Genomic DNA, 202,448 nt, shown 5'->3' with positions numbered 1-202,448 from the left:
AACAACACACACACACACACTCTCTCTCTCTCTCTCTCTCTCTCTCTCTCTCTCTCTCTCACACACACACACACACACACAATCCAATCCGGTTTCCCCCTATGAAGCACGTTCACATTGCACCATGTCAACCTCCGTCAGCCTCACTCCGCGATTTGAAATCCGTCAACTCGGCCCCGAACACCAAGACTGGGCCAACGCAATCGTCATCCACAGCAATATCTTCTGCTCTCCTATCTGGCCCAACGTGTACTCCACGGACAATACCAGACGCCTCTACCAAGGCTTCCTAGGCAGCGAATACCTCATCGCGCACCAAATCGCTTCGGGTCTATCCTACGGCGTCTTCGACAAAGAATACAAGTACAAACTCCCCTCCTCCGAGCAAACCGGAGGTAAACTCCACTGGAACCTAACCGATGAGACCGCAACGAACGAACAGCTCCTCGAACAGATGGATTTCCCACTGGTTTCGGTAGCGATGAGCTGCAATGGATCCAACCCGGTGGATATCAACCGGTTAGAGCAGCTGTTCGGGGCGCTGCCTCTGTTCCCCAAGCTGATGCAACGGCTGGTTGGGGTCGATTCTCGAGGTGAGGTGACGACGCATGAGGGGACATTGATGAGGAATGGGACTTCGACGAGGGCCGATTACGAGGGGTACGGGCTGATGAAGCGGACGGCGCATTGGCTGATGCGCGAGGCGGCAAGTAAGGGGTTTAAGGGCATTGAGATTCCGTGCTTCCACGATGCGGTTATTGGAGTTTGGTCGAATCCACCTGCTCCCTTTCGGGGCGAGATTGTTGCCCAGCTTAATATTAAAGACCAGGGGGAGGTGGATGAGGATGGGAAGGTCATCAAGCCGTATGCTCATGTTGATCAGCGGATTGCTAAAATTTACGTGACGCTTGTTTGAGGGTGCGTTGATCTGTGATTGAGAGAGCTGGATCTTGGGACTTGGTGGGGGGGGCTGGAGTGTTCCTGAGTTATTTCGATTCTTAAGCATTTGTTTGAATAGCGAGCAAGAATTTGAGGAATTGGTAGTACATAGCGATTACCATTGATATTGTCATCGGGCGTAAGTTCTACGTATTCACCCCCACCTCCTATTCCATAGATCATGTCCCCGGAGGTCTATATAGTACATGGTGCTCTCTAACCTAACCTCGTCCAAGTATTATGCGTGGAAGGCCAGACCTTCCTCAGCAATCTTCTCTGTGACTCCATCCTCGACGAATTCGAATCCCAAGGCCCGCCAGTTCAGCTCTTTCCGCCAGTGCAATCCATAGTACAACCGTTGCGGCTGGTCGGCATGCTCAGTGGACGTCTTTTCTTCTGACTCGTGCTGATCCTGATCCTGCGTTCTTTCGGACGTCTCGTGCGCCTCGTCCACGGGGTCCGATGCTGGGACTGGTGCGATTACAGGTTCCGATGCCAGACCTCCTGTTATCATCCGTCCTTGTCGGGGAAATATAACCGCCCGGAAGCGCGAAAGAAGAAGACCCATCGAGCAACAAAGGCAAGGCTCATGCGTCAAGTACACGTCAAGGTCTGTGCAGAGGTAGCCGCCTTGAGCACGCGAGCGAATTCGAGGTTCTTGAGAACTGTCGATAGGTTTGGGGATGGCCCCGGTATCTGTTTTCTGATATTTGCCCGGCACGGGCGATGAATCATCGGGATCAGCCAATGGCTCGGAGCCGGAGACGTCCGACTGAGAGAGGAAAAATTTCTCTAATTGGCCTAGAGGTAGCTGTTCGTTAGACTCATTTCCATCTTGTTTACACCTCCCATTAGCAACCAAGTCCGCTGCGCGCATTAGCGCGTGCAGCTCCGGCCCGCCTTCAACGTCTGAGTTATATGTTTGCGCATTGGGGTTGGGCCCTGCACCTAGCTGTCGTTCAGACTCTGACATTGCTCCGGCCTCTCGGCGCGCGTATCGTACGTCACCTGCAACAGCTACAATCGCATCGGCCCAATGGATTCCTACATCCTCGTCGGTCACACCAATGTGAGCCTCAAGTTCTGGATCGACAACCACTGCGCCAACCCTGCGCCCGTGTCCAGAATTCTCTGCTTCATCGGCGACCTTGCGCGCCAGGGCTAGATAGCGTCCTGCCTTTGGTTGATGGAGTCAAGAACACGGCTTAAGGTTTGAGGAGGTGGCGCAATAGTAGCTCTGGGGGTTGCAGGGTTAAATATGACGGGCCACATGGTTTTAGACCAGTTCTCAGCTTGTCCAACCGTCAAGGGTGGCTCCAGTGGGATGCGAATGATCTGGAGTTCAATATTTCCTACGCCCTGAGACGACTCGGATGGGGTTTCGACTGGTGGCGCAAACGGAGCCAATAGCTTCTCAAGTATTTCTGCTTCGGGTAAAGGAGGAGTAATCAGAGTGAAAATTGTCTGCGTCGATGGCTCTCCCTTTATGAGGGTAGAACGTAGGCCATCGGGTAGTTGAGTGTGCTTTGCGAAGCGTCGAAGGTGGTTCAGAGGACGAGAAGGGTCGCGAGGAAAGGCACTGTCCAAAGCCCTATTTGTTACCGGTCAGTGCACTGCCGAAATAGTAGTCGTATCAAAAAACAAAAGCTCACTTTATCACTTTCGAAGCACTTTTCACATTGACTTCTACTACATATGCATCCGCTGGGAATTGTTAGTAGCGCCAACAGCTTCCACCCTAGACGTGGGGGGACGCACCAAATTCTTCTCGTGGCCGCGCCTCTTGAACAGTTCTAACAGGGATAACCTGTCCGGGAAGTGGCTCTATGCCGCGAAGTATCTCTTGTACATCCATTGAGTCGTACATGTTCTGAAATGATTACTTGAATCGCGGGGTATCGATCTGCTAAACGACTGAAAGCTCGGGGCTCTCAGAGAAGAACAATGTATGGGAGCTAACACATTCTGTTCACGGCATTTTTCTGGCCTTGCAACGGCGGAAATTGCATTACTTCTGATCCCCGGGGTTCCATTGAGGGAAGAATGATAGAGGACTCGAGATCGACATGTTTCCATGGATCGCAGCAACCCTGTACCCTGTGACCTAAGCCCTACTTCCAGCTATTTCAAGACTAGCCATTGAATGCCTGAGGCATAAACTTACGTCATCATTTTTATTGCCTTTAGATTAAAGTAATCCACTCATTATTGGATTAAATCACTACGTTGATTACATCTAGTAATCGTATACATACATTGTTGCAGGGTAGGTACAGTGCTATAGTAAGTACTTCCTTGACGCCAGTCACAATAACACCAGTATAGCTCGATATACAGCCTAAAAACATGGCAAAAGAGAAAAAAAATTTGCGATGAACAACAACAAAAATAAATGAACCGAGAACATGAATAAAACTAATCGTCCACCACAGTTGGGTTTATGTATTAGCACAGTCATCTGTCTGTACCTTTCTTTAATGTGATATGTACTAAGACAATAGGGGATAATGCTGATCCCCTTCATAGAATTTTAAAACGGTAAATAACGCTGCTGCATGCTATGCAAGTAATCTCAAACCCCATCTAGGTCGAACAAATGGTAAGTAGAAGGCATATGTTGCAATGGAACCTACTCCTTCAAGGTTCGCGTTGGATCTCATATCCTTCACACCTTTCAACTAGACTCTGGTAGTAGTCTTCAAGCACTTCCGGCTGAGGGACAATGCGCCACTCTACACGGAATAGAAATTCTAACTCAAGAAGAGCCAACTCCGTCATACTGATACCGCCCACCCGAGCATAGGTCTTGTTCGTCCAGAAGCTATCGCTCAGCCCTTTGCTCGCAACTGTTGCGCTAGCAATGAGGAATCGGTGAATAGTGAGACTAGAGACAGTAAAGGCGGGGTAAAGAGCGCAAAGGCGGTCGATATAATACACCATGCTCAACAAGATCGGAGGTGAAAGTGTGGCATGAGTGGTCAATCGCTGCAGATAGTCATTGACGGAAATCCGCGGAGGAGATCGGGAGTGAAAGCGAGTCAGCCGACCTTGATGGAGCGGGATTTTGTCATTGAACCGAATAAGTTCCATCAGCATGCTGGAGATTAGCACAACGATATCCCGAGGATCGGCGAGTTCATATCGAGCTGGCAGCAACTTGACTGTGGGATTGGAAGGACGCAGCCGCTTCGATTGCGAGCCCTCCAAATCCGTGCTCCCTATCCCACTGGCAAGTCCACCATTAGCGACAGGGTCGTTCGGACTGTTGCGCTTATTAGACCCTGCGCCGTTGCTATTTGGCGCGGGCATTGAGGCGGCCACGGGAGGTTGTGTGGGAGCGGGAGCGGAGGCCTGAGCTTGATTTACAGCGGGAGGGCCGTTATTGTAGGTATAACAAGGGGCACTTGAAGGGTTTGTGTTGGTATGGGCGGCGGCGGCGGCGGCTGCGGCGGCGCTTTCAGCGGTAGACGCGGCAGTGCTGTTTCCGCCCCCAAGGGAGGTCAGCCCAGCGGACATGCGACCGCGAGGGAGATCCCCTGAGGGCCCGGGAGGGGACGAGGCAACGGTGTGTCGATTTAGAGCTGAACGAAGCTCTTCGATGGCCACACGGGAAGAATGGGGAGAGAAATGACTACCGGGCGCAGCTGTCGGGTTACCAACAGGCTCATAATGCTGGTTATGTGAGATAGTCGTCGACGAGTGACGAGAAAGAGGAGGAGATGAGAGAGAGGGAGGAGGGCGAGTGGGAGGAGAGGAGGGTGAAGGGCGAAGGGCGGAGGAGGGCGAGGGCGATGAAACTAGCATCTCCGCCCAACGATACCACCACGTGGGCGCACGACTGAACGACGTGCAATGGGGTTGGCAGACGCTGCGAAACCTTCTGCTGCTGCTGCTAAGAATGGCCGCGTGCCCTGGCGCATCGTGATCTGCGGGGCTTCAGCTCTATAGAAGAAGCTGAATATGGGAAGCGATGAGGAACACCTATTTTAACAATAGAAATTGTTCCAAGGAAAGGAGAAGATGGGAAGAGGGGGAAAAGAATTATGGGGGAGGATTTTTAGGTAATTAAAAAAAAAAAGAAAAAAGAAAAAAGAAAAAAGAAAAGAAAAAATTCCTCTCCCACAATACAGGTAAAGCTGCAGAAATTGTTCAGGCAAAAATCAAGGAATATGTCACAAACACAACGAATTTCTTTACAATTATCCAATCGGAGGTCTTTGACAAGGGCTAGAATCCAAGACGGATAAGGAACGTTACCGTCCCGTTACAATTGAGTTCTCGGGCACACGATGGGTCATGGCTGTCATGCATTGTACAGTACCGCCAGAAAATCTATTCAATAAGGGTAAAGCGCTAAGGGGTAGAGAAATGGCCACCGGATTTCTACCCGATGAGCCCCGTACGTTGTACTCCGTACTCCGTAATCCGTAAAACATTAGGAGAGCTTGGGATGGTTCATCCTCGTATAAAGACATCACATCCATGCCATTTCCGTGGGTCAAGTGCAACGAGCAGATCGAGGAATCTTATGCTACTATAGGAGCGACCATCCGTCCCCAAACCTGCAGGTTCGCTTCTATCTCTGCAATATACTGATACCTTGCCTATAATGCCCCTCAGACCAGCACCGGGTAAGTGTTCAAGTACAGGGTTTTGGTCTCACAATGAACACTACCGGAGGAATACGAGACTGAAACCCTTTTGACAGCCCGCCCGAGTTAAGGCTGCTGCTGAAAAAGCCCATCCATAAGGCTGAATCACATGATTAAGCTGGCGTTGGCCCATATCCGGAACTCGGGGAAACTGAGATCCCGCGTGGACGAGTGACATCACATGACCGCGGCAACCGAAAGCGGTGACTCGACGGTATCGGCATTACTTTCTGTAATGTTGTACTCCGGTAAGGGTAACGCTAACCTTAAGGAAGCTCTCAGCAACATCTCCTGCTCATAGAAGGAAATCGGTCGGATGTCAGCTTCTCTGAATCAGTATCGAAGGTTCACCGTTATACATCGCTTTATTCTCTCTTCATTGTCTGTTTCCATAGACTTCGCCTAGCTCATATTGCGTTATATTACAATAATAGTACATAACGATTCCTCCATACGCTAGGTACTGTATGTACTTGGCTGCTCATTAGACGCCATTCATTCGTATATCATCGCCGGCCACGACTTACCTCGCTACTTGTACAAAACCCCTCCCCTGCATCAACACTCTGTTTCGGCAACATCTATCCACCTCCCCTTCTCACACCCCTCGGACTATTCCCGTATTCTCCTTCTATTTATTCACTGCTCAACTCTCTTATTTACCAAAGCGGTCTGATAGACATCCTCCCGCGGGAGGCGGTGTTCCGACCATGACTCGCGCTTCAACACCTCCGATACTTCTAGAACTTCAAAGCGCAGATTCTTTAACATCGCAAGCTTCAGCGCTTCGAACCCTCAAAAATGAGACAATTGGCCATGATCAACGCAAAGAAGCCTGGATCCGGTGGGGTATAATCCCCATTCTGGCCAAGGTCCTTGCCTCCAGGCAGACTAGCGGAAAGAACACCGAGCTTAATGGGCCGACCAAAAGCCAACAGTCATCGAGTCGCAAGCTGGAGGAAGATGAGACGTGCCTACAGGCAATTATAGTACTTGGTAGTATAGCACAAGGTATTTCTATTAAAGTGGGAGTTCTGTCCGTCGCTCTGGCTCAGGGACTGATGACCATTCTCAATCAGGCGGTGCAGCTTTCCTTTCCCCTATCCTTTCTAGCGGCATTCTCTCGATCCTCCTGTCTATATTATCATCTCCCGACTGCCCTCAATCTTTCGTTCTCCCCATACTGCGAACCCTGAATAACATCGCGGATCGGCTACCACTGCAAAGCCAACAACAATGGCCGAAAGATACACGTTTAGCCGATCTACTCTTCTCAGACGAACATATCAGCTGTCTGTCACACATTCTCGGGCAGGACTATGGGACATATCAAGCGCAGGCATCCGTTGAACTTGCTGCGGCCCTTATTGGAAAGCTTTGCACAGAGGAAACTCACAAGGCAACCCTGGCCGACTGTGGCGTGTTGGATGCGCTGGCCGTGAAGGTGGCATCATTCGTCGTTGCTCAGGGCTTTGTACTTCCAGGTGCGGAGGCACACGTGCAGGAGTCCGGCGCTCTTGGTTCTCTACCTCCTCCTGCACCCCCAAGTGCCAAACTGGCTCCGATCCTTCGTGCTACCACGGTCATTATTGAACATTCTAAATGGCGTGCGGAGCACTTTCTCTCATCGCCTGGTATAGTGACTGTTTTCCCCAAGCAGGTGCCTGGATTTGCCCCTTCTGATATCAAGACCGGCCCATGGGGTTCGACATATTTTTCGGGTTCAGCTGTGCCACGCCACCTCGGAGCCAGTCCCCTCGAGCATCTCCTACCATCTGTTCCACTGTCTCAAGGGAAAGCTTCTGCTAGTGCTACCAACTTTCCACCTCTTGGTCAGCCACATGGACCTCAACGCCGGCATAGCCATTCATTCCCAACCCCCTTCTCGATCTTGGAGGCGCCGAACTCTGATGATGATGAGAATGCTATCGTTCCTTGGCTTCTATATACTATCCGTGCGGAGTGTGGCATGGTGCGGTTGATGGCTGCACGTCTGGTCACAGTTCTATACCGTCTTGGCCTAACGAAGAAGCTTCGCGTCTCGATGCTTTGTTACTTGTTGATTCCAATTCTTATCCGGATGCTCGATAAGGACTATGAGATAACTGGTGATGACGGTGTCCAGTATGGAGGACTGATTCTGTCCACTGACCGTCTGAAAGAGGAAGCCCCGGCGGTGCTTGCTACCCTGCTGATCGACGATCAAGAGCTGCAGAAGCATGCAGTCGATGGAGGTGCTATTAAGCGACTGTCTCAGCTCCTGAAGGAAACTTATAATCCAATTCAAGAGAACGCTAAACCGATGTGGCATGCCGATTGCGGGGAAAAGATTGAGACTACTTGCACACAATCTGCAGAGTGTATGCTAGGTCCTCCCGGATATTCTCCCATTCATTGTCATGTCATGCGATACCGGGAGAACATTCTTAAGGCTTTGGCCGCTCTGGTGCCTTTCAAAGATGAATACCGCAAGACTATCTGTGACAATGGGGTAGTCCCCTATATCATTGATTCGCTCAAACCGTGTCCGAACGATCCTCGAGATACATCTAATCCGAAAAACACTGCTGCTGATGGCAATCCTACGCCCACCCTACTAGCAGCTTGTGGTGCTGCACGGATGCTCACTCGCTCAGTCAGCGTATTAAGAACCAGTTTGATTGATGCCGGGGTAGCGACTCCTTTATTCGCCTTGGTTCGACACCAGGATATTGAAGTTCAGATTGCGGCAACGTCAGTTATATGTAATCTTGCGCTGGACTTTAGTCCAATGAAAGAGGTAGGTTTTTACACTAACTCCGTGCGCGGAGGTTGTACTAACGCTTCCCAGGCAATTATATCAGCAGAAATACTTCCAACATTATGTGAGCATGCACATTCTACGAATACAAAGCTCCGGATTGAGTCGCTTTGGGCGTTGAAGCATGTCGCCTATAACTCAACCAACGACGTTAAGATGAAGGTCATTAACGGCTTGGGACCTACGTGGATCCAGCAAATCATAACGCAAGACCCAACTAGTGCTCTAGCTAAACGAGGGATGGATGATGATATGGAAAGTGGCACCTCAACGGGCATGAGTCGAGCCAACTCCGCAGGGGAGCAAGTTGATCTGTTGAATCCTGTCGAGGACACACAGGAACGCGATGAGGATATGAAAATGGCCGATTCCTTACCGTCGTCTAAGATGAGCTTGGAGATGTTCCTCCCCGATGTTAGTCGGCGTCGCAAGCTTGCACTGCATGGGGACCTCGACCAAACCACTCAAGCACGCCAAGATGATATTGCCGTACAGGAACAGACTTTTGATCTCTTGCGTAATCTTGTTTGTGGCCCGGGTGCATCCGAGATGATTGATCATTTGTTCAAGGAGATCGGGCAGGATTTGATCTTGGATGCACTGGCAGATAAACTACGGCCTCGTACCATCCAAGTGCCACATAAACGAGAATCATCAACCCACAGAGCTTTACAAGTTCCGACAGAGATCCTGGTAGCAGTTACATATGTGATCATCCACCTCGCTGCTAGCCTCCCATGGCACCGCCAACTTTTGGTCTCACACCGTGACCTCTTACGTTATCTCATGGGGTACTTCGAGCACGCCAACCGTGATGTGCGGACGAATTGTGTGTGGGTAGTGATCAATCTTACATATGAGGATGACTCGAGTGATCGAGACGGCTGCCGCGAGCGAGCATACAAGCTGCTCTCGGTTGGGGTGATGGACCGGTTGAAACGCTTAGAAGAGGATCCAGATCTTGATGTCCGAGAGCGAACTAAAACAGCCTTACATCTGGTAAGGGCCTTGACCCAGGCCTAACGGTTATCACCTTCTACCGTATTTGACTTTCTTCTCTGCGCTTGTTTTGGCCATCTTCCGCTAAAATTATGATCTCTTTATTGCACAGTTTCATGCTACATGGGCATGCACAGCTCCATGAACTATGGTAGGCGTTGGGATGATTGTATAAAGACATTGAAAGGATCATGATAAAATGTACATGTTGGCTTATGCAAACAAAATTCTTTATTACTTCGTCTTCCTCTTCTTGTTTCTATTTTTCTTCCTTCCTTGACGACCGGGAAACTTTCGAGATGTCGTCTCTTGTGGGAATATCATCCATCCTTCTGGTTTGGACGAAGTACTATCTATCTATGTACATTTGTATGTATGGAGTATGGAGCACATACTATGTACTTGTACCTGTTTTATCGATAAGATAAAAAGTGGGGCCTGACCAGATACGTCATCGGAACGGCTTTAGTATAAAGCATTTCCGGCGAATCAATCCCCTAGCAAGTGCTCAGGTACATAACGCCATCAATTCCTGGCCTCCTGTATCTCTCGAGTTCACGTAAACAGCATCATCTTACGAACCAAGAGTTATGGCTCCAGTCCCCGCATCGCTGTTGCGTGCTCTCTCCATCTCCGATCCCTCCAAAGCAAGCTTGACCACTGCTGGTTTGGGGTCGGGCTTCACCAGTACAGGAGCCATTCGAGCAACGGTTCCATCTACAGACGGTCAGTATGAAGAAGAGAGACGGTACTTTGTCAAAACATCCGCAGATGGTAAAGCTGCCGAGGAGATGTTCCGAGGGGAATATGAATCCTTGAATGCTATCGCGACCTCCGTACCAGGATTTTGTCCCCGCGCTCTAGCTTGGGGGTCTCTAGAAGAAAGCAACGGAAAGAGCTTCTACCTAGCGACTGAATTCCTGGACCTAGGGGGTGGTGGCCGGACGGGCCAATCTCTGGCTCAGAGACTAGGAAAGCTTCATTCTACTCCAGCCCCGCTAGATCCTGAGACGGGGAAACGCCGGTTCGGATTCCCCGTCCCGACCTTCTGTGGTGATACTAAGCAACCCAATCGATTTCATGATTCATGGGCAGACTTCTACGCCAATGAACGCTTGATGATGATTCTCGAAACCTCGGAGAAGCGCAATGGCCGAGACGCCAGCCTGCGTGGTCTAGTGGAGCGGACGGCGCATACGGTTGTACCTGCCCTTCTAGGGGATGATCACCTAGGCTACGACAAGAATGGGAATGGAGAAGGTGTTACACCTGTGGTTGTTCATGGGGATCTTTGGAGCGGTAATGCAGATCGTGGAAGGATCGTGGGGAGTGGGCGGAAGGGAGATGAAGAGGCGGGTGACGTTGTCTACGATCCATCAGCATGCTATGCGCATAGTGAGTATGAGCTGGGAATCATGAAGATGTTTGGGGGCTTTGGGTCGACATTTTTCACTGCCTACCATAAGATTGTCCCAAGGACTGAGCCGGTGGAGGAGTATGAAGACCGGGTAAAGCTGTATGAGCTGTAGGTTTTATTCTTTCCCCCGCTCGTCTAACCCACAGGGCTTCTAACCGCGTCAGATATCACCATCTAAATCACTACGCCATCTTCGGGGCTGGGTATCGATCGGGAGCAGTGTCAATCATGCAGAATTTGATCAGGAAGTATGGTACTTAATCTGAACCGCTGCTTGGGGTTTTGGCGTGGCAAATTTTGCTTTCGCATGGCGTCGTTCTCTACTAGATAGATCTACATGCTGTTGAACTCACCGGTATTGGCCCTGTCCCGAGAGAATTAATAATCCTGTGGTCCGATGGCACCATCGTACATACTGACTCAGCATGGGGAAGTAATACCGTAGTATGTAAGGACACACTGTCTGTGTAGTAGACCTCATGTTCCCCCCGCGTCTTCCAACTTCCATTTAATCTCTCTCTTAGCAGCACCTGTGGATTTTCAACATGTCCCCCCTTCCAGATGCAGCAGTTCACCCTGAAGCAACGGGGACAGCCAAATTGTTGGTCGAAAATCACCGTGCGGAGCAACCATTGAAGCTGTATGCCGGGTGGTTCTGTCCGTAAGTGTATTTTAGTACCAGCTAGTGTCTACAGGTCCGTACGATAGACCAGTTTACTGACCTGGACGACAGCTTTGGTATGTCTCACTTGTGAATCTTTCAACACGCACGACATATCTAGTACTTGCATCTTGGCTAACCGCTTCAAGTCCAACGGGTCTGGCTCGCACTAGAGGAGAAACAAATCCCTTACCAGTACATTGAAGTCAACCCCTACCACAAGCCACAGTCGCTTCTCTCACTGAACCCGCGCGGTCTAGTGCCAACATTATCTTGCGTGGTTAAAGATGGGGGCGCCCAGACAGCCAAGCCCCTTTATGAATCCACAGTTATTCTTGAGTACCTCGAGGAGGCCTATCCAGAGAACTCTCCACGGCTCCTCCCGGCGGGCCCCTACGACAGGGCCCGAGTACGCATTTGGATCGACTATGTTACCTCGCGGATTATCCCAGCTTTCCATCGATTTCTCCAATACCAGCCCAAGTCGGGAGGTGAAGACCCAACAGCTAACTTAGAGAGGCTCAGACAGGAGTTCCTGGGTCATCTCAAGGAATGGACTAGGGAAATGCATGCCGACGGACCATTTTTCTTAGGAGATCAGATTGGACTTCCAGATCTAGTACTCGCCCCATGGGCGGTCCGGTTGTGGGTATTTGATGAATACAAATCAGGTGGGCTTGGCATCCCGGCGGAAGGCAATGGAGGGGAGGATGAACCTGTTTGGCAGCGGTGGAGGAAGTGGCTGAGAGCTGTGGGGGATAGGAGAAGTGTGAGGGAAACTACGAGTGAGAAGGGGTACTATCTCCCAGTCTATAAACGGTATGCGGATAATGTGGCCCAGAGTGAGTTGGCAAAAGCTACCCGTGAAGGAAGAGGGGTGCCATAAAACCTATTTGACTTAGAATTGTGGAGGAAACTATGTCATACACTGGTTACTACTATACTCCGTAGTAAAGATATATCATATGTACATTCATTCAGCCACACCAGTGAGGTGGTACTCACCTGCAACCCAGATCAACAAACAGAATTCCAGGGACCATATAATGCCAACCCCTTCAGTTAATAATCTTCCACCCCCCTCCACCCTTCTTTAATTGAAACTGTCCATGGACGGGTATCTATGACCTGTTGTCCTGATGTGTCTGATAAGCCGGCGGAACAATAATTTCCCGTGTATCACACGTGACTCGAGATCATCGTCAATCACGCTCCTCCATCCCAAGGCTATCTGGATTTCAGCCTTTCGAACATCATCGTCCGGTTGTTCAGAGAGTTCTAGTACCATTTGCAAGTATGGTGCCGGAGAAGAAGGATGGCTCGAACAATCAGGCCGCGTCGGAGACAAGCATACCGGAGCCGCCTTCCATTCATCCCTCTTTCATCCAAGTAGCCAAGCCGTATATCTTCGAGCAGACCATTCAACAATGTATTGCGGCCATGGGCGTCAATCCCCTACGCGAGGAGGGACTGCGCCTGCAAGGAGTGACGTGGATCGATAATGTTCGCCGAGTGTTATATTTGTACGTATCCAGTAGCGTCTGCTTGGTCTACTCATTATTCGCCACTCCTAAAAAGAAACAGCAACGTGCCCTTTAGAAAAAGAGAGTATGCTAACAGATTAGACCTATCCGTACCTTCAATACGGCTGTGGTGTATTATCACAAGTTTCGACTCGTTCATCCTGACAGCGAGTATAATTATATGGTAGCTACCCCTCTTAACCACCTATCTAGGTAAAATATCTGACCGTCTAGGATGCTGCTGCGGCTGCATTGTTTACAGCTTGCAAGATCGAGGACACATTGAAAAAGTCCCGGGAGATTGTATGTGCAGCATACAATCTCAAATTACCACCTTCAGAACATATATCTCCCGACAATCCGGTATGTTTTGCATTTGCCTTGCACTTGATCCCTCGCTAACGTTTTTTAGGTCTTTGAAGTACATGCCAGAGGTATCATCGGATTGGAGAGGCTCATGCTTGAGGCATCAGGCTTTGATTTTCGGACGCGTCACCCGCAGAAAACCCTGATCAAGCTTGCCAGGCATTATGGCCTGACGTCGCAGTCGCAGGTGTCTAATGTGGCATATCGCATTTCACTGGACCTCTATCGTACTTTTGCCCCAATCAAGCAGACTGCCTCAACTATGGCTTTTACCTGTCTAGAATTGGCAGGTCGTCTGCTGGACCAGCGCATTGAGGCGGTCGAAATGGGCGTAGACTATGAGAAGTGGAAAACCAGCCGTGAAGAAGTAATGGGTAAGTGCTCCTTGCAAATACCCTATACTAAGGCATTTGCTCATCGTATCAGAAACCCTCTTTGACCTACTGGAGCTGTATACCCACAGTCGCGGCTCCACCTCAGTCGGCCCTCATTTCCCAGCCGATCGATTCCTCACGGTCCGTATTCCATTGAACAAAGAGGCAGAAACCCAAGGACTCCCTCGTTACACACACTGGGTTAATGAGTCGGGAGACCCCAAAGCTACCAATGGCGCAAACAGCGGCAAGGAGTCTGCCCTGGAGAAAGCAGGCACCAGGCTGCATCCGCTTACACCTGTCGCTGCCAATGGGGAAAGACCCAGAGCTGGCGAGAAAGGCCGGGATGGAGCCGTGCGCTTTATGCTCGACACAGAGTGTGCGGATGCAGAGAAGGCGCGTGTCTCCGAGTATTTCAAGATCGAAATGGAAGAGTACGAAGTGGAAGAATGAGCTATCCAATCCCTGCATCATAGCTACATTACCCCATCCGGCTACCATACTGCGACTAGTGCAGAACGGCCTGCAATCTGCACGTCTGATTCTATCGGTTCGCCCGCTGATTTTGTGACAATTACTGGCACCGAACAAAAGTACACCGGGCTCTGCCTGGATCTCGAGAGGTGGGATAGTGGCACCAAATAAAAGGGTACCATCTGAAGCTAGGCCAAAATTGCAAGAGGCAAAGCCCACCCGTCGCGCTGAATGCCAGGGAAGATAGGATGGGAAAAGCGGAGTGATTGACCCTACAATGATATGACCCAACGATTTCGATACCAATGTGCATCGGATATTCCATGGAGTCTGCCCACTATTTCACAGTGAGAAAGAAGGCACTGTTCAGAATAGTATATCTATCTATCTAAGTCACCTATTCATAGAATACAAGTTACGAACTTGAGCAAGTCGGCACAGCAAATACCACCGGTGTGCATAACCCGGCAATTGATCAAGGTATATTTCCTATATATGAAGGACTTTACATTGCCCATTTAGACGCCCGTCTCGTTCCGTCAGACAATGGCGACTTGACATATCAGAATATGATACGGAAAGAAAAAAAAATACAATATTCCCTTTCGGACGTGTACCTAGACATGAACCTAACCTTCTGACCGTAATTTCCCGACACTATACAACAATGACCCAATGTAAAGGCAAGAAGAGAGAACAAGCGTAAGGTATGACAGACGTTCGGTAGCCACCGTTGAGAATGAAGTTTCGTTTGAAGCTCGTTAAAGGGCTCTAGCGATGTCGAATAACGACCGATTAAAATGGTATTCTAAAACATAAGTCGCTACTTTTAAAATTCCGAAATTTTTGAGCAAGTCGGGAGGGGGTTGGGTTTCGTCACTGAAAGGCAGAATGGAAAAGGCATGGGTCATTATCGAACGTTCTTCACCGGCGCTTGAGCTCAGTGTTCAGACACTCCAAAATCTACACGTCGTTAGTTATTTGATATATAACAAATTTTAAGGATATTTGAGGGTATACTGACCGTCTCGGAAACAGTGCCCTGGTTGTACAGATACTTGCCCAATCCTCGGACCACCTCTAATTGCTCCTCGACTGTCAGGCCATTGATGGCGGTCTCAATGACATCTCCAACGGTAGCTTTGTACACGGCAATAAAGCTATGGTAATACATATACGCAAAGAAGCCCATGATGAACTGGCAGTCCATCCGATCGGTGATACCGCCATGGCCCGGGATCGATTCGCCAAAATCTTTTATTTTGAAGGTTCGCTTAAGCCCAGAAGCGAAGAAGCCGCCGAAAGGGGCAATTAGGGAGGCGAATGTAGCGAAGATCAAAATATGGAATTGTATGGGCTCGATGTAAAAGGTCTTGTCCACTCCGGTCCACTCCGGAACTTGGTACGGCTGGGGCATAAAAGCCGGGTTTGGGGTGCATTCCAACCCTGTCAGCACGTTGGATCCGAGATCATTTACCGGGCAGATGAAGTACTTGTAGCGCATTAGGACATTGGTCATGAAGTAGCCGAAGATTATGGTGCAAATCCAAGCACCGAGGAACCCCTCGACTGTCTTCTTGGGAGACAGTTGGATCAATTGAGTCCGGCCAAACGTGATCCCGCAAACGTAGGCAAAGATATCGTTGGTGATAACCAGAGACGCTGGGAGGAAAAACCATATCATTCCCTCCAAGATGTTGTTCATAACAAAGTGTGCCTGTACGACAATCAGGTAGAGTGCCATGTGAGTCCAAGCGAACTGTGTAAATTGGAACCGGTAGTGTCCCTTTTGCAAAGATGCAACAAAGAAGACAAATCCTACATTCTCGCATTAGAATCTTGAATGTTTGTCTTCAAGTATTCTGGAACAGGGAAAACAACTCACCCATGACGTAAAGCGTAAAGCTGATAAACCTGTGGTGAGTCGCGAGAGGAAGTAACACCTTGTCGACCAACAGGACGTGCTTAAAATAGTAGATGACGCTTTCACCGTACAAAAAGTACATGGTTGTGGCTAGGAAATACCAATTTAATGATTTAGTGAAACGGAGATTCTTCTCTTTGCTCGGCACGTTGGCAATAGCGATAACTTCCTTGAATGAGATGATTTGAACGGCAGTAACGATGCCAATTATGTAGATGTGGCCGGAGAACATGGCAATAAAGAAACCAAAGATCATCACGAAGGTCCATATTGTGCGAGTGATGAAGGTCTGCTTCTTTTTCTCGTAATCGGACATCTGCGGCTGTTCGGGTTTCTGGCAGCGTTTTCTGTTAGTCTCCTAGCAACATTGAGTAACTCGGGCCGCTCACCTCTTCGATGATCGTCTCGGGCTTGGACACGCTGCCATTCTTCGACGGACTTCCGGGTTCAGAAGCGGCATCGCTGGCATCTGAGATACTTAACCGACGGGTTTCTGACGCCCGGTGTGGGAACCTGACATTCCGACGTGGTTTGGACATGGTGTACTGAGCCGAGGGGAGAAAGGATGGCGCAGTACCTAAGTGGTATGCGTGGGGAAAGAGGGGAAAGCCTAGAAGAAAATCCTAAGGGGAACTGGGGGTCGGGACGGGGCCGACAAGGAAAGGTACGACAGGGGAGGGCGAAGAGGAGAAAGGGAGTGAGAAGGGGAAGAGAGAAGAGAGTGAGCACAGGTGATCGTCGTTAATAGATTAAAATTTCATGTGAAATAGCGACCGACTACGGTCGGCGGAAGCACGGACAGAAAAACCGGAGATCGAGACACCACTGAGTAGGACTCAACAAGCAATTCTCCGTCAATATTTCATTGACTGCGGTCCAAATCGCAGGGTTGATATTGAGGGAGCGGAGAAGAGGACGAGTAGGAAGAAGAGAGGGAGATGATGTCCCGTGGCCGCAGGTGACTTAGACGGGCTACTACGTCAGGCGTTATTTCCCCCTACTTTTTTGCTTACAACCCCAACAACCAACTCTCCATTATCTACCGCAGTCATTCTTTCACCCGTACGCCACTTTCGCCTTTCATTCTCTCATTCATGGCGATCGTGCGTCTTAGGGCATGGAAGAAAACGATGATGATTTCTTCTCCGATGATGGCTTCGACGATCTGCCACCGAGCACATTATTCCAGCTGGAACAGAACGCGGTCTTAGCAAACCAGGCTGCACAGCCTCAGCCTCAGACTATAGCGGCAATAGGTCAGCCCTCCCGAGCCTTTGCTAGTCATGATTTTCAAGCGGCAGCTTCCGAGCAGACCTTACCCCCTAATGTTTCATTAAACCCGCCTGCGCATTTACACACGGGATTGATCAGCGATTACGGCGCTTTGGATGTAGGGGAATTGGACGCGGTGGTTCTTGAAGATGAGACCGAGTCAATGCATGGGCTGGATCAACCAGCTGTGCCTGCCGAGCAGTCTGGCCCCTACCAGGTTGTTGCTAACCCGGAAGGGGAGGATGCACAAGCTTATCCCGAGGCCATGGAGGTTGAAGGGGAAACTTCACACACCCAGCGTGGCCATGTAGGTTACGGTATGATAAACGATAAGGTAACATCATTAGATCTCTGATCTGCATTTCTACAGAGCTAATTCTTGGCAACAGCTGGCAGCGGAGGATGAACGGTATAAGCGAATGACGGAAGAGCTGAGTGCGGCAAGATCTATGGCGGAAACAAAAGCCGGGGAAATTGCTATCATCCGATCAAATCAAGCGAAACTTACAGAAAATTACGAACGTCAGGTTACGGCCCTACGGAAGGCGATGGCTGAAGAGGTAGCTAGGCACAAGGAAGAAGTAGAGGCCGCACGTGTGGAAGGCAAAATGCTAGCTACGGAGAATGCATTTCTTAAGCAAGATCTTGCCGAAGAGTCCATACGGATCAGCAACCTGAAAGCGAAAGGCCGGGCAGAGGAAAAGCCAGCTCCAGGAACGCCAAAGAAACATAAAGCTCTGCCTTTCCGCGATGGATTCGATGATGATGAAATCCTTGCCGTCTCTCCCAGCAAATCAGCGCGGTACAAGCGAATGAGCCCGACGGTTGGTGGTAAACGGAAGAGGAGGCTGAGCGATGATAGCCCGATACCACTTCAATTAAGCCCACAACCGGAGCCTATGCATGTCGAAACTACTGTCGGTGACATGTCGGACGATGCATTAGATGAAGCCATACCGAACCGAACCGCACATGTGGGCGACCTAACGTCGCAATTGGTTAAGCGCCTATTGAACCATCGAACATTCCCCAACGAAAACAATGACATCGAAGTGATGGCTAGATTAACATTCCCATCAGAGCCCCAGCGAACGCTGTCCTCAATTTTATTGGAGGAAGTGGCAAACATGGATATCGGTAACTATTTACTAGAATACGCACGGGCTATAATTTCATTATGGTCCCGTGCTTTGCGCGAAAAATTCTTCGAGCCCGTTCCCATTTTCATGGGGATTATGCGGCATGTATATGCTCTGGGTGCGCCGTCATCTGCCTCCGAGTTAATTGACCACCTGGTACCACTATTACAAGAGTCGGGTGAAGTTAACGGCATACCCCGGTTTAAACACTCTCCCGTTTCGCGGCAAAATTTTGGACAGGTCAGACAGACGCCATTATCTGAGCTGCAACCTCTTGTAAACTCGACTGAGGCGCTGGGCCTCCTGTACCAAATGGCTTGCTCATGCTTACATATCGATCGCGTGTTGGAGAAATTCTGGCGATACATGCGCTACGACTTCATTCTGATGATGTTAAATTGCTCGCAATCCATAAGCGACATCATCCTAACCCTAAACCTCCTATCGACCAGCATTCGCATCGAGTCTTTCGGTTCAGTTCAGGACACGGAGCAGGACCAGATCGCAAACGAAAACTACATCGTTGATCGCGTGGCGAACCTTCTGAGTGAGACACCACAGGTCGACGAGGGACAGCCCCCTTACATGGCTTCGGAGATTTGCGATATGCGGCTGGAAGCGTTGTCTCTTTTGACATCAGTGGCTTTCAATCAAGAGGCCCCCGGTAGTACACATGGCAGCATGGTCATTGCGTCTCACTCCACGGCACTAGCACGACTAATCCGGGCCATGCACGACGAGCTAGATGCCTTGTATACATCACCGCCCGAAAAGGAGTTGCACGCCGCATTAGTAAATGGGTTGATGCGTCTAGTGTACGGAGTTATCCGTCGGCATCCAGCGGACGTCGATCTCCAGTCGAAACTCAGCCGAGTGGCGGGCGGAAAACAGAAATTTCTAGTGGTGCTGACGCGACTTGCGTTCAGTGAAGGACCGATACTAGAGGCCGGAATCGAGGATGACACGGTAGAGATGGCCCACGAGATTTTGGACGACGCTGTGAATCCTCAGGAAGCCGAGGCTCTGCTCGAAGCGTTCCCAAGTACCAAGCAGCAGGAATAGAAACAGTACAGGTATAGATGTACATGTAGATAGATATACGATGGAATGACAAATAATGATACGACAGTCCTGATATCAAAAAGGTATTGAGAAGGTCCATACATGGCGCGAGCAAATCAGACCAAGTGGCGGCGGTAATATGGGATTTTCAAAAAGCAAGGAACAAGTACATCAAGGTAATACACGAATTTGGTGTGAGAATGATATAACATAACCGGCAAGGTAGTGGGTCACGCAACTTGCGGGTCAGCTTGATATTGCATACAAAATGGCCTTTTTAAAAGCTCAATATCTTAGTTTATTCAAGTTCAATCTATCTCAAATTTTATATACAGCCTACTATATATTAAAATAATAAGCAGACAAGTTTAGAGAGTATAGAAATGGTTAATTACCTGGGTAATATATATTACATTGATTTTATCAGGACACAGGCATAATCCATAGAATTTACTCTTTAAAATAATTTTCTCTAATAAATATATAAGTAGTATATATACTAGTAATCCTTTACAGTTATAGATTGATATATAGTGTTGTAGTTGAGATATTGAGCTTTTAAAAAGGCCATTTTGTATGCAATACCAAGCTGACCCGGCAAGCTGCGTGACCCACTACCTTGCCGGTTACGTTATTGCATTGCGCATTATAAAGTACATATTTGTCTCTCTTCCCCATACCCCCGCGCAAGGCGAAGAAATGATGAAAAGAGAATTATTCCAGCAAGTGGAAAGGAGCCAAAGAATACGCCTGCCAATGACCCGAAGGCCGTTGGACGGATTGTTCCGCCGCGCTGTGCAATGCAGGGACCAATCCGTGGTGGACCGCCTTCTTGATCGCAGCCACCCAAACAAGGTAAGTATGAAGAAAAAAAGAAGAAAAAAGTTCAAAAAGGTGAAGGGGATCTGGTCAACTTATAGAGTTTGGTGGAGTCATGAAGATGACGCTAGTGGCAAGCGAGATCCTCTCATCCAATTATAAGCCATTAGTACCCGCTGATCTGTGAGACTCAGTAGTGCCTGATAGATATGGCATTAAGGCAAGTTTCAAGGTCATGTGCAAGCTATCACGTGCCACATGCGAAGTTTTGGCCGCTAGATCGCTGGATGAACAGCAGAACATAGTATCCAGGACACGCTCAACCGACTCGCCATCATGAGGAATAGGGCCACTACGCCGTTGAGCAAGCCTGTAAGCTTCCCTTTTGTGGATTCGTCGTCTTAAATATATTTCCTTTTACTCATACAGCAGCTAATGCCAATCTGTTTAGAAAATCCGACAATCATGGAGCAAATATAACCTATTCAACCTGCAGCGCCTGCGTAACCCCCCAACCGGCAGCAAAACATTTTTCCAACAAAAATGGACGGCCAAGTCCATGGCCAGATCATACCATGGTGAACAAGTCCGTGAGAGCCAATGGGCGCGCATGTTCTCCCGCCGCATCCGCAGCGTCGTGCCGATGAGCCCAGCTAGATTAGCCCAGGATGACGGCTCCGGGATGTCCGCTGGTCGTGGAGCGGGTGTAGAGGGTACCAGGGACTTCCCTCGATTAACACCCTTTACACAGATGACGTTTGCTCCTCTGGAGCGTCGATTGGATGTGGCTATCTTTCGAGCTATGTTTGCTAGCAGTGCTAGACAGGCTCGGCAGTTTGTTGTTCACGGTGCGGTGACGGTTAATGGGAAGCAGGTATGCTTTAATTCTCACATTGAGATTCAATGCCTAGTGAACTAACCCTATGGTTCTCTAGATGAGATACCCCGGTTACCTCCTCAACCCTGGCGATCTTTTCCAGGTCGACCCCGAGCGTGTCATGTATGCAACTGGTGCCCCTAAAGATAAGCATGAACGTCGAGAGGGGCGTGTTGCCCGGAAAAAGTCGGCAGAGTCGCAAGAAGTGGAGGCGGAGGCGAAGGAGGAGGGTGCTGCGGAAGAGTCGGTAGAGAACAAGGAAGCCGAGTCTGAGGAACAGAGCCAGACGAAGGAGAATGACGATCCACGGGAAACTCTAAAGGCCCTGCTGGCCCAGGCCAAGAATATCATGGCCGGCAGTAAGGATGTGCTCCCCGCGAAGCGCAAGCAGGAACTGCGTGGATTCCAGAAGGCCGTCAAACGTGTCCTCTCTCGCTCCGATTCAAGCACCGTTCTCGCCGACAACCTTGAATCGCAGTTTTCTGAGCTCATTACCCTCCTCAAGGCCAAGCCTGCGGAGAAGAAAGACACTAAGCGCTCTAAGCGTGATCAGTCTTCCGACGACGAGACTAAGAACGTTTCCGAGTCCGCATCCGAATCTGCTACTGCCAGTGAATCCCAGCCCGGAGAGGCCTTGACTGAGGCTTTCCGACAGGCCGCCGAGAACCCCGAGGAAGAAGTTGACACCTCGGAACTTACAGACGAGGAGTTTGATGTGCTCAAGCGGGCTCTCGTCCAGATGCGTGACAACCCCATCGACAGCACAAAGCCCTACGCCACCCCCTGGAGGCCCCGCGATTACATGAGCGCTTTCGCCTTCATCCCCCGATACCTCGAGGTCAACCACAACATCTGCGCAGCGGTCTACCTGCGCCATCCGGTGGCTCGTCCTGGTTACTCGGAGGTGCCGACACCGTTCGGTGAGCCCGTTGGTACAGCCGCTTTCGCCTGGTACCTGAGACGGCGGTAGACAAAGCAACGACCATGTAATAATCATTGTATTTTCTCCTTAGGCTTCTCTCTTCTTCTTACGTTCTGCGGGCATGTTCCACAGCCATGTATTACTGGGTATTTGGTCTGTTCTTGTTATTTTGGCATATGTCCGTTCTCATAGATGTACCGTATCTATCTATCGATCTACCTTGTGTTCCCTGAGGGAGGACAAAATCATGTTTGGTTTTGGACTGATAGCGCACACCCCTGTACAATCAAGTGAATATAAATACAACCTCAAATTTCAAATTCAGGGCTAATATATTATAGAAGATTTGAATGGGAGCGACAGGCTGGCAGACCCGCTAGTTCTAGACCAAACTATATATATTGATGTGTCATGGGATGGGCAAGACGTATGCTAATTACATTTCAAACTAGCTGAAAAATACAATACCAGCCTACACATAACCCGCTTATCACTTATCAGCCGGGTAAAATTGCAAAGCACCGGCCCATTTTTCATTCTACCACCGATACATAATACATACCACACCCACTCTAGAACCCAGACTCGCCACAACCAAGAAGCAACCAGGGGGGGGGAAAAAGAAAGAAATCGCCCATCACACACAAAAAAGAACCTCTCCAACCCAGAACCTGGATCTCTTAGATCCGCCCCAAAAAGCGACCCAATGTATTCCTGGCATGGGCATGGTCCGAACCATCATGCAGCGGCCAACGCAGCCACGACGACGCCGGGCCGTCGACTCGAATCGCCCAATCCCCCGTCCCACTCCTCGTACATGTCGCAGCTCCGATGGCCGGCGTCTATGATGTCGCGCTCGCATAATGCGCCCCCCGGTGCGTTGCCGACCCTCTCGTCGAATTTGAGGATGGGTGCAGCTGCCGCACCGGGAGGAGGGGCTGCTGCGGTTGGGGGTGGTACGGCCGGCGGGAAGGTCATCGCTGGCTCAGGGCCGAGGAATAATACGCCGCAAAATGCGCCGGGTGTCTCTGTGGTGGTTGAGTCGCGGGTTTCGGCGGAATCGATCGAGAGCTCCGATAGCGATCAGTCGGATGTTGCGAGCGGGGGGCGCGATGTGGTGGGGGCGGATGCACTGGGGGATACAGATTATGTGCCATCGCATGGGGGCGTGCAGGATTCGAGGAGGGGAGGGGAGGGAAGTGCTGGCGCAGCAACAGCGACCGGAGGAGCGGTGATGGGGTCTGCGGGGAGGAATAGTATTATGGATCGGGCGTTGGGCGACGACGACATGGATAGTAGCGGGATGGCAGGAGATACGCCCCGCAAGCATGGCAAGCGGCTGACAACGTTGGAGGAGGTGTCATTGTTCAACATCTGTAATCGACATGCGGAGGAATTCGGACAGCGCAGTAACCTGTGCAAGTGGTGGATGACGGTGACGGCAGAGTTCACGCGCGATCAGGGACATCCGTATTCGTGGCACTCGGTGCGGCGGAAGGTTGAACTGGTCACGAAGCAGCGCATGAAGTTTCTCGAGGAGCAGCGAGAGAAGGGTGGCTTGGAGAACGAAGATCTATCCAATCCCCGATGGCGTTCAGCTGTCGACGCCTGGATTCCGACATGGCAGCGCTGGGAAGAGGCAGAGGCACGGCGGATCGAGAAGCGCGACTCACGCCGGTCTCGCAAGCGGAAAGAAAGGTCTTGGGAACCGGCGTGGGATGCTCCGAGTTCGAACGGGTGGAGGCAAACGTCCAGCCCAGCAGTGGATACTACCACGATCAGTGGAAACCAAAGTCAAGGCCAGCTGCCGCCTCCACCTGCCCCTGCCACTGCTACTGCTGCCCCTGTTACGCCTAATCTAGTCCGGTTGCCGCCTGGATTTGAAAACATGTTTGCGAATCAACCAGCCAATTCAGCTGGGTGGCCGTCCCAGCATCCAGCGTCCACGTCTGCTCCCCCTTCAGCTGGGGAGAATGGCATGATGAGTGCTGTCATAGAAACACTAGGCAAACTGAACAAGCATTTAGATGCTGTGAGCTCAGAACCTCAGTCATCGCCTTTAATCGCATCATTGGCCTCGAGCTCAGACTCCCAGCGTCGTGCAAGGCCGTCTAACCAAGAGGAAGCCACCCCCAACGAAGGCGAGAGGCAGGTGAAAGCATTGCCGGCGTCGGCCATCAAGCAGCTCAAGGAGGAACTTCGACAGGAGTTGCGGGATGAGCTCCGGTCAGAGCTAGAAAAGGACCGAGCGGCGTTGGAAGAGAAGTTGGATTCTGTACAGAGAACACAGGAAATGATTCTTGAAATGCTAAGACAGGAGCCTGCGTGATTTTTTTTGTTCGGTTTGTTGCTTGATCTTATTGCTATGATACCCATTTGGCGAACAGCGTATCCCTGTCCGAGTCATATTGCAGTGCGGAAACTTCACCGATAATGTCTACATACACGATAAGGAGACTTAATTCATTTACCATTAATGTTCGAACAATCTCCAATAATATATTCCTAACGTTATAGGAGAATAATGCAAAAATAAAGATATAAATCCCCGGCTAAATTACATAGTAAACGTGCATGGTAATGCTGCATAGGAGCCTGCCAATTTAATTGTTTTTATACTTCCTCCGTCGTTGTCATCCCCGATGAGAAGCCCTCTCGCGTCATACTTAGTAGTAGAAGGTCTCATCAACGGTGCGACCCCTCATCCACTGGGGCTCGCTGCCACGGACGTAGATGTCCTCAAAGAGAATACGAGTGCTGTTGTCAGGAACGGGCATGTTCTCGGCGATGGCGACCTCCTCGTCAACAAAGGCACGAGCGGCCTTGTCCAGAGCCTTGAGCTCGTCCTCGGTCATGACCTTCCAGTCAAGGATCTTCTGCTTGAGACCGGCAATGGGGTCGTGGGTGCTGCGCATGCGCTGGATCTCCTCACGGCTACGGTAGGTGGTACCGGGGTCGGACATGGAGTGACCTCCGTAACGGTAGGTGACGTACTCCATCACGAGAGGGCCGTTGCCAGAGACAGCATAGTTCTTGGCGTATTGAACGGCAGCCTTGGTGGCAAGGACATCCATGCCGTTAACCTTGATACCAGGGATGTACTGACCACGCTTGTAGTACTCGGTCAAGGCGGAGGAACGAGCGGCGGAAGTACCCATACCGTACTTGTTGTCTGTGGCAGGTCAGAACCCCTTCACTTTCACTGACCTTTGATCAAGAAGAACTTACTCTCACACCCGAACAGAACTGGAAGGTTCCAGAGCTTGGCCATGTTGAAGGCCTCAAAGACCTGACCCTGGTTGGAAGCACCGTCACCGTACAGGACAATGCTAGTAGTAGGCTCCTCGTTGTACTGCTGGGCGAAAGCAAGACCAGCACCAACAGGGACCTGAGCACCGACGATACCGTTACCACCGTAGAAGTTAGGAGCGAACATGTGCATGGAACCGCCCTTTCCGTAGGCGATACCCTCACGGCGACCGAGCAACTCTCCGATAATGGACCGGATGGTACCACCGCGCATGTAAGCGTAACCGTGACAACGGTAGGCAGTGATGATCTTGTCGTCACGGGTGATGGCGTGCTCGATACCAGTCGCGACGGCTTCCTGGCCGGTCGACAAGTGGCAGAAACCTCTGATCTTCTTTTCCTTGTAGAGACGATCGGCGGCCATCTCCATGCGCCTAAAGTAACAGGAGAGCGAAACGTTAGATCCAGATCGCCACAGCACGAAGGATTCCGCGGTCATGCATACCTGGTCGAGACCATATCATGGTACATCTGCTTCAGCTCCTTCTTGGTGACCTCCAGGGTGTAGGGAGGGGGATCGATCTCATAGGTCTCAAAGCTCTCATCGGAAAGCTGGACAGTGAAAGGCTTGTCATCCTCCTGTGGTAAGCGCACGGCGCGTTAGCATCACTGTATCAGAGACTTTTCCGAAGGGCTCAACAAACCTGCGGAACATTCTCAGCATGCGACGAGGCGGCGTCGGTGGTGACGGAGCGACGGGCAAGGGGAGTGAAAGCGTGACGCCTCAAAGGCGCGGCTTGACGGGCCCACGCAGTGCGGAACAACATTCTGGGCAGGGCAGGAGGTCCAATTGATGGAGAAAGGAGCTGGAGGAAGATCAGGGAGATTCTGTTATCTTTCAACAACGGAGATGTTGGGAACAAACTTTCCCCTGCGGCTAACGGCTTTGGGCAATGGCTTATCTAAGCTGACTTTCCATTCGGGACCTACCGGTGTACACCCTGCAAACCTGGCAAACATTCATCTCTATTCTCCTCTTTACATCATACAACAACCCTACGGAACAGGAGGTTTCTTTCTCAATTATCTTCAAAAGCTTGTCGATGGCCGTCAGTAGGTACTTCTCTGCCATAGATGATTATTCAGCCTCCCCGTAGATACGCCGTTGATGTTGATCCGGCCCTCCCGGCGGATGCCACCGATCCTGATCCTGCATACGTGTTGGACCGGCGTACGCCATTCCTGGAATCACCTGACTTCTCCTCGGAGTTTCATGGATTCAACATCAATGGGCGGTCAATCCCCGATTACGATGTGGGATGGAAGCACTGCATAACATAAACAGTAAATACTTGGATCGTGAGGGATCAGGGAAGTCGGTATCAGCAAAACTTCGATGACTTTTGACCAAGGGAGGACGTCCTTTTGTTTTTGGCGAGATACAATTGCATAAGATGGCCTTCCTTAAGATCAAACAGAGGACTGTTCCCGTGCAAATGACACAAGGCTTGTGCCAACCTTGTTTCGCTCGCCCTTTTGCTTGGATGCGTCGTAACTGAGATACCTTTAGAGATCAACACCGTGATGTAGTCAGGGCTGCGAAATTGGGACTGCATGATATACGCTGGCAAACCGTCCACTGCTGTGAGCAATGAGACAGTAAGTGAATTGAAGGCAGCTCAGTATCGGTCCTTGAAACCTCACCGTTGGGTCCTGGCCTAGAGAGATGACAGTAACGAGTTATGACCCTTGGTATATACTTCATCTATACCAGGACACTCTACCATCGGTAAACAGGTGGAAAACCGCCACCTAAAAGTGCTCTCGCCGTATTCATACACATATATCGGGATCAATGCCGACAGCATATCTCCTTAGAACTGTACCAGATTGCATATTCACCGATTCGCGAAGGGGCCTGGCTCCCTGGGTTGTTAGTCGCACTCTTGTCCTTAGTCTCGGCGGCATGCGTATGGCAACAGACAAGCTGCTCAAGATGCCAGTGATCGAGATGAATTCCTAGAATTTCAAATTTCAATGCGTCCTACACCCAATATTAGTACACATTCTTAAACATCCGGTTGCGCTTCGGTATGATCATGCTAGATTGAAGGAGCTTGTTCACAGAAGACAGTAGAGTTGACTCACTCCAGCACTACTATGCAATTAATTTGGCAGAAAATTGATTGGACGTCGATTGGTTCGACCTGAGTTGGTCAATCTTGAGAGGGGACGACGTTGTAGATGGGCAACACTATGGAGTACATTGTCGCCATTGTTGATATGGCACAGATCGATGTGGGTCATTCTCCCTTAATGGTTAACTAAGCGACCATCTATCAAATTGCTTGGACAGAAATGCCAACCCCGACTGGAAGGCGATGAACGGGACGATCGGATCTCCGATCGTGGGCCTAATTAGGGTCCAAAATGTGAGATTCGATGGATTATCAACAACACCAACTGAACTATTGCGTATTTTCAGCCAGCCTGTTTCACATAAAAATACCGCAGAACATATTTGTCAAGCTCCACGAGCCTTTTTGCTCTCCCCCGAATTAACTTTTTCAGTATCCTGTTTCAACGGAAGCCTAGGGTAGGTTACATCGAGGCAATTCCCTAGGTTTTAAGAGTAATATTTTTTCTTGTTTTGTTTTGTTTTGTTTTTTTTTTTAGCACGAACCATTGAACCATGAAGATCTTGGTCTGGGCTGTTTCGTGGGTAGGTTGACTACTAGGTAGTAGCCGGTGACAAATCTTCTCCAAGGCAAATCTGGGTCACAAACCTAATAGCTTGCCGCCACCGTTGATTGGGACTGGATGATGCCTGTATGTACTTGCCCACTTTCGGTATGGTAGAGTGTTAACGTTGTAGGGGGATCGGTCTCCGTAGTTCAGCCGAGATGTGTCGGGGTGGGCTCCTCAACGTGGCAAGAGCTGTGGATAAGCTGAGTAGAGGTATCTTTTTTAGGAATGTCGCAAGGAGATGGTGTCAGAACTAGTGACTGAGAAAAATTTGGACGGACAGCCAATTCTGTAACCCCCATGTGATTCAAACTTGTCACTAGGTATTTGGATTTCTTGGCCGGTGTGAAGTCAGACTTCTCAATGTCGATATGGGCATATAGGTATGGGCAATCATTCGATGCGCGAGTCCATAGACAGCATGATCAGCTCAACTACATGTACGGAGTACATACGTATGTACATACATACTATTACTCTACATCTCTGTCCCACCGTACCTTTCTCTCGGGTTATCCGACTAACCGAAAAGTCTGTAACCGCCAACAGCGCGCGGTTCCTGACTTGAAACGGACCAATTGCACGTATCTCAACGGGCACTATCTCATCGCTCACCAGGGATGAACCACGGATGATTCCCATATTCCGCCCATTATCCACCGTTAAGAACCCATAAATTTCCAGAAAAAGCACGTCGACCGATGCGACTAGCCTTGTTTTGACTGCTACAAATCCTCCGTCAAACGAACTCAATGACAAGTGGGGGTTGGATAAAGTTTTCTTATTTAATTGAAAATTGATTAACAGACGGCTTGATATTGTCCTCACGATGTATTTGTACTGCATCGTAACGGTATTGTGGGATTGAAGGTGAAAACCCATGTGAAGACAATTTTGTATTCGGAAAAATCCCCCTTCTTAATTTGGATGATCTTGATAGTACTATAGTACTACTATATTCGAAGTTATCACCAGTTGACTTCGCTTTCTTCGTGGCTAACCGTGAGGTGCTTTCCATTTTGCGGAACCAATCTGCATGAATCTACACAGTACTTACTAGTATTAGTACTACGCAGTAGTGGTGGAAATTAAGCCCAGTTTGAAGTCCGGAGAAGCCCGGCAAATGACTCCGGAGGGCAAGGTCAACGTGGCCAATATCCGCTACCTACTACTAGTGTTGTTTATATGTACTCCGTATGTACGGAGTATGCATGTACGTATGTAAAACCAGTCCTGTTACCACGGTGGGTGGTACTCCGTACGTATGGATGTACTTTAGAGTGTATGATAATGTGACTATGTGTAGCATGCATATGGTACTCCGGTACGCAATGCGGAGTATAAAGGGGGGGGGTTGATAAAAAAATACATGTAGGTAGATAAAGCTACGGTGACATCACTCATTGCCACTCACAGAGACTATTTATCTACTAATTAATGTTCTTGCAGCAAAATAAAGTTGACATTAGTCCCTGTTGCCGTTATCCAGGGAGATGGGTCATCCACTGATCTACCCTATGTTCAATATACGGGACATAAAATGTGACCTGTCAGCAGTCAACTTCGTTCAAATCCCGGAAAATTCGATTTATCTACGGTAGATCACCAGTGCAGGTTGATTGCATCCACCTTGCATATAACATATACAGTGGCAAGCCCTGCGGACTTGATTGTATTCGAGCTTCAGACAACACATAGTTACCTATGGCCGATGGTCTGTGGCGAAATGGCCCAAAAGGAGAGAGCATCGCCGCAAAAGTACTGTATTGCGCATCGCATCGCAGGGAAGCGAAGTCGTTATTGGTGGGATGATCTCGGAGCCTTAACCGCTGCATATACTATTTCTTTCACTGCATCTAATGTGTTCTCCTGTCCACGGTGGCCTGAACACAGGTCCTGTATACTCCGAACATACCCCGATATAAAAGTATTCCGGCCGACTCACTAAACTATGAGGAGTTAACTAGCACCATTGGTGAGCATCGAGGCAATAGCCTTGGATCCTGCGATCAAGGAACTACTGCAAGTAGTAGGAAATGACGTTACTAGGAGTTTCACTATTGTTTCATGCGTCTCGAACCGTAAGGTCGTCGCCTAAGTCCTCAGTCAACCATGCCACCGTTGGCCCAACAGATAACTGCCCAGCAAACCGCAATGCCTGTCGCAATCTTAGTAGAACTTTTGGGATGCCTATTTCGTGCATGATTTTCATTGTGGTGGATCAGTCTGCACAGAGCACTAGACTTAGTCCGCTCGGTTATAAGAACTAGAACTGACTTCGGAAAAAAAAGCTATAATAGAGGACATTAAGATGTTCAGGCTTAAGAGGCCAGGAGCACGTATCCTCGCAATAGTGCGAGGTATAGCTGGGCCGGTCGCGTATAGTAGTGGAGATTGAGCTGATCCTTATTGTATCCCATGAGTCCAAACGAGCCTCTTTGGACAGAAGTTGCACCGTGCGGTTCGCCTGGTTGAAGTAAACAGAAGGATGATTGGTTTTAATTTTATGCATGACTTGGTCAATCCAGTAATTTACTAAAATTGGACACTCGTTTTGTCAGTGCTCGCGCGTATGGCCCCGAATTTCTGACTCATCAATGTGTCATGCTAATAATCAATAGTTAGTACTCCAATGTCTGTGGAGTACTACCTGTATATAGTTGGCAGTGATTGACATTGCTTACCATGGAATCAACAACTTCATCAAGCACAGGTTGACTTATACTCTTACATGTTGGTTTTCCACCTAGGATCTTCTTCTGGTCTTCGATAAGATTTGGGAGAGTCAGCGTCTCGGAATGCTTCCTTCTGACGTTGGACGCAGGGTTTCCAGGTGGCCCAGTAGGATGTGTTCCGTGCATCCTTGGGGGTTCATAATAAGTTTTGCATTCCGTTAGCTAACCACAACAAAGTGCAGAGGGGACTTCTGACAATCAACGTATGATATGTGTTCGCCCTCAGAAACAGACACTAGCCATGGTTGAAACTTCTATTTGTTTATCCTTTTACCAAGTCATGCTCTCACGCACCTGCATTAGATTAATGCTATTGCTTGTACTATGTATATGCACATTTGAAATATTTTTGTTCTCATAAAAATTCTTAGGGTAGCCGATCTTTCGACCGAAACATAAGGTTTTGACGTTCGGTGGTTCGGACGGGGAGTTCTACCGTCGGATACCGTAGACGATCACCCATGGATATTAATTGGAGAGAACCATTTAACAAATTGATGATTAACATATTTGAATGTCTAGGTTAGGGATCCTGGGGGTTTCAGTGCCGTCTGACAGTTGTATCCAGTTTGCGGATTCCTGCAGGAACTACGGAGTCGCTGCACAAGAAGATGTGGGTGGCTTGATACAGTATTTTACAAGTTATACACAGTACACATGGAGACAGTACGGGGAGTTGTTTTCTACTCTACTGGAGTGGAGAGCTACTACTAGTACAGTAGTGCTGAACCCACTAAGGGAAAGTACTGCACCATTCCGAGCGGGTCGGGTGGGGGTCAGTACAGAACCGACGCCTTGGTTATTGGCTCCTCCACAGAGATTTGGGTTTTTGGGAGATTTCATGCGATACGCTTTCCCGTCCATAGGAGATACAATTTCTCTGGTAGAATTTAATAAAAGAAATTAGGAGAAAAAAGTGGTGGTCAACAAGAATTATCGTTTGAAAAGTGAATAGTGTGTACAGATGGTTCCTTTTTTTAGTGAGAAGCACAGGGCAGATACTGAAGGGCTCCATAGATCCGTCCGGAGTTACATGGGAGCAACTGCAGCTTCATCTCCGTTTTGCCGGGACGTGGCTGACTAAGCCCGGGCTACCCATTTTAAAATTTGCCCGGTGGGGATCCCGAAGTTCTCAGCCGTTGGCAACTTATGCAGTATCAACGCTTACGTACGCCACCACTGCTTCATTTATTCGCCTCCCGTACCAGAGATGCACCTGACCCTTAGACTATGTGACCTGGAATAAGGGACCACCCAAGCCTTATCTCTCTGGAACGGGGAATATCCAATATTGAAACCTCGCAAAAGGAACAGGTGACAGAAAACGCTCGGGGATCAGCAGTCGGTTAATTAGGGGCCTGAGGTCAGTCTTTGCACCGTATGGCCCCGGCTTGGCCCATCCGAAGCTTGGAAGGTCATAATTTATGGAGAATAATAAGGCCATTGTATTATATCCCCGTCATTAGGCTAGGCTCTTTGTGCTTATGGCAGCACAAAGGCTAAGAATTCCGCCGGCACCGTAACGAAATTACATTTGGAAGGTATGGAGTAGATCTCTATACTTCAGGGCAGCTCTGGATTTATGGTTAAAATTGTTCCCTAGTTATTTTCAACTGGCTGGTATAGGTGTTCCGTTCCTGGTAATGTGCAGCGAAACTAGTTCCCTACATATGGTGTAATGGCCGACTGTGGCGTTTCCCATTGAAGAGATTCAATTACAATTCTTTGGGGGGGGCGAAAAACAAAAAGAATTAAACACCATATTGAATGAATTTTCCCAAGAATTAATGTTCCGATGGCGGTCTGGGGTTGATAGATAGATTGGATAGATCAATGTAGGAGATTTGATTATTGGCCTGTACAGGCCCGACTGGCTGGAGTTGTGTCGCCTCTGGATGCACAGGATGTACGATGTAAGGAGAACCAGTAGGCTGGATCCATCTAGTGATCCTGATTCTATATGATTTCTTTTTCTTGTTTATGATATGAGTTAAAAATAGGAGAGATTTTAGTTGACAGCCGTACACATCCGGTACTTTTTTTACAGATGACCTCATCCACTCTCACTTTGTAAGTGTTGTTTGACATTCACCTCCTTCTTAACCTAAAGAGATAGAAAAGAAAAGAAGAGGAGAAAAACTCATTTTTCAGGGGCCTTCTTTCAAACTTCCAGTCCCTGGATATGCTCCACTGGAAGCCTTTCTGGTGGCCTTTCAAACCATGGCTCGGATGCTGCATGCCCCACTTGGAGAGGTTTTCTTTTCTTTTTCTTTTTTTCATTTTCGCTGGGCTACCTTTTGGTGGTTGTACCGTTGTATGGTATTCCTGCAGGAAATTTGTACCTTGATGATACTTGGGTGGTATGGACTAACCCGTGGTTGTATCAATGGGGACCGAACGCACCAATGAAAGAAGAAGTGGTACTGTTCAAGTACCGTCGAGGTACCAGTATTGAATGATCGCTCACCCGCCCCATCCACTATCAACGGCCTCCTGAAGACCGGCCGTGACGCCGTCGTAAAATTATTCCCACCATCACGATATCTCCAACTTCCACTCCTTTCTTTCTCTCACTCTGACTTTCTGCCTCTGTGTTTTGTGTGTCTGCGCATCAAACAATTCTCTTTTGACTTTCGACCCCCTGGTTCAATTCCTTCATCCTCGGGAGTTTTTCCTAAATCCCTCCCCCACTGCAATCTCCCCACTTGGGCTTTTTCCCCTAATATAGGAATTCGTCCTTTCTTCCACTTCCACCCCCCCTCTTCTTTTTAGGTGATCGATTTCCCTCCTGACCCGTCAGGAGCATTCTTTTCTAGCTCATGTGGAAGCATCGACCGTCTTCCAGATCGGATTCAAAATCTGGGAGCATCGATTCAAGTTCCGAGCGTGGCTTCTTTGGTCGTCCCAAGAAGAAGTCTCCGCCGAGTAAGTATAGTGTCTCATACTAGTGCTTGTGCTTGATTCTAGTCCCTTATTATATTTATTTTTATTATTTTTCTTTTTTGGCCCTTTGTCTTTTAATTTGACTTTCTCTTACCCTATTGTCATTATCATAACATTATATCATTCTGGACCTTCACCTCCTAAATCACAAGTCCTTTCCTCTTCTTCTTCTTCCCTGCATTGTGGTCGTTCCTTATCTCTCTACCCTAACCCACTCCCCGTGATCCTCGTTGTTATATGTGACACCAAAGAGACAAAGGAGCAGCTAGATTCTTGCGCTACTGTTATGCAATACTACCTCACTACTGCCCTTTCGTAGTCGACCCTCCACTGCCCGCTTCCGTTCCTTTTTCTGGCTGTTCATTATTATACCCCCCTGTTCACTGACAGGTGCATTCGTCATCATCTACAGTATTTTCTCGACCAGAGTCCCCCACCCGCTCACCATTCCGGTCTCTGCGTTCACTCACGCGCTCAGAACGACCGGGCAGTAGGCTGTCCAACCACGCTGGCTCTTTCCGGTCTCGCGCACCTTCAACGGCCACTAGTGGTTCCCTGTACCCTGACCATTCGGGTTCTGACTGGCATTCGAATTCGATCAATTATTCGTCTCAAACGTCATCCAATTCCATATCAGGCAAGCCAATGGCAGGCTTAATGGATGTTGACCGGACTCGGTCCCGGAGAGACAGGACATTTGTGGGTAGCGAGTGCGCCGTTTGCGAGGAACCGCTAGAACATACCTGCGGGGGGAGCGTGTTCTCCAATTCTCTTGCGCACATGTAGCGCATGAAGCCTGTTTCTACGAGTTTATTCGGGAGTTCGAGGGCCAGTATTGCCCAACATGTGACGCGCCATTGGGGCTGGACACAAGTCGTGGGGGGAATGTGTTAGACATCGGTAAGTGGTAACACTAGGTAGGACATCAGACGAACTGTTGCTAACTCAATCGTAGAGAAACTTAGCAATATGGTGCGCTCAGTGACCAGCGATGCCGCCACACAACGAAGTGGTGTGACCGGGGCTACTACGCCGTGGGATCAAAGCACAAACGTAAGTCGCGGCCGGCTGCCCAGTGACGCTGGGAGTAGGCCGTACAATCGCGACAGCCGAGACATATACAGCCGGCGGGACAGCCGTGATACGGGTGACCCGCGTGAACGGATCGAGCGTCTGACATCCGGATCCCGCCAGCATCACTCCCGGAATGGGAGCGCTGCTGGCTCATCGGGTGATTACAATGATAACCAGCATCCAAACAACGGAAGACGGCATGACTATGACCTCCAAGCCATGGAGTCCGAGTTGAGCCCTCGCTCTGGGCCCACAAAGAATCCCATCCCGGCCCCAACGATGACCATTCGGAGCGAGTTTCCAACCCTCAACCGGTCCCGTCAACAGCAGCCTTTGACCTGTCTAATCACAGTTGAAGTCCCTGAGGGCTGGCGTGCAGACTCCGATGACTTGCGCCACACGTCGACTGGCTCGCCACAACCTGAGGATGAGCCTTATAGTATGATGCGTTTTCCCGCCGCCCAGGAGTCGCGCCCATCTCCATACGAACCACAGGAGAACTTGGATGAGATTGCGGAAGAACTGAGGACGAAAGTGGACAACTGGCATGGCCTTGAGTTTCAGCGGTATGCTGATCTGTGGTTTCTTGTGTTTGTAGGGCCTCGCTAATTACACAGCAGGTTCGGAAAGCTTCGCCTGCATGGACAGATGCGGGTTGGTAAAGACCGTGAATCGTGGCAGGAATTGCAATGCTACCTGTTCGCGGAGATGCTTATCTGCATCAAAGAGAAGAAGGTCAGCGACCATCGCCGCCAATATGATGACAAACTGCGACACACGCGGTCTACACTTAAGGGCTCGATTTTGATCAAGAAGCATCTCAAGCATATCGATGCGGACCCGGGTAAACCAAGATCTTGATACTAGTGGGCAATGACCGCGTACTAACTATGGATACAGATGAGCCCGTTCTAACTCTGAGTTTGTCCGTCAGCGAACTTCCATGCTTTTACCTCAGTTTCCAGAACCGGAATCAGCTAGAAATCTGGCGTCGTGCTCTGCTCGATCTCCACCAGCTCGATTCCCTGTCCCGCAGTGCCGATTATGACCTAGATAACTCGGGGACTGAGGAGGAAGACTATCGAAACAGCCAGATCAAACGGCAGGCATCGCTGAACTCCTCATATGGTGCGGCTCGGTCGAACAATACTGCCATCACTGACTACACGAATGTGGCTGTGGAAAGTGGGCCTAGCCCTTCTCTGCACATTCCGCTTGATATTGTCGTGGTGATTCCCGTGTCATCTTCGATGCAGGGCCTGAAAATCACGCTTCTACGCGACGCGCTCAAGTTTCTTGTGCAGAACCTTGGACCTCGGGACCGTATGGGATTAGTGACATTCGGTTCTAGTGGCGGTGGAGTCCCTCTGGTAGGAATGACAACGAAGTCCTGGGGGGGATGGGGCAAGATTTTGAACTCTATCCGCCCCGTTGGCCAGAAGAGTCTACGTGCGGATGTGGTTGAAGGAGCGAATGTGGCCATGGACCTCTTGATGCAACGGAAGCTGTCAAACCCCATATCCACTATCCTCTTGATTAGTGACTCCTCTACCTCTGATCCGGATAGCGTGGATTTTGTGGTGTCCCGGGCAGAAGCTGCTAAGTGCGTCCCCTTTAAATTTTTGATGCCAGGATTATGGAACTGACTGTCTTGTAGGGTTAGCATTCACTCATTTGGCCTGGGACTGACCCATAAGCCGGACACCATGATTGAGCTTTCAACTCGGACAAAAGGCTCATATCTCTATGTCAAGGACTGGATGATGCTCCGTGAATGTGTCGCAGGGTGTCTTGGAGCTCTGCAGACTACTTCTCATCAGAATGTCAAGCTGAAGCTTCGTCTCCCGGAAGGTTCTCCGGCGAAGTTTGTGAAAATCAGTGGGGCCCTTCACACCACTAAGAGGGCCACCGGCCGCGACGCGGAGGCCGCTCTTGGTGATCTCAGATTTGGAGATAAAAGGGATATCTTGGTTCAGCTTGTTATTCAGCCCGACAACACTTCCCAGGAGAACATGCCGCAAGACCCCTGGGAGAGTCTGGTCTCGGGACTGGAAGCCCTCGGTGGCGGGTCGGATGGAGATGAGCAGCGAGTGCTTAGCGTAGAGGAAGTCCCATTGATCCAAGCGGATATCACTTATGGAGATCTTCTCCGTGATGGCCATTTGACGCATTCGCCGCGACCATCACTTTTGGCGATTACTATGCTTCCACCAAACCCTAGGATTCGACATTCCAGTCGACCGATGACGCCCCCTATTCCTCCGCATCCTTCAATTGTTCAGCGACGCATGGAGCTACTCACGTCGGATATGCTAACTAGAGCATTGACTTTGGTGTCGCGTGGACATCATGATCGTGCGCAGCACTTATTGGTTGAGACCCGCAGTATCCTGAAGGGTCTCGGTAAAGGAAGCCTTCCCCCGCTCCCACCTGGTGCTGTTAAACCATCAAGCATCAGCGACTCTGGCAGCAGGGGTGACACGCCTACATCCACTTCTCCAAGATCTTCTACTTTCGCCGATAGCCACTCCTCAGCTGTCTCGGACTCCGCCACGGTAACACCAGTAGCCGCGGTTGATGCGCAGACCATGCAGGCGCTGGATGGTGACCTACAAGCAGCGCTCGAGTGGATCAATCATCCTGCAGTGTTTGGCCGGGACTCCCGCAAGGCTGTACTGCAGGGTATTGGCGTGATTTCGTCGCAGCGGGCGTACACCTTCCGATCGCCCTCCGAGGCGCACTGGGCCCAGCGGGTGGCTGGAGTTCGACGACTGACCGAACGGTCTAAGGAGTGGCGTGAGACCGGCGATGACGCATTGACTGAAGAATGAACGCTCTGACATGACTCGCTTATAAGCTTTTCTTATTTCGTCGCATATGTTTTCTATTTCCCCTTAATTACCCCTTGAGTGGCTACTAATACTCCCTTTTTCCCCTTTGATTGTTTATGATACCACTTTGTTCACCATGACTGTGCAGCATGATACCACGGGTTTGGTTATTTTGTAATTTTTCATCTGTTCTTACTGGTTGTACCTGTGTATATATCAGCTTATATTCTTAATCTTGGGTGACGGATCGGGATCGGACTGAAACTGGATGAATTACGCATCTTACTTGCTTTGTTGTTTTTCCTAGGCGGCTACAAGACGAGGCTCGTCTATATACATCACCTGTCTCTATTGCGTATTTCCTGGGTTGCGACGCTCTTTGCGATATGCCACGATCAATATAATCGAGAATCTAGATACAATATGGTCTTACGTCTTCTACCATTCTCGTTTGGTTGATATTAGGGCTCACAACCACCACTATGCATGCAAGCGATGCTCCCGTCAGGCTTGACTCCCTGCGCCAAAATTTGTCCGCGACTCCTAGCTCTTCCGGTCTGTTTGCCTTAACAAATTCAATCCAGACTCAAAGTGTCATCCGGGGAACTACGCCAAAAGTAATGTTCAGCTTTGTTTCTATCACTGTACCATGTCTAAGTAACTACTGGAGTGAACTAAAACCAGACTATTGTTGGACCCTTCCTTACGCATGACTTACCCGCCTACATACTAGTAGTCATTCTGAAACTCAAGCTTCGAACCATGGACCCGTCAAGGTCCCTATGTTGAATGGAAAAGAACGAAAAGAACCTGGGTAGACTACTATGTATAGAAACAAAACATGTCTGTATGATGCAACCGCCCAATTGCTCACAACCGAAAGAAAGATGGTTGAGCCGAGAGAAGCGCCGGAAATGGCTGTGCGGTGATAGCTGAGATCTTTATTTAGAAATGGCGAACTAAAAGAGTAGCTCATAGCAGATGGTGGAAGAAAGAAGTTATATGAAAGACCCTGCGGTGGAGTGGTATTGTACGATACCGTATTATACGGTGATACAGAGCCATACTTGGAGACGGGGGATGTGATCAGGACAAGGGGGCCAAAGAGAGCACAAGCTGGGAAATGATTGAAGCGCCGTAATAGCTATGAAGGACAGGAATGCTTCTAAAATTAAAACAGATCAATGATGAGCCCAGTAAATGGCTCAGGAAGAGAGGAGGGGAGGGGGGGGGGGGGGAAACAAGGAAACGATGTGAAAGTAGACGGGATAAAAGGCACTTGGCCGAAGGTTTGCGCTGAAGTAGAACGGCACAGTGTTTGTGATCCAATGAGAACGTGGAAAATGATGTAGATATGGCTACTAATGCAAGATATCTCCAGATAATAATAGAAAAACCAAAATGAAAGTCAAGTTTCGAGAGGGTTTGATAGAGGGATCGGTTGTGGCATGCCCTGTTTAGGAACAACTTCCGACGAATCGACGCTCCTCTACCAGAGATAGGGGGGCATTGGACCCTGTATATGCAGATATGGGTTAATCTAGTTCGAATGCCCTGATTGGCTTGATTAGCGTGACGCCGTTGTGGATTGTTTCGTCGAGTGAATGCTATTGTTATGCGTGATCGAAAGCTCTGACTTCTCGTGGGTTGCCACCTGGGGCTGGAGTCTGGAAAAAAGGATGCTCCCGTTGAGAAATACATAGATCTATACAGGCTGGAATTCACCCAAGCAAAACTGGAAGCAGCCAACTCAAAATCCAGCGTCCTATATACTTAGAAATATCGTGGTGAATGCATAGAAAGTAGAGGTGAGGTTGCAGGGCCAAAAATAGAACATCAGATCTGCGGCCTTACCGCGGGGGATTCTATTATTAGATTTAGTCGCTGCCAAACCCCGACAATCCAAATCACAACCACCATTGGCCGGAACACCCTCAGTAGCACATTTAACTGTCAGAACTAAACTGCGCTTTTTTCCTCAGTCGGTACTTGATGCACATTTATTGGTAGAATGATGGGATGGCCGGTTTGAGCTCACCCCTCCGGCGCGTCAAACCCTGGACGAATGAATCGGTGCTATGCGTCAAGAAAGTGATGGGTGTTTCCCTAATTAGATACCTTGCGCTTAAATTCCAGATATGTACTCTTGTCGATAATGCTGAACCGTTATCCCACAACTACTGGGCGCTATCGTTAGAGATTGCAGTGTTGACGTAACTGCTTGATAAACGGGAGTAATACTTGCACACAAAGGAGGTTGCGACTTAGGCTACCGCAGTTAGTAGTAGGCAATAATAAGGATCAAGAGCTACAAGCGATCTTGTACAGGAGAAATATTAGGCATTAGGTGGACTATTTAAGTGTTAGTCGAGGGGATTCTTGATTGGCCAACTAGCGCTACAGCACGGTGACTTGGGATCTGGCGCCGCTTTTGCGAGTTGACCAGGCTCATCTGTTCTTTGGTAGTCATGCTGATTTCAATATTGCCCTAGCAATAGGCGCCTGTGTATTAAGGATATTAGCGCTAATTGGCATGCACACATAAATTGTAATCCGCCAAGAAGCAGAGAAGACTATGGCGACCTCCATATAGAGGGCTTGGCAGGAATCGAGAGAACTGCTGTGCAGGAATGTGACACTCAGTATATTGAATGTCATTAACCAATGCTCATAGCTTCCTGCGTCCTACAACGCTCGTCTGACATGATATGTCATAGGATATGAGAATTGCTATAGATCGTCAAACTGTTGAAGCGTCAATATAGAAGAGACTATCTCAACAAAGCGCTCGTCCTTACTTGCATGCAGAATAGTTATATAGCTGAAACTATAAGGCCCCGTATGGATACGTCCTATGCAGCCTGATTGGACATGCTTAGCGAAATTGGCAACTTTGATAATGAGAATTTTGGATAAAATTCTGCAAGCCAGGATTTTTGAGGCTCTAGGTCCTTAGGGTTGTAGGAACATGTTTGGAATTACACCACCCCGTGTTTCCAAGCTGCCTTGAGAGCGTGGATCGTAGAACCGCGCGCTTTACTTGGACGAACCACGCTTCACAAGCAGCGAAAGATTGAAGCTCGATTGAGGCAAAGGATACCTTAGAGCAAGGGGTAATAAGATGAAGTTTGCTTCAGAAGGCGCGCGACAATGCTGGTGTTGTCATGAATCCATTTCTAGTAGCTCTCTCATTAAACAAAGCTGGGGAAAGGTATAAGTGTCCAGATAATTCTCAAGTGTTGGATCTCCTCCAGATCCATCCTCATGAAGAACTGACCTCCCCTTTCTCCTTTTGAGTTCATACTATTTCCTTTGTTGTGAATAGAATTGAGGCATCAGCTGGACTGATTTTAACTCTGTGCGGATCCCTTCCGAAGAGTAGACAAGGCGCCCGTCAGCAACCACAACACCCGGCTGAGATCTTACACGGGCTGTGCCTCGTTCAAGGGTTCGACCAGCGATTCCACTACCCATACTACTTTGCTATTATCTTAATTCCTTTAGATCGTGGCTGTTGTGAGTGGATCAAGTGTTGCTATTTTAGATAATGCCTGAGGGTTATCCATTGACTAACCCTTCTCAGGTTTAGACAATACCCATACATATCGATACGGTCTGGTACCGTACTATAGTATGTATGTGTAACTTACATGCTCTATCCTCCTACTAGTACTATCCATGCCTCTGACAATTATATTATAGAGATTTCCAACACCTTAACGCCTCCAACCATTGCTCACCACTTTGGACGCTGGCAGTCCAATTTGACTATTACTTAAAACCGCTTCCTCTTCTTTTGTGGCCTGGTTTTATTCTAACAGTTTCTCATCACCATCTTACTTGAGAACACCCTGCCGTATCTTTTTGATCAACTTCTATCGTCACTGTGTCTATCCGTAAAGACTTCGAACTCAGGAAGAAGTCAAAACGAGATGGGTCCATCAAAGCCGACTCTCCATCCTTTGACCACCCCCAAAACTTTGAACTTTCCTTCCGAACTCCGACCACGCACGTACTATACATGCCTCGACCCAGACAGACCAGCCAAGGAGATCAAGAAAGAGGATGAGGATGATGAGATCACCATCACTCCTCCACCAGCATACACAGAGTTCCTCAACACCTTCAGCCCCATTTTTTCCAGCCCTGCAACCTCCCGTGAGAACTTCTCCAAGTACATGCTTGACAAGCCTCGTCCTTCACCTACTTCAGCGCCCACCAGCTCTACTTCCCCCTCCTTCCCCAAAGGAAATACAAGGATTCCGCCGCCATATTCTACCTCGCGTTCTGTCGTACCGATGCCTTCCAAGAGCCCGGATCACACTCGACGTTTGCCTCTTCCCCCACCTTATGTGTGCACGTCCGTGACCGACTCCCCGCGCAGTGCCCATCCTCTTCGATCCCCCTTTACCCCATCTGATTACAGACTGCGGGCATTCGACTCCCCAGTCAGTGAAAATGGGGCATCTTTTAGTGTACGGCATGTGGTTACAACGACCATTACCCTCAAGCGGGCCCCCCAGCTCGAGCCCCCACCGCAGGGAAAACGGAGAAACATCGCACGTCGGAGCACATAGTTCCCTGAGGAAACACCATGTATAGCTCCATCAATGACGAAGGGTGATGAAAGCGAACTATTATGATTGTTTTTGTCTATTGTTATCTGTTATAGCATACATTTCTTTACCTGTATCCATGTCCCGCAAAGGTTGTTTTGTTTATTGGGCTAAATTCATTCTACGGATCTACATTGCAAGCATTATGCGATATGGATGGTTCCTTGAACTCAAGTTTTTGAGACCGATTGGAGTTTTCAAGCACTGTACGGTGGGAGTTGAGGTTTCCGGTACATCGTGTTTAACATTGGCGAAATGAATGCTATAACGTGGTTCTATTTTCTACTTCCAAGGTTCCCTGTAGTGAAGTAAGTCTATGGCATCGACCACCCCACACCGACCTCTAGACCCATCACACAGTGCCACTCACATTGACCGATAAACCAAGTTCAGAACCCACGCGCTTACTAGCCGATCTAACTAGTCGCAGTTGATCGATCTCACAAAGGGTTCAGGCTCGGACCACCTTGGCCCCCAACTTGTTTCATTAGACGCATTCCGACTCCTGTAGGATTTCCACGTGTCGCTCAGCCACCGTTCTTCAGCCAATACTACAGACTGTGGAGCCAACAAAACCAACGGGAAATGCTCTGCTGAAGTCAAATGAGCAAGGTTTGAAGCCACGATCGCTTAGATGACGTTGTTGAATCTGCTTGCTATTTGGGCTCAGTTACTCTATCCCGGTTCTTGCATCCTTATATCGGTTATTGGTTGGACAGCGGACTGTTGGTCGAGGAGATCGGTGAGAGGCGGTATGCTGCTCAATGTTGTTTTTCTATTCCTACACGTCTTACCGGCGTTGTTGTGGATACAGTCCTATCAGAGGGGCACAGGAATGAGCGAATAACAAGAACAAGCCTACTAAATGAGTCAGAAATGTGCAGGTCCCTCGTTGCTATATATCTCTTCCGCCTTCCAGATACTTTAGCTCTCTCCCAGTGTGCCTCCTAGAGCCCAACATCCAGACCAAGGACCCATTCTAGGCCATACATGGCCAACTATCATTGCAGGATCACCTACGTGTTACACAAAATCTCAAAATAGATACGGAGCAAGCGCCAGGTTTCATCTTTATTCCAATTACGGCACTGGCTTCTATTTTTGGGGCATGGCTACAGTGGGATTGGGATATTTTTAGTTCAGCCAGAGAGGCATGTGGACTCCGTTTGCCTCAAGGTGTCCTTAACAGTCTTTTAGGGCCCATTTCTACCTGAGCCGTTGTTGATGAGACCTTCTGAGAAGATTACGGCTACCCAGCCTACTCCAATGACCTTTCATAAGGGCTAAAGAAAAACCAACAGAATTGCATTGAACAAACATCAACAACGCATAATCATGAAACTATCGTTAAAGACAGACCGTGACAGATGTAATGAGCGGATAGGATGGTATCAAAAGAATAGAATATACGGTTAAATGATGGTAAGAAGTGAAGAAAGAAGAAATACTGCAATAACAGCAGGAAAACCGAAACTGCGCGTCAAGTCAACGACATCAGGGAGTGACTGAATAAGAGACGATAGGCAACTGAAAATAATAACCAGGAAAGAAAGAAAAGAGAAGAGCAGAGAAGAGAAGAGAAAAGAGAAACAGGACGACAACCGGAATAAAATGGGGAGTTGAACGAAAGACTGAAATGAAAACAGGAGAAAGCTCACTATACAATTGCTGGATTTAAGTCACGAATACCCATCAAGTCATCGCTGCCATATCTGTCGTCAACCATGTGCTCTGTGATGAATATGGATCCCATAGGGATGCCACATTGCTAATTATGAAAGTATTCTCGCTAGGTTGATATCGATTTTCCAGATGTTGTGTGCGCTCGTGAGAAGACTATCACATCAACAAGAAGTTCCATTTGTTGCGTTTCATGACGTCTCGCCAATGGACCTGTCGTGTCCTGGGAATCTCGGGAACCTCAGGTTGGTTAAGTTGTTCAGTCCCTTGTGAAGGATCTTCCAGCTGCCAAGTGATGATAAGGCCACTAGTATTGATTGGAAAGTTAGGGTCCTCTGCAGCGTCGTGGGAATCATCTTCATCTCCAGTTGGTGGCACCGGACCTCCGGATTCTCGCCAGACTTCTTTCAAAACACGATACATCTTGCCGAAACTACCAAGCTTTCCTAAATACCCGAGGGCAACAATTCTCTCGGTTAATACTTTTCGGAAGTTACTGGACGGCGATGCAAATGCTCCTGCAATAAACAATGGCCAGACGAGGCAGCGATCAAAGCCACTGGAACCTGCGGGGATGTACTTGAGAATTTCGATCATGGTTGCCAACCAGGTGGTAATGGCAGGGTCGTTATAATCGACAGATGGAAGCAGGCTATAAAGATATAGGCGAGCCGCGATACGGTACAAGGCGGTGATGATCTTGGTCAACTTTTCTGGAACGACGGCTCCGCTAGAGGTAAAAGGTACCTCGAGTCTTGGATCAGCTGGCTCCGTCCAGTCAAGCTGTCCTGTCAACGCTGAGACGTGGCTTAGTATAGCCATATCATCTACGAGACCCTCTAGTCTCAATGACTCTAGACATGTGATTTCCGAAATCAGGTACATGACACGGTCATCACAGCCCATCAGCTGCTGTAGGCCAGATGTATGGCCACTGAGGTGCTTCGTCCGGTATGTGTGAGAGAAGTGCGGCGTCGCCCCCGCCATGGTAGCTGCTATGATATCGATCCATGCGACGAGAGTGATGTTGAACTGGCTGGGTGCATAGTTGAGTTTCTTCACTAGGTGGGCAACTCCCTGGAAGTGGGAAGTCCATGGCACATCGGGGAGATAATCATCTGGTTCGCCAAGGGAGCAGTGGAAGAGTATCAGGGCAAGTGTGGCATCGATAACCTGCATATAACCACTCTTTTTGCTCAGGAGACGACAAAGTTGAGACATTGCGTCATAGCGATGCTGCATAATGTCATGATCCATCTGGTCCTCCATACCCAGGCTACTCTTCAGGTGGATTGCGCCTACACTGAGGCAGCAATGAAAATATGCGCGATTGTTCTGCATAAGGCCGAAAACCTCCCTGATCCGAGCAGGACCAGCCTGGTGAACATCCACTATGGGGAAAATCAACAGCATGAAATTGTCAAGAAAGTGTTCAAGAAGGTGACGGTCCTTTTCATCTACAGGCATCATTGTCTGCAAGCATGTGGAGAGAGACTTGTTTGGGTATGCAAAGCCTCCTTGAGGATTAATCGGATTGAAGGGCTGCATTGGGCCATAGTTGTTCGCGAAGAATTCGTTACTGGCTAATGGCGGAGTTGGTATCGCTGGATTTGTGGTGCTGAAGCCCGACAATGCTAGGTTAGGCTGCAGAGGATTGTTGTTTAAGAACATCTGTTGGTCAGACCCGATATTGAGATCAAACGAAATGATAGGCGCCGCAACTGCTGGTGGCTCTGGTTTCGGCTCTATTGGAAGCCCGATAAGGGCCCCTGGAATGGCTGCTGAACCCTGATATGGTCCCTGTGCTGGTGTCGCGAAAGGATTTGGTTCTGGAAGCATTGCGCGACTGATGTCAAACCCAGATGTAGATGGGCTTTCTTCGCATAGAGCCTTGATCTTATCCATATACTCTGGAAACATGAACTTGTTGGAAAATGCTGAAACTGGAGTCTCTGTGGCTTATGACATACCTTGCAAGCTACTATTCTTCTCCATAACCTTCGTCTGGCGGATCCGACCTTTAATCCTTTCCCTTTGACCGCGCCGTTGCTCCATTGTGGCCCACCACTGAGGTGGTCTGTACACGCATTTAAGAGCATGAGTTGAACAATTTTTGCAAAATGGTCGGGTTTCATCGCACTTCTTCCTTCTCAACCGACAGGTAAAGCAACCTATACATACGCATGGTTAGCAGGGCTCAGCCCAAGAGACAGTTGCGACTGGAGCAGCATCGACATGGGTAATATGAAGATCCTACCTGATCGTGATCTACGGTAGGCCTTCGGTCCAGATCTACCGATGGGCTCATCAGCTTCGGAGAAGTCTGATGCAGCCCTATTCCTTCGAGCCTTGGACCGCGCTGAACTCGACATATTTGAGGTGCTGGCCAAGAAGCTTGGGCAGAACGGCTAACAGAGAGCACAGTTGACGTTATAGTTGGCAAGGACGGGAAGGTGTGAAGTTGTTGGAGATAGCTATACAGTCCACAGCTATCTTGATTGACTGTTTTGAGGAGCAGTAGAGTTTCAGAGTGATGACCTTTGCTGTTGACTGAAGCGAAGATGGTCAGAGAACAAAGGGTCAGGTTGGGGCAGGATAGGCAGGGCTTTTATGAAGTCATCCGGCCCTGGTATCCTGAGATATGTTGGATCCATCGACTAATTCTCAAACAAGGTGTATACCCCTCGTGCTTCTATTTTTTCCAACCTAGGGGTTAGACGCACGAGGATATTGTTTCAAGTTTTACCAGAACACTCAAATCTCGAGTGGAGATTGACGCCGAGCAACAAGGGGATTTTGGCATGGCGCTCTCGGATAGGCTGAGGACCCTCAGTTGGGATGTCTGGTGGTGGTTAGAGCCGTTGGTCAACATGGTTCCTGGAGGTGTAAGGTTGATCATCCACGCCGCCATGTTAGCCGCGGACTGGAGCAGATGGGTACAAGGATCACGCTGGGCGGATGGCTAATGTTCCTGTCAGGGTCTAAAGGTTGTCTAATCTAAGGGTGGTTGCCAAGGATCCTGATTGGTGGTTTAATAACAGTTACCCTAGATTTGGGACCTTCGAACACTCTTGACTCCCGCAACGCATAGAGCTCCAAATTTCGTCGCTGAACTTGGAATTTGACGCTAGTAATACGGCAAAGCTGCATCTTATACTCTCATTCTTTTCCAGGAATTTTTCCCATTTTTTTACGAATTTCCGCGAGTGAAAAAGATGTATATTGACCACTTTCCCTTTAGTCGCCATTGAAATTTGGGTTGAGATAAAGAGCAAAGATAATCTGACAGTTGACCCAATGGTCCAATGACGACGACCGGAACGCCGAAGTGAGACTCGGCCCGTGCAGCGGCGGGGCGGATCGGGGACGCTTGGACGTGATAACGTGCATAGGGCAAGCCTTAATTAGCAACATTTTTACCGCCAATACTGCAGGATATGGCAATTATCGGCGTCTAATCATACCTGTTCATTCGCCCACACAAGATTAAGCATGTTTATATTTAGCTAAATGACTACTTTAGCGTCATTATCCTATTAATAACTTCTGAAGTGGTCAGAATTAGCAACATTACGCTACCTGGATGCGGGGTACAACTCCCAGGGTTGCATAGCTCGTTGCCGCCGACAATATTCAATGCAAACCAATGGTTTAGCCGGGAAATACTCCGCGCAGGTTAAAAGAACCTGGAAACTGAATTAGGATTAATTTCGCCATTCTTTATCCAGTTGGAAGCTAACTTAGAAAGATAGATATGCTGAATATAGACGAACAGGCATTCTATCATGCTTGACTCTGTCGCCCTAACTGTGGTATCACCAACGTCGCTAAGATCGGACTGCGGCATGTTTAATTCTAAAAAAAGTAGTTCCCCATGGTTCTATATTCAGAATCTCAGATAGAGTGCATTGTCGATTACTGTTCTTTTAATAGATTATCCCGATGATGCAGTCGGCAGTCCTCAGAGCCTAGTCATACACATCCTTTGTACATTGCACCTACACCAAGTTACAGACCGTCGTCTTAATTTAGTATACCCCAAATGCAGTTTTAAACCGTCAAACTGCGCAACAGCGAAACGCTGAAACATCACATGGTGGGCTCTGCAACTGACTTTATTGTTGTTGTTGTTGTTGTTGTTGTTGTTGTTGTTGTTGTTGTTGTTGTTGTTGTTGTTGTTGCTGCTGCTGCTTCCATGCCATCGAGATACAGGACTACGCCGCATCGCTCCATGAAGACCCAAAAAAGCACTTGAACTTCATTGCGATATGCATAAGAATTTTCTTGCTCTTAGTCGTCAATTCTGTAGAAATTAATGTCCCAACCAATAAGATCGCAGGTTACCTATGGTTGACCTGTGATGAGAGCTATCGTCCGAGACTAAGTCAAGTAGCGCAATGTGATAGTCACTATCACACCGTTGGACCCCTCTTGCATCACCTGACCTCACCGTCCCCTCATTCTATAATACTATCTGCCAGTTTCTTTGGAACTGAACTATGCCAAAGGGTTCGTTCGCTTAAACGTTGTATGATCTTTCTCAGGTACACACACACACACACACACACACACACACACACACACACATCTATCCAATTCGTAGTTAGTATAGTAATTCATGATGCAAATTCTAGAGAAGGGTTACTGCCACTGTAAAACGTATGGTATCTTCAGCGCGCTACAATGAACCCACCCAGACCAAAAACAGTATGGATGACTTGATGTACAGTGTTTAATTGCTATTTAATTTCTCTCGTGACAAAAACAGCAAAATCTGCGAGAGTAGAATGCGGCAGTCTGACCCAACGGCCAACGATAGGTACATCAATTCATGCAATGCAGCCTATTCACATGTCACTGTACAGTAGCTCCACACTGCTGCAAGAGCGAGATGAAGGAATCAAAAGGATCCGAGATTTAACTCCAAGGTGATAAACCCGGTTATTTTCAACGATCAAAAGCAATTAACGAGAGTACTATTTGCTGTGCCGTAGAAGACTGGAAAGTAGACGCTGAAAGGCAGGAAGAAGTAAAAACGAAGGCAAACAAGGGAAAGGATGAAGAGTTGGAAGATGTAGTCAAAGACAATAGTCGAATGAGCTTAAGCTACCAACCAATCGCAAGGCTGTTGGGGAGAGAGGCACCGTCGTTGCCGCAGTGAATTCCGCTCCGCGAAAGGGTGGGATCACTGGTCTATATAGAAGTGACCTGGAAACGCCAGAAAATGTTGCTCCCGGTTATGTGTGGTGGATCGTGAATGCAGAGAAAACAAGTGATATCGACTTGGTTGGTCAGGACGTTCTCAACGGATCGACGCCTGATATTATAAAAATGCAGCGAATAGCATTCGATCAGGAGAGGCAAGATGGAATATGACTCGTAATAAATTCAAAGGAATCCATGCTCCGCACCGTAGCCGAGAGCTCCCAGAAGAGGGATTGGTTGACTGATGAAGAAAGCGAAACGAGGAGAGTCGCCCGGGCGGTTATACGTTGCGTTTAATTGCTCAAGCAGAGGAATATTTAGAACGGTTGAAGGAACCCCAGCGCTAAAGCACTCGGCCAGTCACGGGCTTCCATGGCGGTTGGCCTCCACCAGCCCGGCGCGTAGAGAAACCACAAACCTTCTCCCGTCGACCTCTCCCAGCCCTCCATGGGCGATTTCGAATTTCTCCATCCACGGAGACTTTCCCTCGGCGGCAACTTATTGGCCAGGGACAATGTCGTTCTCTGTGGTTGGGTTCTAACCTACTGCAAGTTGGTCACTCTAATCACCTCCCATTCAGGTTTCTCTGCGCTTCCCAGCCACTTGCTCGGACTACTTTGTGAGGGACGATGCCACTACGTTTCACTATCCCTGCATGTCACGGACTTAGTTTTCCATGCGATAGACAGTGATTCGATCCTTCAGAGTCTTGTTGCCATACTACCGTTTCACCGCCCCCCTACATGACTCCGTCGGTCAGACGCTTCTTCGCTACCCCATATACTTATACTTGGAGCGGCCCAGCTTCTCCGATTTTCTTCTCCTCTTTCTGCCCTTTCCTCGTCACGTTTCGTGTGTCACTGTATGATAACTGGCCACCTTCATTTGCTCTCTTTTCTTCTTCTTCAATTGTTATGAGGTGCTACTTAGTCTAGCAGAGTTATTGACTAACTCGCAAATTGATTGTTGCATCGAACAAACTCCGCCTTAAAAACTTGTACCAGCTGACATAGATATTATGGTAGGAATAACAGCTTCTACTGGTTGCCCAGTATCGTTCTAACCTTAGCTCGGTATAGGAGTCGCTACGTAATCGACGTAAGGCAGCGCCTGCGTCTTTGGACGTGAAGAATACTGCACAATTCTATCCAGCATGGACTGTCGTGAAAAAGCGTCAATCGGAGTCGACAGACTTTGCCGACACTGATTTTGAATATGGCTCCTCAGACGAGGAGTCTCCGCGGATGAGTCTGGGCTCAGTAGGTTCACCTCTCCATTTTCAACCAGATTCGGATCGTTGATCACCTTGCTAGTTTGGTCGCGATAGTAGATCTTCCCTTTCCACGCCAGAGCTACCTACGCCTGACCAGGCCCCAACGGAGCCTTTTAGCTTCCAGCTTGACAAAAGGATCAAGGGACCTTCTGGACCGCATCTCTTCAGATCCTCTATTGCTTCTTATGGGTCTGCGCCATCGACTGCCGAAATTGACGTCTACTTTGAAAGATCACCTGTTCAGTCTCAACTCGCCCAGGCCCCATATTCTGGGACACAGTTTTCTGAAACTCCAGCTACTCAGTCCCAGTTCGCCCTTACTGCAACACCTAGCGCACGATCTCAGTTCTCAGAGGCGTCAAGTGCTCGGTCGCAATTCTCAGAGACCCAAAGTTCTAGATTCCAGTATTCTGAACCCCCCAGTGGTCGGTCCCAGCTCTCCGTATCTGAGAGCTTAACCTCGAGGGCTCAGTTTTCCGAGGCCCAAAGCTCGAGATTGCAGTACTCTGAACCTCCGAGTGCTCGATCTCAGCTCTCCGTTCCCGAGAGCTCGAATCCCAGAACTCAATTCTCCGAGACCCAAAGTTTGAGGTTTCAATACTCCGAACCTCCAAGTGCTCAAACCTATTTTTCTGGGACGTCAAGTACTCGGCCTAATATCTCCATTGCTGAGACCCCGAACTCAAGAACGCAGTTCTCTGAGCCTCCAACCGCACGATCATTCTACTCAGAGACGTCGAGTACTCGGCCCCAATTCTCTGTCGCCGAGACTCCAAATTCGAGGATGCAATTTTCTGAGCCTCCAAGTGCTCGATCCCAATTCTCAGAGACGAAGAGTACTCGCTCCCAGGTTTCTTCGGAAAATCCTTACTCCAGAACCCATTTTACTGAGACCCCAAGCTCGAAGTCCCAGTTCTCTGCGGGCGAGGTTTCAATGGATAGGTACCAATTCTCTCCTTGCACCCCCAAGGCCTTCACAACCGTGCACCCAGACGTTTCGCAGGTGGAGGAGAGCGAAATCCGAGGCTGGATACCCAGCCAGGTAGCACACTGGATGCATATCGCCGGATATGATGACTACGTTATTGAAAAGTTCATGGTCAACGATATCACCGGCTCTGTTCTGCTAAGTCTCCAAATCGATGATCTCAAGGAACTCGGAATCAAGTCATTTGGCAAGCGCCATCAGTTAATGTCCTCGATTGACCATTTACGCTCGACTATGCGGAAAACACCAGATCTCGAACCACCTGTCAATCACAGGCGCTCATATGCAATGTCCGTATCTCCAACGGGAGAAGTACTTTCCAGGGAAGTCATTGGCCCGGGTAGTGGCCGGCAGGTTGTAGCAGGAGAAGCTGTCTCTATTGTCGGCATTGAGCAGGTTCTTCCTAAGCCTCATAACTGCTCCAAGGGAGAAAACTGTCCCAAGTATAGAAGGCGCCAGCGCCAGCTGGAGAAGCTCGCTGCGGAATTCCCTGACGCTGTTCTCTTGCCAGGAGGTTCAATGCTCACAGGAAATCCTGGAAACCCAGACACGGCAAAGAACCTCCTACGTCCTACATCCGATGCTGGGCCCTCGATTGTCGCTTCGTCAGACATCTTTGGGCCAGCCCAAGAAACTCCCAGACTCTGTGAAGAAGCGCTGAACGAGGTTCAGAAACTCGATCCACAGGAAAGCATTAGACAATTTCTCAATTACCAGCACGTGGAACCATGTGACCCTGAGTCAGAGCCAGCCCCAGCTGCCGGACAGCCCGCAGAACCCGCCCCTGCGCTGACTCCTCCAGCTTCTCACACAAACAACATGGCTGCAAACCTTCGTAGCCTACCCAAGTTGAAGATTCCTACAGACTATGACTCCGATGACCTTACAACGGCTGTTACAACCCAGCGAACGATCACTCCGTCCGTGGCAACCCAGGCGTATGGTTCTCCGACTGTAATCCAACAGTACGGTCCGTTCAGTTCTATGAGAACTATGGACCATTACCGCCAAGGCACGCCTTTTTCCGAGATGGATGCCCCGATCACCGCAATCCCTAATGATCCTGTTGGTCGTGATGTCTCGCAGTCTGTTCCGCCAGATATGCGCTATGGTAACCTCATGCAACTCCGCCATCAAAGACTTGCGCCACGTAGCGCCTTCTTACGCCCTCAACCTAGCCCACCGCAGCATCGTGCTCAGGGACGACCACTTACTCCTATCGATGATCCAGAGGACTTGAGGAAGAGAAGCCCGCGTATAGGATTCCACAAACCCAGCTCCTCAGACACATCTCTCTCTTCGGACCCAGATGTCACTAAAAGTGGATATATGAAAAAACGGAAACAGGCTCGCTTCCTTCGCCACGAATGGCAAGATGCGCACTTTACCTTGCGTGGAACCAATTTGGCTATGCACAAAGATGAGCTTGCTGCCATTCGCAACTCCAAAGCTCTGGATTCAATCGACGTCGATGATTATGCGGTCGCTTGCTCATCACTGGCAACTAGCTCTAAACTGACCGCCGCATTCAAACGGTCGGTCCTACGCAGTGGGAACAATATCAGCAAAGATGATACAGCGTTCGCCTTTTCCCTGATCCCTTCGACAAGGGAAAATGAGAAGAAGGCATTGTTTGGGAACAGTAATGTTAAGGGTCATCATTTTGCGGTCAAGACTCGAGACGAACGGATTGACTGGATGCGAGAGCTGATGCTTGCCAAGGCCCTCAAGAAGGGTAAAGAAGGCGGTGCCTCGATGCAAGTAAATGGCAATTTCATCTAGACTGCCGTTTTCTACACTACACCTGGCTTTTGATCATTTCCCTTCTCCATTCAGATCTCGGACCCTCTTCAGATTGCATGACAGGCCCCATCAAATTGTCCTACCTGTATTTCTAAACCCATATCGCATATGTGGCTTTGAAGATTTTCACTCACTGCATCACGATGTTTTGATATCGCATTCCGTTTGGGATTTCCTTTGTTACGACCGCATGAACAGGAAAAAGACGCATCGTCGCAGGACGACCAAAGCCATATACCCCAAATACCCCGACTTTAGTTGTTTTTGCTTGTTGTGCTCCATTTCTCGGCTTTATGTATATACAACACCAGTGGGACTCTGTGCATCAATTTGAAACTTTAACGAGATCCTGTGAGTACTATCCCCTGAATGACGAAGCGTTATCCATAATAGAATATGTTAGGAATGTGCCATTACGCTACGCTAGGAAGGTGGAGCCCTGGGATTTGATTAGACACTTGATGTTTCAAAGTGATATAGTAGTAATGTGGCAAGGAACATTTGGAGTTAATTAGTGGCCTATTTTCTACTCCGAATTTAATAGTTTTGACATAAATAAATGCCAAGAAATAACTAGTGGTTTTGTCGAGTCTGACCGCCGCCCCTCGACAGTTTGTCCATAGCACTGTACATACATTTTCTGTATGTCCTAGACATCGCATGCGGTCCGGTGGTCTCCACCCCAATTTTGGTGGTCATCATTGCACCAATACGTGTCAATTATGAATTACCAAGGTATTGCGCTGTATGATTTGGACATTTGGTACGATGGCGTCACCCAGTGTTGATGTGACATTGAACGCAAGACATTCGTCACTCACTAAAACCACACGCCCACGAAGGGCTGTTCGGCCATGTGACTTGTGCCGTATACGCAAGTCACGATGTGTGATTTCCCCTGGGTATTCTTGCTGTACGGTTTGTCAATCCCGCCAAACACCATGTACCTTTGATCGAAACCCGCCACCTCGGCCTTCGCGTTTGCAGCCAGGCAAGAGCCGCGACCTTCATCAGCAGTCAACTGAAATAGCGGCACGCTCCAGGAAGGTGCATCGCAACTTAGCTCCAAATGTGAGAGAAGGGCAAGGAGCCTTGACTCAGCCAAAGATGAACCATGTCAGGAGCGCGGTTGATCAGTCTCCCACATCTTCGTTCGAATCAAGTTACCAGAGCCCCCTACCACCGGGAGCTATGACAGGAGAGCGTGATGTTGAAGTACAGAGTTATCAGGATATACTTTCCGCGCATGCTTCACGAAGGGATAGGGAAGATAAAGATGGCTCGTTGGGGTTGGCCAAATCGAATTTTGCCGAATTGTACGGGCTTACGAGTGACATGGAGCCTATCCTTATGGTAAGGACAGTCCAATTGCTTAAGAAATAATTTCCTGACAACGCCTTAGCGGCATCGTCCATATGATCCTCAGTCACATGAGTTCCGTCTTGAGACTCATAGTATTCGGCGTGTGCTGCACGAAGATATGGGTATGCAATATCCAGTTACATTTCATGTTGTAAGGGACGAAAAGGCAATTGGCTACCAAAATTATATTGAACAAGATGCAATTGAGCGTTGTGTTGTGCCATACGGCCCCAGCCTAATCAATCTCTTTTGGAGAATAGTTCACCCGTGTTATCCTATTCTAAACAAAGGCAAGTTCATAGAGCGATATACGACATCTTATCGTGAGATAGAAGCACCCATATTAGGAGCAGTGTATCTCATTTCCTTGAACTGGTGGACCTACGATCGAGAGCTCAGCAACAAATCAGCGCCGAAAGAAGTATTGTTAAGAGAACGAGTTATTGAAGCAATTCAGAATAGCTACCACAGACCTAAGCTATCGTCAGTTGCGGCTATGTTACTGTTGGTGCAATGCAAGCCAGAGGATGCCTTGAATCCGGACCACACGTGGACCTGGGGATATACAAGTCAAGCACTTGCAGTTGGTGAAGCATTAGGACTCCATTTGGATGCCAGTTCTTGGGACGTTCCTGATTGGGAGCGCGGGCTACGTAAGAGGCTCTCTTGGGCACTTTATATGCAAGACAAATGGACTTCCTTGATGCATGGGCGACCCAGTCATATTCACGATGACAACTGGGGAGTCGAAGACATCGAGGACAGTGATTTCTATGAACCTGATGAGAATAAGGACTCAAGAAATGACGACGTTCCCATGAACGATATTCAGGCGGGGAGAAGAGGATTTTTGGAGATGGTCATATTGTCTAAAATTCTCAGTACGATATTAACAGACTTCTTTTCGCTGCGTGCTAGCAAATCTCAAGACACTGTTGAGCTTTATCAACGAGCATTTCCTGTCATAGAGAAGCTGCAAATCTGGTACGAGAATGTTCCACATTCACTGCGCATGGATAGGCAGGTTCCCCGGCGACTTTGTGCAAATGGTATGTCGTACTGCTCTTATATAATGCTTCAGAATTAACGAAAACAAGGTTTCCTTCATCTGTCCTATCACGGTCTAGTCTTAACACTTATGCGGAGAATTATTAGATCTACTGCACTTGCTCCACTTTGCTCACATGTTGCTGTTCTCAACGATACTCGTAAGCTTGCTAGTGGCTCGGCCGAAGCTGCGATGGCTTTCGTCCGTACACTGCGTCCGGATCATTTGGAAGCCTTCTGGTTTTTCTGTAAGTAGTATCATATATCTGGTGGTTGCGTCTATTAAATCCCCTTTTCACTAACAATTTCTTCACGCCCAGCATCAGGGTTTAATTTCTCCTTGATCGGGTCTTTCGTCACCTTGCTTCTAGTAACGTCTCATTCGGAAGCTGAAAAAGCTCACTGGAGGGAGCGCCTGAACGATTATCTATGGAACCTCCGCATCATGGGGAAGGGAAACGAGCCAATGCGTTATGCAGTCAACCGTCTCGAAGGAGCAATACTTCGAGGAATGGAGCATGCTTTGGCCGTGAAAATTGCACCAGCGCCTTCGGAACATATACCAAATGAACAGAACATATTTCTCACAACACCATTTCCCCAGCATTCACTACAGTTTCCATCCCCCAACCATCAGATCTGCGGCATGGACATGAGCATTCATCCAGCCATATCATCTACACCTTCCCACGCTCCAGGATATTGGCTCACACCTTTCATCAGCGAAGATATATCAAATCTGAACCTAAAGCACTTTGACTGGCTCACAGAAAGTTAATGCGAGCCAGATGATAATAGGCTTTTGTTTTCACTCTTCTCTTTTCCTTTCATGCAGATACCCCTGCAGTTACTTACCACAATTGCCTCGGATTAGCTAATGCTATGCCTTATATGTAGGTACATTACTTCATATTAAGCTTGATCTCAGCACAGGTGCTATGGATATACTTTCTTTCCTTTCTGCTCTCTCCTTTTCTGTTCTTTTTATCTCTTATGCTATGTACATTCACCGTTCTTCACAGTACTTGGCAGGCAAGGAGCATTACCCGGTGACTTAATAAGCGGATTCAGTTCGACAGGAATCTACTAACTATGGAGAAAAATGAACTGAAAGTGACCTCTCCATCATCCACGAATAGCCCATATCTCAGGGTTCCCCCTTTATCGTCGTAATGTTTTGGTTGAAAACGATAACTAATCGCCCTCCCGCCCACAAAAACTTCCAGGGCATCTCCTATCATAAGGACTTTTACGGGTTCATCTTCCCCAATTGAAACGTTATCGTGCCGCACTAGTTCATGGCCATCAACTTCTCGGGGGAGGTACAATTTGTACTGGTCGGCCCAAAAGTCATCGAGGGAAGGAGGGCACAGCGATAATGAGATAGAGAAGAGAGGTTTTCCTGATTCAGTTTGCGTGGGAGTAAAACGCAGCCAATATCCGGCAAGATCTGAATCTGCGTAAAATAGGACACCAAATGATGCTGCATCACTCGAGGAGAACGTGAAAGACATAAAGGTCGACAAGGGCGAATTGGCACCGGAATCAGCTGATGCTGGATAGAGAAAATGCTTCTTGACTGCACCATGAGAGTTTAATGTGACAGATGAACGCTGGAAAATAGGTTCCGAGCAAAAGTACTCTGACAGGATCTCCTTGATTGGCTCAATTCTAAGAGATCCATCAGGTGCAGCAGATACCTGTCGCGGGTAGGCCATGTCTCCTCCCCACATCCATTTCTTGTCTGCCTCGCAGCGATCGGCTATCCAGCCGAAATACACGCGCTTTGATGGATCCCTAGCCTTGGGGCAGGACTTTGCTGCGTACCATCTTCTCCCATCCCAACGCCCGGCAGAGCCATCCTTGGGCTTCCGGAAGGGACCACGCGGTGTATCAGACACTCGATATACCGTACCGGCATGAGGAGAAGCGAATCGTGAGTAAACGAGGTACCATTTACCATTGGGGAGTGTGAAGAGCTCTGGACATTCAGGGCAGAACATGTCATTTGGAGCAAAGAAAGGTTCTGGTTCCAAGTGCCAAGTATTCAAGTCCGTCGATATCAACAGTGCAAGGCATCCTCTGGTCCAATGCGGGCCTTTGGACAGGCGTGTAGCCACCAGCATCCAATACTGCCGCTCTTCCTCATTGAAAAGCACATATGGATCACGGAAGTCAATATCCTCGAATGACGTGAGATTTGCAACTGTCTCAGAGCTTATGGAGATCGGCTCTGGATATTTCCCGAATGATGACCCTTCCATATCGGAGGACGCCGCATGAATGATTACTTGTTTGCCATCCTGGGACAGATTATATCCCGTATAGAAGATGTGCATGTTTCCGTCGGGTCCAATAACTGCCGAGCCAGTCCATGCACCATCAGAGTCATAATTTGCTGGCTTCTCATCTGGAACAATGGCTGGGGAGCTATCTCTAGTCCATTGAATCAAATCGTTGGAGCGAAGATGCGACCAATACGAACGAAGTCTCTCAGGATGATGAACAGTATGAGGTGGTGTAGTCAGATGAAAAAGATGGTAAGTACCATTGACAAGGATTGGAATCGCATCGGCAGATCCCTGGTTAGGAGAAGGCCGTCTGAAGAATGACGGCGATACTGCCGTGAGCGACACCATGTTGACGAGTCCTGCAGGGGTGAACTGGCTGAATTGCTTGCAGAATTTTTGTGGCCTTGAGTTTTGAGACATTGAATGTAGGGTGCACCACCTCTTAAATCATTCGAAAGACCCCGGTATCTCCTGCAGATGCAACCTGCGACTTGAATCACACCGTCGTCTATATAGTACTTCGCGCTTGCCGCCGGGCTCGGCCACTTTCCGGCACGAAGCTCTTAAGAAGATGCCGCCTTGGCATTCGTACAGCCAATCGGCATCGTCCATTTGATCTCCTTGTGCCGGTGATGTCTATCGCTGTGCCCCGTGGGGAGAGAACGTTAAATGTGGCTCTCGGAGAAATCCTAGAGTTCGATCACAACAGTCGTTTTCCGGTTTCAAGTGATGTGGAGTACCCCCCAATCCTTACAGAAATCTATCGGGTGCCCCATGGCCAGAACTCGGTTCTGTCATCGTGAGCAATCCTGAAAAAGCATCTCATGCGTGCCGTCGGCATCTTGTCTCGATCTAACCGTTAAGCTGCAGCTTTAGTCCGACATACACTAACATGAGTTACATAGTAGTATTTAAAAAGTGGAACCCCACTAATCTTCAAATTTTTTTCTTTATCCTACAGGTTGTTTTTTCTTCTGAGAACTTGTCTCTAGGCTCACTGTTCTTGTCTGAAGACAGCTTACAGTCATGGCTATCATCAAAAACTTTTATGCCTGGCTTTTCTGTGCCTTTGCCGCATTGGGCGCATGCCTTTATGGCTACGATGGTGTATACTTTACAGGAGTATCTGCCATGGACGCTTCGTCCAGCACTTCGGCGAGAGGCAGTCTGATGGGTCATACGCCATTCCAGCCTCAAGCCTTTCACTAATGACCTCAGTCATCAACATTGGAGAGCTTGTGGGCTCGCTGACGGCAGCGCCGCTCAATGACCTTGCAGGCCGCAAAGGGGTGTTCTTTATTGCGTCGATTATGGTTGTGGTCGGTGTGGTCTTACAATTGGCAACAGATCACAAACACTCCATGATAATCGCAGGTAGAATCTTGCTAGGCTATGGTGTAGGGAACTTCTCGGCGACATCCCCTCTGTACATTGGAGTAAGCTCAAATTTTCATGCTTGAGACAAAAATACTTTTGCTAATGATCATCTTAGGAGATCGCTCCTACTCGAATTCGTGGCCCTTTACTCATGTGCTGGCAACTAGTCCTGTCAATCTCCCAAATTATTGCCGCTGCTATTAATCGTGGTACACAAGGCATAGGCAGCACTGTGGCCTATCGTGTCCCCATGGGCGTACAGCTTGTGTTCCCGCTGCTCGTTCTAGCTTTCCTTTGGTGGGTACCAGAGTCCCCGCGCTGGTTACTCCGCAAGAATAAAGTAGACGCGGCCAGGAAATCATTGCAGAGCGTCAACCGGGACGACAAGTCGTACATTGCCGATGACGACCTAGCTATTTTACAACGGGACATAGACAATGAAAAGCAACTTGCGGAAGTCTCGTCCTGGTTGGACCTAATTCTAGACCCCATCGAGCGACGCAAGACCATTTATTCTGCAGGTGCACTCGTCGCACAGCAGGTCAATGGTATCCAATGGTTCTATTACTTTGGCACTGTCTTCTCAAAGGCAATCGGACTCTCCGATCCGTTCCTTATGACCTTGATCGTTTTCATCATCCAAGTCGTCGTTGTGTTGTGTGCGGTGTTCTGCGCCAACAAACTACCCAGACGGCCACTTCTACTCATCACCACGGGCATTATGGGCGTTTCTATTTTCGTAGTGGGATGCCTGGGCATCCCAGGCGGAGAAGTGTCTCACACATTCGGCAAGGTGATCATCAGCTTCGTCATCATTGAAATCACAGCATTCAATTTCGCCTGGGGGCCTCTAGGCTGGACAATCGTAGGCGTCCACATGTAACTCCAGCGATATAGATCAGAATTTACTAACATCAGCAGGCCTCCGAAATGGCCGTTGGCCGCAACAGAAACAAAATCTACGCTGTCGCGGTAGCCTGCTTCTGGGTAAGAATTTCGACGAACACACCCCTCAAGTACTACTCTAGTCGACACCACTAACAAAACTCAACTGCAGATAACTGTCTGGGCAATCGTCTTCACCCTCCCTTACCTATACTATTCAGCCAATCTCGGCCCCAAAACCGGCTTCGTATACACCGGACTCTGTGTTATCACCTTCGTATATGTTTATTTCTGCGTCGGCGAGGTCACCGGTCGCTCGATGGAGGAGATTAACTGGTTCTTTATCAATGGGATCCCGGCGCGCAAATGGCGTGATCAGCCTTTTCCTGTTGTCGGGGAGACGCCATCTGAGAAGAGTCTAGAAGTGAACCAGAAGAACGGTGTGAATATACGGGTTGAAGGCCCATGACTGCATTTTACAAGGTTCTGGTGTATAGTATGGACGACATAACCTCGGCTAGTATAATGGGCATGTAGTAATTGGAAACAATATCATGGTATTCAAATCATTCGCTCCTCGAAAACGAAACGCTACTAGATCACAGCTCATAACCGATACCCATCACGGGGATCTAGGACATACATAGAGAACAATCACCCCATCATCCGCACAACGACATACAACCAACCATCTCCGTACGCCGAACTCCTGACCAGCTCCTCGACTGGTGCTGACATAGGCACAGCGGCACCATGAAGCACGGGCTTCGCTAGCACAGGCGTCCTTCGACTGGGAAAAAGATTCGGTAGTAACGAATGCAAGGCCGTCCCTATCGTCTGCGTCTGCGGTGTGATACTACTTCGTGAAAGGGCCAATTGGCTAGCCGCCACGCTGGAGGGAGGGATCGACGGTGGGACCGGGGACTGGACTACCTTGAGAGAAGGCGAGCCAGAGTCAGGCGGGAGGGGGAGGAATATCCGAATTGGGATGTTACGGAAAGGCTGATTGGGAGGAGGGAGGAGGATATTGGAAATTCGTTGGAAAGAGGGGAGTTCCACTGCCTATGTTTAGCTGTTGTTTCTCGGATATTTGATATAGTATCGATATGGTGGAAATATGAGAGACTGGGTGATGAAAGGGTGATCATACCATCCTGCACAGACTTCCATAGCCCCGAGGAATCCTCCTTCGAGAGACTCATGATGCCCTTCGCGGTCCCGTTTCGCAGGAAATCCGCTTCCTTGACGCTGTTGATGAACGCGTCGTTCATGACCATGCCCCCTGCGTCCAGTCGGACTAGTTCTTCATCTGGCCAGTCGCTGAAGTGCACGACTAGACGCCATGGTAATGGACTATCTTGGTTATCGATGTCCCAGCCTGCGTCTTCCGACTCGACTGTTCCCTTGGATGCTGGGTCAGCGCCCGCATAGAGGTCATACAGCAGACCGATAGGGAGATGCCATTTGAGCGGGACGCCTTCGAAGGAGAACCATCCATCATGGGCTTGGGAACTGGGGTCGATCAGAGATGATGCAAAGAAGGCCCTTACCCTGGGTAGGAGGGATGGCAGATATGAGATTCGGGGATAAGAGATCTGGAGGCCGCATTAACATTGCCCGAGGCGTGACCATGGGAGGCATAGAGGGTAGAGAATTACAATATACGGGTCAGACTGGTCGTATATGCGACTTTCTGATGGAGCAAGTCTAATCTGCAAGGGAAGTCTGCCGTCCCAGACGGCCTTCTGGATACTGTTGAGAGTTGCTTGCGTTTCCATCTTTTGTCAGTTGTTCGATGAATAGCAATTTAAGCTGGCTTGTCTACTACGAGAGGTTAGCATGTTGCTCAATATGCATCATACATGGTCTTGGATACCACTATTTTATTCCTGGATTATGAGGGCAGTCCGCGACCTCGTCTAACTACACGTTACAGCTGAGACTTCGAGATGTTGTCCCCCGCTATCAGTTCCACATGGCTGAGGGGTCACTTCTGTCAATGCGTTGCACACTGCCTATGTAGGAGAAGTGGACCGCAACACGATTGTATGCTAGTGTTTGTCAAGCTAAAGAAGAAGAACTGCCCTCTCAAGGTAAAAGGTGAGGCCGATGCAGAAAAGCAAGTCCAAATGTTTAGAGAGACGGAAAGTTGCCCGATTGGGATGACACGTGATATATGCCTGAGGCATCCTTGCGGTCGATATAGCTTCAGAGACCCAAAGGTGCATCGAATCAACTCTGCAGTTTTCGGGTGATGAAGCATCATGGAAATGTACCTCCTGGGTCATTTGGTAATAGTGACAGTCTCAGCGTAAGCTCAGCTGGATAATTATCAGGGAATGCAGCCGGTCACTACATCTTGCTTCCTTTCCAAGACCGCCCCTTGCCTGGATTTGCTTAACGCCACAGTTAAAGGACTCCTGCAACGCTTGCAGGGCTACGATTGCTTTCAGTAAAATAGTCTTGTCGTGAATGATGCTGTTTTCACCATGTGATCGACCAATACAACCTATAGGTCTTCCAGTCGCAGGTCGCAATCTCCCGTTGATCCCACTAGCCTTGATCTAGACCAATATCAGTGGGCTGAGCTTGTCTGCCTACCAAATTGCTGGTTTCAGGCAACCCCAAATGCACCCTGAGGGGGACTTCGAAGATAATTCCAGAAGGGACGTTGATCGCTATCCAACCTTGTCCGAAGGAATATCATCAACATTTGGCAGGCTGCAGTGGTTTACCACAGCCCCGGAACTACGACGATCTACACACCACATTCACCACTCACTCCGTCAGCCCGTTCATGAGGAGATCGGAAACTATCAACTAAATTGAAAACCGCTAATTGGAGTGATCATGGCGCCAATTGGTTGCAGCTCAACAATGACCTAGAAGCCGAGGGACTTGGCTCTGTTCGGTTGGCCTAAGGAAGCAAATGATATGTACCCGGCCATGGTTGAGAATTGACAAGGAGCAAAGAAGGTATAAGTACAGGCTGGGGAGGCCGACGAAAAACAGTGCTCTGATCACCATTCTCCCACCTAAGACATGGCCTGTTTGCTCAGCCCTCCTAGGAACAGTACAGCTGACGTCTACATATGGTCTCTCACGCCCCGGCTTATCGCGTAGCTGTGAAGTGCCATCACACGCTGACAGACGGTGTCCTGCGCCCCGAGCACTAAGGAGAACCAGTTCTATCAATTTGCATATTACTGGCCTGGTGAGAATCCGGTTTAGGGGTTTTCCCTGGTGGGAAACCATTATGTAAACGCTGCAGGCTTGGTCATCGCCTGAGTGACCACTAGCCTGGATGGTAATAATGCATGCCCATCCATCCTGGTTGCCTAGCTGTTTGCCTTGAGGCAAGTCCTCGTTTGTCACTTCATATCATTGAGATGATCAGCACTAGTACAATTCTCTCCTAATCTAGTATTAGAGCGGCTCGTCTCTCTGCCTCTCTATCCGATTCCATGGTACTGGTTACCAGGACCCAATATACTGAAGCATTGGGACGCATATCTAGCCGATATTAGCATTTCCTCTTTCGATGAACAACACACCCTCTCGAAGGTGACCAGAGTTGATGGCAAGGATGCCTCTGTTGGCTTGCCATGAGTGCTACCCATCCATCCAGCAGGCACTCCTTTAGGTTTTCTTCAATAGCCTCACTTGAGCGAGTGGGCCATGACAAGGTAATGATGAGTTCCTATTAAATTATCTATACCAGCAATGAAATCCGCCCAAAGGAAACGCGACACAAGTATTAGGGGTGCCTTACCATGCTCCCAGCGTCTGGAAGACTACCAAGATCTGATAAATTGGAATTTCGCTTACACCCCTCCTCTACAACTGAACAAGAGTAAGGACAATCACCCGAGTCTTCCACAGAGAAGATCCGACAGTGGGTGGCCAAACTTCACTCGGGAATGATCGACCTGTCTTTGTCCATCGACGGAAAAAGAGGGGAAATCCTACATCTAGCATTCACGAAGGCCGTCTGACCTCGGAGACGCAATTACAAAGCTAGTCTGGCTGTGGCGGTAATCGCGGGTATCAGCTTTGCTCAAGAATGTGCTAACTGTGCAACGTCACGCATCAACAGCTCCAGACTTTTGCCAAACCCAATCCTATCATTTGCGAGGGTAACACAAGGTGAAATTGGCTACATAACTACATCCTTAGCCGAGACCGACAAGGCTTTCCAGTTTTCCGCCGGGTGCAACTAGGAAGTGTCGGAGAGAGATGTTTTGCGTGTTCATCTAATTATTTCCTCCATGACTTCGTGCCATCATTGCGCCCATATGCGTTGGGCCGCTGGTGAAAATAAAGTTAATGAAACTGCAATGTCAGCGACTAAAAGCCAGTAGCGCAGACCCGCCAGATCATGGGGTGACAAACGTGGGGTGGAATCTCGTCATTGGATATGGCTGTCGTCTAGGGTACTAAAAACGGATCTTGGAAGAATAAACGCTGCCTAGGGTGCATTCATGGTTCTCTGAGAGCACCTCCACTTGTTTCATGGTCTCGATGAGTACCACCTTCGTCTCTCATCCCTCCACAGGGCGCTACCAAAGGACGGCAGATGACATCGATGGAAATTGCCCTATCTCCGCCTTGTAGAGCCGTGGTTGTGTTGCATACCAGACTAGAACATCCAAGGCTGGGTCATGGGATCGTCTGCAGACATGCATTGGCGAGAGATAAACAAGGGAGAAAAAAAGAAAAGGAAAAAGAGAGAGAGAGAGAACAAGCTAAAAGTAAGCCTAGGCCGAGGGCGACGGATACACGAAATCTGGTTGTTCAATCCTACCAATAGGCAACATCATGTAGCAATATGTTAAGTGTTAGGTATAGCGTATACCACCGGCCCGGTTTGGCCGCAACTCGAAGTCATTTCCCCATCGTCCCATTTACATCAACTAGTCCTTTCTTTCCTTGTGTCTGTGTGCGTTTTTTTAATCGTTGACTCTCCCTAACGGGAAGTACCTCGGGTGCCTGCGTCCGCTGACCGAAATCTACACTTTCCACGCTTGGTAAGAGTAAAGTCAAGGAAAAGCTTTGGCTAGAATGCCGAGAGACCGACTATGCGAGATGAGACAAGGACGGCTAGCAACCCTGTGAGCGATCATAAACGGGTCACTAATAACGCAGTGGAGTTGTCGGCAGTTGCCGATTGTCAATTCATTTCGTCCTTGGAGAGTGCTCGCCAAATTAAGGCCTCATCAGCTGCTGTCGTCACCTCACAGGTGCCTCTTGGCGTCAAGTTGAATAAACATCTGGCGGCTGTTTCATCTCTCCTGTACATCCATAGGCCATCACCTTTCCTTTTTTGCCTTTTTTCTTGTTGTAGAAAGGGGGCGAGAACAAGGGACCGCGTCGCACGCCAATGGGAACCCGGAGATAGGAGGGCGAGAGAGAAAAAAAAAAAAGAGGAAAGAGAAGAAAAAGAAAAAAAGAAAAATAAGGAGCTTAATTCTCCGGAATTCAGTGAGCTGTTTCATACGATATCGCTGCTCTCGCTCAGGTAAGATCAGCGGCCCCAATACATTCCCTTTCGGTTGCGGCCGCCAGATTCTCCTCATTAGTGCAATAATACCACGAGAGTAGCTTTGAACGGACATATTTTGTGACAGCGGAGCTGACTGTTTATCCCTTGCTTCCGTCAATCATGTTTAAACTCGGAATACTTGCAGCCGCCATAACTCGGCTCGGTTCGAGACGTTGTGCCCTTGAGTTCCTGGCCAGGGATACCACGCGGCATCGCGTACTTGGTTGGCAGAAACGAAAGGTGTCCAGATATCTGTTGAAGCAAAGAATTGCATGCAATCGTTGTTAGTTTGCTGCAATAAGATCTGTCAGATCCGTGGTCGGACATGCAGGCGCTCCCTTGCACTTCCATACCAGCGGCTACGCCGTACGCACATAACAAGGTGAACGCTCATGCAGGGTTGCCGATCGAGTTCCTGGTCAGAGCCTTGCGGGACCTGATTGCAGGCAGCACCATCTCATGCTCAACTCAAGAAGATAAGGTTGCTGGATTGGCGCAGCTCGGGCGAAGCGCGTACCTTGCATGTTGGAAAGCGGGATTATGCACGCCCGTGTCGATAACAATCAAAATAATTGATATCACCAACCAGGAACCCCTAACATATCCGACCAATCCCATCGCATAGGTGATATTTATTTTGGGAAACAAGGTGCCCGAGCGCGTCCTTCCCTCGCGGAAGTGCTTTTCTTCGTTCAGGGAGGCTAAAACACTGCCACAAACCTTTCTACCCGGCGCACAAACATGGCATGACACATGCTTTATCTTGAACTATGGACAGAGAGGGTCAATCGGGTATCTTTTAGCAAGAGACCAAGCGAGTCAAACCCAATATACCCCTTTTTGTGTGTTGCGCTTGTGTCTTGGCCCAAGATGTTTTCGGCTACATGATTAGAGCGAGATCACCGACCCGGCTCTGTGGTAAGCCATGCTAAGGGGCAGACTAGTAGGCTAGCTCCGCGGATCATCTATCGATTGCCCGCAAAGAAGTACCATAGTGAGCATCCTGTGGTAGTTGGTACCAAATTTGGAAGGGGGGAAAAAGGAAAAACAGATTTGCTTTTTTAGGGCCATCTCAATTTCGGTTACCCCGGCATGAGAAACGCCCCTTTCGACGAGTCAAGCTCCTGACTTCTGCAGGCAAACCCGCAACGCGAACGAGGCGTCATTTAGATATCTTCCCAGCAATTAGGAGGCTTGTCGTTTGATTAAAGGACCATTGGTGCTCAATTCACGTCGCCAACCAAAGTATGTGAGCGATGGGCAATTAAACTGGTGATCAATCAATATTTTATCCAAGATTTATGACTTGCCCGTTTTCAGAACGCTGGAAGCAGCCAGATGGGAATGAGGAAAAGAAGAAAAGAAAATAAATCCAACGAAAAAGAAGAAAGGGCAGCGGTTCTTGCACAGGAAGGAACTCGAATGTCCTGACCTTTGCGGTCGTAATTTCGCAAATGGAAAAAGTATTCCTTGGCATTGACTCCCACATTCTTCGAGCGTGATTAGGATAAATAAAGCAACTGAAGATAGACTTGCTGCATAAGGGAATTTCCGTAGCGGAGCCGTAACCATCTGCAAGTGACACTGTCTGCGCATTATTGCCAATGTATTTCGAGTCGGAAAAGCATCGGCACGTTGGAGAAGCGTGTCCTTGGCGATCCTCACCCGAAACAGCATCAAAGGATTCGAGGGTGACTTTGGGGGCAGTGGGTACTGGGTTAGAAAATCACAGAGACAGGTATCAGCTGTGGCAGTGCATGATCAGTCCCCTGGAGCAATCAACCACGTTGGGCCCACGTCCGTTCGATCTCAGTCCAAGCTTCAAACGGTTCGTTGCTGACCCCCTTCCCTACGTGAACAGGTCTAGACTCGTGACGAAGCTTTCCATCTTGATTGCCGAGTCCTGATCTGATCTCGGCGTTTCAGCGCTTTGCCCCTTCTTTCACGGTTCACACACCCGATGACGACACTTTGGCGTTCATCATGAAGACCTTCCTTACCCCATAGTTCGCTTAGCCTTACTGGACCCAGAATTGCATACCGAAAGGATGGGGGAGAACGCTTCCTCCTCGGCTGATGCGCCTGTTACCTGTCGGTCATGGGTTCCCCAGAATGTCCATTCCGTATCCAACTCTGCCCCAACTTGGCACCAGTCTTACTTCATATCCCAGTTTCAACTCCCTGCCGCCAGATGATCATCGGCAAACCAGCCTCTTCTGGGGCTAGGGCCCGTGAAACTAATTTTGTAGTTTCCGTCATGGCAATGCCTTGGTGGGTCCCTTTAAGTGGGCTGCTAAAGCATATGCAGGGCAGAGCCCCATCTCACCATGTGGCGGACCTAAACAGGCTTGGTTCTCCGGTCAAAGCAAATGAAGATAATCATCGGGGCAGTTCCAGGTGAACGGTTAGAGATACGATGTCCAAAAATGCAGTCAAGCCGAAGATCCCCATCTCTGCGTCACTCACCCGCCATCGAGTAGTCATTTTCGTCGATTCCGAGTTAAGCTATCGTGGAGATTTCTTCTTTCTATTCTTGTATCACAACCGTCGGGCTCCCTTTGTAAGCAGTTGCGGGATATGGTTACCTCAAGGAGGTATATAAACTCATAGTCCTTCCATGCTTGTCCCTAGCAAATTCACACGGTCAGCAACAGCACAAAACCTCACATATAGAAAAACCACAACTCCTACCACTCCAGCTCGTTATTGAACTCTCCGGTTTTTTCTCTATTGCGACGGCCAGCGAAACACACACAACCGAACAATCTTCTCTCGAACGCCATAATACTCGTTTTGGCGTACCGTTACACAACTATCACTTTATTTTAGTACAGGCCGGTGGCATAGCTTGAGTTTTACCCACAATGTCTTCTGCAAGCAAACAGCACACCAAGTAAGACTCCTTGTCCATTCATACGGCCATAATCCTGACTTTTATGCTCGAAGCAGAGTTCCGAACGGCATGAACAAGGGTCTCAGTGCAGGAGATCTGAGCCATGTACCGGACGGAAGCAGGAACAGCGTGGTCGATCGATTTTCACAGTCACCCGCTGCAGATGAGCCTTACTTTGCTCGCGCGCGAATGCAAGACCGGTCTAATCATGTATCACGACTCTCAAGTCAACTCGACGCGACAGACGAAATCTTGAAAAAATGAACACGGAAATTTACTCTATATTCCAAGCATAACCAAAATTAGGGGTCCAAAAGGCCACAGAGGGCATTCTATGTACAAGTCTATCAGGATGGACAATCATAACAGAGCCCGATGCCCGGAAACATACAAAGGCCGCATACCCGGGACAAATGACAGGCCCTTCAGGCCAACGAGGAAGAACGGGTTTCCCTGTCATATAGTCCAGCTCCGAGGCAGTTATCAATGTAACACTTCCATTAAGGCGTGTGCTACGTCATCATATTTTGTACTGGGGAACTCGTGCCCCGCATTGAAGTATTTGAATACCACGTTGCCCTGAAGAGCGGATGTGGCATCTGGGACGAGTTCGTCCTTGACAATAACTGAGTCATGCTCGCCACACATGATAATCACTTTGTCACTTGGGAGACCGTTATCCTGCTGCTCTTCGGGTGATAGTTTACTCTGAGTAGATAGGAATTCACCGAGGCGCTCCCATGATTCCCGTTGGCGCTGCTGTAATATCGGCCCGTGTTGCATGCTGGACATGAAAGCATGAACGAAGCCAGCGTGGCAGTTAACTTGCCATTTAACAGCTCCGGGCACAGTAACATGCGGATACGCTCGAGACAACAGCTGGGTGTTGGCGCCTCCTTGTGAGGGAAGTTCCTCGGTCAATGCATCCGCGGCGTTAATCTTTTGGGATTTGGGTCTCGGAGTAGTGAGTGGGCCCGCACGGAGACGACGGCCGACAAGAAAACCCAAAACACGTTCAGGGATGAGGCCGCGGGAATAAAGGAGCCGTGACTGAAAGCTGATCTGAGAGTCACGTATCAAGCCCGCCGGGGCAAGCAAAACCAGCGAAGAAAGCAACTGAGGGAAGAATGACGCAAAGGATGCTGCTATCCCTCCTCCCAGAGAGTAGCCAACTAGGTTAAATTTACCACTACCAGCTCCCGTCCATGACACTGAAGATGTGTTCAAAGCAAGCAATATTTGGGTTGCAAAGAGCCGATCGTCCTGGGGGAGGTCGGACGGGCAATCCGAGTAGCCTCTTCCAAACCTGGTCGTCATGTATCAGATAAGAAAGCAAGCGAAGGACGGTTATCTCTTTAAGGTTCAGACAGAGCTATGGACCAATAGGCTACTTACAAGTCGAATAGCATAACTCGACATCCTTGTTCTGCCAAAGCATGCGCCACTCCACCTAGGGCAATGCACGGTGTAGTGATACCATGGACGAACAAGACCTTCGGTCCATCTACTGGACCCCATTCATACACTCGCATCGACCCATACGGAGTTGACACATCACGGGCCCCCGGGAGCACATCGTTTGGGAGAGGAATTTCACCGTTCTCGTTCTCTGCATCTGACGCGGACGAGGCTATGACTCGGGGGCAACGAAGTACAGAACCTTGGGGACGCTGCTCCGTGAGAAGCGAGCGCAAAAGGAGCCCCACAGTCAACGAGGCCCCTGTCGCAGCAAGCACGGGAAGTTGGGCGCAGTGGTTCCCAACTGAATCGCGAAGAACATCGATAGTCTGGCTATACCATGCCATGATGCCAGGGTTCCCTTTATCCACTATGTCTAAGTAGTATATATCTATTTTCGTCTATAGTTTCAACCCACAAAGAAATCAACTGGTTCTCAAGGAATAAATGAATGAATGAATGTATGTATGTATGTATGTATAAAACGCCGTAGATGGGAATGATTCATGAAGGAAGAATGAAGAGAAATGCCGAGGGTCCGTCGCGGCTGCGTCTTTCCTTTTCGAGGCTGACTATTGATAACTTAACCATCTGACCAGTGGGGCTGCCGTTAAGCCGAGGTTCGTCGGCCTGAGGCTCCCTCTTTTTGTTTTTTTTCTTATCCCCTCATGTTGATATACTCGGAGTAGATACCAAAGAAGCGAAAGGACATATGCAGAATATTCCCATCACATTCCAATGGTTCCCTTATATTACCTTATATTATAATCCTTCTAGAGATCGGACTTATCCCATAGACGGCTCTAAGTGATGTACCGGGCTCCTGTTAGAGATATATGGAGGATCGGGCCAAAGGATGCAGGGCTCATAGAAATGGGGCAATCAAGTGGAATGCTCGCAGGCAGAGCTACAGCCCACTTGTAGACATAGAGTAAGTAAAAAGAATCAGGCGAGAGGACAAGACCATCTATGGAACCCCGACAGGGCATATCGGATCGAAGTGTCGACGATGAACTTCCACAATAACCCAACGAGGGGGTCCTTTCATTATTCTTCTCTCCCCTCCGTCTAAGCGATAGGATGGTGGCATTGACCTTGTTGGTGATACGGACGAACCTTCCGTCCGGTCATTTTGGGACCAGAATCCCGGCTAAATATGAAAGTCTTCTGATATGACAGCCGCCGAATATCAGGCAGAAGAAGGGATGGATGGGGAAACGATCTGCAAGGTACCCGCCCCACAGCCTATCAGCTACTAATCAGGTCAGCCTGGCTGTCTCGAAAGATGTCTCCGTCTGGAGACATCAGGGAAGGAACCATATTGCTCCAGAGATGGGGTTCTACAGGGATAACTGTTGCGGGTAATTACCGAAAATACTAGCTGCATATCACTTATGCACCGTGAGATGTTCTAGTTACGAGAACGGCACGGAGGGCTGCTGTCGCCTATGTGTTCCAAGACCCGGACTCTGCAACCATGCCTTGATCGAAGAACACCCGAAGCGCTCAGAGCCGACGCCATAAATGACCAGAAGCTTGGATATTGGTTGGATGAGAGTGACCAGTTGCATTAGCCACGATATGCCAAGTTCCCGGGCGCATCTGGCAGCCACAATTCCACGAACAACAGTGCCGACAGGTCAAGGGCAGCGCGAGGCTTGATCTCATTGACGGATCTTCTCCCCCGCATTCCGACGATCGGCAGGGTTGATCCAGGGCGTTTAATGATGGGTCAATCCTTCATCTAAACACTCAATGCTTCAGAATCTGCATCACAACCAATCGGTGCACATCATACCACCTCATCCTTACCCACGTTAATAGGGAGTTTCGTCTTGTCGATCGACTTCCAAAACAAGGACTAGAACTGAGATTAGATACACTACACCCCGGTTGAGGTTACCACAAATGCCTAGTCTCCGGCAAAGGAGGAATGGCCCGGACCAGCCGGGGCGACAATCGTGAAGAAGACATTCACCTGTCCGGTTGGGATAGGGCGCCAGCTTCGTACGTCACTCCTCCCTGGGCCTCTAATCAAACCGAGCTTTTGGTAGTAGGATATATCTCCGTGTATAGTTCTTGCTAGCCTCTTTCGATCAGAAGGTCAACCCGGAACGCATGTATCATGATTCCTCGCCCTGCCGACAGTCTTCGAAATTAACAAGGGACGTAGTTCTTCCCCTTCCTGTAATTCTCTAACCGGACCTGTTGAGGCCATCGCTTAATTCATTATTTCGGAGCATGCTCCGTTACGGTCTCAGACCAACTACAGTCCTTATGCGCCAACAGTCCTCAAATGTTCATTACACACCTATGTCATGTACACTGTAGGATCCACTCTTGGCTGTACCTCAACAGCAATATGCTCATGTGATGCCGGCGGTTCCTGCATGGCTTCCCCAATCTCTATGAAACGGTCATTTCAGCGGCATCACGGTCCGTTGCACCGGCTAGTATGGATAGGGCTTCGTATAGGAATTTTTCCGAAATGAACGCCAGGGTGTTTCTCTCCTAAATTCTGATCGCAGACAGGTTATATAAAGGCCCGACGCCTCCTCCTCAAGGTCAGAACATCATCTCTGCAGGACAGGCAACAAAAAACAATCAGTTCAATCCATTCTCTCTTTCCATAGAGCACCCGCAATGCATCAACGTGCACTTCTCTTCTCTGCCTTTTGGACTGCCGTCCAGGCCCAGCAGGCTGGAACTTTGACGGCGGAAACTCACCCTTCTTTGACCTGGCAAAAGTGTGCTGCTGGTGGCAGTTGCACCGAGCAGAAAGGCTCTGTTGTGCTCGATTCCAACTGGCGTTGGCTGCACTCTGTTGATGGCTCTACTAACTGTTACACTGGCAACACTGTGAGTTCCCATTTTTACGTCTATCCCGAAGGGACATATAGACCTGACTGACTGGACCAACAAAGTGGGATGCCAGCCTCTGCCCTGATAACGAAGCCTGCGCTTCCAACTGTGCTCTGGATGGAGCTGACTATGAGGGCACTTACGGTGTTACCACCAGCGGCGATGCCTTGTCCCTCCAGTTTGTCACCGGCGCCAATATCGGCTCTCGTCTGTACCTGATGGCAGACGAAGAGTCATACCAGACGTTCAATCTCTTGAACAATGAGTTCACTTTTGATGTTGACGCTTCCCAGCTTCCTTGTGGCTTGAACGGTGCCGTTTACTTCGTCGCCATGGACGCCGACGGCGGTGTCGCCAAGAACCCAACCAACAAGGCTGGTGCCAAGTATGGAACTGGCTACTGTGATTCCCAGTGCCCACGAGACTTGAAGTTCATCAACGGCCAGGTAAGAAATACGTCCTAATATTTTCGGCTCAAGAGAATAACAATGGAAATCAGGCCAACGTGGAAGGATGGACGCCTTCCGACAGCGACAAGAATGCCGGTGTTGGTGGCCACGGTTCCTGCTGCCCCGAGATGGATATCTGGGAAGCCAACAGCATCTCCACGGCCTACACACCCCATCCTTGCGATGATACCACTCAGACCATGTGTGAAGGTGACGCTTGTGGAGGAACTTACTCCGGGGATCGTTATGGAGGAACTTGCGACCCTGATGGTTGTGACTTCAACGCTTACCGCATGGGTAATGAATCTTTCTATGGCCCCGGCCAGCTCGTCGACTCTTCCTCCCCTGTTACCGTGGTGACCCAATTCATCACTGCCGACGGCACCGAGTCAGGCGCCTTGTCGGAGATCAAGCGTTTCTACGTGCAGGGCGGTAAGGTCATCGCCAATGCCGCGTCGAACGTTGAAGGTGTCACTGGTAACTCGATCACCACCGACTTCTGCACTGCTCAGAAGACGGCATTCGGCGATGACGACATCTTCACGCAGCACGGCGGACTCCAGGGTATGGGCAACGCCTTGTCCTCCATGGTCCTGACCCTCAGTATCTGGGATGACCACTATGCCAGCATGATGTGGCTGGACAGCAGCTACCCAGAAGACGCTGACGCAAGCACCCCCGGTGTCGCTCGTGGCACCTGCGAGCAACACGCCGGTGACCCTGAGAAGGTCGAGTCGGCGCACGGCAGTGCCACAGTGACCTACTCTAACATCAAGTTTGGTCCGATCGGCTCTACTTTCGACGCTCCAGCCTAAGTGCTAGAATTTAAGGGCAGTCAAGGCTAGCCTTGTTAGGTGTGGCATTGGGAACATTGAGCAAGACATGTACATAGCATGGGAAAAAGATGTGCTGGATAGAGGCCCTCGCAAGGACGCATATCTCTATACTTTGTTCTTTTCTTCACTTCTGTTTGCCTTGATTCTGCTCGGCAGAATCAGGGGGTTCCACTCGATTTTATTAGGACATTCTCTGTGAATCGCGTTCTTTTCTTCGTCTGTATTCAATTAGGACAAATTGACGAGACAGAGTGTTTCATTGCCTTTTTTTTTTTTTATCCACATTGTGCAAACTATTGTAGCACCAATCCTGGTAACTAGCAGTAGATAGTATGTTGAGTAGTCGATGATCGACCCGAAGAGTGAATATATATAAATTACAGTTGGAACGGCCTGCGGAAGATCCATCGGCCCGCACTTTCTCGAGCGGGAAATCGATCCGAGCTTTATCCAAGAGCTCCGAAGGGGAAAAAAAGGGAAGATTGGTGACCCTTCATTTCTTCATTGCATCGCCATGTTTGACACAGTTTGCACATTACCGCTTTCCGCGGATTTATTCGCGCAGGCTATACATCCCAAGGAACCAATTGTCTCCGTTGGGCTTGCCACCGGTCATGTCGAAACCTTCCGTCTTCCGTCCGAAGAAGTGGACAGTGACGACGACCAGGCGTCGACTTCCTCGTCGCGAAATGGCCGGGGACATATTGATACGATGTGGAGGACGAGAAGACATAAAGGCAGCTGTCGGTGTCTGACCTTTGGACTTGATGGTGAATCGTTGTACTCCGCCGGAACAGATGGATTGGTTAAAGCTGCAAAGGCAGAGACCGGTGTGGTGGAAAATAAGATTGCAATTCCCCCGGAGAAAGACGGGTGAGTCCAATAATGGCCGATATATATATAGTTTCGTGGGACAACCTGTTAGTGGAGGATTTGCATTGACTCGTCTTTGTTCTGCAGCTCTGTTGATGCCCCAACCGTCATCCATGCGCTTTCCCCCCAAACCCTCCTTCTCGCTACTGACTCGAGCGCACTGCATCTCTATGACCTTCGCCTTCCGTTTTCCCGCGTCTCGGCCCGGCCACAACAGACACATCACCCTCACGATGATTACATCTCGTCTATTACCCCATTGCCTGCATCGGATACCAGTACCTCGGGATTTAGCAAACAATGGGTCTCAACTGGTGGTACTACATTGGCCGTGACGGATCTACGACGAGGAGTACTAGTGCGAAGTGAGGACCAGGAAGAAGAATTGGTCAGCTCCGTGTATGTCGGTGGCTTGGCCACGACTGGGACAAGCCGCGGCGAAAAGGTGATTGTGGGTGGCTCCGGTGGAGTCCTGACCCTTTGGGAAAAGGGTGCTTGGGACGATCAGGACGAGCGCATCTACGTTCAGCGAAGCGGCGGGGAAGGAGAGTCTCTCGAAACTCTCGCGATGGTCCCTGATGAGCTTGGAAAGGGCAAGATGGTCGCGGTTGGTCTCGGAAGTGGTGGTGTTAAGTTCGTCAGGATTGGCCAGAACAGAGCTGTGTCAGAGGTCATGCACGATGAAACGGAGGGTGTTGTCGGTCTAGGATTCGATGTGGAAGGACGTATGGTCAGTGGTGGTGGACAGGTGGTCAAGGTTTGGCATGAAGCAGTCGGATCTGGGGCAAATGGCGCTAGCGCTGGTGAAAAGCACATGCTTGGAGACAGTGATGAAGACAGCGACGATGACGATGATGATGAATCGGACGATAGCGATGGAGAACGTCGGCGGGCCGACGAAGCGAAGAGACAACGGAAGAAGGGCAAGGGCAAGGATCGCAGCGGCGGTCAACACGTCATGGCGTTCTATGATCTTGATTGATCCTGTCGCTCCTCCTGATATTCATACCTGCACGAAGGGAATTGGCTTGTAGGAAACAAATGCGAGGAGCGGACTGCACAGCGGAATGCATAGCGTGGGGAGTTTTCTATGGGAAGAAACCTTTTAGATTGGGGAAGGGCTGTGAGCTGCAAAGTCGGAACACTTGCATCATTCTTATAGTATGTAACTTAGTCGGTTTAACCAAACGATTTATATGTCAATATGGGCAAGTATTCTCTACAGGATTGAACCTGACGTCAATTTCGATCCTTTGGGTCTAGTAACAAATTTAGCCCACTTGACCATGTGACGTTTGGTCGATTTGGCACTGGACGGGGGATTTCCGATGTGAGGAACTCCGCCGTCCTTCTTCCTTATAAATCGGCCTCCCCGGAAGCGATCAGAGCAGCAGCTGCCGAGAAATCCGCGAAGGGGACCCACGGCAAAGGCATTTGCCTGACGGTTGTTTGCAGGACCGTCTCCTACTACTGGTGGGGTGTGGGGTGCAGGGAGATTATTCATGATGATCAAAGCCTCCTCTAGCCCATAAGCGTCTCGATATTTATATCGGTCGACCGCCAGTTCCTACACAAGTAGCACCAACTAGATATAAAGCCGATTTGTTCCCCATTGACTGTCCCGCTGTGACTTCCATCTTCTTCCAACGTCACAAAGGCAGAACAAGCTCTTATGATGGATGCATTCGAATATAACGCGAACCCTGGGCGAGTCGTCTTCGGCAGTGGTACTCTCCAGAAACTCCCCGATGAGATCTCTAGACTCAATCTGAAGGCTCCGCTGGTGTTGTCAACGCCACAGCAGATCAGCCAAGCGGAGAAGGTCAAGGATGTCCTCAAGGGCAAGGTAGCCGGTATCTTTACTGAGGCTACAATGCACACTCCTACACACATTACAGAAAAGGCTCTCGAGTATGCGAAGTCTCAGAATGCTGATTTGGTCATCTCTATCGGCGGTGGAAGCACCATCGGGCTGGGGAAAGCTATCAGCATCCGTACGGGCATGCCTCACATTTGCATTCCAACCACCTATGCGGGAAGTGAAATGACCCCTATCTTGGGCGAGACGGCCGATGGTTTGAAGAAGACACGTTCAGATCCTAAAATCCTTCCTGGAACTGTCATTTACGATGTCGACCTTACTATGACATTGCCACCAGCAATGAGTGCTACTAGTGGTGTGAATGCTATTGCTCATGCCGGTGAGTCCTTGAGAATCTGCTACTGTTCTGACCATTATATGATGTTGAAAGCTCAACGGTTTTCATATGACTAGTCGAAGCACTCTATGCCCGCAATACTAACCCCGTCATCAACTTGATGGCCGCCGAGGGTACCCGTGCACTAGCATCAGCCCTTCCTGAAATTGTCGAGAACCCCACATCTCAATCTGCCAGGCGTCGGCTCTATATGGTGCTTGGCTCTGCGGGACCTGTCTTGGTAGTGTGGGTATGTCTATCCACCATAAACTATGCCATACGTTGGGTGGCAGTTTCAACTTGCCCCATGCAGAGACACATACAGCAGTGTTACCCCATGCAATCTCTTACAACGCGCCGAAGATTCCAGAGGCAATGAAGAAGCTAGCTGAAGCACTTCCCGATAGTAATGGAGATGCTATCCAGGGCCTAAATATCTTGCTGTCCAAATTGCAAGTCAAGCGAGGCCTTAAGGACTTTGGCATGAAGGAGGAAGATATCGACAAGGCAGCGGATATTGCTGTTAGCAACCCCTACTGGAACCCTCGGGAGATCGAGCGCGCACCAATCCGGGAATTAATCCGACGTGTTTGGGCTGGGGAACCAGCACGGGCAGATTTGTAGGTTAGAGAGCCTTCTATACAGCACGCAACTATTGCATGTGTATCTGATAGTTAGGCTATCTTACCTGCCTACATACCAAAAAATGATACGTTTCTAACAATGGTAAAATTTTATTTGCTCATTATCGATCGACCATCCCACTAGGACAGAAATACTATGAATGAAAAAAGTATAAAGTCAAAGGGGGAAGGCATCGCCTCTCATGTATATAACATCAGTAATTGGCATCCGCGCCATTGGCTCTTGTACGGAAATAATGGCGGGGTGAAGTGGGGTGACTTTTTTGTTCTCCCAAAATCGCGAAAAAAAATCCACAACAATTTCAAACCCCGCCATCTCCACGATCTCCCTTAGTTCAACATAGTTTGCCCTTGTTATCTATTACATTGCTGATATCTTCAATATCTCGAGATGGCTACCGAAATGGCAGCAGCCCCCGTGCTGTCAACCCCCGATGATCGTATTCTCGAGGCCACAGAATCCATCACTACTACACAAGAGGCACCGCGCACGTTGTCGGATGAGGAGCTATCAATCACTTATGATATTGACCGCACGTTGAAGGAGATCCGAGAGGCTCGTTATAAGCGAATTGCTCTTCAGTTCCCCGATGACATGCTTCCGGATGCACCACGGGTGTTTCAATTGCTTAGCCGTGGTTTGGACAAGCGCAACGCTACGGACAGCAATCTTTCTCACACGCAGAAAGATGGAGCGAGTGCTACTGCAGAGCAGGATGGCCTAGCCCATTCGGTTTCTCAACTCAATATGGCGGACACTATGGAGACGTCGCCAAAATTGTATATCTTAGCCGATACGTCCTACGGAACTTGCTGCGTCGACGAGGTGGCCGCGGAGCATGTCAATGCAGATGTCGTCGTGCACTATGGCCGCTCATGCCTGTCTCCAACGTCTAGACTACCGGTGATCTACGTTTTCACACACAAACCTCTTCCCATCGACCCAGTCGTTCGCGCTTTTCAAGAGACCTACCCTGACCCTACCACAAAGGTCATCCTCGCGGCTGACGTGACATACACCGACCATATTCCTGCGGTGTACTCACGACTTGTGAATGAAGGTTACACCAACCTGTTTGCTACTGATTTGGTCCACAACCCATCATCTGCGATTCCCAATCGAACCGTGCCAGACTCGGTTCGCGAGACTCCTGATTCATTATCAGAATGGCAGCTTTTCCACATTTCAGACCCCCCCACGGCTCTCCTCATGACGCTGGCGTCTCGCGTAGCTTCAATCCACATATATCCCACAGATGACCCCAAAAACGAAAACGTCAAGCCTTTGCCTGCATCGACCGCGATCGCTTTGCGGCGTCGATATGCCACCTTGACCCGTCTCAGCACTGCACCAATCTTCGGGATTTTAGTCAATACGCTCAGTGTGAAGAACTATCTACATATCGTAGAACATGTGAAGCAAAAACTCGCGGAAGCTGGCAAGAAGAGTTATATGTTTGTGGTGGGGAAGTTGAACGCAGCTAAGGTGGCTAATTTCAGTGAGATTGATGGTTGGGTGGTCATCGGTTGCTGGGAGAGTTCCTTAGTTGATAGCAAAGATTTCTGGAAGCCGGTGATCACCCCGTTTGAGCTGGAGCTTGCTCTCCAGGGGGATGCCGAGCGTATCTGGACCGGAGCCTGGCAGAGTGACTTCCAGAGCGTTCTTAATCAACCTAACCGGGAAGTCGAGGATGAGACTCCATTGTCGAATGGTGTGACCGCTGATGAGGAAGAGGATATGTCGGAATCCGAATCTGCACCACCTGAGTTCGATCTGCGCACCGGCCGATATGTCTCGCACTCGAGGCCGATGCGGAATCCTGCACCCCGCGTTTCAGCTTCAGCACAGGATGCGGCATCAGCAGCTAGTGGGCCGTCTGCTGCTCGAGCACTAGCCAAACGGGCCAAAGGGGATTTGGCTATGATCGGCGGGACCTTCTCCCCAGGGGCAGAATTTCTTCGGTCGCAACGGACGTGGAAGGGGTTGGGGAGTGATTTCGATATTCAATATGAAGAGGACGCCCCCGATGATACGCTGGTGGTAGAAGGGCGCAAGGGCATTGCAAGGGGATATACAGTGGGCGATTCAATAGCCCGGCACTAAACTTCCCGGGAGATCCATTGGATTGATGAACTATATTATATACCCTATGTTATTGAAGGCCAACCCCTGAAAATGGAAAGAAAAAGGGTTATTCCTCCATAGATCGACCAAATAGTATTCAACCCTGTTGAGGTTCAGGGCCTCTGGATTATTTATTAAATAGTTGAAGTATCTTCACTGCTCGAATAGGGAAGGTCGCAAAAATGAGCAGAGTCTTTTGGAGTCGACCTATCACATGATGCAAGCGGGCAGTTTGCCGGCCGTAAGGCCGTTGGTTTTTGTCCCAATTGTGAGTTGTCAAAGCCACTCATCGGCCAGTATTATCGTATCCTATTCTCCCTTTGATGGCCTCGCATGATGTCCAACTCCTGAGTCTATACCGCCCTCCTTGCGCTGTGTCGCCCTCCTTCTTTTCTCCCTATGATGCGCTGCATCTTCCGCAATCTCCGCTGTGCTCGCGACCTCGCGTCACTTTGACCTTCAGCGGCAGCAACAGCAACAGCCACAGCGTGACCGACAGACGAAAAGACAAAGGCAATAAGCCACGCTGCTACATCTCTCACTCACGATCTGACCGCCAGTCCATAGGAGAACTAAGCACCTGAAAGCATGGCCGATAGCGCCGCTCATAATCAGCAGGTGCTGGTTGACTCCGCCCTGGAACAGTCGCTCACCCCCGTCCAACGCTCTCTCTCAACCTTCGAGCGAGTTGTTACAACTCATGCTCCTCTCCTTGAATCCCTGCTACTTCAACTCCCGACAGACTCCATTTTGAAACTCTACCACACTTCCCGCTACCTCCGGTCCTTTCTTAGATCCTATCCCACAGCATGGAAGCACTTGTCGTTTCGTCTATTCTTCCCTTCAGGTACCTCTTCACCCCTCCGGGTTGTCATACCAGGGACTCTGGAGCCAGTGGTGGTGCCACGGCAATCCCGGCCTTATGCTCTCGATCAGCTGTTGATGAATGTGGTGGTTCCGTTCAGTCCGTGTTTGAGGAGTCTAGAGTTGGATAATACGGCGGTGTCTGGGCAGATACTCATATCGACTGTCTTGTATTCACGGCGCGAAACACTAGAGCATCTCTCCGTCCGGGGATGTAAAAATGTCTCCCTCAAATACCATATCATTCCGTATCTGACAATGTTTGGGCTTCAATATGATGTCGATATGGAAAAAAGCATTGGTAGCTCTTCATCTACCAAGCGTCTTGCGCTGAAAAGCCTGTATACCTATCGATGCCGACATCACCGAAGAAGGCCCTACCTCTCCTCTTCTTTAACTCGGAAGGATTCAGACTCGGAGCCGACCCATGAATTAGTCAGCCTCTGCCATAAACTAGGGATTTGGACCGATACCGCATGGTGTTCGACCCCCGCCGGGAGATGCTATAGGAGGAGAGGCTACGTTTCCATGAGAGTACCGCAAGGCTCTGCGGAAGTCTGGGTGGTTTTCGACCGGTTATGGCGATCGAAGAATTGGATTGGCCCGGTAGACCACAGCAGCCGTCCACCCAAAAGAGACGGTAAGCTGTGGGAACACGAGGAGACTGGCTGCTATGGTGAAGCCCTAGGGACAGGAGAAGGCAGGGACCTTGGCGAGGGTAAAATATCTCCGGCCCATTCACGTTGGAGCCATAAGCGGTTTGTGGAAAATATCCGCTGCGACAACTGCTACGAAGAGATTCCGGAGAGATGCGAACAGTGTAGTGTTCTAATGCACTGTGTTGGGTGTCGTAAGACGCTCTGTGCAAGTTGTGCTTATGATCGGCCCTATGTTCGCCCTCGACGTCCCTCCTCGCTATCAGGGGAGTCTAAGCAACCTTTCTGGTGGGCGCCGGGGGCTACCACTTCGCCTTGCCTCATGTTGGACCCCTTGGAAAATATTTCTGAAAGCGACACCTTGAATCATAATACCACACCTCCTCACCCTGTTCTGAAATTTCACTGGTGTTGTACCGAACCAATCTTTTCCGGTGGAGGCGGTATTAGTATTGGAACTCCTAACCGGGATGTAGACCAGGTGCGAGCAGCGCCTCTGCCCCGTGGGCAGGGCTGGGAAGACCTGGAATACTCGGCGCAAGAGTGGAGTAAGACTTTTCCCAAGTATGCCTATGGTGATCCACGGAAACCCGACTACACACTCGAAACGGGACATATAGCTATGATGAAATGGTTGCTCGGGCCTCCAGACCGAGAACCCACGGCTTGCCCTCGAAACCTGTGCCAGGAATGTTATGATACTCCCCAGTGGAAGGTACACTGTAAAAGTTGCTCGAAGCCATTATGTATTGAACATGATTTACGAGGCCTCCGCCTACGTATCTGTGGATACCGCGACCTTACACTCGAAAAGATGGCCATCCAAAATCGGCCCGGATCAAGCTCTCAACAGACCACCAGTGCTTTTGCTTCGTCGCATTACATGAGCTCATCAACTGAATTTGCATTGCCATATAGGACCCACCGGGCTGTTGACTCTACTGCAAGCAGCTTTACCGAGGATAATCCTGCGGATGCCGTCCCAGATGTTGGTAGCCACACTGTGCAAGGCGCTGACGACCCGCCAGGACCCATCTCTCTTGTACACCGCCGACTCAGGAGTGTTTCGATTTCGAACTCGAACCGGTCCCGTTCCTCATCACGCTCCTCCATTGGTTGTGAATCACAGTCAGATTCGACCAAGTGGCAAGGCTGCCAATCGTTCTTTTGCCCGCAGTATCGAGCTGTCGGTGATCAACGACAGAGGTGTGGTAGTGTCCTCCGTGAGTGCTCAAGCTGCTCGGTGCACGTATGCCAGGACTGCGTTGAGGCCAATCCTCCATGTAACTGCTCATACTGCGAGGTAAACTATCTGTGCCCGAACTGCCTCAAGCTTCGAGAGCAGGACGGAACCTGCCGTCGACTGGAAGAGGAAAAGGCACGGAGGGAACAAAGGTGGAAGGAAGACATGCAGATGCTGGAGGGGATCTTGGAGACTAAGATGGCAAACGAAGTTGCAGAATATGCAGGTCAATTCTTCAACTCCGTCGAGGAGCCGGGCGTATCCGTTGAGCAAGTGGAAGATGTTCACCGGAATGCTCAATCCCCGCATCATGTTCGCATCTTCGACGGCTCACCCTGGATGGGACCTATCACGGAGGAGGACGTGGTCGATAGCATAGAGTAAGTGCAGAGCCGACTGCATGAGGCTATTCACGTTCGTTGCTATCTTGCATTCTCTCCATTCCGAGGTTAAGTTGAGTGGTCCGCCAGGTGTGTTGACTGCCCTGGCCTTCAAGGGGAGATCTCGAGTGATGCTACCAGTCCTGATTCTTTTCACTAACATGCTACCCTATCTTATTCACGGACATATATGATAATGCTTTTCTCTTCTCCCCATTTATTCACACAGTGCATATCAGATTAACTACGAATACCCTATGAAGATCGGGATGCTTGCTACCATGAACAAGCCAGCCCAATCGAATTACATGATATTATAAAAATTTCTTGACATAATAAAAACATGTGCAAAATGCATAATCTACAGAATGGTATTCAAATATCCACATTGCTTCCAGAATAGAAAAGCACCCGAAAGAGGCTAGTAAGCTCGAGCTCCATGCGGAACGGCCCCGCCAACGGAGAGAACAAACGTCCAAACAATCACAACGAACACTTGGAATCTCTTTCCTGTACTGTCACATCCACTCGGTAGCCGGTTCACCGAAGACTCACAAATATAAAACGCTTTTATCAAAACCCATCAAGGTATTCTAAGCGTACATCTATCCTCTCCGCAAACCCACTTCTATTCATTACCCCGCCATCCCACTCTGCAACAAGCACAGGTACTAACCACCAACATCAGCCAACTTACGGCAAAACGTCCGAGCAAGCGCATAGACCCCAAACCCAACCATGTCTTCTGCCGAGGCTGAACGCGATCCGAACCCCGCCGAACTGGCCGACCGCGAGCGCGAGGAGAAGGAGCGCAAGGCGAAGGAAGACGCCGAGCAAGCGAAGCTGCCATACAAGTGGACGCAGACAATCAAAGACGTGGACGTGACGATTTCCGTACCGGGAAATCTTAGGGGAAGGGATCTGGATGTGGTTTTGACCAAGACTAAGATCAAGGTGGCGGTTAAGGGACAGGAACCTATTATCGAGGTAGGCTACGCTCTTCTAGTGATATCGGTGGGCAGTGAGGATGGGATAGCTAAGTGTTTCACAGGGAGACTTTCCTCACCCAGTTATACTTGATGAGTGCTCATGGACGCTGGAGACGACATCGCAACCGCCTGGAAAGGAGGTGGCGGTTCATCTGGACAAGGTGAATAAGGTCGAGTGGTGGCCGCATGTGGTGACTTCTGCGCCCAAGATCGACGTCAGTAAGATCACACCCGAGTCATCGAAGTTGAGTGATTTGGACGGTGAGACCAGGGCCATGGTTGAGAAGATGATGTACGATCAGCGACAGAAGGAAATCGGCGGCATTAGCAGCGATGAGCAGCGCAAGATGGATCTTCTGAAGAAGTTCCAAGCGGAACATCCGGGTATGTTTGGACACAATCTTGCTTAAGGTCTCGTAAGGCTTACTGACATTCCGATGCAGAGATGGACTTCTCCAATGCGCAGATCGGCTAGTTAATGGGCCATTCCAGTTGTGTATGAAGTAATGAGCATTAGCCTTTTCGAAAAGAACATGAGTATTCAAATTTTTGATTCGTCAAAAGCACATGGGCTATATTAATGTATAAAAATTCCGAGGATACATCAAGAGGGTTGCTCCTGTTGGCCGAATACGAGAGCTACCTGGTTAGGACTAGCGGCATATAACTATACTTGACAAACGGCGATTCTTGTGCTATACTTCGTGTCAGTTGTGCATTGTTTCAAAGGCATTATGGTCGGAGACTTCCTGTCTAGTCCTTCACCTTGTGAACTATTCCAAACACACTCGTATTCACAGAGATGAACCAGTAGGTAACATGTCAATGCGAAAATTAGCATATATAGCCCCAACCACCGTGCCTATACCAGAGGAAATGCAACTAGCAAAATTTTACAAAGTTGATGCAGAGCTAATATACCCCATAGCATCTATTTCATGTCTTTTCCTCTTCGACACCATGCATTTCAAATACTTGCAGCGGTTTGTGCGCCAAGACCCGAAGACGGTGCAGTCGATACCTACGACTCTACGAGGAACAATTTGCGATTGAAGAAAGCAATTATGCATGAATAATAAGCATCGAGCATGGTCTAAGGCATTCGACTCGGATTTTCAATTGTTCAAGTCATTGGATCCCTTCGGAGATGGTCAAATCTCATCCCTGTCATTTTATTATCCGTACAGTTGGACAATTTCCGGATCCATCATGCCCGTCCGGATGGATACCCCAGATGTGCCATATAAGACGGAATGCCCACGATTACAATTAACTATTTATGTTTTTCTCTTGTGGCTCAAGGCGGTGTGTCTCACGCCAATGAGGATTTGGACAGCTTCAATACTGTTCCATGATGTAGGGACACTGACTACGGGGCTGAGTCCTCGTATTCCTCTCACATCCACCCAAAGGACAATCATTCGTTCCGTCTATGATGAGAAAAGGAGGAACAAGTTTCAGCACCTGTCCTCTACTTTTCCACACACACACACACATATATCATAAAGCCGTCGGCTGGAAGTTGGTTATAAAAAGCGATGCCAGCTATTGCAGATGACTCTACTGGGAAAGACCAGTCCCACAGCGCCCACCCCGCAACACTCCTGGACACCTTACAGGGCCGGAAGAGCCTATTTCGTGTGCCACTATACCAGTCGTCAGGTGTAGAAGACGGCACTGAGAAGGTTTATCATGCCCGTCGATCGCATCGGAAGTCGCGCGCTGGATGTGTGAAATGCAAGCAACGAAGAGTTAAGGTACTCGCCACTTTCATACATACTCCTTGTATTCGAAGGAATCAGGGCTGAAGGCTCCTAGTGTGACGAGACTAAGCCCCATTGTCTGCGGTGCCAAAAGCTTGGAGTTGACTGCAGCTATGACGCTGGTCCAGTTAGCTCTACGCGTAGCAAGGGTGTTATATCCTACTTTATCGACAAAGTCCCGAGCTTGACCGAGCAGGAATCAGCGGCATATACAATGTCGCTGCTTGCTGTCTCGTCCAAGTTAGACGAGTTACTACGGTTGAAGCCTAAAAATGGCCGTCTGTCTTCTAGTATCCGAGCATTGCACCATTTCCATCAAGCTACGATCCCTACTGTCAGCTCCGAGCGTAGCCAGAACATGATGAGGGGCAAAATGATACAGCTGGCGTTCGATGTCAGGGTTCCTGCCATATCCCCAGTCAGCAGGCCATCGAAAAGCTAACCGGGCCCAGTCACCGTTCCTCATGCACGCCATCATCGGCGCAGCAACATCCCATCTCCGCCGCATCTACCCCGAAGACAAGACATACACGGTGGTGGAGGCATACCACTGGCAAAAGGCCATCAACCAGTACTCCGAGGAGATCTCCACCGCCGTCGGCCCTCACAATATGGACCCCCTCTACTCCGCCTGTCTCCTAATGACCATCCACTCCTTCAGTCTCGAAGAATACAACCCCCGCAGCTCCTTCGTCTTCTCCGACGACCCCGAGTCCCTCAACTGGCTGATGCTCCAAAGCGGCCTGCGCTATCTCCTCGAGCTCACGGTCCCCTGGATGACCCAAAGCATGTGGTGGGACGTCTTCAAGCGATCTCGCGAAGGTAACCCCCTCTACGACGACCATCGTGCCGGACGTATCGGCCTTCATCCGGAACTCGCCGATATCTGCGGTATAGACGATACCACCACTGAGGAAACAAACCCCTACCACTGGCCCCTGAGAATGCTAACCCCATTGCTCTCCCTGGAGCGAAGCATCAAGACTTTCACCCACTATACAAACTACATGGGCCGGCTCCTACCGGACTACTATGACCAGTTATTGAAGAAGGACCCGCCTGCACTGATTATCCTCAGCTGGTGGCTGGCCCTGATAGTAAATCTTGATATCTGGTGGATGGAAACGAGGGCCAGGTCCGAGTGTGTGGCGATCTGCATGTACCTGGAGGAGAGCGATGATCCGCGCATTCTTAATCTGCTGGAGTTTCCGGCGCAGGCTTGTGGGTATTTACTCAAGCATGTGCAGGAGCAGATTGCGTGTCAGTATGATTTGGTGGTGTTGTAACGTACTTGCTAGGGCTAGACTGGTCGAGGCTTATGACTTTCTGGTTGGTGTTCCATGCGTTAATGTGTTTGCTCGAGTGTTCAGAGTGTATTATTTCACATGCGGAAAGTCTCATGATTTGAACACGTATATATGTATATGTATTATGTGCGGTAGTCTTATTATATGATGCAGATCAAGCCGAACAAGAGAACCCTTAACGCCGATTACCCATATCCATGCATAGACAGTAAGCCCTCTCAAAGTCCATCATTACTCGTATAAATATGCGGTGCTCCAGTGGCCAAACGTAGTATCGGGAAATAAAGGGAAAAGATAAAGAAAAGTATTGTGGAGGAAGAGGCAGTGTGAACAGGGTAGGAAGAGGTAAAAGAAGAAGAGACAAGACAAAGCCCCCCAAGCGATGTCCCGATCAGTCAACAGACCAATTAAGCCTCGAAATCGCAAAACTATTTGGACCAACTATTGGCTCTCCCAAGAGAACCTCCGCGATCTCCCAGACTCATGCTGTTCATCGAAACTTCTTCGCGACAACACATTCCGGACTAAACTGTGCGGCCGTTGGAATACAGGTCGGGGCTGCGCAATCTGCATCATAGCTACCTGCTGCGGTGACAGCGGATGCCCAGATGAAGACACTGACATGGACCTCGACGGCGCAGGAGAGACCCCGCGAGACGAATACGGCGGAGGCGGAGTGTCTCTCGTTGCCGTAGAAGTATTCCCGTAACTACTGGGAAAAGAGATAGCGGACGAGACCTCTGAGGTAAGGTCCTCGGGATTGTGGTTCCGGTTGGGGGCCATCTCAAAGGCGAGACGGTCCTTTTCATCTTGGAAATATGTTGAGTTGCTGGCGTTCTCAGAGGATGAGACTGGTGGATCTTGCATGTGTGCTTCTAGGGTTTTCTCCTGAATGCTCACGGGTCGTGGGGTATATCTTGGTAATGGGACGACGGGGCTGTAGCCATCTTCACCGTATATTCCTGGGGGACCATTGCCATCGGGATTATGTGTGGTGGTGCCATTGTCTCTATTTTGGGGTGGTTGATGACGAGGCTGAGCCGGCAGTTGAGATGACAGTGGGGAACTGCGGGTCACGCAACCGCACAGTATGTTGAAAATGGACATGACGACTCAGGAAATAAGTCGTAAAATAGTCTGAGACCGGAGGATATAAAGGATAATCTCTAATGACTTCGGCGAGAGAAAAGAAGTAAGGAAATACGTCCTTGTGACTAATGCGGGATCTGTATACGATGTACAGGTGGTCAATGCGGTCGACCTGATAAGAGTGGAGCAAAGATGAATTGTGCTCAGTGCATGTCCAGCATGACGGTCGGCACCTGCAGCGTGATCCCGTAGGGTGATGATGCCAATTTATGCACTGGTGGGAGCGAAATGTCCAGACAAGGACACAGTATGCAGGAATGCGAGGAAGTGAGGAGAAAGCGAAGTGACATTCGAATGGGGGGACATTCGTATTGGTGAGTGCCTGAGGCAGGGCGAGCTCAGGCTTGTTGCTGATCCTCTCAGGCATCCACATTTTTGATTGGCTGCGATGAAGATAGCGTTTCAGGGATCCACTGATACGGACGGCGCCTGAGGCAGGAACGGGGGGGTTTTTTTTTTCTTTTCCCCACTAGATCTTTTTTCTTCTTCTCCGCAACACGATTTCCTTCCCCTCCATTGATCGCGGTCTATTTTATATTCCTTCGTTGAGCCGCATAACGTTCTTTTCAGTCTTGAGGAAGATGGCTCCAGAAAACGCTCACTCCTACGATGACATTATAAAAGTCACCCAAGAGGTTCAACCTCCCATGATTGCCCCGCATCGTTCGCACGACCCCTCCAACAATCTCAAACGCAGTGATCCCTTTCAATTCGGCTCTCGCTACCTGGAACAAGGCGATGACGTCTTCGAGTTCAATGCCTGGGATCACGTCGAACCCGACGACGAATTCTTAGCCTTCGCAGAAGTCCAATACGCCAAACAGCGCGACTCGCCCGCATCGGACTTCGACAAGTTCCGTTTCAACGCAGACCCCGCCAAATGGTGGAACCTGTTTTATAAGAACAACACAGCGAACTTTTTCAAGGATCGCAAGTGGCTGCAGCAGGAGTTCCCTATCTTAGAAGAGGTCACCCGTCCCGATGCAGGAAAGAAGGTCGTTCTGGAGGTGGGCGCAGGCGCAGGAAACACAGCATTCCCGTTGATCAACAACAATGCGAACGAGGAACTCATGGTCCATGCGTGCGACTTTTCGAAATATGCCGTCAAGGTTATACGGGAGAGCGAGCACTATAACCCGAAGCACATCACTGCGGACGTTTGGGATGTCGCTGCCGAACCCGATGAGAACAACGACTCCCTTCCTCCAGGGCTGACGGAGGAATCAGTTGATGTCGTGGTTTTGATCTTCATTTTCTCCGCCCTCAACCCGAACCAATGGGAAAAGGCCCTGCGCAATATCTACCGGGTCCTGAAGCCCGGTGGTAAGGTCTTGTTCCGTGACTATGGGCGAGGAGACTTGGCTCAGGTTCGATTTAAGAAGGGTCGGTATTTGGATGAGAACTTCTACGTACGTGGAGATGGCACTCGTGTGTTCTTCTTTGATAGAGACGAGCTGGAAGAAATGTGGGGTCGGTGGACACCCGAGAAGGGTCTCCCAGAGAAGCCCGAAGGTGAAAAGCCCGTTACCGGCGAGAACGACGGTGCCTTCAAAATACACGCTTTAGCATATGACCGGCGGTTGGTGGTCAACCGCCAGAAGAAACTAAAGATGTACCGTTGCTGGATCCAGGGCCATTTCGAAAAGCGTGAGAAGGCTGTTGCAGAGAACGGCGAAAAGAGCGATTCGTGATCGGGGTTTATTGAAAATACTTAAGCATTCAGCTTACTTCAATACGCCTTGCATCACCTCGAATTTGGCGCTGCTGGTCCAGGCAACTCAATTCAGGGCCGGTTGGCTTAGAAATCCCAGAGTACCGGTTCTGAAGGGCCTATCAGCTTGCACAACGTGTCACGAGAAGATATTAGATGACTCTACACGCAATCCTGTCAGGTCTTGCGGAGGCCCTCGCTCCTACAGCTGGCTTAACACTATGCACCACCATGGACGACATATTTGCGAGAACAGTCCCGCCCATAGAGTACTTCACGATGTTATGATGATATATGCATGTATCTATAGATGTCAGGATACCAGCCCGATAAACTTGCTAGAATTTGAACGACTTTGTCTAGACTATGACAGCTGAACATATGCCACAACTCGATATAAGAGCATGGCAACTCGTATAATCCGGCACATACGCCCATAGGGCCAGGGCTTAGTCCAGATAACCTAGCTATCTGGAGGGCATCTCCTAAAGATGATCATTAACATTACATGGCATACTACTCTCTCTCTCTCTCTCATTAGACCTAAAACCCCCACCATCAGTACCCAGCAACCATCCCACATACAACGTAAATTCCAAGTCCCCCCAGAAAAAAAACCCCCTTACTAAGCCTCCTTCCCGATAGCCCTAATCTTCGGGCCCCAAAACCACAGCACGAAGGGAATGGGCACCCCCACCCCCAGATAAAGCAAAGCCAGCAAAGTATTCCCCCACCCAAACCCCAAACGATCATACAAGCTGGGCGCAAAGATGGGGAACGCAAAGCCGAGGATATTGGACAGCATCCTGGTGGCCGCATTGGCGGAGGCCGCGTGGGTAAACTCGTCCAGCAGATACGCCAGCATGCCCTGACCGACCATGAAGCAGCCGGCGGTGAAAATGGCGGCGCCGATATCGACCACGATCCACGAGACGCGGTTCTCGGCGGACCAGCCGTACCAGATAAGGCCGATCGGGATCAGCAGCACGCTGGGGATCATGTAGGGGATGCGGAACTCCGGGGTGACGATGGCGCCGGGGCGATCGCGCATGCGCCGGAAGATGTAGTCCATGAGGTGGCCGCCGGCTTGGGCGCCGACTGTGGTGCCGATGGCGATGGCGAGGTAGTTTAGACTGGAGATGGTTTCGGATTGGTGGTAGCGGTCGATCCAGAGATTGGCGTACGTGGAGAGCATGAGGACGTAGATGCCGAAGTCGAGGCCGTAGACGAGGGCCAGGAACTGGATGATGGGGCGGTTGAAGAGGAGGCGGAGGGGCCGGTAGATGTTCTTTCGGAGTTGGGTGAAGAGGTCGAGGTAGAATTGTCGCGTCAGGGGGCTGTTCTCGGGGTAGAGGTTCGGGTTCTGCGCCTTTGCCTTGCGGCGCAGGAGGGTGGGCGTGTATGATTCTTTCAGGATGAATGCGCCGAGGACGGTGATGAGTGCCTCGAATGAGGACAGGATCCAGAAGAGCCAGTGCCAGTGGATGTTTTGTGAGGCTAGCCCTCCCATTATTGGCCCTAATGCTGGTCCCAGATACGGGATGAGGGTGGCCAGTGCTAGGGACTTTCCACGGTTTTTGGCATGGAACAAGTCCGCCATGATAGGTCCCGTTAGCTGCGTCCTTGTCAGCTACCTTGTTTCCCGGAGAGCCTTTACAAGCAGCCACTCACCGTGACACCAGCGCTTGCTCCACAGCCTGCAAGGAACCGCCCGGTTATCATCAGTCCTGCGTTGTTTCCAACGGGACAAAGTGAGTTCCACAGAATGTACCAGACATTCGAAGACAGCCAGACAAATTTCCGGCCATATATCTCGGACAAGGCAGCGACGAGAAAGGGTCCAAAGGCCAGGCCAAGAAGAAAGATTGAGAAGCAGACCTGTGTGACGGAAATGCTCAGGCCCACGTCCTCTGCAATCTGGTTCAGTGCTGCAGCCATCATACTGGTCGACATGAGAGTGGCCAGTTGGCCCAAGGACACGATGATGGCAATGGAGACTTTGCGGGTAAGCGGCCAGTTGTACGGGTTATGAGGATCATCTGGGCCATCCCAGGTGGCCTAAGCAGCGAGTGGCATAACATTAGTCATTTGCATCATCCAGGATGGTTAATAGGGTGTGGGTGTCATTACACCATGTGCTTCTCTGAGTCCATTGAGCTTCGCCTGGGCTTCATCGTCGGCTATGGCCACATAGTTTTGGTCTCGGCCTGCCTCCACAGAAGCCCCCTGTGGGATCTCTTTAGGTTCAGCCGTCATATTTGCGAGGAGCAATTGCAAATATGTTGCCAGAGGTGTATATGGGCTGGACGAAGCAGATCTGAACACCGCGAATGCCAATGTTTTGTTTTTAAATTGCGATTTTCAATTACGCCATCATTTTGGGCCTTTCAGTGTCAAGTGGACTGACATGAAACTGTCTTCGAGGGAAAAAGGCAAGAAGGAATTGTCGGACATGCCGGATGTTGCATTCCAGAGTGCTTACGTCGTGACCGAAAACGGTAAATAGCTTGGATGTAACCTTTCATCTTATCTGATTTTCGTTGCAGATTTTTCCGATAGGCTCAGAATACGGCGAACCTAACCTGGCATCAGTTCATATTATAGTGAATCTACTAGATATGCTTCTAGTGGTAGGTTATTCTTGGGCTAGGCCAGAATGTTAGGGCTAGACTCGTACTCTGCGGGATATCACAGCTGATTGATAAAACACCGATATTCCACCAAGTTTAGGTAACAAAGCCTGGAATGATTCCGTATGGGCAACCAGGTATGTGAGAATATCTTCCTAGTACTGACCGGTTAAAGAATTCCGGGGTCTGCTAACCTTCTTAGAGCTTATACCAGACAAGCAAATGCAACCCCCATATGAAGTAGTATTAGGGAAATGAGGTGATATTGACAAGCAAATATTTCTAATTCAACATTCGTAACATATGCAACACCCTGTACTCCACATTAGGCTCCGAAATCCAACCCTAGAGATCCGGTTTCCGCCCGATCATGAAATACATCGGAGTGAAGAGGCCAAGCCTACCACCTTCAACAAGATTGTCACCACCGCCGGCAAGCTCGGTGGCTGTTTCAGATGTTCCAGATGGGGCCAGCCGCAGCATTTCCAGCGTCCACAGCAGGTAACCCATCGCTCCTCGTCCGGCCTTCGTCATCCGCAGAACAGTGAGTAGATCCCAGAGGCTTCGAGCGTGCCGCAGCTCCCCTGCAATAGGGTAGTACCATGGAATAGGATCTGGCCGTGCTGCTAGGTCTTCTTCATGTTCGAGAACGAACCCCGCTGCTTGAATAGCTTCAGCAGCCTCATTTTGAGTACGCATGTTAACAATACCATTGCCACGTTCAATCCCTAGTCGAATAGCACGATGCTTGGGATTAGATTCATCGAAACGATCCGTCATGACCCATTCATATACACCAAAGCGGCCACCTGGCTTAAGGACGCGGAAGATCTGCTCATATACTTTTTGAAGGCTTGGAGCGTGGACTGTAGCTTCGATGACATAGACTGCATCGAAAGTATTATCTGGGAAATCAAGACGCTAAGTTGGCAGTCAGTGAGACAGACAATCCTGGTAATTGTGAAATATGGTTCCATCATGCTTACCATGAAATCACCCTTGACGAAGGAAACCTGCTCCTCCAGGTCCGCCTTCTGCGTATGTCGTGTCGCACGTGCAATCTGATATCCATTATTGTTGACTCCAACCACCTGGCACCCAGTGAATCGGGCAATCTCTCTCGCTGGGCCCCCAACACCACATCCAACATCCAGAACCTCCATTCCCCGCTTAATGCCCAATTTATATGCCAGGTAATGCTCGTGGCGCGCCAGAGCTTGGAGGAAGGGTTCGCCGACAGTAAACCGACAGAAATGGAATGACTGTGCCCATGCTTCTTCATAAAAGTCTGTCGCAAGGTCATAGTAGCTGTGCAGGTCAACCAGTCAGCGAACAACTCTTCGAAGTGCACCGCAGCAGGAAAAAAGGCCACTCACTTATTGACCACGCCCATGTACTCAGACGTTCTCTCCTTTCGGGCCTCGTCAGTCGTGCCGTCGATGCCCTTTTCAGTCCTCCACCGCCGCACATATTCGTTTGTGATCTCCCGATGGGCCGCGTTGTTCTTTTTGAGCATGGCGAAGAAGGCATTCTTCTCTTCTGCCGACTTTCCGTGCATAGCCTTGGTTAGTGCAAGGTCGGGGTCTTCTTGTAGGGCAACGGCCATTGTGAGATGTCCGTAGTCGATGTTGTGCAGGAGAAGGGCTTTGGGAAGCGAATTCCTTAAGGTGGAGGAGAAATAAGGTCGGCAGAAGGAGAGACGTGCTTGAACAGCGGATGTGCTATGAATAGGAACAGATCGCTGAGGCAGGACAACAACAGATCTTTATAGCAGTAGAAGCTCATGTTCGTTACATAGATATCTTCAACCACAGCCATCATCGTATACATCGTATACGCTCTATACGACAACTAGGGCTTAGGGACCGCTTACTCATATAAGAGCGTGAGCCAATTAGCGGATTAAATGGCATCGTATCGGCGTCGTATTTCGGATAATGCGCCAAAGTGGGTCACAGCCGGGGTAAAGTATTAGTAGTGGGTACCTGGCAGTAGTACATCATTCCAACCATGTTCTACATGGCCTTCCATGCTATATCTGCTATGCTGGTGGAGGCCAATTGGAAACTGTGCTTTTCCAAATCCCTGGGATAACCCGTCGACGGAGCACAAGCTCCACCAGGAGTAAAGGAATGGCAGTGGAGTGCTCAAGACTTATTCTAGTCTGCGCGTGTCTTCCATTGGCCCAGCGCACCAAAACCACACTTCATTATGCTGCCATGCTTTAGGGAAGATCCCTTCGAAGATGCGAATTGATAATATCAAATGCCGACTCCACAAAGGTCAGGCCACCTCGGCCCAGCTGTTGGCCGGTGAACAACCCGTATATGCCGTATTTGTCCCGACACCTACAGTCCTCAAGCGCCCGCTGGATTCCGCGGAACCCAGGACCACCGGAAGGCTGTGGCTTAGAGGCATGGATGAGGAATCACTGACTGTGTAAGACAGGTAGCACAAGATCTTGACTGGGAAGTACCAATCTAGTTCTTGGGTGTGGCATTAGCATAACGAGGGACTCAACTACCCCATCTCTAGACGAAGCTATCAGTCATCAAGGATAGCCCGGTTAGCTTCGAATTCAATACTGCTTTCAACGGCGGCAACGAATGCTCTCAGCCGGTCATATCAGTTGAGCGTGAGAAATCAAACCATACTCACAGGGTGGGACACACCATACGTGAAGGGTTCATTTTAGTATGTATATCAGATCTAATGCATACTTGCGGCTCCGTAAGGTGTTTTGTCAGTCAAAATCTCCACAAAACCGTGATGGCCAACAATGATACCAATAGTTGCAGGACATCGTAAACTTTCGGAGGTTCATCTCTATGTACAGACTGCTCGCACTCTTGAACTTCCTCTTGCAAAGAGAAACCTTGAATGCGGTTATTGTCAGAACAAACAAGTGCTGCTTAATGCGTCGTGGGAATTGCCTCCATGTCTGATATATGCACATATTATCTTCTGTGGTTTGTTGCTGCTGCTGGGAGCATATACTCATATACCTCACAGAGCATTCTGAAAGAAAGTCCAAGTAGAAGTGTGACTTGCTTGTTCTTCTGGATCTGCAAGTGTGATGGCTGATGCGGTAACAGTCAGGCTACTCGGTGATAATCAGGCAGCCATGCCGGATGAAGAGGGACTGCCATCAGCAGAGGATGTCCACTGTTTACTCTTAACGTATCTAGTTGCAGGATAAACATCGACAGTCTATGAATAAGCGGAAGCCCATGTCTGTATCCAGGAAACAACAGCTAAAATTACACGATCATAAAGACCAACAGGTAAAGACATGAGACCATGGAGGAAAAAATGTACAGATACAGAAGCACCAGATGGACTCAGGTCGCCGCGGTGCCCCATTCGCCGAGCCTTTGACAACACCTACCCGGATTCAACGGGGCTGTTTTTATATGCATCTATTGCTTCGACTCTCCTTTCTCCTGAGCCTTCTGAGCCTTCTCTTCCTTCCGGCCGTCAAGCTCCAACTTCTTAATCTCGCGCTCCAAGTCGTCAATGCCGTCTTTTCGGAACCGCGTCACCTTCTGTACGTTCAACCGTGTCAGTTCATTGAGAGTGTCCAGACCCTTGGACCGTTGCCTGGCGACGGTGCGTGCCGTCATCGCGAAGCGTATATCCTTGGGGCCGTCAACGAGTTCCAGGATGGCGCTAGGTGCTTGGTCGTCTTTCTTGGGCTCGACACGTAATACTCGAGTGTAACCACCGGGACGCTCGGCGTAGCGTTCCCGAAGGGGTCCGAAGAGCTTAGGAAGGAGATCATGAGGAGTCTGTGATCCGATTAGTGCCAATTGGAAGAGAAACCGACAGCCTCAAGATAAGTCTAGGATCAAGGAGCAAGTTGGCATGCAACATTCATCCTGTCCTTTAAGCAGGCTCCCTCCACGCGGATGTATAAAAAAAAAATGAAGAACCAGAATCCCACATACATAGAAAACCGACAAAGCCTGTCTCCGGCTCGCTTCTGTATTCTTCTTGCCCAATGTGATCAACTTCTCAGCCAGCCGTTGCGCCTCCTTGGCCTTGGGCCATGTTGTTGTGATCGACTCATGTTTGAAGAGAGAGGTGACCAAGTTGCGAAGAAGGGCCTGTCTGTGCGATGACTTGCGGCTAAGATGGCGATACTTGGCTGCACCACCGGCCATTGTGATAGGTGTATACGGGAAGTGTTTTTATTCGGTTGTTTTTTGATTCTCTTTGCCGTGGCAATTGGCGGGCGACAAAAATGTGTGTTGTGTAAAAGGTCGTGGGTTTGCTCCTCCAGCAAGCGAAGAACAGGTGAGAAGGGAGAAAGGCGAAATTGGAGGTGGGCGATCTTAAGATGGAGTTGCAGTTCACAGCCGTTATGCTCGAGCATCTTCCAGGACCGGTGGAAAGATTCGTTCCTCCGCGGCAGCCAATCGGAGTGCTCAAATGGCATTCCCGATCCGCGCAACAGAAACTCCCCATACTTGCAGTTTTGTTTCTTCCATCTAGACCAGCAGACAAGCCTACCTTGTCCAATTTCACCCATTTAACTCTTACTTTGGACTATATTGGACTCGCCATATCTCTCTGCATTGATAAACGAGTATTGAGTCGCCAGTTTGCTCCTTCAGAACCTCCGAATCGTGACTGCTGTTCTTTCGGCCGGCGCCGAAGGGCTTCCTCCCCCACCTGTCTTCCAGCAGTCGGAAAGCGTTCACCACCCTTTTGAGAATCAGTTTACTTCATAAAACAAAGAAGCAGATATGGGCTTCTTCGCTGGGTTTGTAAGTGGCAACCCCCTCTCCGACTCGACGGCATGTGCCGAACTATCAGTTAATATGAGAAATAGTTCAGCGGATTTGCCTTAACTACAACCGCCTTATATCTAACGGTTCAAGTACATCGGTCTATTCGCCTGGAACAACGTGATGCTATACGTCAACAGACTCAAGCTCTAAATTGGTTATCGTCGCCTATAGGCGCCTACGATCGCCGACTAGCCCCGAGAGATAGCGCTCGACAAGATAAGAAAACAGCGGAGCCAGAACGGCCTACTATGGAGGACTTGCTGAAGCATCACTGGAACCAGGAAGTGGAGAAGTTGGCAAAAAAGGCAAACGAAAGTCGGTGGGAAGACATGCGAGAAACGGCGCTGGAAGGGTGGAAGACTGTGGTGAGGCTTGTAAAGAGGGAGTAGAGTCAATTTGGCTGAGTACATGTTCATTGGAGTTGCTCGACGTTGGCGAGCAGATATGTCCAGATACCCTTTCTTTGTCTGTCATTGACTAGCGTTTCTCATGTATTATTATTTTCCTCGTTGGTCCAGCCTTACCATTTTCCCTGCATCGAATGACGACACTGCGTTGCATTTTTATACGCGAATAAACGCCATGGCCGTCTTCTCATAATACCGCAGGTCATGCAAACTGCAGGCGGTTTCCTGTGGTCATCACACGATCAGGACGATAGAATTCCCATTGCCTCGTACGTGGTAGTAACCACCTCTTACGCAGAGCATGGTTGGAATTGATGGAATGTATACGTCGACTGTCAGCCAACACGGCACGTAGACCATTGCTAGCCACAATGCTGGGAACCTTGCGCGACGTCCACTAATGATCAATACTCATAGGCATCTGACAGTCTCATCCGGTGTTAGCCGTGGATGCGGTCTCTGTGGTTATGCTTTCATTATCACTCCATATGTCTCTGCTCTCCCTCTCCACGGCGCGCATAGCTTGAGCAACCTCCTCAAGCTTAGCTACCACATCCAATACACCGTTGTTGACCCGGTCAAAATAGCGGTCATTCGCTTCACGCCTCTCGCGCGCCAGAAGAATGTCCTTTTCGGTTTCCTCATCTAGGTTCCTCTGGGAGGCATCATCCGGTGCGGTTGGCTCTCCGGTAGGACTTGTGCCTCGAGAGGATACCCTTGGTCTCGACTGACTCTTGCTAGCTGCATTCTTGGGATCAACTACCTCATCAGCCTCACTACGAGCCCAGGCTTGCGCAAGCTTCAGCTGTTTCGTGCGCAGGTCTTCAAGGGCCTCAGAGTGCTTCTCGCCAAAAACGTGTTCGCTAGCTACCGCGCTCAGCTCGACCTCTGACAAAGCATTTTGCATTTCTTGCCAAATGGCGTCCGAGCGATCTATTTCTCCTTTTGATTGTGTACGCGATAGAAAGGGCGAAAGAGAACCTGGAGTCTCGAGGCCACCGTGATGGCGAGAGGAACGATTCCGCTGCAGCTCAGGACGCTGAACCCCTCCACCCGGAGAAACAGGAGGCATCGCAGGTGTGAGAGAGATGTTAGATCCATTATGGGAAGTGGGTGGACCTTGAAAGAGGACTGGGGGAGGGAGACGCGCAGAGGGGATTTTCCTCAGGTTCTCCAATTTTGGAGCCGCATCCATAATGTTCGCAGGCGAATTAGACCAGAACAGAGCTCCAATTGACCGCCGTAAGCAAAAGGGAGCTTAATCTCCGCATACATCAATCAATGCTGGACCGTTCACTGATAAGGGGCTTATCGATATCGGAGGACGGCGGGAGTTGTTCCGATCCCGTGCCTCGCTTAGCGGCCGATTAGGGCGGAGCGCGCACAGCAGAACATTTTGGTGAGCCTTCAGCGACACCGCCGGCCGTGAAAGGAACCCTTCGACTCTCGACAACCATCCCCATCAGGCCTTTCGGCAATCTATATCAGTCGGTATGTATATTGTTGCTGCCATTTTTTGATGAAATATATGCGTGTCTAGGGATTTTCGTTTGCCACCGAATGATTTGATTTTTGATTTTCCACCGCCCCGGCCATGTACATTTGAAATCCACGTCCCCTCCACAAATCACGAAAGCACCAAGCCTCAGATTGCCACAGCAAGATCTAACGCATTTCTCTTCTACAGACCGTCCTTCGAACATAATCCGCCAAGATGGGTAAGGGACAGCCTCGTGGTCTTAACGCCGCGCGCAAGCTCGCGAACACCCGCCGTGAGAACCGTTGGGCCGATCTTCACTACAAGAAGCGCCTGCTCGGTACCGCCTACAAGTCCTCTCCCTTCGGTGGTGCTTCTCACGCCAAGGGTATCGTCCTCGAAAAGGTCGGTGTTGAGGCCAAGCAGCCCAACTCCGCTATTCGCAAGTGTGTCAAGGTCCAGTTGATCAAGAACGGCAAGAAGGTCGCTGCTTTCGGTGGGTAGCCCTCTTTTCTCTCCTACAGTTATACCATGTGCTGCACATACGGAAAATGAAGATCGTTTGGTGATGTTGGGATGGTGGATATGCTGGAGATGGGGCTCGGATGGAATCGAAGGAAACGGCACGCATGGAAGGATATGGTTCAGATTGTGCTAACGGTTCAACTCGCAGTCCCCAACGACGGTTGTCTTAACTTCATCGACGAGAACGACGAGGTTCTCCTTGCCGGTTTCGGTCGTAAGGGTAAGGCCAAGGGTGATATTCCCGGTGTCCGTTTCAAGGTCGTCAAGGTCTCCGGTGTCTCCCTGCTCGCCCTCTGGAAGGAGAAGAAGGAGAAGCCCCGTTCTTAGAGAATTGCGCAAACGAACGATTGCAGCGGGAACGATGGGAAAGGGCCCATTCCATGGAACATTGGAAGATTACTACGATGGGATCTATCTTCAGTCTATGGTCTGGTCTGGAAATTATGGTTCAGGACGGATGACCCTGCAAATAAATTGCAGCTACTACGATTGATATACTTATAAAAGATGGCGCCATGATTTATTTCTTTGGGAAGGGCCCTAAAATATCAAGTCTCAAACTTCAATCCTCCGTCTCCTTTTAACCGCTGTAGTGTGCATTGGGTGCTTGAGATGTCCGTAACGATTTTCACAATGATATAACTTGGGTTTTAGGCTGGAACATCCGGGTACAATGTTCATCTAATTGGTCTTATCGCATGATCCATATCATATGATCTTGATTCATTACTATTCCATTTCGGGTAACTACGTGTCTTAAGTTCCATGAGTCCTTTTGTTAGCCCGGTGGGTATCGTCCCTCATATTTTGTCTATTACAATCCTTACGCCCGTATGTAGCCATGCTTGTCTAATACCCAATCCCTTTTTCATTTTTCGTGCTTTTTTTTTCTTCTTCTCTTCAATAAGGCGCTTAAAAGCTGATGTCCTCCTTGCGATAGTGGTCGGACACAATACGGTAAAGATAAGACGGTGCGTGACCTCCCCTGTAAAAGAACGTCCATAGTTAGCTCGGCTAGACAAGAATACATATGGGAACCCACAAATTGGTGATATAGAGGTCGATCAACTCTGCCGGGACGTAGTCGTACAGAGGATTTTGAACGTCGATCTGATCCACCAAGTCACCATCCTCGTAGCTGATAACATTGCTGGAGTCACCATATTCGATCAGCGAGTCGAAGTCGAACGGATAAACAGGGCTAAGCTTGTATACGCCGCTCACGACCACCACAGGAGTCTGGTGCACCTTTGCTGCGCGAGCAATAACCCGAGTACCTGCGGAGGCAACCAGCCCACCATTGGCAAGAACGGAATGTGTGCCCAAGATGACCTTGTTGACTCGGGACATGAGTGCGAACACAGCAGAATCCGGGATCAGGATGACTGTGATACCCAGAGCGATCAGAGGCTTTTGGAAAGATTCAGTGCTCAGGATCTCTTCATCGCCAGTACTGTTGCCGCTGACGGTGGCATGGGTCGCTTCGTGGTTGTTGGGGTAGGATTCGGCGTGAATCACGGTGAACTTCCGCTTGGCGGCAGCTTTCAGCAAGAATTTCTGGACGGTAGTGGACGATGTATGGGTGAGGATGATTTCGTTGGAGTGAATATGGTCGAGGGCATAGGCCGCAATCTGGTCATCTACTTGACCCAATTCATCGATAATCTCATTGACACCTTCGAGAACCTCGGCACGAATGTCCTTGCTTTGTGCGTGCCCCAGCAATCTTCCGGATGGCGAAGCCGATGCAGGAGTGCCGGGAAGCGACGTTTCGGGCTCGGGGTGTGAAAGTAGACTGAACATGGAGATCGGTGCGGGCTGCGACAAAGGTGGTCGGGAGGAGCCTCGGTCCGAGCCTTCGAAACGGCCAGATGAATATTCAGAAGGATCTGTTATCCAATTGTTAGCGCTTTCCAGTCACACATATAATGCGGGATGGCGAGTACTAACCGTCCAAGGCACGGGGTGTTTGAGGCTGGCTCTCGGAGCCTGCTTCACTCAGGTTGAAGTCGGCTTCCCTGTCATCTTCGGCCTCATCCCGAATCAGGCCCAGCACGCGCCTGACGATGTTACCGACTACCATCTCCTTGGGTTGCGCAGCCATCAGCCGCCTTCCCACACTTTGGACCCGCTCAATGAGCTTAGCTGCATCTGATGTCCGACAGGCCGAGATGACACGAAGGAGAAGGTAAGCAGTCGCGGTAGCGCATGATCGGGAGTGACGAATTTGTCTTCGCTTCAGGAGTCTGGACACTCGTTAATATACATAGCGAACGTGCGAGATGTAAGATCACAGTGAGAACGCACGAGATCAGATTATCGATAGATGTGTCAATCGGATTGGTCTTCAACGACCGGAGAAAGGACGCCAGCCCTGGCGTCAGAGCCATAGATGTGGATGGCATAGTTTGTGGGGTATACTGTGGGTGTTTCTTTGCGTGGAAAGCGCTGCGAGTTGGAGACAGGGTAGTCCTTGGAATCTATATACAACGGTTAGCAGATTGAGTCATGGCCGCACACGGTAATTTCGCACAGTTTCCATACATATAACCCAAGAACGGATCGTGGGATATGTATGCGACTCTAAATAACCCAAGTGTAGACAAATCAGGGGGCCACCAACTCACTTGATTTTTGCGGAGGAAGAAACACCGGTGGTTGAGGGGCAGCGCTAAAAAGTGAGGAGGAAAGAGGGAGGTTCTTTTGGTGTTTGGTGGGATGTGACGGAGGGAGTTTTTGCCCGCCGCTTAGAGCTGCCGCTCGGCCCAACGTGCTGCTGGCATCTGGGACTAATCCCGGGACGGCCTGACAGCAGACCACTTCTGAACCTGGAGTATGTATGAGTGTCTCTCCCCACACACCTCTCTGTCGTCTCCGGCTACTAGACCGCTTCGTGTTCCTGGCTGAGAGGCTGTGCCTTTGTATCGGGCTTTCCTTCCTTTCCTTATCTTCTTTCTCCTGCAGAACCTCCCCGGCCGACACGACTGGGACCTGGTCTACCCGTCGGCTGTCGCTTCATCGAACAGAGCTGGTATAAGCGTAGTTCTGAGACACGGGTTGTCAACTGGCGCATTGAGGTTCGTATGAGCATCTTCTGTCTCCCACTGCAATCTCAATGCTGCCTTGCTGTGCCTACACTACATGAGTGCTAACTAGCACGTTCTCCCTTAGATAGCTGCGCCAGCCCGGACACCCGTGGGCCGTGTTGGAAGATGAACTCGTTGAACATAATTTCGTCCCGAGTCATTGGCCAATCCTCCCATTCAAACCGTAACCGTCAGAGATCACGTTCGCAAGGAGATATCCCACCAGTAACTGCACCGGCGGATCTCTCTAAACTCCGGTCTTACAGCAGCCACGACTTCCATTCGGCAGACGTTTTTGAGAAAAGTAGTGACGATGGGTCTGGGTTAACACATGAAGAGGACCAGTTTGGTCTTACGTTCGATGAGAAATCACCACTGATACGAGGGCTTCAAAAAGACGGTTCATTCGCTACCAAAAGTACACTAGGTCTCGTTGCACAGCGGTTTTTCGACGCAGTTGCCGAAGCAATCAAGTTCATCTTGTCTACTTTGGCCACACCCGGTATATTTGCAATCCAATGCTTTCGTGAGGATGACGGGCGTTATTCCCCCATAGCTCCTGCGAGGAAGTTGGGGCGATTTCTGTTCGGTTCCTCTAGCAGTAGCGCAAACACGTCGACGAAAGACGTCAAACGGACGGAAAGTAGACGACGGCAGGGCTCCACGCGAAAATTGAAAAGTCACAGGTCACGAGATTCTATTGCCTCGAGTGCTTCTGAATCCGAGGGTGATCGGAAGGCCCTCAAGGGTTCTCCAAGTAACAAAAATCGATCTCCGAAAGCCAAATCGTTAAAGTCGGATCAGATGTCGGATGAGAGCACTCCTCGTCGCTCCATACGGATCAAGCTCCATAACGAAGAAGCTCTAAAACGGCAAAGGCAGCGCCGGTCACAGAGTGTGGACCTCGATCAGTCGTCAGAAACCGGGACCGTAAATCCAGATAGCTTGAAATCGCCAACGTCTTCATCTATCCACAAGGTTACAAGGTACCCTCATTCGCCCGTGCCTCCTCGGCCGCTGATCCCACCCCGTTTACCCTCCTACACTGCCACTTCGCGCGCACATAGGGCTCCTCAAAAGACCTTGATCCTTGATTTGGATGAAACCCTCATCCACTCACTGGCCAAAGGCGGACGCATGTCCAGCGGCCACATGGTTGAGGTTAAATTGGCCGCGCCAATGACGACTGCTCTCAGCCCGGGAGCACCGCCGACGACGTTAGGACCACAACACCCCATCCTGTATTATGTGCACAAACGACCCCACTGTGATGAATTTCTGCGCAAGATCTGTAAATGGTATAAGCTGGTTATCTTCACTGCCAGTGTTCAAGAATACGCCGACCCCGTGATCGACTGGCTGGAGCAAGAGCGAAAGTATTTCCATGCGCGGTATTACCGCCAGCATTGTACTTTCCGTAATGGTGCCTATATCAAGGACCTTAGCTCGGTAGAGCCTGACTTGAGCAAAGTGATGATCTTGGACAACAGTCCTATGAGTTATATTTTTCACGAAGGTTCGTCAACTGGCGAGTGAGCGCCGTCACGGCAAGCATGATCACTGATTCTGTCTAGATAATGCGATTCCCATTGAGGGCTGGATCAACGACCCAACGGATAACGGCCTCCTCCATCTCGTTCCTCTGCTAGAAGCTTTGCAATATGTGACCGACGTACGTGCCTTTTTGGCGTTACGTAGAGGGGAAACAGAAGCATAGCCTAGGAGGGAATGGACATGGGCTCCCAAATAGAATTCATGGAACAATAAAAAAAGTCCTATGAAGCAGCGCACGTATACAACCTGGTGGAAGTTTTATAATGCATCCATAGCCCTTGTGGTATGACTGTAAAGAAAACTGGCCAGCATCATAAGTGCCAGTAGCATTACTCCTCTTTTTACTTATCATTGTCACCCCTACTTTATGTTCTTGTAATTTCCCCCTCTTCTTCACTTCCCTGTTCTATTGTTATTGTTCCTTTTTTTTTTTTTTTTTTTTTTTTTTTTCTTCTCTCTCTCTCTCAAGTTGGACGGATGTTACGAGTCAGGATCATCATTATACATATCATTATCGTACTTTATATGCTCCCTCTGGTGGTTGTATGAAATTGGAGCCACTAGTCCTTATATATAGCCCCATTTCAACATGGACGGCATCTAATGGATAACTAACAGTTCTGTACTGCCCGCGGTGTGTACTACTAATCCACTGCAGTTTCCTTAGTAGTATTTGTAACCGATCGGGAACACAACCGTCAACTCGGAGCATCATCCTATTGGTCGACCTGTGGAACGCTCAGGTTGCAACAGGAGCACTGAGTGGGCGTACCTGCTACTCCTAATAATCGGACACATTCGTGAAGAGGGGTTGGGGCTACTGTGTGGGTTTGGTCTGCGGGACATGTCATCAATTAGGATATTAGTCTACGTGGTCCACGTATATGTCCTCACTAGAGAAAAAACTGCTACCAAGCTACTGCGGATAGATCGGATAAAGCCCGGGAGACATTACTCTGAATGTGGTATATTAACGTTTTTATATTCATTTCTACTTAAGTTCGTGAAATATGGCAGGTATCATCATTTACAGTCCCTTGGCCTGCTTGGCTTCCGTCATGGCTTCCTTCAGAGCAGCAACGGCGTTGTCAATGTCCTTGCGGGCAGGGTCGGAGACGCTGACGCCCATGTGTCCGAACCGGATGTACTTGGTCGCAGCCTCCTTATGCAGACCCGCTGCAAAGATGACGCCCCGCTTCAGCAGTCCCGGGAGCACGTCTGGTGGGGCCAGACCCTCGGGCAGCCAGATGGCCGTCATGGCGTGGGCCTGGTTCTCTGGCTTCGCGGCCAGCTGCTTCAAGCCAAGCTCGGCGACAGCGGCCTTGACACGGTCCGAAGCCTGGGTGTGCACGGCGAAACGCTCAGCCATGGGCCGGGAGGTGATCTGGGACAGGGTGGTGTGCAGGGCGTGGACCAGCTGGGTGGGTGGGGTAGCGAAGTAGGAGGGCTTGAAGTTCTCGTAGTTCTGCATGATGGGGAGCCAGTTGGCGATGGAGGCGTAGTATGAAGCGGGGGGAGACTGGCGGTTCTTGAAGACGTTGAGGGCGCGGGCGGAGGTCATCAGGATGCTGAGACCGGGGGGCAACCGATGGCCTTCTGGCTGGCGGTCAGGACAACGTCGAGATCCCATTCATCGAAGGCGATCTCCTCGCAGCCCACACTGCAGACGCCGTCAACAACCACCAGGGTGTGGGGGCTGACACGGCGAACGATCTCGGCAATGCGCTTGATGTCGCTGAGCACACCGGTCGAGGTATCGACGTGGGTGATGGTGATGACCTTGTAGGGCTTCTCCTTCAGGGCCTGCTCGATCTCCTCGAACGACGGACGCTCCCCAATGGGTGCCTTGAGCTGTGTTGCGTTCGCACCGTAGGTTTCCAAGCATTTGGCGAAGGAGTCGGCGAAGTAGCCGGTGTGCAGGACGAGAGCATTCTCTCCCTTCTCGACCAAGCTGGAGGCAACGACGTCCCAGCCCAGAGTGCCGCTACCGGAGATGACGAAGGGCTGGGCGGCGGGGTTAGTGGACTGGAAGAGCTTGCGCACCAAGGTCAATGTCTCTCCGAAGGTCTTGACAAAGCCAGGGGCAACGTGGCTCTCACTACAAAAAGCATCAGTATGGAGGGGTCAATGGGTTACTGGACAATCACCGGTAGACTCACGCATAGTGGGCCATGGACTGGAGGACAGCATCGTCGAACTCGATGGGTCCGGGAATCAACAAGGTGGGGTGGGGGGCTTGGGACGACATTTTGGGAGAGGGAGATTCTGGTTGCGAAGGAGATGGAGAAGGAAGAGTGGACGAGAGATCGGTGCGATCGAGGGGTTTATATTCGATATCGTCGGGAGATTGGGAGTCTCTCTCGGTCGAGAAGGGAGTGTTAAGACCGGGCAACGGTAGACGCTGATCCAGGTGCCTGGAAATCAGACTGAGCCGCTGCGTCGTTCGTTTGCTCGCCAGCTTTTCCGAAGGTTCGGCTCTCAACGCCGAGAAATCCGCGGGGTAGTGGAAGAAAGTGAACGTGATAGTAATGAGTAATGGGGTGTGAGGGGACAAGAGTCGGGGATCGCCGGAGACGACCAAGAAGATCAATCGGGATCAATGCTATTGGTGGATGGTTTTGGTATATCCCAAATACTAGTACTATCCCTGGAGTAGTATACTGAAAAGAAAACGGAAGATGTGAAAAAAAAAAAAAAAGAAAAAACTCTCCTTGAAAGGGATATGCTTAAATAGGGCAATTGATCTATAAAATTTTTCAGATTATTAACCCTTTTTTCCTTTCTCGCCTTTTCTATCGGCCGTAATGTCCCACGCTTGCAGCGGGCGGAGCCTTCCGTACGTTTACCTCCGCACTGCGGAGAACCTCAGGGATCTCCGGATGACTTTTTTGTTGGGATTTGGGATGCGAACCGCAATTGACTCAGCTTTCATTTATCTATCGAGTAATGAGAATTCGAGCCGGAAGGAAAACATCGTCTTCCATTGTTGCGTCCAGGGTTTAGAGTGTTGGGCACCCATATGCGGCGGAGAGCCGGAGACATTATATATTTATCAATCATGACTGCGTATACATATATAACAACGTATAGTTCTGATACAGCCTGTTTCGTAGGACACCCAATGATACTATAAGAAACCAATACAACAACACAACTGCATACGGCTGTATATTTGGTTCAAACAATGGGCACCAACTAACTACGGCGAGACCGTATCTGAGGTTTGGACTTCAATGTGTTCTCCATGTCAAGGTTCGTTCATATCATATGGATATCTCCGGAGCTAGTCAAGTCTCACACCCCTCAGACTTGCCCCAAAGCCTTTGTAGAAAGGTCAGTGGTCAGACAATCACATCTAGCAAAGGTTATCTATGTACCTAGTACTAGCACAAACTCACAGGCGAATGGACGACTCGAAACAACGCAGTAGATTGTATACTGGTGGGACAAATATGACTTCTGCAATGATTCAACACCTCAGTTGTTGGATAAGGTATACCGCCAAGAACAAGCAAGCAATCCAGTCACAGTGATGTGAGTATCAAATCATACGCAGTGTGTCTGGTCCACTCAGTAGATGGTAAGTCGATCAGCACGGCATCAATTACCGATGATAATCAAAAGTATGATCATGGAACGGAGTACCTGAAGGCTAGCCCAAATATGGTAAAGCTCGATGTATGGCTGATAAAAGTATCAGACTAACCATCCTTGTCACAGTGATAGGGCTTAGGGCTCGAGGACCGCGGCATCGGCGTCAGGCGTCAGTGAGCTTTCCCCGCGAAGCTCCATCGAGTCGACGGAGCACCAAATAACCATACGTAACCTTAACTACTAGTTCGCTGGTGGCCTGTACGCCTGCAGGTAACTACTTTGTCTCCTAGGCACAGGTTTCTTTGGAATGGGCTGTTGAGTCGTCAGTTCCTCTCTTAAGGATGACGTCGCGTCTTGTTCTGGTCATTGGTGACCTCTTTATCCCTGATAGAGCTCCGGTAATGGATATGCCTGTTCCCTTCCTCTACGCTCAATTCACTGACATGCCATCTCTAGGATCTTCCAGCTAAGGTGCGTGCCACCCAGTCACCCGTCAATCGGCAACAATTCACTGTGCAAACCGATCCCGACTGACTGTCGCAGTTCCGGAAACTCTTAACGCCAGGCAAGATCGGCCAGATCCTCTGTCTGGGCAACCTGACCGACCGAAGTACATTTGAATTCCTCCGTGGTATCGCTCCCGATCTGCAACTGGTCAAGGGTGATTTCGATGTCGACTCTCCCAATCTACCCCTCTCAAAAGTGGTGACCCACGGAAGCCTCCGGATCGGTCTTACACATGGCCACACCATCATCCCGCCGGGCGACGCCGAAGCCCTGCTTATCGCCGCGCGCCAGATGGATGTCGATATATTACTCTGGGGTGGTGCGCACCGTTTCGATGCTTTTGAGATGGAAGGGAGGTTCTTTATCACCCCGGGAAGTGCAACGGGCGCTCTGAGTACCGGGTATTGGCCCGAAGGAGAGGAACCAACGCCTAGCTTTTGTCTCATGGATGTGAGTCGAGGCCTAGCATCTCCATGCCACTCTTTCGCCTCCCATACTGAACATTTTACAGATTCAAGGTGACGTACTTGTGCTGTATGTCTACCAACTCAAGACGGACGCCAATGGCGTTGAAACCGTCGCGGTCGAAAAGGTCTCCTTCCGCAAGAACACCGTTCAATCATGAGTTAACGCTTCGTAATATTTGCTTGTATATATGTCATAGAAACAGCCACGATCACGACCTCCTAATTGTATGTGACTTGAATTTACCAAGCTTTCCCCAACTGGCCGCTGCCTTGAATTTGATGATGGACGAAGGTTTCCGATCCCTTATGAGTTGCATGGATTGGTTTCCTTCTGACAATGTACTTTAAAGCCAGATGAAGTATCGGTTGCCCGTATTTGATCCTTCTGTTACCCCGATAACTGTAGAATACTGAGCCGGATTAATCTATGAAGCTCCATAGTGCTGAATACTTGCAAGCCACCTGACTTCAGGGTGTGTATGGTACGAGCATTGTTTTACTTTTCTTTTGCTACAAATCATATAGATGCAAAATATGAAAGAAATCAAAAATAGAATCAGCGAAAGGAGCTAGTTAGTTTGGAAGACTACAAGGAAGACAAAGGCGGGCAATATTTTTTGCGTTTGCGACAGTAGTACTCGGGAACTGGATTTGGGTGAAGTTCGTTGCCCGTGAAGGTTCAGATGACAAAAGTCGCTAACCGGAAAGAGCAGCAGTGACTTCGGCGTCGATCAAACACGAGCATAACCATTTGTGACCTACTACGACGGGTCTTCTACCTCCAATCACCGGTTGCTGGTCATTCTATTTACCTCTTCAATCCTTTTAATCTAGATTTACTTTATTCCAATCTTTTAAAGCTTTGCATTTGCCGGATATTATATTTTCCCAGAGCTCTTGCTCCACTCCGCTCCGCTAGCAGTCGGGGAGGTGCCGTGACAACTTGAGTTTTTCTTTGACTCCGCGGGTCGAACATAGAAAAGAGGAGGCATCACAAGACTTCTTCCATAATGAATCCTGAAGAGAACGAGGTCAAAGATGAGCGCCTGCAGCATCAGGAAGAGGGGGCCGATGATGAGGTATGGGTGTTCTTTCATGCGAAAGCTCAAGAGCTCGATTGAAGACCGGAAGCTCAACTCCGGTATTTCTGTATCGCCTTTGCTTTATCACAATGGCTATTTCTATTGCATCAGTCGAACTAACACGGTGGTCTCGCTTGTAGGAAGAGATTGCGGCGATGAAGAGACGGGTAGCCGAAATGGAATCCGAGGCGGCGAAGTTGCGCGAGATGCAAGCCACCCTTGATCAACAGTCCGAGAACCTGCGGGAAGACAAGGAAGAAATCGATGCGCGGAGTATTTTCGTCGGCAACGTTGATTACGCTGCTTCCCCGGAGGAGATCCAGGCGCATTTCCAGAGCTGTGGCTCAATAAATCGTGTCACTATTCTCCTGGATAAGTTCACGGGTCAGCCGAAAGGGTGCGTTATCGCTTTTCCAGCCTCTGGGACTTTCTCCCTCCTGACTTTGCCTTTATGGATACAACATCGGTTGCGAATGCTGACGCTTGTGGTACAGGTACGCCTATGTAGAGTTCGCAGAACCTAGCTTGGTTGCCCAGGCACTTGTTCTAAATGAGAGTGTTTTCCGTGGCCGGAACCTAAAGGTCGGTCCCCCTGTCTACCCCCTTGTGCCCAGTGCCGTTTCTCCCCTAACACGCACGCAGGTTGTCCCCAAGCGTACCAACTTGCCCGGCATGAGTCGAGGCCGCGGACGAGGTGGCTTCCGTGGCCGGGGTTTCTTCCGTGGCGGTTACCCCCCTCGGGGAGGCTACCGTGGAGGCTATCGTGGTGGTCGGGGTCGGGGCTATGCACCTTACTAAATGCATGCAACGTATGCCGCCACGCCGAGGGCGCATGTTTCGCAGACAAGAGCAAGCGAGCTCGAACGAGTCGAGTGAGAGAGGAATACGGCCGAACACGTCCACATTAAATCGATACATCGTGAGGATTCTCTGATTTCATGGAGAATACTTTGGAGTTGGGGATAGGATGTACTGTATGATAACCATCTGGCAACCGGTAGGATGGATGGATTCCGCTTGTTTCTATGATATCACCCATATTCTACTAGGGTTTCTATTTTTTTTTTTTTTTTAAATCTTTATTTTAAATTTGTTACGATCATCGTCAGTTTTGAAAGCATATCCTACACAGGGTCAATGGAAAACACCATGTTGCCTCTCTCTTTTTTTTCACATGGGTGTGGGTGTGTGTGTGGATACGATGTGTATGAAGCTAGGCAGTATGTACGAGGTGACTGACGTTAAGGATCAAATCAAGGCGATAAACGCTGGTAGGTAAACCAAAGCCGTGTGCCCCACTGTCTATGACCGGCCGCAATGTCCGAGTATGCTCCTGAACAACAGCATTAAGGGGGTAAAGATTGAGACGGGGGGAGTGGTATACACAGTACATAGTTACATAGTTACATAGTACCAAAGTCAATATAAAAATAGAGGGATGAATTTTGTTGCCTTACGAGAAAGCCACTAAATGCTTGGCTTGGGCTACGGGCGAAACGTTTCTTCCAGTCGAATGGGAACTTAAGCACGCGGGGTTGCTGCTTTTGGCGTCATGGCCTCTGGATTTCTTGGGTTAGCCGCCGGCCTGGACACCTTAGGGTTCAGGTATCCTATCACCTTCTGGTCCTTTTCCCTGATCTGGGATGGACTCTACAAACACTAGCCGTACAGTAATGTATGTCTGTACAGACATGGATCCCAGTACTCGTCACTCTCAGTCACCGGTAATTTTTGGATGGAATGAGGAAATTTTGATTTTTTCTGGCTGGTATTATTTCAAGGATATTGGAATGGATCGGAGTATAATATTACATGATGATTACCGATATCTTTCGGTTCGAGGAATCTTCGGAATACCTAAGAGTATGAGAGAAGGCTTATTTATGGATTATTGATGTTGACAATATCATTCGAATATTTTCTATTATTTTTCTTTTCTTTTTTTTTTTGTTTTCCCTTGAGATTTTTAATTATTATTATTATTATTTTTTTTCCCTCCCCCCTCCTTCGCCACGATCCGCCCACACCCGCGCTACTGTTCCTAAGAGCCAAACGGGAATCAAGTCAATCAACCGCGCCGCTTGCTCGACTGGTCGGAAGAAAGCCCCTCGTCACAAGGTGATTGGTTCGTACAGCGCAACGTCAGGACCTTCTCTGGTTTGCTCAGCCCCAAAGTTGCCCGCGCCTCCATCTTCAGGCTTAGTCTCCCCGTTATCGCCAAACCTCAACTCATCTTTAGTTTTCTCCGTTGCATCAATCATCAATCTTGTTCCGGTTTCACCCCCCCCCTCTCTCCCCTCTCCACTTCACACCACCGCTTCTGTCATTCGATCTACGGCCGACCTGTGTTTCCGATCTTTCGACTCCTGCCTAGTGTGCGGCCTGTGGTCTGTGGTGGATGCGCACGCCGCGAATTACCTTTTAGGCTTGTCCTGATCGGCCGTTTAACACCCGAGGCGTGTACTGCCAGATCCCTTTCCACAGTACAGGATGGGTTCCAATCTGCCCGCGTAAGTCTTCTTCGGCGGCTCCTTTTTCTTTGGATAAGAAGTTCTATCGCGTCAAAAGCAAGAAAGAGTAGTCCTGTGGTTGACAGCGAGGGTGTGCTAACGAATCAATGACTTGCAGCCAGCCAAACCTCAGGGTTACAAGTAAGACATCTTGGAATGGGGGAGAATTACCAGTCATTCTTCCATAGAGAGGAAAAGAGCGAAGAGCTAACTGATTCCCTTTCTTATTAGTTATCGCGGCGGATGGACTATATAAGCGAGATGTCTTCCGTATGTCCCGCCTATATGATCTGCTCTGATTGACTATCACCTTGACAGGTTTCACTAATACCTTCCTTCATCTATACAGGATTCCCCGATCCGTTTGCGGTGGCCACTGTGGGGGGCGAACAAACCCATACAACCTCTGTCATCAAAAAGACATTGAACCCTTACTGGAATGAGATGTTTGATCTGTATGCCTCCCCGGCCAAGTTGAGACGCCCCCATACTGATTTACCCTACAATGCAGGCGAGTAAATGAAGATAGCATCCTTGCCATCCAGATCTTTGATCAGAAGAAGTTCAAGAAGAAGGACCAAGGGTTCCTCGGTGTGATCAATGTACGGATCGGCGATGTGATTGATTTGCAAATGGGCGGTGATGGTAAGTTGGGCTGCGAGTCAACTGTCGTCATCTTCTAAGGTTTGTCCCGTGCGTGAAAGTGCCCCAACTGACATCTTCACTTCCTGCGTTACAGAGATGCTCACTCGAGACTTGAAGAAATCCAACGATAATCTTGTCGTGCATGGCAAACTCATTATCAATTTGTCCACCAACTTAAGCACACCCAATACCAACCAAGCCAACGGCCTACACCGGTCACAGATGCAGCCATCAACTTCCAGCGGCCTTGTGCCTCAAGTATCGGCATCGACTCCGCAGCCGTCCCCCGGCCCAAGTCAAGTGGACCCAACTGCGTCAAATCCATCTCTCCACCCTCAACGTGTCCCATCGACTACTCGGCCTAACAGCACGGTTGTACCTGCCAATGGAACGCTCCCTCCGCCCAATGGCCAGCAAGGCTCTCGCACCAACCTCAGTTCGTTTGAAGATAACCAAGGACGGTTGCCAGCCGGCTGGGAGCGACGAGAGGATAATTTGGGACGGACATACTATGTGGATCACAACACTCGGACGACCACTTGGACTCGGCCATCGAACAACTACAACGAGCAAACGTCACGCACGCAGCGGGAGGCCAGCATGCAGCTTGAACGGAGAGCCCACCAAAGTCGCATGCTCCCAGAGGATCGCACCGGTGCGAGTTCACCCAACCTGCAGGAGAACCAGCAACAGGCTCAGACCCCGCCGGCCGGTGGCAGCGCCAGTGCTGTTTCGATGATGGCGACCGGAGCGACCACCGCTGGCACTGGCGAGCTTCCGCCAGGATGGGAGCAACGGACTACTCCCGAAGGACGGCCTTATTTTGTCGACCACAACACTCGCACCACAACATGGGTGGATCCACGCCGACAGCAGTACATCCGGATGTATGGCCAGAATGCCAACGGCACCAATACCACCATTCAACAGCAACCGGTGTCCCAACTGGGGCCGTTGCCCAGTGGTTGGGAAATGCGCTTGACGAATACGGCACGGGTGTACTTCGTCGACCACAACACGAAGACGACTACCTGGGACGATCCCCGTCTGCCGTCGTCCTTGGACCAAGGCGTCCCGCAGTACAAGCGTGACTTTAGACGTAAACTGATCTACTTCCGGTCACAACCCGCTTTGCGAATCATGTCCGGACAATGCCATGTCAAGGTACGACGTAGCAACATTTTCGAGGATTCCTACGCCGAGATCATGCGGCAGAGTGCCTCGGACCTGAAGAAGCGCTTGATGATTAAATTTGACGGCGAAGACGGTTTGGATTATGGTGGTCTCTCCCGGTAAGTAGTCCTGCGGATTGTGAAGAAGTGTCGCAAGCTAATGGCGCCCAGTGAATTCTTTTTCCTTCTCTCTCACGAAATGTTTAACCCCTTCTATTGTCTTTTCGAATACTCCGCACATGATAATTATACCCTGCAAATTAATCCTCATTCGGGCGTTAATCCGGAGCATCTGAACTACTTTAAGTTCATTGGACGTGTTGTTGGATTGGCTATTTTCCACCGCCGTTTCCTGGACTCATTCTTTATTGGAGCGTTCTACAAGATGATGCTCAGGAAGAAGGTATCGCTGCAAGATATGGAGGGTGTTGACGAAGATCTGCACCGCAATTTGACCTGGACCTTGTACGTTCCCGTAGCCCCGTGCCCCGAGGCATATGTCAAGAGCTCCTGCTGATCATCCACAGGGATAACGATATCGAAGGCATTATAGAGTTGACCTTTGCGGTTGATGATGAGAAGTTCGGAGAGCGCCGCACGATCGACCTCAAGCCGGGTGGTCGGGATATTCCTGTTACCAACGAAAACAAGGGAGAATATGTTGAGTACGTTTTGGCTTCCAAGCGATGAGCAAGTTGGGGAAAGCTAACATTGCATCAGGTTGGTCACTGAGTGGAAGATCGTGAAACGGGTTGAGGAACAGTTCAACGCTTTTATGTCTGGCTTCAATGAACTGATCCCGGCCGATCTGGTCAACGTCTTCGATGAGCGCGAATTGGAACTGCTGATTGGAGGTATTGCGGACATTGACGTTGATGACTGGAAGAAGCACACCGACTACCGTGGCTACCAGGAGTCGGATGAGGTGATCCAGAACTTCTGGAAGATTGTCCGCAGCTGGGATGCGGAACAGAAATCTCGTCTGCTCCAGTTCACTACCGGTACATCCCGTATCCCGGTCAACGGGTTCAAAGACCTGCAAGGTTCCGACGGACCAAGACGGTTTACCATCGAGAAGTCTGGCGATCCGGGGGCGCTGCCCAAGTCCCACACATGGTACGTTTTTTTCTCTGTGCTTTATGGCAATCGTGAATGCCTAGCTGACTCTTCTGCAGCTTCAACCGTCTTGATCTTCCTCCGTATAAGACCAATGATGTGCTTGAGCATAAACTCTCGATTGCAGTGGAGGAGACGTTAGGTTTCGGACAGGAGTAGATGCATCTTTTGTTCCATTCCGAGACGAGATATTTTGCATACGAGTATATTAATTCCGCCGCCGCGTGCTGCGCGGACGGCATGCAAACCAACGCGATTGAGAGGGCGCATGCGCATGTTCGTGATCTCCACCGGCTTGTGTCCCTTTGGCATCCCATATTCCCCCTTCGTTCGTGGTCTTCATTTTGTTGCATGCGGCTTGGAGCAGACTATATGAATCTTTTTTTTTCTCTATTCTTCTTTCGTTACTTTCAGAGTGGTGGCTTTGTATATATTCTGTATTATTGTCCTATGGATAACGAGCTGACTTGAATCTGGAGAGTCTTTACATTAAAGGAGGGTCTAAAATTTCGTATCCGGTTTTAGGGTTTGTGTTGTCCTGTGGCCGCATGTGACCGATCTGATTCTGAAGAGGAAGTGATACATCGTCCTTAACTATTGGACTTAGTCCTTGGACCCTTTTTTGTCACCGCCAGTCGATAGACACGCGACTGTACGGGGTCAACCGAGGAATTGATTATAGAATACCGCCTCTAATTGCAAGAAAAACGTGGAAGAAGGGACTCGAATTGATACTCTAACAGACCACGTTCACCCCCCAATACAGCGGTTGATATCACAATGCCCCCCATGGTACTAGTAGTTGACAGCAGGAAATGTAACCCACCCGGGGTAATCGGTTAGTACTATTAAATATTGGCCCTGAGACAACCACCCACTAACAAACCCAGTCAGTGCCATGGGCCATTCATATCGCTTGAAACGAAGCAATCCCCCGGGGTGGCTGACATAGTTCGATGCAGTGTCTCCCATATCCACCACCCATTTCTCACTTGGTAGGTGCCATGTCTTACAGACGCGAGCTCTGCAGATGTCACGCTCACATTCACTTTCTGGGAAGACGCTCAGACATCGTCGTGTTTGATTTAAGAGCTGAGCGGTCTCTCCTTTCGTTTTTCTTTGCTACGTTTCTGTACTCTTGTCTTAGGGCTGTCTTGTGACTACACATTCTCTATACTCCATCCTAATTTGTCCTATCCTCTATCCAACTACCGTTCAAACCAAAACGGAAACATGCGTGCTACACTCTTCACCACTATCCTGGCAGGATCCGTCCCCCTCCTCGCAGCGGCACAGACCCAGCCCACTACTACTTCAGGGGCAACAACTTCGACCGAGACGAAGTGCGCTGCTCAAAAGTATGTCATAAAGAGGGATCAATCCCAGCCAGAGCTACAGATATTGACAATGCTATTCGAACAGCATCGTGGATGATTGTAAACAACGAATGTTGGGCCAATTAAACGATTGCCAACCAAACGATTGGAGATGCCTGTGTGAGCAGCAAGGCAACGTCGTTACGTGAGTTAACGCACTTCTGTTTTTGTTCAACACGCTCCAGTATACATAGCTAATATATGGAACGGCATGAACAGATGCTACAACAACTGCCCTGGTTCTGCAGAGAGCGGCCCTGAAAGACAGAAGCAACAAGTCTACTGCAACGCGGCGAAGGCTCTCCCCTCGTCGTCAACCAAGGTCCCCTCTTCGACCACTTCGGCGACGGAAGCGAAGAAAACCAGTCCCTCTGCCACCTCGACTAGCACGTCGACAGGTGCTGCTGCTGCTCCTACGGCGGCATTTGGGACTGTCGAAGGGGGGCTGATGCTGGGTGTTGTACTGGGGGTTTTGGGGCTTTGATCTGTTCCAAGCTGCGTCGAGGGAGTTATGATAATACTTAATAGTAATGTGTATGTCGACGTTGACGGAAGAGGAAGTGGAATATGTATGTCTATCCGTGCATGATTCAATTAAATGTAATTATAATCATATCTACTTCCATATCTCAGGCATCAACGTCATCCACTTTGTTTTCAATCAGAAACATCCAGTTTATGTACATACATCGTAGGGTATCAGATAAACCAAACCAAACAACAAGCTGCTCAACCGTATCAATAAACCCGTCGAGCCCGTCGAGAAGCAAGATAACGCAGCCCTATTGAGATCCTCTTCCTGGTCTGCCATAGAGCCGCCAGCATAGCCCCGACAGCACAGGCAGGGATAAGCATATGCAGCAGACCCTCATCTGCCGCCATCGCTGCAAAGAGAGACCCGGACTCCTATAGATAAGACCTGTCAGTATCAAGCCTTCTCGATCGCCCGATCGTGGCCAAGCCAACATACCGAATCATCCAGACCAAACACCTCCGTATAGCCCAATTCCTCGCCCGTGAAATCCACCGCAACCAGCCTCCAGAACCCAGCAGTCTCAGCCATCTCAATGGCCGTCTCAAACCCCGTCCGGGGCACATAATCCACCGTCTCAACCTGCTCCTCCGTAGCGTTATTCCACACCCTCTGCAACACCCACCCGGCCACATCCGTCGCCCCATTCCAACTCACAAACACCGTCCCCGAGCCCTGATCCACGGCCACATCCGGCGGCGCAACGGGCCTCCCAACCCAGGCAGCCTTATACGTGCGATACGACTTGACCCAGCCCAGCGGAAAGAACATCTGCGGGCCCCAATGCGTATGACACAGCACGTCCCCACGGGCACTGAACTCCGTGAACGCCGCAGCCTTCCCCCAGCCGACAAACACATTCCCGGACTCCTCGAGCACCTGCACATTGCCCTGCGAATGGGCGCTGAAGCCGCCAGGCGCCGGGTAGACGCTCCTCACCGCCGCCGTCCAATTGCCCACATCCACCTCCAGCACCAGCCCACGACTAGAACCCTCATCCATGACATGGTCATTGGCGCCATTATCAAACACCGTCATCACATCCACCGTGGCCCCAGACAGATCAGACCCGGGAACCCACTTCGCATTATGCTGCCACTTGAACCCCGTCGCCAGGCCCCCGGACAAATCCTCAAACATATTCCGCCGCCCACCCAGAACCCACAACACCGCCCCGTCGCGCCCAATACAGGTCACCGTGTGCATGTACCTCGACGAAACCAGATACCGGCCGTCCGCTAGCTTATCCACGCTGTTGATGTGGAAGTAGTCGTACGCCGCGTCGCTCGAGTTCCCCGTCCCTTTCCCGTTCAGCGGGAAATAGCTCTCCGTGATGTTGTAGTGGTCGCTGGCGCGCCAGGAGAAGAGCAGCGCACCCGTCTCGATGTCGACCTCTTGGAAGAGACAGTCGTAGATCCACCCGTTGGCGGGGCCGTTGAGAGGCGTGAGGTCGAAGGGCCGGATCTCGTAGATGGTGATTAGGGCTGTGCCGGCGGCTGTGAGTTGGAATTCGTGGATGTCGCCCGCTTGGTTGTTGGCTGCCGTTATGGTGTGGGTTGTTGTGTAGGTTGAGTCGAGCTGTATCTCCGGGTGAATACGTGAGTAAGTATATATATATGTGTGTGTGTGTGTGTGTGTGTGTTTGTGTGTGTATGGAACTCTCGTCGGCATCCCTCATAACCCTCATAGCCCAGAAACCAAGAAAGAAAGAAGACAAACCATATAATACATCCCTAACCCCCTCGTCCCATCGTCCTCCCCAGCCCAAAAAGTCAAATAGTCTTCGCCCCGATACCTCTGCACCCGAAAGTCCATGACCATGCCGAACCGGCTCTCCATCCAGACCAGCTCCCCCTTATTGTCGAAGATGAGTGGCCCCGGCTGCGGGTAGAAATGGCCCCGCGGACTGAAGAAGACGTACTTGTCTTCGCAGCGCGGGTCCCATGCGAGGATGTTGAGCTCTGGGGGGGCGAGGTCGACGGATTCGTATTTTCTCACTGGGTGGGCGCCGAGTAGCCCGGTGTCGTAGAGCAGGGAGTGCCATGTTAGGGCTTGGGTGAGGTGGAGTAGGGTTGTGAGTAGGAGGAGGTGTATTGGCATTGGGATTCTATATATATATCTCTCTCTCTTTCTGTGTGCCAGTGGGTGAGTGAGTGTGGTTGTATATGTTTATGTGTGAGAGAGAGAGGGAAGTGCATCTTTGAATGAGATCCATAGGTGAAGAACTTGTATACTCCACTGTCCTCCTTTACTTCTTTTTTTTTTTACATTCTAGTGTCAACTTCGTCTACTGTTACGAGTCAATGAGACGAGCTGTGGAGAGTACATGATCAGACAACTACCGCCAGCCAGTGACAGAGCCGACAGGAAAAGGGGAAAGCAAAAGTGTTCCCACCATCGTTCGGGGTGGCTTCCTCATGGGCGACGCAAACTGCGCAGCGTGGGTGACGAGGCCCGCCAAGCGGATGGCCACGATGTGGGGAGATCGCGCTGCAGAGGAACCTCTCGTTGGCGGGCGATGTGGTTCCAGCCCGCTTTGCACGGCGCCAACGGGGAAATAAGCATTGGCGAGACGTCAATTGATCCTCTTCGCTTGGAGTTAGTGTCGTGTCACTTGCTCTTTTCTATGATGCCGGGGGGTTATCTGATCTCACCGGGTTACGAGGGTAGACAGATGTATATCGATAGCATAAAAACAACCCATAACCAATAGTCTACAGACTGTACACCAAAAACCCCCCTCCCCCCCAAATCAAGTCTGCTTCTTACTCTTCCGGCCTCTCGTCTTCTCCGCCTCATCGAACCGCTTCCGTTTACTCCCCGGATTCGCCTTCACCCCCTGCGAATCATGATCCACCAGATCCGGTTCCAAATACCCAGAACTATCAAGATGCCTTAGCACAAAAGCCACCTTCTCAACATCCGCACAAGAAACCTTCCCCGAAGAAGACCCAGGCTCCGTCTCCGTCTTCGTCTCTGTCTCATTCAACCGCGCCCGTAGTGCATTGACAGCCGTCCACAGCGCGCGATACTCCGCGAGGTCATATTTGACATTGATCTCGCCATTGCGCTTGAACTTGCTCGCCTTCTTCCCTACCTTGTCGCTGTCCGTCTGTCCGCTCTCCTGACCAAGCCCCGGGAACGTCTTCAGACACAGCCAGAGGTACGAATCGTCACTGTAGAACGGGGCCTCGTGCTCGGGGTCACGGATCGTGCCCACGGACAAGAGCAGCGACGCGGTAGCAACGCCCACGCCGCGGAGGGGTTTGACCAGCGCGTCCAGGCTCGTCTTGGGGAATGCAGCTGCACCAGCTTCAGCTTCTTCGCCCGCAGCAGACGTAGTCGTCGTGTGCGCTGCCGTAAAAGCGTCTGAGGTCGCTTTCTGGACGGTCTTTGCCTGGTTCGCCTTCACCATGCCCAGCAACGTAGGACGGTACACACCATGTTTCCCGCACGGGGGCGTCAACAAACCATACAAATCAAATCACAAAACACAGAAAGAAGAATATATAAAGGAAAGAAAAGAGAAAGAACACTCACAGCTTCCACTCAACTAACGTCACTACCTCCTCCTTCTCTAAACACCGCTTCTCTGCTGCCACCCCTGGCAAACCTTCATACCTCAGCGCATCTAACTCCCGATATGCCTGGACTTCGGCTTCGACCTGCTTCTTCTGTTCCGCGTCCAGCTCGGCATTCTGGACCTGAGCAGGAGGCACGCGCTTGCCACGCTTGCCCCGTATGGAGGCTTGGAGAACGCGGTCTGTGACCTTGCGGCGCGTTACGGCCTCCACCGTGGCCGGGTAGCGGGTGAGTAGGGCCTGGAAGGTAGCCCGGGTGACGTGGTCCGGGTGGAAGTCTGCGGAGGCGTCGGGTTGGGGTTGATCTTTGTCCATCTTTTTCTTTGGTTCTGTGGTGGTTTTAGATGGGGTTGTCGTTTTCCTGAGGTGTCTAGGTGACCGGTTACTGTATTTTTTTGGCTCTAGACGGGGTAACTTTGGTATTCCTATTACAATCCATTCGGTATGTTACCTCGATACACGTCTGAATACAGAGTACAGAGTACCACGTAAGTTGGCAATTTGCAAATCTTTGATTATTCAGTACAGAATCATCCCGTATAAGTAGAGAGTCGTCAGAGTTGCATCCGTAAACATCGCCAGAAACGCTCAACTGCAACGTCTCGCATCGCACAAATCAAGAATAACTAGAACATGCTAAACTGATCGGACCATGGCAAGCACAGTCCCACGTAAACGCAAGTTGTAAGGCCCTAAAGTCTCGTACAAGAATTGGGAGAGATGTATAGCATTACAACGGACGAGAGGTCTAGCCCCTGCGAGTAGTGATAAGAGCTGAGAAAAAGAAAGAAAGAAAGAGAAAAGAAGTCTATAGCATTTACTGGCCGCCACTAGGTTTTCGCTTGTGGTCCTTCTTCCCCTTGGCAGGACTGGTGTCCGGACTGGCAAAGCTCACGCGCTTCTCATCCTTGCCACGGTTCAACGACACAATGGATGCAGAAAGAAGGCTGTCTTTCTTCTTAGAGCTGCCTCCCCGGAGTGGCTTCGAGAAAGCGGGGGAAGGGTGAGCGGCGGGGTCGGATTTGGGATCGCTGGTCGTCGTGGAGCCCGTCGTATCGTCGTCGTCTTCCACGTCAATGTGACTGAAGTCTTCTTCGTGATCCCCAGCTTCCGACGAGCTGGGACCCGGGCTATCCGAATCCGACGCCGCTTCACAGTCGTCGTCGTCATCACTCACCAGACTCGGAGCCTGGTTCGACTCGACGGTGTTCGGACTGAGATTGGCCGAACGATCGACCCCATCGACTTCACGAAGACGAAGGTCATCGATCGGAGCCACCGAGGAGGGTGGGCCGTACGGGGATTGATAAGGCGCGGCCCGCGTTGGCGTCAGGGTTTCCAAGGTGAGGGGCTTATGACTCGTCTTGTCCACCCCCTTTCGGCTACTTGGGCGCCGCGACCCGGCTTGCGGAGCTGTGGTCCGCATCGGTTGCCGACTAATGCGAGTTTCAGTCGGTTTCTCGCTGTGACTCGCATTGACCGACGGCTGGGCCGGCTCCACGTCCGACTCGCCTTCGTCGGACGAGTAGGCACTCAAATCCACGGGGGTTTTCGCTTCCCCAACCAGTCGGTCTAGATCGAGTCCAACGCCTTTGAGCTGCATCAATGATGACAGATGGGGAGTCGCCGGCGAGCCCAGGAAGTCATCCGATGGCTTCGCCGGCGTACGGCGCTGAGTGGGTAGAGGGGGGGCAGACGGACGAGGTGTTTCCACCACCGAGGACGCCTGGCTGGAGACCGACCGTTTCCGAGGCGTGGCGTTGTCACCAGAGGCTTCCGACGCGGATTGTGTCTTGGAGGACGACTCAATAACGTGAGCAGATCGAATGAGCGGATGAACGTAACCTGCCGTGGCGGTACTGGAGGTGTCGTTCTTACCCCCAATGATCGCACCCGCTTCGTCCACCTCGACGGGCTCTCCCGATGCGACCGCGGCCGCATCGTGACTAGCAAAATTCCTATTATGGGCAATGCGGCAATGATTGATGAACCCTTGCGTGCTGGAGAAATTGTCCCTTCGACAATCCAAGCAAACCAGTTTGACCAAGACACCATCGGACTTTCGCCGGATGATCATCGGGCCCGCTTTCTCCTTCGGCGGCGGATAGCCATTCGGCAAGGATTGCAGCTTCATGTTACCCGAGCCTCTGTGGAGGCGAGATTTGCTTGCCCAGTAGCCATCGCCAGAGTTTCCACGCGTCGAACGACCTTCCATCAGCGGCGTACCTGGTGCACCGAATCCCAGAGGGGTTGCCGGCTCGAGCTCCCCTCCGTCGAAACGAGGGTCCGGAAGCAACCATCGGGCATAGTGGCGGGTGTACGGGCCATCCGTTACACCCCACGGTGCCGGGGAGAGCGGTGGAGGTCCATTTCCAGGAGCTAACACTGCCATTCCCGTGCCGTTGCTGACCGATTGACCCATGGCCTGCGATCCAGGATAAGGGATCTCGGCGCACCGTCGCAACTGTTCCAACGCGACTTGGCATTTGGCGATCTCTTGGTCGATCAAACGGAGTTCATTGTGCTTCAACAACACCTCTAAGCTTAACTGCGCCTCCAACGTCTCGCGCAACTTTTCCACATTCACTTTGCGCGGGGTGGCATCCGGTTTGGCGACTGGGAAACCTGACGGGTCGGGGTTCTGACGAGATGCATTGTCGGACGGGTGTGATGGTTGGGATGCGCGATCGCTGAGAGCTGTTGGTTCCTGTGACGTCGCAGTCGCACTACTGAGAGAGAGAGATGGATTTTGATCAATCGCGACCGGAGTACTGGGTGTATCGTCTGCGCGCAACTTGGTTGCGACCGGGGCACCTTGACTGGCAGCTGAATCGCTCGAATCGGAGCGCTTGCGCTTCAACTGGGGCAGCGCCAGGCTGTTCACACCCGGGGCAGCGCAGTGTGGCGAGGTCGCGAGCATCTTGAGCTCCTCAGCCATCACCTTATTCCCCCCAATTGCAGAGGACCAGGGTAGCAGCCGAAACATGCCATGCGAGAGGTGTGCGACAGGGAGAGAAGTAGGGTGTTCAGACGCCAAGACGACTTGGGAGAAATGCGACACGTCCGAAAGCGAAAGAACAAACAAGGAAAAAAAAACCGGGCGCAAATACAGTTAGTCGCTGAGTGATTAGATCATGCACCAGTGCATGCGAACGCGATCTAAACCTGGGGGAAAAAGATGGAGAGGTGGAGAGTGAGACGTAGAGTCCGCGAAGGAGTGGACGTTGCTGCCGATCGGTGATCAGGCGTCGTTTGCGACCGGCAGAAGCTCAGCAAGGGGGGGAAAGGGAGGGAGGAAAGAATCACCCCAACCAGAAACACCGGACGTTAGAGCGGATTCACCACCTTAAGCGGGAGAGGGAAGGATGATAAGGAAGTTGAGAAGAGCAGTTCGGATGGGAAAGAGTTTTAGATTGAATTTCCGAACCAGACAGAGTTTCCAGAGGAATGAATAATGACAGATAAGCACCAGAACAATGGTATGGGAGAGGAAGTTCAAGTAAAGTATGAGGGAGTACAGTACGTTCTCCGTACGTTCCCAACAAGTACGTTAGTAGTAGTGGTAGTCCACTCACATGCAGTTCCCGGGAAAGGAGGGAAAGGCAGCAGAGGATCCACGGGGCTATTGATTGGCACCTCCAGAGAGGCAAAAATGGCGGAACACAGGTGGTGGCGTAATCTATTAATAATGGATGCTAAGGAACACAACTCGTAATGAATTTCAACAGGAACAGGCAGCAGACAAGAAGAGGGGATGAATCAGGAAAGAGAAAATAAATAACAACATCAAATGTGCAAAGAGATGACAACGAAACTTTTTTGGGTTCAATCAGTTCCGAAAAGATAATACAGAATAGGAAGGAAAATTCGAGCTAATCTGCGAATCAATTAACGATCACTTGGGGGAACCGAAAAAGAAAAAGAAAAGAAACCTATATACGAAGGAGAACGAGGGAGGGAAGGCGATAAGAAGGATGATCGCAAATCAGTAGTCCGACCAGGGACCCAAATCCTGTCGCGGAGATGGAGAGTGATGAAACCCGTCGGGGATGGAGAGAAGGAGAAAGAAGAAGAAAGAATCCGGGAGGAAACGGTGGGAAGAGGAAGAGTTGGAGGGAGTTGTTGGTTTTGGGTTCTGCGAAAGGGAAAATGAGCAGAAACTCGTTTGAGAAAGTTGGATTTTGGGGGGGGGGGGAGAAGGTGGAGGCAAAAAGAAGATCAGTGACAGTGAGGGGATCTTCCAGGGTGGTTTTGTTTCTCATTCGTACCCTGTATGTATGCTTGAACAGTCGTAGTACTACAGACACAGACCGTGGACAGAGAGGTTGAATGGTCTACTATGACGACGGGGAGAAACAGCTATCACCACATTCAATCGTTATCGCGTCTGCTCTCAAGGAAGGGCCAATGTCGATGTGCCGGAAGAGACTTGCCTACTAGTACTAGTACTGAGTCAGTTCCGTCGTAAAAGTACCGGTGAAATCTTTCCCTCGTCTGAAATATTAATCTGGAAATTTAGTAATATTCTTGTTCTAAGAAAAATAAATAATAATATTTTTTTTTGGGATATATCCTTCATGAGCTCTCATTGATCCTCAGGAATTGACTTCCCTGTTCCAGCGCCTGGTTGAATCAGAATGACACGTCAAATCAGATCTTCGCGCTATTGACCCTTCACATTGACCGGTGGGTCAATGATGTGATACTGGGCCTGGACTGGTCCATGGCTCGTCTTCGCCGTATTTCCCGTCACGCCCGGTATGGTACTTTTGTCTGTATCAAGCGATCTGAGCTCCTCTTTCTTGTCGTCTGTCCGGTCTCCATACCTTGCAAACCATCCGAGTTCGTCCTGCACTGCCACAGGAGTCACTTAACATGTACAACCTACTCGCACTGGGATTGGAATATACCTCCTGGTAGGAGTAGTTTAGCGCGCTGTACCACCGTTAGCGACGTCGACAATGTGCATATCATTGGGCATCCGCCGAGTTCATGCCCTAGTAGTGCAGCTGTATAGGTCTTGCTGGAGTAGGAATGGTGGGAGTGATGGTTGGCTAACTATGGAATATCTCCTTAGTCACAATAGTGACAATTGAATTATACGCTAACGGTGCCATGGATCGGGAGTGAGTGGTTAAGGTTCGTCGCACACACATGGCGGATTCTCTTCCTAGTGTGGACTTCTTTCATATTGCTGGGCCCATGGTTCGTTCGCTGCCTGATCATTTCACAACGGTCATGGACGGAGTGCCTGAGGTACAAATGATTACATCATGGCATCTAGTCATCCCTCGCTTTTCCGTTCTGGGTGCTTTGTTTTCCTAGATTTGCATATACAGGCAAGAACCCTACCATCCCTCTACCTCTGGATAAGTAGTTTCACTGAAAGACTCTCCTGCGCCATGGTTCTGGTAGAATCCGTCTTCTGGACCCGACAATAGTATGTGGTCAATCCTCAATCGCTGCCTTCCCTGCGGTCGGTTGATTCTCATCCAGTGCTGTCATGCTAACACTTCCCAGGTTAAAAATGGGAGTTGTCGAGCTGTACACTCAAACAGTAAATGAGCGAGACGCCCTAATGTGCAACTGTGGTTACTTCAGGTACGAGGGAAACGCTCGTATATAACGCAGCATGGCTCAACTTGAGTGAAAGATCTCGATTCGGAATATCCGAGTGCCAAAAGGCGGCAATCCCCTCTACCAGAGATGGGGAATTCCGGACGGAGCCTTTTCGTTCAGCAACGGCCACAACTTAGGGCCTTGGACAGATGTTGATCAAAATTTTCGGGTTGATGTTAGACCGTACATACTCGACCGTGATTGCACGCGGTGGATACTCTGGGGTTTTGGGGTACTGACGAACGGCCTTTTTTCCTCCGCACCCCGCAACCACGCCTTTCGGCAGGGTCACCATGTGGATTCCATTATATTAGTGAAGAATTCGTGGGATCGCAAGATGGATTTCTGCTCTGTGCTCTCTTGTCATTGGGTAATTTACCTTGTGCCTAACGACCTTGGTTTCAACTGCTGCGGGATACGTTCTCTATACGGTTAGACTGTGGATCTTCAGGAAGCAGCAGACGGGAACATTCTTCCCCGAAGAGCTTTTCGTATGTCCATTGTGATCTCACTGAGAGACGATCAAGTTCGGGATTTCCAATATGGCTCGGGGACACCAGTTGGGCCTATATCATGGCGGGGGCTCCCACGGGGGATCTTGCAGGGTGTGAAGAGTGAAGGCTGGGAGGTGAACGGATTTACCAGTATAAGGCCTCTAAAATTGCATTCATTACGTGAAAATGCGTTCGTCACTACCGTTTCTCACTGCCCTGGGCTGTCTCTCGGCCGCTTTGGCAGTTCCCCATCCCAGAGTGCACAGTCCAGAGTACGTCAACTGGACCACTTTCAAAGCCAACGGAGTCAACCTCGGAGGCTGGCTCGTCCAGGAGTCCACGATTGACAGCCAGTTCTGGGGAACCTATTCCGGCGGCGCAGACGATGAATGGGGGCTTTGTGAACACCTAGGATCCCGGTGTGGACCTGTTTTGGAACATCGATATGCGACCTACATCACGAAAAGCGACATCGACAAGCTGGCCAACGTCGGAGTAGAAGTCTTGCGGATTCCCACGACATACGCCGCCTGGATCAAGCTCCCTGGCTCCCAACTGTACTCCGGGAACCAGACAGCCTACCTCAAACAGATCGCCGACTACGCGATCACCAAGTATGGCATGCACATCATCGTGGATGTCCACTCCCTTCCTGGCGGCACGAACGGTCTCACCATCGGCGAAGCCAGCGGACACTGGGGCTGGTACTACAACGAGACCGCGTTTGACTACTCCATGCAAGTCATTGATGCCGTCATCTCCTTCGTCCAGACTCAGGCTCGCCCCAATCGTACACCATCGAGCCGATGAACGAGCCTACCGATAACCCGGATATGTCCGTCTTCGGAACCCCAGCCGCACTTTCAGATCGCGGAGCCACCTGGGTACTGAAGTATATCCGTGCCGTGATCGATAGGGTCGCATCTGTCAACCCCAACATCCCAGTCATGTTCCAGGGCAGCTTCAAACCGGAGCAGTACTGGTCCAGTCAGCTCCCCGCCGGCGCAAACCTTGTCTTTGACGTCCACACCTACTACTTCGAACGCAACGTCACGTCTGAGACCCTGCCAACCCACCTGTACGCGGACGCGCGGTCCAAGGCTGGGGACGGCAAGTTCCCTGTGTTCACGGGCGAGTGGTCGATCCAAACGCTATACCAGAACTCCTTTGCCCTCCGTGAGAGGAATGTGAATGCAGGTCTCGATGCCATGTACAAGTATTCCCAAGGCAGCTGTTACTGGACCGCTAAGTTTTCGGGCAATGCGACCGTGAACGGGCAAGGAACACAAGCAGACTACTGGAACTTTGAGTACTTTGTTGACCACGGGTACATTGACCTGACGAGATTCCATACTACGAAGTGAAGGACGAACCAGGGGGTTCCTTTTGTTGCTTGAGACCGATATTTTTGTACTTGATAGTATTCAATTCATGGCCAATAATTCAAATTTGCAATTTTGAAGCCCACTAACCAGTGGCTGTAGCACAATTTTAGTCGCTATAACACAGAAGACAACAGAGGAATATACAACTACCCACAATGTACACGTACAAGCAGCAATAAACAATAATAAAAAGTCGAGAGAAAAAAAAAAAAAAAAAAAAAGAAAGACAGTCTTGCGACCGCTCGTCAAACCAGACCATAATCTATCCACTCATTCTTAACCCTTGCACCGGCCAGCGACGTCCACCCCAGCGCGAATAAGAAACAAGTCCATAAAGGGCATAGACCATAACACATAACCCAGGTCTAACGCAAGCAAAAGTACGGGCACGTGCCCCACAAAACAAGGGGGTTGAGAAACAAGCACATAAAGAAGACACTCAAGAAACACAGAAGATGGCTTAGTTCTCCGTCATCCTGAGGATAAAGTTAACGACGACGGCCGCCAACAAGGCGAGGGCCAATACGGTTGGACCGAAACGGTCGTCGATGCCGCTCTGGCCGCGTTTGCGGATGCTGGCTGCGCGCCAGTGGAAGGTGCAGAGGGCGTAGATCATGGCCGCCATGGCGATGATGGTGAAGAGACCGGCGGAGATACGACCGATGCGGTCACCGAAGTTCAGGAGACCGACGGCCAAGCCGCCCAGGATGACGGTGAAGTTGAGCCAGGAGAGGAAGGTCCGCTCGTTGGCGAAGAAGACCTTGGGTTCGACTCTAGTGGGCAGGGCGATGCGCTTGCCTTTGGGGGGACTGTTAGTTGGGATTGAGACGATTGACTCATGATGCCTCTTTTACTGACCTGGGGCAGTCTGGAGGAGAGGTTGACTCGACATTTTGGTCCGTGTGTGTGTGGGTACGGAAGGGGAGAGATAAGAGCTAGTGAGATGGGATCCGGAGAGCTTGCCAGGAGGGATGAGAGCAATTGGAGACGAGAGTTTCTGAACAACCTCGATAATGTTATAGCTAAGAAATGGGATGAAAAAAAAAAGATAGATGATGCTCGGTTAGAGAAGGAAGAAGAGAGAGAGAAAAAAAAATTGATTGGAAGCGTCGGGGGAGAGACTAGAGAGGATCGATACAGTTGCTGCAACCACTACTGTCGGTATTCAAGACGGCCCAGATTGTGCCCCGCTACAAACGCTCCGGTCGTCTTGCTACTTACCCGCTTCGGCCTAGTTTGTGGCGTCGGGTTGATTTCCGACCGTCGACTCAATCCCACGTGCTCTCGTTCGTTGCTGTTGTCATCGCTTGAGGTCGTTCCGGATTATGGTTACCCCGTATTCCTGTGGCGGTGATGGGCTAAGCACGGCACTAGCCCTTAGCTGGCAAGTAGCTACTAAGCCAACCCCGATCCAGTATGGGGTGGTTGCAAGGGTGGGCCAACCATCGACCGTCAAGCCACAATCCTGATAACACGCTCAACTGCGGCTCCTAAACATCCAGCAAAACACCCTGTTGGAATCCCCATCTCTCCCTACAGTCTTGGAATTCCGCCAACATCGCCGCTTGTTTCATCCCTGCATACCACATTGCATCAGGTGAGTTTTATTCTTCTGCAGGTCTTGACCGTCAATTCGTCTTCCCCGTTCTCGGGGCCGCACTCCCCCACAACCATATCTCCAGATTCTCTCCAGTCTGCCCACTGTCGACTCTGGGCCCGTCTAGACCCCAATCGCGGTTCAACCCTACTAACTCGATAGATTTGTTCCGAACAACTATCTTTACACCCGACTATCACACCTACAATGGCTGTCGAGACTGCTCCCACTTCCTCGGTGCGTGACCATGCAATCCTGTCCCGCCGCTAAAACGTCATTGTCCGCTATCGCTCGTCCATTGACTCGGTCCACGCTGACATCTGTCTCGTGTGGACGCCCATAGCCTGTCCCTATCGAGGACCTCACCAAGATTGCCTCCGAGGTACGTTCTCCCCCTTATCATCCGTCTCAACCTAGTTGCGGTGGCACACGCTATTCAATTCAACTGTCACCATGGCAAGATAACGAAAGCCTGTACTAATTCTAGAACAGGCGTGTGACTCCGCACTGAGCGGTGTCGAGGGCTACGAGCACACCAAGGTCGGCGAATGGAACTCTCAGATCATTGTGAGTGTGGACCGTATTCCTTGGCGTCATTTGACAACGGTTTAACCACCAAACCGCTACAGAACACCATCCTCAAAGCTCTCATCGCCGCGACCGCTCCCTCTACCCCCTCGACGGCAGCCCCCTACCGGTTCACCGTGAACAGCACCATTGTGCAACAAGGCCTGATCGACAAGTCTGCCGCCGCAGAGGGCGCCGCTAGCAACACTGGTAAACGCGGGATGCACTCCGCCTCCGGCGCGTTCTGGGACGTCAACCGTGATGGAATGTGGACATTCAAGTACCCCGGTGCTGACGAGCGGGGTCTGGATGTCGTCGTGAGTGTAACGTGGTTTGCCGTCAACTAAATCTAAGCATACCCACTTGTACGGGGTTAAAGGAAAGATAAAAGAATTCCTCACATGTTTGGTGGTTTGATTGGTTCTTAAAGACGCATGGTTGTAATTTTACGAATTATTCTTCCCTTTATTATTTTGGTATCATCGTTTTTTGTCCTTGTGCTTTGGGAGCAAGGTGCAATGAGCAGATAAGGTTTTCTGTCCTATCAGTTGTCGGTATGTTATTTTTCTCGGGTGAGCCTTATACCTTTGTGTGTTTCTGATCGTATCAATACATATGTAGGGGAATATACAAAGAACTTGTACAGACAGACTATTATATGTATATTCTTTATTTCGGATTGGATATACCACAATCATACGTGAGCATGCCATAGACTCGTAGACATCCAAAACAATACAAGTGGGAACAAACAAGCCTGAACTCCAATGCAGAAGGCAACATGCCTCCATGCTTCACCCAATCCCAGGCGCCATGCTAACCATGAAGAAGACTAACCGACAACGGACAACAAATGTGCGTACCTCAACACCTCTCATCGAGGCTCAGAATAATCGTTCAGAGCAACGCACACCGCCCCGCGGTGATGCCCACTGTACTGACGGATAACCTGGCCCGAAGCCAACTCCCATAGACGAGCGTAGTGGTCACTCGAAACGGTGACTAAATAGGCTGAATCGGCGGAGAACGCACAGTCCCACACCCATCGCTGGTGATTTGCTAGAGTGGTCTCCAGGTAAAGGGTGTTGGTATTCGGATCTACTGGGGGACCATCGGGTTGTACGGGGAAGGTCTGTTGGGGCTCGTTGGTGGGCGGCGGGGTTCCGTTGATGAAGCTGAATGGATTGATAAAGTCGGCTCTGCCTTGTTCACTGCTTGGGGTGTTCACTAGGCTTTCTGAAGGAGGTGGAGACGAAGGGGTCTCTTTAGGTTCCGAGGTGATGCTTTTGGCATTGGCCTTGGCTTGCGCGGCGGCTGTCTTGGCCGGGGGATAGTCGAGATCGAGGTTCCAGACCTTGGCTGTGTGATCTGCTGAGCAGGTGGCGAGATGCTTGACGTCCGGTGAGAGAAGTATGCGGGTGAGGTAGTCTTTGTGGGCCTGGAAGGTACACATTGGGACGATGCGAGTCAATTCAGCATCTTGGACCATACGCCAGATATAAACATTGCCCTGACAGGTCAATTAGTCTCGAATCGCAAAGTGAATGGATAGTTTGCTTGGTATGACACCAAGAGGGAGAGAGGTGAATAGTGAATACCTTCTTATTCCCTGCGCAGAGTAAAGATCCATCGCTTGCAACACTAACACTTTGCACAGCAACGTCATCTTCGGGAATTAGCTGATGAGTGCAGACGCTCTCGCCCAGATCCCAAACCCGGACGATACCCGCGCGATCCCCACTGATGAGTTCACCCTGGTTGGGGTGAATAACAACATCATTGACGGGGGCTTTATGGGCATAGTTGCGTTGTAGACTGCCGGTGCGCGTGTCCCACACTTTCACCGTGCCGTCTTCCGAGCTAGTGACCATCCACTTGCCTTCGCAGTGAAATGCAACCCCAGTAATGTTGTTCGTATGGCCATCGAAGGTCATAACCGGGTTGGGATTAGTGGACTTGATATCATACAACTTGACGTTGTTGTGACCTGCGGCGGCCAGGTAGCGCTTGTCTGGGGTGATACATAAGCGATTTACTTGAGAGTCGGGATGCTGGATAGTCCGCGAGCATATGCCAGACAGGGCTTCCCAAAAACTGCCATATAGGATTAGCGCGCTGGGTATGCCGGCAATCGTAGGGGAAATAGTTGACTTACCGAATGGTGTGGTCATATCCGGCTTTGGTAGCGAAGCGGTCAATTAGCGTCACTGAAATGCCAACCAAAGATCTCGAAACCAATGCTGAAGGCCAGCTTGTACTTACCGGTACAAAGAATGACGCTCATATTGAAGGTGCGGGAACCTATGAGGAACTGAAGAGCATTAAATATTAGGAGACCCTGAGCGATTCCTTCCCCATCAGCGGAAAGAAAGTCGAATTGCTTCCTGCCGGCCTTATGCTGCGGCGGTCGTCGCTGCCCGCAATCCCTGGCCGTTCTGGGCAAGGCACACGTGAGCGGTCTTGAAGGCGGTGGGTAAGGCGGAACGCGCTCAGGGAGATTAAAAGTCGACTAAAAAAAAGGCCCATTTAAATCATGTTTTCCTCTTTGTTGCAGATAAGATACAAAGTTTCGCCCTGTGCTTTGTTTTCTTCGTCAGCGAGGATCATTCCGCGGCTGTCACAGAGGGTCTGACAAGGTCTCACAATCCGCGTCATTTTCACCTTCGGTTGAGCGGCAGCAAAGTCGTGTCCTTGTTCAGTTCGACTCTGTCGAGGCGTCGTACTTGGCAATTCATCTTCCAATTAAGTAACGAATATTGGCTACCGACCGTTTATTCGTCTGGAGATCATTCGCACCGTTCCAAACCCTGTGACGTCCTGCAAACCGTCTGCGCCGACTCGGTATTCTACGGAAGAAAATTGAAATTTCTGATTAGAGGTTCTCTGGTGTCTCAACAGGTACGGACTGCAGCGCAACAAAGGCCCATTGGAGAAAAATAACCAGGAACTTATTCTTACTTATTTCCATAGCCTATATACATTACCCATGGCGTTTTCCATCCTGTCGCTGCGTTGATGTTGTCGACGCCACATACCTTGCGCCCACCGACGTGTCTACAATACGCATCGCACTTGCCCCGTCTGAGGCCTCCGCTTTGTTGAAGGGTGTAAAGCCATAGTGGCGGGCACACTGTCTTTCTGATCTACATTATATTGGGTTATCTCTGTCAAGATGGATGGAAGCGTGGTTGAAGGTATTTCTACCTCTCTCCAGACCTGCCCTCCAGATCTTCAAGGGCTTTATGCTCTCGAGGATCTTCCATCTCCCCCTTACGTACATCACCTGCATGTGAATGATCTGGGGCTTACACCACCCCCTGGGTCGCAGCCACAGCAACCTGTCGATGCTCAGGTGCCCTCGCAGGAAGAGAACCATAGTTTGCCGGACGGCAGTGAACAAGGAGCGTACACCGGCGACCAGCTTCCCGGGGATCAAAAGATCAAGGCTTCGGCGGCGGGTATTGGCTCATCCAAGTTACCGGTTCAGGATGTTGACCCTGTAGGTTTCGCTGGTTCGACTGACACAGTACAAGCACTGTTTGACGACCCGCTCTTCGATTCCGAGGCTGTACTTCGCGAGCTTGATGCGGCTTTTGCATCTCGAAAACGAGCTGGCGATGAGGCCTTTCCAGAGCTTGATTTATGGGGCCCACCTGAAAAGAGACGACTAGTCGAGTCACAGCAAGACCACAGTGTTCCTTCTCCTGGGGAAACGCCTTCCTTGTCTTCTCCCGACTCTTCTCACCAGCCGGAACAAGGTGGAACCGCTCCCCATACACCCGGACTAGAGCGACTGCAGTCACCCAATCCACTTTTTGACTCTTTGGATGCCCTGTTTGAGGATCCGGATTTCAATGTTCCTTTGATACCTGATGACGAGCTCCCGCCAGATTTCGGACTTGAGCCACCCCTCGCACAAGGCGACCAACTTTCCCTTGAACTCCCTGTACATTCGATATCAAAGGAGCCTTCTGTCAGCCTACTCACTAAAGACCGATTTTCTCTCGAATCTTCAGATTTGGCGTCCAATATTAGTCGAGAAATCTTACAACGAATTCATCAAGAACCGGAATACACGTCCCCTTACCCACAATATGGAGGACCTCTAGGTTATCTTCCGTCAGCACCAAATCTCCACGTCAAATACATTGAAGTTGCAGACGATCGAATGAGTTATCGCGTTTCCAGCCTGAAGGAAAAGGTATATACTCTCACCTGCGAGCGGAACAAGTACAAAAGCGCTTGGTTTGAGTGGACTACTATAGACCCTGTGACGGGCAAGACCAGAGAGCAACTACTGCGCGAAGAGAATGCCATGCTTCGACGTGTTTCTAGTCAACACCAGAACCGTGTTGAGCAGTATAAGAGAGAGGCAACAGAGTGGAAAAACAGGCTACATGACCTTGGTACAATCTATAACAACCTTCTCTACGAGATCCACGTCCAGAAACAAGTGCCTGCAGTTGCTCCGATCCCGGATTCATACAAGCCTCCGCGCACATCGCAAGCCCGGGGACACCCTCTCACGCCGAATTCTCACCCCGTTACTCCGGCGCCCTCAGGAGACATGCAGCATGCCAGGCAAGGCTCTCAACCCCTACCTCCCCAGGGCATACCACCCGACGCCTCGGGTGTCCACGAGAGTCAGCAGCCTGCTAGCTCAGCAATAGAACGCGAGTCGACCCCAGTCACGATTGATTTGACAGATGAGATGGCGAACAAACCCGCTCCCTCGGAACCCCCTACGGAAGGAGGCCAACGCCGCATGGAGATGCTCCAGTCCCTCCGAAACAAAAAATATGGCTGGCTCGAGACCGGACAGACGGGGCATGATTTTCGTACCTTGAGTTCGCAATCTCCACGACCTCAGCAAGATACCAGCACCTTAGTTGAGCGGAGTCACAGTGATCCTCCGGATCATACAGCTGCCCAGAACGGCCCCATCGATGATGATGATGACGACGAGTTGGCTCGTGCGATGGAGGCGGAACTGGCCGAAGCTTAAAGATTATGATACCCATTCTTATTACTTTCAAGATTCCAACAGTGTAATCGAAGCTTTGCATAGCGATTAGGGAATATTGCATATTTATTTAATCTCTGTGACACCTGCCTTTGTTTATTATCGTAACTTGACAATCGGTTGTAGATGTAGCCAAGAAGTTGACACTATACAAAGGTCTCAATGACTATTACTATGTGGGCTAAGTGGTCGGTTGAACAGACTGAGGAGATCGATCCTTTTGGGTGCACTGCCAAACACGACAGTGATGCTTGCTAACAGATAAAGACAATCTAATAAAGAATACCTCGACGAAGCAAACCAACTTAACGGTCAATGTATTGAACAAAGGCTTAGCTAGACCCTTTCTCTTAGCTACTAATGTATGTGACTTCGTTCTTAAAAGCTCTTTCTAAAGCCCAATGACATGACCTGAGTTTTATGAGGACTGGATGCTCGTCCTCAATGTTGCCATTGAGGTTCCACCGAAAGTATTCATATCGCGGAAATCCAGCCATTTTCAGAGCAGCCACGAACTCCTCAAAACCGTGTTGGAACCTGGGCGTAAACTTATAGTCACTTGAAGCCAAAGCCGTCGCATGATCATTGAGCAAGGCACGCGTTTCCGAATGCACTACGTCTCATCAGATTAGCTTAGCTGGCCATTCATCACGGACTGCATATGTACATGTACCTACTCTTCGGCACCTTGAAAGGAGAGATTCCATACAGCTCCTCATATATCTCAGCATCCTGCCTCCGATCCATTCTGTATAACTTAGCATCTTCGTACAGAGACCCCCCAGCAACGGTCGTCATATCTCCATGGGAATTCTCTCGGTAACGCCCGTAGCGCAGCCCGCTCTCCCCCCTTATCTTCTTGCACTTGTAGGTCGTGAGGAACCGGTGTCTGGTTTCCGGGCAGTTTTCGTCGCGTTCACTCGTTTTTGTTCGCTTGTTTGGGCGCAGAGGAGCGTTCGCAGAGAGACTCTTGCCGATTCGTTTCATCCATAGTTCTCGGGTGGCGGGACTGGGTAGTCTTGGTCGCTTGGGTCTGGTTGCTTTGCTGTTCATGGTTGAAGGTACGAGGGTTCCACTCCTCTAGGAGTGCCCTTTGGGTTCAGAAAGCAAGAGTCGTAGAAGAATGAAAGTGATATGGGGTAGGTATGTAAGTATGTAAAGTATGCTGCTGTTGTAAATATCCAGCGATGCGCCCCTTTCGCCTTTTGCTTATATGTACTAGATTGTTGGTAACAATAGGCACTGGATTATATGGGAAAGATGCATCAGAGGCACCCCAGGGACAATGATCCGTCATTCTAGTTCTCCGTTGATTGAAAAGCGCAGGATTCATTGACCATGCTGTACTGTACTTACAGAAGTAGAAGACAAAGAATTCCTGCTCCATGCATCTGTCATAGCTCCACGGAATTCCACAATAGAACGCTGCTAGGGCTCGCTATTACAATGGCTGTCGCCGATCTTGGCTCCTGCTGTTGCAGACAAGTCCATGGTTCTTCAAAATCTTTGTCCTTCTTTCTGGCTCTCAGCTGGGATGAACCTCGCTCGCTCGCTCGTTAATGACCCGGTAGTTTTCTACGGCAGGTAGCAGGGGTTGCAAAGCTCTTGTATCCTGGGGAGGCAGTGGCATATAGTCAGAGACTATCGAAAGGACCCTATCTATATCCTCTTGGTCGGTAATGAATGATATTGGATAAAAAAGCACGAGTCCTCCTTTCCTGTCGCATTGCCGCTTGAAGAGGGTGAGCTGGGTACCTACCCAAGTCAGGTACTAGGTACTCTTCTTCTTCTCTTCCCTAAGCCTAGCATTTTGCTAGTGAGGCGGCACGGAGCCTTGTGAACCGGATGTCTTGATAGCGAAAGACATGCTTCTTGAACTTATCCAGCAGCTGTGGGAATTCCGTCGGCAGGAAATGATATGAAGGTCAACATAAAAATCGATATCATATACGTAAAGATTAGTTGAAGGACATATTAGTATGCAGACCCTACATGCTCATGATATCTATAGGAATATTATAATAGTCAGCTGGAGTGTTATAGTTCTGGATCCAGTATATCTCTAATTCAAACAAACAATCATATCTCCGCCCAGCATTCTAGGGCTAAACGAGTCCACGGATACGAAGTTTTATACACTTCTAGCTTCTCTATACAATAATCTCTTTAAACAAAGACTCATAATCTATTCTTTTTCAAGTCTTATATACAAGAGCGCTAAATCTAATCTAACTGTCACGAGATACTACTTCTAGCTAAAACATACCGTTTTCCGTGATATACACAGCCATGCCCTAAATTGAACCGCAGCGAACTGAACAGTGATATATATATCCCTGCAAATGCAGCTACGACAAAATGATCAATGTCAACCATTAATCTGGCTTTCGAGTAGAATCTATTCAGATCACCTATATACACGCGAAAGTATTTCTATCCGTTGTACGTGTGTGACATGATTTATAATTATGGTCTGATTCATAGTTCTAGTACTACTAGTTCGTTGTACATAGATAGAGCCTCCAAAAACAGGAAGCGTATCTGAGAAGTCTGGCACATCCCTTACGAGTTACATCTCTGGATCTGGAACAGTCCAAATACCCGTAGATTATATCATGACAAGTCGTAACGATCGTAACTAACCAAATCAAATGCACCTCCAATGCTGAGCCAAGCGGTGATAAAACAATGTCCGTATAGAGACCCCAGTCTATATAACAGTTCTAAAACAAAAGTTGAGATATATGACCAGCTTTATATATGTGGCTCTTACTTTGTGTATGTTCTTGATGACCAATAATATCCAATCCAAAGCCTATAATGGACGCAAGTTGGCCCCCTACTTGGACGGGGCTTGCTGTAAGAGACGGAAACCAAGCTCACTCGGTAGCGGTTGTCGTTGCAGGACTATGAGCATCCTTCTCGCGCATCGGCGATCCATTGGCACCGCCGTTCTTCAGCGCCTTCCGGGCCTTCCGGCCCCCGCAACAAGCCGCACAGCAGGAACCCAACTGCAGAATGAACGACAGCAGGTTGCAGCCGCTCGCAATCCACATGAAGGCCATCATGCGGGTGCCCAGTTCCGCCTCGATATTCAGATCGTAATCCGCCGAGGTGAACACGTTCTTGAAGATGATGAACATGACGGTTGCGACGACGGAGGCGACAATGGTGAAGAGCGCCGTGAAGAAGGTCAGAAGGAAGAACGGAAAGGCGCGGAGGAAGATGAACGTGCGGCGACGGTGGGCCGGGTGAGCGGCGTTGACGCTGGGGTCCGATGCGATCGACTGTGGGGGTCGCGACGACGTCGCCAGCGGGGAGAGAAAGATCATGATGAAGGTCAAGACGGTGGACAGGATGAAGAGGGCGAACATCCAGTGGGAGGCAATCCGGGCGATCTTGAGAGCGTCGGTAATGTCTCCGGGGAGGGCAACTGGACTTTGTTAGCGGCGGGCTGTCTGGCCTGCACGGGAGGGTCCGAAACGTACTGGTGGCTCCGGAGAGCAGTTCGGACATGATGATCTTGACCGGATTGAACCAGTAAAGGGTCTCCGGTTTGGAGCATTTGGTGATGCCGCTATCATTGTATCCCTCACAGAAATTCCAGAGACCGACGGTGTAGAAATCATGGAGACCGATGGAACGAGCAATACTGTTGATCAGGACGGCATTGGGGACGGAGAGTGGGATGATGTTGGAGAGGTCGATCTTGAGGAACCACGTTTGGCGGAGGACGGGTTTGTTGGAGACATTGCCAATGACGACCAGGATCAGGAAGATCCATGCGATGAGGTAGAGAAAGGAGCGTAGGAGACGGTGCCAGAGGACTTTGGAGCGACTCCGGCCGTATTCCGGCCGTTGAGGAGCTTTTCGGAAGAATGGGAGGTTCGCCATGGGCTCAGCAACGTGCGGCGAGCACCAGTCGTAGTAGTAGTAGTGGTGGTGGTGGTGGTAGCAGGAGATCAAAAAGAGAATTGATTGATTAATTGATCGATCTCAATTCTTAAGAATTGTCAGTAGCTGGGGCCGGCGTCGACGATGACGTAGACCGTGAGGGACAACAGTAGAACGAGACCATCCACGGTATATACAAAGAGCACAATATACAAGGGCGTGTGTTATACAAAGCACCGATAGGGCTGGAGAGAAAATACGAAGGCAGGAGGAGAAGCACAAGCGAAATACGAGAAATGGAGCCAAAGCAGGCGACGATCGAACGGTAATGCCTTCAATAAAGTTGGGTGTCCAGGGAAAATCTTCGCAAGATCGGCGGCGGCGTAATGCGGTCGTAAGTGCTTGGAGTCTTTGCACAGCTGGTGAGTCCCTCCTGGAGGGGTCTGGATTCTGGACCCGCTGGCTAAGGGGTACCGATCGTCTTCTCGGCGTTAGTCAATCCTGTCATTCTTTTCCCTTTCCCAGTCGAGGCGAAATCCTGATAAGCGGTTGATCCTTAAATAGCGCCGTTGATCGAAACATTGTTTCACGGTCATTGGCCGTATTTATACCCGTACTGAAGTCGTTTAGTACCGGCAGGATTTCATTACGGAGACATTGACCTGGCGCGAAGATGACAATACCGAAGACAGAAAATAGAAAAGAAAATAGAATAGAATACAATCAAATCAATTCAATTCAAATCAAATCAAATAGGCAATGCAATATCCTCGAACCGGATAAAAACAAAAATCCAGAGGCGCAGACACAGGGTGGATATTACGTGTTTCACTCGAGCCAAATCTGTCTCGAGCATGAGTTGTCTGGACGGTCGGTGTTTATCACGCCGAACCCCTGGCTTTAATTGGACCACCTGCACCGCCGCAACGTCATCCTAGCGTGCTGCTCCACAGTGGAGTACCTAGTCTGATTTTAATCATATATTTATTTTTATTTTTATTTTATTTTATTGTTTTTTTTTTGCCCAGCTGCCTGGAACCAATACCCATTCCTATTCGCCCAGACCAGCCAAGACGTCCTTATGCAGCCTTCGATCGCCCTACCGGTACTCAATTCTGTTTTGTTGCGGGTGGCTTGCAGTCCCTGTTACCGAACATACCCATAGTAACACCGAACAATACATAATACCGAACCGGTTCATAACGGCCTTCAGGGACTGCCTCAGGTGCTCAACTCCGCATCGACCTTAACCTTTTCTCCATCATTCCACCCGGTGCACTTGGACTTTCTTTACTTCTCCTTTTCTTCCTATACTCATACCCTTCTGTATTGTACCGACTCTCTCTCTTTCTTTCTTTCTTTCCCTTCGTATTCATATTGATATACAGATATATACGTACATATACATTAATTATTATACGATTAGAGCATCCCCTCGGTGATCTTCTCTGCTGAACCGGCATCATGCGGGTGATGATCCGGTTACTACCGCTGTTGGCGGCAGGTGGCATTCTAGCTGCAGATGATTCCTCCAGTTCGACCGGCACGTCCACGGGGAAGGGGGTGTTCACGCTGGAAGGGACCATCACCGATAAAGTCACTGATGCCGCCACTCCGACCGGCACCTATCAGTCGATCACCTCGACCGTCACCCTAGGCACCGGCCATGGGACCGTCATCGGCTCACACACCCTCACCGGCTCCGACGCGATGGTGACAACGGCGTCGAATAGCTCCAATGCGACGACGTCCACCTCCAATTCTCTGACGGTGCTGGGCGGCACCCAGACCCTCAACGGCACCGCCAATGGCACCATGACGGCCTCGGCGTCCGCCTCGTCATCTCCGGTGGTCAACACCCAGCCCTGCAACGGATACCCGGAATTCTGTGCCCGGAACTATTCCAACATCACCGTGGTTGCTGCCCACAACAGTCCCTTTGTGCAACCAGGCAGTGTCGCCGCCAATCAGGCTTTGGACGTCGAGGCTCAGTTGGACGATGGAATTCGAATGTGTAAGTGGACGGCCAGAGAGAGAAGCGGGGACGCAGGCGACTGATGTTCGAATAGTACAATTCCAGACCCATCTCGTCAATAACACGATGCGCCTGTGCCACAGCAGCTGCGAGCTGCTCGATGTCGGGACCCTCGAGGCCTATCTAACACGGGTAACCAAGTGGATGAAAGCCCATCCGTACGATGTGGTCACCATTTTGATGGGCAACTCGGACTACGTCGATCCGGGCAATTTCACCGGACCCATCCAGAGCTCCGGTCTGATGGATTTGGTGTATACGCCCACCAAGATTCCGATGGCCTTGGACGACTGGCCGACACTGTCCAGCATGATCTTGTCCGGCAAGCGTGCAGTCATGTTCCTGGACTATCAAGCCAACCAGACAGCGTATCCATGGCTCATGGACGAATTTTCCCAGGTCTGGGAGACGCCGTTCTCTCCGACGGACCGAGACTTTCCCTGCGACGTCCAGCGCCCCCCGGATCTGGCGGCGCCGGACGCCAGGAACCGGTTGTACATGGCGAACCACAATCTCAACATCCAGATGGACGTGCTGGGTCTCAGCCTGCTCATCCCGAACACGGCGCTCTTGAACGAGACGAACAATGTGACCGGATTTGGCAGTCTGGGCCTGATGGCGAGCAATTGTACCAGTAAGTTTTCTCTTCCCTTGGGTCGATCGGCGATGGTCTAACGGCGCCTAGGAATCTGGGATCGTCCCCCGAGCTTCCTCTTGGTCGACTACTACAACTACGGCCCCGTCAACGGCACGGTCTTCGAGGTCGCGGCGAAGATGAATAATGTGACGTACAACGGAAAGTGCTGCGGCATCGCCAGCACCGGCATGAGCCTGACGCCGCAGGGCGTCATGGCCACCGCACTCCTGATCGGCGGTATCCAATTCCTCATCTCTCTGTTTTGAATCGCTTGATATATATATTTAGTTGTATAGAAGATTTGGCTGGGAGTTACGAGACACGACAGACAGCCCTGTTTACTACATATTTAACGAGAAACGACCTGCAGTAGCGCATATAGGAAGGAACAATATAAAAATTTCAATTCAATAACTCTCCTTTCACAAGAACCAACACCATTGAATAATCCACAGTACCATAAATCGGAGCAACAAGACAAGCTCAGATACTCAGCACCAAAAGATATAGTAAAGATAGGGCACACCCCCCAACCGGGTTAGCGCACCACCTGATCCGCATCACCGCCCGCGGAGACAAATTAACCATACCAACATCAAAAACATATACTCAATCCAACCGATTCCCATCTGAACCCAACGAACTCCCCTCACCCCTCACCACCTCAATTAACCCCCCACTCCAATCCCTAACACCAAAAAAAGACAATCGAAAGACAAAAATGGTCGACATAGTCCCCCTCTCTAGCTACCCAAGCTACATCGACCTCCTCCCCTCCATCCAAACCTGCAACATCACCAACCTCCCCGAAAACTACTTCCTAAAATACTACCTCTACCACGCGCTCACTTGGCCGCAACTGAGCTTTGTCGCCGTCGTCCGCCCCAAGAATGGGTACTCCAAACACACAGCCCCCGGCGGGGCCGCAACCGCCAGCGAGCAGTATCCGAAGGTAGTGGGGTATGTGTTGGCCAAGATGGAAGAGGAGCCGACGGACGGCGTGGCACATGGACATATTACCTCGTTGAGTGTGATGAGGACGCATAGACGGTTGGGTATTGCCGAGCGCTTGATGAGGATGTCTCGTATGTTTCTTGTACCTTTTCCGTTCTTTCTTTCCTCCCACCCCCGCCTCTTCTTGGGTGTTGGGGGTTGGAGGAGTTTGATTGGGATGCTTTGGGATATGAATGCTAATGAGTTGTTTTTCTTTTCGTCTTGCAGAACGCGCTATGGCGGAATCCCACCGCGCCCATTACGTCTCGCTTCATGTGCGTGTCAGTAACACCGCTGCGCTGCGCTTATACCGTGATACCCTCGGATTCAAGGTCGAGACTGTCGAGAGCAAGTACTATGCCGATGGCGAGGATGCGTATGCCATGCGCATGGATCTGACGGATATGTGGATGGACTGGGCCGAGATCGAGCGGAAGGATCGTCTGCGGGCGGAGAAGGAGGGCAAAGATGCCGATGAGGGTGAGGAGGTCGGTGAATTGGGGACGGAGAAGGAAAAGGAGAAGATGGTGAAGGTGCGGGTTGGACGCGGATTGGGCGTGGGAGATTTGGTGGAGAAGAATGAGTCGCAGACTCAGGCTTAAGCGGGGGTTCCCTCTCTTTTCTTTCTTTCTTTCTTTCTCCCTTTCTCCCGTGATATTATTTATTCGTATAGATCGGGTGTGCTGCCGGATGTTGATTTGTCTGGTAGTCTACTTGCGTGAAATGAAAGATGTATATGTACACTGCCTGCAATGCAGAGTGGGTGTGATGCAGTTTCATGTCTCATTAAGCGCCAGTACCATGCTAACTTACGGCTAAACAAAAACTTCGAAAACATGTATAACCACAAAGATGAAAGACTCGACATGCCATTGGCACTATTACCCATGAACACATACAAGAAATGCAGTTGCTCCGCCGAAACACCGTTCCTCATGTACCGTATCCCCCCAATAAACGAATCACGGATTCCATGCAATTGCTCAATGACTCAAATGTTGAAAAGCTCGCGGTCAACTAGACTTTTTGCCTTTCTCTTCTAGCCCCGGCACCTCCTTGCGTTTGATCTTTTCCGCTTCCTTCGGGCTTTGTTTGGCCGTATCGGCCTCTTTTTGGTTTTCTTTACCACTATTTGGAGGCTCATCTTCCTGAAGATGATGTGAAGACACAGTGCTAGAGGTACTGATCGAGCTGATCACGCTAATCTCGGCAACGGACCGTGCCGGAGAAGGGATGGATGTGAAGGATTGGACCGTCGACTGGCTCTCCCGGTTATGGTCGAGGTCCAAATTCTGCACCTGTTGCTCGAGATTTGGCTCCGGCGGAGGGGCTTCGATCTGGCGAGACCGTTCCAGACGGCGTCGGTTGCGCTTGATCCGTCGCTGCTCCTTGTGCTCCTCCCTCGCTCGCCGCAAGACGTCCCGGAAGGCCTTCCGCGTGGCCCGTGTCTCCTCTTTTAGGGCTCGTTTCTCAGCTGCACTTTGTTCATGTTGCTGTGGCGATTCCCATCGTCCACCCCAGCCGCGCCCGTAGCCATGCTGTTGTGGGTACTGGCCCCACCCCTGCCGCCAATTGCGTCCGGCGAGCCGGTCCCGACGGCGAGACTCCTGCAAAACGGTGAGCTGCCGTCGCAGCCCTACCGCTGCTTCATGCAAATCCCGGTCATGGTGGCCTTCGAGCGACAAGAGCTGCGCCCGAACTGTAGCCAGATCAGAAGTGCTCAGCTCCGAGGTTGTGGACAATGAGTCAATCGATTCCAACGACGAGTCAGAGGAGGCCGAACCAGTGGATAACCTACGAATACGTTGGACAGGTAGTGTGGCCGCGGGCTCAACTGGCTTGACAGGCTCGACAGCGTTGGTAGCCGGTGTATAAGGATAGTTATACGCGTTTGGATAGTAAACCTGGCCGTGAGCATCAGTGGCGGGCCATTCGTTGCGGGGCCGGCTGACCAGGCCAGTGAAAACATCTTCCACCTTTCGTCCTTGGAGGCTAGCCTGTTCTTCTATCCACCGACCATGCGCCATGGCGTGCTCTTCTACCTGTCGGCCATAATGGGAGGCTTGCGCACTGATCTGGTCTCCATACTGGGCAGCATGCTCCGAGATGCGCTCACCATACTTCTGGGCCTGGGAAGCGAGCGAAGATATCCAGCCAAGTGGCCCACTTTTAGAACTCGAGTTTTGCTGTGGAGGGGGCCAAGCCCTAGCATTCCAGTTCCAAGAAGCGTTGTGTTGATAGGGTATATGTGGTTGGGGAGAGTAAGGTATGTAACGTGGTGAGGAGGTGGAGGATGGTAGTATTGAGGAACACCGTAAGGTGTATGTGGAGTAGGAGGCAGTTGCGGATGTTGTGGACTCGGGTATGCATAAGGTGCAGGAGAGTGCCGATTGCTTGCTGGGGGTGACAGAGGCGACATGGGTTGTCTCGGAGTTAAAGATGGAGTAGGCCGCACCGTCACCGCTGTCCGGTTCTCTTGCGAGACCCGGGTGGCAGCAGGGTAGCATCTAGGGCAAAGAGGAGATGCCGGTGCATTTTGTGCGTCGGTGATGTAGGAAAATGTGATGCAAGTTGCGCGGGGTTCGAAGAAGTATTGGTTCCATTCTGTGATGACAGCCGATATTCGCATCCGGCGCTGCTCGTCTGTCTCTTGTGGGCGATCTTTGCGATCTCGTTGGATCTGAGCCCTAACCTGACGAGGTAGTTGATCGGAGGAGGAAGCGAGGCCGAGATGTGGAGGAAACAAATATCGCAAGAACATGTCCCAGTCCTGCTGGATGATGTGCTCAGTGCGTGGACCCCAGCAACGAGGGCGACGAGGAAAGTCCTTGGACTGACTCCGCGGGTAGATGGTTAGGTGATGCTCGAGGATCGGCCGTCCATTGTCAATGGTAGGGACCGGACGTTCAACGAAGTAAGCGGCGGCGGAAGAGAAGTTGGCGGGTGTAAGCGGAGAGGAGGCAAGCACAACGGAACTGGAGCTATCGCTTGATGCAGTATCACCAAGTGAGACATCTCCCCCTCGGAGACGGAGTATAACCCGATTTACTTCGGCCGATGCAATGGCATTGCGAGTGAGCGGATCGACGGCGGAATACGGCGGAGGTGCCTCCTCTTCATGGTCCATCACGGATATCTTAACAAAATGGCAGGAAGTCGGGACTGATTTCAATGAACTCAAGTGACCTTTAGGCTCGTCAACGGTGATCCATCGCGCATAAACGATTAGATAACCTGCAGCCTTCTAGAAACCAGACACAGCCGCTGACGCTGGCAAGACAGGCAGCAAGATTATCTAGCGCTTCAAGTGGGACAATCGGTATTTCAAATACGAGTCGAGCCGAAAGGAAGGGCGGGGATAAGATTTAGCAGAATAGCCAAGGTCCAAAAGCACTCCACAAGAATGTATCAACACCGGGAAAGATGACAGTCAGGCAAGACAACAATAAGATAAAGTGAAGCTTCTCGTAAGGCGGCGGATGGTCACCTGCGATCACGGGGTCGGCGGGCCGGCATGTGATTGGCCTGACGGCATCGATAAGGCTGACTTATCGAACATTCTATGGATTCGATGCAAATAATAATCTTAATTCATCAGTTAATTATATGTGCATGGTATCTAAATTCTAACGCCCGTTGCGATTTTACCAAAACCCCATACTTTGAGCTCTAGAGAGAAAAAAAGAAAAAGAAAAAGAAACTCAATCCCAAGCATCTCCCCAATCGTCTAGGTCCTCCTCTTTGGGTCTGGTTTCGATCTTTTTGACTGGAGCCACCGTCTTGGGCTTAGTCGTGCTATTGCGACTGGCGCTCCGAGCCGAGGATGCCGCGGAAGTAGTCTTGTTCAAGCCCCTGGGTAGAGTTTTCTTTGCCTTGGATTGTGCCGCAAGCCAACCGGCGAAGTCCGGTTCGCCGCCATCATCGTAGGGCACAGGGGCAGGCTTGGACGCCGGTGCAGACACAGTGGAGGAAACCGTGGTCGCAGCAGGGCTGAATGGATCATCTGCCTTCTCCCCGTCTTCATCGTCCATGGCACCCCACGCTTCGTACACGTCATCCGGTTCGTCGATTTCATTGGTGACCGGAACGACCTGCTCTGACATTGACCGGTGGCCTAGGGGCTGTGCTGCAGGACGTGGAGCCACCTTTGGCAAATCAAGCTGCGCCGAGGGTGACGGTTTCGACGGACGTGGCACGGATGCGGAGCGGGCTGGCTCGGCTTCGACCGGCTTAGCGCCATTCGCAGATGGCTCAATCACACCATTCGCCGCGGTAAGCTTGTTTGTAAACGAGGAGATCGCCCAGCCTGCCCAGGACTTATCATTGGACGTTCCAATACGAGCATCGTCCTTGGGAGCGTCCGAACTGGTGGAAGGAGGCAGCACGGTTTCTGGCATAGTGCTGCCGAATTTACGTATCCGTTGGAGATAAACGTCGAGCGTCTTGTTCGCCTGATCCCGGATCATCCTGTTTGCATGTTAGAAGCATAGAGATAGCGACGAGACAAAGAACTCTTTACCTTTCCTTGTCAAGGAGAGAAGGGCATATGGCGGGAAGAACTTTCGTGGCGCAATCCTCCTCAGTAAAGAATTCCATCGTGGCAGCCAGCGACAACAAGCCCGCATTACGGGCATGTACAAACGGATCGCGTAGTGATCTTGTAAACGCAGCAATAAGAACTTTGGATCTGGACTATACTCGCGGTTAGCGTTGGCTTGTTTCAGGGGCATGGTGGGACCAACGCTTTGTCCTAAATTTTTCGCGATTTTTCCTAAACATATAGTAGTATTTGTACGAATCCCTGGCTGCTCGTCATTTGCAGTCCGAGCCAGGAATTTCAACAGGTCTCCATTAATGGTCCGATCACTCAATTTGTCAATGACCGCCAAGACGGCTTTAACGGTTTGTTCTCGAACAACGGGTGCAACGTCAGTGAACCCAGAAGTCTGAATGGAAACCAACTGTCAGTAACGGAAGACAGCGAAGGTTCAATAGCACGACGAACCATCTGCGGGAAGATTTTGTCGTTCACAATCCTTTGTGGAAGACTGTCAATCATTAATGGTAAATTGTCCAACAGACAGACCCGTAGCGCTCGATCAGGATTGGCAAACAGGCGCACGATAACAGGCGTCAGTCTTGAATTGAATTCCTCTGACGATAATTTGGACCCGATCTTGATTATGGCCCCTAGAACCTTGGGGCCGCCTCCACCGAATTCAACAGATTTCAACAGCTCTGGAAGCACTTTCATTTTGAAGAATTCTTCGGGAAAGTCCTCGGTAAGTCCATCAAGCTCACTAAGATGATCAGTACTTGAACCTCTACAATATACTTGTCAGCAAAGGGAACGTGAAGAGAAACCTACTTGATGAACTCTTCTCGCTCGGCATCATTCTTGAGGCCCAGGCTCTCTATATCGTCTGTCAATCTGATCAACGGTGTCTGGAAGAAGCCGCCATACTTCTTTCCTTGTTCCACAAAGTGTCCCGGACTCAGTCGCAGCTTGGGATTCGCCGTGCAAAGACGCTTGTAGCTTGCTTGCATTGTTGGTGGGATATTCGTTGTTTTGCCCACCTGATCTCCTCCCATGAAGCCACCATTGAAGACTTCATAGATTAGGATTCCAAGTCCATAGGCATCGACAGCCGTTAGTGGGTGGCGCTTAATGGTATCCCATCCGCCTTTGACGACCTCTGGAGGTGTATACCGAGCTGCGTCTGGTACAAGGCTGGCATATGTCTGTTGGCCGTTAGCACACGTCCCCGTCTGATCGACTCTGTCAAGGGGAGACTAACGTATATAACTGCATGTTCATCGTTCATGGAACTCAACACATCGAAACCCCCTAGCTTCCACTCGCCACTTTCGCTAGTGAAGACCGATGAAGCCCTCACGACCCCGTGAACAGACGAAGCATCTTCATTTATAAACTTAAGCGTAGACTGTAAACAAATCTAGTTAGATATGTTTAAGCCCGGTCACATATTCAGCCACGTACCGCCACTGTATGCAGTCCCCATTTAGAGGTCTCCTCACTCAAACTCCTCCGCTTCACATGCCACGATAGGGGGACGACTCGCTCGGTGATAATATAAAGGTTGGCTTCTGTCTATACACCGTAAGTAAGATGCGCGTCCACAGTTGCGTGACCCGGGACATCACCCGGCATCTAAAACCACCAAACGGTCAAGTACCTCGATAGTATCCAAAACTTTAATTACACCAGGGTGCCGTAACGTTCGTGACTTCCGCACCGCGTTCTTCGCCAGGGGTAGACGAGACTTATTAGAAGCAATATCGAATGTGAAAACACTGCATGCCGAGCCGTCATCCTATGCATCCAACCCAGATAGCGCCTCATTAGCCCCGCGATCACATCCAAGAAACCGGCAATAGTCTCCTAGCTTTCATACCCGTTTCGTAGCATTATGAAGCGTCCATATTGAATCAGAAACATCGACTCTGTCACCGAGCGAGTAGGGGAAGGAGCTTCCTTTCGCGATTGCAGATGCGACGGCGGATTTGAGGAAATCCATAGTTGTTCGTTTCTCGACCGCGGATTACTCCGACTTTTGACAACAATGACACGGCGGGAGTTGGATTTCAGAAAAGGGCGACTATGCCGGAAACCGGTCGATTGCTTCTGAATTAGCTGTACGGTTGACGAATTCCTAGTAAAAGCCACTTGGCCCCGATCCAACAGCCTGCGCTGCTTACAAGGGGATTGTCAGTGGCATTGAATCACGGAAACTAATAATAACTAAATGATGGCCTTAGCCTTGGCGTCGGCCAGCGGTACCCCACCCCCAATGCGGTTTAGCGCTATCTAACTTGCGAATATCATCACAGCTGTTGCTCCATCTCCTTTTTCTCCGATTCTATTTTACCATGCGCGTCAACGTTACCACCCGCCTGAATAGTGCAAGAATGAATCAAAATAACAGGCTGACCGTCTCAATGCTAGCTCTCCACACGGACTAATCTACAATAACTCTAGAAAACTAATTCCACCCCACCACAAATGAAGTGAGTGAGCTTTCTACCTTCCCCTTCCGCAGCCCATCAAATCTCCAGTGATGATCCACTGGTAAAAGGTCAGACCGCAAAACCAAGAGACGCGTCGTGCACCAGCCGAAGGCACTCCTTATCCGCCGTCAAGGCGTGACATCAGACGAAAACAAAATCCCTCCCACATCGTCAGCCAGCCGTACGTCATTCTCGGGAAGATCTTATCATTGCACTCATCCTCTTTGCTCCCCATCAATCAGATGCAGGCACATGCTTCGGTAAAAGGCAAACGGTCATAGTCGCAAGACTCACGGCATTGCATACCCTGGAAAGACGTGTGTACAGCAAAGAGGATAGTTCGCAAGCCGCAATTTGGGGTTTCTGGCCCGCTTTGTCTCCATGAGGAATTCAGAAACTAATGGCTGCGGCAAACAGGCGGGGGTGGGTGCTTGGGCTTTCGTGGGAGTAAACTGCTGATGAGAGCGGGGGAGAAGTGGTGGGGATTCGATCGAAAATGAGGCATGGCTTTGGCTACGATATGGCGGTGTGGAATCTGTGATCGTATGATGGGCTCCTTGTTTCTGAGCTGGATGAGGCAAAAGTACCGCGGTTGTGACGCTGTCTTGGTTGGATGATGACCAAATATAAACTGAAAAGACCTGAGGAGATTTACCATCCGTGCCCCAGTTCACTACACTGTTTTCTAAGGCTTCGTTACTAACCTGGTGCAATAGACTGCTATGATCCCTTATTTGACGGCAGCAACAGCTACACATACGAAACCTCAATTTTACATGGACTAGCACAGGGTATTCATGGATTATCATTCCCGACTATCCTTTAGATCACTGATTATCATTCATCCATGCATAACCTGTACCCTCCCGTGCCGTTTCAGCACTTTGGCTGCAACAAGTCAAACACAACAACAGAGCGTGTAGAGTGCCATGTCGGTACCCTTTGGCACTTAAGCTATGAGAAGCAAACCCAGTTATTGACTGACACATCTCCATGCACATCTTGAGCTTCCTGCACAACCCCTCGCTACAAGCAGTGTAAAATAAGAGGAATAAATAGAAAATGGAAACGAAGAAAAGCAAGATGAATATGACAAGTAAAAAATTTCCCCCAAACATGGTTGGCATATACCGATTTCCAGCGATGTGTTTCGCACGGGCATGGGATGTAATGTTGGCCGAGCTCATCTCGCGGATGCTCCTGAGGTTATCCCAAGACACGTATATTATAGGTGGCGAGGTAGACGTTGTCACAAGCCCATGAAGACCTGCAAATGTCGACAGTGGGTCATCTCATATTTTCAGCATATACATCCTCAAGCCTATCATATACCTTACCCGCTGAAAGTAGTTGATACATGACACATAATCGCCTTGGCCCATCAGTATAAGTTTTATACAATCCCAACGTATACCGAAAAGATACCGAGAATACTCACCAGTACAAATGATAGTACCTGCTCGCCAGAAGTATTGCACGCTCTGGATGCAAGATGGGTAGCGTGAGAGCAAAAATCCAAGATAGAGAGAGGTCGTTTAGAAACATATCGAGGGCTTGGGTATTGCGAGATAGTGAGGTTGCCAACGCTGAACGGGTGCTATGCGCACACGCAAGCGTAGCTGGTACGCCTATTCACGAGGTGTAATAGTTATATCCTTAGATTGCTCAGCTAAGGAGGATATGGCGTCTCGCCCACTATCCATAGTGCAGATTCATTTCACCTCATCTGCAGCGTCTGGCGGCTGAGGACCGACGCTGCGGCCGGCGGTGCTTGAGCAGGTATCTGGGGTGGCATTTGGGGCATCTGATTATAGCCGCTGCTTGGGGTACGATGTTGGTGGGGTGGATAGTGATGCACCTGATGCGGGCTAGATTGGAAGGGCGGCTGCTGTTGTGGATAGTTGCCCCGAACGGGAGGCACTGGGAACGGTCAGCAATCGGCAGTGGGTCGCTTCATTGGTTGCAACATACTGTGACCTGGCTGCTGAGCTGCATAGACGGGCTGTCCATGCTGCCCCGGAGACATAAACATGACTGGCTGCGGCGGCTGGCCCTGTTGGGAGTTTTGGTGCATCATCATTGGGGCACCGCGGCTGGGGCTCGGAAAGCCGCTGTGCGGCTGAGGCGGCGCATGCTGCGGGTAGGCGTGACCCGGGTTCGGGGAATACATCTGCATCTGAGGCGTGTAAGGGGCCATACCCTGAGGGACACCCATGTAAGGACCGCTGGAAGGTTGCTGGACCATCATGGGGGCACCCATGTTGGCCTGCGGGTTCATAAACTGAGGAGCACCTGGGTAGGGCCTCATAGGACCGGGTTGGGGGCCGCCTTGGTTGACGTAGAATTGTGGCATAGGCTGTCCGAATGCTAGCTGTGCATGCGGGGCCATGGGAGAAGGATACCCATGTTGAAGTCTAGGAGAGGGGAAGACCTGAGAAGTTGAGGCTGACATTTGCATCCGATGAGGGTCGTCAAAGTGAGGTGGACCAGATGCGTGGTGCTGGGGATGCAGGTGAGGCCCATGTGGGGGACCAGAAACAGGAGGCATGCCTGGTGTAGTCTGGGGGAACTGGAAGGGCATGTGGGGTTGATGAGGAGCCTGGGGATTAGATGCTGAGCGGTTCTGGGGAGAGATGGCTGGAACAGTAACAGGAGGCTTGAACATCTGCAGATAGGTCTTCTCTTCATTGCCAGAAGCCACGTCCCAGGTGGGGAGGGTTTTATATGCTGGCGGAATTCCTCCGTTGAAAGTATAATCCTTCTCGGTCTGCTCCGCGCTCTCCTTCTTCATTCGTTTAATAGGGTTGAATTGGTTCTTGAGAGACGGGCGCTCAGTGACGGGCCGTGGCTTCTTAGCACCGAAGAATGCAGATGGGCTAGTGGCACGAGAAACAGAACGACCCCCGACCAAGGGTGCTGCGCTGGACGAAGCACCTGGGGTGAATGTGCTTGCGGCTGGGTTGGGCTTGAACTCTAGGGCTCTCACATTGAACTTTGTGGACGCAGAAGACGTTGGCGTTTGCATTTTGCTTGGGCTGGTTACGCCGGACTGGTCACCAGCGGGGCCAGTTGGAGGTAAGCGAACGTCTTGAATAGGCAAAGGCGCAGGAACAGTCCCCATTGCGGCACCTTTCCGCTGCTGAAGATTGTCGGCCAGGCGATGCCCGAGCATCCCCGTAGTTTGACGAGGTGGATTCATTGTCTGGTGTTGGGGTCGCGCACCAGAACCCGCGTGCGGACCAGTAGGAGGGTGCACCTGGCGACCACGAGGATAGGCCGGCCGATCGGACGGTGTCGCTGCTGGCGTTGTTCCGCTGTCATGGCGAGCCGAGACCGGGGCACGAGGCGTTTGTTTCTGCTCAGGCGTCGGAGAGGTCTTGGTTGATGATGTTTTCTCCTCAGCCTGCTGCTGAGCTCTCTGGATGATTTCTTCCTGCTTATGAGGGTCCTTGGCAAGGATAGGTACCAGATCCTTGGGGACTGGCGTAGCGAGCTTGAAGTTCTTCGAAAATTTCATCAGTTCGTTGAGTTTGATTGTGCGATCATAGGACGCCTGGTTACGGCGGCGTTCCTGCATTTTCTGTTTCTCGCTGTTGGCGAACTGACGGAAGTGATCTAGCACTTCAGCTTCTACGTTGGCGGTAGCATTCTCCGTACCAGTCCGTTTCGGTACAGCGCCGGTGGCTGATGGAGGCTTCGCCGAGACAGACTTCTCTGCGTCAGAAGCGGCGCTGGGAGCTGTAGCCGAAGGTACCGGTTGCGATGCGGTGCTATCTTTAGGCGGTGGTGCCGAAGAAGGCGTTGTGTCCTTGGGTACCTGTTTCACAGTGCTAGCGGAGGAACTTGGAGTTGCGGCAGCTTGAGCGGCAGCCTGTCGACGAGCCGGCGGCGTGTACTTGTTTGGCTGCCCAGAGACAAGGGGTGGGAAGTTTCTCTCGTCACGTCGGACACCACTGTATTTGTCTTCCTCGTCACCACCATCTCCTGGCACTGTTATCCCTCGTTCTTCCCTCATATGCGCATTGTCAACGTCGGTGTTCTCGATTTCACGTGCAATACGAGCGGCTTCTGCTTCCTTATGCTTGTAAGTCGGATCGGAACGGTCGATCCGGGTAGTGTAGAGATTCTCGTCATAACTACTAGTGGCTCCAAACAGCCGTGCATTGGTCTCGAACTGATCCCAGCCAGCTGAAGTTTTGGTAGTTTCCAAGGACAAATCCACCTCGGTCTCTGCCGATGGTTCCCAGCGCTTCAAGGTTCGCTCGCGTATCGCCAAGTTACCAGAAATGTCGACATCGGTTCGGAAGCCAGTAGAGGCACCTAGAGAGCGTTAACGACTAGAAAACAATATGAGGCGCAGAAATTAAATGCGGGCAAGCTTTACCATTTGTTCCTTTTGCTGTAACATCGGATGTAGAGACGTTGGGGACGGATATTTCCACCACATCCTTTATATCGAACGACATACTGTGATCTGGTGCAGATCCTAGAAACGGACTTGTAGCATCGCTTACACCATTCGCCCGGTTTTGCTCTTGCTTCGTTGGGCGCTGTACCATTTTGAGGACAAAGGATGATTCGCTAGGCTCAAGGGAGGAAGAAGAGAATATTCCAGTGTACTTCTCGCCATTTTTTGTGGTGATGGTAGCGGTCAAACCCTAAGATGTATAAGTGCTCTGTCCCGTGTAGGGTTAAGGGTGGATGAGCTTACAATAAAGCTGGTAACCAAGAAAACAAGGCGGTCATGGGCATGATTATCAGGTGTGTTCGACTCTTTTGATGTTGGCTTAGGGGCAGCATTCTGTTTCTGGGCCATATTTCCGTTCTGTTGCGAATACGAAGACCTCTGAGTAATCGGGTTCGTGCCTTGGGTCCAAGCCTTCTGGGAGTTACTGCGCCTGTATAGGATGGAGAAGAATCGTTAGTCAATGCATCACAAGGAGAAGCTGCAAAAGGCACTAAATCCAAATGCTTTGGTCTCCGTGCCGTGACAGACAAGCATAGCCATCGGTAACAGGAATCTATATAGACTAGAAGAGAAGAATAGGGCGCTGAAGCAAAACTCGTTTGTCGAGTGGTAAGTGTGTTTGTTGGAAAAAGCCCAGGGTGGGTAAGGAGACGCTCAACGGCGCTCTCGCAAGGTGATCAAGCGGTGAAACAAGAGCAACAGAAACAAAACGACCGATGGATTGGCTTGGACACGAAATAATCGAATAATATAACTAGACCACACAACATACCTCTGACCTCCATCTAGCGGACTGCCTGTCTGACGGCGACCTCCATCCGCCTTGGAGTTAGCGCTGGATCTCAATGAAGGCCTGGAACCCGAGTTCTGTGAAGACGAATTGACGGTATTGCCGGATGCACTATTGGCAGCCGGCAGGGAGTTGACAGAAGCCATTTGGTGCGGTTGTCAAAGTCGAATGAAGCTCACGCCGTGGAACTTCGCACGACGTAAAGCCGTAGAAAGATAGACACACGCACACACACCGCCTGCGCGAACAGAGAACGACCTTGTCGGGGGGAAGAAGAGAAGCGGGGGAAAATGTTAGAGGGGAAGGATAAAAGATCGCAAGAAAAGAAATAGGTCACGGGACCACAATAATCAAGGGGAGTAAAGAGGTAAATAAAGAAGCTTGGGAAGAAAATTGTCGAAATGAGGGGGAGAAGGAGAAAATGAAGATGGGGGTGGAATCCCGAACCACAAACTGGTGATTGAGAATAAGAATAATAAAAAAGAACAATAGAAACAAAGCACACCGGCCAGGGTCGAAACGGAGGAGAGGCGACGGCAGCGGAGGAGAGGGAGGACAAGAGGAGGAGGAGGAGAAGTCGTCACGGTTTAGTGTCCGTGGAGGTGTCCAGACAATTAGTAGGAACAGTAAAGTGTTAAGGCAGGAGATGAGGTGAGGTTTTGGCGGAGGGAAAAGAGTCCCTTCCCATGGTTCCATTGGGCGGTTTGGCAGCAAAAGTGGGGACCTCCTCGATTTGATGGGAAATCCTAAGGTAAGGTAGGTAATTAACGTTATTTCATCAATACACACATTGTACGGAGTTATGTCCAGGTATACATACTCCCTTCCTCTTGGGATCATGATTACAAGAAACATACCACCTGGTATACTATGAGAGGATTTTTTTTTCATCACTCTGATAGTTACTTTCCCGTTTCTGAGAATATTTATTCATTCTCGTGTTCCTCTTCAGTGTTGATTAATATTATCTGGGTTCTTTCCTTTCTGCCTGCATCAAATCAAGAATGGGACTGACTGACTGAATGGACTTCTGGAGTTACTTCTGTGTACTTCAATGACTGTTGTGTAGTGCGTGTTCCACTTTCCCTAGGTACTCAAACGCACTTCAACAATTGTGTCTGCCCAATCTGAATGGAGTACTCCTGCCTGGTGGCCTGTCAGAACCCACTTCTTCCGGCCCACTCTGATAGCACCATGAATTAATCTTCTACTCCATACTAAGGATGTCTATCGGCAATGCCATGTTACTTTATTGAATAAACCCTTGTACTTCACGATCGATTTTTCCTTTGTTTCTTCTTTTTCTTGTCCGTCAGCATTTTCTTTCCGCAAAAACCCAAACATTCAGCCCGTCCGCTATGCTGAGTATTGTCTAAGCGTAGGTTTAAATACGTTGTTACCTGACACATACAGGTCTGCAACAACCTTACATTCCAGGGTACTGTAGCGAGAGTTGTAACACACCGATGCTCGATGGCCAAAAATCCGGTGTGAATGCACCAATTCTTCATTTGCTTAGGTTGGGGGCTGCTTCCCGCAGACAAGGCCGATCACATCGCACGGTTACTTATGGCTTATGGCGGAGTAACTACTAGTACACTACATATAGTATTATCTACAAAAGGTTGAAGGGCTTATGTATTCATCCATGACCTTGCGTATGCTTACGCTTTGAAAGTCAGGCTGTCTGGTACGACTACTACACAGTACTTAGTAGTAGTTAGTTATATTCAGAGTCAGACTGCACATGACCTCTTCTGCTGCTGCATTGGTTACTTGGCCGTTATTTTGCAATACAAGTAAAGATATAACTAACTTTACCTTACAAAGCCCGACAGCCTCATAACGATCCCGTCTCATTAAGATCCATAAGGTTGACGTTGGTTATTGATTGGGTTTATCTCCGCTTATCCGCGACGATGGACTAGTCTATTGACTAACCATGACAATACTATGAACACAGGTAGAGAGTTTGATATTCATTTTGCAGAGTTAAGACTTGCTAAATTTTAGATAGTACTCTCTTCCACCAATAATGTCCTTGTAGAAGAACAAAAATATCCCCAATGCTTAGAAGAGTACGAGGAGTATACTCTCCATTCCCTCGATGGGTTGTCTCGGGTCTTCACAAAAATAGTAATCGCCCAGCGAGCGGGTCCCATTCTTGGCACCAGTTTTCCAGAGTAGGACAACGATAGAGTTCAAGCAGGAAGAACAACAGGTATGGTACGACGAAAAATATAAGGGGATGGTAGGATATTGCCTTTGCATACGGACATCAATCTCTCAGTCAGAATGGTAGTCCAGTCATTATTTGTCAATGAATATCCTACCGAGGTTCTCTTTTATACCTCGAGGGTGTGAGGGATATGGCCAAAAGAGGGAAAGCGGGAGGCTGGTGGTGGAACAGCTGACAAGGGGTGCCTTAGGCATGGCGCCAACTGACTTGGACCAACTGCAGCCCAAGCAGACTAAACCAGAAGACAGCCGATCAGTTCATTTATCGTCGAACCCCCAATCAACACCAAAAAGAGGCTGGGATACGTGTGTGTGTGGATGTGTTTCTCAGCGAGGGACCTTTTCCTCCTCTAACATTCGCTTTCGCCCGATTATTTTTTTTCTTCCCTTCGTTTGTCTCTCCCCACTTGTTTTTGGTTTTGTTTCGTCTCTCTCCCTTACACCACACACTCTCTCACTTTCCGAGACAGTCTGTCAGCTTGGCCCCTTCCCTATTACGACCGGTCCCTTGCTCCCTGCACCTGCTGTGTCCCTCTCCCGTTTACCCGCCATCCAATTTACCCTCATAAAAAGGAAACCTTCCGACTTCCCACATATACGCACGCGCGCATACACGTTCACATATGCAGTCTGCCTCTAGCGTCTCGTCTCGCTCCCAGCGCAGTCCGTCAGCCCAGCATTTTTCCTCGGGCTCCGGAAGCAGTATCGAATCCGCCATGACTTCACAGTCCTCCGCACCACGCAGTTCATCCAGCTCCGGGCGATCACAATCCAGAAGCTCTGTGGTAAGTTGTGCATTTAATAGTTCACGCCGCAAACCTTTACCCTGGCTGTCACCCACGTTGTACCCACAATTACCCCGGCTAATACATGTCTATTTGCTCGCCCCAGCCCGATAAGCAGATCTCACAAATTGAAAAGAGCGTCACGCATCTCTTGGTAGCCACGAAGCAACTATTAGAAACACTGACCCAATGGTCCCGGAAACAAGCTTCGGAGAACGAGGTATCTGACGTCTACGTGCGGCTAGGTTATGAGTTCAACCTTGCCTGTCGCGCATTCAATGCGATCGGGGTCGACACCTCAGACTTGGGCCCGGTGCCAGATCTTCTCCGAACAATCCTTGAAGACACCCTTAGCCAGGATGCTTCCCCGCAGAGCCTCGACCGCTATCTCCCGCGCATCCGTGACATCATCATCAACCTTCTTCACGGACTCAAGAAGAAGCAGGCCCGCCTACGTTCGCGGCAACAGCGAGAGGAAAGTCGTTCAGCACCTGGCCGGCAAGCAAGCGCTGGGAGTGTTGCGAGTGGGCAGGCGGCTATGAACCAGGCGTACGAGGAAACTGTTTCTACCGTGTCATCACCGAAACGATCAGGTCGCCGTTATGGAAGTAATGGCTCTTTGGAAGACCCGTCTGGTACGTCTCGAACCTCACCAGCGCCGGTTGACACGCGAGGGGGAAGCTTCTCAGAACGAGAAGCATCACGACGAGAAGCACAGAATATCCTGTCTCAGTCCTCCCAACCTGAAAGTGAATCGACTCCCAAGGCTCCCGCGTCATCGGTGAATCCTTCCGACTATCCTACTCCTCCACCGCCGCCTCCCAAGCAAGATGATGCCATTGGTGCGCTGCAGAGAAGTGGTGAGCTTGAGAGGCGCGCGTCACGAAGGTTCTCCGCGTATCAGATACAAAAACACCTGGGGACTTCTTCCAGCGGTGTCCCTGTTCTCCCAACGCAGCACTCTCCTCTGCCAAATCGTGGTCGCGATGTTCGTGAATCGTTGAATGCTGTTCGTCTACGAGGATCTTACGCCCACGGCCGACAGCGATCGACGAACCGCTTGCAGGAGACCACTACTACCAAAACTGCACCGGCGCAGGCATCTCCGAATGTTCCGAGCATTGAAGAAGAACGTACTAAGTCTCGGGCTGAGGCTTCGACGTCTGTCTCCGCAACAGACTTTCCTATTCCTCAAGACAAAGTTCAAAAACGGCCAGATACCGAAACAATTGATCTACCTCGCCCTCAGGAGGAGCCTTCTCTTGCCGAGGCATTTCAGCCGGCCAAGGAGAGCACAATCGACGCTGTTGCCTCTCCAACGACACCCAAATCAGAACGTCGACAGCCACCGTCTGTCTCCACTCCTCCCCAGAGCGCTCAATATACTGCCGAACAGCCATCTCCCGGGAAGGAGCTCACCCTGTTCCTACAGTATAAAAGCAAGATCAAGAAATATGTTCTGCCAGAAGGCTTTACTGGTCTGACGATTGGAAGGCTCCAGCTGGCTTTCATCGAGAAATTTGCCTGGAACACTCACAATAATGGAGCTGACTTGCCGGAGATCTATATCCAGGATCCCGTCTCGGGTGTCCGCCACGAGCTGGAGGATTTGAACGACGTGAAGGACCGGTCCGTCCTCGTGCTAAATATCGACATCCTTGACGAGGTGAAGAAGCATTTTGACGATGAATTTGGTGGTGTCCGCCGGTTAATTGAAGGCGTCAAGGACGCTCTGAATGGCCAAGAGAGTGTGATGCAGCGGGTGTCCGACCGCCAGCTTGAAGCGGCCAAGGAAATGGCTCGTCTTGCCGCAGCACCTCCGGTATCTGTGTCAAGTGCAAAGTCTGGGGGCCCTTCGAAGGATCCGATTGCAGGCAGCGACAGCCAACTTGCAGAACTTCAGAGCCTTCGGCGTGATATTGCTGTGCTGCGACAAACTTACTCCAATTTCCAGTCGGATATCGCAAGTTCGATGAACGCGATCCGCACCAAGGCCAGCGGTGTGAAATCCGCTGCCACGGAAGTATCTCTGCCGTCTTTTGAAGGTGATGCAGGACGCGCACGCGTCAATTCGGGAAAGAAGGAGCTTGGTGAAGAATCAGAACGCCTTGTAGCACGTGTTGATGACCTTCAAGATCTGGTGGAGGATCTGCGCAAAGATGTGGTGACTCGCGGGGTTCGGCCGCTGCCGCGCCAACTGGAAAGTGTCGGCAAGGATATCAGTGCTGTTACGAAGGAGATTAAAAAGATGCAGGAATTCCTCAAACGGGAGAAACCGATCTGGACCAAGATTTGGGAGAAAGAGCTACAACTTGTATGCGAGGAACGTGATCAACTCACTATGCAAGAAGACCTTGCGGCCGACCTGCAGGACGATGTGGAAAAGGCCGCCCAGACATTCGCTCTTGTTGAGCAGGCTACCAAAGAACAAGCAATGCAGAACAATCCCACTAACGGAGTCACCCTACGAAATACTTCTCGTAATGTGGTCATCGACCCCGCAGTGGATCCCATGAAGGCGAAAGACAGCGTCCTAGGGGAAGTTCGTGCGCTGCAACCGAACCATGAATCCCGCCTTGAGGCGATTGAAAGAGCAGAGAAAGCACGGCAGAAAGAATTAGAGAACCGCCGGATCGGTCTCTTCCAGAAGGAACTGGGAGCATTTGTGGAAGAGGGTAAGCTGAAAAAGAGTGGTGGTGTAGAAGAGACCGAAAGGCTTCGACGGGCCAAGGATGATCGCATCCGCAAGGAGGTGTGGGAGAGACAACAAGCTCGAGCAGCAGAAATGGAGAAAGCAGAGGCGGAAGCTGCAGCAGCACAAGCCGAACAAGCTTCTCAGCCAGAATTGAACACAACAGATGGTGCTGAAGCAAAGGTTGAGGATGGAGCATCAGATACCGGAGAAGAAAACGAAACATCGTCCGCCAAGGGGAAGGAACCTATCTCCGAAGAAGCAGAGGAAACTAAAGGTAAAAAGGAGGAGAGCGAGTCGGCAAAGAATGATGAAGACAAGCCGACTCAGCCTGAGACTTTATGAATCGCGACTTCACGCGGACACATTATCATTTTTTCCCTTTTATTGTTGATATTACTACTGCATTCGTTGTTTGTCCCTCGCTATGTCGATTTCCTTTGAGCCTTGGATGCTTTCGTGAACCTACCCCTTTCCTTTTGTTTTCTCTTTCTTCCACTTGTTTTTTTCTCCTTTTCATTCTTTTCCTTTTTCCCTTTCTCATTTTCTCATTTCCGTTTTTCTCCGTTATACGGCATGGCCCCGCCTCGCAAAGTACTCACGTCTGCTCGTGCGTGTGCCGGGTCTGGAAGTTACTACTCTGCGTGGTGTGCTATAGCCGTTACTTATTCGAATTGCTGAGGATACCCTGCCACTATTGTGGCCTGTTTATGACCATTGTGATGATACATTGGGGGCGTCGAAGCATATATCCCTTGTCTTTATATCTGTACCTGCGTTGACTTCGATGCGACCCATGTTCAATTGATATATTAAAATGCGAGACCTGATTAGTGGGATCATTGTCTTTATACTTCAATTCTGGGGCTGTAGAACGTTGCAATACATCTGGACAAGCTATACCTGTTGTTTACGCTAGGTTTTCCAGTCATGTCATGGCCACTTGCTATGAATGGGAGATTTAGGTCTAGCTGGGTGCTACTGAGCGCTTCCTGCCCTCTCTTGTATATTTTTTATAGACTCGTACAATATTATATATAGTATGATCAGCGAGAAAGATCCTTGACGACTATTATACAATAGTATGTAGACAAAGTTAGTTCACTTCATCTATAAACTCGTTCATGGCGCGACGTCCGCAGCCTATGAAACGGACTACTAACTACTCGCTAGACTGTAGACAATGGCCCAAGATCGAATTCCATACGAATGGGTAGTAGAATTTAGCATGCCAATAGTAAGAGTTAAATCCATGACCTTCTTAACCAAGTCTCCCATTCTAAATACCTACTCAATAAAATTTCTAAACTTCAAGAAGCTGCAACTTTCTGAAGTGCGCATACCTCACAGTACATGCTTTTGTCTTTCCCTCCTTATAACTAGATGAGTATGGCCATTTCATGACGGTGATGATGATAAACGGATGGTTCTGGACCACTACAAAGTCCAGAAAGGATCTCCGAGAATACCGGGTGAGATAGCCCTCTGTAGCTGTAGTGATATATACCTACCCTTCATGAAATCAAAATGACTCTGCTACAAGACCGGGTGATCGGACATTAACGGCAAAATGCACTGATGGTAGGTGATGTCTTCTGAATGTCGTTTTCTCAATCAGAGACCAAACAAAACACCGAAAGCAAATATCCCTCCGTTGCATTGAATAAATCCCCCCTAAAACATCTAACTAAGATTCACAACTGATAATTCAACAATCCTTCCAATAACCAAGCACCGACAACAACAGCCAAAGGCCAGATCACAGGAAAGCAAAGAGCCACAGTCCCAAAGATTCCGTCCGACAAGCCACTACCACATCACGTCCGCATCCATACTACTGAGCCTCTCCAGGGTCTTCACCCTCTCCTGCACGATCCTCACCCCCTCCTCATCATGCCGATTATCCTTCATCAAATTCTCCGCCGAAACAACCGCCGAGTGGAAGGGAGCAGACTCCTTCATCCTATCGCGCAGATCCCGCAAAACCCGAATCTCGCTCTCTAGCGCCTCTACAAGCTCCAGATGAGCCTCGGCCGCGTTCTCTGCATGATCAAGCAGCGTCAGCGCCTGGAAGACCCACGGTGCGGTGGTTTCCTCCTGTTTGGGGAGGGTGAACTTGGACGAGACGTCCGTTTTGATCTTCAGGTACAGCTGGAGGAGGTCTGCGTAGTTGGTTGGCTCTGTGGGCTGGGTCTTGGGTGCTGGAGTAATGGTGTGCGAGTCTGAGGCTGTGCTGGGCTGTTTTTCGGAGCTTGGTGTGAACTGCATCATTGATGCTGGTGGGGTCAAGTTGCGAGGTGTTGTTGAGAAGGAGGAGTATACGGAATGCGACGAGGGGAAGCTAAGGTGGGATTGGTATCCGAGTATTGGGACGTCGGGTTTGGAGTTCATCTTGAGTGGCGGAGGTATCAACGAAGGAAGACAGTAGGAGGGAAGATAGGATATCGTGTGTTTTATTGCTGTGGTGGCTGAACGAAGAAGTCGAGGCAAGTGGTTGGGTGTAGGTGGATTCAGTCGAGAGTGGGAAGAATTAAGGAGAAGGTAATGGTGAGTCAAATGACGAGACCGGGACATAGTCATGGTCATGATTGACTCGATGATGCCTTGATGTATGGTATTACTGTAAAATGATGACATTTCTACGTGCTATATAGGCTGGGCTCGATAACATGGTAGCCTCGGTAGGCAACAACCTGATCGATAGTGTGCCCTATAAGTATCTGCATCTAGATAGAGCATTGTTGGGCGGCATGGGATTGTAACCATATAGATACCAAAGGATAGCATGTTCACCAGGCCAAGTTAGGGTTGGCATATGGAGAGACCCCACTGTGGGTCAATGTCAGGGCTGCCTGAAGATCGGCACTCCAGGCCTTCCGGCTAGATGAGAGTGGAGTTTATGGAGTACTAACTCGTATATTATGAAAACCAGTGATACTCCTACAGTCTCTCGAATGTAAGAGAGGCCACTCATACTCTGCAAAACTAAAAAGAGGAAGGGAAACAAGTATACGGGGTAAGTCAACCACAGACTAAAGGTGTGTCTGGGGCTATGATTACGCAATGTATTCCAATCATACTTCTCTGAAAGTCGAAAATGGTACGATTAGTGAAGGGGCGTGCTGTACTCCGTTGAGATACTAGTAGATGGTGTTAAAGGCTTGGTACATGACGGATAAGCTCATAACATTTAGTCAGAGCATATATATATATAGAGCCCATGCATGGCCCCGCAAGCCAAAGAGCAACGCTACTATACAGTTAGCTGCCAATCTATCAGAAAAGTCATGCCTCAGTCCACCTCTTCACGTGCCCCCAATGCGGCACCACAACGTCCACCCTCAAATGCATCACAGAAGCACAGTGAACTTCGTCCGAAAGATGGTTAGTGGACATGTTTACCCGGATTGGTCTCAACCAGGGTAATTATATCTTGACGTGACTAATAGGGGATTTGTCTTCAGGAGGCTTCTTGATCAAAATCCCGAATAGCCACTCTGAATTCAAGCGCCGAAAGCATGCCCTCTCCCAGAAAAACCAGCGGGATCGGCTAAAGATTGCCTTCGATCAGATGGCCCATGTACTTAGTGCAAGTGGCGTGGACTGCGGGCGAAAAAGGGGACTGTGCACCAAGGTAAGACGCCATCAGAAACGAGCTGGGTGATGTTTGTTTTCTCGCAACACTCACTGTCTGAGAATATTGTTGGCTGACATGAGATAATGGCCTGCGCTGTCACATTAGGTGGAGCTCCTCGAAACCGCGGTAGAATATATCCAGCACTTACAGACCGAGTTAAGTGAGCGTCGAAATCATACACGAAGGGAGGGGTAAATGAGATGATTGTCATAGTTCGGGATTCGTCGATGATGTTAGTGACAGACTGGTTGGTCGGAGATTTTCTGCTTCTAGCAACAGTACTATGCTTATTCTAGTCAGTTTCTCTTGCTCATGCTTTTACCTTCGTATCTTAGTCGGTTCTAGTGTCAGGCAGCTGCAGCTGCAGCTTCCATGTGGTGACTCTATGAGCAGGAGACAACCTGCCAAGAAAGGAAATGACTTGGAGGCACGAAGCATGCTCGACTGCTGCAAGAAGACTGGTCCAAAGCGAGTCCGTGAAATACCCAACAATGATCTGTGGCTGCCACACGAAAAGGAATACTAAGGCAAATCTCAGCCTGGATAGGGTATGGCTACCCCCCTTCACGATCCTTTTGTGGAAGACTAGGGCCAGGGCTGCGAAGTTGCAGCCATTTTCAAGGGTACTTCGAGTGAAACTCAAGTCATGTCGCAGCACTGTCATATACCATGGCGGATGCCAAGAATCTGGAACTGGACTGTTAGCGCTACTCATGAGCTCGATCCGAGCCCACGTTCCTTTCTATAGAGCTTTAATTGGCCATATAAGCTTTCGAAGCAAGTGGTGCCAAGGCTGTTTATGAGCGGACTCCTTGGCAATTGAACGATATACTGCCAAGAGCGTCGGAGCATCCGAGCCCATCAGTTGACTTTCAGCGGCCGAAAATACTAGGGAATTATCCCTAGCCTTGAATCTGGTCCTGTCTGAGGTTACATGGAGGGTGGGCGGATTACTATGTTCAAAAGTATGGAAACGCTGGGTGATCGTGCTAGGATTTTGCTTTTGTTCTACCTACTTCTCCTCTGTAGGAAATTGCCCATGGTATATATAGCCGCTATGCATGCCCCGCTGGTTATGAAGATCTGTGGCCTGACCCACGACCAGTCTCTTGTTGGCTTCAAGCCTCTGCCAAGATGGCCCTTCACCAGTTTGACTACATCTTTGCTCTCGGCACCATCTTTGCCTTCCTAGATGCTTGGAATATTGGCGCCAATGATGTCGCCAACTCTTGGGCGACGTCAGTCTCATCGCGATCTTTGAAGTATTGGCAGGCCATGATACTTGCTTCCATCATGGAGTTTTGTGGCAGGTATGGACACTCCACTGTCCTTCCCAGCCAGTGTTTCTGAGGATATCAGATGCTAATGCCAAGACTTAGTATTGGTGTGGGCGCCCGTGTTGCAGATACAATCCGGACGAAGGTTGTCGAAGTCGACCTCTTCAAGGAGGATCCCTCTATGCTTATGCTGGGCATGCTATGTGCGGTCATGGGCTCCTCCATCTACCTTACCATAGCGACGAAATTTGGAATGCCTGTTTCCACCACACACTCCATCATGGGTGGCGTCATTGGAATGGGTATTGCGTCGGTTGGAGCGAACGGCGTTTCGTGGTGGGGAGGTGATATCAACTCCGGCGTTGTTCAGGTGTTCCTGGCATGGATCATTGCCCCCTTCATGTCGGGCGCCTTTGGTGCCATTGTCTTCCTGATCACTAAGTACGGAGTGATGCTGCGGAGCAACTCCATCCGGAATGCTTTCATTGCTATTCCTATCTACTTCGGCATTACTTCTGCTCTCCTTACCAGTGAGCCGTGTACCCAGAACTGCATGAATATTCGCTTACCTATATATAGTGCTCATTGTGTGGAAGGGTGGGTCGAGCAGGATTACCCTTACTGGCGCAGAGACGGTTGGTGTGATTATTGGGGTTGGCGCTGCTGTCGCCTTGATCGTTACCATTTTCTTTCTTCCCTGGCTGTACCGAAGATTGCTGAAGGAGGACTGGCAGCTTCAATGGTACCATCTCTTCCTTGGCCCTCTAGTTCTCCGTCGTGGAGAAGTTCCCCCTCCGCCGGAAGGGTACTCGCCCGTGCAAGATTACTACAGTGGCCATAAGACTCTGGAGCAGCTGCAGGTGGAGCGCGCTGCGACTCAAGAAAACCGACCGTCGGACCTAGAGAACGAAGGTGGGCTGGCGAAAGAGGGCCAGAATACTTCCTCCGAGGCTTTGAAGTCAGAAGCGCCAAGCGATGCACCTTCAGTGGCACCAAAGTCAGAATTCTCAATCATTGGCCCTCGGCCGGAAGGAAAGGGGTTCTTTCACCCAGCCATGTTGTTCTGGCAGTTCAAGCGCTTCTTCTTTCGGGGAATCGAGCAAGATGTTGTCAGCTTGCAAAAGAAGAAGAATATCCTTACTGGCGACATTGAAATGACCCATGCGCACGCAAAACATTACGATAACAGGACTGAGTACATGTACTCCTTCCTGCAGGTGCTGACGGCATCCACTGCATCCTTTACCCATGGTGCCAATGATGTGTCCAAGTATGTCTCCAGGTTTGGCTAATTATAAACTGTGCTAATTATCATAGTGCTGTTGGTCCATATGCCACGATCTACGATATTTGGCAATCTGGAAAGCTCAACTCTAAGAGTCCTGTCCCTTACTGGATTTTGTAAGTACCATGTACCCTGTTCCCATGACCGACTCGAAACTTATCTCTACAGGGCCTTTGGAGGTGCTGCTATCGCCATTGGAATCTGGACCTACGGTTACAACATCATGCGAAATCTCGGCAACAGGATTACGCTTCACTCCCCTTCCCGTGGTTTCTCCATGGAACTTGGCTCTGCCATTACGATCATCACAGCGACCAGGCTCAGTAAGTCCACCGTATACTCTTGCATGGTGACACCCTCTGACCACTAACCATATGTAGAGCTTCCGGTCTCCACAACGCAATGTATCTCAGGTGCAACCGTCGGTGTTGGTCTCTGCAGTGGAACCTGGCGTACTATCAACTGGCGCATGATTCTGTGGATCTACTTCGGCTGGGTCATTACTCTGCCCGTGACTGGTATCATATCCGGCTGTCTAATGGGCATTATTATTAATGCCCCTAGGTGGGGCATGGGCGTCTAAGTATTACCTTTACATAGAAGATGATGAGTTGTTGGAGCTGAGATTGGGTGTCCGATATCTGTTACTTATATACCCTTTGCTTTTCCCAGTGTAATTAATTAGCTTTACGGATGCTGTGTGCAGCCAAACTATGCCTTCCCAAAAGAACAATGGAGCGAAGAGATTTATATACGTATGGACTTCATATATGTACGAAGGAAAGAATTTATATAGATTATCCTTCCACACGGACTATGATAGTCCGCCAAGAAGGACTCGTGTGATTTGCACCAACAAATCCAGATTATATCATCAACAAGATCAGAAAAACGTAGAGCAACAGGCTAGATAAATATCTCATACACTTAACGCCGTAGACCTCCCAAACCTCGATCAAACATCAAAGTCTATTCTAAGCTCTTCATGCTATCCAACACGCAACAATTCCGCAACAACAATCTAGGAGTCAATGCAAGTCTAAAAAGAAAAGAAAAGAAAAGAAAAAAAGAACAAGTCAATGCTCTAAGCACCCACCCTCTCCAAAAACTCCTTAACGCGCCTAAACATCTCGGGCGGATTGGAATACATAGGGAAATGGCCACTATACGGAATCTCCGCCAACTCGACAGCACCCTCGCTCAACTTCGGTAAATACGACAAAGAAGCATTCTGCACGCCATACATGAACATGCAGGGGAAAGAGAAACCCAGAAACAAGGAAAGCAAGTCATTACTATCGGTGATCTCGACCATGGTCGACAGAATCCCATATGTAACATGGGGACTGACCTTGCGTGTTAAATTGGACGCATAGATGGCATTCGAGAAGGCGGGGGCCCGCCTCGCCCTCTCCGTAAACTCATGGAAAAACACCTCCGCGTCGTCCGCGGGGAAGAGAAAGACCTGGCGACTGAGGAAGCAGTCCTCCGGGGCAAGATTGCCCTTGATATTCACAAAGCTGAGGACGCGGTCTGGGATCTCCGATGCGAGGAGGAGGGCGGTTAGTCCGCCCATGGAGTGGCCCGAGAGGTGGAATTTGGTGACCCCGTAGTGTCGAGAAGGGCTTTGGCGGTTTTCACCAGGAATGGGATGTTCACTTTGCTGAGGTCGGAGCAGGTTGTGTCGCCACAGCCGGGGGCGTCGTAGAGAAGGAGTCCATATTCGCTGAGATGGGGGAGATGGGCGAAGTCATGGAGCTCTTCTTTTGAGGAGCCGAAGCCGTGCAGGAAGACGAACGGTGGACGAGTGCCCTTTTTGTAGATCGTGGAGAGTTCGAGACTGACGCCGTCGACTTGCAGTTGGACCTTCTCGTAGGAAGGGGCGTTGTCTAGGGAGAAGGTGGCGATATTGTCCATCTTGGCGGGTTTGCTAAGGGGATTGAATCTCCGCGCAATCTTGTATAGGGTATGCCTTGACTGGGTGTTTACAGCGGAAGGGTTGGCATGTACTTTTAGATTATATATATATGGGTCGATTGGCCGTGAAAACTATGAGTCAATTTGCCTCCAGTCAGTATGCCGTCGGCGTGTCGGAACTTGACCGATGTCTGCTCTGTTTGTCTCTGGTGGAGATGCCGATGGTCTCCCGCACTCCCGCACCAGTCGGCAGCTGCATTAGCCCTAATTCCGTCGGCATTATTTCATCCACCCGATCGGTCAGGTAGTTACTAGGTAGTATGTTAGCAGTATATAGTGCCCAGCCATAGTTCTAATAATGCAGGATGATACGTTGGACATAGCTTTCGTTTTCTAAGATCATTCTTTTCTACAACAGCTCTGGCATTTATCTTGAACGTCCTAGACAACCTGTTGCATACCGGCCGGTTCAATAAATGCTTCGCAGCCACAGCCAGCTTTTACATAGACTGGTGCCAGCACTTACTCGAAACTTTGTAAACACCGCATCTGGGAACATGTCTGCCCAATATCTCGACGTGCCCGTCCTTCCAGCAGATGCTGCCTTTGGCCTGCTAGCCGATTTTGACGCAGACCAAGACCCAACGAAAGTCTCCTTAATCGCAGGAGCCTATCGGGATGAAAAGGGCCAACCCTGGATTCTTCCCAGTGTGAAACAAGTAAGTAAAGTGTGACGGGCTTGACAGCGTATCGTCCGCCTGCACGCCCAACAGATGCTAACATGAGACTAGGCGAAAGAGCGTATTGCGGCCGACCCTAGATCACACCATGAGTATCTTGGTATTGCAGGGTCTCCTGTATTTCTGGATATTGCTAAGTCGCTCGTCTTCGGGACTGAGCTCGCAGAAAGCCGGAACATTGCAAGCATCCAAGCTGTGTCTGGCACCGGAGCAAACCACCTGGGCGCCGCATTCCTTGCCAAGCACCTGAAGCCCCAGCATGTCTTTATCCCAGATCCTACCTGGGTAAACCACAAAACAGTCTGGGCGGTGGCAGGCCCGAATGTAGTTCAGAAAGAGTACCCATACTACGATCCACACAGGCGATCCATTAGATTTGCCGATATGCTTTCGACGCTGGAGACAGATGCACAGCCAAACGATGTGGTCATCCTTCAAGCGTGTGCTCACAACCCCACAGGGCTGGACCTGACCCGCGACCAATGGAAGCAGCTGGCCGACGTGGTTTTGAAAAAGAAACTGTTCGTCGTGTTCGATAGTGCCTACCAAGGCTTCGCAACTGGAAACGTGGAAGAAGACGCATGGTCAGTGCGGTATTTCACAGAGCGTCTACTATCGAGCCAAGATCCTGGCCAAAGGATTCCCGGGCTATGCGTTGCACAGTCCTTCTCCAAGAACTTTGGACTCTACGGTGAACGCGTGGGCGCATTGCATCTAGTCGCCCCTTCGGACGTTTCCGTACAAGGTGCCAAATCTCAACTGTCACTGATTGCGCGTGCAGAGTATTCTAACCCGCCTCGATTTGGTGCTCAGATTGTGGAAACTGTCCTGACGGATGCAGAACTCAGACGGCAATGGCAGCAAGATCTGAACACTATGAGCTCACGCATAATGGACATGCGGAAGCAGTTGCGGACGAGACTGGAAGGCCTTGCTACCCCTGGGGATTGGTCTCATATTGAGTCCCAGACTGGGATGTTTAGCTACACTGGCCTGAGTAAGGAGCATGTCAATAGGCTCAAGGAGGAGTATCATGTCTATCTGATGCCCTCTGGACGAGCTAGTCTCTGTGGGCTGAATGAGGGGAATGTTGACTACGTCGCGAGGTGCATCTCCGAGGTAGTGAAGGGGAACTGATGATGTTTGTGTGTGATTATGAATGGCTCGTTTAGCGATAGCCCTGTCATGCCGTTAGACGGTATTCTGTGTATGACATGCCAACTTTATTGGAAGCCATGACCGTATCGGCCCTGAATTGTCTGTTGTATTTCTCTCTTATTCTATACCCCTAAATTTGAGCGGAGCTTGATAGTGGGGCTTGTCCGAACATTCTCAGTTACCGGATCGGGAAATACTTGAGCTCCCACGAAATACTTGAGTTCTTACGAAATGCCGCCCTCAGTTTCCTAATGAGTTCACTTTGAGATGCTGTCTATCGCATCGTGGCGGGGCTTATCTTTACAGCAGAGCTAGCAGCATCCCACTCGTGCATATTGTACCATCCTGCGCATTGACGTAGAACATCCCGGAATACGGGGAAATACAATTCTGGATCATTGACTCTACATACTTAATTTACTACTTCCAAAGCTTCTGCGTGAAAGCGCAACTATTTAAAGACAACCAGCACAATGACTGCCAAACTGTCACAGGACACCGCATCTACCCTTCGTGGGATGTTGGATGCGACGACATCGGGTCCATCGCCAAAGGTTCCCGGCCTCGTCTATTGCGCTGTCGACCGTGCGGGCGACGTGTTTTTCAGTCATGCCTCCGGAAAGCGTGGGAATGACTCCCCAGACCCGATGTCCTTAGACACAGTGTTTTGGATTGCTTCCTGCACAAAGCTGCTAACCAGCATAGCTTGCATGCAAATGGTTGAACAGGGCAAGCTGGCACTCGATGATGTTGAACAAGTCCAATCGCTCGCCCCAGAGTTAGAGGATGTCCAAGTCCTTGAGCGAGAGATTGACGGCAGTTTTCGCTTGGTCCCAAAAGACCGCGGTATCACACTTCGAATGCTGCTGAATCATACCTGTAAGGCTTTCCTTACCCCCTACACAGCTTCCTTGATTAACGCTGACCTTTCCATGTGTAGCCGGCTTTGGCTACGCCTTCGAGGATCTAAACCTTCGCGACTGGTCTCGCCCGCTCGGCTTGGACGACTTTTCCGGCCACGAGGCGGACGTGTTGCACCGGCCATTGGTCAATCAGCCAGGGACCCGGTTCCAGTACGGCGTCGGGCTTGATTGGGCTGGTGTGCTCGTGGAGCGAGTCAGCAGTCTATCCCTGGAGGAGTATTTTCAGCAGTTCATTCTGCGGCCTCTGGGGATTGAATCGATCACATTCTTCCCCTCTAAAGAGATGAAAATGAACCTGGCGTACATGCATCAACGCGATAAAGATGGTACAGTGAAAGTCACCGACCATCTGTATCGGTATCCTCTTCTGCCGTGCAAACCTGGAACGGAACGCCAGAGGTTCTGCATGGGGGGAGCAGGCTGTTTCGGGAAGCCCATTGAGTATTGCAGTATGTTACCTACCAAGCTTTCCCTGGCAACTATACACATGTGCACCCATGTGGCTAATATATAACATCACAGAGATCATCGCAACGCTACTAAACGACGGCACAGATCCAAAGACAGGAATTCAGCTCCTGAGGCCCGAAATAGTAAAAGGCAAGAAAGATCCTAATCCACCCAGCCACGCCACTCAGCAAGTTAACAAGTCGAATGTAGAAATGTTCACCGACCAAATTCCAGATCTGCCTCGGTATTGCAACGAATACACACCATCGGGAAAGCCGCTTCTCGCGAACCCTTGTCCGTTGGTGCCCTGTGATGATGACTTGACTGAGGGTTGGGGGCTGTCCTTCTCCCTCAGCCATCGCAAGAGCCCAACAGGACGGGCAGCTGGATCTGGTTCTTGGGAAGGACTGGCAAATCTGTTCTGGTTTGCGGATCGGGAGAATGGGGTTGGGGCTATTATTGCATCTCAGATTCTTCCATATGGAGGTATGTATTGATTAGGATGTGGAAACGGCACCTGGCTAACGGTTATATCTCTAGATCTCCAGGTGTTGGGATGCATGGAGGAGGTGGAGAAGATGATATATGATGAGTTGGAGTCTAGAAAGGTGTAGAAGGGCAATTTGATAGAAGACATGATAACTATCTAGAGACTTGTACTAGTTTAGAACTAGGATTAAACTTATGTGCTATGTTGTCTACACAGGTCTAAATTGCCATACCATCAATTCGGTATTTGAGATCGTTTCCAATATATATAGAGAGAGACAGAGAGACGCAGAAGGCAGTACTATAGGTGATTTCACTCGTCTCTTCAAGCGGAGCGGATGTAGGGACGAGGGAACTTGATTGATTTCAGCGAGTTCTTCCCCATATATATAATTATTTCCCACATTCGTGGAAATGCGTCAAATAGTTGGCGATGCTCAATACAAGATGTAGTCGAGTCACGGAGCAAGGTTTAGAATGGCTATCGTATTTAGTTTAACACATACATATTCGGCGATTCATCGATCATAACATAGGAAAAATGAACAAAACATAAAAGTCCATATCTCTGTAGAAGCTGAGAAAGATTCACAGCTTCCCAAACCCGTTCACACCAGCTTTCTGAGCACCATCATAGTCAATCTGGAAGCTGTAGGTCGGGTCATAGTGCATAGCCCAATACGTATCCCAGATTGCCTTGGTAACTGGACCAACCTGGCCTCCATTCACCGGCTTCCCATCCAGAGAGGTGATGGGCATAATACCTCCCGCGGTAGTGGACATGAAAATCTCATCGGCATTGTATGCCAGCTCCACCGGCACGAATTCAAGACGCACCTCAATCCCACAGGCTCGCGCAGCATCAAACACACTCTTGCGCGTGATTCCCTGCAATACACCACGGTCAGGGGTATACAAGACGCCATCCTTGACCAGGACAATGTTGAACCCAGACCCCTCCGTGAGATGAGCATCGCCGTCCGTCAAAAACGGATACGTAGCACCCCGATCCGACGCCTCAAACATACCCCGAACCAGGTCTCCCCACTGCAAGTTCTTGATTGTAGGATCGATAGCGCCGGGGGGAACTCGTCGCACCGTCCGTGCGATAATAGCGCTACCACCCGTGGGCTGCACCTCGGGCTCCATGACCCAAACGTAGGGCTGAATAAACATATACAGGCTGTTCACGATATCCTCGGGCCTGGTGCCGCGCACGCCCTTCAGACCTCGGGTGACGATCAGCTCCACGAAGGCATCGCGAATGCCACTCTTGGCGACCATGTCGACCAGGACCCGCTTGACCTCTTCGCGGGGCAGAGGTACCTTCAGACGCAGCTTTTCGCAGCTCACTTCGAGTCGGGTGAGATGGTCGTCGAGGCGGAAGAAGCGCCCGTCCCAAACGGATGGCACGTCGTAGGTCAGATCGCTGTGCATGAAGCCTTGGTCGAGGAGCGGGATGCGGGCCTCGGCGAGCGGGACGTATTCGCCTTCTATCCAGGCGATGCCCTTTGCGTAGGGGTTGTTGCTCGCCTCAAGGACAGCCTGGCGTGCGGCATAGCCGGCGAAGACCTTTTGCATGGAGGCCATTGTGAAGTTGGGGATTTGGGTGGAACTGTAGACGAAGTAGAGGGAAAGATTGGCTTGAATTCTGGGTACATGTCTAGATAGAGCACTGTCTTTAAGTATATGGAGAACAAGCTATCTGAGAACGGCAAAGTCGGGCTTCTCATTACCAAAGATCTGGACTTACGCAAGTGATAGCCGTCGCGCTTTGACCAGACCCGGTAACTTGCCCAAAGAGGAAACTGAGTTTATTCCGGATGATTGAACGATTATGTATGATTTCCAAGCCTGGTAAGAGACACGGAACTATTTCCCTCTTGGCAGCACATTTGGGAGAAGGCAATATGCTTGCGGAGTGAACTGGAGTATTGGTATACTTGTTTTGGTACTTTACTATCGTACCAGCCCTGGCGGGAACTGGTGTTGTTCGTTCCTACTGGAAGGCTGGGACTATATATTGATTTCCCAAGGCCTCAATCAGCAAACTATCTAAGTTGATATCGCTTTTCAAGACAGTAGCGCAATGGAACAAAGGAATGTGGTTGTTATCGGGTGAGGGACCTTCAAACCGCATGCTGCGTACTGGCTGCCACAGCTATGTCTAACTCCTATACCTGATCTCAGTGCCGGAGTGGCGGGCCTTACGACGGCCCTTCTCCTCTCGAGGCTTCCAGGATACAAGATAGTCGTTGCGGCGAAACATATGCCTGGAGATTACGACATTGAATATGCTTCCCCGTGGGCTGGTGCGAACTATATGCCGTGAGTCGAATCGAAACCAGAAATGTCCTGCCTATTGCTCACCAAGGCCACACTTAGTATGTCGACTCGTGGCACCAAGGCAGCAGACTGGGACAAGTCCACATGGACGGCGTTAGAGGATCTAGCACGCAATCACCCTGATGCCGGGATACACTTCCAAGGTAAACGAGAAAGAATTCGTTTCGCGACTTGCCACTAACAGTAATGCAGAATGCGAAATACACAGCCGTTCGAAAGATGTTGGTACGACTACCGCAAAATGGTTTGGAGAGCTTTTGTCACCGAGCCCGTGGTTCAAGGACGTTGTTCCAAACGTACGTACTACTTTCGCGTATTGGTTCGAAGTTGTCCAAATCTCACGCACGCTAAATCGATTAGTTTCGCGCTCTTCCCAAAAGTCGACATGGCCCTGGCTTTGACTCTGCAACAGTCTTTACGTCCGTCTGCATCAACACCGCTATATATCTTCCCTGGCTCGTTTCTCAGTGTCTTAAAAATGGAGTTGTATTCAAGCGAGCTGTTTTCAACCATATCTTGGACGCAGCCTCCCTGTCGGTTAACCTGGAACACAAAGTCGACCTCATCGTGAACTGTACAGGTCTTATGGCTTCCAAACTGGGTGGAGTTGAAGATAAAACTGTTGTACCTGCTCGTGGACAGATCGTGATAGTCAGAAATGACGCTGGTAAGATGCTGGATGTCTCCGGTACTGACGACGGCGATGGTGAAGCATGCTATGTCATGACGCGCGCTGCTGGCGGTGGTACAATCCTGGGCGGCTCGTATCAGTTGGGGAATTGGGAATCGCAGGCGGATCCCAATCTTGCCGTGCGCATCATGAAGCGCGCTGTCAAAATGTGTCCTCAACTTACGGATGGGAAGGGAATCGAGCACCTGGATATCATTCGACACGGCGTGGGCCTGAGACCTGTGCGGGAGAATGGGACAAGAATCGAGAAGGAACGTATAGGAGACACTTGGGTGGTACACAACTACGGTGCTGGAGGAGCTGGATATCAGTCATCTTATGGCTGCGCTCAAGCTGCTGTGAACCTCGTAGAGGAGGCTTTGGCGGCCCGCGCAAAGCTGTGACCTTTTTTGTGGCGTTTATGTTCGTGATTAGCTGTGTACAATTGAAAATTGAAGTCCGTGTTAAGTCTTTCATATGCTATTTCTGAATTTATCCGTATTGGATTTTGCTATCGCGTCTTACTCACTTGGTATGATCCGTCCTCTCGCAGAGTGATATTGTTATAATGAACAGTACTTACAATTCCTACTTGCTGAGAGTATCTAACGAATGCCTAGCTGGGTATAAAATCATACGACCATGTCACATATGACATTAAAGCAAAGTTTGATAGATCAGACCACATATCCATGTTAAATCAAAGCTTCTTGGCTTGAACGCGAGTATATATTGCAACTAACATCCCTACCGCGACAAAGCTCGGATGACACATGAACCAGTAATTGACTTCAGCATTCCTCTCATTGATGATCTGTTAAGTCTCATATTCTCTGCCAGGGCTTAGGATAAGTGTCCGAACTACGTCATTATGCTACAGGCACCCTTATCAAGTATCCGTTTCCCCTCGAATCAAATACTGCTGCTAGTATCACGGACGGGGCTATAATACGTGTGATAATACCTCTGCTCTCTGCAACCATACGGAAAGGTGAATCAAATCCACATAGAATCTATAAGAGTTGCCGAATACGGTGTGCAGTGACTCTTATCGAGGGTGTATATCTTGTCCCTATCTAGCAAGTGAGCTGATAAAGTCAATCTAGGGCAGAAGGGTACCCACCAAGCTGGAGTCGCGACTCGCTCAACATCATTTCCCCGCACTCGCCAGCCTTCTTAGCCCTTCTTAGTCTATCTTGCAGATACTCCATATGTTTCTGATTGGCAGTTGTTTCCTTACTCCGCGCTCAAAGGTATAGGACGTGTTGCACAGCACTATGCAAGGAGATACTATAGTCATGGACCCGTCTAATCTCCCCGGAGGTGCTTATCCGTTGTCCGCTCATCCGGAAGCAAGGGCGCTGCTAGTCCTTGTACGCCGCCGGGTCTAAGTTCGAGTGGCGTTTAGTATTGCATATATATGTGTGTTATCTGCCTACGGAGTCTCCATACTCATTTCCCTTTCCTTCATCCGTGTATGTACAACCCTGAGGGAACAGCCTAAATCACCATGTCAGACTCAGTTGAATCAGATGGAAAACACATTCCGTCCTCCAGAGAGGATGGGAAAGGTTTCGGTGAGGTGTATGACCTGGACGATGCTGTCCTGAGGGCCCAGGGCCATGTGGCTGAGCTAGAACGATCATTTTCCTGGGCTGGAGCAATTGGCTTGGCCTATAGGTAAACCAAACTGTTATGCAATATGAGAAGAAGGCAATAACCGTTTCTAGCATCATTAATTCGTGGCTTTCCTATGCTGCCTGCTTTGGGATGGCCCTCGGTTACGGGGGTGGCCAAACTGCTGTTTTTGGCTTAATGATCGCCTCGGCAGTTCAGTGGATTGTCCTTCTCGGGCTGGCTGAATTGTGCTCTGCCCTTCCCTCTTCTGGTGTAAGTCTCTTGATAGCACTCGTATCACGATATAGGGGTTATTCCGGTGACGGCAAACTCACCAAACGCGCAGGGTCAATACCATTTCACATATATCGTTGCCCCACAGTTCTCAAAGAACTTTGCCGCCTACACGGTTGGCATCTTCAACGTGGTAGCATGGTGGGTAACCACTGCCTCAGGGGTCATATACACGGCTATATCAGCCTTCGGGATTGCGAAGTTCTGGTATCCGGAATTTGCCGGCACGCAGTGGCAGGTGTACCTCTGCTATGTTCTTATAGTGATTATTACACGTTCGTTTCCACTCGTTCCTACACACTGTGGTCACCTCCGAATTCGTGGGCGGTTGATATATACTAACAATATATAGTCATTCCCATCTTCACAGTTCCACAAAAGCATATTGACCGGCTAACGCAGACGGCCATGTATTTGTCCGTGGTCGGTCTCCTCCTGGTCATAATAGTCTGCCTGTCCATGGGTAGAGACCACTACCGCCCCACCAATATTGTCGAATACCATGGGTCTAGTGGATGGGGTCCTGCTCCAGCGTGGCTGATGAGTATTGGCGTGGGCCAGTACTGCTTTGCCGCGACAAGTGCATGTACGCATATTGCCGAGGAGATGCCGAGTCCTGGACGGAAATTGCCCCAAGTCATGTAGGTTTCCCGTACGGATATCCTTGACTCGTCTAACAAGAGACCATAGCAACATGACTATGTTCATTGGCGTTCTGACAGCTGTGCCCTGGATTGTGGTTATGGCTACTGTGATCACCGACCTCGGGGCAGTGCAGAAAGCATTTTTGCCTAGCATGGAGATCTTCTATCAGGCAACTGGGAACAAGGTCGCTGCTACGGTCTTGCAGGCATATCTAACTCTGCTCTACTACAGTATGAATCTCTACCATGAACCCCCTCACCAGGACACAACCTAGCTAACCGAAGCAGCATGCGTGCCCAGCCAATGGATCGCCTCCAGTCGAATAGCATGGGCATTTTCACGAGACGTAAGTACCTCAACCATTGAGCCGAGCAACGAGGAAACAAGCTAACAACATGCTAACTTCAAGAACGGCCTTCCCTTCTCGTCCTATTGGAGCCACATCGATCCAGTCCGCCAAATCCCTATTCGCACTACTCTACTCGCGGCCGGCTTCTGTCTCCTCTACGGCCTCCTCTACATCGCGTCAACCGCGGCGTTCAACTCGATCGTGAACACGGCAATCCTCATTCTGAATATAACCTATACTGTTCCACAAGGAATCCTGGCTACTTGCGGACGCCATAGGCTACCCCGCCGGCATTTTGACTTAGGGCCTGTTGTCGGGTACGCGGTGAACATCTTCTCGGTTATCTGGTTGATCATCAGTGGGATCTTCTTTTGCTTCCCGGTTACGGTGCCGACGACTCTGGATAGCATGAATTAGTGAGTTCTCCTTTAGATCTCCCTTTGAATTATGGGGCTGTGGCTAAGATAGTAGTAATTCGGTGGTCATCACGGGTCTCTTTGGACTGATCTTACTCCTTTGGATTGAAAGGAGGCATAAGTTTAAAGGGCCGGAAATCGATTGGGACGCTTTGAATGCTAGCAATACGCTGAGATGATTGATTGATGGACATGACATAAAATATACGAAGGATAGATCATAGCTCATACTTTATTCCAGACCATTACAGGGGGAAATCAAGGATGTACTCTCATCGGGCTTTCCAGCATACTTCCGGTTCTTCGACCACGTTACCACCTAGTGAGAATATCGTTCTTCTTCTACCCTGGGCTGAAGACCTCTTAACAGTTGTAGTGCAAGTCTTGTTCCTATAAAAGCTACCCAAAAAGAAATTGCACATTAGACCCCTCGGCCGACGTGCCTTTGGTCTTCTCATCAACCACATCCCCCCACCATCTATCTCCACCCCAGATGTCCTCCAGCAATGCCGGTACGGAATGAAACATATTATATCTACTGCGTTCTCCCCACCAGCGGCAATAACTCCTAGCCAAATCCCGCATCTCTTCATCCCCCGTCTCGCTGCCAGCCAAGAAGACAGGCAACAATAACTGTTTCTGCGTCTGCGAAGTCCGTCTACAACACCGTACATGATTGAGGGTTAATCTCGCAAGACAAGGGATGGACAATGGTCGGGTCTGGTTTCGATCCCATCGAAAGATCCGCTCGATATAGAGGAGGAGGGCATAACGCCATGCCTCGGCACAATGGTGGCGGTCCTGCCGCGCGTGAAACGTGTCTTCGTCGAGTGGGAGAGTGCGAGTACCGTCCTCGACGTTAGGACCGGCCTGGTTATATGAAGGTGCGGCGAAGGAAGGGTGTGTCCAGGACCGAAGTTGTTCTTCGATCTGGACGATGGGGGTTAGGTTAAAGGTGAGCCATTCCATGGTGGAGGCGATTGTGCTTTGATGGGATAGTTCTGCTAGCTTGAAGATGATGGCTACGAGGTCGCTTGGACAACCGGTGAGATCGTAGAATGACCATCGGTCTTTCTTCTCAGCGCGTATAAGGTGGTCGAGGTAGGGCTGGGAGAATACTGTCCCTTGGCGGGAGATTAGCGCCAAGGTTGCGTCCCACCTGGTTTCTATATTAGATAGAGTATGTTGGTTGTGGGCATGGCGCCGGCTTACCACAGAATCATGGCTACTTGAGCTCGAATGCGCGCATTATCAAGGGCTGATGGACCCCCACATGCTTCGAGGATGGAATGCGCTCGAGTTAAATAGGTGGACCATCGCCCGGAGGCAGACAGGGTACACTGAGGAGACATAGGTCAGCTTTGTATTAAGCGCTGATGATGATAACGAAGGGTCAGTTGCAACTTACATCCAGGGTGAAGAGGACCAAGAGTGGATCCAGCAACGTCAAACCTTTCCTTGCGAGCTGGTCACTTTGGAGTGCATTCTCGAGGAGCTTAAACGCCTGGTTACGGTGCTCTCTCTCTTCTGAGGACGGTGTTCCAGTGATCTGGCTGAGATGCCGGCAACACAGTGCCAGGATGGAATGGAACAAGAGCCTTGAACCTTGGGACAGCGGCTCACGGCAGCGGAAGGGATTCAGCGCTGTATCGGATGTCAGGGGGAGGACACAGAATTCCGTATCATCTGTGAACATGTCGTCAGAACACAACATTCACAACACTCAAGGACCCACATCATACACATTTGCAGCAATGCCTCATGCTGATTCCCTAAAGGTTGGTTTGGGCCTGGCCCAGCTCCACTTACGGATTCCAAAGTGGGTGCGCGTAATGTTGACACCAATCCCTCCACAGGGCCCATATCCGAGGAGATAAAGGACAAGCCGTCCTGGAATGCGTCACCTAATCCAAAGCCGGAGACCTCCCCTGATGTACGCTCCATCATACTCGGGGTCTCCAGGGGGTAAGCAGAGGAGTCGGTTTGTAGTAAAGACGCAAAATAGTCTTGTGGAGTGGGTATGTCAATAGTCTCATGCTGATAGAAAGCTAGAACCCGTTAGCATCATAGATACGAACTGCGATGTGACGTGGACATGGGGCCCATGGCCAGCCATACAATCAGAGGGGTCGAATAAATGCTCGGATTGAGCAAGAGCCACCAGATCAAACGACGGTTCATCATCACCGCGGGGAGAAACATCACTATCGGCCACATCCACCGGTTGCGGGGGATGGACGGCCTTTGCCTCGACCTCCGCACGCGTGGTATTTCGGGACTGCACCACTTTCCGGCGTTTCCGATCTCGTTTCCCACCCAGTACAAACTTAAAATGCCGAGGAGGGTCTTTTCCTATCTGGCCATTTCCTATCTTGGGAGTTGTAACGGCTGCATCCTCCCCGGAGTCATCCTGACCGGCTAGGGCTCTGTTGCGCGTGCGTCTATGATCCCACGACAGGGGCGTTGCAAAACCACCACATTTACGACCGTGACTGATGCAGGTAGTGCATTGTGGTCGCTGGCGATCGCATTTCTGACCCCTTGAGGCGCACGTATGGCAATCAGAACGGGCAAAGGCCAAGGAGTTGGTTCTCTTTCCAACTTGGGTAGCCATGCCAGGGGAATTTCCTGTCCGGGAGATTTGGGCGCTGGGAAGTGGTAAGGAAATGGAAGGCAGAAGCAGTTTTGCCGATTAAGTATTTTTATTTGACGACCGGGGTCGACGTATATACTCTCCTCGCTAGCCTCAGGGCAATTTTTACGCTGCATAACTCAAAATAGCCTGTTATCCAGGACAGCAGACTCTACCTCCACTCCACAGCGGGGCCACGGAAAGCTTCAAATTACGATTCGAATTAGTTTCCTGGCGCATAGCCAAGTGTTATCATCTGACGCGGGCATAGGGAGAATCTGCATCAGAGCTGGATAAATGGGGAAACCTCGCTCCGTCGGCTAACGCTGCAGGTACATCGATTAATATTTTACAGTCACCTAGTGTAGAAGTGGATCTGATAGCTTGGCCCAACAAAGCGCGCTGGATAATGTCTCAGCGAGCAAGCATCGGTGTTTTACCGGGCAGGAGTTGAGTCTGAGCTCACCTCAATGCTGCTGGCTATTTTACCCAAATAGGCAAGTGGGTATCCGCAGCCAGTCAGCGTGTTGCATCAAGTCAGTGGCCCTAAGTGCGCCCTTGCTGTAGACCGGTTATGATAATAATCGTCTGCTTGATATTCCCTCAATCTGTCAGGCTTTGGTCAACTGCTTCTTTCTCCATTTTAGGTAATTGAATTGTATTGCCTTCATTTGCGGCAAATCAGGGTACCCGGTAGCATCACTGTGTCAGATAAATATAGATCTATGCGTTTTATATACAGACATAGTAGACCTATACACCCAAACCCTAGTTGACATTGATATCCCATTCAACCCTACCAAATTCCTACCATCACAAACACCATGCCAAAAACCACCTACCAAAACCTCCCCGGCCCAGTAGGCGACTGCCTGAAGCCAGCCTCCCTCGCCACAACAGCCACCGTGCCCATATCGCCCACCAGCTCTCTCGTCTTCACTACTGGCCACATCGGACTGGACCTCAAAACCGGCGACCTAGTCCGTGAAACAGTAGAAGCAGAATTCGAAGCCATCTTCACCTGCCTAGATGCCGCATTGAAGAATGCCGGTGTGAGCCAGGGACTGGCCCAGGGCTATCGTTTTACTAGCTACCTTGTCCATGTCGAGGATGAGAAGGTTATGCAGGATGTGTTTCGGAGGATGGTTCCGGGGCATACGCCTACCTGGTGTACGGTGATTGTCAAGGAGATAAATGTAAAGGGGATGAGGGCGGAGATTGCGGCTGAGGGGGTTGTTTATCATGATTGTTAGGGGACTGTGTTGGTATGTACCTTTGAGTTCCTGGGTGATTGGAAATGATGTTATACATGAATTTAAGCGGATGTTTTTTTTTTGGCTTGTATTTGTTGATATTGTGAGGAAGTTGCGTAGAAACGCTGTCTGAGGGGACGAGGTTTTGGTTGCTAGTGGTAGCGGTTCAATTGTAACGCTTCAGTCTTCATCTTGCTGGTTGGATCTCACGAAATAGTTGAACTATATTCTGATTTTGCTGAACTGACTCTTCACCTCTCTAGTATTCGGGATGTTGCATGTCAGTGTCATCAGAGTTATAGAAGCGGTGTACTAGGCTTGAAAAACATTGAAGCGTAATACATTGGTGCTATGACTATCAACTACTCTAACATAGAAACGAAACTAATTGTAGAGACCACCATTAGCCGACAAGCATGCTCCCGTGGTCCAGCGAGCATCATCACTACAAAGGAACGCCACCAGCGGCGCAACATCGTCCACCTCTCCTACGCGAGCCGCAGCCGGAGTCGACTCAATCAAGGGCTGCATGTCTTTCAGGAACTGCTCGTCACTCTGGAACCATTGATCTGCAGGACATTAGCATCAAGACGAACGAATCGGAATATGTAACCATAACACAAGTACGTACCAGTAGCAATAGGGCCAGGGTTAACGCAGTTGACCGTAATATTATGCGACTGGCCAAGCTCCTTAGCCCAGACACGCACCAACGCCTCATCCGCGGCCTTGGTAGCCGCGTAGACAGTCTGGCCGGCAACACCCAGACGCGCACCAGCAGAGGAGATAAACACAATCCGCCCACCCTTCGCAATATGCGGGACAACAGTCTTGGTCAGGAAGATGGGACCGCGGACATTGCAGTTGAAGTGCGTCTCGTAGAATTCCGGAGTGGTATCGACGAGGTTTGCTTCCAGACCTTGGGCGGCACTTTTACCCACCAACATGTTAGCGTATAGAAAACAAGATGAGGGAGTGGAATGACGAACTTGTGAATCAGGATCTCAATCTTGCCGGTTTCGCTGATCTTCAGTGCCGCGTCAACGAGCAAAGGGATTTCCTCTAGCTTGCTAACGTCCGCGCGGCAGAGGATGGCCTTCGTGCCGATCTGGTTGTTGATCTGGTCTACGACCTCCTGGGCGCGCTTCGCACTGCTATCGGAGACGTAGTTGACGACGACATTGGCGCCGCGCTTGGCGAGGAGGAGGGCAATGCCGGCTCCGAGACCTCTATATTGTGTAGTTAGCATATGCTTGATGCAATCGGAGGATCCTGTTTGTTGCTCACCGAGAGGCACCTGTGACAATGGCAGTCTTGCCCTTCAGGGACACGCCAGAGAAGTCGGTGATCATTTTGATGTAGATGTAAGAATTGGAACTGCTGTGAAAAGCTTTGAATGATTGTATAGAAGTACAGAGATTGTGAACCGTGAAGAATATTGTAGGTGCTATATATCTCTCTTATCAGTTTCATATCAAGCTCCGATACCACTGCCAACCCCGCATCAATGAGGGGATCCAGAAGCTTCTGCAAAAAGGCGATATATATGGGTTCAACGACATTGCTGAATCGGGAAGTTGAGGGCTTTGCCAAATTAGGGAACTGGCCCAACTTCACGCTTGGCGGGAAAACTTCGGATATGAATTAATTTGGAAGGCTTCAAGGGTTACGGAGTATTTGCTTTGCTGATCAGAACCTTGCCTTAGACTGTGTCGTCGTACTCCACATGAGAAAAAATGGATTAGGGTAAAAAGGGAAGAAGAGAAAAAGAGCACTCTTGCGTACAATGTCTGAATTATACTAGTTTGGCACTGTAGGTACAAGTAATAAACTAATATCAAAGATTAGACCTACATGATTCCAACCACTCTTTCGAAATCCTCTGCAGCCCATCCCTCAACCACGGAGTTTCCAAAGTTGCGTCGACATCAAATCCGTGGTCCCCATCTTGAGTGTAAAACATGACCCGGGCATGCGGTACCTTCTCCCTCAAAAACCGCACAAAATTCTTTGAGCTATCTACCGGAACTGCTGAATCCTGCTCTCCATGAAAGATAAACATCGGTGGTAACTGGACACTCTCTCCTGTCAGGATTCGGTCCTGGAGTCTCTCCATTGGAAAAAGCCCTCTATCCTTGGACCCGAAGAAATCTAGAAACTTGCCGTTCTGAACCATTGAAAATGCCAACTCCAGCCGATCTGGCGGGTCAGCTGCTGTAACCCATTCAATTTGGCTCTGTTCCCTAGTTGCCATCATAGCAAGATGATCGTCAAGTAAGCTGACTGGGACATTGGGTACTCCGACAATTGGTTTAGAGTATATCTCCGTGTAGAATTTTAACCGCAAATCCACCATGGGATACGCTGTAATGACCCCACGCATGTCAGACGGATAGGTGATTGCTAGTTGAATGGCTAGATAGCCTCCTAGATTATGAGCGTCAGATCCACAATCAAAGCCACGAGGAAAAGTCAGAGGGAATATCTTGTACCAGCGCTTTCGCCGACCACCAAGACAGAGTTCTGGTCCAGCGTTACACCTTGGTATCCCGCTCCCCAGATAATGGGATCTACTGATCCGCTGTGGAGCCAGTGCCAAAAGTCATTCATGTCATCTAGGATATCTCTCCCAGTTACTTCAGGGAGAAGCCTGTAGTTGGGGGAGAAGATGATGGCGTTGTTTATCAAGGCGTATTCCAGGATCCAGTTGCTGAACCACGGTGGGTACAAACTTGATCCCGTTACCTGTCAACAGTTTAGAATTGTTTCGAGGATAATCTCCATCATAACGTACAAGAAAACCTCCATGGATTCGCACGATCACCGGCCGTGGCCCTTGGTACTGGGTATCCCGCAAAGCGCGTGGAATGAGTATGTCCGCTGTGATGTGGGAATTTCCATCTCTGGATGTCTTATATGTAGCATTAACGGTATGAAAAGCAGAGTACTTCTCTGCATTGTTAATTGAGTCGAGCACGTTCAGTAAATCAAAGAAGGGTGTAGTGGGCATGGCTGTTTCTCGTTTTCTTCCAGCGCGGACATTCAGAAGTAAATTAATCGCGACGTCGAAAAGGTGCGGATCCCGCCTCCCACGGTACATATGAGACAGCTTGTGTAGTGATGTCTTACCAGCCAATATCTAATCTGTCTAATAATAAGAGGTGGGGTTTGTATTTCCCGATTTGGAAGGAAAAAGAATACTGGAGCTTGGTTGCTCCACATTAGTAGCTAGTAACCCCTTACACATCGTTCCTTGCCCGGGCTGAAATAAGGGTCATATATCAACGACCCAGCACATGATGCTGGCCTATGTTGTAGAAGCAATCTTACTCTGATCGCTTCGAGATCGCCGGTAAGGAGCACCAAGTAATGAGCATCGCCGCATACAGCGCAAGACAAATGGGATGCAGCACCATCGTGCCCACCTGCTGTGCAAGAATACCAGTCAGGAAAGGAAAAACAGCTCCACCGCTACTACCAAGAGCGCTGATGAAGCTCAGGCTTACGAGTTGCATCTGCCGGGATAAGAGTTTCGCAAAAACCGCCGTAGAGCATGGGTATAATGGACCCAACAACAGGCCCAGGATCGCCACGGCCACGGCTTCACCGATAATGTTTGGGATCAGCCAGGTCATGAGTTGAAAGGCAATCGACCCGACAACTAATACCCCGACGATAACTTTCTCTCCAATTCGATGGGCAGGGTACACAATCAGAAATCGCCCAACAGTGATGCCAGCCCAAAAGCCGGCACTCACATAGCCGACACTTCGAGAATCACCACCCCGGTAGTTGATGAGAAATGAGACGATCCAGCCTGAAACGGAGACCTCGGCGCCTTGATACGCGAAGATGAACAGTGATCCTAGTATGGTCGTGCGATTTTGAATCGCCTTATTTAGCATCTGCAATCGTCCGGGTGAATTGTCATTGTTACTGGCCATAGGAGGAATTGCCGAGTCGGGTGCCATTTGGGAGGCCATAGTGGCATTCTCATCGTAACTGCGAAATGCGAAGCTTGAGAGCAATAGGTTGGCCACAGCAACAGCCAGTGTGATGGTATAGAAATAGGTCCAACGAATGTCGTGAGACACCATGGCTGTGGCAAACAATGGTGAAATAACTCCACCGATGCCATAAGCTCCAGAAAAGCAGCCCAATGCAGTGGTGGAATTGTGAAGATTGGCACAGAAAACATTATTCATGGCTATGCTCATGGCCATTCCAAAGCCAAGAAGAAGAAAAGCTGCTACGATGACCGCAAAGGGTGGGTGGCAGACAATCGCTATATAGCTCACAGTGACGAGGCCCATGGACAGTGCATAGCTTTTATAATGGCCGATTTTGGCCTTGATCGTGTGAGTCAAAGGAGCGGCAAGGATAAATCCGACGGCGTTGGCGATGAAAATCAGTGAAACAATGGCATATCCGATGTGGTAGTCTTTCTCGAGATATGGGATCAAGGCACCAGGCGCACTATCGTTCATTCCATTCCCAAAGTTCATGAGACATGCACTGACTAGTTGCCAATTAGCCTTCTCGTGTGAGTGTGTCTGGTTTGTTGCCCACTGCGTTGCTTGCGGTGCGTCATCATATGCTTGCTCGCCAGAATCGCCATGTTGTTTCGACCCATCATCTCGCCTGTCTCTACCTGGCTGAGATCTGCTCTTGGTTGGTGCAATGGTATTCAATTCATGACTCGACAGCGATCTCGAAGCATCATACTGTGGGTATAATGCGGGACTCGGAACTCGTGGAGATGGTTGCTCTTCCGGAGATGTGCCGGCGGTCTTGTTTGGTATCATGATAAGTAAACAACGAAAGCCTTCAAGGAGAGCGATAATACAGAATCCTGTGCGGGAATCTGATATCAAGGGTTCCTACAGGTTAGAATGAGGACTTGTTGAGGGCATCAATCGTTACTCGACAAAGAAATCAATATCTCGCCTCAGAGTCACGATTACAAATCAACCAGCAACTTCGATCCACAAACCCACGGATGTACACTGCATCTACGGGGTGAGGTTGAGGATTGGGCAGAGCTGTGGATCCATTAGCCTGTTACCAAAGTATAAAACAAGTGCTAGTAAGTCTGGTTTTATATTACACTCGATGATCAAACATCACTCGAACAGACTTCAATATTACAGCTCCGGCTAACACTCGCATTCCTTGTGCTGTAAGCTATTGGTACATTCTCCAGTATCAAGTATGCGCTAACTTCGAGGCAGAAGAATGCTTGGTGGAAAGCCGTTTTCTATTTCTCCGAAGCAATTACAACAGCCTTGACTGGCCATGCTCGCGTAACCTGTGCCATACAATGATTTCTGTTGAAGTCTGAATCATCGATGCATTAGAATGGGCTTAGAATCATCTAATGGACTTTCTTTGTTCTTTTCTATTTGGCTGGGTTAAGAAGAATGACAAGCTTGAGTACCCAACCACTTCATATGCCTCTGCTTTGGAAACTCCCACGCAGTGGAGCTCATCAGACTGCCGGTCTACCGGTACGCATAAAGACATTTGACGGCTGGTCACGACCCCGGAACTGATCGTCCACGTCGTAACGGAACTCGCCCCCTTCTTGCTCAAACCCAAGTTTCCTGTAAACGTGCCGCCCCATGCTCGAAGCTTCCAGCACAGCCTCCAGTCCGCCGCGCGCCTTGGCCTCCCGGAGGCCCCATTCTACCAGTTTGGTAGCAATTCCAAGTCGCTGACATGCTGGGTCGACCACACATAAGTCCAACACCATCACCGCCGGGGACGCACTCGTCGCAATCTCCCGGATTACCTCCAAGCGACGCCGGCGCAGTGAGAGGTCTACCTGCCGGAGGTACCGCTGTTCATCCGGCTGATTTGGGTACAGAGCTTCCAGGTCTGCATTGCCGATCTCGGCTGCAGGCGCCTGGCCGTGCCCGACCACCGCGGAAGCCTGCTCCCAGATAGCCGCGCCGACAATCTTCCCCTCATCCGAACCACCATCAATGACAGCCTTGAGAAAGATGGTGTTGCGGTTGCCATGCCGGTCATTGGTGGTGGCGGACCAGCGCGCAGCAAGACGGGCACTTCCGCTCGCATGACCCTCGGGCGTGTCCCAGCCAGGATTCATGGCGCACCAGACCCCATCGTGGACCTGAAGGCCGAAGGTGAGGGCCGCAAGCTCAAAGAATCGGCTGAAGTCCGCCGGCGCAGTGACGGGCTCCACGCGAATTTGGGTCATGTTGGACTGCGTGTTCCAGGCGTTCTGGTCGTTCGTGGTACTGTCGGGGATTATGATGGTGTGTTTGCTAGTGGTGGTGTTCTTTGAAATATGCTGAAGTCGGTCTGCTTACCGTGGCAAGATCTACTGGGCTTACAAATTATATACCCAAGGGAAATTCAAATTTCTAGTTGGTTAAATAATCCAACTAATCGTTTGGTAGCCGAGATGGACCTCTAAGCGAGTCTCCTTGGCATGCTTGGCTTGATGCCTTAATCTACGCACCGTAGCCATCATGATGTCTATGTCAACGTTTCAGTATATTCTCAAAATTTGGGGTAACCTTCTTGGAACCTTCTGGGCGTGTCGACTTTGTTGGTTCCACCGGGGAGTCTGTTTTATATGTGGTTTCTACGCAGGGTGGGCTACAGTTGCCGAGTTACTATCCGAGATGTCGTTGGAGGGCGCATCTCCACTTCTTTCATTTTGGGTTCACCAACACCAAAGAAAAGAAATTAAAAAAATAAAAAACACATCTTTTGTTATATAGAAACTACACAAAAATGCATGAAGATATTACTGACCAGGTTCAGCTCGTCGTCTTGGGACCCAAAACCGTATAGAATATAGCACTAATACCGGATATTACCAGCATACCTCCTTTGGATGAAAGCTATGAGCCATGATCAAGTACGCTATATTATCTCCGGCTATCAAGCACAATTATCTGGTTAAGAAGATTGACGTATAAAAATGGTCTAGCAGAATGTTTATACATAATCCATGTCTGGTGGATGGCTGATCCAGTTTCGGTTTCTGAAATTACCAGCTCAGTAGAGAGCATTCGCTCATATTTGAAAGTCTACAAGCATCAATAGACTTGAATAAGGTCTGATATTCTGACGATGCAGTGAATCACTGGTGGATCCCATCTGTAACTAGTTTAAGTAACTATGCTTGATCAACCACGTTTCCATGTATGTGTTATCACAGCCTGAGAACAGCAGTGCCGATACCACGAGTGATGCTGCTAAGGATGGCCAGATTTCGGTCGGTTCCACACGCCTCAAGCCCCTGTATTGCTCGTCAAGGCGTCGAGTATCGTCTACCGGTAGTAACGGGGACTAATAATGTTCAAGATAGGAGACACCTCTTGGTGGTTCCTGGAGGCGGGAAGTTCGGAGTGGGCGTTTAGGGCTGCATTAGAGATGTCAGTGCGTTGAGTCCTGGAGAAACTGTGGATCATCCGTTAGGAACCAGTGTCTATTCTCTTGGCTTTGGTAGAGTATATCTAGCCCAGTTGGGCAGTGAGGAAGTCACATGGAGCAAACTACTCAAGATCCTTGCGAGTTATCACTATATATTCTCACTGAATCTTGTGCAGTCAGTTCTACTTATCCTGTATCGGATAGCAAGGAGAGGGACATCTCAATTATCGTCGATAGAAATGTTTTCAACACTCAATATAGTCTTTCACTTACTCTGATTTATGCTACTTCCCGGCGTGTTGCTCACATATACGTGCAGGATATACCTTGCTATGAGAAGCCTTCATGCTTCAATGACTGTGTATGCTAATTCTTCATCCATAGTGTCAATCAAACTGAGATGACAGCTTGTCTCCGCTGTGGAAGGCTATAGTTACGCAAAGCTCAACAAACTGAGAACAGACAGTACCGAATCAACCCCGACTACATTGGTACTATTTTTGCGACGAACAGAAATAGTCCCAGCGACCCGCATTTAGACAGGACCAGAGTCTCTCATTATTACCTTGAGCCTGTCCAACAGGGCAATTGATAAGACTTTTATAAGACTACTCACCTTCCTAACTAGGCAGTCGGCTGTACCCACGGAACTGACGGCTGTGTCCGGACGGCTGCTCTAACTTAATATCAACGTTAATATTGATCAGGCCAGAGCTGTTTCGCGTTGACATGGACAACTAACCCACTGATTTCCCTTTCTAGACATGTTCCTATTCATAGACCAAACGAGTTCGCTTATAAAACTGCGGTGTAGGACTTGACCTCCGTATCGTTACTCGATATCGAAATTTCAAAGTAATCAAAGGCAAATTGCAAAGATATATAGTCTACTGCTTTCTCTGTCCTTAACACATCTGCCAAGTGGCATTTGTTGTCCACACATAAAAGGTAGCACTACACAAGATGAAGAAAACCCAGGATGGTTATCTATGGACAAAGGGCACTGGCGTCCGGAAAGGTAACCTCCATTGCGGAGGTGTTGTGGACCCTCCTGAGAGACAAACCGCTCCTGCGGACTACATCTACGATGCCATTGTCATTGGGGCTGGCTATAGTGGCCTGATGGCCGCCCGTGACATGACAGACTGCGGTAGGTCAATGTTCTATCGTACAGAAATCTAGCTCATGCGCTATAGGTCTCTCGGTCTTGATGTTGGAGGCCCGTGATCGTGTCGGTGGACGAACCTATACTGTCGAATCCGATGGTAAATTATTCTCTCTTCAGTCCGTCGGATTAATTTTGTAGCATAACTAACTCGCTAAAGGCTTCCTATACGAGATGGGAGGAACATGGGTCACACACCATATGGCATATCTATTCCAAGAGATGACGCGGTATAAGTTGGATAGAGACCTTATTCTTACTCACGACCGACAACATGCCAACGACTACTACACAATTAACGTTCCAGGTACACTAAGCCTCATCTACCTTATATGACCTCTTGGATATGTCTAACCAATCATTTATTCAGGGGCAACCCCACGAAAGCTCCCTCACGAAGAAGCAGGTGAAATCACTGCGCGAGCGTGGAATATCTTCGTCAACGTGGATGGACAGAATTGCCGCGCAATCTGTCCACTACCCCACGCCCAGCTCGATAACATTCTGGTCGACCGGCGTGACGTGGAACGATACGACAAGATCTCCTGTCGCGACCGGTTCGAAGAGATCAAGCACTTATTGACGCCCGAAGAGGCAGGAATCCTTACCGCGTTGCTGCTCCACATCTCCGGTGGTAGTATGGAGAACTCAAGCCTGTGGGACATGATCCGCTCCCATGCGCTGATGTCATATAGCCCGGACAACTTTGGCCCGATCTGGACCACATTCAAGCTCCGTCAAGGCCAGTCGGCCCTTGCTCGTGCTATGTTCGAGGAGGCCGTGGATAACGGCCTGCAGTATGCTTTTCAGACACCGATCGAGTCAGTCATCGATGAGGCCAACGTAGTAAAGGTAATCACAACAGGAGGTAAGCAGTATCGGGCTCGTCGCGTGGTGAGCACTATTCCACTTAACGTGCTTCACACTATCTCCTTCACTCCACCTCTTTCTCCTACGCGCCAGCAAGCAATTGAAATCGGACACGTCAACTACATGACCAAGATCCACGCAGATGTTAAAGGATCAGTCCTAACCTCGTGGAACGGCATGCGGTATCCCAATCTTCTGATGTTCGGCTATGGGGACGGAGTAACACCCAGCGGCAACGCGCATATCGTGGGTTTCGGTAAAGACGAGCGAGGCGTGTTTGTCCCTGAACGAGATCCAGAGAAGGCCATTGAGGCATTCCAAAAGCTACACCCTATGGAAGTGGAAAAGATGGTATTATCCTCATCCCCTGTTGACATACTTGCAGTATACTAACCCCTGCACAGGTCTTCCATAATTGGAACACCGATCCCTGGTCCCAAGGTGGTCCCGCATGGTGGCCTCCAGAGTTCATGTCGAAGTTCCAGGATGAGCTGCAGAGCCGCCATGGCCAGGTCTTCTTTGCCTCTGCGGACTGGGCTCATGGTTGGCGGGCATCCATTGACGGTGCGCTCGAGCAGGGATCTGAGGCTGCACTGCAGATTATCCGGGAGCTCAAGAGTGCCAGTAATAAGCCCGTAAAAGCCAGGATTTAGTTCTACGGATCCAAGTGTGGACGCTTTGCAGGATAGAGCTTTTCTCTTGTTCTGATATAGTAGTAGCTATCATAGCATTGTTAGTGTCAATTAATTACCTGTCAAGCGTAAAACTTCATTTCAATCTGATAGAAAGATATCCACCAAATAGTAAAACAAACCATCCGCCCTATCCTCTCACCTCCCTATACATACAGTCTATGCTGACGGTATATAAAACGTGCCTTACTTCGGAGTATACTTGTCCCAACACACCAACCAAAGACAGTTAGTCCAGACCCACCGATAAGGCCGATAAGCGCGGCTGTTAAAAGACCGAAAGTAGTTAGCGCATCGGCACGGTGAGGGCCGGCAGATATCCCCCGCCCCCTCACCTGACTCTCAGGCCCCACGCTGCTGGCCGTTTGCCCCGAATAGGCAAGGGAGTTTGGGCGCCGGGGAAATGTCGGAGATCCGACTGACGTTGTCCTCCGCGGGGTCCATGACCGTGGCATCATGATATCCAACTACGGTACATTTCATACTGAAACACTCACCCACCGCAACAATTGGACCCAGAACGGACTGAACAGGAGTGGAGCATTTCAGCAGGCAAAGTCCTAATCAGAAGATTGCCTAAAGAACAGCTGTTCGGTTCAGTTGAGCCCATATATTCTGGACCGTTTGGTCGATTTAAGTCGTTGCATAGCCGATTTACTCGCTCCTACTTATCTCAATCCCTGTATTTTTATTCCTAACACGCGGGAAACGATTATTGTCAGATTTCAATACACATAGACAAAATGGCAGCTACACAGAAACGCCCGGAGATTATCGAGCTGGCACGGGGGTTAAACGGGGTCCCCATGTGCGAAGAATATGAATGCATGATCTCTGGAATGATGTATGTTTGACTTCGGCTCAGTTCTAAACATCAGATCCCTGCTCAAGACCCGATTAAGGATTCCAAAGGTGAACGAACGCTAACAAAAGCCAGGTATAACCCCAACACACCCAAGCTCTTAGAAGCGCGCCACCGCTGCCGCGGCTTGACAGACGACTACAACAACCTGGACACCAAGACCGTCCCCTACGACCAGATCGCAGACAAGCGCATGGAGCGACTCCGGGCGCTCGTCGGCCGCGTGGGAGACGGGACTTTCATCGAGCCGCCCTTCAGACCCGACTACGGGTCCAACCTCATCATCGGAAGCGATTGCTTCGTCAACTGGAAGTGAGTGGGCCGATTACGCGCACGAACGCCACCTTCCACGAACGAGAAAAGCTAACAGGGCACAAACCAAACAGCCTGACAGTCCTAGACACCAGTCTCGTTGTTATCGGGGACCGGGTGCAAATCGGCACGAATGTCAGCATTATCACGGCCGGCCACGACACCAGTGTGCTTTCGCGCCGGAAGTTTGTCGAGTTCGGCCATCCGATTTTCATCGAGGATGATTGCTGGATTGGAGCTAATGTCGTGATTCTGCCGGGTGTGCGCATTGGGAAGGGATCCACCATTGGTGCTGGGTCCATTGTGACTAAGGATATTCCACCCTATTCGGTCGGAGTTGGCATTCCTTGTCGGGTGAAGAAGACGATTCCTTCGGTTGAGGAGGAGGAGAATGATCCTAGTAACCCTTATCGGAATCTGGTGAGGGAGGATAGAGAGTGATGGATTAGATTTGTTGGATAGATTTAATAGAGAGCTTTTTCAGATCTGTGAATATTGATGGATGTAGGTAGTATACCTTACAATTGTCTGCAAGTCACAAGACAAGTACAAATCTCCCCAAACTATGTATAGATACTGCACTTTCGTAAGTTCTGGCATAGTACAAAGTTCTTCCAATGGATACATCTATTCAGGTACCGTCGAGTGAGGCCGGTGGAAATGTATTAGCCCATTGTGGTATGGAAATATCTCTTGTGCCCTAAGGCGGACAAGGCATGAGAGAGAGAGGCATTGCCCATAAGTACGAAAGAGAACCGTTTTTCTGGGTACAAGGTGTCTAACACTCTCGGAACATATGATAGAAACCTGGAGCGGATCTGTTCATACGGAACAGCAACTATTTGTTGTTTCTCTATACTATTGTTGGGCCAAACCTCACTCACCCTCAGATAGTCATAGTTTGACAAAGGAGAAGTTAAGCTCACCGTCTGATAGAAATATTGCTTGAGCCATGAAGGTGCTGTTGTTCTGACAATGGAGCCATGCAGAAGGAACATAGATATTGTTACTTTTCGTGGTGTCGACAATTCTCTTCCACTGGGGAGTATCGTAGTCGAATGGTATGCACTGCCGAAAATGATCTAGCCAATATTTCACATCAGACAAACATGTTACTGTTATTTTAAGACAGCCATTGGACAAGCCTGTTGTAGTAATTATTTGTAGTAGCTTTTGCGGTCTATATTGCATAAGACGATGTGTTATGCCACCACACCTTAAAAGGTAGAGGTACATCAAGCCTTACTTTTCGCTCCTACTATCTGTATTGGCCAATTATGGGGACCCGAGAGCTATATTTCTAGGCTAATATGGTAAGCCATAGATATATATTGTCTACTACAGGACAAATATGTGGAGAGTCAAGACTGTTCAGTGCGTTGTCATTTGTTTGAGCGTGATATGGCAGCCCAATGCAGTGCCACATCTACCATATCGCTTTGATAAAGTTCATTCATCACTTGGGGATTCTTCGGAGGTACCAGTATCATCAAAACATGCTTTCATAACGACTGTTCTAAGGGTATTGTTCTAGTTCTCTAAACAACATGATAGGGTTTATTTCTTGGCTGCATCCTTCATCTCCCCCCGTTCGCGAACCAATGCAGCCATGTCGCGGCCAAGCTCTGTGCCAAGATTCTCGAATCCCTGAATCACACCGTCGCGGTCTCCCTTGGTGGACTCCTGGCTCATCTTGAACTTGCCCCCGATGTCCTCAATGGTGATCTCAATACCAATGATGTTCTTCTTCATGATCTCAATATACCGCTCAGGGGCCTCGGACACCTTCCACGAGTCCGGCCGGTCTCCCTCGCCTGTGTAGCCCATGATGGACGTTTCACTAAGCTCCGAGAGATCCTGAATCTGCTTCTGGAGATACTCCGAGGTCTCGGGGGCGGAACTGTCGTGATAGATCTTAGCCTTACCATAGGCCTGCACAGCGGCGTAGTTCCAGGTGGGGACGACCTTTGCCGTGGCGGGCTTGGTCTCGGTGTAGAACTTGGGAGTCACATAGTGGTGCGTGTTGGTCGTGAAGAGCACTTGGACTTCTTGCTGCAGTGGTGACGCAGAGGGTAGGCCCGCGGCGTCCAGAGCTTCAATGAATGTCTTGCTGTGCGGGTTCTGGCGGGCCATATGGCCGCGCAGCCGACCTTTCACCGGCGCATCCGGGTCATCGGAGATAATGTCCAGCACCCATGGGATATGACTGGACTGGATGAAGTGTTGCGTGGTGGATGGGATCGCGGTGGTGAGTACTCCTAGGGGGTTCTGTTGGATCAGCTCAAAGAGAGCCTTGATCGATGTTTCTGCGTGGATTGCGCGGAGATACATGGCTTTTTGTGCAATTATGTGGGATCGGGAGAAAGAGAGAGCGGGATGAAGGTGAGAATCGATTTTCGCAATCTTAACTACACTACAGAGGGGTCTGGGTGCTTTTATATTCCATGTCGAGGGCGTGAGTCATCACCTGACACACCCAACGGGCAGTCTGATCCGAAGTTTTAGAATTGAGAATTAAGGCACATCAGAGGAAGCCAATCTGAACGGAGTGGATCGAGGGGTCAACTGCACGTTGACTTGGAATTATACGCATCCTGATTGGTGCACAGGGCCGAGCAGTTGAAGGTGTTGGTCATAGCCTCTTAGGGCGCTGTTGAGTCCGAAATCGATCATGTAAGAAACATTCCATGACGATTCTACTGGCTCACAGCAACTCCCGGCTTGAGAAGAGAAGTTCTTTGTCGAATGATGGCAAACTCGTCGGATGGTGTCAAAATCTGCCACAGTTAGTGGGTGTCCCTTTTGGGAAGTTGATGGTAGTGGGGAATTACTAGTAATTCTAGGCCTGGTCCACCAATGGGATGCCAGAGATTCAGGAACAAGCATCAGTTTTAGGAAAGTCGCGGGAGTGGGCCCTAACATATCCGCTTGCAGACAATCATCTATAAATGCTGTTCCTCCGCAAGGTCTTGCATCATGCGGGCTTCCTCGAGTCTTTTTTCTTCAGTTCAGGGCTTCACTTCACTACTGCGGCATCATGTCTCCTGTAAACGATACTCATCGTTCGACTCGAGCATTGCATGCCGACGACCCGCTCAACCTCGTCACAGACGTTGCGCCTCCAATTCACTTATCGACAACGTACAGGTTTCCCAGTGATCCCAACGACCTCCTGCCATCGGTAGACCCTGTGGTACGTTGTCCTGTTACCATCAGGTACATGTTCAGGCAATTCCACTAACGCCTCTCCTAGGATGAGTTCAATGGAAAGAACTATGTATACTCTCGGGAGTTTGCTCCAAACGCAACTCGCTTCGAAGCGGTGCTTTCATCGCTAATCGGCGGGAATGCCATCTGCTACTCTACCGGATTAGCAGCTCTGACCGCCGCTCTGGTACTGCTGAATCCCCGCCGCATCTCCATCGGCGAAGGGTACCATGGCAGCCACGAGGTGATCGGCGTGCTCTCGCGCCTGTCTGGACTGCAGAAACTGGACCTTCATTGCCCCGCGGAGAGCTTAGAAGAGGGGGATGTGATTCTGCTGGAGACCCCGGTCAACCCGCTGGGTACAGCGTTCAGCATCGAGCAATTCGCCCAGAAGGCTCACTCGAGAGGCGCCTATCTCATTGTCGACAGCACCTTTGCTCCTCCAAGCTTGCAAGACCCCTTCCAATGGGGCGCTGATCTAGTGATGCATTCCGGATCCAAGTATTTTGGAGGCCACAGTGACCTTCTCTGTGGTGTTCTGGCGACAAAGCGGCAAGACTGGACCAAGAAGCTGTTCGAGGATAGACTTGCATTCGGAAGTGTGATCGGCAATTTAGAAGCGTGGCTTGGTCTGCGTAGTCTGCGTACCCTAGAAGTGCGTGTGGAGCGCGCAAGCCAGAGCTCTGAAAGACTCATCTCATGGTTGAACCAAGGACTGAACGCCCAGAGCCCAGCTCCAGGTAGCGAAGAGCAGATCATCCAGAGCATCGTGCAAAAGATTCATCATGCCAGCTTGCAAGATGAGCCTTGGGTGCGGAAACAGATGCCAAACGGCTTTGGTCCTGTTTTCTCGATTGTTCTGCAGACGGAAGACTTCGCACGGGTCCTGCCAAGCAAGCTGCATCTCTTCCAGCATGCCACCAGCCTTGGTGGGGTTGAGTCCTTGATCGAATGGAGAGCACTCTCCGACTCCAGAGTCGATCGGAAGCTCTTGAGACTCAGTGTTGGGTTGGAAAACTGGGAGGACTTGAAGAACGATTTGCTTAAAGCCTTCAAATCCCTTCTGTCGCAATCATGATTTAATGTCACGAATTCTCTTTTGCTGTACATATTGAGATATACCGTTTCTGGAATGCTGTTGTTGTTTCATTAGTCTCTTCCCCAAAGACAAGATTTCGAATATTATACCCAATTATCTAGAGAATCACTGCTGGAAAATCTACCATGCTAAATACGACCTACAATGAAATCAGCCGTATATCGTCGGTATCATCTGATTCTTATGCAGGTCGTATGCTCCATGACTCGTAGATAGATAAAGTTTAGCATAGGGCCGTAAACCTTGGCGCGAGGGTCCACAATCAAGTGCTCACGGAGGACCCTAAGCGATGCCTAAAAGGGCTGGAAGACCCTATATTATTTCGTTTTCCAACAGTCTTCCCCCATGGCTCAGTGGTTCCTGCGTATCATGTGACTGATGGAGAAGCTGAAACTCGACAGGCATTGCCTGAAGGGGTTAGTGCCGATCACAGGGAGCTCAAGAAATTCAAATCGACGGGCGCCGCTCAAAACTTTATTCTAACGTTCTACCATAGCTTTGATCTTGTTCCATGTATGCTGCGTTCTCTAGCGGGGCTCAACGGTGAAGACAACCTTGGAATACTGGCTCTTCATCATGGCGCTTATTGCAAATAGCTGGCACTAATCACCTGATGCTCCCCCGCATTGAGATGCACAATGTACGACCCTTGTTATACATGTCGCGTCGGCGCATCCAGTGTGACCAATCACAGACCCCCTGCAAGAAATGTCTGAAAGCGGGACTAGAATGCTATGATAAGAGACCCCTCCGATGGGTCAAAGGCGTGGCCATTCGAGGCAGGATGCAGGGGTTGACGGTGAAGGATGCGTCAGCTGCCTCGGCAGCCTTGGCCACGTTGGATCGGGTTCCAAGGAAGAAAGGGAGTAAGAAGACAGTATCTTCTGCTTTGGTTAGGCGCGATCATAATGACCACACTGGTGAGGTCTCCATGGTCTATAGAGAGCCGTATGGCACGCGGTCTCCGATTTAAATGCGACTGTAGATCGGTCTGTATGCTAACTGAGGTCCTTGTGCTGTTCAGATGTAGTCGAGAATGAAACGAACCCATCAATGGCTCTGGAGGCTGGTCCCATCTCGAATTTGGATCGGACATCCAGGTACTACCTGGATTATTGTGAGTACATTTCGCGGCTGCGGGCGATCACCGCGTCCCGTGGCTAATATCCATCTCTAGATAACTACCAGATATGCAAGGTATTCATCGTTCATGACAGCGAGGAGAATCCTTTGAGAAGGCTGATATCTCTGGCTGTGAACGATTCACTGCTACTGAAGGCGGTACTTGCCCTCGCGGCACGCCACAGGGCCAATTCCGGTTATTCCTTTGAAAATGCTGTAGTGGGGTCTTCCCCGGACCTCCTGCAGATTCACCAGGATGCTCTCGTCTTCAAACATCAAGCTATACAAGGGCTAACGCATGCGTTGAACGATCCCACAATATCCGAGCAGGACACGACAGTAGCTTCCATTTTCCTTCTTATATTTTTAGATCTCTTAGAGTCCGGAAGCGACAAATGGAACTTCCACCTCGAGGGCGCTAAGAGGCTGATTACCAATGGCCATTTGCATGAGGTGCACGCTGGAAGTTCCAAGGATCCAGGACGGACTGTGGAACAGATAAGAAAGTTCATCATCAAACAAATCCATGTGTATGTGCATTAGTCCTTGAATCGATAAGACTGTATACGCTCTGGCTAACGGGTCTTTTCTTCAGGATCGAGTCCCTTGGGGCCACCTTTGTCCGTCCTAAGTTACTATCCGGGTGCGCCTCGTTAGACCATCCAGAGTCCTTACTGAATGAAACAGTTGAACAATCTTTCATTGGGTGTCCCGAGTACTTATTACATGCCGTGCAATGTCTTTCAGCCTACCGGGACAGCATGGTCGAGTCCCAGCCACAGACCTCCACGACCAGTAACACACACATGCAAGATATAACGAGCGTGCTTGATTTAATACATAAATTTGACTGTTACACCTGGGCATCAAATCTACCAGAGTCACAGAAGACCTCGTCGCGATATCTAAGCAACCTCTGCAAACTGGCACAGTCGTACAAACTCGGGGCTCAAATCTACGGTCAGCGCGTCTTGGATGCTCTGCTCAGCGTGACTACCCCACAAGAGGAGCTTGTCTCTGAGTTAATCGGCGTCATCGATGCGTTACGAGACGACGGCAGGTTATTGAAATGCGTTCTTTGGCCGATCTTCGTTGCCGGCCTCGAATGCCGGTCGCAGGCCCAGCGAGACTTTTTAATCACTTCCTTGGAGAACTTCTGGTTGGACACGAACTGTTTGAACGTGGTCAATGCCGCCAAGGCATTGCAGTCGTATTGGCAAAAGACTGACAAACAGACGTCCTCCACACAATGGATCTTTGATATCGGAGACCTAGACCACGACTGGCTTTTTATTTGAGTCTTGGCTGTTGAATTTCTACGATCCGTCCGAGTGGACTCTGTCCGACAGCTATATCGCAGGCATTTTTGTCAACTGTTCGCCGTTTGTGCATCTCGCGCTGATATTGCCTGATTATGTCGCTCGCGATAGCTTGATTATAAAAACAGCGGAACTGGGCAAGACATGCACCTCAAGGCTCTACCATGGTTTGCTGGGGCTATTCTCTCAAGAAGGACCACCACAAACAACTCATATATAGACGAGCATTCAATCTCTAATGACACTTAATATAAAACAATAAACCTCTCTACCGCTAGGACGGCAAGGATGTACGCAACTGCGCATGAAGAGAAAACTTCACCTATCAGACCCGCTTTTATTTTTCATTATATGATAGAGCTACGCAAACGTAATGGAGGAATGCTCCTCGTCCTGAACGAAGCACGTCTCGCGAGCTTGCTACCGTGGCAAAACAACCTATTCACTCTTCGTCGGACCGGAGTGACACAAGAACGAGCAGCAACACACAGTGCATTTCCCATTCACCATGCGCCAGCTAGCTAACCAGGCTTCTAGATAAGCTTAATGTACCACTCCTGGCGCGGCGCACCAGCACTTTCGGGCCAGAGCCAAGTAGCAGTATCATTTGCGGGGTTTCCATTGCCCAGGTCGAGCAGGTGGTCTGGCAGGGCCACACTGCGGAATCTGCGGAGAGCAAAACAAGGGTGGCCAGAAACGTTTGCATTGGGGTATATAGTGATTATCGAT

At 50.0% G+C, this 202,448-nt stretch overlaps 79 protein-coding genes across 79 annotated transcripts; 45 read left to right on the top strand and 34 right to left on the bottom strand.

Annotated features, from left to right (window-relative positions):
• Positions 1–124: 124 nt before the first annotated feature.
• On the top strand, positions 125–916 carry ABOM_007064 (uncharacterized protein; the record flags this gene model as incomplete). The annotated part of the gene is made up of 1 exon (XM_022534193.1): positions 125–916. The coding sequence occupies one exon, from the start codon at positions 125–127 to the stop codon at positions 914–916; it is 792 nt and encodes a 263-aa protein (XP_022387899.1).
• Positions 917–1,177: 261 nt separating this feature from the next.
• Positions 1,178–2,806, bottom strand: ABOM_007063 (putative tRNA-specific adenosine-34 deaminase subunit Tad3; the record flags this gene model as incomplete). The annotated part of the gene is made up of 4 exons (XM_022534192.1): positions 1,178–2,116; positions 2,242–2,530; positions 2,592–2,643; positions 2,698–2,806. The coding sequence occupies 4 exons, from the start codon at positions 2,804–2,806 to the stop codon at positions 1,178–1,180; spliced, it is 1,389 nt and encodes a 462-aa protein (XP_022387861.1).
• Positions 2,807–3,576: 770 nt separating this feature from the next.
• phoB (regulatory cyclin phoB) lies at positions 3,577–4,743 on the bottom strand (the record flags this gene model as incomplete). Its single annotated transcript, XM_022534191.1, has 1 exon — positions 3,577–4,743. One exon carries the CDS (start codon positions 4,741–4,743, stop codon positions 3,577–3,579), a length of 1,167 nt encoding a protein of 388 aa, XP_022387901.1.
• Positions 4,744–6,301: 1,558 nt separating this feature from the next.
• Positions 6,302–9,414, top strand: ABOM_007061 (armadillo repeat protein; the record flags this gene model as incomplete). The annotated part of the gene is made up of 3 exons (XM_022534190.1): positions 6,302–6,602; positions 6,671–8,370; positions 8,422–9,414. 3 exons carry the CDS (start codon positions 6,302–6,304, stop codon positions 9,412–9,414), a joined length of 2,994 nt encoding a protein of 997 aa, XP_022387900.1.
• A 566-nt stretch (positions 9,415–9,980) lies between these two features.
• Positions 9,981–11,068, top strand: ABOM_007060 (putative fructosamine-3-kinase; the record flags this gene model as incomplete). The annotated part of the gene is made up of 2 exons (XM_022534189.1): positions 9,981–10,906; positions 10,954–11,068. 2 exons carry the CDS (start codon positions 9,981–9,983, stop codon positions 11,066–11,068), a joined length of 1,041 nt encoding a protein of 346 aa, XP_022387894.1.
• A 284-nt stretch (positions 11,069–11,352) lies between these two features.
• On the top strand, positions 11,353–12,354 carry ABOM_007059 (uncharacterized protein; the record flags this gene model as incomplete). The annotated part of the gene is made up of 3 exons (XM_022534188.1): positions 11,353–11,464; positions 11,516–11,545; positions 11,618–12,354. The coding sequence occupies 3 exons, from the start codon at positions 11,353–11,355 to the stop codon at positions 12,352–12,354; spliced, it is 879 nt and encodes a 292-aa protein (XP_022387903.1).
• A 410-nt stretch (positions 12,355–12,764) lies between these two features.
• ABOM_007058 (putative cyclin) lies at positions 12,765–14,184 on the top strand (the record flags this gene model as incomplete). The annotated part of the gene is made up of 5 exons (XM_022534187.1): positions 12,765–12,991; positions 13,094–13,175; positions 13,226–13,354; positions 13,404–13,731; positions 13,784–14,184. 5 exons carry the CDS (start codon positions 12,765–12,767, stop codon positions 14,182–14,184), a joined length of 1,167 nt encoding a protein of 388 aa, XP_022387904.1.
• Positions 14,185–15,129: 945 nt separating this feature from the next.
• Positions 15,130–16,668, bottom strand: cds1 (phosphatidate cytidylyltransferase; the record flags this gene model as incomplete). The annotated part of the gene is made up of 4 exons (XM_022534186.1): positions 15,130–15,168; positions 15,230–16,023; positions 16,091–16,463; positions 16,519–16,668. The coding sequence occupies 4 exons, from the start codon at positions 16,666–16,668 to the stop codon at positions 15,130–15,132; spliced, it is 1,356 nt and encodes a 451-aa protein (XP_022387908.1).
• A 578-nt stretch (positions 16,669–17,246) lies between these two features.
• On the top strand, positions 17,247–19,602 carry ABOM_007056 (putative DNA repair protein Rad26; the record flags this gene model as incomplete). The annotated part of the gene is made up of 2 exons (XM_022534185.1): positions 17,247–17,735; positions 17,791–19,602. 2 exons carry the CDS (start codon positions 17,247–17,249, stop codon positions 19,600–19,602), a joined length of 2,301 nt encoding a protein of 766 aa, XP_022387909.1.
• Positions 19,603–20,757: 1,155 nt separating this feature from the next.
• On the top strand, positions 20,758–22,268 carry ABOM_007055 (mitochondrial 37S ribosomal protein uS4m; the record flags this gene model as incomplete). Its single annotated transcript, XM_022534184.1, has 3 exons — positions 20,758–20,793; positions 20,873–21,295; positions 21,357–22,268. The coding sequence occupies 3 exons, from the start codon at positions 20,758–20,760 to the stop codon at positions 22,266–22,268; spliced, it is 1,371 nt and encodes a 456-aa protein (XP_022387896.1).
• A 658-nt stretch (positions 22,269–22,926) lies between these two features.
• On the top strand, positions 22,927–24,549 carry ABOM_007054 (uncharacterized protein; the record flags this gene model as incomplete). The annotated part of the gene is made up of 1 exon (XM_022534183.1): positions 22,927–24,549. One exon carries the CDS (start codon positions 22,927–22,929, stop codon positions 24,547–24,549), a length of 1,623 nt encoding a protein of 540 aa, XP_022387893.1.
• Positions 24,550–24,886: 337 nt separating this feature from the next.
• On the bottom strand, positions 24,887–26,296 carry ABOM_007053 (pyruvate dehydrogenase (acetyl-transferring) subunit E1 alpha; the record flags this gene model as incomplete). The annotated part of the gene is made up of 4 exons (XM_022534182.1): positions 24,887–25,392; positions 25,449–25,903; positions 25,975–26,108; positions 26,174–26,296. 4 exons carry the CDS (start codon positions 26,294–26,296, stop codon positions 24,887–24,889), a joined length of 1,218 nt encoding a protein of 405 aa, XP_022387907.1.
• An 8,241-nt stretch (positions 26,297–34,537) lies between these two features.
• Positions 34,538–37,797, top strand: ABOM_007052 (von Willebrand and RING finger domain protein; the record flags this gene model as incomplete). The annotated part of the gene is made up of 6 exons (XM_022534181.1): positions 34,538–34,595; positions 34,679–34,792; positions 34,848–35,532; positions 35,587–35,810; positions 35,867–36,569; positions 36,624–37,797. The coding sequence occupies 6 exons, from the start codon at positions 34,538–34,540 to the stop codon at positions 37,795–37,797; spliced, it is 2,958 nt and encodes a 985-aa protein (XP_022387895.1).
• A 3,932-nt stretch (positions 37,798–41,729) lies between these two features.
• On the top strand, positions 41,730–42,374 carry ABOM_007051 (uncharacterized protein; the record flags this gene model as incomplete). Its single annotated transcript, XM_022534180.1, has 1 exon — positions 41,730–42,374. One exon carries the CDS (start codon positions 41,730–41,732, stop codon positions 42,372–42,374), a length of 645 nt encoding a protein of 214 aa, XP_022387905.1.
• Positions 42,375–44,252: 1,878 nt separating this feature from the next.
• Positions 44,253–46,148, bottom strand: ABOM_007050 (fungal specific transcription factor domain-containing protein; the record flags this gene model as incomplete). The annotated part of the gene is made up of 2 exons (XM_022534179.1): positions 44,253–46,003; positions 46,064–46,148. The coding sequence occupies 2 exons, from the start codon at positions 46,146–46,148 to the stop codon at positions 44,253–44,255; spliced, it is 1,836 nt and encodes a 611-aa protein (XP_022387906.1).
• A 3,345-nt stretch (positions 46,149–49,493) lies between these two features.
• ABOM_007049 (SAM and PH domain protein (Boi1)) lies at positions 49,494–53,341 on the top strand (the record flags this gene model as incomplete). Its single annotated transcript, XM_022534178.1, has 3 exons — positions 49,494–49,577; positions 50,378–50,557; positions 50,612–53,341. The coding sequence occupies 3 exons, from the start codon at positions 49,494–49,496 to the stop codon at positions 53,339–53,341; spliced, it is 2,994 nt and encodes a 997-aa protein (XP_022387898.1).
• A 1,128-nt stretch (positions 53,342–54,469) lies between these two features.
• Positions 54,470–56,549, top strand: ABOM_007048 (fungal specific transcription factor domain-containing protein; the record flags this gene model as incomplete). Its single annotated transcript, XM_022534177.1, has 4 exons — positions 54,470–54,715; positions 54,765–55,773; positions 55,822–56,019; positions 56,092–56,549. The coding sequence occupies 4 exons, from the start codon at positions 54,470–54,472 to the stop codon at positions 56,547–56,549; spliced, it is 1,911 nt and encodes a 636-aa protein (XP_022387897.1).
• A 289-nt stretch (positions 56,550–56,838) lies between these two features.
• ABOM_007047 (uncharacterized protein) lies at positions 56,839–58,410 on the bottom strand (the record flags this gene model as incomplete). Its single annotated transcript, XM_022534176.1, has 1 exon — positions 56,839–58,410. One exon carries the CDS (start codon positions 58,408–58,410, stop codon positions 56,839–56,841), a length of 1,572 nt encoding a protein of 523 aa, XP_022387915.1.
• Positions 58,411–59,088: 678 nt separating this feature from the next.
• ABOM_007046 (sugar porter family MFS transporter) lies at positions 59,089–60,793 on the top strand (the record flags this gene model as incomplete). The annotated part of the gene is made up of 5 exons (XM_022534175.1): positions 59,089–59,227; positions 59,281–59,498; positions 59,555–60,304; positions 60,361–60,426; positions 60,497–60,793. The coding sequence occupies 5 exons, from the start codon at positions 59,089–59,091 to the stop codon at positions 60,791–60,793; spliced, it is 1,470 nt and encodes a 489-aa protein (XP_022387914.1).
• Positions 60,794–60,978: 185 nt separating this feature from the next.
• On the bottom strand, positions 60,979–62,102 carry ABOM_007045 (autophagy protein 5; the record flags this gene model as incomplete). The annotated part of the gene is made up of 3 exons (XM_022534174.1): positions 60,979–61,382; positions 61,475–61,919; positions 61,983–62,102. The coding sequence occupies 3 exons, from the start codon at positions 62,100–62,102 to the stop codon at positions 60,979–60,981; spliced, it is 969 nt and encodes a 322-aa protein (XP_022387840.1).
• Positions 62,103–68,730: 6,628 nt separating this feature from the next.
• Positions 68,731–69,023, top strand: ABOM_007044 (uncharacterized protein; the record flags this gene model as incomplete). The annotated part of the gene is made up of 2 exons (XM_022534173.1): positions 68,731–68,759; positions 68,816–69,023. The coding sequence occupies 2 exons, from the start codon at positions 68,731–68,733 to the stop codon at positions 69,021–69,023; spliced, it is 237 nt and encodes a 78-aa protein (XP_022387916.1).
• Positions 69,024–69,242: 219 nt separating this feature from the next.
• ABOM_007043 (alpha/beta fold hydrolase) lies at positions 69,243–70,564 on the bottom strand (the record flags this gene model as incomplete). Its single annotated transcript, XM_022534172.1, has 2 exons — positions 69,243–70,065; positions 70,155–70,564. 2 exons carry the CDS (start codon positions 70,562–70,564, stop codon positions 69,243–69,245), a joined length of 1,233 nt encoding a protein of 410 aa, XP_022387917.1.
• A 2,296-nt stretch (positions 70,565–72,860) lies between these two features.
• ABOM_007042 (glycoside hydrolase family 7 protein) lies at positions 72,861–74,343 on the top strand (the record flags this gene model as incomplete). Its single annotated transcript, XM_022534171.1, has 3 exons — positions 72,861–73,076; positions 73,142–73,525; positions 73,579–74,343. 3 exons carry the CDS (start codon positions 72,861–72,863, stop codon positions 74,341–74,343), a joined length of 1,365 nt encoding a protein of 454 aa, XP_022387841.1.
• Positions 74,344–74,878: 535 nt separating this feature from the next.
• Positions 74,879–76,219, top strand: ABOM_007041 (WD40 repeat domain-containing protein; the record flags this gene model as incomplete). Its single annotated transcript, XM_022534170.1, has 2 exons — positions 74,879–75,237; positions 75,325–76,219. The coding sequence occupies 2 exons, from the start codon at positions 74,879–74,881 to the stop codon at positions 76,217–76,219; spliced, it is 1,254 nt and encodes a 417-aa protein (XP_022387918.1).
• A 690-nt stretch (positions 76,220–76,909) lies between these two features.
• Positions 76,910–78,059, top strand: ABOM_007040 (maleylacetate reductase; the record flags this gene model as incomplete). The annotated part of the gene is made up of 3 exons (XM_022534169.1): positions 76,910–77,438; positions 77,513–77,685; positions 77,799–78,059. 3 exons carry the CDS (start codon positions 76,910–76,912, stop codon positions 78,057–78,059), a joined length of 963 nt encoding a protein of 320 aa, XP_022387864.1.
• Positions 78,060–78,470: 411 nt separating this feature from the next.
• On the top strand, positions 78,471–80,183 carry ABOM_007039 (2-(3-amino-3-carboxypropyl)histidine synthase subunit 1/2; the record flags this gene model as incomplete). Its single annotated transcript, XM_022534168.1, has 1 exon — positions 78,471–80,183. One exon carries the CDS (start codon positions 78,471–78,473, stop codon positions 80,181–80,183), a length of 1,713 nt encoding a protein of 570 aa, XP_022387842.1.
• Positions 80,184–80,792: 609 nt separating this feature from the next.
• On the top strand, positions 80,793–83,351 carry ABOM_007038 (uncharacterized protein; the record flags this gene model as incomplete). The annotated part of the gene is made up of 1 exon (XM_022534167.1): positions 80,793–83,351. The coding sequence occupies one exon, from the start codon at positions 80,793–80,795 to the stop codon at positions 83,349–83,351; it is 2,559 nt and encodes an 852-aa protein (XP_022387843.1).
• Positions 83,352–84,085: 734 nt separating this feature from the next.
• Positions 84,086–84,811, top strand: ABOM_007037 (NudC domain-containing protein; the record flags this gene model as incomplete). The annotated part of the gene is made up of 3 exons (XM_022534166.1): positions 84,086–84,334; positions 84,399–84,720; positions 84,780–84,811. 3 exons carry the CDS (start codon positions 84,086–84,088, stop codon positions 84,809–84,811), a joined length of 603 nt encoding a protein of 200 aa, XP_022387847.1.
• A 1,063-nt stretch (positions 84,812–85,874) lies between these two features.
• Positions 85,875–87,385, top strand: ABOM_007036 (Zn(II)2Cys6 transcription factor domain-containing protein; the record flags this gene model as incomplete). The annotated part of the gene is made up of 3 exons (XM_022534165.1): positions 85,875–86,093; positions 86,155–86,493; positions 86,552–87,385. The coding sequence occupies 3 exons, from the start codon at positions 85,875–85,877 to the stop codon at positions 87,383–87,385; spliced, it is 1,392 nt and encodes a 463-aa protein (XP_022387848.1).
• Positions 87,386–87,847: 462 nt separating this feature from the next.
• On the bottom strand, positions 87,848–88,513 carry ABOM_007035 (uncharacterized protein; the record flags this gene model as incomplete). Its single annotated transcript, XM_022534164.1, has 1 exon — positions 87,848–88,513. The coding sequence occupies one exon, from the start codon at positions 88,511–88,513 to the stop codon at positions 87,848–87,850; it is 666 nt and encodes a 221-aa protein (XP_022387849.1).
• A 299-nt stretch (positions 88,514–88,812) lies between these two features.
• Positions 88,813–90,246, top strand: ABOM_007034 (tRNA(Thr) (cytosine(32)-N(3))-methyltransferase; the record flags this gene model as incomplete). The annotated part of the gene is made up of 2 exons (XM_022534163.1): positions 88,813–88,822; positions 89,126–90,246. 2 exons carry the CDS (start codon positions 88,813–88,815, stop codon positions 90,244–90,246), a joined length of 1,131 nt encoding a protein of 376 aa, XP_022387850.1.
• Positions 90,247–90,891: 645 nt separating this feature from the next.
• ABOM_007033 (MFS transporter) lies at positions 90,892–92,522 on the bottom strand (the record flags this gene model as incomplete). Its single annotated transcript, XM_022534162.1, has 3 exons — positions 90,892–91,881; positions 91,938–92,324; positions 92,397–92,522. 3 exons carry the CDS (start codon positions 92,520–92,522, stop codon positions 90,892–90,894), a joined length of 1,503 nt encoding a protein of 500 aa, XP_022387844.1.
• Positions 92,523–93,241: 719 nt separating this feature from the next.
• ABOM_007032 (sterol methyltransferase) lies at positions 93,242–94,502 on the bottom strand (the record flags this gene model as incomplete). The annotated part of the gene is made up of 3 exons (XM_022534161.1): positions 93,242–93,817; positions 93,883–94,204; positions 94,273–94,502. The coding sequence occupies 3 exons, from the start codon at positions 94,500–94,502 to the stop codon at positions 93,242–93,244; spliced, it is 1,128 nt and encodes a 375-aa protein (XP_022387845.1).
• Positions 94,503–96,315: 1,813 nt separating this feature from the next.
• Positions 96,316–97,059, bottom strand: ABOM_007031 (mitochondrial 54S ribosomal protein bL17m; the record flags this gene model as incomplete). The annotated part of the gene is made up of 2 exons (XM_022534160.1): positions 96,316–96,684; positions 96,844–97,059. 2 exons carry the CDS (start codon positions 97,057–97,059, stop codon positions 96,316–96,318), a joined length of 585 nt encoding a protein of 194 aa, XP_022387846.1.
• Positions 97,060–97,644: 585 nt separating this feature from the next.
• Positions 97,645–98,078, top strand: ABOM_007030 (MICOS complex subunit Mic12 family protein; the record flags this gene model as incomplete). Its single annotated transcript, XM_022534159.1, has 2 exons — positions 97,645–97,665; positions 97,731–98,078. 2 exons carry the CDS (start codon positions 97,645–97,647, stop codon positions 98,076–98,078), a joined length of 369 nt encoding a protein of 122 aa, XP_022387863.1.
• A 448-nt stretch (positions 98,079–98,526) lies between these two features.
• ABOM_007029 (DUF5315 domain-containing protein) lies at positions 98,527–99,291 on the bottom strand (the record flags this gene model as incomplete). Its single annotated transcript, XM_022534158.1, has 1 exon — positions 98,527–99,291. The coding sequence occupies one exon, from the start codon at positions 99,289–99,291 to the stop codon at positions 98,527–98,529; it is 765 nt and encodes a 254-aa protein (XP_022387875.1).
• A 519-nt stretch (positions 99,292–99,810) lies between these two features.
• rps23 (40S ribosomal protein uS12) lies at positions 99,811–100,425 on the top strand (the record flags this gene model as incomplete). The annotated part of the gene is made up of 2 exons (XM_022534157.1): positions 99,811–100,069; positions 100,247–100,425. 2 exons carry the CDS (start codon positions 99,811–99,813, stop codon positions 100,423–100,425), a joined length of 438 nt encoding a protein of 145 aa, XP_022387874.1.
• A 585-nt stretch (positions 100,426–101,010) lies between these two features.
• Positions 101,011–102,578, bottom strand: ABOM_007027 (translation initiation factor eIF2B subunit beta; the record flags this gene model as incomplete). The annotated part of the gene is made up of 4 exons (XM_022534156.1): positions 101,011–101,083; positions 101,141–101,987; positions 102,049–102,344; positions 102,406–102,578. Coding segments are annotated over 4 exons (1,389 nt in total), but the record flags the coding sequence as incomplete, so codon positions are not given.
• A 28-nt stretch (positions 102,579–102,606) lies between these two features.
• nemA (Nem1-Spo7 phosphatase catalytic subunit NEM1) lies at positions 102,607–104,901 on the top strand (the record flags this gene model as incomplete). Its single annotated transcript, XM_022534155.1, has 3 exons — positions 102,607–102,619; positions 103,270–104,700; positions 104,759–104,901. The coding sequence occupies 3 exons, from the start codon at positions 102,607–102,609 to the stop codon at positions 104,899–104,901; spliced, it is 1,587 nt and encodes a 528-aa protein (XP_022387882.1).
• Positions 104,902–105,765: 864 nt separating this feature from the next.
• On the bottom strand, positions 105,766–106,986 carry ABOM_007025 (alanine--glyoxylate transaminase; the record flags this gene model as incomplete). Its single annotated transcript, XM_022534154.1, has 3 exons — positions 105,766–106,334; positions 106,400–106,836; positions 106,898–106,986. 3 exons carry the CDS (start codon positions 106,984–106,986, stop codon positions 105,766–105,768), a joined length of 1,095 nt encoding a protein of 364 aa, XP_022387881.1.
• A 1,687-nt stretch (positions 106,987–108,673) lies between these two features.
• Positions 108,674–109,464, top strand: ABOM_007024 (vacuolar protein sorting-associated protein 29; the record flags this gene model as incomplete). The annotated part of the gene is made up of 4 exons (XM_022534153.1): positions 108,674–108,730; positions 108,789–108,803; positions 108,876–109,289; positions 109,351–109,464. The coding sequence occupies 4 exons, from the start codon at positions 108,674–108,676 to the stop codon at positions 109,462–109,464; spliced, it is 600 nt and encodes a 199-aa protein (XP_022387880.1).
• An 852-nt stretch (positions 109,465–110,316) lies between these two features.
• On the top strand, positions 110,317–111,186 carry ABOM_007023 (polyadenylate-binding protein; the record flags this gene model as incomplete). Its single annotated transcript, XM_022534152.1, has 3 exons — positions 110,317–110,385; positions 110,529–110,785; positions 110,883–111,186. 3 exons carry the CDS (start codon positions 110,317–110,319, stop codon positions 111,184–111,186), a joined length of 630 nt encoding a protein of 209 aa, XP_022387879.1.
• Positions 111,187–112,878: 1,692 nt separating this feature from the next.
• ABOM_007022 (NEDD4 family E3 ubiquitin-protein ligase) lies at positions 112,879–115,990 on the top strand (the record flags this gene model as incomplete). The annotated part of the gene is made up of 10 exons (XM_022534151.1): positions 112,879–112,898; positions 113,017–113,039; positions 113,130–113,168; positions 113,248–113,353; positions 113,410–113,543; positions 113,638–114,835; positions 114,887–115,180; positions 115,243–115,380; positions 115,436–115,831; positions 115,891–115,990. The coding sequence occupies 10 exons, from the start codon at positions 112,879–112,881 to the stop codon at positions 115,988–115,990; spliced, it is 2,448 nt and encodes an 815-aa protein (XP_022387878.1).
• A 1,074-nt stretch (positions 115,991–117,064) lies between these two features.
• ABOM_007021 (GPI anchored serine-threonine rich protein) lies at positions 117,065–117,691 on the top strand (the record flags this gene model as incomplete). The annotated part of the gene is made up of 3 exons (XM_022534150.1): positions 117,065–117,189; positions 117,254–117,352; positions 117,427–117,691. The coding sequence occupies 3 exons, from the start codon at positions 117,065–117,067 to the stop codon at positions 117,689–117,691; spliced, it is 489 nt and encodes a 162-aa protein (XP_022387877.1).
• Positions 117,692–117,945: 254 nt separating this feature from the next.
• Positions 117,946–119,839, bottom strand: ABOM_007020 (arylsulfotransferase family protein; the record flags this gene model as incomplete). Its single annotated transcript, XM_022534149.1, has 3 exons — positions 117,946–118,113; positions 118,178–119,317; positions 119,459–119,839. The coding sequence occupies 3 exons, from the start codon at positions 119,837–119,839 to the stop codon at positions 117,946–117,948; spliced, it is 1,689 nt and encodes a 562-aa protein (XP_022387876.1).
• Positions 119,840–120,491: 652 nt separating this feature from the next.
• ABOM_007019 (uncharacterized protein) lies at positions 120,492–121,635 on the bottom strand (the record flags this gene model as incomplete). Its single annotated transcript, XM_022534148.1, has 2 exons — positions 120,492–121,093; positions 121,353–121,635. The coding sequence occupies 2 exons, from the start codon at positions 121,633–121,635 to the stop codon at positions 120,492–120,494; spliced, it is 885 nt and encodes a 294-aa protein (XP_022387851.1).
• Positions 121,636–122,137: 502 nt separating this feature from the next.
• On the bottom strand, positions 122,138–124,306 carry ABOM_007018 (uncharacterized protein; the record flags this gene model as incomplete). Its single annotated transcript, XM_022534147.1, has 1 exon — positions 122,138–124,306. One exon carries the CDS (start codon positions 124,304–124,306, stop codon positions 122,138–122,140), a length of 2,169 nt encoding a protein of 722 aa, XP_022387852.1.
• A 3,313-nt stretch (positions 124,307–127,619) lies between these two features.
• On the top strand, positions 127,620–128,797 carry ABOM_007017 (glycoside hydrolase family 5 protein; the record flags this gene model as incomplete). The annotated part of the gene is made up of 2 exons (XM_022534146.1): positions 127,620–128,223; positions 128,301–128,797. 2 exons carry the CDS (start codon positions 127,620–127,622, stop codon positions 128,795–128,797), a joined length of 1,101 nt encoding a protein of 366 aa, XP_022387855.1.
• Positions 128,798–129,278: 481 nt separating this feature from the next.
• ABOM_007016 (putative vacuolar transporter chaperon Vtc1) lies at positions 129,279–129,710 on the bottom strand (the record flags this gene model as incomplete). The annotated part of the gene is made up of 2 exons (XM_022534145.1): positions 129,279–129,616; positions 129,677–129,710. 2 exons carry the CDS (start codon positions 129,708–129,710, stop codon positions 129,279–129,281), a joined length of 372 nt encoding a protein of 123 aa, XP_022387856.1.
• Positions 129,711–130,622: 912 nt separating this feature from the next.
• On the top strand, positions 130,623–131,329 carry ABOM_007015 (dynein light chain Tctex-type family protein; the record flags this gene model as incomplete). The annotated part of the gene is made up of 4 exons (XM_022534144.1): positions 130,623–130,652; positions 130,759–130,797; positions 130,908–130,982; positions 131,045–131,329. 4 exons carry the CDS (start codon positions 130,623–130,625, stop codon positions 131,327–131,329), a joined length of 429 nt encoding a protein of 142 aa, XP_022387853.1.
• Positions 131,330–131,856: 527 nt separating this feature from the next.
• ABOM_007014 (WD40 repeat domain-containing protein) lies at positions 131,857–133,266 on the bottom strand (the record flags this gene model as incomplete). Its single annotated transcript, XM_022534143.1, has 4 exons — positions 131,857–132,492; positions 132,581–133,076; positions 133,138–133,189; positions 133,245–133,266. The coding sequence occupies 4 exons, from the start codon at positions 133,264–133,266 to the stop codon at positions 131,857–131,859; spliced, it is 1,206 nt and encodes a 401-aa protein (XP_022387854.1).
• Positions 133,267–134,154: 888 nt separating this feature from the next.
• ABOM_007013 (uncharacterized protein) lies at positions 134,155–135,987 on the top strand (the record flags this gene model as incomplete). The annotated part of the gene is made up of 1 exon (XM_022534142.1): positions 134,155–135,987. One exon carries the CDS (start codon positions 134,155–134,157, stop codon positions 135,985–135,987), a length of 1,833 nt encoding a protein of 610 aa, XP_022387859.1.
• A 368-nt stretch (positions 135,988–136,355) lies between these two features.
• Positions 136,356–137,058, bottom strand: ABOM_007012 (uncharacterized protein; the record flags this gene model as incomplete). The annotated part of the gene is made up of 2 exons (XM_022534141.1): positions 136,356–136,618; positions 136,683–137,058. 2 exons carry the CDS (start codon positions 137,056–137,058, stop codon positions 136,356–136,358), a joined length of 639 nt encoding a protein of 212 aa, XP_022387860.1.
• Positions 137,059–138,884: 1,826 nt separating this feature from the next.
• On the bottom strand, positions 138,885–139,899 carry ABOM_007011 (SUR7/PalI family protein; the record flags this gene model as incomplete). Its single annotated transcript, XM_022534140.1, has 2 exons — positions 138,885–139,438; positions 139,494–139,899. The coding sequence occupies 2 exons, from the start codon at positions 139,897–139,899 to the stop codon at positions 138,885–138,887; spliced, it is 960 nt and encodes a 319-aa protein (XP_022387857.1).
• Positions 139,900–141,363: 1,464 nt separating this feature from the next.
• On the top strand, positions 141,364–142,837 carry ABOM_007010 (PI-PLC domain-containing protein; the record flags this gene model as incomplete). The annotated part of the gene is made up of 3 exons (XM_022534139.1): positions 141,364–141,913; positions 141,969–142,568; positions 142,620–142,837. 3 exons carry the CDS (start codon positions 141,364–141,366, stop codon positions 142,835–142,837), a joined length of 1,368 nt encoding a protein of 455 aa, XP_022387858.1.
• A 455-nt stretch (positions 142,838–143,292) lies between these two features.
• Positions 143,293–144,166, top strand: ABOM_007009 (peptide alpha-N-acetyltransferase complex A subunit ARD1; the record flags this gene model as incomplete). Its single annotated transcript, XM_022534138.1, has 2 exons — positions 143,293–143,656; positions 143,793–144,166. 2 exons carry the CDS (start codon positions 143,293–143,295, stop codon positions 144,164–144,166), a joined length of 738 nt encoding a protein of 245 aa, XP_022387892.1.
• Positions 144,167–144,577: 411 nt separating this feature from the next.
• On the bottom strand, positions 144,578–146,691 carry ABOM_007008 (uncharacterized protein; the record flags this gene model as incomplete). Its single annotated transcript, XM_022534137.1, has 2 exons — positions 144,578–145,693; positions 145,741–146,691. 2 exons carry the CDS (start codon positions 146,689–146,691, stop codon positions 144,578–144,580), a joined length of 2,067 nt encoding a protein of 688 aa, XP_022387891.1.
• A 574-nt stretch (positions 146,692–147,265) lies between these two features.
• On the bottom strand, positions 147,266–150,103 carry ABOM_007007 (COPI-interacting protein CEX1; the record flags this gene model as incomplete). Its single annotated transcript, XM_022534136.1, has 9 exons — positions 147,266–148,031; positions 148,084–148,256; positions 148,307–148,510; positions 148,570–148,864; positions 148,933–149,306; positions 149,363–149,509; positions 149,566–149,676; positions 149,762–149,899; positions 149,981–150,103. 9 exons carry the CDS (start codon positions 150,101–150,103, stop codon positions 147,266–147,268), a joined length of 2,331 nt encoding a protein of 776 aa, XP_022387871.1.
• Positions 150,104–152,310: 2,207 nt separating this feature from the next.
• Positions 152,311–155,997, bottom strand: ABOM_007006 (putative PAB1 binding protein (Pbp1); the record flags this gene model as incomplete). Its single annotated transcript, XM_022534135.1, has 5 exons — positions 152,311–152,513; positions 152,565–154,913; positions 154,978–155,251; positions 155,305–155,491; positions 155,834–155,997. The coding sequence occupies 5 exons, from the start codon at positions 155,995–155,997 to the stop codon at positions 152,311–152,313; spliced, it is 3,177 nt and encodes a 1,058-aa protein (XP_022387888.1).
• A 2,715-nt stretch (positions 155,998–158,712) lies between these two features.
• ABOM_007005 (formin-mediated actin nucleation enhancer) lies at positions 158,713–161,911 on the top strand (the record flags this gene model as incomplete). Its single annotated transcript, XM_022534134.1, has 2 exons — positions 158,713–158,874; positions 158,981–161,911. 2 exons carry the CDS (start codon positions 158,713–158,715, stop codon positions 161,909–161,911), a joined length of 3,093 nt encoding a protein of 1,030 aa, XP_022387890.1.
• Positions 161,912–163,375: 1,464 nt separating this feature from the next.
• On the bottom strand, positions 163,376–163,837 carry ABOM_007004 (uncharacterized protein; the record flags this gene model as incomplete). Its single annotated transcript, XM_022534133.1, has 1 exon — positions 163,376–163,837. The coding sequence occupies one exon, from the start codon at positions 163,835–163,837 to the stop codon at positions 163,376–163,378; it is 462 nt and encodes a 153-aa protein (XP_022387889.1).
• Positions 163,838–166,337: 2,500 nt separating this feature from the next.
• On the top strand, positions 166,338–168,348 carry ABOM_007003 (inorganic phosphate transporter; the record flags this gene model as incomplete). The annotated part of the gene is made up of 6 exons (XM_022534132.1): positions 166,338–166,513; positions 166,583–167,010; positions 167,060–167,750; positions 167,798–167,881; positions 167,934–168,088; positions 168,146–168,348. The coding sequence occupies 6 exons, from the start codon at positions 166,338–166,340 to the stop codon at positions 168,346–168,348; spliced, it is 1,737 nt and encodes a 578-aa protein (XP_022387885.1).
• Positions 168,349–168,849: 501 nt separating this feature from the next.
• On the bottom strand, positions 168,850–169,682 carry ABOM_007002 (alpha/beta fold hydrolase; the record flags this gene model as incomplete). Its single annotated transcript, XM_022534131.1, has 2 exons — positions 168,850–169,285; positions 169,372–169,682. The coding sequence occupies 2 exons, from the start codon at positions 169,680–169,682 to the stop codon at positions 168,850–168,852; spliced, it is 747 nt and encodes a 248-aa protein (XP_022387884.1).
• A 476-nt stretch (positions 169,683–170,158) lies between these two features.
• Positions 170,159–171,559, top strand: ABOM_007001 (aspartate aminotransferase; the record flags this gene model as incomplete). The annotated part of the gene is made up of 2 exons (XM_022534130.1): positions 170,159–170,401; positions 170,474–171,559. The coding sequence occupies 2 exons, from the start codon at positions 170,159–170,161 to the stop codon at positions 171,557–171,559; spliced, it is 1,329 nt and encodes a 442-aa protein (XP_022387887.1).
• Positions 171,560–172,053: 494 nt separating this feature from the next.
• Positions 172,054–173,567, top strand: ABOM_007000 (serine hydrolase domain-containing protein; the record flags this gene model as incomplete). Its single annotated transcript, XM_022534129.1, has 4 exons — positions 172,054–172,459; positions 172,521–172,952; positions 173,026–173,439; positions 173,494–173,567. 4 exons carry the CDS (start codon positions 172,054–172,056, stop codon positions 173,565–173,567), a joined length of 1,326 nt encoding a protein of 441 aa, XP_022387886.1.
• A 463-nt stretch (positions 173,568–174,030) lies between these two features.
• Positions 174,031–175,032, bottom strand: ABOM_006999 (aminotransferase class IV; the record flags this gene model as incomplete). Its single annotated transcript, XM_022534128.1, has 1 exon — positions 174,031–175,032. One exon carries the CDS (start codon positions 175,030–175,032, stop codon positions 174,031–174,033), a length of 1,002 nt encoding a protein of 333 aa, XP_022387910.1.
• Positions 175,033–175,531: 499 nt separating this feature from the next.
• ABOM_006998 (FAD-dependent oxidoreductase) lies at positions 175,532–176,862 on the top strand (the record flags this gene model as incomplete). Its single annotated transcript, XM_022534127.1, has 5 exons — positions 175,532–175,560; positions 175,633–175,770; positions 175,828–175,931; positions 175,981–176,084; positions 176,149–176,862. The coding sequence occupies 5 exons, from the start codon at positions 175,532–175,534 to the stop codon at positions 176,860–176,862; spliced, it is 1,089 nt and encodes a 362-aa protein (XP_022387911.1).
• A 1,106-nt stretch (positions 176,863–177,968) lies between these two features.
• Positions 177,969–179,958, top strand: ABOM_006997 (GABA permease; the record flags this gene model as incomplete). The annotated part of the gene is made up of 8 exons (XM_022534126.1): positions 177,969–178,138; positions 178,189–178,348; positions 178,422–178,644; positions 178,722–179,010; positions 179,060–179,244; positions 179,302–179,360; positions 179,424–179,779; positions 179,835–179,958. 8 exons carry the CDS (start codon positions 177,969–177,971, stop codon positions 179,956–179,958), a joined length of 1,566 nt encoding a protein of 521 aa, XP_022387912.1.
• A 220-nt stretch (positions 179,959–180,178) lies between these two features.
• Positions 180,179–182,393, bottom strand: ABOM_006996 (Zn(II)2Cys6 transcription factor; the record flags this gene model as incomplete). Its single annotated transcript, XM_022534125.1, has 5 exons — positions 180,179–180,938; positions 180,992–181,119; positions 181,188–181,465; positions 181,522–181,827; positions 181,898–182,393. The coding sequence occupies 5 exons, from the start codon at positions 182,391–182,393 to the stop codon at positions 180,179–180,181; spliced, it is 1,968 nt and encodes a 655-aa protein (XP_022387913.1).
• Positions 182,394–183,235: 842 nt separating this feature from the next.
• Positions 183,236–183,664, top strand: ABOM_006995 (uncharacterized protein; the record flags this gene model as incomplete). Its single annotated transcript, XM_022534124.1, has 1 exon — positions 183,236–183,664. One exon carries the CDS (start codon positions 183,236–183,238, stop codon positions 183,662–183,664), a length of 429 nt encoding a protein of 142 aa, XP_022387866.1.
• A 384-nt stretch (positions 183,665–184,048) lies between these two features.
• On the bottom strand, positions 184,049–185,016 carry ABOM_006994 (SDR family NAD(P)-dependent oxidoreductase; the record flags this gene model as incomplete). The annotated part of the gene is made up of 4 exons (XM_022534123.1): positions 184,049–184,233; positions 184,296–184,594; positions 184,654–184,893; positions 184,952–185,016. The coding sequence occupies 4 exons, from the start codon at positions 185,014–185,016 to the stop codon at positions 184,049–184,051; spliced, it is 789 nt and encodes a 262-aa protein (XP_022387867.1).
• A 485-nt stretch (positions 185,017–185,501) lies between these two features.
• Positions 185,502–186,674, bottom strand: ABOM_006993 (alpha/beta hydrolase; the record flags this gene model as incomplete). Its single annotated transcript, XM_022534122.1, has 3 exons — positions 185,502–186,091; positions 186,157–186,409; positions 186,459–186,674. The coding sequence occupies 3 exons, from the start codon at positions 186,672–186,674 to the stop codon at positions 185,502–185,504; spliced, it is 1,059 nt and encodes a 352-aa protein (XP_022387868.1).
• Positions 186,675–186,990: 316 nt separating this feature from the next.
• On the bottom strand, positions 186,991–188,469 carry ABOM_006992 (putative MFS efflux transporter; the record flags this gene model as incomplete). The annotated part of the gene is made up of 1 exon (XM_022534121.1): positions 186,991–188,469. The coding sequence occupies one exon, from the start codon at positions 188,467–188,469 to the stop codon at positions 186,991–186,993; it is 1,479 nt and encodes a 492-aa protein (XP_022387869.1).
• Positions 188,470–189,152: 683 nt separating this feature from the next.
• On the bottom strand, positions 189,153–189,884 carry ABOM_006991 (GNAT family N-acetyltransferase; the record flags this gene model as incomplete). Its single annotated transcript, XM_022534120.1, has 1 exon — positions 189,153–189,884. The coding sequence occupies one exon, from the start codon at positions 189,882–189,884 to the stop codon at positions 189,153–189,155; it is 732 nt and encodes a 243-aa protein (XP_022387902.1).
• A 2,150-nt stretch (positions 189,885–192,034) lies between these two features.
• On the top strand, positions 192,035–193,759 carry ABOM_006990 (flavin monoamine oxidase family protein; the record flags this gene model as incomplete). Its single annotated transcript, XM_022534119.1, has 5 exons — positions 192,035–192,221; positions 192,268–192,336; positions 192,397–192,543; positions 192,607–193,457; positions 193,511–193,759. 5 exons carry the CDS (start codon positions 192,035–192,037, stop codon positions 193,757–193,759), a joined length of 1,503 nt encoding a protein of 500 aa, XP_022387862.1.
• Positions 193,760–194,541: 782 nt separating this feature from the next.
• ABOM_006989 (sugar O-acetyltransferase) lies at positions 194,542–195,413 on the top strand (the record flags this gene model as incomplete). The annotated part of the gene is made up of 3 exons (XM_022534118.1): positions 194,542–194,642; positions 194,736–194,972; positions 195,047–195,413. The coding sequence occupies 3 exons, from the start codon at positions 194,542–194,544 to the stop codon at positions 195,411–195,413; spliced, it is 705 nt and encodes a 234-aa protein (XP_022387873.1).
• A 1,116-nt stretch (positions 195,414–196,529) lies between these two features.
• On the bottom strand, positions 196,530–197,303 carry ABOM_006988 (FMN-binding negative transcriptional regulator; the record flags this gene model as incomplete). Its single annotated transcript, XM_022534117.1, has 1 exon — positions 196,530–197,303. One exon carries the CDS (start codon positions 197,301–197,303, stop codon positions 196,530–196,532), a length of 774 nt encoding a protein of 257 aa, XP_022387872.1.
• Positions 197,304–198,009: 706 nt separating this feature from the next.
• Positions 198,010–199,257, top strand: ABOM_006987 (putative transsulfuration enzyme family protein; the record flags this gene model as incomplete). The annotated part of the gene is made up of 2 exons (XM_022534116.1): positions 198,010–198,165; positions 198,226–199,257. The coding sequence occupies 2 exons, from the start codon at positions 198,010–198,012 to the stop codon at positions 199,255–199,257; spliced, it is 1,188 nt and encodes a 395-aa protein (XP_022387870.1).
• A 679-nt stretch (positions 199,258–199,936) lies between these two features.
• ABOM_006986 (Zn(II)2Cys6 transcription factor) lies at positions 199,937–201,698 on the top strand (the record flags this gene model as incomplete). Its single annotated transcript, XM_022534115.1, has 4 exons — positions 199,937–200,198; positions 200,303–200,395; positions 200,456–200,930; positions 200,996–201,698. 4 exons carry the CDS (start codon positions 199,937–199,939, stop codon positions 201,696–201,698), a joined length of 1,533 nt encoding a protein of 510 aa, XP_022387865.1.
• Positions 201,699–202,448: the final 750 nt, after the last annotated feature.

The sequence above is a fragment of the Aspergillus bombycis genome (genome assembly GCF_001792695.1).
Source record: "Aspergillus bombycis strain NRRL26010 chromosome Unknown contig00059, whole genome shotgun sequence".
Taxonomy (NCBI): Eukaryota; Fungi; Ascomycota; class Eurotiomycetes; order Eurotiales; family Aspergillaceae; genus Aspergillus; species Aspergillus bombycis.
The sequence above is the reverse complement of the archived record's forward strand: the minus strand, read 5'-3'. Positions and strand labels throughout refer to the sequence as shown.